The sequence below is a fragment of the Garra rufa genome, chromosome 5 (genome assembly GCF_049309525.1).
Source record: "Garra rufa chromosome 5, GarRuf1.0, whole genome shotgun sequence".
NCBI lineage: Eukaryota > Metazoa > Chordata > Actinopteri > Cypriniformes > Cyprinidae > Garra > Garra rufa.
In genome coordinates, this window is record NC_133365.1 from 41,262,435 (window position 1) to 41,550,792 (window position 288,358).

The following is a 288,358-nucleotide window of genomic DNA, read 5'->3' on the forward strand; positions in this document are numbered from 1 at the left end:
AATTTAAATTCTGTCATCATTGTTTTCACCCTCATGTCATTCCATACTTCTATGAAACACAAAAGAAGATATTTTAAGAAATGTCTCAGCTGGTTTTGTCCACATACTGAAAGTCAACTGGGTCCAGTGTTGTTTAGATGCCAACATTCATCAAAACATATTTTTAGAGAAATCTTTTTTAAGCATCATTCCTACTAATCAATTTATTTTCATTTAGTATGCCTTACTCTGTATAAAACACTTAAAATGTTAATGATATTAGCTTACTTTGGTTTAAACTTTGGTCTATTTTGGTTTGAGTTTTGTAATGTAAATCTTAATGTATTTATAGTTGTACACTTTCCTTCTGTGTCCAGAGATTTTTCTTCTTTTTTAACAAGCATCGACTAAATTTATGCCTATAGCCTCGACCACATACAAGTAAACACACATGCTCCCTGTGTCCCGCATACAATCTGCAGATTCCAGGCCCAAGCTTGTTCTAACGAAAAATGCACTGAAAATGAATATCTTCCATAAACCTCAACACCACTTAGTGTTACACCGCCAGATTTAGTTACGATAATGGCTTGTTTTGTACTGTCCCTCTGTTGCCAGGGAGCTTGATACAGATTGTGTGACGAAAAGTTCCTGAGGATTTGTTAGTGGGTTTCGAATAGGTCATGCTCTGATTGGCACTGGTGTGAAAGACCTTTATACTGGGCTTAACACTGTAACCCCCACTAATGCTTACAGCAGGGCTAGGGGATTCAGTAATACAGCCAGGTTGGTGGAGGTCGTCAACAGTGCTCACGCTATGACTAATTGATTTGACGCTCTGTGCAGAAGGACTTTTCTCTGCTAGGTAACTGCTTACACCATTACTAATATCAGTTCCAACAATGCTAACATTAGCTTCATCACTCAAGCCTGCGTCTGTCATATCAGCATCATCAGGAGGAGTACAATGTGTCCTCACCTGGACTGATGTTTGCTGAGGAGGCGTAGTAAGTAACACTAGCGGAACATTATGACCATAAAAGAGTGTCTGTGGGATTTGTACCTTGATAGGTTCTCGCATTTTCCCCTCAACTTTCTGCTCTGTTTCCAACGGGATGCTCTGAGTTAGATCCGTGACCTTAAAATGTTTTAGCATCACTCTTCCAGCAGAAGGAAAGACTGTAATTTTCATTCTGCTCACTGTCTGCCCACCTGAGGCATGAATGTTTGAGCGAGCATTTGGATGCTCCAGCTGCATCTGACTTACAGAGTTTTCTCCTTTGCTACTGGATTGCTTTTGTGTCGTTGTGGGTCTGTTTGTGAGCGTTTGTGTAACCTGGGATTCCTGTATTTCATTGTGAATCAGATTCACCTGTGGGACTGTCCATATACTGCATGGATTCAGTGAGCTTGCTTGTGAATCCATGTCAGAATTAGGCTCTATGTGACATGCGGTGGAGGACTGCATTGAATTCACACTAAACTCCACGCTGCACACAGTTTCAGCAAGACACTCTAACGCACATGGTCTTGACCCCTTAACCTCATGAATGTCACCGAAGGACTCGCAACTAATGGCATCTTCATTCTCAGCACTTTCCCCATCCTTTACTGCTCTTTCTCCAACACAGTCTTGAAAATATACTTCACATTCACTTTCTTTCTTATTTTCTGTCTCTTGACCTCTCTCTCTCCAAACGTCCTCTTCCTCTTCATAAGTGAAAGTACTTGTCCACCTCTTTCTGGACATTTCAGGCGTGAGAGGCCGCAGTCTTGCAGCAGCTCCAAACAGAAAAGGCCTTGACTGTGTATCTTGAGGGCTGGGGATCAGATCCGTGGAGCTGAGAGACAACGTACTATCCAGTGAGCTAAGGGAAGAAGTGGCAGTAGATGAGAGACTTGACATGCTGGCCAATCTCTGCGCAGGATGACGAAAGCGGGTGGGGATTTGTGGCGACTTCCAGAAAGTGTAACGGCGTCGCCTTGTGCCCATTCCGGAATTGTGGGATTGTTGTTCTGGGCTTAACCCCAAGGAGCTGCGTGACTGCTCACTTCTTCTGTCTGTTACAGCTGTATCATAGCTGGATTGGCGGATAACAGGTGTGTGAGTCGGCACAGGTGTTTGGGGTGTAGAAAAATACATGGAAGGCTCAGAGAGGCAACGATCGCGTGATTGGCTGAGTTCTCTCACCCCCAGCATGCTTACAGAAGCACTGGAACGTGAGGAAATGGAATCCAGTGTTCCACAGCTGTAGGCACCTTCTGTTGATGGTATATCAATATGAAATGGCTCGGGTCTTCTCTTTTCTTTCAGAGAAAGCGCAGCCAGAGGGAGGAAAAGAGGATGAACTTCAGGCAATAGTTGGGAAGAAACTGTGAAGTCTTGATCTGTGTCCTCTGAAGAGGAGTGCTGAAGAAGATACGAACCATCTAGACAAAAGAATATTTAACAAAAAAAGATATTTAACAAAACTTAATGGATAAGACTGAAGAGAAATGAAAACATACATTTTAAATTTGTTAAACACAAATGCTTCTTAAAATAAGTGCAAGTCCTAATTTCAACCACTGTGAAAAGTGTGTATATAATATTATTTATAATAATATTTTTCTTGGACTCTACAAAAGCGACTCGTTAATAACCCAATTGCCTACTTATAACAATGAATCAGAGATTCCTGCCGAGATTAGAGATCCTGCTATAAGGCTACCGTGAGTGCCTGAATCCATTTTCCAAATCCAAACAGCACTTTAATGACTCTGAGAGCATGAGGTTCTATGAGACTAAAATTGTTAACTATTACGGCAAAAGCCACATTTTCTCCTGGTCAATTTTCCAGGGATATTCTGGGGATTGCTCTCAGCATCAGTGACTGGTGAGCCAGCCTGAATTGAAGACAAGAGAGAAATCCTAGAAGAAACCTATTCCTCAGGGCAAACATTCACCTTTAATGCTAAACGTGACCCAACTGCCAAAACCATACTGGAATGCCTCTCAAAGCAGTGATTGAGTTTAGTGTCCCAAAAAACCGACATGAAATCCAGTGAAAATTTCTGATTAGATGAGAAAACCATTGGGTATGTTGTATATGTACAGTAAAAATCATGCATATGTTCTGTACACATACCCTGATGATCTACTACATTTGCTGAAATTTGCAGTATACAGCAGAGCTCATTGTATGGCTATGCAATCCCATAATGTCCGAGAGACGCGTCTTTACACCTTTTGGATGTGTCAGTCAGCGGCAGTGTGCTTAATGAGAGTTTAATGAACTAATTTTTTAATAACCTCAAATTTGACCAAATTGACATTTTTCACTTTTTTGCCTTAGCTCAAAATTAGCCACATTCTGACTAATTTTGCCAACATTGGTCACATTTAATAAAAAATGAACAAGAAGCAATCTTACAACTCACAGAATCTTGCATCTCAGATCTACTTCATGACATTTAATTAACCTGCCAAAACGAGGACACTTTCACACAAAAGAGTAATTTATATCCCAACAATGTAGCAAGCTACTGTTTAAAATGTATATTATTGCATCCCTCATGTATTTTACATACTATTCTAGTAATATAGAGGCAAAAGAGAAAAAAAGAATAAATTGAGAATGATTATTTGATGTGCTGTCTGCCTTGTAACAGCACATGGTTCACTAAAGGGATTATGTAAATCAGTTAACAGAGCACTGCGAATATGCTGAAAGCAATTTACATATGCAATTCCATATCTGATCTGGAGGATACATACTGTGATCAATCATACTTCACTGAGACAGTATCACTCCGAGAGAGCAATCCAAGCACCTAAAGTGGCTACGCGAAGGGAGAGTTCACAACACAAAAGAAGATATTTAGATTTTTTTTTGTCTAAACAAATGAAAGTCAGTGGCTCCAAGGTTGGTTTTGACCCAGTTGATCAAAGTAGGTTCTTTAAATGTTTAGAATGACATGAGGATGAGTAAATAATAAAAGAATCTCATCAAAAGAAAAAAGAGGAAATCAATAACTTTTGTAGTTTTAAGGATTTGTCTATATTTAATTTAGAAATTAGTGTTTGATAACTTTAATTAATTTCTGTATGTTTTCTACTTGCTGATTGGCATAGCTAAATAATCGAGTTATATGAAGATTGCTTTCAGAAATTCACTTAAATTTTATGTTATTAATAAATGTTAAAATTGATAACTCTCAATTATACTGTAATGTTGGATGGCTATAGTCAATGGTTAAATATTAGAGGAAAAAAAACAATTTCCTATTGACATCAGCAATATTGGTATCAGTGATACTCGCTTTCAGTCATAAAAAATGCTCCCATTAAACAAATATTTAAAATATACTGTCGTCATCATGTTTCTACATCCATTTGCAAATGTGAGTGTGAAATTATTGCAATATAAAAGTATATTTAAAAACTTGGATTTTAGGTAGGATTAATCACGATTAATCGCAATTAATTTCAGAAAAAAAATGTGTGATTAATTCGTTTTTTACAAATACAAATACATTTTTAGATTCCATTTAATGCAACATTAAATACACTACGTAAACTACTATTTTTGTGATTACAAAATAGTGAAAATACTGAAAATGACTTTAAATCAGCACTATTTCATATAAAAAGCAAAACAGAGAGCCGTTTAATACACTTGAATTAAAATGTTATGTTTTTATTTCTATAATTGCTTGTTAAAAAAGTTTAAATGTATGCAAAGTTAAAAAAAAAATTCTGGATAATTTAATTTGTCATATTTTTGTCCATGGGTGTTTTTACTTATTAATACATTTTCACGTTTTGATTATTACTGCTGCCTCTATTAATTAAGTATCTGCTTTGAATTTCCAACCTATTTTTGGTTCCTTTTAAACCAGCAATAGTAATTTTCATTTAATATTTGAGTTAATTAAAACAACCCAGCCTGTTGGGTCAAAGATTTAACCCAACTGGCTGGGTTAAAATAACCCAATGCTGGGTTTTGTCCATATCTGCCCCAGTGATGGGTTACCAAAATAACCCAATTTGGGTTGTTTTAACCCAGCATTTTTTTTTAGTGTAGTGCAACAGATAATGTGTAAGCTTTATCAACATTTAAGTTAAGTCTGAGAAATCTTAAGAGGATCTTAGAGAGTAAGGACTGAAATTTAGATGACAAAAGCACACTTAAACTCACCAAGAATACTCAAAAATGTAAAAACTTTTAGAGTTCTACAAAAGAGTTATCTAAAATTCATTATTTTCAATTAATTTAGTGCTAACTCAAATTCTAAAACACCCACATCCACTAGCAGCTGAAATGTACTGTGAAATTGCACTGTCAGAAAGGCTCATTTTTTTTGTAAAGTACCTCAATAGGCGTCTACATCTCAGTGAAATGAGGTCCAAAGGGCATAACTTTACAATTACCTGTGCAGTCACATGTTTCCTGCACTGAATTCATCTGCCTGGCGAACAGACTCTCCAGATCATCTCCAAATATGGCAGGCGTGTTTTCTATCAGGTACTGGATGAGCGCAGCGACCTGAATGACAGATGGAAAAACACGAAACATCATCAATATGGAAAACAGACACAGCTGGCCTGCAAACGTAAACGCTGACCGTAGCAGCTCATACATCAGCGATCGAAGCAGTGTGCAAACCAGCTCATGAAGTTTACGACTTGCGTTACGAAATGTTTTAAAAAGATTTGTGTTGTACATTCATCGGAGCATGTCAACGCGTCTGAGGTGGACACATTGTGTATGCTAGATGACTGCCACCTTGTTTCTGTCCAAGTTCTAGAGTGTTTAGACATTAGTTTAAAGTTTTCATCACACAGACCGTACGTGACGCCAGTGTGTGTGCGCGTCTGGCATGTGCATAGAGATCCTCACTTCTCTCAGAGAGAAAAAATCGAATTAATCTTTTACTCCTTACTCATTTCAGTTACAAACAAGCCCAAAGGAATGGAAAATGAAAAAGCATACAAGGGGAATGGAATGCTCTGTAGCACTTCCACTGGAAAAACAGCATTTTGTAGACACTACAGGGATCTGCGGCTGGCAGCAGGTTGAGTGACTATCCACTGATTGACTCATGCTGTTCTCTTCCTGAAGCATTTGCATGAGTTTATAAATGCGCAAAAGCATCATCATACGTAGTCCTGGACAAGGTGAACTATTCTAACCATATTAATGATTTCTGATTCACTCAAATAGCCTGCTCTCATTTACCACACATTTGTCTGTGCACTAATTGGCTGCAGTAATTGGGTTCGGACACAGCGAGAGAATGCGCAGCAAAAATGAACTGCCATCTTGGGATGTCGAGAAACAAAAGCATCTACACAGTCACACACATCCAACTGCTCATTATAAATCCATCACTGATTCATCTCTCCCTTCATGTTCTTGAAGTTCCCAGGAAATCAAAGTTGACAGTTCTTGCTTCTGAAAGGAATACTGCAGCGATTATTCTGAATGGTTTAAGCATGCACGTCGTTATATTCTCAAAATAAATGTGCTCTCGCAATCTTAAATCAAAAACATTAACTTCCCCTCCTCCAAGCAACCACATCTTTTCTCTGATGACGTGTGCAACTCAGTGTGAGCAGAACAATTAATCCATCCCTTCTGTCAATCACAAATAACAAGATCGCAGCAATTAGCAAATGACAATGATCCAACAATCCAATTAATTCCCAGTGGACTGAATAAAGTCCTGTCCTACAATCTTTTCATTTCACAGGTAATTACAATTTCAGTATCATGCTGACTTTAATTTTTCATATACATTTTTTATATTTTATTATTCCAGCCCTCAATTAAATAAGTTCTGTATTTGCAAAGATTCCAAGTCAGCTGTGGATTTTGTGCATGTAGAAGCTTACATTGACATAGCCTTGACCTTGACCTCTTCCAAGTATGTAAAAAACATTCAAACAGCTCATTAAACCTCACAATAATGTTCAAGTAAATTTGGTATTTTGGCGCCTTAATAATACATTTTCGGTCACACTTTTATATTAGGTGGCCTTAACTACTATGTACCTATTGTACAACAAAAAATAAGTACAATGTACTTATTGTGCTCATAATACATTGAAAAACACTTTTGCTGTTATTGAGGTGGGATACGGGTAAGGATAATGATAGGTTTGGTGGTATGGGTAGGTTTAAAGGTGGGTTAAGGTGTAAGGGATGGGTTAACAGTTTAATTATAAAAGTAATTATTTAATGATTTAATTATCTGTTTGGACTGTCATTCTGGCAGCACCAGAGGATCCATTGGAGAGCAAATTATGTAATGACAAATTTCTACAAATCTGTTCTGATTAATAAACAGGCTTATCCACTTCTTGGCTGATTGGTTAACTATTCATTTAATTGTAAATGTTATAGGTTCCAAGACTGTTTCTAACTATTGCACTTACACTCATGGTGGTAATGTGATATGTAATTTGCCAAACACCACACAGGGTTAGGAAATATATTATACGGCACACCTGCAAACCTAAAGATTGCACTTCATTAGCAGTCAAGAAGTAAGTTCTTCATCGATTTCATTACATCCTGTGAAAGTATGGGAATTCAGCCCACGTTTCTTTCTTGTGACAGATTTAATCTAGAAACGTCCACAACTTCAATCCAGTACTAATGGTTTTGTTTACAGATACACTTTACAAACTTCTCAGAGTGAAATGGAGAGATTTGATCACAGATGCTACATTCATCTTCACTGGATCAGACCGGTCTGATCTAATGAATGATTTTAATGAAATTTGTGCACAAATACTATGAATGATTATAACTGAATACAAAAAAGGCATACACTCTTCGCCATCCCCCGATGGGTAGTCAATTTTGAAGGTGAAACAGTAGCAAAACTCGAGAGCTTGTTGATCTGAATGTGAGAACTTATCATATTAATATTTGTATTTGTAAGTTAAAATTTGAACTCACAGCTCTGATATGAAAAGCTGAATCTTTCGATTTGCACACTCAGATGTGTTTTGAATTTTGTAAGTGCTGACTTGAGGTTGTATAGTAAAACTGATGTAAAGTGCGAAAGCAAATATGTTGTACACACTTGCGTCTTTCATTTTGTTTATGTGTCATTTTACACTTTTGTAGCTATTAATTTGCAATTTCAAATTCAAAACACGGGTGTTTTGATCATTGTCTTTGTGTGCAAATCGACAGATTCAGCTTTTCACATCAGAGCTGTGAGTTTAAATTTCAGCTTACAAATACGAATATTAATATGACAATTTCTCACATTCAGATCAACAAGCTCTCGAGTTTTGCTACTGTTTTACCTTCACAAGCAATTTTATTTTTATACAGTGAGGGAAAAAAATATTTGATCCCCTGCTGATTTTGTATGTTTGCCAACTGACAAAAAAAATTATCAGTCTACAATTTTAATGGTAGGTTTATTTTAACAATAAGAGACAGAATAACAACAAGAAAAAAATCCAGAAAAACGCTTATTATAAAAAAAGAACTGGGTAAAAGTGTTGTGGTCAGATGAGACTAAAATCGAGCTCTTTGGCATCAACTCAACTCGCTGTGTTTGAGGAGGAGGAATGCTGCCTATGACCCCAAAAACACCATCCCCATCGTCAAACATGGAGGTGGAAACATTATGGTTTGGGGTGTTTTTCTGCTAAGGGGAGAGGACAACTGCACCCTATCAAAGGAACGAAGGACTGGGCCATGTACCGTCAAATCTTGGGTGAAAACCTCCTTCCCTCAGGCAGGGGATTGAAAATGGGTCGTGGATGGGTATTCCAGCATGACAATGACCCAAAACACACGGCCAATTCAACAAAGAATTGGCTCAAGAAAAAGCACATTAAGGTCCTGGAGTGGCCTAGCTAGCTGAAGGTTTGAGTTGCCAAACATCAGCCTCAAAACCTTAATGACTTGGAGAAGATCTGCAAGGAGGAGTGGGATCTGGTGGCCAACTACAAGAAACATCTCACCTCTGTGATTGCCAACAAGGGTTTTGCCACTAAGTACTAAGGCATGTTTTGCGGCAAATACTTATTTCAATCATTAAAATGCAAATCAATTTATTATTATTTTTTATTTATTTTGTTGTTGTTGTTGTTGTTGTTGTTGTTGTTGTTGTTATTCTGTTTCTCACTGTTCAAATGAACCTACCATTAAAATTATTGACTGATCATTTCTTTGTCAGTGGGCAAATGTACAAAATCAGCAAAAGTCACTGTACATTTATTCTTGTATCTGTACACCCTGTAAAACACATTGAACTTTTTGGAGTCAGAGTACTGGTCTTGTGTCAATTTTTGCCTGTCATATGCCAGAAAATAAGTTGCTATAGAGACCAGTGTATAATAATGGTCATCTTTGGGTAACCAGGCAACACACTGTGTTATGCTTTGATTCACAAGGTGGAATTTCATTCACATTTCCTTCACGTGCCCACCACGGACCTTAAATTGTCAGAAAGGAATTTAAATTACACATAATACAGTATTCTCTTTTCATCATCTTTTTCTCCAGTCACGCAGCCCAGATGTCAATCATCTCAGGCTCAGCCATGACAAAGCTCTACTCTGTTGTTCACAATTTCTCCCAATCTCATTATCTATCTCTCAATATCACACAGAGATCACTGCCTTGGGTCTTTTCACTGGCTTCCTATACGTTGGGCTCTGATTGTGGGCTGCTGTGCTACCTGTGCCCTACTGTTATTTACAAGCCATGATCAAACACTAGCAGCAGCTGCCGCCAGCTGTGTATGGTTGAAATGTTTATCTTCTCTCTAAATAAAAGCTTTTATATCTAGATCAAGAAACTTCTTTATCCCTGTAACCCAGTCACAGATGGTTTTCGCTTTCAATAAAAATATATTCTAAAAAATACTTCAGTGAGTTTAAAAAAAGATGTCTCTAGTGGCACTACAGTTCTCAAAGTCTGTTTTTCACTAACTGTAATACAAAACCAATTATTTATTTATTTATTTTTTGTTTACCAATGTTTCTACAAAAGTTTAGTTTTTTTATTGTTTGCTAATTAGTAGTTAATCTACTAGTTAATTTCTAGTCATTTTTCAAAATAGTAGTAACATATTTAGAAAAAAATTTGGCAACATATTTTTCTAAATAGGGGCAGCAGGATGGTTCCTAGAGTTTTTGCCCTCAGGCTGTTTTTCAGGTTAAATTCACATCGGCAGCAGGAACTGCCGTTAATTGGTAGTTAATTGGTTAATTTGGTCTGGACCAAAAAGGAAAATTATACATTTGATTCTGGTCCATTTTTGACAGCGAACCTAAAGATCCCGAAGTGATATGTTCACAATTTGGTTGGGTTGAATGATGTAGACTTCGTGGCGGAACTCACTGAACACTCCAAACAAAAGGAAAAGGTGTGTTCGACTTAATGCGGCGCTGCACAGACCAATCATTTTTTGACATCAAAGTTCCCATCCACTGATCGATCTCCTCAGCGCCTAATGCTGTCTGCTGGACTAAGCGCACTCGTTGTTGCATGTACATGTGTTTTTTTTTACCACATGCAAATTCACAAAGAGCTTATAAAAGGCATTTTTGTTTTAGATACACCGCTTGTTCCTTTTGTAAAATCATGTCGCTTAGCATCACATCTTGTCATTACTTCCCTTTTTTGGGTCATTTAAAAGTATTTGGTTCGCGTTGTGTTCATATTTCATTCAAACCGCACCAGAGTCCATTTAGAAGTGGACTGAAATCCATCTTTTTAGCAGTCTCGGTCCACTAGTTTGGCACATGGCAGCGTTCACACTTACTCAAATGAACTGCACTTACCGAGCATTCACACCAGAGTTCGTTTTAACTGAAGCAAACATGACAAGTGCGAACACACCCTTAGACTCTATACTCTATAGTAGGTGATAATTTAGTTCCCCCAAACAAAGTTCTTACCATTTAATTGCTTTCCTAGTTCCTGCGGTGCAAACATGAACATAGTTCTAGATACTATGAAAACCCCCTGTCGAAAATGTTTTATAAACAATCTATTAATCCACTGATAAATAGCTGTAATGTAGCTATAAATTATTACACATGCTTTTTTTTTCTAGAAAATTAGGGCATACTGTCATTTCCAACAGATTTTGAAAGGGAACATTGTGTGCAAAATTCACTTTCACATATGTTCGCGTATAAATGTGTCTTACCAGTCTGTGGACACAAGCACCCTACAATGCTAAAAATCCATCCACTCCTTTTTTAAATCCCCCCCAAAAAACTAAACAGTTTTATGTGGTTTTAGTATAAAGTCATACTGCTCAATCCCCACCCATGACTGTTGACAGATTGTCGTGTATTAGCATATTTCCGCCCTCAGCCAGTAATTTTGTAGTTGAATGTAAAATTGAACATAAGAGACATGCACCGAAACAGGTTGCTGTAAACAGAGCTGTTTTTGACGAGGTAAAAATTGTGTTGTTTTACACGACCATTGGGGAATTTTAACCAGCAGACATTTCATGAATCATACCGACTTGTGGAAAATAGGCATCCAGTGTCCTCCATATCTTATGTTTGACCATCATATCTCAATGTTTTAACAAGCATTAAAAACGCAGCGAAAGTTTGTCAGCTGGCCTGACTCTCTCTCACACTGGCTCTGAGCCATCCTTTTTGCTGAGCCCTGCATTCACGTCTGTGTCTGAAGAAGACAACTCATCAACAACTGTCATATGAAGCAACAGAATATTAGTCAGGAAAATCTGGACATGTTTTTCAATTATTAATGTTCCCGAATTTTATTGGTCCTGAATATGAAGTTGCGGTTTACAAAGATTCTCTTTTGAAAAGCAAAATCTGTTCTGATAATTTTCTGTTAAAGCATTGCAGGGTTTTGTGATCTAATTTATATTAAGACAGACAGTGTGAATTGATTTACAATGACGTTCTACTTAACATGAAATGTACATTTTTCTAAGTAATGGCACATGTATGTTTAATTTTGCAAAGTACTGTAAACAAATCTATTATTTAAAAAGTCCTGCTGTGTTGCTACTGTGACAATATAGTGACATAGAGTAGATCCCGGGAGATTCAAACTCTTAATGATTTCCCTGCTTAAGTTCATGTCAACATCCTGTTGATAACACAGATCCCTTTGATGACACCACGAAATCTGATTTTGCTACTGTAAACTGCTGAGGTTAATAAGCAGAGCAAGTCAGCAGCCATTAGATGCATCATAATTCATTATCTGTAGGGTGGAGAAAATCATTTCAAAATCAAGTCATACCATCATTAGGGTTTCTCTTGAATAAAAAGCTGTGCATAAACTAGTTCTGTGTAACTTGCAAATCGAATCAGCCCCGGTTATTGCACCCTTCGGTACCCTTACCAGAAACTGCTTATTTAAAATTCATGATTGTGTGGTAACCGCTGAGATTTTTCTCTAGCATGACAACCTGTTGTGACAGTGGTATTAAACTGTGCCTTCCTAAGAGCAATTAGGGTGAACTGGTTAAGCAGCATGACATTGCTTAATCTTCTAACCTGGATTTGAATTAAAACCCCCCATTGGACTGGAACTGCTTCTAATCCTGAACAAGAGAATAAGTGTGTGAGTGTGGATGACTATATATACTTGTAAAGGTGTTTGAAAGAAGTTTCTTAATAATGATATAATTAGCCAAGTGGCCACTTGCTATATTAAGAACTCTCATATGTTCACTACCTGTGAATTGTCACAGTGATGTAGGTCTTTTGTTTTATTTCAGGTTCACGTCTCTAGTACAGCTATTTAGTTTTTGTTTCTAATTCTTGTCAGGTTTTTTCTTTTTTTTTTCACTGTGTCTTGGTAGAAATCTAAGTTCACTTTTCCTTACATAATCTGTGGGGTTCAAAAGTGGATCACTGAAATCAGGGATTGTAAATGTAATTTGAACTGTGTAAATGAAGTAAAATTTTAAATCATTCAATAGATGATGAATATATAGAAGGTAAACACTGTCATTCACATGAACACTAAACAACATCATGGTAACACATATGAAACTGAAATAATGCAAAATACATTCATTTAACAACATGAGACGTAACATACAACCCTAACTGATAAGAAACTAAGAAGAATCATAGTTATTTTAACAAAAAAAAAACATCACAATTGAAATGTAACACAGGGAAATCTGGGAATGTTAATTTACAGTTATTTACTGTAAATGTGATGTTCTTTTTCCACTTCCGAAAACGGTAAACTAAAGTAAAATGACATGCAATGTCCAATACAGCTTTTTACCGTATGTAGTAGTAGGAACTTACCGCTAACCATTTAACAGGTTTTTACTGTAGCATTTTTACAGTCTTTTACCGTTAAATTCACTGTCATTTTTTACAATGTACTCTTTGGATCATTCTCAAATAATGGCAGAGAACATGATTAAAAATTCTGAAAATTATTTTTCACTTAAGTTGTGCTAATAGTATTGTTTGTAATGACAAATAATTTTTGATGTCCATTCTGCCCTCCAAAGGCAAAGCGCAGTAACATTTGGTCAAAATTGAGTTAAGGCTTAAAATGGACTTCGTGACAACTGTTTTGTCTTGTGGCAAAGTGTCTTGGTTCAATTTTGTCCCGTTTCAGAGAAACGAGAGTGTAAACATGTTTGACTAGCTGGCGTAAAAACTTTAAAGGCATTTTTCTCAGTTTCAGTTTTGGCGTAGTTACTGCTCTTTGCCTTTGGAGGGCAGCATTGTATACATTGATTTTAACCTAAAATGAATTTTGAAATCGTTGATGAACATATTATAAAATATCCCTTTAAAGAAATGAGAAAATACATTGATTGTTTTACTAAGAATACACATAACCAGATTTGTACAGACTTACCTGCAAAACACTCTGTCCCTCTTTGTCAGGGCTGACTTGGGAAGACCTCCAGAGCATGTTGGGTGCAATGCAAAGGGCCAAGTTTGTTGCTGTCATCTGATTCACTTCAGAGTGAGTGTGTATCCTGTGTAGCACTCCAAATAAGTGACACAGCAAGGTAACATTCTCCTCCGGCAACTGTGCAAGCAAACTAGACAAAAAGACAATAGAGCTTGAACAACTTCAACTAGACAGACAAAAACATAAAACTCATATTCAAATAATCTTGACAACAAATGATTATGTACACAAGTTCGTCTGCTCTCTCATAAATATGGAAGTGCATGCCATTCCAGCACAAATATGCAAACAAAAACACACAGATAAAAAAAAAAGGTGTGAATAAACAAATGAATATAAATATTAATGCAAAATCAAGGATTTTCCAAACAGTAGGATTGGAGTCTTCATTTTTAAAAGTTAAATAAAAAATGATCAAATATTATCATTACTTGCCTGCAGCAAAATGTTTGAGTGGGTTCTTCAACAATTTACGCCAATACAGCCAATTTCCATGATGAATATCTATTCATATTTTCTGAAGAATATTACGTGTACAAACTAGTTGAGATTATATGATTCTTCAGCACCCTGAGGCAAGTTACAGTAAATGCAAACTACCTAAAGATGAAGGTCATTTTCTAAAGGTTTTTACCTCCAGCAAACCAAAGAAATCTGAATATTGAATTAATCTTAATCAATTTGAATTCTTGAGTTGATTTATTGATTTGCCTACTTATTACACCTGTCACTTTTTAATGTTAATAATAAAAAAGAAATGTTTGTTAACTACTAAAATAAGCTCCTTTTAGTAATTTTTTTTTAAATTCATGCTATTGTCACCATGTACAGATTTATAAAACTATATTTTTATATCTATATCTATCTACATCTTTATAACTATATCTAGTGCTAATACAGTTTCAAACGTTGTCTACAGGAACAAGAAAGTAGGTCTTCAACCCTGCTCCTGGAGATCCTCTGTTCTGCAGAGTTTAATTCAAAACTTAACCAGCTAATCAAGTTCTTCAGGGCTGCTTGAAAATCACAAGCATGTTGGAAATAAACTGCAAGACAGGGGGTCCTCAGGTGCAGGCTTGAAGACTTCAGGGTTGGAACATAAAGGAAAAAGAGAAATTGTGAAAGCACTAAGAATTTTATATATAGTTCACATCAACAGGATTCAGATGTTTCAGAGAAATACCATATCAATTAAAAATCTCCCAGCTGAGCATTCATGCTGCTGTGGTCCTGAAAATCATTTAATAGCACTATGCTATTCTTTCCTTACAACAGTTGATCCTCACACTAATTAGTTTCTTTTCCTCATTAGTTCAAATAATAGGTGTTTATTTAATATTTAAACAAATCAAGGGGCAGCAATTACTACTTGAATTAAAGCTGCAAGCAGCGATGAACGGGCCCTCGCACACGGGCTCACCGCCGACCGGTGGCTTTAGGAACACAGCAAACGGTGGGCAGTATGCTTTTAATACAGTAAATGTAGGAAAAATAGATCAAAGTCACTTAAATGTGCCAAACTTCCTGCTACCAGCTGGTGGCGCTATGCCTATAACTGATTATTGGCATGTAGATGTGTTCAGGCCAGCACTTTGATCAAACATATGAAGTTTGGTGCAGATTGACCTTGGTATGTGTGAGTTAGTGCAAGATATGATATATCCTGCTGCCAATAGGTGGCGCTATAATAATATCTGTATATTGGCCTTTAGATGTCTTCAGGCCAGGACTTTTACCAAACATGTGAAGTTTGAGGCAGATCGGACATTTTATGGCTGAGTTATAACAACTTTTATGTCCATGGCGAAACATCAAACTTTGTCAGGCCGCCATGGACACGCCCTTTAACGAAAACTCAAGATCTTCACAATTTAACATCTCTAAGGCCTCGAGATCAGACTGACCAAATATAATGTTGATATCATTAAATCTCTAGGAGGAGTTTGGTACAAGTCATTTCCTATTGCCAACAGGTGGCGCTGTGATTATAATAGAATATAGGCCTTCAGATTGGTTCAGGCCAGGACTCTTATCGAACATGTGAAGTTTGAGGCAAATCGGACATTTTATGGCTGAGTTATAACAAGTTTTATATCCATGGCGAGACCACGAAATTTGCCAGGTCGCCACGGACACACCCTTCAACGAAAACTCAAGATCTTCGCAATTTAACATCATTAAGGCCTTTATATTAGACTGACCGATTTTGGTGTTGATCTGATTAAATCTTTTGGAGGAGTTTGTTGCAGAGTACAGCATGACACTTCCTGGTGCCAGCAGGTGGCGCTATGAGTAAAACTGAATATGGACATGTAGATGTCATCAGGTCAGGAGTGTTATCACACATGTGAAGTTTGGGGCAGATCAGGCATTTTATGCCTGAGTTATAGCAACTTCCTTTTTCATGGCGAAGCATCGAAATTTGCCAGGCCGCCACGGACACGCCCTCCGATGAAAACTCTAGATCTTCGCAATTTAACGTCACAAAGGGCTTTAGATTAGACTCACCAAATTTGCCGTTGATCCGAATAAATCTCTAGGAGGAGTTCGTTCTAGTATGACGCCTGAAAATGGCAAAAATTACACAAATTTTGCTAAGAAAATTAAAAATAACCGACTTCCTGTTGGGTGTCAAATTTTGCTCCAAGAGGCTTTTTTGTAGGTATTGGTGAGCTAGATGTGTGTACCGATTTTCGTGCATGTACGTGAATCACAACTGAAAGCGCACACCGCGGAACGTGTAAAGGTGGCGCTATCGAGCCATTTTGCCACACCCACTTCTGCAACCCATATCAGACGTAAATTTTCGCCAGGTCTGATGTGTGTGTGAAGTTTCATGAGTTTTCGGGTATGTCTAAGCCCTCAAAAATGCGATTCATTTTGGAGAAGAATAATAATAATAATAATTAAAGCTGCAAGCAGCGATGAACGGGCCCTCGCACACGGGCTCACCGCCGACCGGTGGCTTTAGGAACACAGCAAATGGTGGGTAGTATGCTTTTAATACAGTAAAATAGGAGAAATATGTCAAAGTCACTTAAATGTGCCAAATTTCCTGCTGCCAGCTGGTGGCGCTATGCCTATAACTGATTATTGACATGTAGATGTGTTCAGGCCACCACTTTCATCAAACATATGAAGTTTGGTGCAGATTGACCTTGGTATGTTTGAGTTAGTGAAAGATATGATATATCCTGCTGCCAACAGGTGGCGCTATGATAATATCTGAATATTGGTCTTTAGGTGTCTTCAGGCCAGGACTCTCACCAAACCTGTGAAGTTTGAGGCAGATCGGACATTTTATGGCTGAGTTATAACAACTTCTATGTCCATGGCGAAACATCAAACTTTGTCATGCAGCCACAGACACGCCCTTTAACGAAAACTCAAGATCTTCGCAATTTAACATCTCTAAGGCCTCTAGATCAGACTGACCAAATATAATGTTGATATCATTAAATCTCTAGGAGGAGTTTGATACAAGTCATTTCCTGTTTCCAACAGGTGGCGCTGTGATTATAATAGAATATTGGCCTTCAGATGTATTCAGGCCAGGACTCTTATCGAATATGTGAAGTTTGAGGCAAATCGGACATTTTATGGCTGAGTTATAACAAGTTTTATATCCATGGCGAGACCTCGAAATTTGTCAGGCCGCCACGGACACGCCCTTCAACAAAAACTCAAGATCTTCGCAATTTAACATCGCTAAAGCCTTTTTATTAGACTGACCGATTTTGGTGTTGATCTGATTAAATCTCTTGGAGGAGTTTGTTGCAGAGTACAGCATGACACTTCCTGTTGCCAGCAGGTGGCGCTATGAGTAAAACTGAATATGGGCATGTAGATGTCATCAGGTCAGGAGTGTTATCACACATGAGAAGTTTGGGACAGATCGGACATTGTATGCCTGAGTTATAGCAACTTCCTTTTTCATGGCGAAACATCGAAATTTGCGAGGCCGCCATGGACACGCCCTCCGATGAAAACTCTAGATCTTCACAATTTAACGTCACAAAGGGCTTTAGACTAGACTCTGCAAATTTGGCGTTGATCCGAATAAATCTCTAGGAGGAGTTCGTTCAAGTATGACGCCTGAAAATGGCAAAAATGACACAAATTTTGTTGAGAATATTAATATTAACCGACTTCCTGTTGGGTTCCGGATTTTGCTCCAAGAGGCTTTTTTGTAGGTATTGGTGTGTTACATGTGTGTACCGATTTCCGTGCATGTACGTGAATCACAGCTGAAAGCGCACACCGCTGAACGTCTAAAGGTGGCGCTGTCGAGCCATTTTGCCACACCCACTTCTGAAACCCATATCAGACGTAAATTTTCGCCAGGTTTGATGTGTGTGCAAAGTTTCATGAGTTTTCGGGTATGTCTAAGCCCTCAAAAATGCGATTCATTTTGGAGAATAATAATAATAATAATTAAAGCTGCAAGCAGCGATGAACGGGCCCTCGCACACGGGCTCACCGCCGACCGGTGGCTTTAGGAACACAGCAAATGGTGGGTAGTATGCTTTTAATACAGTAAAAATAGGAGAAATATGTCAAAGTCACTTAAATATGCCAAATTTCCTGCTGCCAGCTGGTGGCGCTATGCCTATAACTGATTATTGGCATGTAGATGTGTTCAGGCCACCACTTTCATCAAACATATGAAGTTTGGTGCAGATTGACCTTGGTATGTTTGAGTTAGTGAAAGATATGATATATCCTGCTGCCAACAGGTGGCGCTATGATAATATCTGAATTTTGGCCTTTAGGTGTCTTCAGGCCAGGACTCTTACCAAACCTGTGAAGTTTGAGGCAGATCGGACATTTTATGGCTGAGTTATAACAACTTCTATGTCCAAGGCGAAACATCAAACTTTGTCAGGCCGCCACGGACACGCCCTTTAACGAAAACTCAAGATCTTCGCAATTTAACATCTTTAAGGCCTCTAGATCAGAATGACCAAATATAATGTTGATATCATTAAATCTCTAAGAGGAGTTTGATACAAGTCATTTCCTGTTGCCAACAGGTGGCGCTGTGATTATAATAGAATGTTGGCCTTGAGATGTGTTCAGGCCAGGACTTTTATCGAATATGTGAAGTTTGAGGCAAATCGGACATTTTATGGCTGAGTTATAACAAGTTTTATATCCATGGCGAGACCTCGAAATTTGTCAGGCCGCCACGCACACGCCCTTTACCGAAAACTCAAGATCTTTACAATTTAACATCGCTAAAGCCTTTATATTAGACTGACCGTTTTTGGAGTTGATCTGTATAAATCTCTAGGAGGAGTTTGTTGCAGAGTACAGCATGACACTTCCTGTTGCCTGCAGGTGGCGCTATGACTATAACTGAATATGGGCATGTAGATGTCTTCAGGTCAGGAGTGTTATCACACATGTGAAGTTTGGTAAAGATCGGACATTTTATGCCTAAGTTATAGCAACTTCCTTTTTCATGGCGAAACATCGAAATTTGCGAGGCCGCCACGGACACGCCCTCCGATGAAAACTCTAGATCTTCACAATTTAACGTCACAAAGGGCTTTAGATTAGACTCACCAAATTTGGTGTTGATCGGAATAAATCTCTAGGAGGAGTTCGTTCAAGTATGACACCTGAAAATGGCAAAAATGACACAAATTTTGCTGAGAAAATTAATAATAACCGACTTCCTGTTGGGTTTCGGATTTTATCTCAAGAGGCTTTTTTGTAGGTATTGGTGTGTTACATGTGTGTACCGATTTTTGTGCATGTACGATAATCACAGCTGAATGCGCACACCGCGGAACGTGTAAAGGTGGCGCTATTGAGCCATTTTGCCACACCCACTTCTGCAACCCATATCAGATGTCCATTTTCGCCAGGTCTGATGTGTGTGCAAAGTTTCGTTAGTTTTCGGGTATGTTTAGGCCCTCAAAAATGCGATTCATTCCGGATAAGAAGAATAATAATAATTAAAGCTGCAAGCAGCGATGACCGGGCCCTCGCCGTCTGTGCAGTCGCCATCCCGATAGCATCAGGAAAACGGTGCCCAGTTGGCACATGCATTCACAGTAACCCTTTGGACTAACCCTAACTGTCTCTCCTCCTCTCTGACTCTTTCTCTTACCACCCATCCCCCCTCCTTACACTCAGCCACTTACCACACAAACACACATATAGAGTGCAGAGCAGAGTGAGATCAGATATGTTTTTTAATTTTCTTTCATTCGTGGAGTTTTGTAAAATTATGAAATGAACTGTGTTTGATCAGAATGAATAGTTATTTGTATGAAAAAAGATTCAAAGAGTTAGGATGCTGCACTTTAAATATATAATAAATCATTGAAAATTGAAAATGGAAAATGAAATTCTAAGCACACTATCTGCCTTAAAAACACAGGAAACAAATATTTGAATGTATTTTTTATTTTTATTTATTTGCCATGGCAACAGCATTTGATGCATCAGGGACGCCTTTACAGACTCTCGTCGGCCGTGTTTTTACATTATTCTGATGAAGTTTGAAGAAAATCTAGTACAAATATATTGTTCGTTGTTCGTTCGTGTTTGTTAGTTCATTAACCATTGTTAACAAAAGAGACCCTATTTTAAATAGTTACCATGTTTTATGATCTACAACCATTTTTAAATATTATTTTAATGATCTATAAGCATCTGTGAAATAATTATAAACAAATATATTAAAAATAAATACATATTAACTTAGTTGATGTATTTGTTTCTCATTCTAATTAAGTGAACTGAGCAGTACAGTGTCATACCTATAAGATTTTTTATTCTATCAGTGAGAGTGTATATATGTATATAAATCATATAATTTTTCCTTAAAAGATTAAAAAAAGATTTTAATGCTCTTTAAGCACCTATAAAAAATAATTATGTAAAAGTACATTGACAGTACAGTATATATCAACTGATTCTATGGATTATTTTCATTCTTATACACTGAGAATGAGCTAAATAGCATTAGAGGTCAAACGATTCCTTATCTTATGAGGACCTCTAGTGTTCATCCCTGGTACTAGAGCTTTAATCTGACAAATTTATGTGACACTTTTAATGTTTTTGGGGCCTCTGAGCATGATAACATTTTGAAACTACACGTATTTCCTAAGAATTTCTTGTTCTTTATATGTAAAAAGTTTTGATGAGTTAGAATAATGCAATTTAAAGATATATGGAAATAACTCTTCATCTTTTTTACTGTTACTTTCATAAATCACCACATCAACACCATTCAAGATATCCCAAAGCCGTTCACAATTTAACATCTTCAGTATCTTGGCATCACGTTGACAAAGTTTGGTGTGCACTGTCTGATTCTGCTATGAGTGATATGAATTTATTCACAGCTATATTTTTCCAAAAATCCACATTCAAATCAAAATAGCTGATTTCCTGTTGGTCGTAGCTAATGGGTGTAAATTAGAAAGTTGTCTGGCTTGATGAGACCAATATACCGACCAAGTTTGATGTCTGTAGCTACAACTAACCCTCCAACTTTTGTCAAAAGGTGGCGCTATAGAGTGTCTCCAACAAATCACCACATCAACACCTTTCAAGATATCCCAAAGCCGTTCACAATATAGGGAACATTTTCCCTATATTCTGAGGATGATGATAACAAAATGTTATTATTGCTTGCTTTACGTCCACCACTTCTGCTTAAATGTCATCGTTACCTATCTGTACAATTTGTGTGTGGATATTGCTTTGCAGGTGACTCCTGTTATAAGACATCACTTTTAAGTGCTACATAACTAAGAAAGAATCAATTAGGAAAACGGTGCCCAGTTGGCACATGCATTCACAGTAACCCTCAGTCAGTTGGATTTAAAGTTTACTAAATTGAAAGGGTTAAACTTTAAAATCAACACACAGACACATACACACAATATATAAAATTACCAACCAGTTTCATTTGTTAACATTAACTATATTAGTTAACATGAACAATAATTAAATAGTATTTATTAATGTTAATTAATATTAAGCTAAAACAAGTATTCATATATTGTTTAATGGTAAAATAGTATATTTTAACATTAGTTTATGAACTGTGAATTAACATGAACATGAACACAGTTCATGTGGGTGTACAGCAATACACAAAGTGCTCTATAAACGCTTCTTTCTTTCAAAATATCTTTAAAAATCAAGTTGAGTATTGTAATGGGGCGATATATATATAACTGATCTTAAAATGGTAAAATTTTCAGATGTTTTGAACAGATAACAGCAAAGTTTGTTTTGTTGACAAAGTTTGTCTTGAAACTGTTAATTAAAATGTTATATTCAATAAATAACACTATGAAAATAAATGTCTATCAATGAAGATAAACCGCTCATGCTAAAAAGTTGTATTTTTCTTAATCTTTTGCTATGTGACTGAATAGGACATGTTCATGGTACAGTTCAGTAAAAAATAAATAAAAAAACAACAACTGCAAAATACAAACAATGAAAGACTTAGTGACCCTTTATATTTTCTCAAAATATCAGACTCTCAAAGATCAAACATATTTATGTAACATCAATGTGCATTTTTTCCTCAAAGATGGTCTTTAGCAAGACAGCATGTTCTACTCTCTCTCCCTTTCACCCCTCCCCCTTCAGTCTCTCTTCAGTCACTCAATGGTAGTCACTCAATGGTGACTGAACACAGACACTCAAGGCAGAGTGACAGCAGGCTTCTGATTTCTTTTTTTAATTTTCTTTAATTCGTAGAAGCTTGAATTAAATTGATATTTACAGCACTTGCTCAGAATGATAAGATCTCTGTGTGAAAAAAGTTTTAAATAGTTAAGATGCTGCACTTTAAAGATATAGAAAATGACGGTTATACATCTTTAAAAAATCACCACGTCAACACCGTTCAAGATATCCCAAAACCGCTCGCAATTTAACATCTTCAGAATCTTCTCTCCATGTTAAAAAAGTTTGGTGTGAACAGCTTGTTCTTCTTAGGAGGAGTATAAATTTGTTTACAGCCTGATTTTTCCAAAAATCCACATTCAAATCAAAATAGCCGGCTTCCTGTTGGTGGTAGCTAATTAGTTTAATTTAGAAAGTTGTCCAGATTGATGAAAACAATATATGTACAGAGTTTGGTGACTGTAGGAAAAACTAACCCCCCAACTTTTGTCAAAAGATGGCGCTATAGAGTGCCTGCTCCACGCCCATTTATGATCTTTTGCCAGTGTCTAACTATCATTAATATTGATGTGTGTGTTGAGTTTCATGAAATTCTAAGCATGTTAACTGCCTCGAAAAGACAGGAATCTAATTTTAAAGTTTGAGACGTTGCCATGGCAACAGCATTTGATTTATCATCGACCCCTTTACACATTCTTATCGGCCGTGTTTTGACATGATTTTAATGAAGTTTAAAGAAAATCAAGTAAAATTAAGAGGCTGATTTCAAAGCATTTTGAAAATGACACGCTTCCTGCTGCCAGTTGGTGGCGCTATAACTTTGACTCATAATAGTCACCTTTATGGAATCGGCATCATACAACGAACAATCTGGTGAAGTTTCATCAGAATCAGGCAATGTGTGCAACAGTTATTAGACACTTCCTGTTTCTCATTTCTCGCCATAACTTTGTCGCCTTGCCATGGCCAAACCGTTCGAGATATCAAAAATCCCCTCGCAATTTAGCGTCCCCAATGTCTTGAGATCATGCTGACCGAGTTTGGTGACAATCCAATGGAATTCCTGGGAGGAGTACGTTAAATTCCAGAGCATGCGCTTTTTATACAGCCCTAAATATCTCACTTCCTGTTGCATTGAGAAAATGACATAGAGTACAAAAGTTGTTCAGCTCAATGAGTTCTATATGTGTACCGAGTTTCATATGTGTACGTTCAAGTATGTGTGCTATATGGCCCTCAAAATTCCAGGGGGCGCTGTAGAGTCCCCTTGCCACGCCCCGGTACCAGCCTCTGTGGCGTCCTGATGGCCGCAGATTCCGACATGTGTGCAAATTTTCAAGAGTTTTTGAGTATGTTAAGACCCCCTTAAGTGCCCGGAAGGTTAACAAAAAAAAAAAAAAAAAAAAAAAAAATAAGAATCCTTAGAAGAACAATAGGGCCTTCGCCCTTTTGGGCTCGGGCCCTAATAATAATAATAAACGGAGCAGATTCAATAGGGTCCTCACACCATCGGTGCTCGGGCCCTAATAATAATAATAAACGGAGCAGATCCAATAGGGTCCTCACACCATCGGTGCTCGGGCCCTAATAATGAGGCTGGAGGGTATGATGATTACAAAAAGACACCAGCAGCTTCACTTATGAGAAAGCTTAAAACTTAAGTTTACTCTAATGGCTGCTTTTGTGTCAGAATCCAGAAGATGCATTTTGCTAAGGAGTTCCTCTAATTATACATTTTCCATGTGAGCAGATGGTATTTCTGTAATTCTGCTATGAAAGTAAAAGCATGTTTTTAGTCAGACATGCAATAATGTTGCCAAGACAAAGGGATGTCAAAATAACCTAATGATCTTACCATTTGAAGAAAAATTACTATATGTTTTTTGTCCTTGAGAACAGAGCCGTTGATTTTATTACTATGTAAATTAGTCTCCCACTTGCCTGTTCCTTGAGGTCTTCTGATACTGGTCCACTTTATTAGTCCTTCAGTGTTATAATTACCCATAGACTCTGGGTGATGGTCTTTCAGACTCTTTCTGACACCTCATTTTTCTTACTTTCATTAGACATCTAAAAGCTTTTTTCTGTGTATTTATTGTTCCATGAGCTCTTCACAAAATCTCCCTTCAAAATTACAGTTTGTGTATTATGTTTCTTCACATGGTATCTCAAGGTGATTTTATGTATCTATGTATTTATGTGTCTTTTAAGATGTGGTTTACACATGGACAATTTTTTACAAATCCTTATTGAATCTAGGAATATTTAATTCATGCCATTAATTGCTTGTTTTTATTGTATTTATGATCAATAAGATTAGTTTCAATTGTTTACAACCTCTTTAGGGCTGCTTGTTTAAAATAAATCTGAAAATTTGTCACCAATTTGGCCAATAAATAAATAAATAAATTACGAAGTTATATTTTCACAACATTTTGTTAAGCTAAATGCACACCCTAAGAAAAAAATGTGCTTTTTACTGTTCCCAAAGTGTATGATTGCAGAAAAATATATTGTATGTATTGAACATTTATGGAGCAACAGATTTTGTGTGAAAGTAAATCATAAGTTGTGTATTTTGTTTAAAAATTTTATAAATGTATGAGGTGGCTAAAGGGGGGGGGGCTTTTACTCCACACATGGGGTAAAAGGCTCACCAGCACAAAAGTAAACAAAAGTAAACACAACATGCAGTTTTTAAATGAAGGTGTTTTTTTATGAAGGTAAAAAAATCCAAACCCCCATGGCCCTGTGTGAAAAAGTGTTTGTGATAACTGTGGTTTGTCACACCTGAGTTTAGTTTCTCTAGCCACACCCAGGCCTGATTACTGCCACACCTGTTCGCAATCAAGAAATCACTTAAACAGGACCTGCCTGACAAAGTGAAGTAGACTAAAAGATCCTCAAAAGTTACACATCATGTTGAGAACCAAAGAAATTCAGGAACAAATGAGAAAGAAAGTAATTGAGATCTATCAGTCTGGAAATGGTTATAAAGCCATTTCTAAAGCTTTGAGACTCCAGCGAACCACTGTGAGAAAATGGCCTGCATGGCACAGTTTCAAGACAAAAACTGCTGCTGAGCAAAAAGAACATAAAGGCTCGTCTCAGTTTTGCCAGAAAACATCTTAAAGATCCCAAGACTTTTGGGAAAATACTCTGTGGACTGACGAGACAAAAGTTTTCACGCAGGGCCATGTAGGTTTGGATTTCGTTTTCCCTTCATAATAAAAAACTTCACTCAAAAACTGCATGTATCCCAGGGCGCTTTTGGCGCCTGTCATACCCTATATATTAATAAACAATATCAAAGGTCATTGCTGAAAAGTGGCTATGTTTAGGATTAAAACATCTTAAATGAATCTATAAAGTGGTACATGTAACTATAATTACACTTTATCCTTTGAGTATAATGTGTATGTGTGAGCATATGTAAAGTACATATGTGTGTTTGTACTGTATGCTGTTCTTACCTTCTGACTCTGTTAATTCTATCTTGATGATCCTCACTCTGTAGCACTTCCATCCAGTCCTTATATAAATCACAGCATAAAACACCACCAGGCAGTTTCCGTAGAAACTCCTACACACACACACACACACACACACACACAAACAATTTAATAAAGAACAAAAAGGTCATTCAAAGAAATTTTAAAATATAGGAAACAGAGGAAATTATTATGTTCAAGCCACTAATTATTATGTTCAAGCCTTTAGATTGAGAATGTAGAATTGTAAATGTAGATTAAGAATAAAAAAGGATTTGTGTAATTTTTTATTCAGAGCATGTCACTGTTGAAGAAAATAACTGTGTTCTCACTGTAATTAGAGATGCAGAGACGAACACTGATTGTTCATGCAGTGAAATACTTTGCCCAGAATTCATTCGCTCCTTCAGGATCCTACAGTTTTTGGCATTTGCTGAACGACGAAAGATTCCACGGGTCTCTGGACCCTCACAGAACAGCAGATAGAGCAGTTCCTTTGCATACACAGTACACACACACACACACAAAAGTTAATCAAAGCCAAAGGTTCCCAAAGTTATAATACCTATATAATATAATCTTCATGGTTTAATTCACTGCTTTTCATAAATTCACAATTCCTCTCGGTTGGAAAACCATGTTCTAAGTTAATGACAGAATTCCGCTTAACCTGACCTTACCTGACCATGAAATGAATGACTTTAATGTTTTAATGACTTCCGATGTAACTGTATTTAACCTCCATAATTGTGGCTCTGTCTAAGCGATAAGCCATTACGCATTTGACCTTATCTTGAAAGGGTCAAAAATGGTCAAAGCTTAATATACCTGCATTATGAAGCCAGTAAGTGCCTTACAACAGTATACTCTTACATTCGCAGCTAACAATATATTTGTTTTATAACTACAACATTCAGTTTTCCCCAGAGCACATTCAAACTATTTTTTATAATGAATGTGACACTGACCTGACAAATTGGCTCAGTAGATCTCTATACTCCATAATATTTCTTACCATATAAACATAATACGTTTTTAACATAAAAATCCAATACTTTTTTTGTACATAATACGTTTAACTTCCTTTGTTACTAATTCTAAAATGATGTTTTCTAATTAGTTACGGCTTGAGGCTTGGGCTCATTGATTAAACGGTCAACTGTCAAGACACTTGGTTTTTGTTTCTTATTTATATACACATTTATGCAGTCAAACTGTTATATAAAAGCAATATCAAACCCATCAATATCATCACAATATACATATAGATGAAGCGCAAAATCACATGCCTACTCATATATTGCTCATATATAGCTCTGGAACTTTTTACTTCACTGTATTTTGTCATGTTGGGTTTTATAGTCCATGAGTGATCATCATTCACGGCACTTTCACTAAGCCAGAGATTGCAGTAACTAAACCTCTGGCTCAGTGAAAGTGCCATGAATGTTAAGTGCTCATGGACAATAAAACCTAACATGACAAAGTATAGTGGAATAAAAAAGATCCAGAGCCAGTGATATCCTTACCATTATTGGTTTAGGCAGGTTTCCATCAGGACAAATGGAGGAAAGAGGCTGGCCGAACAGCTTGTGAGAGGTAGTTTGTGGGTCAGACTGGCCATCAGATTGGTTAAAGTGTCCTCTCCTCAGAGCCCAATCAATCAAAGACCTTTTTCTTTTATGTTTCAGCAAAGCACCTGTCAATGAAGCATAACAGACCAATCAGACTTGGACAAATTCATTATTTGGAGGAGCTACTGTCCTGCCGATTCTAGTTTGGACGAATGGTGGTTGCATCTACTTTATTTTACGTTTGAGCATTTTTAGATTTTCACACACACACACACACACACACACACACACACACACACACACACACACACACACACACACACACACACACACACACACACACACACACACACAAAACACCATTTAGTGTGTTTTTTAAGCCTTTTTAATTACAGGGACATAGGCAGTGTCCTCATAAACCACCTTCAGATTGTAATACCTCTCATTATACAAACCAGTGCACACACAAAAACACACACAAGGAAAATTGCACCCTTTTTCAAACAAATGTTTCCTCTCAGAATTTCAGTGTCACCTAGGGTTGTCAAGTGTGTTACGTCTCATCTTTTCAGTCTAAAAGAACTTATCTGATCACATGCTTTGATGTCCCTCATTTTTCTGTAGTGTAATGGTGTCTGTAGAGGGATAAGGAGGGTATGAGTGAGCTACTCTAAAGCGTAGGAGATCTCAGAATAGGCTGCACCCTGTGTGATTACGCTGAATGCTCCTCTTAAAGCTCCACATTTAATTCTGGCCTTTATTACTAATAGCTGGCCCCTGCTGGCACCATTATGTACAATCAAGTATAATATAATGAGATGTGAGAGGAATCCAAATAGCCTATTGGTAGTATTAGAGGTAATAAGCATTGTTTTCTCAATCATTTACTGCTGGAAAATGTATCATTAAATTAAATGTAATCTGTTCTAATTTTTTATTTCTTCCTCTTGTCTTCAAAATATGAACAAATCTAAATGTTTCTTTAAAAAGTGATGAATCTAATTAAAATGTTCTGAGAAAAATGTTTGTGACATTTACAGAAGAGAAAAGGCCATTGCTTTTATGCTTTTATGTGCGTAATCGTTTAGAAACACTTTTTATACTTTTTTTTTTTTTTTACAAAGAACTGGTTTTATAGGATGGATTAAGGTTAACTTAACACATATATGGTATTCTCACAATGAATTAAATATCTTTGCTTCAGAGTGATACATAAAAACAGACAACAGAGAAGAGCTTGTTCAAAAACATACACATACAGAGTACATACTAACATATTTTACATTTCCCTGATCTCAGTGCCTCATCTGACAACTCTAATTCCCCACAATTATTGTGAAAAATCCTGAAGGACGTTCTTTTTAGAGCTAATGAACAAGAGCACAGTAGGATGTATAGGTGGATGTTGAATTAATTAGAATTAATTGCATTTCTTTTCATAAAAATAAAAATGCAGTCAATTAATCTTCTCACACCTTTGTTCATGGAAACCTTTAAGTGTGTTCTTAGAAACAAAAAGTGGAGATGGACACATTGCAGTTCACCTGCTATGCAAACACATCCGTCAAGAAGATGCCATACAACACTGTGCTGGTGTTCGCTTCCATGACTTCTGCTCAGGCTGTACTATAAACAATCTAGGACATGAACATCCTTTCTGCCACTGGGATCTGCTTTATGAGGAACAGGACACGGATTGTCAAGGTAAATATTTGAGCATATTAGACTCTGGCCATGAGCACTGGAGTAGTTTGCGCTTAAATGTCAGCTCCCAGTGCAGTTTTGTTCAGTCGTCATTACTTGCAGGAGACTGAGAGAAATCACATTTTTATTGTCAGTGAAAATTGCATTTACACCGTGTTCCAAATTATTATGCAAATTATATCTTTCTCCGATTTTCATAATTAGGCAATGCAAATGACAGTCAGTATAATTTTTTAAGTCATCAACCATAGGGTATAATTTGAATTTTATTGAACAAACCTCCTAATGGTAACAGTATTTATTTAAAAAATAAAAAACTGAAAATGCACTGTTCCAAATTATTATGCACAACAGAGTTAAAACATTTTATAGGTTGTAAAGAACTGAAAATTGGCATTTTCTGAATTTGCAGCATTAGGTGGTCATATTTACTGAAATCAAAAGCTATTTCAATCAAAAACATCCTAACAGGGCAAGTTACATTTTAACATAGGACCCCTTCTTTGATATCACTATCACAATTCTTGCATCCATTGAACTTGTGAGTTTTTGGAGAGTTTCTGATTGAATATGTTTGCAGGATGTCAGAATAGCCTCCCAGAGCTGCTGTTTTGATGTGAACTGCTTCCCAACCTAATAGATCTTTTGCTTGAGGATGCTCCAAAGGTTCTCAATCTGGTTGAGGTCAGGGGAGGATGGTGGCCACACAATGAGTTTCTCATTTTCATACTTTGCCGAGGTCATTTTCACACCTTCAGGGACCCTAAAGGAACCTACCAGCTCTCTCCCTATGATTCTGGCCCAAAACGCCACCTCCTTGTTAACGTCGCAGCCTTGTTGGGACATGTTCCATCCACTACTCCATCCATCTGGACCATCCAAAGACGCACGACACTCATCAGTAAACAAGACTGTTTGAAAATTAGTCTTCATGTATGTCTGGGCCCACTGCAACCATTTCTGCTTGTGAGCATTAGTTAGGAGTGGCCGAATAGTAGGTTTATGTTCAACTGCAAGCCTCTGGAGGATCCTACACCTTGATGTTCGCGGGACTCCAGAGGCACCAGCAGCTTCAAATACCTGTTTTCTACTTTGTAATGGCATTTTAGCAGCTGCTCTCTTAATCGGATGAATTTGTCTGGCAGAAACCTTCCTCATTCTGCCTTTTCCTGAACAAACCAGTCTGTGCTCTGAATCAGCCACAAATCTGCACAGTACAATGATCACACTTAAGTTTTTGTGAAATATCTAATGTTTTCATACCTTGTCCAAGGCATTGTACTATTTGACGATTTTCAGGCAGCAGAGAGATCTTTTTTCTTTCCCATATTGCTTGAAACCTGTGGCCTGCTTAATAATGTGGAACATCCTTCTTAAGTAATTTTCCTTTAATTGGGCTCATTTGGCAAACTATTTATCACAGGTGTCTGAGATTCATTTCAGTGATCCAAAGAGCCATGAGACACAATACCATCCATGAGTTTAATTGAAAAACAATTTTTTTTATGTTTATGACGCTTACATCCAATTTGCATAATAATTTGGAACACGGTGTAATACACAAACTGACCTTTTGCAAGTGGGAATGTTCTCAAACAAGATACGCTTTTATGATAGGAGCCACTGAGTATGAAATATGAAACACTTGGATTATATACAATTTAAAAAAAGTATTATTATAACTACTTTTCAGCAATGACTTAAAGGGGTCATCAGATGCAAAATTCACTTTTACATGTTGTTTGAACATAAATGTGTGTTGGCAGAGTGTGTTTTTTTGTAAACCTTTTCTAGATCAAGCAATTCTCAGATTCTTGGCTGTGTGAAGTCACACAGGCCCAGGCCCCTCCCACAATTGTTTACTGACACTAGCGTTTTAGTGTAGACCGACCCTGAGTGAGCTGTAAATTGTCTTCTATTGTTTCAACGCCGCAGTCGCTTTCTCCTAAGCGATTGAGGTGTTCTGTTGTTGGATGTAATAATGAATATAACAGTCGTCATTTACTCTCAACATCTGAGCCGCTGAAGGCGCAGAGGATAACTTTAGTTTTTGAAGGGGATGTGCTTCCCGATTTGCCTAAATGCATCTATGTTCGCACAAATCATTTGCGATCCAGTTTCACCCACAGAAGAAGTGAGAAGCGCCTTTCCTAATAATGTGCTAGCTAGCAAGTTCCGCAGCTAAATTATAGTCTCTCCATAAACTGCTCATCACCCCACAGAAGAGAGGGGATTCTTTGAGAAACAGAAAGTTCAAAGCAAAGAACAAAATAATATGTATTTTAAATAAATATGCATCCTAGATGAATAAAAGTACAAATTTTTCTCAACAATATGCTCCTAATGTTTGAACGAAGTATAAATAATAATAAAGGAAGTAAGCTTTTACGTGAAAGGAATTTCAACTCATAAACTTACAGTTTATAAGATCCGGTGTCAATTTGCCCGGCCTCTCACCACTGTTTCACACTGAATCTGTGCCTGCAGACTTCAGCAGAAAGTTCAGCAGAATTGAATTGTTCATCAATCACAAAGGTCCATACTGTCTGTTCCTTGCCCCCTTTATTGTAAAACCATTTAGGTTTCAGCTATCAATAAGGGTATAGTACTCACAGCTCAGTTTAACAGCTCTTTTCAAATCCATGTTTAATTCAGTTTGGCAGAATTCCACACATTTCTCTTCAGCAGATAAAATTCAGCGAAAGTCAGCAGATTTTGTTCTACTAATGGCCTCTGGACAGCCACATACTGTAGAGAACCCCAGAGAGAACCGTCCCTCAGGAAAGGCACTAGTCTGACTAAGCATTTAATGAAATTATAAAGTTTGACTGAGAAAGCTAAGTTTGTTCTGATGCTGAAAAGTGCACTCACCCCTAGGAGTGCGTGTTCTGGGTTTTAGGGTAAAGTGGGGGGTCTTGGGAGTGGCCTCTGTCTGCTGGCCAGAACTGAATGCTTCCTGCAGGGGCTCACTGGGCATGTGCAGATGGTCTTGCTGACTTCTCAAGGAGTGATGCAGGATGAAGAATGGTAGCTCATGGCCTAGTAGAGACAAAAATTGAGACAGGAAATTGGCGTTTTAGATTGCAGGAAATTTCATTTTCAAAGAACAGTGCATGGGCCAAAAAGCATATTATTGTGTTTACTTTATTGCTAACATATTTCATTCTGTATATGCTTGAGAATAAAGCAATGTTCTCTTTTGACCTTGAGAATAGTTATTGGTTGGTTTTCTGATTTCTCTATAACTAGCACGAAATCTGTATAAAAATCCAACATTGACAAACATCTGGATTAGTGTGCAACCTTTCTACTGGAAATCCACCTAAGACTTTGTATTATTTAGACAGTGAAGATCAGCTTGTTTATGTTCGTGAATGTTTGCGGCTGGAATTTGGAGAGAATTATCCTGAGGTTCCCCTATTACAATATATATGTAAAGAAACAGAAACAGGCAAACATATGGAGATTTTAAGTTTAATTGAGTTTTGGATTCTGTTATCTCATACTAAACCTCTCATATCCTGTTGCCTCATATAATAGACATTACTTGCATACATATGACCTGAGGGGGGGGGGGGGGGGGGGTGAGTGCAGACAGTTCATCAATAGTAGTTCATACAGACTGTCTTCCGTCTCTCTTGGGAATCATTAAGCCTTTTTTTCTATCCAGCCTGGTATTTCATCACAGAGCTGTCATTGAGCAGAGAGTCTCATCATAGTGCAGAGCTTTTAAAAACACAGCCTGTGGGCTAAATCATCGGCAATGTCCCTCAAAGGAGTTCGACCAGGATGTGAGAAGATTTGACGAAAAAACATCAAGTCATTCTTAAAACATTATACCAGCATGATACATTCATTCAAAATAAATAAAGATATGAATCATTCATTTATTTTTCAGATCATTTTCCCTATGTGGATGTGCAGGGATGAGTATAATATACAATTTTATCCACAGAAGAACTCCTTAAATACTCTTTTAATTATGCATGACATTTGTGGGTAGCAGAATCTAGCAACCTAGTTAATTCTTCCACTTTGTGAATGTTGTTTTTTGGGCACAGTGTTGTTTTCGTCAACAATGACGATGATTTAGCATTAAATACTCTTTGCTATACTAGTATGGCAAGCCGTTTTAGCATTCCAGCCTTGTTTGTCTTTTATGTTCTAAAACATTCCTTCATTATTGTAATTATTGGTGAAAATAGTCGATCCGGAAGCTCACATTGTGTTGAACTATAGATCTGCTATTTTCAGAACTTATAAGTGACACTACCCAACAGCAAAATACTTACTGACCTACATTAATTTGTTAAAAGACTACTTTTTCCTAAAATGCTTCTTAGTTTTAGTCAAATTTTAGTCACTTCTATATGTGATAGTTTTAGTCCAATTTTCGTCGACTAAAACTGGACTAAAACCTTTTTGACTTTTCGTCGACTAAAATTGGACTAAAACTATCACATATAGAAGTGACTAAAATTTGACTAAAACTAAGAAGCATTTTAGTCCAAAAGACTAAGACTAAGACTAAATCTAAGATGGTTGTCAAAAACAACACTGTTTGGGCATAACAAGAACAGAGATACACAGAAAAAAAGTTAATAAAAGCAAAAAGTTAATTTTTAACTAGAAAAGCAAGGTTTGTCAAGACAAACTCTGAATGTTGATGACAGACAGATAAGATGAATTCAATTTAAATTCCAACTCACAGACTTAAATAGAGGAAATTCTTCTATTCATTTTTTTCCCAGCCTTGATATATTTATTTGATGTTGAGTTTGTCTAGGAAGCATGCCTTGTTATTAAAACAAATCATTTATATTATTTAAGGTTTAATATTTGTGGTAATGTTCGGTTTAAATTATTTATTAAAGCTATTAGATTTATCCACCCAGCAGTTGTCTTCTCAACACTGTTGTTTGAACAATATTCTCTTATTAGCCATTTTGTATGTAATCTAAAAACCACTGGTAAATGAAATGAGCAAATTCCATGTGCATCCATCTGTTTTAGACCAATATTAAAGATGCATAACACTAATTTTGGCTCCAGAAGAGTGTGTTATGATAATGTACTGTATGCACCCAGCATGGGTGGCACACATAAGAAAACATGTTTTCCAATTAAAAAAAAAAAGATTAGTTTGGCACCCCTGATCTGCCATGAGTTCACAATTGCTTTAAAAAGCATCTCCATATGTTTGTGTGTGCGTAGCTACTGCACCTGACAATAATTTGGGGACAAAAATTAGTGAGCTAAACCTAAATCAGGTTGTTAGGGTTAGCGTGAGAAAATAGGTTAAAGGAGTAGTTCACTTTCAAAACAAAAATGTACTGATAATGTACTCACCCCCTTGTCATCCAAGATGTTCATGTCTTTCTTTCTTCAGTTGTAAGGAAATTATGTTTTTTGAGTAAACATGTCAGGATTTCTCTCCATATAATGGATTTCTATGGTGCCCCCGAGTTTGAACTTCCAAAATGCAGCTTTAAATAGTTCTAAATGATCACAGCTGAGGAAAAAACCCTTCTTCCTCGGCTGGGATCATTTAGAGCCCTTTGAAGCTGCATTTAAACTGCATTTTGGAAGTTGAAACTTGGGGGCACCATAGAAGTCCACTATATTGGTGAAATCATGAAATGTTTTCCTCAAAAAAAAAAAAAAACACCATTTCTTTACGACTGAAGAAAGAAAGACATGAACATCTTGGATGACAAGGGGGTGAGTACATTATCAGTAAATTCTTGTTCTGAAAGTGAACTACTCCTTTAAGGTTTAAAATATCTACATTCAAACCAAAAATTATTCAGACAACAGATATAATTTTTTGATAATTTCTTCTAGTGGGTGCAGAAATCTATAGTTCATTTATGCAAGTGAGGATAGCAAATTAAAATAAACTGTGACATATTATACCCAAAAATTCTTCATACAGTGAACTACCTGTAAATTGATACAAATTTGGGATCAAAAATTTGATTTGACACATTGACTTGACCATGTTTTGCTACATAACTTTCTATCAAAGTTATCTGATATTGTTAAGATGAATTTGTTTTTGTAATATTTTATTACAATTTTCTAAACTATTTTGAATAGTGATAATGTGAGAAATGTTGAAGGTGTCTGAATAAATTTTGGTTTGATTGTAATTCATCTGTGATTATCAAGATGAATTTGTTCTGACACAGTTTAACTCTGAGTTCTTGACATATTTTAATACCATTTTCTAAACTATAGTGAATAATATGTGATAATGTGAGAAATGTTGAAGATGCCTGAATAAATTTTGTTTTGACGAATTAATCTGTGATTATCAAGATCAATTTGTTCTGACACAGTTTAACTCTGAGTTTTTCATATTTTATCACCATTTTCTAAACTATAGTGACTAAACTGTGATAATGTGAGAAATGTTGAAGGTGTCTGAATAAATTTTGGTTTCACTGTAATTCATCTGTGAATATCAAGATGATTTGTTCTGACACAGTTTAACTCTGAGTTCTTGTCATATTTTATTACCATTTTCTAAACCAGGGGTCACCAAACTTGATCCTGGAGTTTAGCTCCAACTTGCCTCAACACACCTGCCTGGAGGTTTTAAGTATATCTATTAAGACCTTGATTAGCTGGTTCATGTGTGTTTGATTAGGGTTGGAGCTAATCTCTGTAGGATACCGGCCTAGGACTGAGTGTGGTGACCCCTATTCTAAACTATAGTGAATAAACTGTGATAATGTGAGAAATGTTGAAGGTGTCTGAATAAATGTTTGTTTGACTGTATAACCAGCTGTATATTAAAACAATAAACGTTTATGCAATGTCTCTATTTAGATTAAGTTGACATGTATGTGTGTGTATGTCATCACCAATAAGGGGGTATGTTTCCTCTTCTTTTTCATAGTTTACACACAGCTGGTAGTCCGAGACTTCACCCTGCACACAGGAAGTGGTCATTATGTTTTGGAAAGAGACAGGAAAAAGGAAGTGGCTGTTATCAAATACAGGAAATGCCAGTGGACAAACTTGGCACAATGTAGAGTTACTGGTCAAAGAGCAACAAAATGATGTACACAAAATTATACACGCACATTGCCTCAGATGGTTAGGCAGTAAGAATATGTTTTTCTCATTTGGAGCACTCCAATGTACCTAGCTGTTATTCAAAGAGGATAAATAGCTTGTATTGCACTACACTCTCAACAAGAGACTATTAAGGGCCACTTACCAATAGTTTGCACTGCTGCATGATGTACTGAACCACATTTTCTGCAGTCGTGCTCACGTCCACTGCCACATCAATGGTCTTAACAGCCAACAGCATGTAAACAAGCAACAACATCGACCATCAACTCACAATGAAAAGCTTCAGGCTAGAGTACAAATAACTTCCACTTATAAACAGAGACATGAATTTAGCTCCCAGAGGACTGGGAGTGGCTCGGTTCCAAATTAAACTAAAAAGGCGCTTGTGTACCGCTGAGCTGTTGTCCTCTGGATGGCAAATCAGCAGGACGTACAGAAGAATGGCATTTGGCAAGACTTTCTGCCTGGCTCTGCAGGTGTGCCTGAAGAATGAAACATTATTACAAACACACAACAACAAATGAGAATGATAGACACAAATACAAAGGCATGGAACAGTCAATAAAAGTGACAAAAGAAATCATAGCAGGAATATGTCCATTTTAAAAGAAATCTTGTATTTTGACACATTATAAATGGTTATGGATGTGATCCTTTGATTTTTTGTTATTTTTTTCTTACCACTGAAGAGCATGTAACCATCTCTCTTTTGTTTCTGACGAGCTTAGGTTTGGGAGGACATGCGTAGAGAGAGAGAGAGAAATTGTTAGATTTCATTTAAATTTTCCATTTACAAAGTGCTTGACATTTACATGCTCGGTAGATTTTCAGATAATGACAAGGCAATGATAATGACAAGATTATAACAAGACAATGACCAATGGCACGCAAGTGTGGTTTGCATGTGATATAGGTTTGTAGTCTTGAGCTTGTGACTCATTTCAACATTTGATCCAAGCTTCAACCCATGTAGACATGTGTTTCATATTATATTACATCTTTTTTGTTTAACAAAATAAATGCAGAAAATAATCATGACAAACATCGACATCACTCCGTAGATAGAGAAGACACACTGTAAACAGCAATGGCAAAACTATGACCAAAAAAAAAAAAAAAAACAAGAAAAAAGCTATTTACATGCCAATAGGCTGAAAGAAACAGTCCTAAAAGCAGAAGTGAGCCAGCATGATTCTACTTGTTGTTTGTAATTTGTCATAGAACGTAAAATGCAGTCTCTTCTCTCTCACCCGATCTGACCTCACCAGCGCTCTGTAATCTTGTGCAAAGTACTCTATAATGTCACCTTTCGAAAAATCTTTTCTCTTCACTTCTGTTGTTAGACATCTGTTCTACATTGTACTGGTCAATTGATATACAGTGCATACAATAGCAGTGTGTGCGTGTTTGTGGATTTATGGGCAAATTCCAACTGGAAGTGACCCTCACTATACTCTACTCACTCCCAAGGGCAGAGCCCTTAAAGTGAAGGCTTTGGAAGAAGCAGAGCACATGTGTCTCATAATTTAGCTTGGACCACACTTCACAAAAGGAGCAATGAATGAGAATGTAATTTCCTAATTATCTTCACCTAGACATTACCATGACAATGCAGCACTGTGTCCATCAGCCCATCAGCTGTTCTTAGAACATGAATTTATTATTACTGCGGTTACATTTTTAAATGTCATATGTTTATTGTCCATGTGCTCTTTCTCTTCTGTCAGTCTTTTCTTGGACACTGCAGTCACATTTATCGAATGTATCTACTATTCTTTCCTGGAAACTTCATTTAAACTTCATATTAAATGCATAACAATTCTATTGTATATTACACAAAACAAAGACGATTTATTTCACATCACCACAAAGATTTAAGGACCCTATTATGCCATTTCCTATTAGGCCTTTCTTGCAGTATGTAATGTAGCTGCATGTAAATGCAAACGATAAATAAAGTTATTTTCTCCCAAATAAAAGAATCGGCTGCGTCCGAATACTGAAAAATGCTGCCTTTAGAGGACACATTTAAATTTATTTATCCTAAGCTGCCTTTGATATCTACAATCCTGTGCGTTCCATTCAGTGATGGTTCAGCAAAAAAATAAAGATGGTGTCTGAAAGTTGCCTTTGGCAGTCAATTTGTCTGTACATGTATGTTTCTGACTAACTTTTTGCACTTTTGATGCTATTTCTACAGAGAAATCAGTATAATAGTAATAAAACATTTGCTTAGTTATCACCAAAACTTGTTCTATTTTGTTGTAGATCATTAAACAATTACACTGTCTCAGAAGCACGTCCGAAATCAGTAGGGCTGCCCTCTTATAGTCGAATAACCATTAGTCAACAAAAAGAGCCTTGGTCAAGCTTGGTCAAAATTTTTGTTTAGTCGCAGAAAAAAATCCACAGGAAAAAGCAAAGTCACGCAGTTCATGATGGACAGATTGTTCATGGCTGGTTTATGTGGTAATTTAGTACATTGGGCAGAACATCCAAATGCTCACCTATCATACATCAACCTCAAATAGGGCTGTTCATCTGAAATATAAGTAGTAGTTACTTTACATGCTCAATCTAATGTAAACCTAAAAATGTGCACCATTGAAGTATCTGTGTGGAGTGTGGAAACTGAACAGTACACTGTAAAAAGTTTTCACCAGTTTCAACTTAAAAAACTAAAAAAAAAAACTAAAAAAAGTTTAGCAGCTGCCGTAAATTTTTAAATCAACTTAAGTCATTTAAACTCACAAGTTAAATCAACTATTTTTTATCATAATAAGTTAAAATGACTTGTATTTTTAAGCTGTTTTAACTTAAAATGTTAAATGTTTAAATGCAGCGGCTGAACTTAGGTTTTTAAGTTTAATCTGGTCAAAACTTTTTACAGTGTAGCGTGCTTACTGCATGACAGATGGAGGCACCAGTGAGGCACCACTTGTTCTTAAAATACTTCATTTTTGGTCATACAGATAAAAGTAATACATCTTTTGAATCTGTAAAGACTGTACGTTTATTAGATTAACGATGCGTTGTGCTTTTGTAAAAAAAATGAAAGCAACAGGATGCGCTTTTTGTCGAACTTGAGTTTGAAACTTCGAAACTCTCTGTATACCTGTCTTACACACATGAAAAATATAGGCTATCTATACAGAGTACAATTTTTACTTTTAAATAAACCAATTCAAATAGAAAACAAATATTCAGTATGAATCACGCATACAGGTGAATTACTAGGTGGAGTCAGTGTCGCCGACACATCTCTTAAGCTGAAAACAAAAAAAGCACTAGTTTATCACAAAATTATTAAAACGTTAATGCAATCTCCTTTCTCCTTGAATATGGTTTACTTGTGCACCTAATAGTCGACTAGAAAAATCCTTAGTTGAGGGCAGGTCTAGAAATCAGTTTTGTGAGGTGCCTTTGTGTGCAAACACTGCTTGCGCAGTTATTGCTAGATAAGGCAGCGAGGCAACAAGTCAGCTGCCTAGGTTTTTGAATGCAGTCATCATTTTACTGATGACTGCTTGGGGAGTTCAACACCGGATTTACAAAACGCTCACTCTTGAAAAATGGCTCTGTATATAGTTTATTTGGACCAGTTGGCTCTACTGAATCTCAACCTGTAAGTATGATAAATAAATGATTAGATTTTCTATCAAGCGTTCAAAATACAGAACTATGACAATAGGCGTATCGTTTTAGACATGTGCTGTATGCAGTAGACCAATCACAACAGACTGGGCCATCTGATCAAACACTGCAGAGTAGGCTCACAGAAAGGAGGGATTTAGAGAGAGTGAATATTAGAACTGCTTCGAAACAAACCATTTGAGAAACGTTCCAAAATGTGATGATATTAAATGCATACTTTGAGATGTAAGCATTTTTTAAACTTTTTTATGCATGTAAACCTATCTTAGGAGACACCCAAAACAACAATAGGAAACTAAAAATGCTACAATAGGGGCACTTTAAAATTACTTCATTATAGTGACCCATTGTAAGTACCCTTTGTAAATGTTTTTTATGTTTAATTAATTAATTAATTAATTAATTAATAAACTTAACGCAACGGTAGATGCAGATGATTCTACTGAATTTATATGTGGAACTCACATACTCACATACAAAATTAATAATTTACCTAAAAATGTGAATTAGAACTCATTAGTTTCTTGTCTAAATCCTACATTTTGGGTTTTAAGGTTTAAAACCTTATGTTATGGGCTTTTGATATTACAGTGAGACGCTGTCAAACAAATGCACCTGAGATCTTATAAACACGTTCATCTTGCCCATTTCCTCTCTGATATTTTTCACATTAGTTTCATGTTGAACACATGCTAATAGGTGGGAAAGTGTTATTTAAAGAAATTTGTCACCAACACACTACTCATTTTTTCTACTACAAAATTTGAGGCAGAGGAACAATGAAAAGGTCATCACTGCACTGTCTTTGAGACATTAAGTAACTAATAGCATACTCAGGCTTGTTTTTATATCCTGCAATTTGCAGCATACTGTGTGCTTCCCATTTCAAGGGTTTTGACCTACTTTTATCTCCACTACGATATGTCTAATGAAGGACTTACATTAGGTTAATAAGGAATCAAATCGCCAAGCTGAGCTTGAAAGTGAGCTTCACATTAGAATTTAAAAGCTGTTCCTTATCACACAGTGTTTTAAGATCAAGTCAGTAGCAGTTAGAAATTGGTGGATCGCATTTTAATTCATTTCCTCAGCACACTTGAAGTGCCTAAAGCTTTAACACATCCCATATTACTTCCCATCCTCTGCAGAATATTTCTTTTTTAAGAAGGGCTGCTTTATCTCAAACTCATAAACAGTTTAGAATTTGTTCAGTGCTATTTGTCTGAATGACATACAGCGACCATATCAGTCTGGTTTGGTTTGCCAGGATCTCAGATGTTTGACATTTACATTACATTCAAATAGTTTTTCAAAGACTACCTGAAAGTGACAACATAGTTGGTGGTCGGCCAGCCAATCACAAATGAGTTCTTGGAGGTGAGCTTCCTGTCTGTGATGCAATGAACACAGGATGCCAGCCATATGTCCGAGAGGCTAACACGAGCCTTTAGCTTTAGATACAGAGACCTGTAACATTTAACACACACGTCTTACATATTGTACATTTTAATACACATATAGTTGAGGTCAAAAGTTTACATACACCTTACAGAATCTGCAAAATGTTAATAATTTTACCAAAGTAAGAGGCGTTATAAAAAAGAATGCTACTTTTTATTTAGTACTGACCTGAATATTTATGTAAAATAATTTATTTTACATAAAAGACCTTTTACAAATAGTCCACAAGAGAAAATAATAGTTGAATTTATAAAAATCAGTCCCTTGTTGGTCCTGAACAGTTTAAACTGCCTGCTGTTCTTCAGAAAAATATTTTAGGCCCCACAAATTATTTGGGTTTTTAGCATTTTTTTGTGTATTTGAACCCTTTCCAACAATGACTGTATGATTTTGAGATCCATCTTTTCACACAAGACAACTGAGGGACTCATATGCAACTATTACAGATGGTTTAAATGCTCACTGATGCTCCAGAAGGAAGCACAATGCATTAAGAGCCAGGGATATAAACCTTTTCAGAATGAAGATGTGTACATTTTTCTTATTATTTTCTTATAAAGATACTTACATGTTTCCCAGAAGACAAAATAAGACACATTTACCCTAATCTTCTAAAAGTCACCCCTGGCTCTTTATTTCCTTCTGAGGCATCAGCGAGTGTTTGAACTTCTGTAATAGTTGCGTATGAGTCCCTCAGTTGTCCTCAGTATGAAAAGATGGATCTCAAAATCATACAGTTGTTGTTAGAGTGGGTTCAAATACACAAAAATGCTGAAAAACGTCTCGGGTTACTACTGTAACCTTAGTTCCCTGAGGGAACGAGACGCCGCGTCTAGAAACGCTATGGGGAACGCCATTGGCGGGCCGCACTCTGAATCATGTCTTACAACCAATGAACGACGGGGGGTGACGTCACAGGCGCGGTGACGTCACCGACCAGGAACTATAAAACGCGTGCGTTTGAAGCCCGCGGCAGCTCTAGCATGAAGCGAGCGCCGCAGGGGGCGGGAATTATGGTCCGAGACGCGGCGTCTCGTTCCCTCAGGGAACTAAGGTTACAGTAGTAACCCGAGACGTTCCCTTCCGGGAACTCGAGCCGCGTCTAGAAACGCTATGGGGAACGAGACTACCTACGTCCCCATAATTTCCGAACCCTGCGCAGTGTCTGTGCCAGCAGGTGGAAAGGTAGAGGGCATTTGTCTAGCATTCCGCGGACAAGAGGCCCTGTAGTCCTCGGCCCTTAGGCACACGAGGAATGGGGTACTACCTCTGTCTGGTCTCCAGCCAGAGCGAGAGGTACTCCGCGGCCCTCAGGCACACGCAGAGTCTTAGTCCTTTGTCTGGGAGTTAGCCAGAACAAGAAGGACCGAATGACCACTGTCTAGCACTCGGCGGACAGATGGTGTGGGAAGTCCTCGGTCCGCAGACCCACGAGGACAGTGCACTCGACCCCAAGAGTGCTCCTCGGCCCGCAGGCACACGAGGAATGGTAGTCTTCCTCTGTCTGTTCGCCAGCCAGAGCGAGAGGTACTCCGCGGCCCTCAGGCACACGCAGAGTCTTAGTCCTTTGTCTGGGAGTCAGCCAGAACAAGAGGGACCGAATGACCACTGTCTAGCACTCGGCGGACAGATGGTGTGTGTAGTCCCCGGTCCGTAGACCCACGAGGACTGTGAGCTTGACCTCCAGGCTCCTCGGCCCTCGGGCACACGAGGAGTGGGTGATCCTTTGCCTGGGGGTGCAGCCAGAGCAAGAGGGATCCAAGGCTCGGCCTGCGCTACGCCAGGACGCGAGAGATAAGGCCATTGTCGGCATTCCGCGGACAAGAGGGCACTGCAATCCCCGGCCCTCGGGCTCACGGGGAAGACAGTAGGGGCCTCAGCCTGGTAGCCAGCCAGTGCATGAGGCACTCCTCGGCCTTGTTCTAAGGCAGACGAGGAGTCTTGGTCCTTGGTCAAGGTAGTTTCCGGAACCAGAGGGACCGCATTACACTCGGTCTGATAGCATACTGCGTCAGAACACGAGGACAAGTGAGCCATTGTCTAGCATTCCGCGGACAAGAGGGCTGTAGAGTTCTCGGCCCGCAGGCACACGAGAATAGAGACCTCCGCCTGGTTCGCCAGTCAGTGCAGGAGGCACCCCTCGGCCCTCGGGCACACGAGGGGTCTTAGTCCTTTGTCTGGGGTTTCAGCCATGACAAGAGGGACTGAAAGCTCGGTCTGATAGTAGTGTCAGAACGCGAGAGTAGGAGCCTTTGTCTAGTTTCCCACGGACAACAGGCTAAGTATTTCTTAGTTTTGCAGATCTCATTAGTTTGGCGAAACTCACTTCTCTTCTTTCCGCAGAAAGATGCGCCTTGAGAAGTCTTCTCCTGGCTAGGGAGGTGGCTGACTCTCTAGGCCTAGCGCACTAGGCCGAGAGCACAGCAGAGCCTGGAGCGGCTCTGAGGTCAAGCTCATAGTACCTGACAAATGTCAGGGGCGATAGGACCAACCCGCAGTTCCTGGAAGCGGAGCTTCTGGAGAACGGAGGCTTCACAGAAGACTCTCTAAAATGAGAGGAAATCTCAACACTCAATCCAACAGCTCTTAAGAGTGGAGGCCTCAGATAACCCTTCCGTGAGGGGAGACCTAGCTACACTCACGCTCTTTTTTTTTTTTTTTTTTTTTTAGTACTAGAAGCGGAGCTTCTGGAGAACGGAGGCTTCACAAAAGACTCTCTAAAATGAGAGGAAATCTCAACGCTCAATCCAGCTGCTCTTAAGAGTGGAGGTCTCAAATAACCCTTCCGTGAGGGGAGACCTGGCTACACTCACGCTAGGAAGTACTGGAAGCGAAGCTTCTGGGGAACGGAGGCTTCAAAAACGACTCTCTATAGTGAGAGGAGGCCTGATAACGCTCAACCCTAAGAGACCTGCGCTTGTAAGTACAGAAGCGGAGCCTCTGGAGAACGGAGGCTTCATAGAAGACTCTCTAAAATGAGAGGAAGCCTAGCAACGCTCGATCCATCAGCTCTTAAGAGTGGAGGTCTCAAGTAACCCTTCAGTGAGGGGGGACCTGGCTACACTCACGCTTGGCTGCACAGCGATCGGGAGAATGTGTAAAGACGCAGCCTCGGCAACGTCTGTACTACGGCGTCCAGTCCGGGCAGACCTGGAGGCACTAGGGAGAACCAGAGAGAACCTTGTGATATCTATCGAGTCGCAGAGGTCCCATCCTCTGAGTCTGTATGCTTAGAATTCTCCATGCTTCATTACTTCCCGATGAAGCCTTAATCTCCCGACCGTGGAGGAAACGTGCGACCAGGGGGCTCTGCCCACTGAGAGGCCACCTAGAGGGGCGTGGTAGGCACTCGTAGCCGCCACGTAACCCCTCCAGGTGGAGTGAGCTAGCCCTGCGGAAAGGCGAGACTGTAGGAACTCCAGAACTGTACCAACCGGGCAGTTGACTGGGTCTAAGTGGCGCTCGCGGCACCATCTCGCAAACAAGTTCCACTTGAGGCCATACAGTTTCCTCATAGAGGGAGCTCTGGATTGAAGAAGGGTCTCAACCACCTCAGTAGGGAGACCCGCTCCTCTAGGTTGTGCCCCCTCAGGGGTCACACCCATAACCTCAACTTCTCTAGGTGGGGTAGCAGACTGCGCCCCTGGCCTGAGATAGGAGGTCTCTCCTGACAGGAATCTCCCATGGAGAGCCGTCTAGGAGAAATACCAGGTCCGAGAGCCATACTCGTGTCGGCCAGCGCGGGGCTACTAGTAGCAGCCGCGCTTGAAACCGACGGACCCGTTCCAGAACTCCCGGGAGCAGAGCGATCGGGGAAAGGGCGTACAGACGCAGCCTCGGCCACGTCTGTGCCATGGCGTCCAGGCCCAGTGGAGCTGGAGGCACTAGAGAGTACCAGAGGGGACAGTGCGATGTCTCTTGAGTCGCAAACAGGTCCACCTGTGCCTGGCCAAAAACTCTCCATATCTGCTCCACCACCTCTGGGTGGAGCATCCATTCCCCGGGCCTCGGCCCCTGCCTCGACAGGACGTCTGCTCCCACATTCAGACGTCCAGGAATGTGGACTGCTCTCAGGGAGAGGAGTTTTCCTTGAGACCACAGGAGGATCCGATACGCCAGCTTGAATAAGGGGCGTGAGCGGATTCCTCCTTGATGGTTTATGTAATAAACTACCGCTGTGCTGTCTGTACGAACAAGGACATGACGGTTTCTTAGGTCTGGTAGAAAACTCCTGAGGGCCTGGAACACCGCCAGCATCTCTAGGCAATTTATGTGCCATGAGTGATGGTGCGGGCTCCACAGGCCTTAGGCTGAGCGGCCACTCATGACCACTCCCCATCCGGTAAGGGACGCGTCTGTCGCTAGTGTGACACGGCGGCATGGCATCCCTAAGACCGGTCCCTGAGAGAGAAACCAGGGTTTCTTCCACATGACCAGGGCACGTAGGCAGCGCCGCGTGACACTGATCTTGCGGAGCGGGTTTCCCCTCGGGGAGAACCCCCTGGTTTTGAGCCACCACTGTAGTGGTCTCATATGCAGCAGTCCAAAAGGTATCACGTTGGAGGCGGCTGCCATAAGACCTAACAGTACTTGGAACTGTTTGACAGTGAGTGACTGGCCTAGCTTGACCGCATTTACTGCAGTGAGTATGGACTCGATCCGAGCGGGTGACAATTGTGCCCGCATCGTGGATGAATCCCATACCACGCCTAGATAAGTAGTCCTCTGTAATGGAGAGAGGACGCTCTTCTTGGCGTTGAGTCTCAACCCCAAACTCTGCATGTGAGCGAGAACAACACCTCGATGCTGAACCGCTAACTGCTCCGAGCTGGCTAGGATCAGCCAGTCGTGTATATAATTGAGTATGCGGATGCCCTGGAGTCGCAGTGGAGCCAGCGCAGCATCCACACACTTCGTGAAAGTTCGGGGTGAGGGAGCTAGGCCGAAAGGAAGTACTCTGAATTGGTAAGCTTTGCCCCTGAAAGCGAACCTGAGAAACTTCCTGTGTTGTAGAAGGATGGAGACGTGAAATTGAAAATGGGCCGAAGCCCTCCATCCTGGGAACAATGAGGTACTGGCTTTAGAACCCCGACTCTCTATACCAAGGCGGGACCACCTCGATGGCCTCCTCCCTCAGGAGAGTTCTACCTCCTGTTCCATTACCAGACCCTGCCCGGGGTTCACCAGCGTCTAGCTGGGAATACCCCGCTGAAAGGTGGCGTCTCGGCGCCGGATTAAATTTTACAATACCCTTTCTCTACAGTACGCAGGACCGACATAGAAATATCTGGCAGTAGTTTCCACGCTGCCAGAAATTCTATTAAGGGAACCAGCCCCTCGAGGCTGGCTTCTGGATTTATTTGAGGAACTGATTCGGTGACCTGTAACAGCGAGCTGGCAGGATACACCTGAATTAGTTGCTCTTGAGACCCCCGCGGGGGTGGCGAACTCTCCAGGGCCGCTACGTTTCCGGGCGGGACAGCTAGAGAATGTTCGCGGGAGATTGCCGCGCCTTATAACACTGCCGACAGATCTCCTGAGGGCCCGGGAAGGTGTGGTCACTGAGTTTTCTATGGTGCACCACAAACCTCCCCGAAAGGGGCTGCCCTCATCGGCCCTATTATATATTTTGATAAAGTCGGGGCCGTTAGGTGAGGACCTCTTAGACCAGAGCACGACCCTCGGACCGAGCTCAGTCTTTGAAGCCCCCGGTTAGGAGTGTTGCAAATCCCTCCCTCTAGGTGTCACCGGAGGGAACGGGCTGCAATGCTCCTATTATGAGCCTCTATGTGAGGAGCTGGTACACGGCTGGGGTTTATTATCCCGTCAAGAACCCCAACACGTGTATTTTTGCTGATCAAGCCTGAAGTTTTCTTTAGGCGGCTTGGAGAGCAAAGACGGAGCCTTTAAGAATGACGCCAGACCGGGGGACAGAGGCTGATAGCTTCTGTTCAACCCGCGGCGTCATCCTTACTTTCTAGATCTAAAACTTAATGTAGACCGGGAAAGACAGAAGGCTCCATTTGGAAGTGCTGACTTAGTCCGCAGGAAGCAGAACGTTTGCTTTTCTGCGGCTCATATTTGCTTATTTAGCTAATGGACAGTCAGCACAACCACCAGCTCAACATACTGAGGCGATCAGGGGGGGCAGTTGAATACTTTAGACAACACACTTCACATCAACCTCCTTGGAGGAAGATATGGCAAGCGTTGAAAACCTTTCCTGGAGGGAAGTAACCGCAATGCGGGCTTCCATATCCAGAAAAAAGGTTCACCGATCCACCAGATAGGAGAGGAGATAGGGTATTTTTAAAACACCCGTCTCCAGTCCCTCTAATAGATCGAACCGCGATCTCAGCAAGTGCAGCAACCGCTCCGCCTCGGCGGAAGCGGGGCCAGACCCGCGAGAAACGCTGGCGAAAGCTCCCTCCTCGAAGAGAGCCTTCCGTGGAGCACCCGCAGTGGAGATTTTAACACTCACACTGTGGACAACCAGCCTTATCGAGGGCTGACTGTGCGTGCTCTACACTCAAGCAGACCACACATAGACAGTGTGTATCCCCACCAACAATGAAGCATTGGCAGGAAGGAACACACTATCTATGCGGCTGCTTGTACCGCCTAGTTTCGTAACACTTCTTTCCCCCATGGTTGCATTTGGTCATACTACTCAAATAAAAGCCGTGCAAACTGGCACGAAAAAGCAGCAGTATGACCGGGACAGACACAGACACAGAGCGCTCTCGCTGAATGACAAAAGCTGCCGCGGGCTTCAAACGCACGCGTTTTATAGTTCCTGGTCGGTGACGTCACCGCGCCTGTGACGTCACCCCCCGTCGTTCATTGGTTGTAAGACATGATTCAGAGTGCGGCCCGCCAATGGCGTTCCCCATAGCGTTTCTAGACGCGGCTCGAGTTCCCGGAAGGGAACTAAAGCATTTGTGGGACCTTAAGGATTTTTCTGAAGAACAGCGGGTAGTTTAACTGTTTAGGACAAACTAGGTACTCATAAACAACTATCACTAAATAAAAAAACACAGCTGTGGATCATTCAGGTAACAATACAGGATAAGAATCAAGTGTATGTAATGTGAAATGTCTTATTCTGGTCAGTACTAAATAAAAAAATAACATGCACTTTGTATGATCCCTCTTATTTTGTTAAAACAATTAACATTTTGCAGATTCTGCAAGGTGTAAGAAAACTTTTGACCTCAGCTGTATTTACACCCACTGAAATGTTAACATACTTAGTTTTGGCGATGATAAGAGAATCCGTGAAAAGCAGCAGAAGTCTTTCTCTTGACTGCAAGCCGATGGTTAGATGAGCGTGGGCTTCCATCAACAGCACTGCATTTTGGGATACATTACATGCCCCATACTCATCACTGCAGAAGAGTGAACAGGTTATGGTTAAATCACAATATAGATGAGGAACATTAATTTTCATACAGAAATGTAAAAAGTTACAAAATACAAAACAAGATATGGAAAAATACTAAATATGTTTGCTGCAAAAACCAAATTATATTCTACTTTGTGTAACTGCACTACGGGTAAAAATCACAAAATAAGTAATTACTCAAATGTTTTATTCTATTGACATCCCTTGATTTTAACAGTAAATTTGTATATCCAAAACAATATATGTGTAATGTTTATGTGGCACAGACAATATGTAAATAGGAGTTATATTGTTGATATAAACATGGCAGATTATGTGTGGTTCAATCAGGACGGGGTCAATGCGAATAGGGCAGATCGTCACTAGTCATGGGCGGGGTTACTGTGACGTCACAGTAGGGGGAAATCTGAAACAGTATATTTTCAGACACTGCTTCTGATTTATGGGGATTATAAAAAAAAAAAAGAGTGGGTGGATTTTTACCATTATAGGCTGGTTGTTTACACACACTTTGGACACACATCAGAGTTCAAATACCTTATAAAAGTGAATTTTGCATTATAGCATTACAGGTCTCCTTTATAACAGACTACAGAATCTTAATAACACTGTTTGCATGTTTTTATACAGTAGGCTACATCACAAACATTGATGGAATACTTCAAAGCTGAAGTGCATATTTTAAACAGCTTAAATGTAAAAAGGTTTGTGAAAGGTTTACTTGAGCCAAGATTTACTTGGTGGAGAAAAGCTTTAATATTCTGAGCACGTAAGCACATTCAGTAATGGTTTTTTTATTTTGCACAGAAAGTAACAATTTTCGCTGAAGGTTGAAGACTCCTCACAGAACCTGTGTACTTCATTGCCACAACAACAAGATGAATATTACATTAGTGAAGAAAACATCTGTTCCTGTGTTGGCGTTCCTGTTTAAATTTCAAATGAACCTGTGTCTTCTACTGCAAGAAAAACATATATATAAAATAATTGAGTTATCAACCATCAAAAAAAACTCATCCTATTGTCATACACAAATTTGTCTTATAGAGTATAATATATCTGGGGAAAACTTGCCATAGAAATGTATATATTCATTCTGTGAAGTGTATGTGAATTTTCTATAAGCCAATTTTACATGAAGCTACAATAGTCTAAACACTCCAGCCAAACACTTTTTTTTTACACTGGATGCTTATTTTTATTGTTGCAATTTTCTCATATGCTTTTATCTATAACCTGCAGCCCAATAACTTAATGACAAAAATGTATCCCGATGCTGCATCCTATCCTTCATAAATGTTATGATTCAGCTTGGATCATATTACCACTGTCAAGAATCTACACTGGCAAATCTACTTTGAATGATGTGTTGATTCCATCTACAGCTACAGAAACTAAACTTGCAGACTTGTGTTGCATATTTATAATTTATTTATGATTTTACAAAAAAAAAAAAAAAAATCTAGTTTGGTGGAAAAAAATATGTTTCTAAACTAATAGTTTTCTGATACAAGATACAAATAATCAGATTAAAAAATAAATATATTTTTTCTTTGTGTTGTATTTAGTGATCATTTTGTCTTGGCATCTTGCCTCTCTCTCTTCTTGCCTGTAATGTGAATGACGCACGTTGCCAGCTTTCTTGTTATGTGTGTGAGTCTGTTGTTGCATTCCTGCCTATATAAGGCAGAGTGTGTCCTCTAGCCAATACCAAGGGATTGGTTAGATATAAGCAGGCAGTGTTAGTGTGTGTGTGTGTGTGTGTGTGTGTGTGTGTGTGTGTGTGTGTGTGTGTGTGTGTGTGTGTGTGTGTGTGTGTGTGTGTGTGTGTACCTGGTATTCATCACATTGTGGGGACCAAATGTCCCCACAAGGATAGGAATACCAGTAGATTTTGACCTTGTGGGGACATTTCTCAGGTCCCCATGAAGAAACAGGCTTATAAATCATGCACAATGAGTTTTTTTGAGGAAGTAAAAGTGTGCACAATCTCCTGTGAGGGCTAGGTTTAGGTGTAGGGTAGGTGTAGGGCGATAGAAAGTACGGTTTGTACAGTATAAAAACCATTACGCCTATGGAATGTCCCCATAAAACATGTAAATCCAACAAAAGTGTAAGTGTTTGAGTGTGAGCATGCTTGACCGTGTGAAAAAAAAAATCTGTAAGTATTTTGATTTTGGTTTCCAAAAATATATCTGCACATCCTTCACATTTGCTCAAAAAACAAATTTGTGTTATGATAATAAGACATTTTTGGGTAAATAAACCTAGCTAGATTTTAAAGGGTTAGTTCACCCAAAAATGAAAATTAGCCCATGATTTACTCATCCTCGAGGCATCCTAGGTGTATATGACTTTCTTCTTTTAGACGAATCCAATCAAGTGTTATATTAAAATTGTTCTGGCTCTTCCAAGTGAAGGATCTGAGGATCATCCAATGCAAACTGTGTGTGTGTGTGTGTGTGTTGCTTCAAGAGAGCAACCATACATTTGTGTTGTGTTTTACTTATAGTCATTTATATATCCAATTCATTGATTTATTAATTGATTGGTCATTTATATTATGTTACATTATTATTTTTCCATTGTTGTTTAGTCTTATGACTGTGTGGTTTCATGGCCTGTTTGTCCTCATAATAAGAGATATGAGGGCATGTTTATGAACCTCAAAGTTTATGGGATGCTGTTTTGAAACAGTTTGGTATAACAATACTTGTTGGATCTGTGTTTTTCAGACGAAGTCTGAGCATTGAGACATACGCAACTAAGACTATTCAATAAACTCTGCTCCTTTTTACCATCATAACTTCATCTCCTGCTTCTGCTCTTCACTTTTAATACTTTTTTCTCAGTCAACATTTTGGTGTAATCATCAGGATGGAATAACATTTTGGTGTACTTCTTGGCTGACAGAAGACTGTTAATAGTGTTTTGGGTATTTTGGGTACCAGACAAGACAGGGTTAACAGGGTTTGGGTATTAGACTACTCTACTGATGAGTGGTTCTGTTACTGGACAAACTGATATTTTCTGATGAGATCTGGCATCCGGGGCTGGATCTTAATTGTCTAGGCATGGGGACAGCGATCTAACACAAGCTTTATAATGGCAATGGGCAGATGTTTCTGTGTAACAGTCCAAAAGAAGTCTAATAAAGCACATCCATGCATAATAAAAAGTACTTCACATGCCTCCGGGGATGAATAAAGGCCTCCCGTAGCAAATCGTCATGTTTTTGTAAGAAAATTATCCATATTTAAAACAGAATGATAATGATCACTTTTCTCTAGCTTGCGCTAACTGTCATACTTGCTCCGTGTTTCAGATGGATGACGCAGGACATATGTGTAGCACATGCACTGCAAACACAGAAGCGCGGAGGAGAAAGCAAAAAATGGCTTGCACTTATGAAAGTTAGCGCAAGCTAGAGAAAAGTGATTATTACATTTTAAATATGGATATTTTTCTTACAAAATACACATTGATTCCATACAGGAGGCCTTTATTCACCCCCTGAAGATGTGTGAGGCACTTTTTATTTTAGATGGATGTGCTTTATTGGACTTTTTCTGGACTGTTGAACAAAAACACCTCCCCACTGCCATTATAAAGCGTGCAAGAGCTAGGACAATTTTTAAAATTACTCTGATTGGATTCATCTGATAGAAGAAAGTCATATACTGTACATCTAGGATGCTCTGAGGGTGATTAATCATGGGCTAATGTTCATTTTTGGTGAACCATCCCTTTAAAACATGAAAATAATTATTTGCCAAAATAAATGTAATACTTTCTCTGCCAACAGCTCTAATATCTTAGCAATTTTGCTTTACAAGTAAATGTATTATGTATGCATGTGCAAATTTGTTCAAATATTATATATATGCACACACACAACAATTAGGCATAACATTATGACCACCTTCCTAATATTGCATCGGTCTCCCTCTTTTGCTGCCAAAACAGCCCTGACCCATCAAGCCATGGACTCCACTAGACCCCTGAAGGTTAGCAGCAGATACTTTAAGCCCTATAAGTTGAGAGGTGGGGCCTCCATGGATCAGACTTGTTTGTTCTGCACATCCCACAGATGCTTGATTTAATTCAGATCTGGGGAATTTGGAGGCAAAGTCAACACCTCAAACTCGTTGTGCTCCTCAAACCATTTCTGAACCATTTTTGCTTTGTGGCAGGGCACATTATCCTGCTGAAAGAGGCCACAACCATCAGGGAATACCATTTCCATGAAAGGGTGAACATGGTCACCTTTCCATAAAAAGCATTAACTTTTTAGCAGCAGCAACTTATATGTTCATGATGATGAACATTTCTTATGAGTCAGCAGTAAAAACTTTTACTTTGAAAAGTTGCAAAATAAACGGAGCAGCAAAATCACCCTTAACAGAAGAAAGGATCTTAATGTTATGACAAAGATAAAAGTTTCATCAGCAGATATTCAAACTAATGTTTATTGTGAATACAAGACCGATCTCACACTCGCTCAATCCACCTCTCTCTCATAATACTCTACTACACATAATACAGTGAGCTTGTAATACATTAATACACTAAGTTTTCAATGAAGCAACTCAACCTTCTTTCGTTACAATACAATAAAATACAATACAATATTTATTTATAAAGCACATTTAAAAACAACCAGAGTTGACCAAAGTGCTGAACATTGTAGAATAATAAACTCGCAAACATAAAATTAACACACAACAAGGTATCAAATGAAAGAGTAATAAAACAACGATGGCATTGAGGTCACGGAGTATTAAAGGCCAGAGAGAAAAGATGTGTCTTCAGAGCAGACTTGAAAGCAGCGATAGAGGGAGCTAATCTAACATGGAGCGGTAGACTGTTCCAAAGTTTCGGACCAGCAGTTGCAAAAGCTCGATCTCCGCGTTTTTTGAGTCTAGATCTAGGTACCACAAGTAAGCCAAGATCACTGGATCTCAGAGTTCTAGAAGGGGTGTATGGACGGAGCAGATACGTAAGGTACTGAGGGGCAAGATTATTAAGGGCTTTATAAACAAATAATAGAATTTTAAAATCAATTCTATATTTAATGGGTAGCCAATGCAGTGAAAATAAAATAGGAGTTACTGACTCATACCTATGTGTGCCAGAGAGCAGTCTAGCAGCAGCATTTTGCACTAGCTGTAGACGAGAAAGAGAGGACTGAGAAACACCATAATAGAGAGAGTTACAATAATCTAATCGAGTTGTTACAAAGGCATGGATCACTGTCTGAAAATTACTCTGTGATAAAAAAGGTTTCACTTTAGAAAGTAGACGAAGATGGAAAAAGCAAGATTTTACTACAGCACTGATCTGATTATCAAACTTCAGGTTTTGATCAAACAGAACACCCAAGTTTCTAGCACACTGAGTTTCATAAGGGGCCAGAGAACCAAGATCAACATCTAACACAGAATTTTCTTTGTCCCCAAATAGAATTATTTCAGTTTTAATTTTCATTTAAATTTAAAAAATTGCTTGAGAGCCAGTGCTTTAATTCTTCTAAGCAGGCCAACATTGGTTGTAAGCCATTTATATCATTCTGCTTTAATGGAAAGTAGATCTGAGTGTCGTCAGCGTATAAGTGAAAAGATACTTTATGTTTATTAAAAATGGAAGCCAGGGGGAGCATATACAAGGTGAACAATACCGGCCCAAGAACTGATCCCTGTGGAACTCCACAATTAAGAGGCATTCTAGAAGAGGTCTGTTGACCAATCCTAACACTAAAACATCTGTTGGTCAAATAAGAACGAAACCACTTTAAAACTGTGCCACGAAGGCCCACAGATGTCTCTAAGCGTGTCAACAGGACCTCATGATCAACCAAATCAAAAGCAGCACTCAGATCTAATAAAACTAAGGCCATAGATTTACCAGAATCAGTTTCTGTAAAAATGTCACTAGAGACTCTCAAAAGGGCAGTTTCAGTGCTGTGTAAAGTCTTAAAACCAGATTGAAACATCTCGTGAACAGAATTTACAGTCAAATAAGATTGTAGTTGAGTCAACACTACTTTCTCAAGGATTTTTGAAATAAAGGGTAAATTAGAAATAGGACGAAAGTTGGAAAGAGAAGAAGGATCCAGGTTTGATTTTTTTAAGATATGGCGTCACTACAGCACATTTGAGACCATTAGGGAAAGAACCAGTAGACAAACATTTGTTGATAACTAACAACAAACCAGGACCAACTATATCCAAGATTTGTCTAAGGAACCGAGGAGGGATAATATCCTGAGGACAAATAGTTGGTTTTAGATGACTAACAATTTCATTACATGAAATCAAATCGATAGGCTCAAACTCAAACCAGGTAGAAGAGCATAATGGTACATCATGCAAAATGTAGGCAGAGCTAGACAACTGCGATCTTAATGTTGTAATTTTCTCAACAAAAAACTTTCCAAAATTATTACAGAGAAAAACAGAGGACTCTAGAATTGAATGCACAGAAGGATTTAAAACAGAATTAATAGTAGAAAAGAGAACTTGAGGTTTGTGACAATTTTTTGTGATAAGTTCAGACAGATATTTGCATTTTGCAGCCTTTGCGGCTTTTTGGAACATGTTGTAAGAGTTCCTCAAAACTTCATAAGAAACCTGCAATCTGTCCTTCTTCCATTTGCGTTCAGCCTGCCGACAAGTCCGTCTCAATACACGTGTAGTTTCAGTGTGCCAGGGCACAGGTACAGGCTTATGATTTTTATACTTCAAGGGTGCAATAGTGTTCATAATATCAGCACAGGTGGAATTAAAAAGATTAAAATGTGCATCAGCATCCAAATTTAGCAGAGAAGAGTCTGACTCCAGTGAGTTACAAATCTCACGGTAGGCTACAGAGAAATCTCGACTAGAATGTTGACTAAGACAACGAGTAAGACGTGCCAGCGGTGGATTTTTTAGGATTCGGCCCGTAAGAGGGACTGTACAAAGAACTGGACTGTGATCAGAAAAGGAGGCACTACTGATTTCAATACTTGAAATAGAAAAACCATGAGTTAAAATCAAATCAAGAGTATGTCCCTGGATGTGAGTTGGACCAGAAACCCATTGTGTAAAGTCAAAAGACTCAATCATATTTAAAAGCTCAGCAGTGAATGGTTTTGTAGGACAGCAAATGTGAATATTAAAATCACCCAACAGCAGTATTTTTTCATGCCTGATAACCAAGTCCCCCAGTAACACAGCAAGTTCACTTATAAAGTCCTTATTATGATAAGGAGGACGGTATATTAGAGCAATTGTAACAGTAACAATTGTTACTAGTTCTAAACTGATGTTTTGGAATTAGTAACGGAGGCTTGGGCTTCAACTGTAAGATTCAACTTTAGATTTGAATCTGTGATGGAAGAAAGTAGTTATTTTAAAAAAGAAAATTTTGTAATTATTTATGTTGTTCCAAACCATTAGTTACCATACCAAAATGCCTTGGTATTTAGCATTCTTTCAGACAGAGTTTTGGTTTACATTGGCATCCCTAAATGGATATAAAATATTTATACAGTCGTGGCCAAAAGTTTTGAGAATGACATAAATATTGGAAATTGGAAAAGTTGCTGCTTAAGTTTTTATAATAGCAATTTGCATATACTCCAGAATGTTATGAAGAGTGATCAGATGAATTGCATAGTCCTTCTTTGCCATGAAAATGAACTTAATCCCGAAAAAACCTTTCTACTGCATTGTTAAGAAGGCTTCAGGACATCCAAGAAAGTCCAGCAAGCGCCAGGATCGTCTCCTAAAGAGGACTGCCGCCAGTGCAGAGCTTGCTCAGGAATGGCAGCAGGCAGGTGTGAGCGCATCTGCACGCACATTGAGGCCAAGACTTTTGGAAGATGGCCTGGTGTCGAGAAGGGCAGCAAAGAAGCCACTTCTCTCCAAAAAAAACATCAGGGACAGATTGAACTTCTGCAAAAAGTATGGAGAATGGACTGCTGAAGACTGGGGCAAAGTCAAATTCTCCGATGAAGCCTCTTTCCGATTGTTTGGGGCATCTGGAAAAAGGTTTGTCCGGAGAAGAAAAGGTGAGCGCTACCATCAGTCCTGTGTCATGCCAACAGTAAAGCATCCTGAGACCATTCATGTGTGGGGTTGCTTATCATCCAAGGGAGTGGGCTCACTCATAATTTTGCCCAAAAACACAGCCATGAATAAAGAATGGTACCAAAACACCCTCCAGCAGCAACTTCTTCCAACAATCCAACAACAGTTTGGTGAAGAACAATGCATTTTCCAGCACGATGGAGCACCGTGCCATAAGGCAAAAGTGATAACTAAGTGGCTCGGGGACCAAAACGTTGACATTTTGGGTCCATGGCCTGGAAACTCCCCAGATCTTAATCCCATTGAGAACTTGTGGTCAATCCTCAAGAGGCGGGTGGACAAACAAAAACCCACTAATTCTGACAAACTTCAAGAAGTGATTATGAAAGAATGGGTTGCTATCAATCAGGATTTGGCCCAGAAGTTGATTGAGAGCATGCCCAGTCGAATTGCAGAGGTCCTGAAAAAGAAGGGCCAACACTGCAAATACTGACTCTTTGCATAAATGTCATGTAATTGTCGATAAAAGCCTTTGAAACATATGAAGTGCTTGTAATTATATTTCAGTACATCACAGAAACAACTGAAACAAAGATCTAAAAGCAGTTTAGCAGCAAACTTTGTGAAAACTAATATTTGTGTCATTCTCAAAACTTTTGGCCACGACTGTATTTTTGAATGTTACACAGAAAATAAGTAAGCTCTACAGGTTTGGTATGGCATGAGGGTGAGAAAATAATGACAGTTTTGGGTGAACTATGAAGAAAATGATCTTTGTAAGGGAGAGAGAGAAAAAAACAGACATTTCTACACTGATTTTAAAATATGAGCACGTAGCCAGTTTCCACCAAGGTTAGAAATCTCTCTTACTCTGTGAACTTTGTGATATAAAGTTCTTTTTGAAAGAGCCCTGCAACCAAGAAGTGCCAAGTAAAGTAATTATGTTTGATTCAACAGAGCTCTGTCTGAGCTCTGACATTCAGTGAGGAAGAGAGGGCCAAAAAAGACATTTTGATTTCCTGCTTGGAATCAATAAAAAGGTGAAGAAGGAGGAACCAGTGCTACAAGATAAGAATGATTAGATGTGTATATGTGTGTGTTTGGAAATGAGAAAATAAAAGAATATTACATCTAAATTATTATACAATTTCATTCAATACCACTTCAAAACACCCATTACAAAAATTACTCAAGCCAGTATGTGTGTGTGTGTGTGTGTGTGTGTGTGTGTGTGTGTGTGTGTGTGTGTGTGTGTGTGTGTGTGTGTGTGTGTGTGTGTGTGTGTGTGTGTACCTGGTATTCATCACGTTGTGGGGACCAAATGTCCCCACAAGGATAGGAATACCAGTAGATTTTGACCTTGTGGGGACATTTCTCAGGTCCCCATGAGGAAACAGGCTTATAAAGCATGCACAATGAGTTTTTTTGAGGAAGTAAAAGTATGCACAATCTCCTGTGAGGGCTAGGTTTAGGTGTAGGGTAGGTGTAGGGCGATAGAAAGTACGGTTTGTACAGTATAAAAACCATTACGCCTATGGAATGTCCCCATAAAACATGTAAACCCAACGTGTGTGTGTGTGTGTGTGTGTGTATGTGTGTGTGTGTGTGTGTGTGTGTGTGTGTGTGTGTGTGTGTGTGTGTGTGTGTGTGTGTGTGTGTGTGTGTGTGTGTGTGTTTGTTTCCATGTACCTTTGTCTGGTTTTGCTGAAAGCTTTAATAACAGCGTTTTTTCTTCTTGGAATTGTGGACTTCATTTTCTACGAAATAAAAACCAGTTTACACATGTCACAAAATCTTCAAACTCACACATAACAGCTGCAAGTATTAAATGAATTAGAAGAAAACTGAAACAAATATCAATTTAATTAGTAACTACAGCAACCATCTGTGCAGTGAGAGAATAAACTATCCACGCCTTTCAGATAATCTCCCTTCTTTCTATGACATCTGGTGTGAATGCTTCACTGACCTTTCAAAAAGGAGAGGTGGTAAGGGCTTGTCATCCTTTGTTTATTAAAAAGAAAACAGCCAAAATTGCAAAAAAAAAAAAAAGGAAGAAGAAGAAGGCTCAATATTTCTCTATTATTACGGTGGGCACATGAAAACATTCCCATTCTGAATTGCCCATATAAATTCTTTTATAGTAAAGGATCCTAATAGAATCAATAACGATTTCCACAAAGAATCAAATAATATTATATTGGGCCACACATAACATTAGCTCATATAATTTACCATAAGAAAAGATTTCCCAGGCTTCATATTTCATGCATGTTAATATAAATGTGTTGAGTCTGTATCAGATGCCGTAGCCCAGTAAGCACACAGACATCTGTTACATATCTGGAAAGCATTGCAGTCTAATTGTGGCAGGGAATGTGTGAAGACATAATGCAGATAAGCAGATGCTCTTAAAAATCATCACATCGCAAAACACATCATGTAGACACCTGGGCAACATGTACATGTGATATCAGGACACATGGGTCTAAATGAAAAAAACAACAAAAACATTAAGCTTTTGGCACAAAATGAGCAGGATTCACAGCAGAGAAAAAAGTACAGTCTGAGTGTGAGTCACTCTCCTTTCAATGTCCTAAATATGTATTTCTCATCTTTGATTAAAGCTATTATAACTAAGAAAATTGGTTGATGATAACCTGACTGAGAGACTGTGGTGAACGTTACATCAGCATAGGAGCAGCATTTACTGTAAGAGCGGTTAAGAAAGCTCTTTCTAAATTCAAAATTGCAAAAATGTTAAATTCATTTGAAAAGTTGGTACCCTTACAACACAAAACCATGTGCTAAAACTCTTGTAGACATCATACCATAAACCACAAACCAAAAAAGCAGGTTCTAAATTAAATGTGGTTCAATAAAAAAAAATGCAGCACTTACTCTACAAACGTAAATTAAACTTTATTTCCTAATCATTAACATCACATCATGAAAGCTACAACAAACCGAGCACAGCATTAACTTCCAACCGAATCAACAATACCATTTAGCAGACATTCAAAAATTATATTAATAGTACTTAAATAAAATCAATTTCTTTCAACCTTAGGACAAAATGCCTTTTTAACAGCATTCCTGGAAATCCAGACATTGTGCTGGGTTATGCAATTACGTGCCTGGGCTACAGTGGGATCCATTCAGTATTTAAATTTGATGGAACTATCCTGCAATACAGAGAAAGGCAGAAGTGCTTTTTCTAAAGACAGAAACCCTCTTGAGTGTCCACATAATGCATTGCATATATTGCGTATGTGTTCGCAGCCATCAAAACCGGCCATGCGCTTGCTCTCATAAACACTCACTTCTGACTTTACACACTGTAATCTAGACGGCATCTTCATTTTGTCTTGCTCCTTCATCCTCCTCCTCTTCCTCATCCACCACTCAACCATTCGCTTTCATTTTATTTCATCAAATGAAAAAGAACCTTCAGTGAATAGCCACAGTAAATGTAAGCAGCACTGCTCTCCCCTCCACATCTTATTAAAACTTCCACAAACATGAGCAGCTTTCACCAAATTAAACCCATTACTGGCCCAAAATTACTACAGAGCGGAAACAGTTTTTCAGCCTTTTTTTATGTGAATTGTGATCATCTTTGCTGCATGCAGGCCAATTTGCTTTTGATTTGCTGCGCACCCTTTAAGAAAAACTTCACACAGATATATGCAGCAATTAATTCCAGGAACCAGAACAAGAGGTATGTAATTTAAATCAATTGCTGAACGTACACACACACCTTTTCTTCCACAGGCCTTGTCACCGGTCCACTTCTGGTAGATTGAAGGTCAATGCTGTTTGAGACTCTCTGGTGTGGACTCATTTTCATCCATCTCCCTCAATCATCCTCGGCAAGGCTTCTCTAAATCTTCTTATTCACAGAAAACAGAAAACATGCATCAATTCCCACAAAGGAAAGGATATCGGATTGTCTTTGAGAATGTGATTTTTTCTTTCTTTCAATCATAAAGGGGTTTGATTTTATCACCCTGATGAGAAGTTGCCTGGATCTCGGTGTGAGGAACTTAACCCAGCCAACCCATCTCCTGTCCCCCCACAACTTTTTCTATTCTCTTTAATTTTCATTACTGTCCTCTTCCTTTCGCCCTCCCTCCTTGGCAAGGCTTTCTCATTTCTTTCCCTGTTTTTCTTTCTCTCTCTCTGTCCCGTTTCCCCTCACACACATTCTTTCTGTCTCACTCTCTCTCTAAATATGGACATGGAGGCTCAGTGTTCTACATTCACTGAAGTTCCAAGGCCCCCAGCTGGATGTTATTGTCACTACAGAAACTATTAAAAATAAGCTGAGCTTTGCAATAAGCAGCAATTCAGTATTTTCAAAGCTGCTTTAAAGCAGCTTGTGACGACCATGTAAACAGTCCAGCTTCGTGCTGAACATTCATTGCAGATCTAATGGCCACACTTTAAACGCAGTTTTGCGGTTCATGACCTAATTGGTGAAAAAAATACTAGGAAATAGAAGCTAAACTAGCCATCTTTTGAGCTGTGATATATTATGCAGCAACTTAATGTAGATGAAAATCAGAGGAAATAACAGAAAACCTTTTAAAAATGCTTTACAATGTTTTAATTCATTGCTTATAAGACTTGCAGATGAAGCTTTGCCCACCGGTGCGACAGAATCTTGACAGAAGTCTGAGTCACTCAAGAGGTTTTATCAGATTGCCCGCATCTTATCACTTCTTACTTGACAGGACACAGCACTTTATCAGCACTTGTACACAGACAGAACCAAAATATACCCTTTTAATAGATAGATTTTTTTATACCCTTTTAATAGATAGATGAAGATAGATAATTTGTTATTGCATTAAAGTGGCCCAAAGTACAGTAGTACTTGTATATTTAAATGTAGTATACATTGTGTTGCATTAAACAGATATATCAAGTAGCATCGTCCAACACATGAGGCTTGAACTTTTCACACATACAGTTCCTTGCGAAAGTATTCATACCCTTTCATTTCTTTCACATTTTGTTGTTACTGCCTTATGTTAAACTGTTTTAAAGTACTTTCGTTCGTGTGTTTGCAGAGCGTTCCTGTGTTCGCAGCGCGTTTCTGAGTTTGGTTGTGTTGTGAGAATTTGCAGCGCGTTTCCGTATTTGTGATTCCGTTGCGAGGATTTGCAGCGCCTGTGTTGTCAAACTGATGAAGATGTTTTCTTAATTTGTTGTCGTTTTTTCTGTTTGCATGTGTTTTCTTAAGTTTGCAGCGCGTTGACCTCTCTCGGCCACCGTATTTTTTCCACATCAATCTACACTCCATGCAACATAATGAAAAAGCTAAATCAGAATGTCACAACTTCATACATTTATAAAAAATATAAAAACTGAAATAAGTACAGTGCATAAGTATTCATACCCTTAACTCACTTAGTTGAAGCACATTCACAGCCTCAAGTCTTTTTGGGTATGATGCAACAGATTTGCACATCAACATTTGGCAATTATCGGCCATTCTTCACCTCAGTTTTCAAGCTCTGTCAGCTTGGATGGGGTCGTGCAGACATTTTCAGGTTTCTCCAAAAAATTGATTGTGTTTTAGCCCAGGCAGTGGCTAGATCTCTCAAGGACATTGACAGAGTTGTCAATAAGCCACTCTTGCACTCTTTGTGTGCTTGGGGACATTGTCCTGTTGGAAGGTAAACCTTCTGCCTAGTTTGACGTTCTAAATGCTGTTCTAAATGCTCTGGACTGGGTTTTCATTAAGGCTATCTCAATATTTTGGTGCATTGAGCTTTTCTTCTACTCTGAGTCCCTCAGTCTCTTCCCTGAAAAGGCTGCTACCAACACACTTAACTTTTAGGATGGTACTCTGCAGGTGATTAGCAGTGTTTGGTTTCCTACAAACATGATGCTTTGAACTGAGGTTCATCAGACTACAGAATTTTGTTTCTCACAATCTGAGGGTCCTTTAAGTGCTTTTTTGCAAATTCCATGTGTCTTTATGTGTCTTCATTGAGGAGAGGATTGAGTCTTGCCACACCACCATAAAGACCGGATTGGTGGAGTATTGCAGTGATGTTTGTCATTCTGTAAGTTTCTCCCATCTGAATATATGATCATGGAGCTCAACTAGAGTGACCATCAGGTTCTTGGACACCACCCTTCTCCATCAGTTGCTCAGTTTGGCTAGGAGGCCAGCTCTAAGAAGAGTTGACGTTGTTTCAAACTTTTTCCATTAAGGTTAACAGAGACTACATGCTTCTCTGAACCTTTAATGCAGCAGAATTTTTTTCTGTACTCTTCCCCAGATGTGTGGCTTGATGCAATCCTGTCTCTGAGCTCTACCTCAGGGCTTGGTTTTAGCTCTGAAATGCATTTCAGCTGTTTGACCTTTTATTATTATGGGGCAGCCGTGGCCTAATGGTTAGAGAGTCGGACTTGTAACCCAAAAAGGTTGCAGGTTCGAGTCTCAGGTCCGGCAGGGATTGTAGGTTGGGGGAGTGAATAACCAGCACTCTCTTCACCCTCAATATCACGACTGAGGTGAGCCCCTTGAGCAAGGCACCGTACCCCCAACTGCTCCCCGGGTGCCGCAGAAATGGCTGCCTACTGCTCCGGGTGTGTGTTCACGGTGTGTGTGTGTGTTCACTACTGTGTGTGTGCACTTCGATGGATTAAATGCAGAGCACAAATTCCTAGTACGGGTCACCATACTTGGCCTCACTTCACCTCCTTTCCTTTCCTTTCCTTTCCTTAAGACATGTGTGCCTTTCCAAATCATACCCATTCAACTGAATTTGCCACAGGTTAACTTCATTTGAAATGTAACATCTACAATATGAATGCTCCTGAGCTAAATTTCAACTGCCCCAGATAAGTGTATGAATACTTATGCAATGGAATTATTTCAGTCTGTTATTTTTTAATAAATTTGCAAAGATGTTGAAAAACTTTTTTTGCTTTGCTATTATTGTGTATGGAGTGTAGACTGGTGTGGGAAAAAAAGTAATTTAAAGCAGTTTAACATAAGGTAGCAACAACAAAATGAAAGGGGTATAAATACTTTCGCAAGACACTGTAAAATGAACTGATAATTATGAAATATCAAAAAAGAATAAATGAAATGATCGTTTTTCTCTGTTTTGATATCAAAAAGTAAACAGACTTTGAAAAAAATATCAAAACAGCCATAAAGGAGACATGTAGAGCAAAAATAGGAATAATAGGGACAAATCCATTGTGTGGCAATTACATTTGAAAGAACCCAGTTTTGTACTATTTTTCGCTGGTCTGTTCTCAGTGTGTGATTGCGTGGGCATCTTTGAAACAGAGTAAATTCTTTGTGCGAGTGCAAGGTCCTGGTTCACAGCTGGAAGAACTGCTGGTGCTAGTTATAGAATCAAGAACTTGAATTTCTTTACTAGAACTCATAGAGGGTCAAAAGCTCTCCATAAAGTTAATGCATAAAATGCAGCTTTGCAGTAAGAAAGTTGTGCAGAAGAGGCTGATGAAAACACTTGCTTAAGACACATCATGAAGTAACAAACCCAACTTCCCCTTTAAGACAAACTGAACATTAGAACTTCCCCTTTAAGAGACGGGCCACGCGTTTAGCTGGTTGAGTGTTGAAATGACTATTGCACACATATCTGATTATTAACAGAGATATCAAAAGCTCACTCACACCCCACACATGGCGACACATACACACTCATACACAAACATATGCACTCACAACCTGACAATAACCAAAAGAAGCCTATGATTTTGTCCAGGGTATATTTATAATCAGAGATTAACAAGCAAGAAGAACTTCTAGTCTGGTGAACAGAACTTAAATATCATCTAAAAACATACCTAACAACTCACACACACACATGCATGCACACTTATAGACATAGGCAGTACACGTTCATGTACATATATAACCAGACAGGACACACACACTTTAATACACTTTATTATATGTATATGTATATGCAAGATGCGTATAGCAACAGAAACATTGTGAATATGTTCACCAGTACAAAAACTAACCGAAAAGCTTTTCAATTAAAATTTGACGCTATGATAAAAGAAGATAAGAACATCTATGTATGCATGTGAGAGTGTGATATGAGTCTATGTGAGTCATCATGACTACTGTGGTTGTAGCGCTGAGCTGATCTATATCTCCATCTAGTCACACTGAAAAGCTGCTGTCAAGACCTGATCCAAACCAGAACCAAAACCAGCACAAACAAGACTCAGATCCCTCTGAACCAAACTTCTGATTAAATATATACCTTAATAAAACAACTCCCTCTCTCATGCCTTGTTTTTTTTTTTGGGTGTGTGTGTGTGTGTGTGTGTGTGTGCTATTTTGGCTGCTGCAGATAACTGCATGACAAGCAGAAAAAACAGCACAGAGGTGTCTCTTCGAAGGAAACATCTTTTTCTTTAGAAGGTGTAACTGATGTTTCCCTCTCTCTCTTTCTTTCTTTCAAACACACTCTGTGAGAATCAGGCCTGAAACGCTGCTGTTGTGACACGCTCTTAGCCGCAGTGTGGAGGGTGGAGGCTGCTGAGTGGTCATGGTTGTGAGTCAGAGATCACTGAACACAAGCTTTCCTGAGCGAATTCAGAAAAAAAGAGATATTCGTGTACAATTCCATACATATTCTGATCCGATTTCATGGATATAAAATAGGAGGGTATGAGTCATGACATATATACGTGTTTGTATGGTTGCTTCTCCATCTGCTGTTTTTCTTAGCATACGTTTTTTTTTTTGTTTTTTTTTTTTGTTTTTTTTTGTTCTGTAAATCTTACAGTATGAATGTAACTGCAAATTAACATAATTGTCATCCTCCTTCTGACACAAAGTAACATGCATGCCCTCAATAACCCACACTACACACTCCTTCCGTTTCCAGAACCACATTATCATAATTACCATTCTTTGCACTCTCATTATGCTCCTCTTCTTTCTCCTCATCTTCCAGTGTAAATTTTATGAACAACAATGACAAAAATCAATGAACAGATGAACCAGAAGGATGTTCATGTCCAGAGTAGCCAGTGCTACCACTTAATAAATTCATGTAACCTGGAATGGAGTTTTAGGATGGATCTCCCTGAGTTGGCTCTATGACACAGGACCTTAGAGGAACTTCCTCATCAACACAAACACAACATCATGTCATGTTAAGCATATCCTTTAAAGCAACAGCAAAAGAAAAATTAGTAAAGTTTCACCATATCTCCATGTCATTATGTTTATATGGTAAGCCGTGTTAGCAAATATAATTGGAATTACGCAACCTAAAGTGCTTTGTTCACCCCTGAGACCCCTGAAATGCGCTAAACTAAATCACACGCTTCTCTGTTTTTGGCACTGTTTTTTTAATTGCAGGCAGCATAAACGCTGCAATGGAAATATGTGAGCCTTTGTTTCTCACCCTCATCATCTCAGCTGCGTGAGGCAGACTCTCAAGCTGGTCAATGGACCACAGATGCCGCATGCTGTGCGGTGAGTCATCTACATAAGGAAAACACGGAGGAATACTAAACATTGACTTTAATCTCAGACAGAAAAAAAGAGCAGAATGTGTTGTCCATAATTCATGCAAATCTGTACACACTTAAATTCACTTACAGTACACATATTAGTGGAGCAATCTTGAGTATCTTTTCTCAAGGACATATGAAGGACTCATGACCTGTTTTTACTCATCAGTCAATTTGACTAGAACTTGGTTACGGGCCATTTGAACTCCAAATTTACAATGCCTTTAATCATTTTTTTTTTTTTTTACATTTTGTTATGTTGCTGCCTTATGTTAAACTGCTTTAAACTACTTTTTCCCACATACACCATAAAGGCAAAGCAAAAAACTGTTTTTTAACAGCTTTGCAAATTTATTAAAAATAAGAAACCTAAATGATTTCATTGCATAAATATTTATATCCTTTTATGGGACAGTTCTGGGACTTCCTAGAGATGGCCTCCTGGCCAAATTGAGCAATTGATGGAGAAGGCCCTTGGCTAGAGTGGTGACCAATGATGATCACTCTAGTGGAGCTCCAAGATCATTTATGCAGATGGGAGAAACTTATAGAAGGACAAATATCACTGCAACATTTCACCGATCAGGGCTTTATGGTGGTGTGGCGAGACTCAGTCCTCTCCTCACTGAAAACACATGAAAACACACTTGGAATTTGCAAAAAAGCACCTAAAGGACCCTCAGACTGTGAGAAACAAGATTCTGTAGTTTGATGAACCTCAGTTTCAAGCATTATGCTTGAAGGAAACCAGGCCCTGCTTATCTCCTGCAGAGTACTATCCTAAAAGTAAAGTGTGCTGGTGGCAGCCTTATGCTGTGGGGCTGTTTTTCAGTGGCAGGGACTAGGGGACTCAGAGTAGAAGAAAAGTTCAATGCGCTAAAATATTGAGATAGCCTTAATGAATACCCAGTCCAGAGCATTCAGATCCTCAGACTGTGCAGAAGGTTCACCTTTCAACAGGACAATGACTCATAAGCACACAGCAAGAGTGGCCTATAGACAACTCTGTGAATGTCCTTGAGTGGCCAAGCCACAGCCACAGGCTTGAACCCAATCAAATATTTCTGGAGAAACCTGAAAATGTCTGCCAGACCCCATCCAAGCTGTCAGAGCCTGACAGATGAAGAGGTGAGGTGAAGAATGGCAAATAATTACCAAATGTTGATGTGCAAATCTTGTTGCATCATACCCAAAAAGACTTTAACATAAGGCGGCAACATAACAAAACATGAAAAAAATGAAGGGGTGTGAATACTTTTGTAAGGCACTGTAGCTCACTTTTCAAAAAACATAGGATGTGGGTTGACAAAACAATTAACTGTTTCCTAAATGTCACCATGTTAAACTCAGCTAGAAGATTCTCCTTCACTGACATCCATTTTAAAAAGCTATCCCAATATTACCCCTAACATAGCCATGGCATACAAAGTGATAATTGGCTAATGTGTTGATAGTGTTAAACACAACGGTTGTTTTTTAGCTGCATTTGGCAGTGTTAATTTCAATCCCTAGACACAACACTGATAGCTCATGGCTCATAGGGGCATTGTCACTTCTTTTCACTTTTGAGGGGACAAAACGCTATGTAGCTGTGACTTTAACAGTTTGTTTAGGTTTTTATCCAGCTGAAAACATCAGGAACATGGCAAGCTTGACCAGCAGGTCTGTTCTCTTCAATGCATGCAATTTGAGCAATTACATTCTCAGAAAAGCACATTGCAGTGTGCTAAAATGACAGCAAATGGCAGGAAGGCACAGCAGGTATAAAGAGTCCAGGATGGCCAAACACTAAAGCTTAATTAGACTAAACTAGCACACAGCCTGTGACCTGTTCACATTAACTTGACTATCCCTACATCTCACTAATGATTCAATCATTCTTAACCCTCCTGTTACCCTAAAATCCGCTAACACCTTTTTCCCACTGGGGTCAATTTGACCCCAAATTTAAAACCTCTAGAATATGATATTTTTTTGCTAAAAGGTTAGTGTCAGGTAATTGATGTCTTTGTTGACTACTTAACAACACTCTGAAACACCCCCCAACTTTCACTGTCAAAAACCTGTGACAAAATCTCACTGACAGAAAACCTTTGCGTAGAGGCCATTTTCGATTGAGAGAGCAATTCAACTGACAGTGGTTCTCGCAATACTACAGGTATGGTTGTGTTAGTTTTATTTTTTATTTTTATTATACTTAACATATAAAATTATAGTGCATATTATAAAATCATAGCATGTTATAGTGACCTCAATATCACCCAAAACAAATGTGTGTAAATTTTTTATATTTCTTATGTTTTATACAGCTAAAAGAACCTGGGGTCAAATTGACCCCAAAGAACACCGATGTAACAAAAATGTGTACAGGGCATTGAACAAATAATATCATGTTACTTTTATGTTTACCCAGTTTTCCCCATTAAATTAGGAAAAGTCATTCAATCTGAAGCAAAAAAAAAAAAAGTCAATTATATATGTACATACGTTAAACATTGAATGGGGTCAAATTGACCCCAAGGATAACAGGAGGGTTAATGGGGCAAAAGGCTCATCGTCAACCATTAAATGAGCTGCTATTAACAACAATGTGAATGTCTTCCCTGTTGAAAAAACAACCTATGCTGGTTAGCTATGTTTTGAGGCATGGCAGCTGGTTTGAGTTGGTTTAAGTTGGTCCTGAGTTGGTTGTTGCAGAAATGTATATAGAGGCACATATTTTCAAGAGCCTGGGTTGGCTTTTATCCTTACCCTGGAGTTAGTTAACTATCCGGCTATGAAACAAAGTGAGTAAATAATTAAATAAGTTAGCACGATAATAATGAGTATGGGCGATCTCACAGGCTGACGATAGGACGATATGACTATGGAGCATATCATCCAACACTAATGTAGCTCATAAACTACAAAGGCAGTCAAACTACAGCCCAACTTGAAGATCCAGTGATACCAAAGACCATGATGCCTGACTAGGTCATCCACCTAATGGAATGGTTGAACCTGAACTCAGTCGTCAGCAGTGTTGAGCCCTGAAGAGAAAAAGTGCAAAAACTCTCACAACACCAGACCTCAGAGCATCCAACATCCCCCTCTAGAAGTTCACACATAACCACATGACAGCTGAGCACAAAAACACCAATCAACCACATGAGAAGAATTCGCCTACTGCAACTGGACTCTAAAAACAGCTCAGCTGCTGGCAGCACTACGAACCTAAAACTTTAACTTTTCCCTGTGTTGTCAGATTTTTTGAAAGGCAACTTAATCAGGCTGGTAAAGAATCAGTTCCTCACTTCTCAAAATGATGTTCGCATTATTTACAATTTACACTTCAGTAAACTGCAATCCATCACTTCCAGCCAGTGACGCTCAGCAGCAGGAGGGCCTGAAGACTCCGCTCAAGCAGAACTCAAATGTAGCTTTTTCGCTTTTTACCCACTGCACTTTAATACAATAAAAGAACCCACATAATGATTACAAAGTTTCTGCTGGAATGACTTTGAGTTTCAAATGGTTTTTTCCATTAGTGAGAACAACATTTCGATTACTGAGGAGAGAAAAAGGCATGTTTATTTCAAGGAGATAACTGCTGGGTTGTGTTTGTGGTATTAAGTGCATTAAAGTATAATTGAATCCATCCAAAGGTTTGCCACTAGAAACTGACAGACCAGGCTCTCCAAGCTCCACAGGAGAACCAAAATTATTATCACTTCACTGTGTTCAGGAGGGGCTTTTAGACATTAATGGTGCCCACATTTTTTCATCTGATCAGAATTCCAGAGCGATCTATAATAACCTATTACTGCTTTCCTCAATCAACAAGTATGTGTTAGGGTCATAGGATATGACGCTCAAATTAAACAACTTAAAAATTACCCACTGCATGCACACACACTCTGTGTGTGAATGTATTTCAAGCATGGAAACTGTTGGGAGCTTGGAGTCCAAATAGTATCAGAAATTCTGCCAGGTTTGTGCGCAATGCATAAAAAGTCTGTATAAGTAGGGCTTTTTTGTATTGACTTGTCACAGATGTTGCCAATATTTTAAATAATGCACTGCATTGTGTTGCATTTTAGGGTGAAACGTCTAATTACATTACTAATTACATCTATTTTTCTACTTTTTTATTTATTCATTTTATTATTTACAGGGAAGGCCAACCCAATGCAATACAAACAGGGCTACAGTTTGTGGAGTAATTTGGCGGGAGAGTTTGTGGGTGTTATTGCAAACTCAGAGCTTTTTTTTTTAACATTTCACAACTACTTTAACACATATAGTGTTGTCTCTAAACCTCCAGATATTTCCTGCTCTAAAGCCTGCGTGTTATCTTCCCCCTTTTACTTCCTCCTCGTGCTGGTGGCTTATTAGTGATCACACACATGCTGTCCGCTTCACACAAACACTCATCAGCGCCTGATACATACGTGCCCCGGAGAGCACGCGTCCCCGTGGAAGCAACACCGGCCCAAAACCAGGAGCCCTGGAGATCCAGCCAACGCTGAAGCGAGCAGCCCAAAGGTTTGAACATCTTCTCAGCTAGGCTAGCAAGATAATGCAAGAAACTACTATTAAGAACGGAAGAGAAGTAAAGACAAACAGACAGCTGCATGGTGGGCAAAATTAGAAATTGTATGAGGTATCTTGTATCTTATTTTTACTTTTTTCATGTCATAATTACCTGTTATTTTGAGCTGCGTGCCTGCTCTTCACTCAAGGATTCTCTTCAGTCTGAAAAACCTTCAAGAATCATTGATTATTCAGCTTGTCTGAGTAATTCTCACGAACAGGAGGAAGAGGGAGGACTGAAATGGACAGATCTTCCTGATCTAAACATGCTTTAACATCTTTTTTTCTTTATGTCTCTAGGTCTATTCACATATCTACCGGTCTCTCTCTGATCTAGACTCTTCTCTTAGAGTATTTGACAGACTGTGGTTGACACTCGATTTAAGGGGGTGTCAGTTTGTCAAATACCCCAAGAGAGGAGGCACGAGTCTCCAAAGTTGTTCGACACAAGTGACCCTGCTACACCCTCATGTTCGACTGTGTTCAGCAAAAAATCTAATGAGCAAAAGCCGTTTTCCATATAATCTAATCATTTATAGTGTGCGTTTGTGTTTATTGGCTCTATACTGCTGCAATCTTTCTGGATGGATGAACAGTTAGATTGGATACATAGATGAAAAAACAAATGCCAGAAAAGGACCATTAATGCAGCGCTGGCTGTATCAAGGATCATTATGTTATAATAAAGTCTCAACATGATTCTGATAACTAGTCTTTAGCATGCTGAGCATACTGACAGCTGCTGATGACAGTTTGAGTGCATAAGTTCCTTGCTACAGTTGTGAAATTAGTTTCATTGTTAATATGTGTTGTAATGCATGTGGGAGTGTGCTATCTGTGTTCTGTTAATTAAATCTAACCATGTTTTTCTTACATTTAGTATTCAATTCTGTGTACAATGGTTGTTTATTAGAACATTAAACAATGTTTACTAATGGAAATTCATGTTAATAAGGCAAGTACATTTGCATTTCCAAAAGAAATACCAGTGCAAGGCTGCAGAAAAAGCAGTTCAATTTTTGTTAAGCTTAGGTTTTAGCATTTCATCCTACATCAATAAAATCTTGTATTTGAGTCACCATTGTCATGACACCCAGCACTTGTCTTGTTTTCTGTCAAGCGTGTGTTAAACCTTTCAGAACTGAACTGAGAACGCCAACTTACAATTCAGTTCCTAAATTTAATTTAATTTAAACTAAGTCAGCAAATAGAAATTTGAATTTAAGGATGTTCCATATGAATTTAAATAAGTATAATTTACCATTTTGCGGCAGGCAACTAAATCTGGAGGCGTGGCTAATTCAATTCAAATTTTGAACTCAAGAACAAAAGGGAAGAAAAAAAAAGTATTACATTATACAAAACAAAACAAAATAGATATTATCTACAAAAAACAAAGTATGAAAAGAGTCTATATGCTAATTAAGTGCAGAAATCAGTAGTGGTGGGGAACAAGAACATAAAACTTTAAACAGAATGTCTGAGGAATATCAATACACTGATGGTCCTTGCATGCATTAATTAATGATTTTAATAAACAATCTTCTTCAAGCAAAGCTGTTGTAAAGCCAGTTGATTTTAAACTATCAGAGACACTTAGTGCCCCAGAACAGCCTGAGGTTAAGCATAGGTTATAAAGTGATTCTTGAGTTCAACCCTTGGGTTTTTTAGATGGAGAACCTTTGGCTTCCTCGCTTGAAGCTTTAAGCAATATTAATCTAATGGTCTTATGCTGTTTAAGCCAAAAACAGTATTTGTTTGCGGTGTGAAGTATCCAGTTTGACTCACACATAAACATTGATCCAGAAGAAAGTGGTTTTAAACTTCCAAACACGCAGGTGAGTTGAAGGTGTCTAATGCACCTGTCATTGTTCTTGCTAAGACTTAAGTGCAAATATTGTAATACATTTTAAAAATGTCTTTCCTTTAAGCCAAGAAATATTAATCTGATTTGTTGCTGTGTTTGTATTCTTTTTGGTAATATACAGAGGCATACTGCTGGGTCACATCCATTTTATTATTTTGTGGAATTTCAGTACCAAGTACCATGTTCATATGCCATCAAAACAGAACAAAACAAAAATAGCTATGAATAAGAAAAACAGATCTGACTGTAGTGTGAAGTTAACAAGGTAATTGTATGTGTGTATCATTTGCTGCTCACTGCCTCTTGTTTTCCTCGTTGATCTTTGATCTCTTGCGGTACATGAACTGTCATTCCGTCCATCCAGCGCTCCACAGTCACCTGACACCCCAAACGAGATCTGAACCGATGACAAAACAGAAGCAAAAATCATTAACACAGTTAAAGTTTGCTAATTGATGAAAACATCTATTACATGTTCTTCACAACAAGGACAGTTTTCTTAATCGTCTAAGATGCATTGATGTGATTATAGACATCTCACCTAAAATCTATTTCAGGCAGCATTACCACCACCCACCACCCCATTTATGGTATAATATAATAGAATAGAATATAATAGAATAGAATAGAATAGAATAAGGGCTGTCAGTTTAACGCATTAACTTAATTAATTAGTTATGAAAAAATAATGCAATTAAAAATCCTTTAAAGCCGCGACACAACTGATATGCGTTTATGTTTACCTTCTAAATTAATCCGCATTTTGAACAAATCCAATTATTCAATAGCCTTCTCATAAACTTACCACCTGCTGGCAGTTTTAGTTTATTATTTAGAGTATCATTATATTAAAAAATAATAATAATTTAAAAAACGGAAAAGAAGACTGTTGGTAACTAAGCTGTTTTGGACTTTCATTGTATGAACAAAAAATACTGAGATGTTTCTTAAACAATCTTCTTTTATGTTCCATAGTTTATGTTAGGCCGTTGTAGCCTAAATGTTTGTGTGTAATACATTTTATGTTGAATCAAAGTATTTCTCTCTAAAGCTACAATTTGTAATGTCTACTTAATACTTTATCATTTAACACAATAATGGCTCTAAATAATATTTTGTGGCTAACTTCACATCCAAATTTAATTTGTGACTAAATCGATTAATTAATTGACACTAGGCTTGCTGCGATAGACAGTGATGACGGTGATGCCAGTGTGAAGCCGCAACACTGGTTTTATCACTTGCCCACCGTAGCACCGCCCCGCCACCATCGTTTTAATTTTTTATAGTAATAAAAATCATTTAGTTCAGGACTTCCGGTTTAGCGTCTGCCATGTGAGGTCGAGTAAGTCGGGAGCTCCGCAAACCTGCCTTTAAAATTCTATTTTAAGACTTTATACAGCGTTATTTCTGCGCCATCTGTATTTGTAAGTGACTTCTGACAATTATTGCAATCTTATTTGAGTTCTAACGATGACTACAAAGGCGCAACGTCAAAAGAAGACCGATTCGGCTGTTACTGGCGGCTCTTCTCTTGAAGCGGCTAAGTGTGATGAACTGTCCACTTCTGAGGCAATTATGGCTGCTATTAGCAGGCTTGAAAGTGGAATTCACGCAAAATTTGATGCTCACGCCGCTGAAATTCGAGGCGAAATTTCTCTGGTACGAGAGGAAATGCACAATACATTTTCGTCTTTGAAAGAAGACCTCAAATCCCACAGTGAGCGCTTAACAAGCCTAGAAACCGCTACCTCAGAATGGACGACCAGTCTTCACTCGCTCGAACCTACGGTTGTTTCTCTTCAAAAAGAGATCACTTCACTGCAAGCCAAATGCCTCGACTTGGAGTGTCGCTCCCGCAGATCCAATCTTCGCCTAGTGGGAATTCCGGAAGGTCTGGAAGGCCCACAACCAACGAAGTTCGTAGCAGATGCTCTGGCGGAAATATTTGATTTACCTGAACCTCCACTCCTGGCTCGCGCGCATCGCACACTTGCGCCAAAACCTGCAGAAAGTAGCCGTCCGCGAGCCTTTGTTATCTGTTTCCATCGCTACGATGTTAAGGAGGATATTTGGCGGAAAGCGAGCCGAGGGGGGCAGCTTAAGTTCAGAGACAAAACTGTTTTCGTCTTCCCGGACTTTCCCCCCGAGATTGCCAAGAAGCGGGCCGCTTACTATGAGGTGAAACGTCTTCTGAGGTCCATGCCAGATGTTAAGTACGGTCTAAAGGGTCTCACTGGCTTCAGAATCACAAAGAACGGTGCTGAACACGCGTTTGATACTCCAACCGCGGCAATGGCTTTTGTGAGACAACATATATTACCTGCTTAAATAGGTACAATGTACTGGAACCGAATGTCTCATTTTCTCTGGTCCTTAGACTACTAACAGCACTAAATTTAGTGGTCTTATTTGTGAATATTTATTTTTCTAAGGATTGTTTATTTGTATAAAGTTGTTTTTGCTGTATTTTGTACTTGTTTGCGGGGATGCGTCCGAGGTAAGAACCACAATATCTCGCACGCACATTGGAATGCTTCCTCAGGGTAGCGTACACTCTAGTTGGAAGAGTGTTAGCTTAGTTCGAGAGCGCGGTGTGGGGGGTGACAGTGAGGGTGGGGGGTGGGTCTCCGCGCTAGGGTTCTTGAAGTTTAACATGTTCTTATATCTTTGTTCATCTCAAAAGCACAAGATTGGGCCATTGATCTTTGTTATTTTTCACATGATTTTCTGTATCTACTGTTTTTTGTATAGCTGTTTGGGTTTCTCGTTATTATTTTTCCTCCTATTTGTTAAATGATGGGTAGTAGAGCTAATAAAGATGGGTTGGTGAGATGGGTTAGCTGGAATTGCAAAGGTTTGAATAATCCAGTTAAACGCAATAAGGTCCTGATTCATCTTAGAAAGCTGAAAGCCGATTTTGTGTTTCTTCAAGAAACACATCTCTGTTCATCCGATCATTTTAGATTAAAAAAAGATTGGGTGGGACAAATTTATCACTCACATTTTCAATTCAAGTCTAGGGGTTGTGGTATTTTGATACATAAATCTACTCCGTTTGTTGTAACAAAAGTTATTGCAGATTATAAGGGTAGATATGTAATTGTAATAGGAACTTTGTTTTCTATCCCCTTAATTCTTGCTAATGTATATGCCCCTAACTATGACGATGCTACCTTTATCACCTCTTTTCTGTCATGTATACCTGACCTTCACTCTCATTCATTAATCCTCGGTGGAGATTTCAACTTTGTAATGTGCCCACAACTTGATAGGTCCTCAAAAAAAGTTGTATCTCTTTCAAAATGTGCAAAGATTATTCAGTCTTTCCTGCATAATTATGGTATTAGTGATGCGTTTCGCTTTTTAAATCCTTTGACAAAGAAATTTTCTTTTTTTTCTCAAGTACACCAGTCCTACTCACGAATAGATTATATTTTTCTAGATAACAAACTTCTTCCTTACCTTCAGGATTGTTCATATGAAAGCATAGTAATATCTGATCATGCACCTGTTGTTTTGGGACTTAAATTTCCAAAAGCACCTCCAAAGAATTGTCAGTGGTCCTTTAACACCGGTCTATTAAAGGATAAAGAATTTGTTAAATTTATCTCCTTAAATATATCTTCTTTTCTTGAAATTAATAGCACTCAGGGTATGGCCTTTTCCTCCATCTGGGAGACTTTAAAATGTTATCTGCGTGGTCTAATAATTTCATACTCCTCTTATAAAAATAAAGAGCGAAAGAAGCAGCTAGAAGAACTATCTAGTTCTATAGCAGCAATTGATACCGAGTACTCATTAAATCCCTCTCTAAATCTTTATAAAGAACGGCAGATTTTGCAGACAAAATATGATCTGTTATCCACTGAAGAGGCTGAGAAATTGTTTTTACGTGCTCAACATAGGATCTATGAATTTGGTGATAAAACTGGTAAATTGTTAGCTCATCATATTCGTAAAACACAGACCTCACGCTTGATACCCCAACTTAGTTTACCTTCAGGAATTACTACTACTGATTATAAAGAAATAAACTCCCAGTTTAAACAATATTATGTAAATTTGTACACCTCTGAATCTCCTCAAGATACATCATTAATGAATATTTTTTTAGATAAATTGGATTTTCCCACTATAGAGAAGGCTCTGTGTGATTTTTTGGATGAGGATATTAAAATCGACGAAATAGCTGATGCAATTGGTTCCTTAAAAACAGGCAAGGCCCCAGGCCCTGACGGTTTCCCGTCTGACTTTTATAAAGCATTTTCTAAATTACTTTGTCCAGTGTTGCTTTCAGTTTTTTTAGAGAGTCTTCAAAATTCAGAGTTACCCCCAACCTTTTATCAAGCTATTATCTCACTAATTCTTAAGAAAGATAAACCCCCCCTTGATTGTAGTTCCTATCGTCCCATTTCGCTTTTAAACTGTGACTACAAGATACTGGCTAAAATACTATCTGTTCGGCTTGAAAAAACATTGCACAAAGTAATCTCACCTGATCAAACTGGTTTTGTTCGGGACCGGCATTCTTTCTTTAATATTAGGCGTCTTTTTAATGTTATGTATTCAACTCACTCCAACAATCCCGAAGTTGTGGTCTCTCTAGATGCTGAAAAAGCATTTGACCGCATTGAGTGGGACTATCTCGTAAAGGTCTTGGAGAGGTTTGGATTTGGTTTAAAATTTATCTCTTGGATAAAGCTCCTTTATGCCACTCCCAAAGCATCTGTACGCTCAAATAATATTATTTCAGATCCTTTTTTACTGTGTCGGGGCACAAGGCAGGGGTGTCCCCTTTCCCCGCTCTTATTTGCTATTGCTATTGAACCCCTGGCAATTGCACTACGTACTGATCCAGAGGTGCAGGGAATTTTTCGGGATGGTCTAGAACAGAAGGTTTCATTATATGCTGACGATCTTATTTTATTTATATCCAACCCCCTAGTCTCAATTCCTCGAGCAGTTTTAATACTGGACTCATTTAGTATTTTTTCGGGTTATAAATTGAATTTTTCTAAAAGTGAACTATTTCCAGTGAATTCAGCTGCGTCAAGTATCTCATATTCAAATTTCCAGTTTAGAGTTGTTAAGAACCAGTTTCGGTATTTGGGTGTCCAAGTAACACGTAGACATGCTGACTTGTTTAAAGCCAATCTCAGCCCTTTATTAGAAGTTACAAAATCTCTGTTTTTGTCATGGAAACCTCTTCCTCTCTCACTAATAGGAAAGGTAAATGCAGTTAAAATGAACATTCTTCCCAAATTTTTATATTTATTTCAATGCTTGCCCATATTTATTCCCAAGTCCTTTTTCTCAGGTTTGGAAAAAATGATCTCTTCTTTTATCTGGAATAACAAACCTAGACGAATAGGTCTAAAGCATTTGGTTAAGCCAAAGGAGCTGGGAGGTTTGGCTTTGCCTCACTTTCAAACTTACTACTGGGCAGCCAACTTTAGAAACTTACTATACTGGGTGCAACATGATTTGCAATTGTGCGAACCTCTTTGGGTGCAAATAGAGGCTAAATGTTGTTCCCCAGTCACGCTAACATCTTTGCTCTGTTCTTCTATCCCCTCTACTCATAGTATCTTGATTAAGAATCCAGTTGTTAAACATTCTCTGAGGATTTGGACTCAGTTCCGCAAAGCTCAACAACTTAAGGGTCTTTCTTCAGCTGCACCCATTGCGAGTAATTTTTCTTTTCCACCTTCTCTTCTTGATAAGGCCTTCAACATTTGGAAATTGCAAGGTTTAGTTACAATTGACCAGCTATTTATAGATAATACCTTTGCTTCATTTGACCAACTTAAAGAAAAATTTGGCTTGCCTAATTCACATTTATTTAGGTATTTTCAAGCTCGGAGCTTTGCTCGTAAACACTTTTCGGATTTCCCCTCGGCTCCTCCTACTGGTGTGTTGGAGAATATTTTATATCAGCATAGATGTATTAGGGGTGCCATATCAAAGATTTATAGTTTAATAAATAACAAACAAACCCCATCGAGCATGTCTTTAAAATCTCTTTGGGAGGAGGACTTAAATATCATCTTAGAAAATGAAATTTGGGATGCTGTCTTAAAAAGGATACATTCTTCTTCAGTTAGCTCTAGACATAGGCTTATTCAATTTAAGGTGGTGCATCGTATTCACTGGTCTAGGGTACAACTTAATAGGATATTTCCTGATCTAGACCCCACTTGTCCACGTTGTGTTGTGGAGCCAGCCTCTCTGTTTCATTCTTTTTGGGCTTGTTCTAAGTTATTGACGTTTTGGGGTAGAATTTTCAAGTGTTTTTCAGAAATTTTTAATACAGCAATAGACCCCTACCCTTTAACTGCCCTATTTGGGGTTCTTCCGGACAATGTGAAACTGACAGCTTTAGAAATGGATAATATTGCACTTTGCACACTGTTGGCTAGGCGGCTTATACTTATTAATTGGAAGCAACCATCTCCTCCAACCTATCGTCAATGGGTCTTCGACCTACTTTTTGCCCTTAAACTTGAAAAGATTAAATTTGGAGTTCGAATGAAACCAGATCTTTTTATAAAATCTTGGAGCCCATTTCTGGAATACTTTAAGGATGCAGGTTTTGGATAATTTTTTTTTTTTTTTTTTTTTTTCTGTTGTTCCTTATTTTTTTTTCTCTGCTTGTTTAGATGATTATTTGTATGTTTATATTATTGTGATTATATGTTCATACGAATGTGGGCATTTAATATACCCACTTATTTGTGTATGTTTTATTTAATTTTTTCCCCCGTTTTCTTTGTCTTGTAATAATTTGATTGACAATTGTGCCTTGAGATGCTTGTGTATTATCTTGAATAAAAAAAAAAAAAAAAAAAAAAAAAAAAAAAATCATTTAGTTCAACAATCTACTTTTCTTATTTATTTGGTTCCATGTTAGCCTACTTATGTTCAGTTTTGTATAGGCTACCTTAAACTTTGTGTAAGTTATTTGTTATTTTATATAAGGCATAGCCTATAGCATGGTGTATTTTATTTGTTTTGTTAATAAAGGTTATATGATTTATATAGGCTAAGTAAGTTTGCGTTGTAGGCCGATTCAATCAATTGACGCTGAATTGCCACTAATTTGAAAAGGGAAAGTAAAAAGCGCACAACACTTTCAAAAGAGGAGGAAGAGAGGGAAAATTTAGACAAACTAAAAATTAACAATTGCTTTACGCCGAATTGCCTCTCATTTAAAAAGTAAAACTATATGCGCATATCGCTTTTACGCTGTTTAAAAGTGATGGAGAGCAAGGAAAAGAGGTAATATAACATGAGTTTGGCCTCTTAGTAATATATGAATAAAGCCCCTAAATTTAAAAGACTAGCTTACCCAAAAATAAACATTATGTAATTAATTACTCACCCTCATGCAGTTCCAAATCCGTAAGACCTTTATTCATCTTCGGAACACAAATTAAGATATTATTTTAATGAAATCTGAGAGCTTTCTCACCCAAAAGCAAAAACAACGACTTTATTTATGTGTGTGATGCTGCTGATGGAGTCGACATTCTGACATAGAATGCACTGCGCCTTGTTTACAAGCAAAGGAATGCACACATATGCGTTGAAAACTGATACTGATTAGAACACACAAAAAGTAGCTTCATAAAATTACGGTTGAACCACTGATGTCACATAGGCTATTTTAATGATATCTTTACTACCTTTTTGGGCCTTGAACATATCAGTTGTGTTGCTGTCTATGCAGGAACAGAAAGCTCTCAGATTTCATCAAAAATATCTTAATTTTATCTTAATCATATGGGTCTGGAACAAAATGAGGATAAGTAATTAACGACGGATTTTTTTAATTTGCCTTCTTTATGCTCACACGTATGCTGCATACTTGATTGATTGAGCTGATTCATTCTATAGTACTTGCTACCAGATGGAAACTGTAACCACATCTCGTCAGACAACTTGTCACTGGATCACCAAAAATGCACTTCAATAACCTTGAAACAGGGCTTCTCTTTCTCGCTTACTCAATTTCCTGGATATTGCATATAATTTGCAGGAGGCAGGGAGGTGCTATCAATATGCGGGAGACTCCCGGACCTTTCCAGGACTGGTGAGATGTCTGTGATTTGCACTGGATAAATCAGCCTGACTCACACAGCATGACAGAAAGCATTACTGACTTAACACTCTAATACTTTAGATCCAGGTGTCTTACGTCTTGGTGAGTCCGTAAGCCAAATCCAGCATGTCAACCTCTTCATCCACTATTGGCTCCAGTTTGTCATACACACTATCCTCAAATATCAGATGACAGGTGGAACAGGCCAGAGCGCCCTCGCATGCTCCTAAGACACACACACACACACACACACACACACATAGAGAGAGAGAGAGTTGGGTTTTCGGGGCATTCCATACATGTAATGTTTTTTATAAAGTACAAACTGTACTTTCTATCCCCTTACTGTAACCCTAAACCCACCAGGATAAGAATAGAACCACATTTTTTCCAGTACATGGTACCTTTCGTATATAATAATGATTTGTGGAATGATGGCAAAATCTAAATGTAAAATAAAAAAAGGATAAAATTGTGGTTCTATTCTCATCCAGGTAGATTTCGGGGTACAGTAAAACAACTTTAAGGTTTAACACTCTTGAAAATAAAGGTTCATAATCGGCATCCATGTTTCCATGAAGAAGCTTGAACATCCATGGAATTTTTCAAATGCAGAAAAGGTTCTTTAAGGCCGCGATCACACCGAACGCGTTTTAGCAGTTGGAGGCGCCTCTTTTGAATGGTTTTCTGTTGGCAGTGAGCGTTCTGCGCGCCGCTTATGCGCACCGGGCGCCTCGCGTTTTCGCCGCCTGCTGTGCCTCGCGTTTTTGCAGAAGCGCTCTGAGCGCCTGAAGTTGAAAAAAAATCAACTCTGAGCGGAAAAACGCCCAACGTCATTCGCGTTCTTTTCCATTGTCCAATCGAATGAATGGAGAGGCGGGCCTTCTGTTGTGGTGATGAAAGTTTACCGTTGCTTAAAAAGTCCGGAGACTGCAAGAATTAGAGGAGAAACCTTTGGTGTCTGTCGTGGGTAACCCGGAGCTGTATTATTTAGGGTTTCTGCTAATATGACAGTTTACTTAACAGCAAAAAACAAAGATTTTAGAGCGCTCGCACTATAATCCTTTGATTTGACTGACAGGACAGCCGTTTCGGTCATTGCCTAGCAACATTAAAAAAACGCAGCACACTGCTCTTTTATTAAAAGTCACCAAAAAAGGCAGTGCTGTGCGCCTCGCGTTTTTAGAACTAAAAGACGCGTTCGGTGTGATCGCGGCCTAAAGGAACACTCCACTTTTTTTGGAAATAGGCTCATTCTCCAAATCCCCCCGAGTTAATAAGTTGATTTTTACCGTTTTGAAATCCATTCAGCCGTTCTCCTGTTCTGGCGATATCACTTTTAGCATAGCTTAGCATAGATCATTGAATCCTATTAGACCAATGGCATCGCATTCAAAAATGTCCAACGAGTTTCCATATTTGTTGTATTTAAAACTTGACTCTTCTGTAGTTATATCGTGTACTAAGACCGGTGGAAATGCAAAGCTGCGAGTTTCTAGGCTGATAAGATTAGGAACTACACTTCCATTCCGTAATATGGCCGAAGCAGGCAGAGTATTATCAGAAATGAGTTCCCAGCTAGTTTAGCATTTGCACATGTGCTGCGTGGTATTACTGCTCCTGCTTCAGCCTTATTACGGCAGCAAACTTCCTTCCTGCAAATGCTTCCTGCATTTCCACCGGTCTTAGTACACGATATAACTACAGAAGAGTCAAGTTTTAAATAGGACAAATATCGAAACTTGTTGGTCATTTTTGAACGTGATGCTATTGGTCTAATAGGATTCAATGATCTATGCTAAGCTATGCTAAGCTAAGTGATATCGCCAGAACAGGAGAACGGTTAAATGGATTTCAAAACGGTAAAACTCAACTTATTAACTCGGGGGGAGTTGGAGAATGAGCCTATTTCCTAAAAAAGTGGAGTGTTCCTTTAAAGAGGAAAAGGGTTCTTTAGATTTTTAAAATGTTCTTCAAAATGGTTCTTTTGACAACTGTTCACTGAAAGGTTCTTTGGGGAACCAAAAATGGTTCTTCTATCACATCACTGCAAAAACCTTCCACCTTTTTGGAACCTTTATTTGTAAGAGTAAAGGTAAAAATATCACACAACCACAATAAACATTTTATATACGCAGTTCGATATTCTCTTCTCAGTTGTATGCGTCACGAGGGAGAACACCTTCCTTTTGACAGTTTGACAAAAGTGTCATGTGTGTGGGAGCTGAAAACCAGAGCAAGATAGAATCTCACTGGAACAGAACTATATATAAGTTACTATTGTCACGGATTGGCCAGGCTCCACACCCTCTGTCACGCCCAGATCACCGTCACCTGAGTTTTAATCACCATCACCTGCACGCCATCATCACCACCACGTATAAAGCAGCACGCCACACCACACTCACTGTCCGGGCTCGTTCCCACGAAAGCGGACTGTAGTGTCTCTCTTCCCAAGAGTTTCGCTATCAATCGTTACCTGAAATTACTTACCTGAATTCTGTCTCGTTCCAGTCTTCCGAGTTTCCAGTCTTCCAAGTTCCAGTCTTCCAAGTTCCAGTCTTCCAAGTTCCAGTCTTCCGAATCGCCATCTCCAAGTTTGTCAGCGTCAGCTCTAAGTGGTGTGTGCCATAAGTCTGTGTTTACTCCGTCCACGGGATCGGCCACTCAATCCCCGCTGCACAATTCCTGCAAGAAAGATTACATCCCGATTCAATACCCGGCTCATTCAACTCCCATCCTCTCAACGTCTGCCATACTCACCAGTCTCAGGGTCTTCTCACATCTCCGGCATCGCTGCATTCAATAAACATATATATCTGTTGCACTTACCTTGTTGTCCTGTCTGCTTCCTAACAGAAGCCCGGACCTGAAAACAGTCAGCAGCATGAACCCACAAGACCCGTTTCAAGAGTTGGTGGACTCGCTGAGAAAAGTCCTTCTGGCTTCACCATCTGTCACCCCTTCCGCACCGCCGCTTGTCACGCCTCCCAGCACTTCTTCGGATCCGCTACCATCCAGTCCCATGGCCCGACCAGCGCCATACAATGGCGGGGCGGAGGAGTGCAATGGATTTCTTCTGCAGTGTTCTCTGATTTTTACAATGCAACCTGCGCTCTACCCCACTGATCAATCTAAAATTGCATTTATCACCTCTCTCCTCACAGGACCAGCGTTAAAATGGGCAAACTCTATTTGGCAGCAGAATGGACCGGCCACTCGTTCCATCCAGACTTTTATCACTCACTTCAAGGAGGTCTTCAGTCTAGAGGTCGACCGATCTATCGGTTTTGCCGATTAATCGGCACCGATAGTTGATTGGCCGAACTATCGGTTATCGGCAAAAACCCTTGCCGATAGTTTTTCCGGGTTGCGTTCTTTGCTGAAGCGCTCATGCTCCGCTGTCTTAGAGTAGAGGTTAAGCCACAGACCAATGTTTAATGTCAGGATTGTTACCATATATTTGTATTGATTTATAGTCATATTTTTAGCCAGCAAATTTGTAGATTTAAAGACATGACATGAGAAAGCAAACTGTGTTCATTCAGCCGACAGAATCCTGCCGAGTCACAGCGCGCCATAGTTTTACATTACATCATATCTGTCCAAAATCATTGTTAATGTTCATAAAGACTTGACCCTGGGCTGGAACATTGAGTATTGTGCATTTCAGCAAAATATTTGTATTTCTGTAGCGCTAATGTCTGTATGCTTCATATAGAACTATAATTTATGTTTTAGCCTTTTCTTCAGGCCCTTAAAGCATAGGCTTGCATCTTGTTACGCACTTTATTTCACAATGCCATTTTCCTGTTCTTATTTGATTTTAATAACTGATTAACAAAAATGTATATTAAAAATAAAGATAAAAATTATACAAAACGAAATTCGTTTAAGGAGGGATTTTCCACAAATAAAAACGAACTTCAAAAATTGTGTCTGACTCTCTCCAATTCTCCCGGCGTATTTTCGTCCAATTCATACCACGTCCGACATTTACAAATAACACAAACTTCTTTCGTAATTAATATATTAAACTGAAACAAAACACAAACAAATAATATTTAAACATAAATGTAAAACAGAAAAGAAATTGTTTCTGAAATGGCTGCAATTAACGATATAGATTGTACTTTCTCTTTCCGTTTAATCTGTCTAGACTAACCTTTGCTGTTTTTTTTTATCTTTCTGGAGGTAAACATTTGCCCGTTTGGTGATTAAATAAACTGTTTTAGATTTCTGCTTGAACTACACGCGACGCGTCTTGTGTGTGTGTGAGAGAGAGAGATACCTGCGAGTTGTCCGCGCAACGCAGCGCTGCACTTTTGTCCGGTTGAGCTTGTGTTTTTCCCGCACATGGCACGTGTGCGCGCCAGAAACGCGGCAGGCTTCCTTGCACAGAATTTGCACTGTGAGCTACGTGTGCATTGTTTGACAGTGTGAGATTTCAATCGCAATGTTTTACTTTAGATATGCCTTCATTTCTGCCGTTTGTAATGCAGTACTATTAGATGCACTAAACTCGCGCACTGACGGACTTTCAGTTTCTCTTTGTGTCTGTTCGTCTTAAAAAGCTTGTTTGCAGATGAGGTTAAATGAACATGGATTTTCGAATACTTTCGATGTACACACAGTCAGTTATGTTTTCAGAGCAGGACAAAACATCTGATACATCGAAATAAATCTGTGCATTCGTTTGAATGCAGCCGGTTAAAGCAGCGACTGTCTGTGATCTCATCAGTAATAATCAAACGAAAAATAAAAAAACAATAACTATTTTCTGTAAACTTGCCGACACTTAAAGAACGCTTGTTTTAAATAAGTAAATGTTTTAAAAAAGTAGCCTGCTTATATAATAAAAAAATAAATAAAGTCAATTTTGCACAAAATAAATTTTATATAAAATGTATATGAAAATGGTGCCATGTGCATTGAAAACTGAGAATGTGACGCATGGTTATATTTAGTTAATATTGAAAATCGTAATTAAATTGAATCGTAATTTTAAGATGGCAAATATAAACAAAAAGCATAGAACCTGCAATTTTACATATTGTTAAAATGTAAAGATGACAATGAGTCCATTTGTAACATCAACTAAGATTAATGAAAGCTGTAGAATAGAAGTGTTGTTCCTTGTTAGAGTGTGTTAATTTCAACATTTACTGATAATTTGTCAACATTAATGAACTATGAAATAACTTTAATTATCAATATATAATAAATAATATTTTTATTCATTTACAAAGTATGGTTTAGTATATAAAAAAAAGTAGATCACTAATTTTTAATGCTGTTCAGTATCCATTTTCAAAAACTATCGGTTAATTAATCGGTATCGGCCAGTGTGGTCCAACCTAGCTATCGGTATCGGTAAAAACCAATATCGGTCGACCTCTACTTCAGTCGCACGGATGGAGAAATATCAGCGGGTGAGCAACTGTATCATTTGTCTCAAGGATCTATGTCTACTCAGGAGTATGCCCTACGATTTCGCACCCTCGCAGCGGCCAGTGGATGGAACGAGCGGTCATTGCTGACCACTTACCGCCTTGGTCTCGAGCCTCGCCTTCGTCTCCAACTCGCTGCCCTAGATGACGCTATGGGGTTAGAGCGCTTCATCCAACAATCCATCCGATGTTCAGACCGCATGCAATCTTACCTCTCAGAAACCTCGACTACTGCACTCCTCCGCCCAGCGGACATCGCCAGCCCTCCAGAACCAGAACCTATGATACTGGAGTCTGGTAGACTATCTCCCGCTGAGCGACAGAGGAGGCTGACCCGGGGTTTATGCCTCTATTGTGGTGCTAGTGGGCACATCAGACTGACGTGCCCCCTCCGTCCTGTTACTGCTGCGGTGAGTGTCATCCAGTCAGACGTTGAAAAAATGTATCCCTTGTCTACATGTGTGCAGTTAACCACTCCTACGTCTTCCATCGTAGCCCACGCCCTCATCGACTCCGGGTCAGCGGGTAATTTCATCTCGGGGAACCTCTGTCGCCAGCTCCAACTCCGAACCGAAGCTTCGTCGAGCGTCTACCAGATCCAGCCTATAACCCGTTCCATCACCACAAGACCAAGGATCCACCGGAAATGCCAACCCATTTACCTCCAAATCGGAGTCCTTCATCAAGAGGAGATTCAGCTACTGGTTCTGGAGGGCGCCACTATGGACATCATCTTGGGGCGCCCGTGGCTGGCGAAGCATAATCCCATCATCTCCTGGGGCAGTGGAGAAATAATTCAGTGGAGCCATGCCTGCTTTCCCGAGTGCTTTCCAGAACTTCCTCTTCCTGTTCCGAGACCCATGCCTGTCAACGCCACGTCTATTGAAAGCCCCTTGGAGAACCGTTCTACCCAGATTCCGGAAATTTACTCCTCCTTCCAGGACGTCTTCTGCCCCAGGAGAGCTTCCCAGCTGCCGCCCCATCGGCCATGGGACTGCGCCATCGACCTGATTCCAGGCGCCCCTCTGCCCAAGGGAAGGATCTACCCGTTGTCACTTCCGGAGAGTAAGGCCATGGAGGAGTACATACAGGAAGCATTGAACCAAGGCTATATCCGTCCGTCCAAGTCCCCAGCAGCTTCCAGCTTTTTCTTTGTCGCTAAGAAGGATGGAGGGCTGCGGCCATGCATTGACTATCGAGTGTTAAACCAAGGTACCGTCAAATTCAAATACCCCCTTCCTCTCGTCCCTGCGGCCCTGGAACAACTAAGGTCAGCCACCATCTTCACCAAGTTGGACCTCCGCAGCGCATACAATCTGGTGAGAATACGGAGGGGGGACGAGTGGAAGACGGCTTTCGTGACCCCTACCGGGCACTACGAATATCGGGTCATGCCCTATGGCCTGGTCAACGCCCCCTCCGTATTTCAGAACTTCATCCACGAAGTCCTCCGGGAGTTCCTCCACAGATTTGTTATAGTCTACATAGATGACATCCTCGTGTACTCCCGGAGTGAGACCGAACATATCCACCACGTTGCGGAGGTCCTCCAAAAACTCAGGGAGCACCAGCTGTTTCTCAAGGCAGAAAAATGCTCATTTCATCTTCCATCTGTTCAGTTTTTGGGTTACATCATCGACCATGAAGGTATCCGCATGGACGAGAGGAAGGTGTCATCCGTCACATCCTGGCCCCAACCATCATCTGTCAAAGAGCTTCAGAGATTTCTTGGCTTTGCCAACTTTTATCGTCGGTTCATCAAAGGATACAGTCTCATTGCCACGCCGCTAACCAACCTACTCAAAGGTAAACCATCCAAATTATCCTGGAATCCCGAAGCTGCCGCAGCCTTCCAGTCCCTCAAGAGAGCCTTCACCAAATCACCCATCCTGCGACACCCCAATCCTGAACTCCCTTTCATCGTCGAGGTAGATGCCTCCACTACCGGCGTGGGGGCAGTTTTATCCCAGCATCACGGAACCACTAAATTGCTCCATCCATGTGCCTACTTCTCCCGGAAGTTCAACCCGGCGGAGAGGAATTACGACATCGGCAACAGGGAACTCCTAGCCATTAAACTTGCCCTGGAGGAGTGGCGACACTGGCTGGAGGGAGCCAAACATCCATTTCTGGTATTGACCGACCACAAAAACCTCCAGTACCTCCGTGATGCCAAACGCCTATGTCCACGCCAAGCCCGATGGTCACTCTTCTTCTCACGATTCCAATTTACCATCTCCTACCGCCCAGGTCCAAAAAATGTCAGAGCCGACGCCTTGTCCCGAATTCATGATTCTTCCGATATCACTGAATCTCCCTGCAACATCCTCCCAGACAATATCATAGTCAGCCCCATAGAATGGTCAGCCCCTCCAAGTGTCGCCACTCCCGTCCCTCGTCCTCCGCCGGGCTGTCCTCCTGATCGTCGCTACATCCCCAGGACACAACGGGTAGATCTCATCCGTTCCATCCATACTTCCCTGGGCACCGGGCACCCCGGGACCAACAACACCCTCTCGCTGTTGTCCGAACGTTTCTGGTGGCCTGGGATGGCAAGGGATGTGCAGCGCTTCGTCAAAGGATGCCGAGAATGTGCTATGTCCAAGAGCCCCAGACACTTACCAGCAGGCAAGCTCCATCCCTTGCCGATCCCGAACCGCCCCTGGTCACACCTGGGAGTCGATTTCATGACGGATCTACCGGAGTCGGATGGAAACACCTGCATCTTGGTAATTGTGGACCGCTTCTCGAAGTTTTGCAAGCTCCTACCCCTGAAAGGATTACCCACTGCCTTTGAAACCGCGGAGCTCCTGTTCAATAATGTCTTTCGTCAATACGGCATACCTGAGGATGTGGTATCCGATCGTGGTCCACAGTTCATCTCCCGCCTCTGGAAATCCTTCTTCCGGCTCCTAGGTGTGACCGTCAGCCTCTCCTCTGGCTACCATCCGCAGTCCAACGGCCAGACGGAGAGGAAAATCCAAGAAGTGGGGCGGTTCCTCCGGACATTCTGCCATGGCCGCCAGAACTCCTGGAGCCAGTTCCTGGGCTGGGCCGAATACGCCCAGAATTCACTGCGGCAACCATCCACCGGCCTCACACCATTCCAGTGCGTCCTCGGGTTCCAGCCACCTCTATTCCCCTGGAATGGTGAACCATCTGAGGTCCCCGCAGTGGATCACTGGTTCCGGGAGAGCGAGAGGGTCTGGGACGAGGCCCATCACCACCTACAGAGGGCAGTCCGCAGACAGAAGACCCAAGCGGATCGGAGGAGGACTGCGGCTCCTGAATTCAGGCCAGGTGACCAGGTTTGGCTGTCTACCCGAGACATCCGTCTGCGGCTGCCCTCCAAAAAGTTAAGTCCCAGGTTTGTTGGTCCCTTCCAAGTCCTGGAACAGGTAAACCCGGTCACATACAAACTCCAACTCCCTCCGGAATACCGCATCCATCCTACATTCCACGTCTCCCTCCTAAAACCATTTCACCCACCTCTCACTTCCTCCACAGAGCCTGGCCATGAAGAGGAACCTCCTCCCCCCCTGATGCTGGATGAGGGCGCCGTCTATTCCGTCCGAGAGATCCTCCGGTCCCGTCGTCGTGGTGGTCTCCTCGAATATCTGGTAGACTGGGAAGGGTATGGACCTGAAGAGAGGTCATGGGTCCCAAGAGAAGACATCCTCGATCCCACGCTCACCGAGGAGTTCCACACTAATCACCCGGAGTTTCCTGCACCTAGGGGACGAGGGAGACCACCACGGCGCAGAAGATCTCGGCCCTCAGGAGCGGGCCCTGGGGAGGGGGGTAGTGTCACGGATTGGCCAGGCTCCACACCCTCTGTCACGCCCAGATCACCGTCACCTGAGTTTTAATCACCATCACCTGCACGCCATCATCACCACCACGTATAAAGCAGCACGCCACACCACACTCACTGTCCGGGCTCGTTCCCACGAAAGCGGACTGTAGTGTCTCTCTTCCCAAGAGTTTCGCTATCAATCGTTACCTGAAATTACTTACCTGAATTCTGTCTCGTTCCAGTCTTCCGAGTTTCCAGTCTTCCAAGTTCCAGTCTTCCAAGTTCCAGTCTTCCAAGTTCCAGTCTTCCAAGTTCCAGTCTTCCGAATCGCCATCTCCAAGTTTGTCAGCGTCAGCTCTAAGTGGTGTGTGCCATAAGTCTGTGTTTACTCCGTCCACGGGATCGGCCACTCAATCCCCGCTGCACAATTCCTGCAAGAAAGATTACATCCCGATTCAATACCCGGCTCATTCAACTCCCATCCTCTCAACGTCTGCCATACTCACCAGTCTCAGGGTCTTCTCACATCTCCGGCATCGCTGCATTCAATAAACATATATATCTGTTGCACTTACCTTGTTGTCCTGTCTGCTTCCTAACAACTATAAATGTAACTTATCTATCCATCTATTTATTCTCACATTATCACGGTTTATTCGCTATAGTGTAGAAAACGGTAATAAAACATGACAAGAACTCTAGAGTTAAACTGTGTCAGAAGAAATTCATCTGGTAACAAAACATGGTCAGGTCGAAGTGTCAAATCAAATTTTTGGTCCCAAATTTGTATAAACTTTACTGGTAGACCACTGTATGAAGAATTTTTGGTTTTGGGTATAATATCTCACAGTTTACTTTATTTTGCTATCCTCACTTACATAAATGAACTGCACGCACTAGTAAAAAAAATATTTAAAATATATTTGGTGTCTGAATAATTTTTGGTTTGACTGTTTATATATATATAGTTTTGGTTTTATATAGATAGATAACAAGAAATATAACTTGTTTTAAGAAGGAGTGAAACAAAAATTGATCCTGCACAGATCCAATCAATACTCAGTATACATTTTTTATTCTAGTTTGAGAAGCTGTTTCACTCAGATATACATCAAAGAAGAAAAGAGTGTTTCTATTTCATGCTTACTTTAAGTAAAAATATTTTGTCACATGTAAGCCATAACAAAATGGGTTCGAATAGGTTAATAAGAAAAGTAGTGGGAATATCATTCTGGAGAAAAAGTTTCATAACACATACGCATTTAAAACAGATGGGACACATGGAAAATAACCCAAAAAATGGTGTCATTACCAAAGCCGCTGATGTCAAGATTCTTCTTGATGACAACGTCTAGAAGAGTCTCTCCCTCCGTGACAAACACGCTGCTCTTTACCCCCGACTGATTTACAAAATGCACCAGCACTTTAGAGCCAGAGGAACTGCGAAAACATACAGATACACACAGCAAACTCAATTCAGTGATGTTCTTGGTAGAGGCATTATTACTGACAAACAAGAAGTAGGAATAGAATTGCAAAAACTTGATTGGCTTGATGAATTAAGTAGTGTTAAACTAAAATACAAGCAGTGTCTGTGACTGTAAGTTTCTGAGCACAAGGGTTATTTTATTTATTTATTGTGTGAATTTTAAAGAGGGAGAATCTGCAGTGTTCTGGACTAATTTAACTCTTGCCCCCGGTTTCACAGACAAGGCTTAAGCGTAGTCCTAGACTAAAATGTAAGTCTGGGCTGTTTCAACTGAAATAAAATTGCACTGATTGATCTTAAAATATATCAGTACCTTTGCTTTGTCTCAAAATGCACACCAGTAATGTTTTTTTCTAAGTATGTTTATAAAAATTACTTAAATATTCTAATTGATCTATGGCCTAATCCTGGCTTAGTCTAAGCCATGAATGTGAAACTGGGCCTTGATTACACAAGGATGTTGATTAGTTTTAATCATTCTACGTGTTTGCAATCTCTTAATCGTTCATGTGCAAGAGAGAGCTCATATGATTGCTCAGTCAGGCATTAATGAATTGCCTATAAAACACGGACAATGACAATCAATGGACACCTTTGAATTCTGTGATTCCAAACCAAACTGAAAAAATAAAACCTACGTTTAAGAGATATTTGTCAGAGAACATGTTCTTCTGGTCTTATACAGTCTTTAAAGAGTGTAGTACTTTTTAAAAAAGGCTATTCAAATTTAAGTGTTTTTGGACTTGAAAATGAAAAGAAGATTACCATCCGCTCAACACAAAAAAAATTACCCAAGCTAGGACATTTGTCCTTGTCACTGCGTTTACCTGAACGGTCATAACTGAGTTATGAGTTTTTGTGTAGTCGAGCTCACATTCATTATTTGTCTGTACAGAGTATACATGACACAAAGCGTAACTGAATATTTACGTCATTAAATGACGTCATCTCATGCGCACAACGGCGAGGCCAATTATAGGTCGATTAATGTGTATTCTTGTTGGACCATGCTAAGCTACAAATCATATTATCTCAGTCTGTTAGTCCAACTTTACACAAATCTAGCTGGCACAAATTCAGTCAGACTGAAGAGTTTATTTTAAAAAGACAAACCGTTTCAGTCAAGGGACTATTCTTAGCAAACTTGCTTTGGGAAGATATGCAGTTGAAAAGCACTAAATTTAATTGAATTAGGTGGTTCTGTAAAGCAAATGACAAATGCCTTGTCAAATTTTTCATGTGACTTTTCCCATTCTAGACTCTTCAGTGATGACTCATGCACTATGCACAGGAGACTCTGAACACATTTCATTGTCATCTTTCTGTGAATAGCAGTTTGACAGCAGTGTACCTTTTTTACTTTGGGTTATGCAGTACTTCCTCAATCACACTCTTCTGAGTTTTAGATTTACCCACTAATATGCTAAATTTATGTAGGTTGGGCTCTATAGCAGAACGGCAGTATATCAGTATCGCTGTCGAGGCTGCAGGCCAAATGATGTAGGTAATCACAGCATGCCGATATACTGGCATATCGCACACTAACAAGTGTGATATTGTGTTTACACAACAGTTTGATGGCACGAGTGTGTAAATGCATAAGTAACAACAAAGGAGTGTCTTTTAAAACTCTCTTTTGTGTCCACTACTTCTTTCTGCCATGGATGCAAATCTCAAGCTGACAGTTTTACAGCTGAGCCCAAGCCTCCGATAATTTGAAAACGTCCCTTTAGAATTAGTAACATTGAGTTTCTTCATTAAATTGCAGAGAATATATTCATTCTGGTTAAATCAGAAAACAAAACATAAATTGTGTACTTGCTCTGCATATACGATTACTGATGAACAGCTCTGATTTTAATATAGGGGAAAAAAATCAGACGTGGACATGCCTGATGCAAGTTCTACCACTAGACTGTTTAGCAGTACAAATGTTTATTGCATATCTGTGCATTTTTCACTGACGTGAAGAATTTCAGGCATAATACTCTCCTATAATAATTCACTAGTTCGCTTTTGCATATAATAAACAGCGTAAAGTTAAGCGTGTTTGGCATGCTGTCCGGGAGAGGGCTCCGAGCTCGGTAGTCATTCCCGAGCCCGGGGCACTCCCCCTGCCCAGGGAGAGGGGTCCGAGCTCGGCCTTTGGCCCGAACCCAATAGCGCTCCCCCCTTTTCTGCAGGAGAAAAAGAAAAAAAAGGGGGGGTGGGAGGGATGCTGGAATCAGAGATAGCTGAAGGTAGGACTGCTTGGTTATTTAAAGGAACTGTAGTAATTGGATAGGGAGAGTGGCTGGTTAGGTAGTGATTGCTGATGATGAATTGGCCATGTTAATTATCTGCGCGAGCTCCTCCTGAAATTTGTTAATGAAACATCACTTCACTAGTTCGCTTTTGCATATAATAAACAGCGTAAAGTTAAGCGTGTTTGGCATGCTGTCCGGGAGAGGGCTCCGAGCTCGGTAGTCATTCCCGAGCCCGGGGCACTCCCCCTGCCCAGGGAGAGGGGTCCGAGCTCGGCCTTTGGCCCGAACCCAATAGCGCTCCCCAAAAATGCAAGATAACTGCAGGACAGCAGCCAGGTGGCCCCCAAAAAAGGCTTAACTTGCGCTGGAGGGATGCTGGACGATTAGCGGCTGGGAAGCGCGGGAGGAGCTGCTGCGGGCCCTGCAAGGGAAGGAAGCAGAGAAAACCTTAAGTGGGATGGCATTCAGAGAAAATGAAGAATGGCGTTCTCTTGGGGGTAGGTACTGCTGCGGCATAGGAGAAAAATGCTAGGTGCTCTGGGATGGGTGGGTTTTGCTGGGTTAGAGGAGATTGAGCGGGCATTGCTGCTGCATGGGAAGATAAGCGGGGCGCTCTAGTCAGAGCGGGCATTGCTGCGTAAAGGGGTAAGCGGGGCGCTCGAGCGTGAGCGAGCATTGCTGTGGCATGGGGAATAAGCGGGGCGCTCGAGCGTGAGCGGGCATTGCTGCAGTGAGGGAAAATGAACGGGGACTGCAGCAAGAGCAGGCATGGCGGTGCGTAAAAGGAGTAAGCGGGGAGCTCGAGCGTAAGCGGGCATGGGGAAATAAGCGGGGCGCTCGAGCGTGAGCGGGCATTGCTGCAGTGAGGGAAAATGAACGGGGACTGCAGCAAGAGCAGGCATAGCGGTGCGTAAAAGGAGTAAGCGGGGAGCTCGAGCGTAAGCGGGCATTGCTGCAGTGAGGGAAAATGAACGGGGACTGCAGCAAGAGCAGGCATAGCGGTGCGTAAAAGGAGTAAGCGGGGAGCTCGAGCGTAAGCGGGCATGGGGAAATAAGCGGGGCGCTCGAGCGTGAGCGGGCATTGCTGCAGTGTGGGAAAATGAACGGGGACTGCAGCAAGAGCAGGCATAGCGTTGCGTAAAAGGAGTAAGCGGGGAGCTCGAGCGTAAGCGGGCATGGGGGAATAGCGGGGCGCTCGAGCTTGAGCGGGCATTGCTGCAGTGTGGGAAAATGAGCGGGGACTGCAGCAAGAGCAGGCATAGCGGTGCGTAAAAGGAATAAGCAGGGAGCTCGAGCGTGAGCGGGCATGGGAAAATAAGCGGGGCGCTCGAGCGTGAGCAGGCGTTGCTGCAGTGTGGAAAATATGAGCGGGGACTGCAGCAAGAGCAGGCATAGCGGTGCGTAAAAGGAGTAAGCGGGGAGCTCGAGCGTAAGCGGGCATGGGGAAATAAGAGGGGCGCTCGAGCGTGAGCGGGCATTGCTGCAGTGTGGGAAAATGAACGGGGACTGCAGCAAGAGCAGGCATAGCGTTGCGTAAAAGGAGTAAGCGGGGAGCTCGAGCGTAAGCGGGCATGGGGGAATAGCGGGGCGCTCGAGCGTGAGCGGGCATTGCTGCAGTGAGGGAAAATGAGTGGGGACTGCGGCAAGAGCAGGCATAGCGGTGCGTAAAGGAATAAGCGGGGAGCTCGAGCGTGAGCGGGCATGGGAAAATAAGCGGGGCGCTCGAGCGTGAGCGGGCATTGCTGCAGTGTGGAAAATATGAGCGGGGACTGCAGCAAGAGCAGGCATAGCGGTGCGTAAAAGGAGTAAGCGGGGAGCTCGAGCGTAAGCTGGCATGGGGAAATAAGCGGGGCGCTCGAGCGTGAGCGGGCATTGCTGCAGTGTGGGAAAATGAACGGGGACTGCAGCAAGAGCAGGCATAGCGTTGCGTAAAAGGAGTAAGCGGGGAGCTCGAGCGTAAGCGGGCATGGGGGAATAGCGGGGCGCTCGAGCTTGAGCGGGCATTGCTGCAGTGTGGGAAAATTAGTGGGGACTGCAGCGAGAGCAGGCATAGCGGTGCGTAAAGGAATAAGCGGGAAGCTCGAGCGTGAGCGGGCATGGGAAAATAAGAGGGGCGCTCGAGCGTGAGCGGGCATTGCTGCAGTGTGGAAAAATGGGCGGGGACTGCAGCGAGAGCAGGCATAGCTGTGCGTAAATAAGCGGGGAGCTCGAGCGTGAGCGGGCATGGGGAAATAAGCAGGGCGCTCGAGCGTGAGCGGGCATTGCTGCAGTGTGGGAAAATGAAAGGGGACTGCAGCAAGAGCAGGCATAGGAGTGCGTAAAAGGAGTAAGCGGGGAGCTCGAGCGTGAGCGGGCATGGGGAAATAAGCGGGGCGCTCGAGCGTGAGCCGGCATTGCTGCAATGTGGGAAAATGAGCGGGGACTGCAGCAAGAGCAGGCATGGCTGTGCGTAAAGGAAATAAGCGAGGAGCTCGAGCGTGAGTGGGCATGGGGAAATAAGCAGGGCGCCCGAGCGTGAGCGGGCGTTGCTGTGGCGTGGGAAAATAAGCAGGGGTTGCAGCGTAAGTGGGGCACTCGAGCATAAGCAGGCAAGCGGCGGCATGGAAAAATTGAGCGGGGGCTGCGGTGGGAGCGGGCGTTGATGAGCGTAAGGGAATAGGCGGGGCACTCGAGCGTGAGTGGGCATTGCTGTGGCGTGGGAAAATAAGCGGGGCGCTCGAGGGTAAGCGGACATTGCTGTGGCGTGGGAGAAATGAGCGGGACGCTCTAGCGAGAGCGGGCATTGTTGTAGCTTGGGAAATTAAGCGGGGGCTGCAGCAAGAGCGGGCATTGCAGTGCTTAGATGGAATAAGCGGGGTGCTCGAGCGTGAGCGGGCATAGGGAAATAAGCGGGACGCTCGAGCGTGGGCGGGCACTGCTGCGGCGTGGGGTAATAAGCGGGACGCTCTAGCAAGAGCGGGCATTGCTGCAGCTTGGGAAATTAAGCGGGGGTTGCAGCGAGAGCGGGCATTGCAGTGCGTAAAGGAATGGGCGGGGTGCTCGAGCCTGATCGGGCATTGCTGAGGCGTGGGAAAATGTGCGGGGGTTGCAGTGCGTAAAGGAATAGGCGAGGCACTCGAGTGTGAGCGGGCATTGCTGGGTCATGGGAAAATAAGCGGGGCGCTCGAGCGTGAGTGGGCACTACTGAGGCGTGGGAAAAATAAGCGGGGTTTGCAGCGAGGGCAAACATTGCAGTGCTTAAAAGGGGAAAACGGGGCGCTCGAGCATGGGCGGGCATTGCAGTGGCAAGGGAAATTAAGCGGGGCGCTCGAGCGTGAGCGGGCACTGAAGTTATCGGCTGGGATACCAGAGAGAAGCATGTCTCAGGGGGTGGTTTACGGGAATATCAGCTCTGAATAGGGAGGAACTGGAGTTGGGAGCGGGTCCGCCTCTGGAGCCAGCGATCTGAATTTCTGGAAAGCAAAGCGAGAAAGAGAGTCAGCGATTTGGTTCTTGGAACCGGGGATGTGTTTAGCAGTTATAATGAATTGGTCACTAGCCGAAATCCAAATCAAGCGTCTTAGCAGGGGCATGAGGGTGGGGGAATGAGAACGACCCTTATTGATGCAGTATACCGTAGCTTCGTTGTCGCAGTGAACGAGAATGCTGGTGGCGGACCACTCTTTCCCCCATAGGGAAGCAGCGACCACTAGCGGATAGAGCTCGAAAAGCGCAGAGGATGATAGCTGCTGGGGCAAATGGGTCAGCTCGGGGGGCCATGTGGAGGCGAACCAGCGGCCTTGGAGAAAACCTCCAAAGCCGACGGAGGGGGCGGCGTCTGTGTACAATTGGATATCGATAGGGGAAGATATCAGGTTGGTGTAAAAGAAGGATAGGCCGTTCCATTGCTTGAGGAAGGAAATCCATAAACTGAGCTCGTTGCGACACGAGTCAGTTAAGGAAATCTGGTCCTCGAGGGCGTGGGCGGAGGAAGCGAGGGAGAGGAGATGAGAGATGAAGGGGCGGCCTTGGGGGATGATGCGCATGGCAAAATTTAGGTGGCCCAGGACAGATAACAGCTCGCGTTTTGAACAGCTAGAGCTGGTTATCAGGGTGGAGGCTATCAGAATTGTTCTGTCAATATTTTTCTTTAGGGAGGGAGGCCTGGAATTTTTGGGAATCTAATTTGATACCCAAAAAATTCGCTAGAAGTGGCGGGGCCCTCTGTTTTTTCCTTAGCGAGAGGAACCCCGAGCTCAGAAAACAGCTTTTGGGTTGTCAGGAGGTGGGCGGCTGGGACAGAGTCTGCAGGCGAGATGATTAGAAAATCATCTAGGAGGTGGATCAGATAAGGAATGTTGTAGTTATTGGAGAGGATCCAGCAAATTGCCTCCGACAAAGTGTCGAAAATTTTGGGGCTGCTTCTGCAGCCAAACGTGAGGCGGACGGCGAAATAGAATTTGTTTTCCCAGCGGATGCCAAATAAGTGCCAGAAATCGGGGTGGATGGGCATTACTTTGAAGGCGGAAGTAATGTCGACTTTGGCCAGCCAAGCGCCGCGACCAGCCTTTTTAATCAGCGTGATGGCTTGGTCGACGTCGTGGTAATGAAGAGAGAACTCTTCGAGCGGGATGAGGCTGTTAATGCTTGGGAATGGGGAATTATGGGGAGATGACAGGTCAATGATCAGGCGTTTTTTGCCTGAGAATTTCCTGGTGGCTATGCCGATGGGGCTGACTCGAAAAATGGGGAAGGGGGGGGGGTGGGAAAGGGGCCGATCATGAAGCTGGACTCGATTTCCTTTTTGATCAGGTCGTCGACAACTTCAGGTTCGGTGAGGGCGGAGTTGAGATTTGGGCAGACGAGGCTTTGGGAGGGGAGACTTAGGATGCCGGGGTGGAAGCCGTGCGTGAGACCTGAAAGGACATAATCAGAAAAATGTGAATCAGGGTGATGTAATAATTCTGCAGACAAGCAAGAAACATTCACAGGAGACAATAAATATTTCTTTTGGCTTTTATTAGCCGCCTTGTGGACGGGGCAGACTAGGCGGGCGTGAGCGCCGCCACAAAAATTGCAAACATGCATAAAGCGACAGTGTTGTCTCGTGCATCTGCCGCTGTTAAAGTCAGCGCAGACCTGGCTGTTGGAGGCAGGTGTGCGGCGGCGAAGGGAGGGGATGGCTGGGGTGTCCATGAGGCGTGGGACGTAGCTCGTGGACTTGGGCTGAGAGGGTTCGGGGCGGGGGGGATAGATGGATTGGTGAACGGGCAGCTGAGGGTGGGGTGAGAAAAGGAGCGGCAGACTGCGCACGAGATGTTACGGCAGCCTAGGAACACCCTATTGTGGAGCTCGGAGTCGAGAGCTCCCCAATAGGGACACTGGTTCCATTGAGCTACCCGGATGGCGCATTTGGCTGAAAACAGCTTGTGGTAGGTGTAAAAATGGGTGCCGCCATAGGACAGCGCGAGCTCAGCAACTATAGTGAGGTAATCGCTAAGCTCGCGCCTCCTGTGGGGGAAGGCGGCGCAGATGACTTCTGCGTACCGGGTAAACGCTATGGTGAATTCTGCAAAGGAAAGGATACGTGACTGGGCGGGGGCAGAGCTTTTGAGGGTGACGGAAAAATCGCCACAATTGATTTGGCGATCTGCAGGTGAAGGGAGAATGGGAGAGAGGAGGGAAAAAGGTCCACGTCCGCACCTGCTAGGATCTGTGATCTGATGGAGTTAGGTACGGGGGGTGGTTCGTTGACCAGAGCGTTTGGAGGGGGTGGAAGGGGCGTGGCTGAGGTCAGCGAGAAAGCTGAACGGGTCTGAGGCGGAGGAAAGGTGGCTGCTGGGACAGATAGCGGGGGATAGCCTGTATTGAGGCCGTCCCGTGAGGCGAAAAAAGGGGGGGGGAAAGCGGGGGAATGGCGGGAGCCGGAACCTGAGAAGTTTGCTGCAGGCTCGTGTTAGGGAAAGCTGCTGGGGCAGAGGAGAGGGGGGGGAAGAGAGAGGGCATGGGAAGCACTGATGCTTGGGCCATGAGCGGGGGAATACTCGCGCTGTGGTCTGACAGCGGAGCTGCGGGCCATGGAGGTGGGAGGGGATTAAGCGAAAGGCGGGGCGGGAGCTGCTGACGAAGATCAGCGGCTGGTGGGGGCGGGTCCCTGCCGCGGCGGCGGCGGCGGCTTGAAGAGGCAGAGGCTGGCTCTTCGCTGGCGTGGGAAGCGATCTCCCGCCTGGGAGATCGAGGAGGAAGGCCGGAGCTGGTAGCTGCGGCGTGGCCCGAGCCGGGCGACGGCCTTTTGCTGTGCCTCGGCGTGGAGTATGGAGCGCCGCGGTCCGCGCGCGCTCTGCGAGCGGCCCTGGAGGGAGGCGTGGCTTTCGGTTTCTCCCTCGGTTGGAGGGATTCGTAGAGACCGAGAAGCTCAGCTTTCGAAGCGCGGCGGGGAGCGACGACGCCGGTGCTGGCGAGCGCCTTGCGGAGCCCCGCCACGGTCCATTTCCCCTTTGCTGGGGCGGAGGAGATGGCCGAAGCGTAGGATGACGCTGGCGAAGACACCTGACGCCTGGAAGGTGTTGGAGAAGGCGTGCTCTGGCGTCTAGGAGAGCGAGCAGCGGCGGTGCGAGAGGGCCTGCGGCCCCGCGATGCAGCCGCGGGCTCGTTTGTGGGGTCCTGCGGAGCGTTTGTGGGGTCCTGCGGAGCGTTGGTGGGCTCGACGGCAGGACTATCAGAGTCCGTGGAGTAATCCTCGGGAGGCGTTTGGGTCTCAGACATTGTGCAGCAATGCTGGAATCAGAGATAGCTGAAGGTAGGACTGCTTGGTTATTTAAAGGAACTGTAGTAATTGGATAGGGAGAGTGGCTGGTTAGGTAGTGATTGCTGATGATGAATTGGCCATGTTAATTATCTGCGCGAGCTCCTCCTGAAATTTGTTAATGAAACATCACTAAAAAAGTGTCCCACACATTTATTAAAACAAAATTACGCCACTGGTATTATGTAGCGTATTATGAGAGAGAGATGGACAGAGTGTCAGCTCAATCTCTTATTCACAATAAAACATTTTGTGAATTTGAATGTCAGCTGAGGAAAGCGATATATTTGTCGTACTATCCTTTCATCTGTTAAGGGTGATTTCCAGTGACAGCACTGCTCAGTGCATCTGTTGGCTGCATCTTACAGGGTGTTGTTGAAAGTAAAAATAACTTTCTGGCTTACCAAACTAGTTCTGTCTCTTTCAAAATAAGTCTTTACTGCTGACTCACTCATAAAAATCTTGTTTCCATCTAATAGCGGAACAACGAAATCACCGCCACAACACACACCATTTCCCAATACTAAATACTATACCATTATTATTTATATCAAATATTATTTATTGAATAATAATATTTTAAAAACAACAGCAGCCATCATAAAAATTGCTAGTCAATTTAGTCAAAAGTACAGGCAGCACTCTGATATACAGCATTAAATTAAAAAATAACGTGATGAGATTTTGCCCTCAGCCTAAACTATTTGCTCTGGAACAAATAATAGAATAATGAGACCCAAGACTGCCCGTTAGATTTACTCAAAACAAATTATATCTCATGTTTAACCACTATAGAGACATCAGAGACAGCGGCAATTTCCATAAGATCTGGCCGAACTAGGGCTGCTCCAGGCTCCAGGTTCATGAGCACCGAATGGCGCCGAGCACTTGATGACCAAGACCAGGCCTTTGAATTCTAATAGATACTGGCAGCCTGTCAAGAAAAGGAATGAGAAGAAAAACAATTTCCAGGGTTCTGAGAACCTGGTCCTGTAAGAGGACCAGGACTTTAATGAGGAGCTAAGTAAAGTGTTTTTTCAAGAAAAGATGTTGTTTCCTCATGTTGTGGAGCATGAAGCATCTAGACATGTCAAATGACATTCGTCTATATTTATCTATGAACACTTGAGCATATCTTCGTGGTATAATTTTTTTTCCCCTATAGACATTACTTTTTGCCATAGGATAGGCTCCCCCTGATGAGTTTGGAGCCTCTCAAGGTTTTTCACAAATACCTCATCATTTTTTTTTTCTTTACACACTTGGACTTCCCAATGGAGATCTCATTTTCATTTGTGAAAAAATAAATATAGTGTTTACCCTGACCACTAAGACCCCCATGGGGGTCTAAACAAGCACATTCTTGCCTAAAAAAAACTCTTAAATCTACATTCAGTGACACAAAAACAGTATTATTTGTAAAATTCTATAATGGATTTGAGCATCCACCATGACACTAGCTGTGAGAAATACCACAAGCAGAATGAGACAAACAGTGAAGCAGTTGAATTTCCGATATCACTAGAATATTACACTCCTCTCAGGTAATCAGATTTGAGGACCAAAAAAAACTGAGACTCAAGTAAATTACAATTACCTAACTTTGGTAATATAGTTGTCGCTCTCTTTAATAACTGAACAGTGTATGAGCACAGCAGTATTCAGTGCTACAAACCAGACTGGCAACCATATTTTACTGTTGTAGGAGCAAAAGCCACTGACATCTAGTTTAGTTGAGTCTTAAGGATGGCTGGAACCAGGCTTTGTTTAAATATAGCTTTGGAGTCCAATCACATGTCAGCAATTGTAGCTTTACTTCACCAATATGCAGGGATGATGCTTTCTAGTCCTGGATGAACACAATCCTTCAGGTGAAAATACAGAATGGATAGGTGACCAGAAATGGCTGATAATAATGGCAAGCCTGACATGTAGCACTTGATGATTGAGACCAGGCCTTTGAATTCTAATAGATACTGGCAGCCTGTCAAGAAAAGGAATGAGAAGAAAAACAATTTACAGGGTTCTGAAAGCTTGGTCCTGTAAGAGGACCAGGACTTTAATGAGGAGCTGAGTAGAGTAGTTTTTCAAGAAAAGATGTTGTTTTCTCATGTTGTGAAGCATGAAGCATCTAGACATGTCAAATGACATTCATCTATATTTATATATGAACAACTGAGCATATCTTTGTGGTATAAACAAATGTTTTGTTTTTGCCATATGGGCTCCCCATACGTGTTTGAAGCCTCTTAAGGTTTTTCACAGATACCTCATCACATTTTTTTTCTTCTTCACACACTTGAGGTCCTGAATATAATATTTGAAACATGAAAAGCGATTTGCGCAACATGAACTGAATATTGTCGCATCTAATTTTCATAAGTGATGCTTTCCACTGGAGATCCCATTTTCATTTGTGGAAAAATAAATTTAGCTTATACCCTGACTTAACCACTAAGACCCCCATGGGGGTCGGCATGTTGAGAACACAAGATCAGCCAAATACTAGTCACTTTGTTAGTGGACACTTTTTCTAATGGAATAAATTAATTATGGTACTGATGTTTTTGCATCATAAAGAGAGGTCTTGACTGGGAGAGAAGACAGTCTTATGGAGCTTGAGTTGAAAGCAATCAGTAATCATTCCCGTCGATTTGTCAAGGAATGTTTTTTTTGGATTACAGATGCAGAGGCAGATGGGGGAATGAGTTTGTGTTATCAGCACAGCAGTGAAAAGAAACACCATCTGATTAGAGGCTGTTCCAAACAATCTGGTGTGAGGAAGAAAAGCATCTCTGATCCTTGTGGAACCCCAGTGGGTTGATAGGAGTGGGCTTTTCCATCTTTTTAAAAAGCTTAATGAAAAAAATACTAAAGTAGACATGCCGTTCACCACACAAAATTGAAGAAAGCAAACATAAAATGTTTCTACTGTATGCATTAAAGTGCATTGAGTGCATTAAAGCTAAGAATACAAATGTCTAAGGTCATGAGATGGTTTGAAAGCAGATAATGAGTGCATTGAGAGTTCTAGTGATCTTTCAGGAGATGCTGTGGGCAAAATATTCCCAAAGCCAATGATATAATGAGCTGATTTAAAAGATTTTTAAAATATACAATGTAGTTTTGGACCTCACTGACATTCATTGTATAGACAGGAAACTATTTTCCATGTTTTTTTGTTTTGTTTTTTACCAATAAGAAAAAAAATGTCAAGTCTCATGTCACACAAACCAACTAATTACTAAGAGTTATTAGAGTTTTCTATCTTTCAGCAGGGAATGGCTGAATCAAACAAGAAAGGTATCATTACATTATATAATGTGTTAGAAAGGTCCAGGGACAAGAGAAAGGGAGCCATGAGCATGTAAGAGAGAGGCTGAAGGATAAAAAGCAGCCAGATTCTATTAGGAAACCAAAGTGTTTTATTTTCACTAAAGAGAACCTGACATGACCATACTTAATCCCCCACATATGCGCCTAGATCATTACTTGTTAAAAATACTATTCAGTGACCCATAGATTTAGGTTAATAATCCTGGGTCTGTGTGCAATTAGTAGTGATAAGCAAAAAAATTGTTTTTCCAACCAATCTTTAAAAAGGTGTGACATCCACAACTGGAAATAACAGAATATCTATTTTACTTATAATTGCACATTGTACAAATGTGCAAATAAAAATAGTCAAACCTCATTGGCTATACTGCTCATGAAGATTTTCTATGGCTTTTGATGTTGTGACAGGATATTTATTCCCTATATAGGACACAAAGCATTATGTGAAACAACAAGGGAAGTATATTTTATCCTTACCCATTTTCCTGGGATTGACTGCTGAGTCTGGGAACTGTGTGAAGAAATCTTGGATGGGTCCTCATGGATCCTGGGTGGCACATGGGAGCCAAGCTGGAACGGAGCAGGACTTGGACACACTTACGAAAGGCCATGCTGTCCTGCTGTTGCAAGTGTGTGTGCTTGTGGGTCTGTAAATGAGGCGGCTCTGCATCTAATTTTTGCGATGTTCTTTGTTCCAAGGACAAAGCTGCAAGCTCCATGGGAAGGCCAACCCTGAGGTAGACAAGGTTAAACACACAGAGAAAAGGAGAGAGAGAGAGAGAGAGAGAGAGAGAGAGAGAGAGAGAGAGAGAGAGAGAGAGAGAGAGAGAGAGAGAGAGAGAGAGAGAGAGAGAGAGTGAAGCCTTGGTCGTAAAGGTCATTAACAGCTTACAGAAAAGAAACCAGCATGAGAAAATACAGATGCTCTTTATCTATGTAATTTACTCTAAAATTCAGTTTTTGGTTTAGTTATCTGATGGTATCCTGTAATACTGGTTCATGGTAAACTCAGATGTTGAACTAGGGATCAGACCAGATCATGAGATTCACATCGGATCAAATTATGGATCATGAGAGCCAGATCAAATATCAAACTAAAGGCCCTGTTGCATCTAATGATCTCGGCAAGGTTATCTTTTGATCTCCATATTTGATCTTGACGGACTAAGTGAAGAAATAAATCTTACAGATTGATTTGAGATTTCCACATCAAAGAAAATATGTAATCGTCATGGACCAGTAGCAGTATGATTGTTTTTAATAACCAGCACAAAGTTTCCTGGAACGTTTGTGCATCACTAGAACAAACTCAGAACAAATCTTCTTTTTGGCCAGATTTAGTCTGAAATGACATCACACCTATTTGTTCTTCAACTTCAAGAGGTCACCCAAAATGAAAATTTGATGTTTATCTGCTTGCCCCCAGGGCATCCAAGATGTAGGTGACTTTGTTTCTTCAGTAGAACACAAAGATTTTAACTCAAACCAGTGCAGTCTGTCAGTTATATCAATGCTGAAAAAAACAGCTAAAACCAGCCGCAGAGTTTCATTTGTTTTTTTCTGTGTATGGTGGGTTTCACTGACTGACAGACTGTGACAGTTTGAGTTAAAAATCTTTGCTTGTGTTCTAATGAAGAAACAAAGTCACCAACGTCTTGGATGCCCTGGGGATAAGCAGAGGAACATCAAATTTTCATTTTTGGGTGAACTATCCCTTTAAGAATAGAGATTTGGTTCTTATGGTTCGGTTTCTATACATGGCTTTGGGTTAAAGGGGTCACGACATTCATATTTTTGCTATTAGTTTAATGTGTTCCTTGAAGTTTACTTACAATGTTAATAGAGTTTTTTTGCACACAAAAAAATGTGGAAAAATTATTATAGTCAACCCTTATTCTGACCCTCTGCCTGAAACTACCTGTTTTAAGGGGCGTGGCCTTTAAAGGGTTACTCCACTACAAAATGAAAATTGTCATTAATCACTTACCCCCATGTTGTTCCAAACCCATACAAGCTTGGTTCATCTTCAGAAAACAAATTAAGATTTTTTTATGTATTCTGACTGCTCTTTAGCCCTCCCATAGACAACAATGTAATTAACATTATCAACATTCAGAAACGTATCAAAGAGATCGGTAAAATAATCCAAGTGACATCAGGGGTTCAACCATTTTTACAAAGCTAGAGAATACTTTTTGTATGCAAAGAAAACAAAAATAACACTTTGTCTACTCCGCATGACCCTGGTGCCATTTTAGAGAGTATCCACTGAACGCAAACAGCGTATGCTGTTTTGTGTCAGCTGCGCCATGCAGATACAGTTTTTACATGTATTTACGCTTTGATTTGAACCAAAACAACGTATCCGTGTGGTACGGCTGACACAGAACAGCATATGCTGTTTGTGTTTAGTGGATACTCTCCAAAATGGCGCTAGTATGACATGGAAAGACAAATTTTTGAATAGAGTTGTTGTGCCCTTCAACTTTGTTGTTTCTTCCGTAATTTGGAGGTATAGTGTAAAAGTATGACAATATGAATATATAAATATCCGATTAATCATGATTAATTACAGAAAAATGTGTGATTTTTTTTTTTTTAATTGATTGAAAGACAGCACTAATGTTAACCTTTTATAGATGTTGGTGTTGGTAATATTAGTTTTAGTGAATATGCATTTCAATTTAATTGTATAGGCCCCCCTAGAAAGAGATCGGGATGGCCCCCACCCCCTTGGCTCCCTTCAAATTTTTAGTTCGATAATCCGGCCCTCAAATGTATCTAATTGAATAGCCCTGCCTTAGATGCACAAGCCATTTTGGAGCTTGATTAAATAAATGCTTTGTTTATAATGAGGAGGGCATTAAAACTATGAAATTTGCAGTATGTTTTAAAAGTGCAAGGGCCTCTAATATGACAAAAGATCAAGGCAAATAAGGTTTTTCATGTCATGACCCCTTTAAGGCTAGGTTTCAAATTAATAGTGGTTGACCTGTAGATATCAAGAGACTAAGTGGCTGATGTAATCCATCTAAATGGCCGCCACAGAACCCCTGGAAGAACACGGTTTGAAATCTTCCACCTTGCCTTAAGGGCACTTAGTTCTAACCAATTTGGATCTGCGGGAATTTTGCATTATGCAAATGTTAAGTGGCTAAAAAAAAAAAAAAAAAAAAACATCCTATCAAAACCTTCACTAGTGACCATCCTGTGCTCTTTCATGCCATTTCGGAGCTCTCCAATATATGTATTTATCCCATTAACTGAGTCATTAGCATTGTAAATTAACACTAATCAACTGTAAATATAAATATGCATTAGTCATTGTTATGTACTTCAATAACAGTGTAGTATTAGTGCAAAGTATTTGTGAAGGAAAAAATAATGACCTTAGACTCCTGAAAAGTCCGCAGTATGATATCATTCTGCCTGAGTTTTGGCTTTACAATAGCTTGAAAAGCCTATAGTCTGAATGCGAATATATCTACAGTTTCTTAGAGAAGCAAAGAAAGCTGTAAGCTAATAACATTTACTCTGACTGAAACTCTACATGAGACCATTCCTATTAAATACTGTGGTTTTGAGATTCTAATTGCCTTGCAAGGAACTGCTTCACATAATACTTACCAATGCTTGCTGTTAAGCACACATTAATGGATGCATCCATTTATTTACAAAGATCCAAATGCCACATTACATAAACAAAGACATAAACTGAGCGAAAAAAGAGTTTTGGATACTTAATTAAAAATGTATTCAATAATAAAATTATTGAAAAGATAAAGAATTTAAAGGTATTATCACTTGTATGGCTTAATATAACATAAATTACAGGTATCGGCATGTTTCAAATCCTGCCAGGATGGCATCTGCGTTTCTTGTCTCTGCTGTTTGTAAGCTCTTTTAGTAGCTGTGGTCTACTAAAAGCCTCAAAGGCTTCAGTGCTAAAGAGGACAGAACAAAGATGTGCCTCTTTAAGAAGTTATATTCGTCCACAGACCTTTTCCAATTATTTGGTACTCTTCCTATCATTAGGAAAGCAGTGAAGACTTACATCACTTCTCTTGTTGCCCTTCAACTGAAAATTACAATCAAAAGCTGCACAATCTGGCATCGTATTAGTATTTTATTTTCCAAGATGTACTGCGGTAAAAATAGCAACAGGTAGCTATAGTCCAAAATATGTATAAAACATTGTTTTAAATAACATAGTCTTTCATGGGTTTTCTACATATTTCTGTAAGAGACATTATTCATATTTTATTAAGCCATACAAGTCTTAATACCCTGGGCTCCCTTTAAGCTATTGTCTATTGTATATGGTCTGTATTGATCCACATGCTTTGAGTTTGCTTTATTTTTTTTTCCCTCTCTGTGTCTCTGTGTGTGTGTGTGTGTGTGTGTGTGTGTGTGTGTGTGTGTGTGTGTGTGTGTGTGTGTGTGTGTGTGTGTGTGTGTGTGTGTGTGTGTGTGTGTGTGTGTGTGTGTGTGTCTCTCTCTCTCTTTCACTCAGCAAGGATAAAATAGCAATCATTTTATGTTGTTACACAACATTCACAGCTGTGCCAACAAATGTTGGCTTTATAATGAGATGCAAAGTGAGCAGCTTTGATCTTAAGGTCATTACCTTGTCAGGACAAATCATCCTGACAAAAAGTACACAAAAAATGAAAAGTACACTAGTATAGTACTCATACTGATTCACAGTGTGAGATTCAGTGTGAGATTCTTTGCAACATTGATACATTCTGAGAAAACTGTACTGACATAACCAACCATTAAAAAGTTGTCTTCAAAGATATTGATAGTTCTAAAAAATTAGACACCAATGTTTCAGGAGTTTAGGCCACCAAACAGGACACATTTTTATTAAGATTAACTTTTTTTCCCCAAGGCATTGTTAGATGCCATCATTTCCTGCCATAGCTATGCAAAGATTTAATTTAAAAAACATTATCATAGCTACTAAACGATATCTTATGATTTTAAATTAGTATTTAAAGTCTGATTTTGTGGTTTATAATCTTAAATTCCAGTGAAGAAGGATATTGAAAGTCTAACAGTAATCATTGTTGAGTTAACCCTGCCTGCTCTAAATGTTTTAAAACAGTTCAAAACATTTGCTAGAAATGTACAAAAGTAATTCAAATGTAATCAATTGTAAATAGTTACATTACTTTAGTCATTTAAATTACATTTGTCATTACATTTTGAACACAGTAACTTGTAATCTGTAACTCATTACATTTCCAAAGTAACATTCCAAACACTGATCATCACACTCAAAAAGTTTTCGGTATCATACCTACACTATTACAATACTGCAATTTACTTATTTTTAGCATTCGAGACACTGGGAATTTTGGGTATCTCATTTTTGTCACTCATTTTGTAGAAGAGACAGAAACAATATATTTAAAAAAAATTGGGGGGAATAAAATGTATTAGGGCTATCAATCGATTAAATATTTATTCGCAATTAATCGCGTGATTGTCATGAGTTAACTCGCGATTAATCGCACATTTTTATCTGTTCTAAATGTACCTTAAATTAAAACTTTAAGTTTTTAATACTCTAATCTACATGGGAATAAACAAATATGGATGCTTTAAGCAAATGTATGTTTATTATTAGTAAAACCATACTCGACATAGAGCATGAAGACTAGACATGTTTTTCAAATAACTAAAAAAAACTCTTTGCATTACTACTATTATTTATCATTACTTATATTTATTATTTATGAATAATAGCAACACTCTCAATATACTTTCTCAAACATATTAAAATATATTATGTCATTATATTCTGGAACTGACAGATGCAATTTAACTGTCTAAATGTCTTCCCTAATCACTGAGCTCTGTCTAGAATCAGATGTGAAATGTGCATGTGCTTCTGATTGGTGTACTGATTGCTTTTATTGACTAAAAGATTGTAAAGATGTCTGAACTCACATAAAAAAGGTTCACAGCCAGCTTGTTCTCTGTTAATTAAAAAAAACCTTTGCATGCTCTTGTGAAATACTTATATAAATAATACTACAGTTTTATTCTATCCTCAAAACCGTAAAAATGCTCACTTTCTTTTAATACTGCATGCTTTTCAAAGCAAAAACCTTGACACTGACAGAAAGAGAGATAAGGGAGCTAGGAACTACCACTGAATCTCCAAGAAAAACCTTTATATATATGAATGTACTGGACAGGCAGCTAACACTTCTGAATGTGAAGATGAAGGATTATTTACAGTCAGACTCTGTGGGAGACATACTTAAAAAACATGTTATGTTTTGTATCTGTCAGCTCCAGAGGCTTTCTGAAGGATATCTGGAAGAAGTTTAACCTTCAGCTGATAACAGTCTCCATTACCATGTGCCTGTTGGCATTGAGAAACTTGAGGGCTGTTTTTTAACCAAACATCTGTTCTTTTTTCACAAAAAAAAAACATTACAAGCAAAGAAAAGAGGTATTATAAACAGCTTACAAAAAACAAGTCACATGTTGATTGTCATGAAAACAAATTTTATGGTGGCTATGATAACATTTGCATTAAGTTTTTTTTTTGTCTGAATTGCTTTCCTTGTAATGTACACTGTACTCCAGGGTCACTTTATTTACACAAATTTCTTTAATTGCAAGATGACTGACCTTTTCCAAAGTCTTGCTCCATTCGAATGAAGGCTCCAGAGATTATCCACACAGCTTTGCAATAATAAGTTATGAAATCTGAACAGATAACACATTACAATTGTATTCGTGCTAACTGAAAAGTGCTAAAGATCTCTACTAAAATAGGAAAGAAAGAAGTATTAAACACAACACTTACGATTTCTGGTTCCAGGGCCACTTTACCTCTATACATCCTGTTGTATTCATTAGTGATCTTTGTCTTCTTATCTGTACAGGAAAATATCCACAGAGGAACATTAATCTGGGCAGAAACATACCATTCTTTTTTAACTGTCAAGGTCATGGTGCATGAATATTACATTTACATTTAATCATTTAGCAGACGCTTTTATCCAAAGCAACTTGCAAATGAGGATAGAAGCAATCAAAACAACAATATAAGTGTTGTGACAAGTCCCAGTAATTCTAACACAGTACACATAGCATATATTTATTTTTATCATATTTGAAGGCAAAAATCAATACCTTCAATTTTTATGCAAGCATAAAATATTCAGTGTGACATATGCTCTTTTCAGCTCATTAAAAACTACTCTTGCTGTCGCATTCTGGATTAGTTGCAAAAGTTTGATAAAACTGGTTGGAAAATCAAGAGAGCATTGCAATAGTTCAGCCTCGATAGACCAAGACTTTGGTGTTATGGTTGATGTGCCTAGGTGGTTAGAGAAATTGTGAAGATGTGTTGTGTTGGCTGAAACCACAAGCAGTTATGTCTTGGCAAGGTTGAGTTGAAAGTGATTGTTGAGTTTCATCAGCATAACAGTGATATGAAAAGCCATATTTCTGATTGATAGAACCGAGTGATGCCATGTAGACAGAGAAGAAAAGTGGTCCAAGAACTGAGCCCTGAGTCACCCCAGTAGCAAGACGTGACTCGGACACTTCACCCCTCCAAGATACCTTGAAGGACTTATCTAAGAGGTAAGACTTGAACTACCGGAGTGTGGTTCTTAAGGTGCGTTCACACCGGACGCGAATGAAGCGGCAAGCGCGAGAGATTTAATGTTAAATGCAAAGACGCGAATAGCCATTCTGCGGCGCGAAACGCGCATTGAGCGTTTCAAGCGATTGCCGCGCCATTCGCGCGAGTTCAAAAATCTGAACTTTGGCGAAAATACGCGCCGCATTAACCAATCTGGAGCTTGCTCTAGTAGTGATGGAGGCAGAAATCCGAAACAACAATGGCGGACAAAATCACCGTTGCTGTCTGTGGTTACTCGGAGCTGTACGATACATCTTTGGACTTTTGTAGAAACAGGAATAAAAAGGATCTTGCTAGGAAGAAAGTGAGTGAAGAGGTCGGACAATCTGGTTAGTTTAAAAAAACGCTCTTTACTCAATTTGACTTACATATACATACATATTGAGACTACAAGCAAGCTAAAGCTGGCAAATTGAGCTCATTCACCTATTTTACAACTACTTTCCCACTGACGAGTGGCAGAAGCCCCTCCCATGACGCGAATTCGCGTCTGTTGTGAAGAAAATGTCACGCGCGAATGACGCGAATTTTACCGCGCGAATGGCGCGAGTAAACTCAAATGTTCAAGCGTTCAACTACGCGCGAATAGCGCGTTTTTTCCGCGCAAGTCGCGTCCGGTGTGAACGCACCATTAAGATGTTCTTCGCCATTGTCACAAGTGTGGAGAGAGACGAGGATCCAGGGAAACACAAGGAAAACAGAAGTATAAACAAAACACTGATTTATTAATAACAAAACAAAAGGCAGGGATAGACAAACACGTCGAAACTTGAAAACAAAACCCGAGGAGCAGACAAACACCATTAGACGTTATGGACGGACAATGGGAGTGACGAGACAAAGACCTTAAATAAACTGAAAACAGGGCGTAGTAACACAACAAGATAACAGGGATAATGAGGGGGAAGTACAAATATGGGCAAGACTAAACCAAATGAACATGAACCAAAAGAGGGACACAAGGACTAAACCATTTAGACTAGAAACATAGGGGGAAAACACTAGGAAAACAAGACAGAACAGAATACAATCCTGACAGCCATGAGGGTTGACAGGAGGATCTGTTGGTTAACCGTGTAAAAAGCAGAGGACAAGATAGTATTTAAAGTATTTAAAACTGGTAGGCCACTCTTGCCCACAACAGGGCAGTCTTGGTTGAACACCCACTTATAAAGCTAGAGAAAGGGGCGAGACTTGGTTGAACACAATTTGTTCATGTTTTTTTTTTTTGCAATGAAAAGAAGAAGGGATACAGTGCCTTGCGAAAGTATTCATATCCCTTCATTTTTTTACATTATGTTGCTGCCTTATGTTAAACTGCTTTAAACTACTTTTTTCCACATCAATCTACATTCCATACACCACAATGACAAAGCAAAGGTTTTTAACAACTACGAAAGTTTATTAAAAATAATAAACTGCAGAGTACCATCCCAGAATTAAGGTTTGCTGGTAGCAGCCTCATGCTGTGGGGCTGTTTTTCAGTGGCAGGGACTGGGGGACTTGTCAGAGTAGAATAAAAGCTCGGTGCACCAAAATATTGAGTTAGCCTTAATGAAAACCCAGAGCATTCAGAACCTCAGACTTCACAGAAGGTTCACCTACCAACAGGACACCCTAAGCACATAGCAAGAGTGGCTTATAGACAACTCTGTGAATGTCCTTGAGAGGCCCAGCCATAGTCTGGACTTGAACCAAATCAAACATTTCTGGAGAAACCTAAAAATGTCTGCCATTTTTGTGTCTTAAGGCTCTGAAGGTGCTTAAACTAAGTACTCAGTTAAGGGTATGAATACTTATGCAATGTACTTATTTCAGTTTTTTTATTTTTAATAAATGTATAAAGTTGTTACAATTCTGTTTTTGCTTTGTCATTATGGTGCATGGAGTGTGGATTGATGTGGGGGGGAAAAGTCATTTAAAACTGTTTAACATAAGGCAGCAACATAACAAAACATGAAATAATAAAGGAGTATGAATACTACAGCAATTACGGCTCTGTAACCGTCTGTAGTTTTCCTGAAGTGCTGGGTTAATCAAGTGAATATTGCAAAATTTCTCATTCATATACTGCACTAAACTGTTTCATTCATGGTTTCTGTGCCCAGTGTGCTGATAACTTTAATTTACTGAATTATTAAATAACTTAAACCATTGCAACTTTTTATAAATCAAGTAAGTGTAATCAATAGAGCAGGATTGATCCAATATGGAACACACAAAAAATTAGATTTAAACCATTTAATACAGAAAAGTCCTTTTTATGTGATAAAAAAGTATTTTATGTATGTAATAAATTCTTAAAATAGCTGAAACGACACTGAACAATACTGCGTAAGAGTTTCCAAGATCATTTCCATATTTTTTGTTAAAACGTGCAGCCAACATTTGTCATCATGACACTTTTCTGGGTAACGTGTTGTGACAAATGTGTTTACCTCTCCTCTTTGGAATTAACAGGTTCCCTGAGGTTGGTCATGATCTGGTAAGAGAAATGTTTTTCAAATGATTAAGTTCTCCGTGTTATTAGCATGCTGTTTTTGTTTTGTTTTCAGAAGTGCAAAGAGTTCAATCCATCCTATGGCTTGTGCCAGCTAAATTTCCAGATGAAAGAACACAGAAATTTGCTGTGGCGTTATCAAGCCGTACTACGTACTTTTGAGACAAAGACACCACTGGAAAAAAGAATGCATATAAATAGTGAGGAATTGGATGTTCTTTGCTATTTCCTGTCATTAATTTTGTCCTTGAGGTTTTGAGCTCATCTATTTAATGCATGCAGCACATTTGTAGAATCAAATCAAGGCCAAAAATGGTTCTGAATTACTATTTTTGAAGTTGTATTCATATGTAATAATGTACATTAGGCAAGGACCCACTATGTCTGAGAAATACACATACAATAATGGCATCCTACTTTTAAGATAATGCACTGTATATCTATACACTACTGAATGTGCTTCAGTGTAAATGTATTCCATTACATTGTATAGTGTCATTCATCTGCTTTTCGGGGTACATCTTAGTATTTAATTGCTGTAGACATGAGAGTGGGTGTCTAGATGGGATGGGAGGACTCGGATCAAAGTCTCAATGGCTGAATAATAATGTCTATCAGATTCATGTCACGGAAAGATTTACCTACACGCCCATTAAGGCAGAGATTCAGAAACATACACGATATTCATTCATTCATTTTCATGTTCGAAAATTATTTCTTACCTTGTATTAGAATCCAAACAAAACAGGAATAAATGATGTGCTTTGAGTTTCACAGATGAATAAATCCAGAAGCGTACATAAATGAACAAAACTAAAAAACGGCGCCATCTGCTGTCGAGTGAAGGAGTGTAACTGCTTGGGTCTCTAGAATTACATGGTCTTGTTCGAAAAAATACTGGCAAATTTTTCATCAAATATTCTCAATTATTTCAAGAAACGTTGCAGTAAGAGACTTTTTGTAATACCACGTTTAAACGTTTAAAAGCTCTTTGCTTGTCAATCATTTTAACGTGTTAAAGGGTGGGATTTTTTTATAAAAAATAAGTGTGGTCAAATAAGCAAAATGGCAGAAGTTAAATGAACTGATATTACCCTGCTGAAAAAAAAAAAACAGCTGAAACCAGCCTAGGCTGGTTGCCTTGTCTTAGCTGGTTTAAGTTGGAAGCAGCTGGTCTCCCAGCCTGGTGGTTACAGTAAGCTTTAATTCCCTTCAAAAAAAAAACTAAAAAACAAGCTGGTTGGCTGGTTTTAGCTGGTCATAGCTAGGCAGCAGGCTGGTTTTAGAGGGGATTTGGCCACAAGTTAAAAACCAGCCTGGGAGACCAGCTAAAACCAGCTACTTCTAGCTTAAATCAGCTAAGACCAGCCAACCAGCCTAGGCTGGTTTTTAGCAGTTTTTTATTTAGTTTAAAAAAACAATCCCCCGGTTTCACAGTCGAGGTCTAAGCCTAGTCCTATACACTAAAATGTAAATCTAAGTTGTTTCAACTGAAAGAATCTTGCACTGACTGATCTTAAAATATATCATTGCCTTTATTTTTTCTTAAACTGCACACCAGTAATGTTTTTTTTTCTAAGCACATTTATAGAAATCATCTAAATGTGCTAATTGAACTATGGCCTTGTCCTGGTTTAGTCTGGTTTAATTATAAACACACTGGTTTGTAGTGCAAACAGTTTTACCAATTACTGCATTTTATTTTTATCTCATTAGAAAAAGGTGGATTTAGTGCAGATATTCAAAAATAAGATAGTAATCCGTTCTAAACATAGCTTGCATATTTAGACCATATTCGTTTAGAAAAATGTACACTTGTCAGCAAAACAATTGAAGAATGAGCAAAAAAAAAAAACACTAGCCAATAAAATGATGTTTTTATTATTTTATTGACAGTTGCAATGAAAATGTTTCAAGCAGCAATCTTTTCTGTGATTGGTTGACAAAAAAAAAACCACCTGGAGCCTAAGGTCGAAAAATTGCCCAGGTAACAAGAACGTTGTTTATAATAAGAACAAGCTTCATATTTTCAATCTATAAATCCATGTTCTTGTATATCAAAACAGTTTAGAAAGTATCTAAGAGTAAGATCCGAATGAAAAATTCTTCCAAAGCAGCTGGGGACATATTGCTTCAGTGCAGCATATTGCCACATGAATAAAAATAAAATGAATATAGATCACAAAAAAAAAAAAAAAAAAAAAACTAAGGAACTGCCTACAAGTGCATTGCTATTTAAAACTGTGTACACTCTGGGTAAATACTGTTCGGAAATAAAGGGAGAAATGTAATCCCAGAAGATGTTTTTAAGTGTCATTCTAATAAAGGATTCTTTAAAATAATACTGCGAAAAATTCAAATGCCTCAAAAACAAAATTCTCTTCATTTAAAAAAAGCTTAAAATAAGAATAGGATTAAAAACTAAACTAAAAATACAGTTTGATATTTTCTCTTCAGTGAAAAGGCACAAACAGGGAGCAGCCACGAACCTGCAGCAGTGAGAAACTATAACTAAAGGAATTATCAACAGGGAACACACACTCACTCACTCTCTCTCTCTCTCACACACACACACACACACACACACACACACCTTTGCTCTTGAGGGTTGCCATTATTGGCTGAGTGGTTGATGGGGAGCAGATAGCCATGAGTTTTAATCTATACTGTAGATGTTTTATTAGAAAGGCACATAGATACAATGTTATAGCAATCGCTAGGCTATTACACCATCACAACTACACTGATTTGAATTACAGTCTTGGCACACTGACATGTCTCTCTGGAGTGCTTTCGAAAGCTATCCTAACACTGGAATGTTTTTTTTTTATACTTCAATTCCTACTGAAATCCCGATTTCACTGAAATTAAAACCTTTAGTTTGGTTAATCAGCAAACCGTTAATGTTTTCCAATAAAAAAAAGCTACATCTAGGTCAAAACCAAACGCAAAAAAAAAAAAAAAAAAAAAAAAATCTCCCTTATCATAATGCAGTAACCCAAACAAACACTCCTGAATTAAAGGGATTTTTGAACTGTGCAGCATTATTCTATATTTGGCTTTATTTTCTGTTGGAGTGGTGCATTGTGGGTACTGTAGTTCCTCTGCAGGAATGATGCAAAAGGCAGGCTGTAGCTCCCCCTGTTGGCTGACCACGGTACATTTACATGCACTCGAACTCGTCGATTCGCTGTTTGGTGTTTCCAGAGCGGATCTGACGAAGCGTCTTGTATTTATCACGTCCTGCTCGTACATTCTCTGCGTGGATGATATCGTTCTGGGTCTTCTTGGTATCGTCACGAGCATTAGCAAGCTCAGAAGTAAGAGCCTATGGACAAAAGGAGACTTTTCAGTTTTTCTCCTGTTCAAAGTAAATTTACTCTGGTAAAGCCTTTATTATATGTTTAAGGGATAGTTCACCCAAAAAAAGAAAATTCTGTCATTAATTACTCATTGTTATGTCGCTCCAAACCCGTAAGACCTTAGTTCATCTTCAAAGCACAAATTAAGATATTTTAGATAAAATCAAAGACTTCTCTGACCCTCCCTAGACAGCAAGGGTACTAACAACATGGTTTGGAACAACATGAGGATGATTAATTAGTGACAGAATTTTAATTTTTGGGTAAACTATCCCTTTAACCATTAGCTATATCGAAATAATCCAGCTTGGACATTCTGCAATATAACTTATTTTGTGTTCTACACAAGACTGAAAATCAACCCAGTTTGAAATATCATGAGGTTAAATAAAAGATTTAAAAAAAATCCTTTAAATGGTGGTTTTAAATTTTGTGAAGTTCTCTCACCAGCAGATGTTTCTGCACTCGTTCGTTCTTCTCAGCTTCCGTCATGCGCTCCTCCTCACTCCTGTCTTTATAGGCTGCTTCAGAGGTGAGTTCTGCGGAGGCTTCTGCGCTGCTGTCGTCACCCTCCTCATTGTCGTTTTCACCATGCACTGGCTCTGTGACATGGGCTGACATGACTTTGTTCTTCAGCTCCTCTTTAGTCTTCTCCAGGTCTTCCTGCACCTGAGTGGCCTGGAAGAGACACATAGCACTGCATTAACAATCATCACAAAAAATTCACACCATCAGGTTATTATCTAGGTCATATAGAAGTCATCCAAGATGTTTTTCTTCTTTTCTTCAGTTGAAAAGAAATTATAGTTTTTGAGGAAAACATTTCAGGATTTATCTCCATAAAGTGGACTTCAATGGGGGATCAATGGGTTGAAGGTCCAAATTGCGGTTTCAACGCAGCTTCAAAAGGCTCTACACGATTACAGCCATGGAATAAGGGTCTTATCTAATTAAATGATTGATCATTTTATTAAGAAAAAAAAAAAAGGAAAAAAAGAAAATGTATACACTTTTTACCCACAATTTTTTTTTTTGGTAGAAAATGACTGATCATTTCGCTATGTAAGACCCTTATTCCTCTGCTGGGATCATGTAGATCCCATTGAAGCTGCATTGAAACCGCGATTTGTACTTGCAACCCATTGGCTCCCATTGAAGCAAACTATATGGAGAAAAATCCTGGAATGTTTTCCTCAAAAACCTTAATCTCTTTTCGTCTGAAGAAAGAAAAACACGAATGTCTTGGATGACATGAGGTATTAAGGAAATGAGGCTATTTTTATTCTGGAAGAGAACTAGTCCTTGTGCCTGGTGGATTTAAACTTCACAAGCAGAAAATGCAGGCAGAGTTAAGAAGTTTGATCCTGATTTAAATTTCCCTTGAAACATTTCTTTCAAACTGTCCATATGCACACTGTGCATACACTGTAATATGGATTTATTTCAGGTTTATTGATGAACAGAAAAAAAAAAAAAAAATTAACTGTAGCAATGCATTTTCTGTCAATTTTGATACATTTAATGCATTCTTCCTGAATAAATGTATTAATTTATAAAGAAAAAAACTAACCCCAAACTTTTAAATTTTTTTAACCATGTTAAAAATATAATTGAAACAAATTAAGCATATTAAAATATACATGTTCTTAGGTGCATGTAAATAAATAGTTATTTATTTAATTTAATAATTCCTGTATGTATCCCTGGACCACAGCACCTTCTTAAGTAGCATGGGTATATTTATAGCAATAGCCAAAAATACATTGTATGTGTCAAAATTATACACTTTTCTTTTATGCCAAAAATCATTAGGGTAATTAGTAAAGATCATGTTCCATGAAGATATTTTGTAAATTTCTTACTATAAAGATATCAAAACGTATTTTTTGATTAGTAATATGCATTCCTAAGAATTTCTTTTGGACATGTTTAAAAGGTGATTTTCCCAGTATTTTGATTTTTGTTGCACCCTCAGATTCCAGATTTTCAAATTGTTGTACCTCGGCCAAATATTGTCCTATCCTAACATCAATGGAAAGCTTATTTATTCAGCTTTCAGGTGATGTATACATTTAAAAAAAAAAAACCTTATGACTGGTTTTATGGTCCATGGTCACAATGCACCTGCTAACAAGTAACCATGTTTACCTTAGTTTGCCATTCTGATGCTTCCTGCTCCTTCTTCTTTTTGGCATCTTCAAGCAGGGAGATCTTAGAAGTTAACTCTGCCAGTTCAGTTGCCTGTACACACACACACACACACACACACACACACACACACACACACACACACACACTTTCTTAGAATTGCATGGGAACACATGTAATTGTTGGTATCCTGCACTCTGCGGTTAGATGATGTTTGGTTCTTGTGGAAACGTCATAATTGCAGTTTGGTTACCATGGTTACACTGAAAGTGTTATGAAGCTGTCATGGTGACTACAATTGTGCTGCCATGGTGGATGGCAATGTGTATCTTGGTTGTCATGGTAACTGACCAGATGCTCCTGGTTCTTCATCTGGCTCTCAGACTGCTGCAGCAGAGTCGCTTTGGCCTCCTCCGCCAGACGACGCTCCCGTTCCAGGCGTTCCGCCTCCTCATGAGCATGTTTACGCTCCTGGTCCAACTCCAGTGCCCTGCGGGTCTGCTCCTCCAGCTCTGCCCACACAAAATAATGAGTCATTAATGATCATTACTGAATAGAAGAAAAACATAAAGAGTACATTTCACTCCATGCCACCTTGCTGAGCTTTTCTCGTCTGTTCTTCTATGATTTTGAGTCTCTCCATCAGCTCCTCTTTTTCTTTTTCAATCTTCTCCTTCTCCTTTTCAGCCTGTTCTCTCTTCTTGCGTTCATCCTCCAGCATGGCCCTGAAACAAACAGACAGACGTATTAGAAGAACATAACCTTTCTGGCATATGCCCAACACCGAACAATAAACTGATCTAAACAATAATCAAACCAATCGTGAGGTGTAGTTTTGATCACAGTGTGCCTGATAAATGCTTCAAACAATCAAAATAAATATGGTTTCAAAGGAATTGGTTACTGAACAAGTCATAAGTGAACAAATCATTATTTTTCTGTCTTGCTTTACTGGACATACTGAGCAAATACAACCGTCACAATTGATTTTAGGGTCTAAACGAGACCTAAAGGAGTACTGAACGTTCAAAAACTAAAACATACTGTTTGTTAACTAAACGAACAAACAAGAATTTTTGTTCATTCAGTTTATTCTTGAGTCATTCTTGTTCTACAAGATAAATGGGACAGAATGATCCCAGTTTAAACATTTTAATACAAGACAATAAGACTTTGATAGTGACACATAGTTTGAGAATTAATCTGTTCACTTCCAGAACAAAACTTTACAGATAATTTACTCACCCCCTTGTCATCCAAGATGATCATGTCTTTCTTCAGTCATAAAGAAATTGTTTTTGAGGAAAACCTTTCAGGATTTCTCTCCATATAGTGAACTTCTATGTTACCCGCGAGTTTGAACTTCCAAAACGCAGCTTCAAAAGGCACTGAACAATCTAAAGAAGAAGGGTCTTATCTAGCAAAATGATCAGTTATTTTCTAAAAAAAAAATTTACAATTTATATACTTTTTAACCTCAAATGCTCATCTTGTCTAGCTCTGCATGTACTCTGTGTATTCCAGTTCAAGACAGTTAGGGTACGTCGAAAACTCCATCTCATTTTCTCCTCCAAAATCAAAATCCTCCTACATTACTGCAAAAGTACAGACCCAGTGTTTACAAAGTGAATGTGCAAAGAAATTCAAAAGCCCTTTACAAAAAAATTAAAAAAAAAGTAAAACAGCAACGTTTGGAGGAAAAAATAAGATGAGAGTTTTTAGACATACCCTAACTGTCTTAAACCGGAATACACAGAGTACACGCAGAGCCAGAGAAGACGAGCATTTGAGGTTAAAAAGTATATAAATAGTAATCTTTTTAGAAAATAAACAATCGTTTTGTTAGATAAGATCCCTCTTTTCTCGGCTAGGATCATTTAGAGCCCTTTGAAGCTGCATTTAAACTGCATTTTGAAGGCACCATAGAAGTCTACTATATGGGAAGAAAATCTGAAATCTGAAAAAAATCTGAAAATCTGATTTCTTTATGACTGAAGAAAGAAAGACATGAACATCTTGGCTGACAAGGGGGTGAGTAAATTATCTGTACATTTTTGTTCTGGAAGTGAACAACTTTAATGATCACTTATAATAGGCAAAGACCCATTAACTGGTTGCCGCCTATGGCATAATGATTTGTTATACAAAAAAGGTCACTGAATGAATCAGAGGACAAATCTGAACAAATCCTTTTTATAAATAGAAGCAACATATCTGAATCATTTGAATTCATCTGAAATAACACTAATATCAGAGCCTTTGTGTGGCGTTTTTTCCTCTCACCTTTCCATCTTCTTGTGGTTCTTCTCCTCCTTGGCTTGTGCCTTCATCTGCTGGACCTCGATGGTGTCAGGTTTACGGCGTCTCATATAAAGCTCATGGTTCCCCATGCACAGGGCCAGAATCCTCTTATTAATCCGTAAACGCTGGGCATAAAACACAAAGTCCTGTAGGAAAAGAGAAGGAACAGTAAATACATATTTTCAATGATGCCTTAAAATGCTACCTACATAGACTGCTCCCTAAGATTTCGAACACAGCCAAAGAAAGAAGGGGGAGCGAGGGAGGGATCGGGAAATACTGAAGAATGAGGGAAAAAAAGAAAGACACACATTCAGACTCTTTTTGTTTGTGATAAAGTGTTAGAAAGAGAAATGTGCAGCTTCCATGGAAAGTCTTAACTGTGATTTCACCATCCTCAAATCTTAAATCACATCATGAAACATTACACCACTCCAGTGCTTTGCAATAACAGTGTTCTTCTTGTCTACACCCTGTTTGCCAAGAACCTAGACAGAAACTGTGATAAGTCAGACACAAATCTTATTTGACATACCGGGGCTTTTTTATCAATGGGTTTGATGACAAATTTCTTATCGTTGAAAGAAATGTTCCTGATCTCACTCCAGGGGAAACCAATTTTAGGCGTCATCCTGAAAAAAGAAGAGAAGAAATGAGTCAAGGTTTTTTGGCACCAAAATAAAAAATAAAAAAAAACTTTCCATGATTAGGGTACAAGATAGCGCCTGAAACTCTTAAAAGGTTTATTCATTTATTTCTTTTATAAACGCAAGGGTCATTTTTTTTCTATTAATTGTAGTTTTTGATATATGTAACCATGTTGATTTGTGAGATTTTGTCAAAAGCAAATTAAAATTATTTAATTCTTATCAAGAATTAAGAATAAATAAATATTTAACATTTTCATTTTCTAATTCTTTTCAAAAGACGACTCTTTATGTTGTTAAACACATTAATATTGTATTATATTTTTACAGTTTTTATGTATGTATTTTCTGTATTCCTGTGATGACAGTTTAATTTTCAGCAGCCATTACTCCAGTCGTCACGTTATCCTTCAGAAATAATTGTAATATGCTGATTTGGTGCTCAAGAAATATTTATTATTATTGTCTGTGTTGAATATGGTTGTGCTGCTGAAAATCATGATACATTTTTGAGGATTCTTTTATGAATAGAAAGTATTACTGCAGCATTTATTTAAAATCTTTTTTTTTTTTTTTTTTACTATTTAAAGGAGAACTCCGGTGTGATTTTGACCTAAAGTGTATTGAATCATGATACCGAGTGTGAACGTACCTTGCATATCTCATCTCGGTTTGTGTCCTGTAGTCCGAAATCTGGGGTTAGTTAGCCGATGCTCACAACAGGTTGTCAATGAGAGTCAATAGGGCATCGAAGAAGCCATGTAAATAAATCACTGTTTTACGCCATTTACGAGGCACAAAGTAGCTCCACACTTCAGTGGTAGACTTCCAAGGGCCCTGACATTTAAAACGAGACATTGAGAACTCAGAAAAAGCACCGGTAGTTTATTTACTAGACCTGCCGCCGCCATCTTGAATTTAGGCACGATAAATCGAGTGTCGAGCACCAAGGAATTTATCAGGTCATCAACTTATCAGGTTGTAGTTTCCTTGGTGCTCGACACTCGACTTATCGTGACTAAATTCAAGATGGCGGCGACCGGTCTGTTTCTGGTGGAAAATGTCTGTATAAATCTTCTTGTAAATAAACTACCGGTGCTTTTTCTGAGTTCTAAATGTCTCGTTTTAAATGTCAGGGCCATTGGAAGTCTACCAATGAAGTGTGGAGCTACTTTGTGCCTCGTAAATGGCGTAAAACAGTGATTTAATTTACATGGCTTCTCCGATGCCCGATTCACCCTCATTGACAACCTGTTGTGAGCATCGGCTAACTGACCCCAGATTTCGGACTGCAGGACACAAACCGAGATGAGATATGCAAGGTACGTTCACACTCGGTATCATGATTCAATACACTTTAAGTCAATATCACACCGGAGTTCTCCTTTAAGTCTTAAATGTCACTTTTGAGCAGTTTAATGCATCCTTCCTGAATAAAAGTAAGAATTATTTTTAAAAAGATTCTTGCTGGTATTGTATTTTGTTATTATATACTATCAAATATATTTGTGAAACCTTTCAAACCCATTTTTTTGTTTATAAAAATGTTAAATGTATCATGTTTCTTAACGTACTTGTCATTCTGCTCGTAGATGTTGAGTCCAAGGGCATCCACACCCAGCCACAGCTCTGATCCCTTCTTATTCTTGATACTGAAGTAATTCACACCATACATCTCCAGATCCTGAGCTATCTTCAGATACTCCATCATCGAGTCCTCTCTGAAACGCACACACACAGATATACATTATCATTCTGTCTGGTGTGCATGATTGACAAGGTCACTGCAGTCACAGATAAAACTGATAAATCAAAAAAGCAAGGGCGCATTCCATTGGCTGTACCTCAACATGCCCTTGTGCTCCTCATGCCAGACCTGAATTCTTTCCTCCCATTGCTCCTTATTCAGCTTGTGCTGTTCCAGAACTCTGGAAAGAAAAGATTACACACACATGCTCACATTTAGAATATCAAACACATTCTTAACATGTGCTTTGGCTGATACCTTTAAACAAGACACTGTGGCCTTTGCCATTTATTTAATGCATTTTTGCACAGAAATATGGATTTTAAAGAAAGAAATGTCACTAACAAAGATTATCCATGAATAATGAAGCAACTAATAAACAACATTGTCTCTTCCCTTCATTATTGATTTTAGTTATTGCAGCCCTAGTACAAGTAATTTATTATAGACCACTCTTTGCACACACTACCAGTCAAAAGATTTTGAACAGTAAGATTTTTAAAGTTTTTTAAAGAATTCTCTTCTGCTCACCAAACCTGCATTTATTTGATCCAAAATACAGCAAAGCAGTTATATTGTGAAATATTTTTACTATTTAAAATAACGGCACTCTATTTGAATACATTTTAGTAATTTATTCCTGTGATTAAAGTCATGTCACTCGATCCTTCAGAAATCATTGTAATATGCTGATTTGCTATTCAAGAAATTTTTTTATTATTATTAATATTTAAAACAGTAGAGTATTTTTTTTCTTAGATAAATAGAAAGATCCAAAGATCAAATTTACCTTTTGTAACATTATTCATTATATCATTCAAAAGCTTGGAAAAATTATAGAAGTTATTACTTTTATTTAACAAGAATGCTTTCAGTAGATCAAAAATTATGATAAAGACATTTAATGTTACAAAAGGCTTCTATTTTAGATAAATGCTGTTCCTCTGAACTTTCTATTCATCAAAAGATCAATATAATTATGTTTTTGAGCAGCATATCAGAATATTAAAACGATTTCTGAAGGAACATGACTAGATTCAGCTTTAAAAAAAAATCACAGGAATAATTTACATTTTAAAATATATTCAGATAGAAAACAGTTATTTAAATAGTAAAACTATATCAAGTTTACTGTTTTTGCTGTACTTCAGACCAAATAAATGGAAGCTTGGTAAGCAGAAAAGACTTAAAAAAAAAAAAACACATCAAAAATCTAACTGTTCAAACACTTTTGACTGGTAGTGTATTTCAATATGAACTGGTAGTTGTATTTTAAAACAACTAGTACAATATAGTTAGAAGATTAAAGACCAATATTTATATATTTTAACATATATTTATTAGATTTTTTTTATTATTTATAATATCCGTTTATAAGTACTATTATTTTAGGATTGCTTTTTATAATTTACAAAATTCAGTTTGCCATTTAATTTCACACAATTATTTACTTCAACCATAATCTTGTCTATTTTCATTTTTTGAATACTGTACAGTTAATCATACTGTCACTATATAATTGATTTAAGCTTTCTAATTTCATGTTTAGTGATTTTAGAGTAGCATTGCATGCATTACATAAGAAAACAAATCAAAGCACACTTTCTGTCAATCATCTAGTCGCCTGTGGTACTAAATAAAATCTGTGTAAGCACACCTCTGTGGGAGCAGTTTCTCACTGGACAGGTATCCAGGATTGTGAGCATCCTTATTGTAATCAGCATATTTGGCCTGCACTGCGTAAGACGCCAGCAACACTGCAGTCTCCGGGGGGCAATAGATATCATCATTCAGGATCCCCTCTTTCACCTAAAGAACACCAACAATGCAACTGTTTTTTAACGATGAATGCTTTAAAGGTTGTATCAGCGATTTCTAGCCTGAAACATAAAGTGTCAAATTCAGCTGACCTTTCATCACGATCCGCTCGCTGCCTGCCCCATAAATTGTCTGTGAAAAAAACGCGTCTCTCTGGTCAGCCTAGGGTCCGAGATATGCCAAAAAAACAATCGGCACTACCAACCTTTCCACAGATAAACAAACAGTGTTCCAACCAATCAGCGTCAGGGGTTTGGTGTTGTGGACTTTCCTACTGGTGCAGGGATGTGAGGGAGGCGGAGCGAAAGGATGATTGGTTGGAACACTGTTTGTTTATGTGTGGAAAGGTGTTTTTTTTTGGCATATCTCGGACCCTAGGCTGACCAGAGAGACGCGGTTTTTTCACAGACAATTTATGGGGCAAGCAGCGAGCGGATCGTGAAGAAAGGTCAGCTGAAATTGACACTTTATGTTTTAGGCTAGAAATTGCTGATACAACCTTTAATGTTGGCCTGTGAGTAGACTGGCTGGTACAGTTCCTTCACTGACCACCAGACTGTGCAATATCACATTATCACTTTACAAATCCTGCTGTTTAGCTCAATCCACTGCAATTGACATGCATTCTATATGTGACCCTGGACCACAAAACCAGTCTTAAGTCGCTGGGGTATATTTGTAGCAATAGCCAAAAATACATGGTATGGGTCAAAATTATTGATTTTTCTTTTATGTCAAAAATCATTAGGAAATTAAGTAAAGATCATGTTCCATGAAGATTTTTTGTAAAATTCCTACTATAAATATATCAAAATGTAATTTCTGATTAGTAATATGCATTGTTAAGAACTTAATTTGGAGAAATTTAAAGATGATTTTCTCAGTATTTTGATTTTTTTGCACCCTTAGATTCCAGATTTTCAAATAGACGTATCTCGGCCAAATATTGTCCTATCCTAACAAACCATATATCAATAGAAAGCTTATTTATTGAGCTTTCATGTGATGTATACATCTCAGTTTTGTAAAATTTAACCTTATGACTGGTTTTGTGGTCCAGGGTCACATATGAATATATCTAAGTAAATACACACACACAAAACACACACCTGAAGGAAGAAGAGTCTTTGAGTCGCCTCTTGAATCAGCTCCTCGGAAACATCTTCAGGGTAAAACTTTGCTCTGAACTTAAACAGCAACGGACTCTCCTTGCGGACATCTTGAGCCGTAACCTAGAAAATAAAGAAGAAACTAGAATCACTTTCAGTTTGACAAAGTCATTAATTCCAGTTGCCTGTCAACAAACTATCATAACTTTCTTCAGCACAAATTTTCATTGCCTTTCCCTGTTATTTTTTTTTTAATTAATGACAGTTTTTCAAGGCTTAAAAGCTGACACTTGCAGGTTTTACTAGAAAGTGCTAATCAGCAAAATCTTTACTGACGAAAGCGTTCGTTGACAGGTCTTTCTTTATTTTGTCAATGATAGCGAAGAAATGATTAAAAAAAAGCTGGCATGCTGGAAATTAAACAATTAAAACTTAATTAAATTTGAACTAAAATATGCTGTTGTGAATACACTGTTGCCATAGCAATGCCTCACACATAATGCAATATCCCGAGTAGTCTTCAAAACACTGAAAATTAACAACTTTTTCTAAAGGTTGAAGATTTCACAATGCATTATCTTCTGAGGAAGTATCCAATACATATTTTAGGAGCTAATGTAACCACCAAGGGCACATGGTGACATGAAATTTGTTCATGTTTGATACACTACCAGTCAAAATATTTTTATGTTTAAAGTCTCTTCTGCTCACCAAAGCATGAATTTATTTGATCCAAAGTACAGAAAAAACAGTAACATTTTGAAGCATTTTTACCATTTTAAAATAACGTTTTTTTATTTAAATATATATTTTAAAATGTAATTTATTCATGTGATCAAAGCTAAATTTTTAGCAGCATTACATTCTTGAGTAATGATCCTTCAGAAATCAATCAATCTAATATGCTGATTTGCTGTTCAAGAAACATTTTTTATCATTACTATTACCAATATTTAGAACAGTTGAGTACATTTCTTACAGGATTCTTTGATGAATAGAAAGATTTTTGTTTTAACAACATAACTTTTTTTGAACAGCAAACCAGAATATTAGAATGATTTCGAACGGATCATGTGACTGGAGTAATGATGCTAAAAATCCAGCTTGAAATCAGAGGGAAAAAAATACATTTTAAAATACATTCAGTTAGAAAACAGCTATTTTAAATAGTAAAAATATTTCAAAATTTTACTGTTTTTTTGTGTACCTTGGTTAAAAAAAAAAATGCAGTCTTGGTGAGCAAAAGAGACTTCTTTAAAAAACATTAAAAACCTTACTGTTCAAAAACTTTTGACTTGGTAGTGTAACTTAAAATCAGTAAATGGTTAAACATTTTTCAAAAATCTTGGAAAGTTTGACCTGTTTTTATAATTTTGCACATTATAATCATAAGTTAAATGTTTTTGTTTACTAAAATGATATATGTTTATAAAATCTGAATGAATGAACTTCATGACATGATGAAATAATGACATTTTGAAAAAAAAAAAAACACATGACAACTAAATTAATTGCTGTATAAAAATGAAGCCTGGTGCTAATAGGACACTAAAAAGCAGCTATATGCATTTACACACACCTTCTTGTTGAGTTTAAGCCAGGTGGTAAAGCCTTTGGTATCCTGGTACTGCAGTCCAAAAAACCACACCTCTCTTAACCCAATGGTTTTCACCACCTATAAAAACAGACACATATTTAAAAAACAGGTATATTTAATAAAATAGCATTTAGCAAACCCATAGTACTTGCTTTCTGTAATATAGGGATCTAAAAAGGAGACCCAAATTCAAATTCCTCTTCACGGACATGGATAAAGTGGAATTACAGCTGGGGCTGGACCATATATTTAATATTCACAATACAGTTGTGCTAATTTAATAGTAACTTTTAATAAAAAAAAAATCATTGGACTAGTTTCACAATTCCTTCAGTAAAAAACGGCAGCTAGCAGCGCCTCTAAGAGGTCAAATGTTCAGAGTTTTAATCACTGCCGTATGTATTTAGCTTTAAAGCAGGGGTGGAACGCTCAAGAGATGCTATGAATGTAACTACATACACAGAGAAGACACTCGTTATTCTCGGTCAGGAGGGTGTGTGAGACAGAGAGCAATGGAAAATGTGAGGTATTAGTCAAATGCTGGCTCACAACTGGACCAGTCAGACCTACTGTGTCTGAAAATCATGCAAGTTAAAGAGACAGAGAAAGAGAGTGGTGAGCAAATGTGGAGACAGAGAAAATAATGGGGAGGAGGCAGCTGTGTTTATATATGATTTGTAAACACAAAAAGGTGTGACGCTTCTGTCGGCCTCTTTTGATTATAACACCAACTGTCTGCCCTGCTGGATGCTTAGGATATGGGTTTTAGGACAATTAACAGGAAGTTGGATATACTCTGCCAGGACACACATTCACTTACATTCAACAGAGATTATAGATTTTTTAAAAGTACCAGTAATTCAGTAATTAGATGATATTGCAGTAAAATGTCTTTTTACAGTATCGGTATTACCAAGTGCAAAAACAATTTTATATAAAAGCTGTCTGGTTGCAGCTTTCGAACACTCAAATTCATCCCATCTCGGTGATATATATTTAGAAACACTACTGCTCAAAATTTGGGGTCAGTAATATTTTGATGCTCACCAAAGATGCATTTATTTAATAATAGCACAGTAAAAACCATAATATTTTAAAATATGAATACAATGTAAAATAACTGTTTTCTATTTTAATATATTTTAAAATGTAATTTATTCCTGTGATGGTAAAGCTGATTTTTTTAGTAGTCATTACTGCAGTCTTTCAGGTAACATGATCATTCAGAAATCAATCTAATATTCTAATTTGGTGTTCAAGAAATATTTATTATAATGATCGAATGTTATTAAAATAGTTTTTTTTCCAGGATTTTTTTTATTTAATAGAACAGCATTTATTTGAAACCTTTTGTAATATTATAAATGTCTTTCAGTTCTGATTAATTTAATTGCATAATAAAAGAAATCACTCCATTAAAAACGTAGGGTGGTGGCATACTGTTGTTCTTAAGAGAATGTAAAACAGTTGATCAGATATCAAATATTGAATATGTGTACATGCATCTTAATTCTGACTGTTAAATTGTCCAGATTAAATACTTGGCCGAATATTAAAATCTCATGAACTAAAAAAATATTACTGAGACTTACTTGAAGGCCATCATTGTAATTTAATCACATTTAATTTATTATTTTTTAACATTTAATTAAAGTGTAATATTCAGTAGTATATTAATTTTTTGCTGAAAGTATGGTACAATTTCAGTAGTACTGGTATTGACGACAACAGAAGACCTTCTAAACCCAAACCCTCGGCTCAAACTGAAGAATAAATCCTGCTGAAAAAAAAAATAATGGAACTCCACAACCTACACTACTGCCAGAAGAATGAATGCTCTTGTATGTGTGTGTGTGTGTGTGAGAGAGAGAGAAAGAAAGTGTGTGTCTGTGTGTGTATGAGAAATTAAAGGTTGCTCAGGAACAAAGCTCTCTATTATCAAGTTTACGAAAGAGTGACTTCATAGATGTGATGTACAGAGTGACTAAGAGTGAGGAAGAGGGGACTGTACAGAATTACAGCTTGAGGAAGAAGCAGAGTCAGAAAGAGGAAGGGTGGAGGAATGGAGAATTCCCTCACAAGAAGGATTTCCAGTTCTTGGTCTAAACACACAGACACAGCTTTTCTGACACGGTCTTAAGTTTCCACTGCAAGACAATATATCTGCTTACACTGACTGAATGTGAAATATTTACAGCCAATCAGACGACATTTAAAAGGATAGTCGACCCAAAAAAAAAAAAAAAAAAAAATCTGTCATTAATTACTCACCCTCATGTCGTTCCAAACATGTAAGGCCTTCTTCAAAAGACAAATTAAAAATATCTTAATTTGTTTATTTTAAAGATGAGCGAATGTCTTACAGGTTTGGAACGACATGAGGGCGAGTGATTAATGACAGAAATTTTATTTTCAGGTGAACTATCCTTTTAATGTAGATTTATGAGGCAGGATGTTGAATCATCAAGATCCCAATGTGGGTGGTGCAATCAAAAGAAAAGTTCTTAAGTTCTTAAATTCTAAAATAAATAAATAAATCAGCAACAAGTTCACACAAACCTGGTCAAATAACTGTTTTCCTGTGGTGCTGGGTTGGATGGCAAACTCCAGCTCGGCATCCATCGTAGTCACACGAACACTGATCTAAAAAAAAAAAAAAGGGAGAAAAAAAAATGTGAATGAATGTAGAATGAAAGACACACTAAAGGGCCAACAGACAGCCAGTATTGTTCTAGTTTGGGAGGTAGTTTTTTTTTTAGGAATTTAAATGCAATTTAGTCTGCAAGGATCCATTAAAATGGATCAAAAGTAACAAAGACATGTATAATCTATCTTATAAAAGATTTCAGTTTTCAATGGTTTTAACTTTCTTTAAAAATAGCTTTTTAACTTTCTTTTCATTAAAGAGAAAATATTAAGCAGCACATCTGTTTTTAACTGCGATTACAAGAAATGTTGCATAAGCACCAAATCAGAATATTAAAATGATTTCTAAAGGATCATGTGACAATGAAAACACATTCAGTATTTTTTAGCATCACAGGAATAAACGGCTTTTTTAAATTGTAATATTTCACAAAATCACTGTTTTTCCTGTATTTTTTGGTCAAATAAATGTGGCCTTGGTGAACATTAAGGGACTTCCTTCTAAAACATTAGGAAATCTTACAAAAGCCCCAAACTTTTATTTATCAGCAGTGTATGTATAATACAAAAAAAACATTCAATACACTCAAACAAACCTCAAGTTGATTTACCAGAAATTCAGAATCAGAATCTTATTTAACATGCAAGCATGAGCAATGAAAATAATGAAATCTAATTTGTGATGGACAGCTTAAATTATCTATAAAACGCCTGGACCCTTATCAAAGAGCACTGTAAGAGAGGGATTGTGTGTGTTTAGATAAGTGTGAGTGTGTTTATGTGTGTGTGTTTAAATCTGCACCAAAGCTTGGCTTGCTATTTTAACATGATTGATTGCACTCTGGAACTCTGGATAAGATAAAAACAATGAAAGGAAACAGCAAGAGGAACAAATGGAAAAAGATATCCCCCTCTCTTCTTTCTCTTTCTCTCTCACCCCATCCCCACCTCCACCCCACAGGATGCAGATAACCACGCCTCCAGTAACCATGGAGACACATTAAGCAATGTGCCTCACTTCCTCTCACTATACAATTTCACCCAATCAGAGCGCACCTCCTGTTAATAACGGATCATTCAGAGGAATTATTCTCAGCACAGCGCAGCTTCTGACTAATTCACAATTACAAAGCCAATCGTTATTCATTTTATGTCATTCGTTCAAAAAAGAACCATTGTTCTGTGAAAATGTCAATGAAACATGGACACTTCTTCTTGACATGGTCCATATAAAGCTCTTCTACTTGACTAAAGTCTTTTAGCCAGCTTTGACTGTGTGCCAGAGATAAATAGCTCAATTTAGGCACACACACCTCCAGCTCAGCTGTACCCATAATGCCCTGCTTTATCTAGCAGCTGTCTGCGAGGCAGACCAGTGTCCATGTGCAGAGACTCTTAAGAGCTCAACATACCATTTGCACATTAATGAAGCAGAACGACATTGTTTCTGACAAAGAGAAGCACAAATGAGATTTGATCGTTAATATTCATGAGGGCCATAATGAGGGGGGTGGGGGATTTACGGCAATAAAAAAAACAGAAGGAAGAAATATTTTTAAATATGCACACATTCAGTCTTAATTGTACGCCTAATTCAATTATGAATTAGTCTACACTTCAAATTCAAAACTGGGGAAACTGCAAAAAAAGTTTGCATCAGTGGATATTAACCAAGATTTATGTTGTAAAATAGTTAATATATTAAAGGGGACATCAGAAAATCTTTTTCTGTGTCTATGTGCTACAATCGGATCCCTGGTCCATGTACCAAGCCAGAAAATGTGAAAAAGGACAGTCCAGTAACTATTTTGGTGCAACTTTTTCTGCAACCTTGTGAAAAAAACGAGCTGCTCAGAATTTGCTCTCCCTGTTATTATGATATTAGTGTACCACTTCTAACGGCATTGCAAAAGTTTAAGCAAAGCATGCTAACTGTTCTGTCATTGGCTGCACAGACAAGCACAGAACACTATTTAGTCCCCGCCTCAGAGGAAACAAGAGAGCATCACATTTATTGATTTATTTACTGTATATTATGCTGCTGCCACACAGATCTAATATAAACGATTTCTTTCCCAGCTGTTTACCTTCACAGACATAACCACCTGTTTTTGTAACTTACATGTGTTTTTAACATAAACTTGTGTGTATTTGACAGTTTGAGCGCAATAAGACATGAAAGAGAACTTAGTTCAGCACTCGCATTCCTTGTGACAGCTGCTTTCTGTGTGCGTGCTTTGGATGTGTGCACTCAGAAACCTGTATTTTAAGCTGAAACTTTCAACACATTCTGGGAAAGCCTGAGACTTAGGCACAATAGGTCCCCATTTGCGGCTTTTATAAATAGTCAAGTCGCTTTTTTGATTTGATGGACTTTCCTTTATATCCACACACTCCATCATTTCTAAATACTTGAAGCCATATTTCTACACAGGATTTTCTCATACCCACACACTAGCTGTTATTAAATGAGGTCTTGTGCTTCTGAACAGTATGACAGACCATTAGAAATTCAGCACAAAAAGTGATATGTAGATTGTGAAACAAACGTATGTTGTGAAATGGCTGGATTTTGAAACAGTGTTTGAAACCCAGGTGTTTTACGTGTGTTGGTGGTAACTATCAAGCACTCTAGGAATGAATTTAATACAAGGTGATTCATTTGATTTTAGCCTTTGTGTGTGTGTGTGTGTGTGTGTGTGTGTGTGTGTGTGTGTGTGTGTGTGTGTGTGTGTGTGTGAGAGAGAGAGAGAGAGAGAAAATTCTAGCTCTGCTGTTTCACAGGCTTACATCAGCCAGTTGGAACAGAAAGGGAACAAGCAGAACTTTCCCAACGACTGTACGACTTTTCGGCTCTTTCCTCTTTCACTCCTTTCTGGGTCTGGGAGAGTTCATTTAATGTACACAAACTCTAACATAGAATCTCTCACTCTATCTCGCTCTTTCTCACTGTCAGTAATGACATGTTTATGTGTGTGTGTGTGTGTGTGTGTCAGTAAGTATGGAACAGTATACTGGTCGGTTAATGGACCCTCTCAATCCAGAGGTGGATTCACAGTGTAAAAATAGCTCATGTCTTCATGAAACAGGAACTAAGAATGCGTAGTTCAGCCTGGTCAGGGTGTGTGTGTGATGGGTGTGGTCTTCACAGTGGACCCGCCAGAAGTTCTCTGCCGCTATTCTTAGAACAATCACCCTGCCTTTACTCAGACTCCCTCTCTCGCACACACACACAGAGAGAACAATGATACTCACACTATTACATACCGAACCGGTAAAGAATAGGCTAAACATAGTATTTGCACTTAAACACCATCTGAATAAAATGAACATATTAGCAAGATAATCCAAGGTAGTTGATATGAGAGAAAAGTAGATTCCATAGCTGAATTGACTCGATGTTGGCAATAGGGCTGGGTATCGAGTTCGATACTTTTTAAGCACCGACCGAATTGTCTCGATACTATCGAGTATCGAAAAAAACATTTTCGTTCGGTATTTTGACTAAATATTGTTCTGTGCTTCTCTGTGCAACCAATGACAAAATGACAGCACCGTGGGTGGAAACGTGCAGATTAAGGGGCGGTAATATTATAATAAGATCCCTTTCCTACGTCACAGGGGGAGCGAAATCTGAGTGGCTCGTTTTTTCACATGCTTTCAGAGAAAGGCTTACCAAAACAATACTAATGGGTTGTCCTTTTTCACATTTTCTGGGTTGGTAGATGCACCAGCGACTCGATTATAGCACTTAAACACGGAAAAAGTCATATTTTCATGATATGTCCCCTTTAAATCCAGACCTTCTCCTTTTAAATAATCATGTTCAAGCAGGATTCCTTGTGAAAAGCAGATTACCCATGATTCATGACCCCAACAGGTAAATCACAATGTGATTTATATGCATACTATGCATATTTTGCAACATAGAATATAGTATTTCTATGCATAATCACCATCTTTAAAACAATTTATCCATTGTTTTCATTTTAGCTATGCAATTCACGGTGTTTTGGGGATTGCAGTTCTTTCTAGTTCGCTTCAGTTCGCAGTCTTGGATTTTTGGCTTCTAGTCCAAATTTCAAATACTTCCTTGCTTCAAATCCAACTTTTTAATGTTGTGCTTCATCTCACAGCTGGCTGGTTTGGTTCATGGCTTCTAGCTGTTCAACAAAGAGTTTAAGTCCTTATGAGAAAAACGCTTTCAGAACAAAGGCCCGCTAAAAACGTGGGTGGAAACGGTTGTACTTTATTGAGCAGTGCAATTTCTGTGACACACAGAGTTGTGCTATTACTAATGTGGAGACTTTTAAAATGTCAGGCTTCAATTCACTTAGGATTCTGCCTAAGAAGGTAGCAGCCTATGCAGTAGACAGCAAGGCCTGCTCAGTCGGGTTTGGATCGGTAAATGTGTGAAGTTAGTTTGGCATAGGCTGCAGCAAAAATGCTAATCGTGAGCTACAACAGAGCCAAGATTTGGCAAACAATGCCTCGTATTTCTCAAACACACCAAAATCAATTAACAAGCCCACACAAACACATTACAAAAAAACAGTTGAAACTAGAACAAGCTGTGAAAACTAATTACTTAAATGAAAAGGCTAATTAGAGCAAATATTTGGACTAAATGGCACAAATTCTAAAATCCAGTATAGTGTAGAGAACACAAACAGAACACAAAATTCAGTGTTTTTATCCCATTCACACACACACACACACACAGAGCCTGTAGGCCTGGAAAATGCATTCAAACAGGGACAAAATGGCTGCCGTTTCTATCAGGGAGACAAGGGAGATAAAAAGCTAACAACCGCTTTATATTTGTGTGTTTATTCTATCGTTCCCCTCAGCTAGCGCACACCACAAACTAACTTTGGTGGTGGAAGGCAACCTCTTTTCATCTCACCCCTCCCCCTACTTCAGTTGCCGATCAGGATAATGACTCTACAAAACTTCCTCCAAAAAAATGATTGAGACTGCAGAATCAGAGTGCATTGTGGCCAATCCTCATCTGACCTTGTATACATTTAATGCACATTTGCCCACACATTTGTCTGTGTCTAAAATGGAAAAGCCATCAATGAAGACATCAATAACATGCTGTCGATAATTAGCTTAGCGGTCTTTTTTTCCCCAGTTGTTCAATGCAACAGAAGAAAACTAGCAAATTGTCATTTCTCCACTACAAGGTTGGAAAAAACTAAATGTAGTTTGAAAACAATTATACAGACCTTTCATTGTTAGAGCTTGTCACAAAACATAAAACCGCATAAATCATCATATACAGATACAAAAAAAAAAAAAAAAAGAACTGTTCATAATGCAGAGAAGTATTTACATGAATTACTTCACCAGCATCTTGTTACTGCAAGATCAAAACTCCCTCTTCATTTACATGAACTATTATCAGTAACTTCCAATGCTAAAACACAACAAAAACACATGTAGACGCAGGTCCACGGTAACTAAATTAAATGTAAATTTAAGTGAATATGAATATAAAGTCGAAACGTGGCTGTTTTAACAATGAGCTATCTCACAAAACATATTTAAATAAGACACTCCAGTTGATTAAATAATCAAGGCCCTTAACGCTACACCAGAGGCTTCTGTCAGTAAATGAATACAGCTCATTTACTCTAAAGTGGAAGTTCTTTAAAAACAAAAAGCAGAAAAAAAATGACACCAGTATTATGCATTTACATATTAATAGTCCAAGTACAAAACATCTTGCTAAAAGCTATAAAGTTTTTCACATGACTGTCCAAAACCACTTGCAAATGTACCCACCTATTTTAGTTCACAATCTATTGCTTTACACATACCCACACACTCCGTTCGACTCACATGAGGCTTGAAGTGAGATGCCGTTCAATGCTGTAGTTTTCCTCCATCGAAATGTGAACTGTTCAACAAACTCTAAAACTTTCTCCTCAAACCCCCCGGAGCTTTACCTTATTAAAGATCATTAATCTGACTCTGTGTGCGCGTGTGTGTGTGTGTGTGTAGTTAATCCATTCACTTTGCACATACCAGAGACCTCCAACCCCCTTCTAACTTCACGGTAAAGGTAAGCAGGTCAAGAAATAATATTTAAACAGTATATTAAACAGCAGGCAAACTGGACACTTTGGACCTACATAGCTTTAAATCAGTTACAGCACTTATGGTCTGGACATTACACTCAGTTTTAGTGTGTACTGAATCAAATCTGTGTACTTTTGTTGACAGAATTAAACCTGAACTTTAAATCTAGGGTTACAAAGAGACTATAGCTGAATATGGTCCAGAAAATGCAAAAGCATGCACTAAAAGATGTGAATTGTAAATGCGCTACCATTTAAAGTTTTGGGCTCAATAAGTGTTTTTTTCTTCTTGAAGGAAATTAACACTAATATTCATGGGGATGCATTAAATTTTATCAAAAGTAGGGCTTGATTCCTTGATTCAATTTGAGTAATCGATTTTTAAAAAATCCTCAATTGCATTTTGCCCATGTCGAGTAACCAGCAAAATACTGGAAGTAGTGCATTTCACGGACGGGAATTCATAAAACGCATTTTTAGACCAAGTATGCGTGATATATTAAACCCATTTAAAAATCATAAAGCATATTACCATTGTAAATTTACAAACACTACGATTCAATTAAATAAATATGTGATGCGGTTTAATACATGCATGTTTGTTAGATATATTCGTCTCAGAGCAGCTCAATTCACAGTAAATGCTGCTCCACACAAACAGTTACATGTGTGGAGCATCTCAAACTCCATCTCTGCATATTCTTAAGAGTTTGGGTTTGGTAACGCAAAGTGCTGCATTTCAACAGATTTGTAAGATGAATCATTTATAAACCTACTCAAACACAAGAGAACACATCAATATCTTTCTTAATATTCTAACTGTTTATCTCAATTTCAAAATAAGTTTAAAGCCTCGCTCTGAGTTTACACGTCCACATATTTAAGAAATTGCAATGACTGTAGAATTTCTTCATAAAGAAATAGCCAAATTTTTAAGATTAATTGGACATTTAGATTAAATGTTTAGTCAATATTAAACAAGGATCAGATTGTGCTGTAAAGTGTAAAAACGCACCCTCTGCTGTCATTTGTTATAATACATAATGTACGTTAGCTTTGTTGTTTATAATACATTATGCATTTTAACAGTTTTGTTCAATAAAACCATGGTTACTTGCTTTTGATACTTTATTTGAACTAATTATTTTTGCCTCATTGCTATATGTATTTTAAGGATTTTTTTGCGCTTAGGCCTATTTTTATTACTACAAGAAATAATTATAATTATCCGATTACTCGATTAATCGTCAGAATAATACTCAATTACCAAAACAATTGTTAGTGACAGCTCCAATCAAAAGTAAAAGCAAATACATTTCTAGTGTTACAAAAGATTTCATAAATACTGTTCTTTTGAACTTCCTATTCATCACAGAATCCTAAAATAATGCATCACAGTTTCCACAAAAATAACAGCTGTTTTCAACTTGTTTCGCACGCATCAAATCAGTAATGATGCTGAAAATTCAGCTTCGCAGCCACAATTACATTATATATTACTAAATTGTAATAATATATAATATAGTGGAAAACACTGAAATGTTGACAATTGCATCAACCCCAAACTTTAAGAGTAGTGTTTACAGACTTCTTGAAACAGATCTGGCTATAAATGTACAAAAAAAAAAAACTGTAAAATTTTGCACATATGTTATAGTGTTAAGTTGACTCTTAAAAGTACCTTCTCGCCTGCACACTCCCTCTGACCTGAACCTACAGAGGTCACAAAACTCCCACAAGTACACTGAGAGAAACTGATGACTAGAGATAAATACATGTGTGAGTGCATGTGAATGAGGAAACAGAGAGAGAGGAGTGTGTTGATTATAAAAGAGGCCATTTTAGTACATTAGCTGTGATACACAGCTGTATTCTGGGCAACAGAAATCTGCAGAGGAAAAGGGGCCCATACTCACTACACAAAGCTGTGTGTGTGAGAGAGTGTATGTGCACGGACGCCGCAATTCTGTGAAACTCCAAATAAGGTACTGAGCGGCAGCGTCAAGCCTAGCTGGCCCCGAACAGGAAACGTTCAAACAGGAAGTGATGTAAGCACAGTGTAAGCACAGAAACCTTGAGTCATTTTCGGAAAGAGACTCTTGGACTTGCAGGAGTCTACAATAACGGACGAAAAAAGTTTCTGACTCATTTTACAGTCCAGTGTGATTCCATAAGCAGATCCAAATTTAAATCTGTCCAATGTCCCCACTGACAATAGATGACCCATCTACTTATCCTGGACTGATTTCTATTATCATGAAAATCCATCTATTCTGGAAAAAAGTAATCTAGTGTGCAACAATCAGCCACACAAGCACACCGACACTCTTCGTTGTAGTGTCATGTACCTAATCTCTTCTATCCGCCCAAACGCCTCTGATATTACATCCGGTTGACATCTACATTCAACTGTTCTTGACCTGAGCTTCTCTTCACTCAGAACATTAGAGTAAACTAACTAAAAACTACACGTAAGCTATTGTGCAAGGATGTGATTGAGCTATTTTAAGAAATAAAAATGAATTGGAGCTTAACCACATCAACATTATATACATTTTTATAGTATATAATGTATACAATGTTTCACAGATCAAGAGTTTGTGTGTCAAATCTTTAATTCACACATTTTCATGTGCTTCACTTCTGATCTGTTGACAGATATACATGTTTTTAATGACTAATTGTGACCCTGGACCACAAAACTAGTCTTAAGTAGTATGGGTATATTTGTAGCAATAGGCAAAAAAACATTGTATGGGTCAACATTATACATTTTTCTTTTATGCCAAAAAACATTAGGATATTAAGTAAAGATCATGTTCCATGAAGAAAAATATAATTATATCCTACTGTAAATATATCAAAACGTAATATGCATTGCTAAGAACTTCATGTAAACAACTTTAAAGGCGATTTTCTCAATATTTAGATTTTTTTGCACCCTCAGATTCCAGATTATCAAATAGTTGTATCTCAGCCAAATATTATCCCATCCTAACAAACCATACATCAATAGAAAGCTTATTCATTCGTATTTATTAAATCTGAATTTCTAAATTTAGCCTGTTTATAAAGACTAGTCATTTGGGTATGTACATGGTACTTTTTAAAGAACAATATGGTACAAGCCCAGAGATCATAGCACGTGCCTATGGTACTTTTTGTGCTAGTGGTTCTTTTGAATACTTTCAATATATGACTCATTCAATACTAAGGCATTTCACAGAGGAAATAATTGCTTAAACTAAAAACTTAAACTACTTGTGAGAAAGTGACATGTCCTTTCAACCTACCGTTGTTCTGTGGTCTTAAATATAATCTTTACCTAAACAATGATTCATTAATTATGAGGTGTAACCAAATAATAAGGGACTCCAGCCAAAAACAGGCCATTTTCGGCTGTATTTGGGTGAGTACCACGCCTTGGCATGGAAAATAGTCCAAGACTGCGGCATGAGCTTGTCTGACCCTCCCTAGTGACAGGCGAGCTCCAAAAATGCTAGAACAGACGCTTCTGACACGCCTCGTATTTCTAATCCGGAACCACTTATCAAAAGCAGATCGAAAACGCGCCATTATGCTGCTGGACAGAGGCTTGAATGAACTGAACACGTGAATCGCTTTAAATGAACCTTTTAAGTGAACAAATAGTTCTCATTCACTTTCTTTTTTTCCATTTTTAACAAAGCTGACAAAAGTCAGTCAAACGTCAATGAAATTACAAGTTACCTCACACATTAATTTAAAAATAATTTGTTCACAAGCCTGTACTTTTTTTAACTGAATGAATACGCCCCATTACTGAACTTAGTTGCTTCCAGTTTGAATGAAGAATCTTATTTGTTAACTCATCATAAGAGTCATTCATAAAAAGGAGTAGCCATGCTAAATTATCAAATGATTAAAATTAAAAACGACTGATAAATATGCAGTTGAAACATACATAGATTTAATTGAAAAACTGACTTTTTTTAGTTATCATTTGTGAGGGTAAATATTTAAACATTCTTTCCTGAATCTTTTAGTTATGGAAGCCCATTTCCGCCACATTTTTTTTTTTTTTTAAAGTCACAATTATGACATACTTAAATTGTAATCACGAGGGGAAAAAAAGGCAGAATTTATGATTTACTAAATAAAATTATGACTTTAAAAGTCATAACTATGAGATAAAAAGTCAAAATTATGATTTAAGTCATAATTAAGAGATAAAATGACTTAAAAAGTTGGCATTATGGGAAAAAAAATCTAAATTATAACTTAAAAGGACGAAAAATTACAAAATTATGCAATATAGTCGAAGTTATGACTTTAAAAGTTGTAATTATGAGGGAAAGTCAAAATTGTGACTTTTTGGCTCAGTATCGACTTTAACTTTAATAATTACGACTTTTAAAGTGGACTTTCATATTTAGTAGATTTCTTTTAATAAAAGATGATACAACTAGTGTTTCTATGGAATCGGTTGAGTTATGATTCAATTACTCACTCCTAACACAAAAAGTCGTTCTTGTTGCCACCTACTGGCGTACAGATGTCACTGAAAGTGAAAGAGTCTTTTGTGAACGCAATCAAAAGATTCGACTCACTTGGAATCAAAATCCTCACCACAAGGTCTGTTCACGGAAACTTTGTTAGAAAGCCAATCAGATTTGGGGAGGGAGGAGAGAGGGGGGTTACAGGTTGTCACCGAGTAACGGTTCAGCCCCTATACAACACAAAACGCCACTGCCAGAAAGAAGTCTTTTGGTAAAAAAGGTTTAGGAAGTTTATAGGTCTAGACAATTGCTTATAAAATACAGCATACAGCGAAAGTATGAGTAAATGGAAATAAGTAGATAACCTAATAGAGTAGAGAACTCGTCCTTTTAATTTGCAATGTAACAAGTTATTCTTTAGCGCGTTCGGGTGGAATGAACGACCGTCATTGTCCGAATAATTAATTCTTGCCAAAAATAGTGCATTGCGCATGGCCTACTGTTCACCCGCGGGAACTGGCTGGCAAAAATGCCAACAAGAGAAAGACCATCCTCGCCCCTTTCGAGCGCCTACGCGTCGCTACTGTCTCCTGTTTCACCAAAAATGCGCAGCTTTTAACAGCACAGTGAAATCTCTGCCCATTTTTGTTTGATAGAGTACAAACTCAAGCCTACGGCATCCGTTTCTCAAGCGTACTCACCGTTTTCGGCATTTTGTCTCTTCTCTCGCGGATGTGTCACAAACTGAGCTGATACAATGAAGTCAAGTCAACAGAAAGCCAAACTTTTTCCCATCGGCCGACGTCCACGCGTAAGAGTGAGCAACCGCCACCGCCCGTGTGGAAAAGCTTCTCCTCAAATCTCTTCCAGATCCCGAAGACAAAGTTTCACTTTTCGCTGCGTCTTTGTCGCTCAGAGAAGTACTGGTGGTCCTGAGAGTCGTTTCCTGCTAACGGAACTGAGTTTTGAAAACCACACCCAGCCCAGCCGATGCAGGCACACCAAAGCGCGTTTAACTAAACTCCGCCCGGATTCTCACAGGCCCCGTTATACGCTGCTGCTGCTGCTACTGCTACTGCTTTGTGTGCCACAGACGCCGGGGCTCGAACGCGCGCGTTCTGGGAATGCGAGGTGGGGGTATCCCACACAATTCCAACAGTGACGTAATTTTCCCCAGAAATTCCAAGCTCGTCTTGGCTTCCTCTATTGAATGGCAGAGTTTGGTACGGGAAATGAGTTTCACTTGAGGAACACGGCGAGACTTTATATGGACAAAAAACTTCATCTTGACATGTAACTTGTCCCAAAGTTGATAAAAATACATTTTAGAGAAGTATTTTCAAAATAAAGAACTTAGAAGCAGTGTTGGTGGTGGCGCATTACAAGTAACGTGAGTTATCAGATTGCTTTTTCAAGTAACTAGTAAAGTAACGCATTACTTTGTAATTAACAAGTTCAAGACAGCTCTCCTGTTGCCATGTTGAGAGAAATAAGGAATGATTAAATAAAAAAATGTGTTAAATAACACAAATATGATTTATGTATTTAATCCCATTTTAATAACTAATGTCTTTGCTGCTGACCTTTGTTGATCCATTTCAACCATACTAATAAGCAGTGTCACTTTGGGAAAGTTACTTTTAAAAAGTAACGCATTACAATATTGTGTTACTCCCTAAAAAGTACGTTACTAAGTTACTTTTTATGGAAAGTAATGTGCTTTGTTACTTTTGCGTTACTTTTTAAACCTGGGCAGGGCTATTTTTAACAAATGTAAAAGCCTTTTACACCAAAACGTGAAATGAATAAGCCTCAGGCTGAAGGAAAAGTAAATTCATGTTTGTACAGTAGAACACAGGAGAAGAAATTTCAACACTCTTTAGCAACAAAAATGAAGCACAAATGTTACTGACCTGCTATTTCTATGCCCATCAATAGCTTGATTAGCTGGTGTTTAATTGGGGTTGGAGCTGAATTCTGCTGGACACCGGCCCTCCTGAACCGAGTCTTGAACTACAGTAGTACATCATGTTTACAGAGCGCCTCTGCACTTACTGCCGGTTTCTCTCAACATGGGGACAGAACACTTGTCAGTCTATAAATGGGAAAATAACTGACGGTACTTATTTGAAAATATAACCCAGGTATTTTTTTGTCAATTAAAAAGTTATGCATTATTTTACTAGTTACTTGAAAAGGTAATCTGATTGCGTAACATGCATTACTTGTAATGCGTTAACCCCAACACTGGTTCTGGACTAAGTTAATTTGTCTCACTCACACAAAAACAGATTTAGTATTCCTCAAAATGAATAAAAAGAGTCAAATAAAAACTCAGAATATGACGCAAACCTGCAATAATTAAATATGTTAAACGACACACATATCCTTTATATATTTAATCCCATTGTATTAACCAGTGTTTTTGCTGCTGATCTTTCTTCCAATTCAGCTATACTAATAAGTAAAAATTACTTTTAAAAAAACATCATTTGTGCTTTGTTTTGTTTTTTTATCACTGAAGAGTGTTGAATTTTCTTTTCCAGTGTTCTACTGTACAGATCTGAATTTACTTTACTTTTAGTGCTGGGCAACGATTAATCGTGATTAAGTGCGATCAAACTAAAGGTTTTTGTGTACATAATATATGTATTTGCACTGTATTTATTGTGTATATATAATACACACACATCACGTATATATTTAAAGAAAATATGTTATATTTATATGTTAAATATATTTATATATAATATAAATTATATGAATGTAAATGTATGTACATGTATTTATGATGTTAAAATTACACACATATATTATGCACTCAAAAACTTTTATTTTGGATGCAATTAATTGCAATTAACTGTTGCCCACAAAGTACTGTGGTGGTCCTGTTAGTTTAGTTTTGTTTATTTAATTTATTTAACAGAAACCATGCATGCTGTGCCAGAGTTAGCTATAAAGCTAATATGAATCTGCAGTCCCTACAATACTCCATCACAAACAATAGAAAACATACAATATCGCATCATACTCCATATATTTCAAATCTGGTCAGTGATCACATATTTGGTTTTCCTTAAGCCATACTTTATGTGTAGTTTTAAAAATACTTAATGTTGTACATTAGTACAGTTACGCATGCAATTCCATGGTACTTTGCAATGGCACTAATGATTGCCATATTCATGTAACATGATAGCCTACCATGGAGAGAAGCTTGTTATTTTTTGTTAGTGCTGAATATTAATGGGATGTTTTATACAAAAAAAAAAAAAATCAGATTAATCTCTCAGTTTCATTGTGTGCTATCAAAACACGACGAGGGTTTATTAGAAGAACTGGAGGTTTACTGCCAATGCTCTGACAGAAACCTGTCTGGCTGATAGTGCTCATCAGCTTTGTACTAAAACTATGCTTTTAATCATTTTAACTGACTAAAAGAATGAAACTGTTCTTTTATTGCCATAGACTACGCATTTTGCAATTATTTGAATGCAGTTAACATTATTATTATTTATTATTATTCAAAAGTGTACTGGCTGGTACGTACGGAACCATTGTTCATATCTTATTCAAGGGGAGCGTTCAAACTGCCGCACCGCTGGCGGGGCGTAGGACCGTGATGTGTTGGGAAATAAGATTGACGTGAAGCGCATGTTTTGGTTTTTCCCGAATCTCACTGCACAAACTTGTTTTTCTGCTGCGGCTCTAGATATTGCATCGTTCGCAAGCATATAGTGTACGATCTGAAGATGAAGAAGAAAACGGTGGAGAAGACGCGTCACGTCGTGGCCTGGATGAACAAAGCGGAGTACGAGCATGTGCTGGAGTATTTGTTCTCCAAAGAGCCCGCGCTGCAGAAACACGCGCTGCACAGGATCTCTGCGTGGAAGGTCAGGTACGGTGGTCAGGGTTGGACCTACAGGGACAGTGATATGGTGTCTTGAAAGTAGTGCGGGAGATGTTGTGATTGCCGTTTGGTGGGTCACGTGACAACTGATGTTTCATCTCTTGTATTATTATTTTCGTTTCTATTTTTTTATTTGTTTGATTTAAGATTTTAATCATTATCATATAAACATATTTACAAACACACATTTGCTTCTCTTGTATTTTATATCAGTATTGAAGTTATCTTACTCGAATTAATTTGATAAAAAAAAGTTTAATAAATCTGAGAAATAAAAAAATATATTTATTATTAATTATATTATTTTGGGTTTGGCCGTTACTTTGACAGGTTCCGTAAGATTCACGCTTACATTTCATCTATGCTGACATGCGAGAGGTTACTAGTTATTGGGTTTTAAATGGCTCAGACCCCCAAATATGACCATATTGGTTCAAAGGACAGGGCAACAATTTTTGTTATGTATGAAGACCCCATATACACTACCAGTAAAAAGCTTTTAAACAGTATTTTTAATGTTTTTTCAAAAAAAGTCCAAGCCTGCATTTATTTGATCCAAAGCAAAAACAGTACAATTTTGAAATATTTTTTACCATTTCAAATAGCTCTTTTGTGTTTGAATATATTTTAAAATGCAATTTTAAAACTGATTAAAGCTAAATTTTCAGCATCATTACTCCTGTCTTCAGTGTCACGTGATTCTTCAGAGATCATCTAATGTAATGATTTGCTGTTCAAGAAACATTTTATTATTATTGTCAATATTCAATATTTAGTAATTTTTTTTTTCAGGATTCTTTGATGAATAGAAAGATCCAAAGATTAGCATTTATCTGAAATAAAAAGCTTTTTTAATGTTATACACTATACCATTCAAAAGCTTGGATTTTTTTTTCTTTTTGGGGGAAATAAATTATATAAATTAATACTTTTTTTATTTAGCAAGGATGCTTCAAATTGATCACAAATGATGATAAAGACATTAATAATGTTACAAAAGATTTCTATTTCAGATAAATGCTGTTCTTCGAACGTTCTATTCATCAAAGAAACCTGAAAAAATTCTACTGGACTGTTTTTAACATAATAATAATAATAATAATAATAAATGTTTTTTAAGCTGAAAACCAGAATATTAGAACAATTTCTTAAGAATCGTGTGGAGTAATGATGCTAAAATTCTGCATTAAAATCACTGAAATAAATTAAATCTTAAAATATATTCAAATAGAAAACAATTATTTTAAATAGTAAAAATATTTCAGAATTGTACTGTTTTTGCGGTACTTTGGATCAAATAAATGCAGGCTTGGTCAGCAGAAGAGACTTATTTAAAAAAGATTTAAATCCTATTGTTAAAAACTTGTTACATTAATTATTTTTATTATCACTATAGTGCTGTTAAATCTATTATTAATTTAATTAATTTTTTACATCAGTACATTTTGGATTCATTTTTATTCAGAATATTTATTTAGTTGTTTATTCATTTCATTTTCATTGTCTGTAATTTCCTGTCTGCTGTCACAGGTTCGGACAAAGCACTCCAGTAGCCGTGGACAGTACAGCAGACCTGGTGCGTTGTCAGGTGCTGGACAGCACAGGTCAGCTGGAGGCCAATGATCTAGTGCTTCTCTATGGCATGGCGCTGGTTCGGTATGTTTACCATCCATTAAGTGCACTTGAATCATACAAATCAGTACATTTGACTTTACTGGAGTAACAAGTGTGATTGTGTTTCAGGTTTGTAAATCTCATCACAGAACGGCAACAGAAAAGAATTGCCAGACCCTTACGAAAGTTAGCAGGGAATGTAAGTCGCGTGTCAACTCAGATGAACATCTTTCATAATCTATAAATGCAGTCTGACTACAGTTTGTCTTTTTCACAGATAAATATTCCAGAGTGGGTGGTAAACCTCAGGCATGATATGACACACCGCAGACTCCCGTCACTAAAGTGGTGTCGAAAAGGTAAGAGACAGCTATTCCCTTACAGCAGGGCTATTCAATTGGCGGCCCGCGGGCCCAATGCGGCCCGCCAATCATCTTCGTCCGGCCCGAGGGAGCAGCAGGTGGCTTGAATGGTTTTTGCACTTATTAGTTTGTCCACTAGGCGGCGGGCCAGCCAAAAAAGAAGAGCAAGAGAGCCAAGAACAACAACAATCTACCGGAGATCGCAACATCAATAGACGGCAGATTTGACAAGCGCTTGTAGGGCTCCAGACTGCGACCAAATGGTCACATTTTTTCTGCCGGTGCGACTAAATTTTGTGAGCGGTCGCAATGGCGCGACCACCGCGTTATTCAACTCATAAGCGCTGCTATTTCTGTTTCATATTAGAAACATTAAAACGGCAAACGAAGCGAAAGAGAAACCAAAGCGCGCCACGTTTGAGCTTTATCAGCTCGGACCGCAACGCAAACACACTTGTCCAAGCTCAGAACAGCCTCGGGAACCAAAGTTGATTTCGCGACACTGTTACTGCACAGTGCTGCGAGATCCAGTGAAAAGTGTTTGAATTCGCCCAGAATGAATTAAGGTTGCTGAAAGATCAGTGAGAATCATTCAAATTCTGCTCAGAATTCTGTTATAACAGCGCTGATGTAGGCTATGTCAGACAACCAGAAGTCACACCAACTTAAGCAAAGTCGAATGTTATTACAGTATTGATTTCAGGGTTTGTACAACCTTTTGAGAGAGAAATTCAAGCACTTTTCAATGACTTTCAAGCATTTTGCACAACCATTTTAAGCACTTTAAAGCTCTTATGATCCAATTTGAATGTTATCTTGATGGCCAAAATATACTTTGTGGTAAACAAACACTTATGTCAAATTAAAAACATAAAATAACGATTATAACCAGTATATGGCAATAATAATCTGTATATTTTATGCATATACAATTTATAGTTTATGTGAAGATTGTTTTAAAATCACCTAAATTAAAAGCTGTTATATATTTCAGAGCCTATTAAATGTTGGGCTTTCAATTCTACTAAAATGTTGAATGGACATAATTAATATGTAAAACTGAGAGAAAATTCAATAGGCTACTTGGTAAAAAGATGCTATTAAACACATATTTAAAAATACTTTGTTATTTCTACCTTAATTTGGAGGTTCATTGTGAAATTATGACAGTATAAATATATAAATATGCGATTATTCATGATTAATTACAAAAAAAATGTGTGATTTTTTTTTTTTTTTTTTAATTGATTGACAGACAGCACCTTAACCTTTTATAGATGTTGGTGTTGGTAATATTTGTTCATTTTAGTGAATATGCATTTCAATGTAATTGTATAGGCCCCCTAGAAAGAGATCAGGATGGCCCCCATCCCCTTGGCCCACTTCAAATTTCCAGTTCGATAATCCGGCCCTCAAATGGATCTAATTGAATAGCCCTGCCTTACAGTCACACGTGCATATGTCATTGTAGTGATTCAATGTGTTCCTTGTTTTCATATTTGTTGGTGTTTTTCAGGTTGTGGTTTTGTGCTGGACTGGTTGCATCAAGAGTATTGGTCTCGCCAAATGGGCAGTCAGCTGACAGAGGACTGGAACTCATCATCAGAAGAGGAGGAGGAGGATGAAGAGGAGTTTGTTAAAAGGCATGAGGAAGAGCTAGTCCGCAGACAAAAAGAGATCGAGGCACATAGTGAGTAGCCTTTTTGATATAAAAATCTGTAGGATGTTTGTGTCAGTAAAGGAGAGAGATGTGGAACTGCAGGGAAGTAAAATGACAGAAATTGTTCCAACTTTTACACACTATATTTACAGTTTAGAAACATGAACAAAAACCTGACGGTTATATTACAATATAGGATAAGTTGCATAAAAAATAGTAAATACCGTTATAGTGTATAAAAGGTGTTTTATGTCACTTAAATGCAAAACCTTAGTTTTGTTTAGAATTAAGACTTGTATGGCTTAATATAACGTAAATGATTGCATGAAAGAAAACCCATGCAAGATTTACGTTATTTTAAAAAAAATCCACAATGTTTTTACTAGTGGTGGGCCGTTATCGGCGTTAACGTGCTGCGTTAACGTGAAACTCTTATCGCGCGATAAAAAAAATATCGCCGTTAATCTATTCTCAAATTTGGGTTGGGAGCTGGGTCTAAACTACGCAAGCTATGATGACTTTCACCTTGATAGTTTAACGCGGATGTATACCGAAGACTATAGAATATGGTCGCGCGTTTAAGTCTCCTCCGCCAAAACACAGACGGGATCGCGTCGTCCTCCATTCATAAAAACCGAATCTACTATAGCGAAATGCCACGTAAATTCGTCGTTTTTTGGATTCATAAATCGAATGTTGGTCAGTCACTTAATTCAAATCGCGATATGGACTAGTGTATGTGAAAACTGAAATGCAAAAAGACCGTTTTAAGATGAATCCGATATGTTCCGTTTGCCTAGCTGTATGTATGCATTGCGGAGACGAGCTTTTACTACACGCATACTGAAACACACGTGACGCTCCCGGTAATTTTTGGCATTTTCATCTTACATGAACAGATAAACTCAATCTCCCAAACTGCTGTGAGTGTCACTTTTACCGTTTCATTTGAGAAAACTAGCATCATATCATACTGTATACACAGAAACTTCACGGCAACCTGTCAAAATAAAAGTACGGTGTAACATGTAATGGGCTGGGTAGGTGTTGACGTTAAAAAAACACAATCTAATAGGTAGAAAAAATAATTTCATTGTTAGTTAGTTAGTAAACACAAGTACATCTAATTGAACATAATTTATTTTCATCAACAAATTATCATAGAACAGCTTTATGAGCTTTATGATCCATTCTCAAAGACTTTAAGTCATTATTTGGGTAGCACACATATTCTGAATGCCTTCAGCAGAATTCAAATTAGCCATTTTAATCTAGATTAATCTAGATTAATTCCAAGATTTAATCTAGATTAATCTAGATTAAAAAAAATTAATCTATGCCCACCCCTAGTTTTTACACATTTTGGTGGAGAGAACAAAGATGTAGGTGTTTAGGAAGTTTTATTCATTCGCAGGCATCTTGCCCTTTCTTTTCTCCTCTTCTTATCACTAGGAAAAGCAGTGAAGACTTGCATGGCTTCTCTTGTTGTCCTTTGAAAATTGAAATAATGGGGCCCACCCATATGTGGAAGTTTTTTTTATGGGTTTTCTACTACATATTTTTAGTAAGAGACATCATTTATGTTACATTGAAAGTGATAGTCAACAGAGTTGATTTTAGGAAAAAAGCAAAGCCAAATTGATAGCAAAATCAACTAGCTATGTTGCATATTTTCCTCCAATTCTTTTCTTAATGATAATTACTAAATTATTAATAACAATATAGCTATTTTTTTATTTTATCTTTGTTATTAAAAATAAGAACAAATATGCAAATAAACAGCAGTTTAATCAAGAGAGGTGAGTAATACTGTCTTTTCTTTTAATGTTTGATTAACATGGATGCATGGATCTAATATAATGTTACACATTAGATTTTTCCCCAACCATTAACTAAACGTTGATGTAAGACATAACATGTTATGTTTGTGTGAATCTCACCAAGACATATTTTGCAATAAGGTATTTTATAGGGAGATTTCACGTTCTCGGAGCGGTACATCTTCTGCACATGCTTTGCAAATGTCAGTCAGCGCGATTGTTTTGTTTTTATTAGCATTGGATTGAAAATCATATTTCACTGGTTTGGACTCATGTCATTGAGGGATCAATATGAAAATTCACAAAGCTAGAATGCTGCGCTTTGCAACACTAGCAGTCGTTCAGAAGTGAGCAGAAAAAAGGTACTCCGTTTAGAAAATGTACAAATAAAGATCATTATAGATTGGGGCATTGGGATCGCTAGAAGAGGGCTTAATTAACAGATTTTTGTGAAAAACTCAAATTCGACCAAAACTGACATTTTAGCTTCTTTTGTCTGTGTCTCAAAATTAGAACATGCGCATTCTGACTCATTTTGCAATCACAGGTCACATATTACTGTTTTTATTTTATTGTTGATCAAGTAAATGCCATCTTAAAGGGAAAGTTCACCCAAAAATGAAAATTTGATGTTTAACTGCTTGCCCCCAGGGCATCCAAGTTGTAGGTGACTTTGTTTCTTCAGTAGAACACAAACAAAGATTTTTAACTCAAACTGTTGCAGTCTGTCAGTCATATAATGGCAATGGGACAAACTTTTAAACTATAGTATAGTTTTGAACTGTTAAATATTAGTTTTCTGTTTGTTCTCTTTCAGAAAAAGTCAGAGAACTGCTTATCTCCTATGAACGAGAACAGTTTCAGGTAAGTCTGGAAGCAATCTGACATTGTGTATAATATCCCAGCTCACACCAGCAGAGGGCAGTATGAGCTTATGTTTCTGAGACAGCAGTTTAATGAAAACAGATGAGGAGTGTTGGAATTCTTCCTCATGCACAGAGAACCTGTGGCTGAATATGCCTGATTCGCTACTATATAGTATGTAGAAAGTATTTCAAATGAGTACTATGTCTGAATACACTGTGTCCATAAAATAGTGGGTGAAACTTGAGTGTTTTTGGTATGTGATTTGTGGGTCTGTGGGATAGACAAAAGTTAAAACCATTCAGTAATGTTTGGTAGAATGTTTCTGTTATTAATACAAGTAGTTTAGGTCGTTATTATGTTGTTCCCATTGTTATGGTGTGTTTGACAGACGTACGAAAAGCTGGCAAAGCAGGGAGGGCAGTGTGGCAAGTGGCCAGATGCCAGCGCTGATCTCAGCTGGATCCTGACACAGATCAAACACTATGACACAGAGGCCAGGTGTGTGCATGTGTTCAACTGAGCAAGTCTTTATTGCTGATATGTTTAAGAGTATACGTCTCATTGCTATCTGTTCTGTCTGTGTTGCAGAGACATCCTCATTGATGTTTTAATGCAGGATGGATTCCTTATTCCCACTGCAGAACAACTAGAGTCTTTGGATATCGACCCCTCGGGTACAAAACCACAAGGTTTTGTTTATAAAGCAGGAAAGCATGAAGGACTTGGCTCACATAAATTAAATCTGCCTCTCTCTCTCTTTCTCTGTAGAGGACTCTGTCGACATGTTCGCCCCATGTCTTCCTCGAGTGTTTTTGCACTTCTGGTTGCCATGTTTGAAGATCTTGAATTCATCTGTCTTTATGAATCTGATCCTTGATAAACTGTTCGCTGAGCTCTCGAATGAGCCATCCAGTAACAGAACTTACTACATCGCCTCCTGGATCTCCGAAATTTTCCTCTGCAACAGCAAAAGTATAAATCTGAGTTTGGAAACTTTGGAAAATGTGTTTAAATAATTGTTTGTTATTTCATAATAATTTTATTACACATTACTCGTAATTATGATATAAACGTATCATAATTCATGTGAAATATGTAAAAAATATGTGAAAACTTACCTTGTTGTGAAAACCTGATTTTTTTTTTATATATATATTCCAAAGTAATCCAGAAAGTTTCCAAAAACTTTTTACTTATTAACAGCAAGGATGCTTTAAATTGATCAAAAGTGATGATAAAGACCTTTATAATGTTACAAAAGATTTCTGTTCTTCTGAACTTTGTATTCATCAAAGAAACCTGCGGAAAAAAACATAGTTGTTTTCAACATCATAATAATAATAATAAATGTTTTTTTGAGTAGCAAATCCGAATATTAGAAAGATTTCTGAAGGATCATGTGACTGGAGTAATGATGCTAAAAAATCAGCTTTGAAATCACAAAAGTAAATTACATTTTAAAATATATTCATATAGAAAAGTTATTTTAAATAGTACAAATATTTCAAAATTTAACTGTTTTTGTTATACTTTGGATCAAATAAATGCAGGTTTGGTGAGGATTTTTTGTGCTAATGTTCTAAACTATTTCTTTTACCAAATCTGTGTGTGGCAGGTGAATTGAAGGCTCACAAGCGATTAAAAATAGCCAAGGAAAGAATCTTCATGAACAGGTTACAGTTTCCATGGCAGAATCTGATTTCTGCATGTGTGAATGCACCCTGCCCAGCTACACCGTTCCTTCTGCGACAGTGAGTTAACGCCTGCACACATATTTACACAGTGTGGATGAAAGTAACTAATCAAATCTTGCTTCTTGCCTTTTAAGGATTTTGAGTGACATGGATAAGCCCCTCCCACAAGATGCCCAGCAGAACCTACTTCAGCTGTGCAATATTTACACACAGGGTTATCATGGAAACACTTCCCCTGGACCCTCAGACCCTGCTCAGCCTGTATACACCCTACAGAACCTTCAGGAGAGACTTAAGAGTAGCACCTCACATAACAGAGACGCCCAGTCATCTAACCACACCCCCAGATCCATGCAGGCTCCGCCCACAGAGGACCTCCAGGAAAAGTTAAGCGCAGAAACCGTACAGGAGAGAAATTTTGCATTACGAGGATCTGCATGGAGCGTGTGCACAGGTAACATTTACACACCATGACCTGCCTTTTTTTTTTTTGTTTTTTTTTTTGAAAAAGTATTTTCATTTTTGTAATGTATTACTAGTAATTTATCAGTTGTGAACCTGGACCACAAAACAAGTCTAAAGTAGCACGGGTATATTTAAAGCAATAGCCCAAAATACACTGTGTGGGTTTCATTTCATTGTTTCAAGTTTCATTGATGAAATATAAAAAGTGTCTAGATTTATATTTTTTATTAATTAATTAATTATTTTTTTATGTCAAATTTGTGACCATTTTTGTCTTGAGCCATGTATCATATAGCCTGTTCATTGCTTTGTACTTTAGTGTTAACTGTATTTACAACTTTTAAAAACATTTTTATTAATTCAAAAATAAACCTAAACTTATTTTAAGTTTTAAAGTTATTTGCCAAGGCACCTTTTTTTTAATTACATTTAGTTAAGTACAAAAATATCTAAAACTGAAATCTTAATAGATGTATTACAATTAATGGGGGGGGGAAACAAATAACAAGATTAATATAATTAAAATAAAAGCTAAACATACACTACCTGTCAAATGTTTAAAACAGTAGGATTTTTCATGTTTTTTTTTTTTTTTTTTTAAAGAAGTCTTTTCTGCTCACTAAGCCTGTAAAAACAGTACAGTAAAAATATTTTTACATTTTAAAATAACTGTTTTTTTATTTAAATAATTTTTTAATGTAATTTATTTCCTGGATCAAAGAAATTAATACTTTTATTTAGCAAGGATGCTTTATATTGATCAATGTTTCTTGAGCAGCAAATCCAAATATTAGGAGGATTTCTGAAGGATCATGTGACTGGAGGAATGATGCTAAAAATTCAGCTTTGAAATCACCAGCATAAATTTAATTTTAAAATATATTCAAATAAAAAACTTATTTTCATTAGTTAAAATATTTCAAATTTTTACTGTTGTACTTTGGATCAAATATGCAGGCTTGGTGAGCAAAAGAGACTTCTTAAAAACATTAAAAATCTTACTGTTCAAAAACTGGTAGTGTTTTAAAAAAAATAAATTCAAAATAATTCTATGCCTATAATAGTATGTAAATAATCCTAAAATGAAGCTGCAGTTAGTTTATGTGTTGTCTTCTGTTTATGTGCTGCAGCATATCTGCAGTTTATTTCAAATAAATGAAATGCATCTACACCTGTTACTTGAATAATACATACATTCATAAAGTTAGACCATCTGCACACTTACACAGTCATTTGCACATGTGGGATGTCTGTTTCCATGACCCTAAATACTAGGGCCAGCTAGCAAAAGTAACGTCATCTGGTGTTTAATGTAATGTGGAAGAGTGACAACTCAAAACCCCGCCCTTCTAAAATCTGACCGATCACTGATGATTAAACACCTTATTGTTCACCTAAATCCTAAGATGGTTTTGAATGATTCGGTTTGAATTCTTTTGTCAAATCTGGTGTTCTTATGTCCAATCAGATCGAGTCCCCTGGAAACAGTACCCGCTAGGAAAAGTTCCAGGACAACCAGAGGACCCCTCCTGTTTGATGGTGGAGTCTTATTCTACATTAACTGTATTTGACCAGCAGGAGGAGCTAGATCAACTCCCTCAGCACCATGGCAACAGGAGGTCAGAGGAGTTTGAAACTTCAAAACTTCAAAACATGTGGTTAATGTGTTACAATATGTGTTTCATTAAAAATGCATTTTTATTCACAGTGTTCGCCTTCAGAGCAGAGCCGGTGGATCAGATGGGCCACTTTGGACTCATAGTGATTTGAGCAAACTCAAAGCTGGACTCACTCTGTTCTAACACACACTCAGATACTCAGCGTCCTTGAGATATTGAACCACCGACCCTGAACTATGAACCCTATGTTAAAGACAAACACTTTAGGGCTAAGCTGGACTGGGGCTCTTCTAGATGCACACAAAGAGCCTCTCTACTTTTGTCTCTGACATGACCATGCGAAGTTGAAAACATTAAGCTGTTTTTCTTAGAATTAATGTCCATCTTGGTTAGAAGGTCTCACTCTAATGTTATAACAGTTACAGCCCACGCTGCAGTTTGATCAGCTCACCTCAGTTCCTCAGCTCTTGGCATGTGTTCAAATAATCCGGACGTGAAACTCCCATGAGTAATGCCTCACGAGGTTCTAATGAAGAAGTTGGTGCTGTTTGAGAAATGTTGTAAATTACATGACATTATTTTTGAACACAAAGTTGCCAAATAAACTTCATTTTGTATTGTCTGCTCATTTCTTGAGGTCAGGTTTGTTGCTGATTACTGATTACATTTGATTTACTTTTAGAAATTTCAATTGGATCGTTTTCAGACATTTGAAAGCAGGCAGGATTAACCTTACAGTAGTACTAAACATTGATTACTGTCAGACTTTAAAAATCCAGCATCACTTGAATTAAGATTATAATAATTTTAATTTAAAGCACAGCCACCACAAAATCAGACTTCGGGACCTCTTTTTACATTGAGATCATTCTGAGGTTAAATACAGATTTAAAACCATAAGATGATTTAATAGCTATGGCACTGTTTTTGAACTCTTTGCATAGCTATATGAAATATATACATAACCCCAAATAGGAAATAAAACAGTTCATGATAAGCATAAGTCTGTGTCCTAAACTCTTAAAACATTAGTGTCTCATATTTTGGAAAGACATCAATCAAATCTGTATGTGTGTAAAAATATGAATCATTAACATTTTCATAAGTAAATGTAATTTAATTACACGGTTTTTTTTTTCTCAGCAACTGCATTTATCTTGTTATTAGGTTTATGTAATTCTGTTACATGTAGGCCTAACATTGGTAATGTATTGTGTAAAGTTGAGGAAGGCTTACCCCTACCCTGGCCACGGGGTAATTAAATTACTTTTGCTAACACAGTGAAAGCGAGTGGAAAGTGTCGATTGGCATTAAAATATTTTACCAACTCCAAACATTTGAATGGCTGTGTATGTAATTGCATTATAACATTTTGAAACAAGTGGCATTTTTTTAAGAAATACAGCAAAGTCTTAGGTTCCAGAATTCAAAACATTAATCAAAATGAAGACAAAAAAGTCGAATGTACATAGTGGTTATTTACTAGTAAACCTGTGTGAACCTGTTTTGGCACACTCCCTTTTAGTGAATAGGTTTGACTCCTTTAGCTGTTTCCATGTATGCAAATCTTAATGTTTAAGCATATAATGATATTCTAGGGAATTGCATGCTTCTAATTTTATATGGACAGTTTGGACAGGACCCTTTTCTATTTTAGCTTGACAATGCCTTTGTGTATAAGGCAAGGTTCAAAAAGAAATTGATTCAGACAGTGTGGAAAAACATGACTGGTCTGCAGAAAACAAGTCCTAATCCCAGCTGAACACCTCTGGTGTGACTTTAAATGCAGACCTTGAGCGAAAAACCCATGACCAAACACCAAAGACTTCCAAAACTGTTGCAACAGAGATGGAAATACAATTTTTTAATTCATTAATTATGTTTCCATCTTTGTTGCCAATGTTTTGGAAGTGCTGTTTTCTGTTCTAAAGAAGGGGGTATCCCAATGCTTTTGTCCATACAAGTCATTGATGTTTTTTTTTATTATTATTATTATTATTTGAAGAAAAGTTTTTTTTTTCCCAAACTGTTGCTATAAAATTAGAAGCACACAATACCCTAGAATATCATAAATATCCTTAAACATTAAGATGTGTACTCATGGGAATTCAAAGGGGGTGTCCCAATACTTTTGGCAATATAGTGTAATTTGTTTACAGACATTTGGTTTGACATTTTGTATCCAATGCAATTATATTCTAAAATATTAAGTGTGACTCAGAGTGTTGGGCCCTCTGCAAACTTAACAGTTATCTTACTCTGGTGTTTTGCAAAATCTTCCTATCTTACTTCATTCCATTTTACCATCTTCAGTCAAACAAGCAATCGATAGGAACACAATCATGATAACAGTTAACCAAATAGAGTCTGGCTTTATTGAGAGGAACAAACACCTTTTGTCATTGAGACTTACATTTTGTTTGAGTCCACGGACCCAAAGCATTATAAAGTTTTTCCACCCTAGTTCACGTTCTTTTTTCTTTCTCTTTTTTTGGTTCGTGTTTTTGTCATATTGAAAACATGTTCAAAAGCAACATGTTTCATTCAGTAGAGAGTAAAACATACTATTGTATGTCGTCATCATCACAGCACGAGACTCAAAAGTGTTAAGACCACTCAGTCAACCTGCGAAGGCGTGAAAAAACCCACAATACAAGGGGGGGATGTTAAATGAACGGCAAAAATCGAATTTAAGAACACATTTTCAAGATCATCCACACTACTTCACAAATCGCCGCAGTTTTATAAGAGCAAACATCAAAGATAATGTCTTTCAGAAAGGAGCTGAAATAATAATACATCTGTTAGTTCCTGAGAATCAATCTGTTGGTGAGAGTGTTTGTGTGAGCGAGTTATAGCTGGTGTATTCAATATTGAAAACATACATGGAAATGTACAGATTACATCAGTGATGGGAAAAACCATCTCTTCTGACAGTTTGAAATGCCCGTTTGCTTGGTTTTTCTCAACGTTTTCTCCTTTGGGCACGTCCAGTTGTCCTGCAGGTTCTTCTTAGACATTCTAGTCAAGCTTAATCGGAAAAACCAGCAGTTCGTGCAGTTAAATCAGATTGTCCATTCAGACAACAATACAGAGCTGAAACCAAAAATCCTCATCTTCTCATTAGCACTTCCACTTATGAGAATAGAAAAGAAGCAAGAAGCACAACGCTCAGTGCTGTACAGTCAGAATGTGCTCGACTCTCACAAACCAAAGTAGTTAAACTGTAAGGCAGGTTACGAGGTGCGTGTTTATGCGTTTGTGTGGACATCTTTCAGTACGACACTCAGATAAAGCTCACATTTCATTCATGAGAGAACGTGTGTGTGTGTGTGTGTGTGTGTGTGTGTGTGTGTGTGTGTGTGTGTGTGTGTGTGTGGTGTCAACTTCAGTTGCTCAATCTCACCTATTTGCTAAATAAAATTAAAAACAATAAAAAATAACATTGTGCAAATTCCATCCAATCTTCAACCTGGAACGTGCCTCCATGTCTGTAGAAGGTAAACTATGTTACAGGTGAAACAGCGGTGAATTTACCATAAATTCACACTAGCGCACACACAATAGTCAACATTTTACATTAGTTATATCAGTACTAATGATAGCATGTGATCAGCTGACTGCGGTTGTCAAGGCAACCCATCGAGTCTAAGTGTGTATGAGAGAGATCCTGCTCGGATAAGCTGGTAGAGTGTCTTTACGTACGCAAAATGCACTAATACTGTGCAAATATGAGAGGTTCGACATTAATTTTCAGTATTTACAGAGGAAAAATATATTAGGAGCACACAGATTGTGTCAGAATGTGTTTCTCCTGACTCTATACCTATATAACAGAGAGATTGAATAATGATATATAAAGCCACGCCCTAAAAATCCTTCAGTCAAACAGAAATGAAGTTCAGCTCCGCTGAGGTAAACTATCGCTTTCCAAAATAATCATCAAACAGCAAATTTCGAGGCATGGAAAAGTGAAGGAGGTATGAGAGGACGGAGAAAGAAATGAAAGAGAGAGAGAGAGAGAGATCCCTGTCTGTAGTGGTCTGCCCGGCAGGAAATAAGCCATCTCTATGGGCTACTCGAGTGACACACGGTATCACTGACATTATGGCATTGTTTCTTTATCCTTTTTTTTTTTTTAAACAAAACTATGCTTTTTTTTTTTAAATATATATAGATATATAGATATATATATATATATATATATATATACTCATATAAGTGATACTGTACAGCTCAGAAATATATATATATATTTTTTTACAATCAAGAAATAGATACAATTTGTATCAACAAGCAAAAGGTCGTTTCTGGACATTTGATGTGTGGTAGCTTGCTGCTTGACTGCATGGGGGGCTGAACCTCGGAGCATAAGCAGCGGACAGCAATGTCGTATTTTACAAGAAATTGTTTTCTAGATTGATCCAGAAACACCTCCTTCAGGATTTTTTGCTCCTAGGTTCAGAGGTGAAGGGGAGAAGGACAAACCCAACCATAAAACAGTTTAATCTAGAACAAAAACACACATTTAGGCCTGAAACATACTCCCAAGTACATAAATGATGCTCAAGGTGGCAAAATTCAGGTGGCAATAAGCAAAATTCAGTCTGTGTGTGACCAACTTATACCAGAAAAAAAATCTAATCACCTGTGGATAGTTCACCCAAAAATAAAAATTCTGTCATTAAGTACTCACCCTCAAGTCATTGCAAACTCGTAAGACCTTCATCCATCTTCGGAACACAAATGGAGATATTTGTGATGAAATCCGAGAGCTCTCTGACCCTGTACAGACAGCAATGCAACTGATGCGGTAAAGCCGTCAGTAAAAACATCGTTAAAAAACTCCATGTGACATTTGTGGTTCAACTGTAATGTTATGATCTACAATAATACTTTTTGTGTGGAAAAGAAACAAAAATAATGACTTAGTTCAACGATTTATTTTCTTCCGCGTCAGTTTCCGCCCCATGTTTACGAGAGTACCACGACGCATGCTGGCGTTCTGACGTAGAATGTCCATTTCTCCTAGTTCATCATCTGTATATTCTGGTTCTAATAAGTATTTGCAAGTCATCCTCCCTGTCGAAATCTGACATATTTTTTACGAAGACTGTTTTATGTACAGTGTGCGTCTTGCTTGTAAACGAAGTGCAGCACATCTGGGTTTACATGGAAGAGAAGAAATGGTTGAATAAAGATGTTATTTTAGTTTTCTCTGTACACAAAAAGTATTTCTGTAGCTTTATAAAATTGAGGTTGAACCACTGATGCCACATGAACTTTTTAATCAATGTCCTGACTACCTTTCTGGGCCTTGAACGTGTCAGTTGCGTTGCTGTCTATGCAGGGTCAGAAAGCTATTGGATTTCATCAAAAATATCTTAATTTGGGCTCCGAAGATGAACGAAGTTCTTACGGGTTTGAAACGACATGATGGTTAGAAATTAATGACAGAATTTTCATTTTGGGGTGAACTATCCCTTTAAATGACTGCAAAAAAAAAAAAATCCAAACATTAAATATAACCACATCTTAACACTTCTAGTTGGATTTCATGTCATTGCACTGCAAAATGTGTCACAACACAACAGAACTGCAATTCTACCACAGTTGGTACTATAGCAGACAATAGTGAATTATTACAGCATAAAATACATCAAAAATACATTAAAATCTTCTATAGTAGATTTTTGACAGCACATAACAATCTGATTCTACACGTATGTACTTGCATAAATGTTTCCGGCCTAAAATGTGTAAATAATTATAAAAAAGTTTGAAACAAATAAAAAATCGTTAACGGCCTTCTGGAAGAACCTTGTTGAAAAACCAAACTAAGGGGAAGGAAACCATCGGTGCTCATTTAGAGAGCTGAGAGGTTGGGTTTTGTGTCCAAGTCGAAGCAGGGTCGGGGGCGGTAGAGAGGCAGCAAGCAAACTGTCAGCCAAATGTCAGAAACAACCCAACAACAGCCTGGTGTTCCGTGTGTGTGTCGCACAGGAAGAGACAGGTAGGCAGTGTGTCACACCTTCCCACGAGCAGTAACGGGGCCCCACGGGGCCACACCTGTGCTCATGAAAAAAAATGAAGGAGCAATTTAAGTCTTTTTTGAAAACACCCAGAGCATCTCTGGACCAGTAACATTCACGCTCTCCTGAAGATATGTTAATTTACAGGGCGGAGCAGATGAAATGGGGGCGGTCTCTCGGCATCAATCAGGAAATAGATGCTGCACAGGAGCATTTTGCCGAAGACACGCATTCTCCTCCCCAGTTTTTGAATACTTGAACATAGTTATTGACTAACGAGCCAAACGTGAGCGGCGCTCTCTGTCAAGCATAGTGCTAACATGCTGTCTGGGAGAGATTTACTGAAGCCCATGCTTACTCAAACATCTCTCTTAAAATCTACAATACGACAACAACATTTAGGAAATACATATGAATAACTTCTCCAACTAGATATACCTAGTGCTTTCAGATCAGAAATCTTTTTGGCTCAGTCTTTTAAAATGGCTTCGTAAATACGCATCCGTGCGTGAACAGACGTTGCAGGGCAGGTTTGCAATTACAGCCCAGCCAATTAAAAAGTCTGAACCGCAGCATGGCAGAATCTAAACCTTTCTATCCCAGTGCTCGCTTTTAGAAAACAAATGCAAAACGGCGACCTCCACAACTATTAAACACTATTCACATTACCACGTGTGGTGAGGTCACTCCGATGTAAGGCCATAAAGTTCAAAGGTCATGCTTTGAGGTACACAAGCGTTCATTCCTCTTTCCGAAATCACACGTCAAGTCATCACGCACACCAAAAAAAAAAATAATACTAATAAACACACCACGGTGTCACGTCATATTTACACGCAAATGCAAGTGAATACACATATACATACACAATACTATTCATATTGTGCAGGATCATTTCTGATCGGTTTTACCAAAGAGATTTCTCTCATGTAACTCTTTTTCGAAGGATAAATGTTATCATCACCAACAAAATAACACATTCTCAAGATCTGCCATCAAACTGGCAGGCAGTTGCTCTCTCAATGTGTATACACTTTTGAGTTGGCTTTATGAACAACCGTAAGAACATTTCGGCCCGTCTCGGGAGCTGAAAGGTGGAGAAAGCAGGATGAGGGATCTCACGTTTCTATGCTAAACTTTTCAGGTACAAGATCCAGGCTCCCATATGGCTTAACAGATGACATAATAACCAATGCAACATCAATGCTATCACGCTAGCCAACCTTCTAATGGATCCAATCTAGCTGTAATTACATACGGGGGAATGGCCGTTTCTTCAGAGCGAAACGAAAATACGAAATTCTCAAGATGTCCAAATTCTAGGATATCTAAATATCGTGGTGGTGGTGTTGTTAGCAGCCTTTTGTGATGTGCTTAGTGGCAAGAGCGCAGTTTAGTGACGATGACGGCAGCCAGCTGCTGGGGATCGGTCATGTGAGGGTTCTCCTCCATGACCAAATGGACCACATACGCCGGGAAGATGTTACAGAGGTTTCGGTAGGTTTGATAGTGGTGTTCTGGAATAGGGTGCCGCTCTTGGGGTTCCTCCGCTGGCCCGCGAGCACTGGGCGGTGGAGGCGGCACACTATCCCACGGGGACCTCCAGATCTGTTCCATCTTCTCGGGCATGCTGCGGACCATCACCCTTTCACAGCAAGGCATAAGCCCTCCCGTTAATCCGTAGCCTCCATAACCATAGGGCTCGTTACCACACGGCAAAGGGTCCCAGCTGGCGTGCTGCTCTCTGCAAAGAGGAGGTCTCCGTTGGCGTAGCGGGTTGCTCTCGTAGAGCCGTGAGTCAGATATGCTGTCCATTCGAGTCATGCCTAAGGATCGACTCTGCTGCGAGGGGCTGGCGGAAGGCAACACGTTCTGGGGGAGAGGAGGGTAGTCTCCTGGGCAGCTGGATCGAGCTCCAACAACTGGGTGTTGGGTGTGTGGTGCAAGGTGGGCGGAGGACTGCTTTCGAGGTCCCGGTTTGGGTTCATCTGTTCCGTAGCTCTGCACACGTGTCAAGGCCTCATGGTGGAAACCGTGAGCGAAGGCTTGAAGGCGCGTTTGCGCCGAAGATTGCGTCTGGGTCTGCGAAGGTGGCCCTTTCATGCTGTCATCCAGGCTGCCCTCTAATGAGTTGAGGTACATCTCTCCGCTGTAGGATGAGAAGGAGTCCGACGAATGGCTTCGGCCAGGTTCTGGGCACATGCTGGCTCTGCCAGGATATCCCCCACCCACCCCTACAGGCTCTGGCTGCTCAAGACTGCAGAAACTATCTTGGAGGCTGATGGTGGAGAAATCACTGAGCATGGAATAGTAGCCATGGTCGCTTACCACAGAGTCGTACTTGGGGAACGGCTCACCGTAAGCCACGGAGGCGCCCTGGCTATTGGTGACTAGGATGGGGGGATACTGGACACTGCCCGCGTGCTCAAGCGAGCTGTGGGTAAAGTGCAGAGACCCTGGAACAGGGCTGCTCGCCGAGCGCGTGTTTAGAGCGCCTGCTGCATGACTTTTCGTCAGTGGCATGGTTGGAACGCTAAGTGCCGAAACTAAGGACGGTACCGAATTGGCCTCAGCCTTCCGTGATGGACAGAGCCGCTCTTCTTGCTCGCATGCAACCGACCGGATACTAGGGTCAGACTGGCGCTTGGGTGCCACTCGCTTTGCCTCTGAACTACTGTCTCCCTTGCTCGCAGAACCAGAGGTCCCACATTTGGCAAGTGCCCCCTCGCTCATTGTCTTTACAGCGGAGAGTTTGGCAAAGGCTCTGAGTTCGTCTGCGACAGCCCGTTGGGGTTGGTTGGCTCTTTCTGGATGGTAGTACTTGCACTTATGGCCATACGTGCACTTTTTACCTGTGATAGTGGTGTTTGAGACAGAAATGTTACTTGTGTTTCCTAGAATGACAGTATGATTCTTTTTTTTTTTTAAATAACAGTGTACTGAAAATTATTTAAAAAAATCAAACTGGTTAAATGATATATTTATCTTAATTTATATTATAGTGTTAATGCAACAAATATGGATATTTTTAATATGCTGTGATGTTCTGGAATAAAGACATAAATTAATTTCCTACTTTTGCTGTACTGACCATAAGGACACGGCTGCTTCTTGTGCTCTGGAACCACTGGTCGTTTGCGGAGAAAATTTTCCAGACTGGGTCCATGTCTGCCTAAAGGATCATCAGGAGGCATAAACCTACAAACCAATCCAACAGACATAAATAAGCACAACTCTATGAAAGGAATAATGAATAATAATACATTTAAATCTAATATGTATATAATGAAACTATATTTAAAAGGATAGTTCAAAAAAATGAAACTTCTGTCATTAACTACTTACCCTCATGTCGTTCCAAACCCGTAAGACCTTCATACAACTTCAGAACACAAATTTAGATACATTTTTATTAAATTCGAGAGCTTTCTGACCCTGCATAGACAGCAACACAACTGACACATTCAAAGCCCAGAAAGTTAGTAAGGACATTGTTAAAATATTCCATGTGACATTAATGGTTTAACATTAATTTTATGAAGCTACAAGAATACTTTTTGTACACGAACAAAAATTAAATAACAACTTTATTCAACAATTCTTTCTATTCCCTGTCGGTCTTTGACACGCATTCATGACAGCACTATGCATGTGTGTGGTCCTGCTGATGCAAGAACTGGCATTCTGACATAGAACCTGGATGCACTGCACCATGTATGCGTGTCTGACTGACTTGGAAGAGGAGAAATTGTTAAATAAAGTCGTTATTCTTTCTTTGCACACTAAAAGTATTGTCATAGCTTAAAGGATTAGTTCACTTTCAGAACAAAAATTTATAGATAATGTACTCACCCCCTTGTCATCAACGATGTTCTTGTCTTTCTTTTTATAGCTGTAAAGAAATTATGTTTTTTGAGGAAAACATTTCAGGATTTCTCTCCATATAATGGATATGCATGGTGCCCCCAAGTTTAAACTTCCAAAAAGCAGTTTAAATGCAGCTTCAAAGGGTTCTAAATGATGCCAGCCGAAGAAGGGTCTTATCTAGCGAAACAGCGGTTATTTTTTAAACAAATTGCTATTTTTTTTTTTAACCTCAAAAACCTGATATACGCTGTCTTAAACCGAAATACACAGAGCCAGATAAGCTGAGCATTTGAGGTTAAAAAGTATAGAAATTGTCAATTGTTTTTTTTTTTTTTTTTTTTTTTTTAGAAAATATCGTTTCACTAGATAAGACCCTTCTTCCTTGGCTGGGATCGTTTAGTGCCTTTTGAAGCTGCACTTAAACTGCATTTTGGAATCCTGAAATGTTTTCCTCAAAAACATAATTTCTTTACGCCTTTAATTATCTGTAATGTACGATCAGAGAGCTCTCGGATTTCATCAAAAACATCTGAAGGTCTTACGGGTTTGGAACGACATGAGGGTGATTAATTAATGACAGAATTTTTATTTTTGGGTGTACTCTCCCTTTAAAGCATCATTCATAGTTTTGCGTGAGTGCTACGTGTACCACCACAGATGGTGTATGTGCACGACAACAGCGTTTCTACTGCATCAGAAAATGAAACAAAAATGCTTATTTATGGCATTTCTACATTAACTTAAAATTGCTTTATTTGGGCAGCAATTTTTGGCTCGGATCACATATAACTGGGTACAAGTAATTATGTTATCACAACAGGCCTAACCATGGGACCTCATCACTGAAAAATTAAACTTAAGCAAATAAATCAGGAAATTAACTAAAGCTCATTTTCAAAATAGAACAAGTGGCTTGAGAATTGAAACAAGTGACAGAGCAATAAAAAGGTAAAGAAGAAAAACAGAAAAAGAGGAACGCCATACGGGTGCGAGGGTGGAAAGCAGAAGACACAAATGAGTGAGAGAGAGAGAAAACCCCGTCACCACGGTAACTGTGTGCGAGCATACTTGTCGTTGACGAAGCTGTACATGAGGAGTCGTTCCTCAATAAATTTCTTCCACTCCGGTTTCTCGTTCTGCAAGTCTCTGTAGTTGTCGTTGGAAACAATGATCCCGTCCGAGTCGCAGGCCAGCTTGACGATAAAACGGTCGTCGTAGCAAACCACTCGCCGGCCCTGGACTCTGCGAGACGGCGTGAAGACGAGGATCTTTTCCTTCTCTAATTTCCGTAGGATCTCCTGATCTGAGGATGAGGGTGACATCACACATCATCACTTCCTGTGACCTCACGCACAGACATACGCAAACTTGTATAAACATCACAGCACAGATGGACCATCTCGCTGGACACATGGCAGTTCCTCAGAGAAGTTCATACAGGCAAATAAAAACGGCTCTTGATGAAAACACGCTAAAAGATCCACTGTATCTAACAACAAATACTAGGGGTCAAAAGTCTAACCTAATTTAAGTCTGAAAAGAAACATATCTAATACAAATATTTCTAGGTCAATAATCAAAGACATAAATCTGTGACAGATCATGTGAACTTCGTAAAACAAAAAAGGTTCTTTTTGTTTGTCTCGACTGAAACGCAAGATGCTGTTGGATCATTTTCAAATCGCACTCGAAAACATGATTCATCAGGTTTTACACAAACTTGTGGAGTTAATGCAGCTTGGAAGCATTTTAACTGGAGGTCTCAGAATTTTATACCAACTGGATATACACAGACACACACTCACACTTCAGGGAAGTGTTAAATTGTCATGGAGACATCATTTTCTGCAGGTTTTTCATTTTTGTGGTACCTTTGATTGGTGCATCAGGTCTTGACTGTTCTTTCCTCCATGCTGGGACGAAAACTGTGATGTCTTTGTGGCCCTTCTCCAGGAACCAATCAACAGCCAGTTGAATGCCCAGGCATGAGAACACCTCTTTGTTTCCATGGCTACAAAATAATATTACCAACATCAAATTACACACATGCACACACATAAACGCTCAGTTCTCTCACTGATTGGACATTTCTCAATACTAAAAGCATTTCAAAAAAGGAACATCAAGATCATTTCGCCAGAAAAACTTCCTGCAACAATGTAAATTCCAGAAGTAAACAACAATAGTGAGAATCTGATGACTCTCTAGTTCACAGTTCCCCACGTTGCTAATTCTCTCATCAACATGTTCAGTCCAGAGCCTTAAAGTCAACATGAAATCAAAACTGATTAGGGATGCACAATATATCAGCACCAAATTGGTTATCGTCCAACAAGATTTTGTAATTTCTTGGAATTATTTAAATGATGGAGTTTAGCTTGTAGTGTTTTAAGAATTGTAAATATTTAGCCAGAATTTTAATAAGAATATACCTTTAACAATTCATAAAGGATTAATTCATTTACAGAGTAAAAATTCCTTGATAATTTACTCACCCCCATTTTGTTTAAGATGTTCATGTCTTTCTTTCCTCAGTCTAAAAGAAATTAAGGTTTTTGAGGAAAACATTCCAGGATTTTTCTCCATATCGTGGACTTTAATGGGTTCAACAGGCTGAAGGTCCAAATGGCATTTTCAATTCAGTTTCAGCAGTCTCCACACGATCCCATCCGAGGAAGAAGGGGTCTTGTCTAGCGAAACTGTCTAGCAATCTGGCATTTAAAAAATGCTCATCTTGCACTAGCTCTGTGATATGTGTCCGCTTTATCATGTAATATGTAAGTAGTTGGAAAGGTCATGCATGGTTATTTCTTCGTCTGTGGACGCCTGTGACCTTTCCAACGTGACTGCATAATATGTGAAGTCGAGCTAGTGCAAAACAAGCATTTGTGGTTAAAAAGCATATAAATGTTTATTTTTTTTAGAAAACGACCAATCAATCTTTATTCCTCGGCTGGGACAGTGTAGAGTCCTTTGAAGCTGCATTGAAACAGCAATTTGGACTTTCAACCTATTGAGGAAAATCCTGGAATGTTTTCCTTAAAAAAACTTTCATTTCTTTTTGACTGAAGAGGGAAAGTCTTGAAACATCTTGGATGACATACAGGTAAGTAAATGATCAGGAAATCTATATTCTGAAAGTGAACTAATCCTAATAAAATAGACCCTTTTACTTTCTAAATTAATATTTTTCATCTTCTTGAGCACTTTTCAGCAGATTTGTTTTTGGTTTGTTTTTTTAAATGTATTAAACTATGAATCATAATCAATGTTTCTCATAGTATTTGTAATATATAATACATTTCTCTGCCTCTAAAACAACAAGAATTTTCCCTCCAACCACTTTTACGATCCAAACAACCTATGATAGATAAATCAAGTTCCAGCTGACATTTTTAGCTTGAAATATATTGGATTATAGTAAAATGGGTTGCAAACAGCGTCTCAAGTTCACTTTGAGTGCTCGGCTAAAAATATGCATATGTAGGCCTTGTCAGCAATTACAGAAATTGAATGTTTTAAACAACGTATTTGACCCTGAACCACAAAACCAGTCTTAAGTAGCACGGGTATATCTGTAGCAATAGCCAACAATACATTTTATGGGACAAAATTACCCATTTTTCTTTTATGCTAAAAAACATTATAATATTAAGTAAAGATCATGTCCCATAAAGATATTTTGTAAATTTCCTACTGTAAACATATCAAAAATTCATTTTTGATTAGTAATATGCATTGCGAAGAACTTCATTTGGACAACTTTGGATTTTTTTGTACCCTCAGATTCCAGATTTTCAAAAAGTTGCATGTCAGCCCAATAGCCTATTGTCATATCCTAACAAATCATACATCAGTGGAAACCTTATTTATCAGCTTTCAGATAGATGAAAATTCGACCCTTATAATTGGTTTTGAGGTCCAGGGTCACATATATGGAAAGAGTTTGGTTCCCATTAGCATTTACCTCATGGCAACATTGGATCCATCAATGACGATTGGTCGGAGGTTGTCATAGGTGTCTGATGGGTCTTCCTCCAGTGATACCTCTGGGCTTACAGCTTCTTTGGCTCCCACCGCCCGTGGCGTTAAACCAGCAGTGCCCACTGCTGCCTGGCTCTCTGGATCTCCTTTATTCCCTAGCCGCACCAGCTCAGCCAACACATCATTGATTAGCGCGCTGGTCCCCAGTTTACTCAGCACAGACTCAACTTGCTCTCCAGAGTAGCCCAGTTTCAGAGCAAAGTCCATTTTGGTTTGGTAATCTCGTTCGCTGGTTTGACGCAAAGGCATTTGGGCCGAGGAGCCGGGCGGGGCGAGGGCTCTTTGGGAGCAGTCGGAGCGGGTGTCATCTGCGCGTAACTCCTGTAAGGTGCTGCTCTGGCTGAAGCTGGGACGGTCCAAACAGGATGAGCGACATAGCTGCCGGTGAGGTTTGGTTACTATGAGTGGGTCCTGCCTCCTTCCGGGCGCTCCTTCTCCTGACCCCGTTGTGCTGACAGCTCCTCCAGAACTTCCGCTCCGCGACCGTGCCTCTGCGTCGCTCTCAGAACTGCTCCCGTCTTCCCCAGCTTCTTCGTCCTCCTCCTCCTCTTCTTCCGGAGAGTCGTGGCCGGCGGCAGCGGGCAAAGGCTGGGGGTCGCGGCAGCCGCGATGCTCCATCTTCAGCCGCTGCAGCATAGCGCATGCAGCTGTTACCTGCGCATGACCTCCCTGAAGCTCCAGTGCATGGTCCCTCACCTGCACCACGGCGCAGCTCTCGTACTCAATAGCTGCACGTAGGGCATGCAGTCGCCGCTGCAGCCAAAGAGTCAAACGTTCACGGTGCTTATGCACAGGACTGATCAACGACACAATGTACTCCTGAAACAGAAAAGATGGTGGACTGATTTACATTCAAACACTTTTTGAAAAAATTCTTCTCTTCCACATCAGTCTCTCCTCTGCGAGTTAACGAGAGTACCACGATCCTGGTATTCTCATAAATGCACATTAAAGACTGACAAGGAGGAGAATAAATTGTTGAATAAAGTTGCTATTTTTGTTTTTATTTGCGCACAAAAAGTATTCTTGTAGCTTCATAACATTGCGGTTGAACCACTGATGTCACATGGTCTATTTTAACAATGCCCTTACTACCTTTCTGGGCCATTTGAACATTTGTACTGTTGCAAGATTTTATTAAAAATATCTTAAATTGTGTTCCGAAGATGAATAAAGGTCTTAAGGGTTTGAAACAACATGAGGGTGAGTAATTAATGACAGATTTTTCAAATTTGGGAGAACTATCCCTTTAAGGCTTCAAACACACTGTACAGTGATTGTGACTCAAAGGATGCTGGAACACCTTGCTGTTCTCACATCTAATTGGCTGAACAGGACAGTCTGGACCATCACACTGGTATCTAACTGACAGCAACAAAGAGAGCAGGAATTACACTACATATCTGAAAATGCTCCTAATTTTCCAATAAACTGTAAAAGTTTTTGAAATAAACCATAAGGCTACTGTAGTGCTGTAGTGCATTAGAGATTACAGGAACAACATTTACCTTTCTACATAGTACACATCATTTTTTAACTATATATTTCTCTGTTTAATCTTAATGTGGACATCATGACATTTTCAATTATATCAATTATGTTTTTGCCCAATTTGATAATATTAATGTTTAACAAATACACTACTGTTAAAACAATCAGGGTCAGTATTTCATTTCATTTTTTTTTAAACAAACGGTTACTTTTAATTTAGCAAGGCTGCATTAAACTGAAAAAAATGTTTGATTTCTATTTCAAAGAAGGCTGTTTTTCAAACAGTCTGTTTGTTAAAAAAATAAATATAAAAACACCGAATCAATATATTAGAATATAGGGATGTAACTGTATTATCAATATCGTGGTGTAAAACTGTTTTGATATCAGCATGGTCACACGACGATACAAAATGATAGGTCTTCCAGGCAAAACATATATTTTTTAAAATATATTCAAGCTCCTTATTCTAACACAAAAGGTCTTTAAAGTTGTGTTTGGGCACAGTATCTGTCAAACAAACTAAAAACGAAAGCACAATACGGCTTAAAACTGAAGTGTGCACTTCGTTTAGGCGATCAGCTTGTGATCCGGTGTTTTCCGTGCCTCAGAACAGCTCAGTTCACAGTGTATGCAGTGAACTCCATTACTGCATGTGCCGTAAGTTGTGCGCATGATTTTGAAGTTGGAGGAGAAAATGAGATGGAAGTTTTTCGACATACCCTAACTGCATTGAACTGGAGTGCACAGAGTACAAATGCACATCACAGAGCTAGACAAGACGAGCATTTGAGGTTAAAAAGTGTATACATTGTAAAAGTTTTTTTTTTTAGAAAATAACCCTTTGTTTCATTAGATAAGACTCTCCTTCGGCTGAGGTCGTTTAGAGCCCTTTGAAGCTGCATTTAAACAGCATTTTGAAAGTCTAAACTCACAGGCACCATAGAAGTCCGCTAGATGTAAAAAAAAATCCTGAATTGTTTTCTCCAAAATCTTTTTCTTTACGACTGAAAAAAGAAAGACGGATGACATGAGGGTGAGTAAAGTATCTGTGAATGTTTGTTCTGCAAGTGAACTAACCCTTTAATTTTGGACTTTTAAAGTGCATCAGAATAATTTAACGTTAAAATGTACAAAATTTAAATTATTTTCCAAATCTTTATTTATCTTTTTTAACCCTTATGTGTTGTTAGGGACGTTTTCGTCCACTGAGGGGTGCTGTTGAGTCTTAATTTGGCCACAACTTTTTCTCTGTTAAAGCAAATGGAATGATTTTTGGTGACTAATCTTATTTTGATACATATTTTGGGAAAATGCTTTGAAATTTTTCAAAAACTCAACAGTACACTGTGGGCAAATTTACTACCCTTTCGTTATGTTTCGTGGCTGAAAACAGCCACGAAACATAACGAAAGGTTGTAAATTGAAACAATGCACAAGGGTTAAATATCACAAATATTTTATCATGAACTTCATATCGAGATTTTATCGTATCGTGATATTTTGATATTGCTACATCCTTATTAGAAGACCATATGATACTGAAAAATTCAACTTTGCCATCTCTAAACAAATATAATTTTAAAAGATTCATTCACAGCTGTTTTTTATACTGACCCCAAAACCTTTGAACGGTAAGAATAATAATATTATTTTTTTAATAATAATAACGTTTTTAGCAGTTTAATATGTTTCTTATGCATCTAATATAATAAATTGCTGGGTCTCCTGCTTTTTCCTGTTTCATCTAACACATGCAAGTTTGCTTTGAGCAAATATACAGCTAACTCATTATTTTGTCTTTAAGTCAGTCGGTTTACAGAGGTGAGCATATTCTTAGAAGACAATCGGCATGACGCACATGCCCATATGTCACAAACTGTCCCAAATTATGTGTTGTGCGTCATGGCAAATACTTCCATATATATATATATATATATATATATATATAGACACACACACACACAGCCGGTTTGGCTGGGAAAACTTATTGCATTCTTGAATTCTCATGTCAGAATTGTCTTGTTTCGGTATTGTAAACAATTTCAATATGACAAAAAGAGAAGCTACTTTGGGTGGGGCTGTGGTTGAACTTCCTTGAGGGGAAATGATACTGTGTTAATGAACTTACCAAAGCAAACACAAACTCAAACTGTTTCAGAGACCCTCACACTTTCTATACCTTTTCATCCCCATTCCTTTCACCTTTCACAGATTCCTACACATCTCTGCTATTCCCAAAACTTCTTTAACTCAAGCTTAAACTAGTATTTAATATTTGCAGTTCAAGGTGGATATGCAATGTCTAATGTGTGCGTGTGCATAAAGTGAGTGAGAATATGCGAATGTGCGTGTGCATGTGTGTGCATCTCTGTTTGTTTTTGTGTGGGGTGAGAGGGATGTGTGTATGTGTAGGTTGAGAGTGTGTGCGTGTGCATGTGTGTGTAGAGAAAACCGATAGCACCATCCAGCTACGAGAGGCTCCTCTGCGCTCATGACACCGGTTGCCTAGCAACGCAGCCCTGTCATCAGCTAACTGCTTTTTAGCAGTCACGACTAACACAACGCAGTGTTCTCTGGGAAAGCCTGGAACACACACGCAAACAGACAGCGCACATATTACATTTGCACCGCTCGAAACCATACAGTGCTTCATGTGCAAAGCCCAAACGCAAGTATAAAGCAGCACACATGCATGCTTCACTAATAAACACCTACGCGCAGAACCGGAGCTCTCCTCGCACATGCGACGGAGGGTGAGAGAGAGAGAGTGTTATGGGTGTTTGAATAATATCGCTTTAAACTGACAGTGTATACAATCTTCCCCCACTCTCTCTCTCTGCAGATGTGGCGTATTGAAGAATTTCCTCCCCAGCGTGACATAGCTGCTGTTCTGAGTCGTGACGCTGACTCCAGCAGCATGTTCCCCTGGGCACTGAACCGCATCATCTGCACTCACAAGCCACGGGCCCGAGCTGGGGATCACAGCTTCAACAGCAGGTCTCAGATCAGCTGCATCACGCGCTCAGCGACAGTGGTCCACCACAGCAGACTGAGAAGCTGGTCTGAGATCAGTAAAACTGCCTGCGGTAAACCTGAAAGATGATGGCTTTAATAATCACTATAGCTTAAACAGAAGTGGTTCACATTACAGCAAGACCTTTACATAGCAGCCAGAAGTTTTCTGTTAATATTTTTAAGTGGAATGTATGAAGCAAACATCCTGAGATTTTCTGTGATACCACAAGCTTGTGGCAAATATGATATTCTTAATATTTAACAATAATAACAAAAATAAGATACAAAGTTAAATACATTTCATTTGTAGTATAACTAATTTATTATTGTTATTATCAATAATATTAATACAAAATAGTGCTTTTTACTTACGACTAAATTATTATTATTATTAGCATAACAATGTTAAAAAGCATTTATATGATCAAAATAAAATTACTAATATTTTTAAATATAAATATATTTACTATTATTACTAATAATAACCATAATAACATGCTTATTATCATAGAGATGCTATCAAATATACTTTATTATTTTATTTATTTTTAACATCTTCATGATAATGATAATAATGCTATAAGCAACTGGCACACTATTATTATTATTATTTTTATTATCATTATCATCATCATCATCATCATATAGATGTTAAAAGGGCATTTGTATGATAACATAAAATACATTATATTATATTTTAATACAAATATATGTTACTATTATTATTGATTATTTAGATAGAGATGCTATAAAATATAATTTATTAAATTATTTTTAATTCTACTAGCAACTTGCAACATAATACTGTTATTATCATCATCATCATCATCATCATCATCGTCATAGATGGTAATAAGCTTTTTTATGATAAAAATAAAATTTATTTATAATATTTGTAAATAAGTACATTTACTAATATTATTATTATTAATAATAATGATTATTATCATAAAGATGCCAAAAATACACTTTATTGGATTAATGATTTTTAAAATCTTTATGATAATGACAATAATAAAGCTATTAGCATAAAAGTTTTAAAGTTCAATAAAACAAAATAAAATAAAATACCATTATTATTATTATCAATAATAATATTACATTATATTTATTATTATCATCATCATCATATAGATGTTAAAAAGCATTTATATGATAATAATAAAATGTATTATTAATATTTGTAAAATAAGTATATTTACTATTAATAATAATAGATAGTAGAAATATACTTAACATCTTCATGAAAATGATAATAATGCTATTAGCAACTGGCAATAAAATACCATTATTTGTATTATTATGATCATCATCATCAATAATAAGAATAATAATTTATAATGATTATTATCATCATCATAAAGATGTTAAAAAGCATTTATATGATGCAAATAATATATTACTAATATATTTAAATGTAAATATAATTTATAATAACAATATCTATTACTAATAATTACTAAAAACAGTTATTGTTATTCTATGAATGCTTTTAACATATTTATGACAATGATATTACTACTTTCATTTTTAATTTTATTAGTATGATTATCTTAAAGATGTTTAAGCGTATTTATATAATAAAATGTTAAAATATATTACTAATATATTTAAATATAAATGTGTCTGCCTATAAATCATATAACAAACTAATAATAATTAAAATGTGTGAATTCATTATATGAATGCCTTTTATTATGTGAACATCTTGTTTATTATATGAACATCTTTAACATGTTTTGTATGCATCAAATTATGCAAATCAGCTGCATCACGCAGTCAGTGCCAGCAGTCCACCACAGCAGACTGAGAAGCTGTTCTGAGATCAGTGAAACACAGAAAACCTGAATAATTATGGCATTTATAAGTGGCCAGAATCAGTGACAAATGAGGACAAGGTAACTGAAGAGCTGATCTGAAAACAATCTGAAATAATTAAATAAGACTTAAGCCATGTTTTAAATAAAAAAAAAGGCTAAATCTAAGGTCAGCTGCTCGCTCACACGCCCATGTTGATTAGGACGTGTTTGACGTAAATTTACGCTTTCTCTGTAAATTACCCGGCCAGCTTTGGGCTGATTGGGAAACTGCTGCTGAGTGGGTGTTAGAGGTCTGTGTGCTCATGAAAACGCGAGGAAGAAAGCAGCAGAACGCTGAAATATTCCTCCTTGGGTGAAAAGGTGTGAGCCCACTCCTCTGTAAGAAAGAGCCAGAGAGCGGATACAATCAGCTTTTTGCGAAGGTAAGACGTCATATTAAACATAAAAGAGCTGGGCAACAAATACAGGAAGGCTCCTTACTCTGTCACGCCAAACACTTCACTGACTGCAGAGAGAAACTGCAGCATAGTGAGCCAGAATGGCCATCTCACGGACAAACAAGTGGCCCGTCATGTGGGGGCAGCGTTTAGTGAGCGGACCACCGAAATTTCAGTCTTTTGTAAACACGCGGATCACATCCCATGTCCTAAAAATCAAACAATGCTCCGTGACTCAAACAGCCGGCAGCAAAACAGCACTAGACGCACCACAAACAAGCCGAACGACAGAATGCATCCTCCTCTTAAAAGTCTCCCCCTTCTTCTTTTCTTCCCTCGCTCTTCCCCTTTCATTTCTGCCTTGTTTTCCTTCTCTTTTTCCCTTCTCTTCTCCTCACCTCCTCCACAACACAGGCTTACAATCAGCAAGGCCACCATGCACTCGAGCACACGCACAGGTTTATCCTGGTTTGTCTCATAGCAACAAGTGGAGTCTCTTTGCTGGAGCTCATGGCTAGATGAAGCCCATTTAAGGCCCACCGTGCAGCTCCGAGCTCAGGCACTCGGTCTAAAGACACAGTGGGTGGCAGCATCTTATGGTGCAGTTATGCCAAAATAGTCAGCAGGAGGTGAAAGCATGCACTCACACAAACATGCACAGATGGAAGGCCTCTTCTTACCTGAAGCTGCACATTTTAAGACACTGTCGGAGCTTTAGGTGCATGCAAAACTCAAACACAGACAAATGCAGCAGCAACAGTACTGCCTTGACTTTGTTTGGCCCAAGCAAGGACATTTCATTTCTCATGACTAGCATCCAGCAAGTGCAATGGCTAATGCTTTCAGTGCATAAAGAGTAGAAAAAAAGTTCATTTTTAGAAAGATTACCTGCTTAAAAAAAGGAAAAACTCACTTTCAAAGAAAGCAAATTTGGTTAGACTTGTGAGGGTCAAATGTTTGAAAATACCCTATAATGATAAATGTCAAAGACTTGTTGACATTTGAACGGCTCATAAATCATGCTTTCCTTCAGCTCTAAAAATGTCAACAGGTTTGTGTGAGGGTCTGGTTTAAAGATAAAGAAAAACACTATATTATCTTAAAATATAAAATGATTGTGTCTACGACAGGTCTTGTTATCAGGCTGTATCTTCAAAAGTCAACGAGTGCATGTCAAACTGCACTCAGTAAATCTCTGTGAAACGTGAGTCGTGAGCATCAGTTCTGTCCGTGATTTAAAGATCATTTCGCCTCATCTAAAACATTTACATGGGATGTATTTTACATAATCGTAGAGGCAATAAACCAAGTTGCTAATTTGGCCCGTGAAAGTAAAAACAAACCCGAAAAATGTAATAAAACATAGAGCTTGAATGGCGATGTCGCTGCTCGTCGGTCGTGCTCTCGCAGCTCTCCTGCGACACACGCTCTCTCTCACACACATACTCACTTTAGCTTTAGTGCAATCTTCTTCCTTGCCGTCCTCGATGTTTACGATGATACTGGAGCCGGCGTTGGGGCTCTCGCAGCTGGACTCGGCGGTGCTGCAGCTCACTCGGACACGGAAAACCCGCTGGATGTGCGGGATGCAGCGCTGGAGCGCAGGGCCTGCACCGGCGGGCGCGGCGAGCTCCAAAACCATTTATCAGACGGATAAATAAGCGATCACGACGCGCTCCGGAACACTGGCACGCATTCGCCCTGCGTCCTGCTTCATGGGTGGAGCAGCAGGGGAAAGAAAGAAAGTCACGGGAGGATGCAAGTTTGTCTGCGGCCGAGCATAACGGCAAACGTACGGGACGCGCTACATAAGCATCTATCATCCATCTCCATCCCTCCTTCTCCTCTCGCCCTCCCTTCCTCACTTCCCTCCCTCCCTACAGCGGCCCCGACTGCACCCACCGCCTGCGCTTCGGCAACACGTCGGACGCCCCCTGTCGCTGCGCTCGGACGGGCAGAGCCGCAGAAAGTGCGTTTTTGCTGCCTCCGTCTCAGCGTTTTGAAGCACGTGGGTGGACGGGACTCCGGTAATGCAGCAACCGAGGGTTAAAAATACATCGGACGCGCAGAGCACTGAATGCGCTGTCCGATATGACCGCCACACTCCCAACTTTATCGTTCAGAAGGTTGATACAGTATCCAGCAGCTGTTATTATTCTGCAATGAAGTATCAACCTTTGAACAAAGCCGGGTAGTAGCGTCGCCACGACTGGTTAAACTGTTACGCTTAACTATAATTCTCGGTAGCTACGTCGATGGTTTTTAGATCATGTCGCTTTTTACTAGCGTAGGTCTGTTTAGCGATGCATTTCCTTGACAATAATTCTTTCAAGCCTCGTGCCTTGTATTTTCTGTTGTCTGTTTTGAATCTAAAGTGGCGATGCCCGATTCGAATCATTCTTTGGAGTCGATTCTTTTCAATTAATTTCTCAAACGCACTTCGCGATTCACTCTGAATCGTTCGAACGGTTCAAACGCGAACTGAATCATTTGGTTTCTCGAAAACAGTTACTGGATAATGAAGTGCCTAAATTACAGAGAGGAAGTGAGTATTTAACTACAAGCAATGGAAACCCAAATTGTTCCCTGTCGTTTACGAACGATGAATAAGTTCAGTCAGGTCTTGAAGTGCAGTACAAAGACATTTCTAACCAACATAATAACATCAAGCTCTTAAGTATGAATAAATAACCACTGTTTTGGACATCTGAAGTAGCCTAACTGTGGAGTATAATGTAAATACCACAGTACATAAATATGGAACTCACAAAACCAGTCATAAGAGTCATTTTTTATTAATATTTATACATCTGAAAGCAATTATATGGTTTGTTAGGATAGGACAATATTTGGCCGAGATACTACTGTTTAAAAAGTTAGAATCTGAGGGTGCAAAAAAATCTAAATATTGAGAAAAATGCCTTTAAAGTTGTCCATGTTAAGTTCTTTGCCATGTATATCAATAATCAAAAAATAAGATTTTATATATTTACGGTAGGAAATTTAAAAAATGTCTTCATGGAACCAGATCTTTACTTAATATCCTAATGTTTTTTGGCATAAAAGAAAAATCGACCATTTTCACCAATACAATGTATTTTTGACTATTGCTACAAATATATTCGCGCTACTTAACATTGGTTTTGTGTTCCAGGGGTCACATATGCTGTCATGTTAATAAGTTAAGACAAGAAAACTGGCAATATAGTTGTTTCCTGTTTTACTGGATATGTTTTGTTTTCTTTGTTTCAAATAAAGACGTACTAAACCACATTGCAGCTTACTGTTTGCCGTTTCATACTTTTAAAAATATGAAGATGCTTAAATGTAACCTTTGCCATGTACTTTTGCTTCTACGAACTGTCACTAAACGGTATTTTAAATGGCTATGTTTATGTTTTATTAGCATGCTAAATATTTCTTACAAGTACATCATAAACGTCTGACAAACATTTGTGTTGTACCTATATTTAATTGAACGCTGTCCCTTTAAACATCGCCGAGGATTGTGGGAAATGTAGTCAGCGCCGTGTTGCTGTTGTCCACAGCTGGTTAGCATTTCTATTGTCTTTCTTATGAGAGGTATATCCGCTACAACCTTTACCTCCTTTCTTATTCCTACAGAAGTCTCACAGTTTCATAGTCCACCATGGCGGACGAACAAGAGATAATGTGCAAGCTAGAGAACATCAAAGAAATAAGGTAAGAAAAGCTGAGATTGATTCCAAAGCAGACACGCTAGCCTGTGTTCAACATCTGGCCAATTCAGCCAAGATCGCAAAAACCGGCGTATTCTCACTAAATCTTTTTATTTTATATGCAATGCATGAATTTGCATGTATAGTCAACCTCAAAAATAATCTAAGCCATTTCTGCTTTGACAGGTTCTTTGTATCGGTCATGATGCTAAAGCAAACCGCGTAGACCATAAAAACAAGCAGCTTTGCACTAAATCCGAAAACATACACTAATTCTGCATGAACGAGGTTTCTGATCGCACCGTTATTTTGATGAGGATGACTGAGAAAAGCATCCTGTTGTGGTTAAGATACGAAACTGCAGAGCAAACGGTTCATTTCCTGCGGAGGGGTTCTTGATCATTTATACAACCCTCAGACATAAACATGATTGTCTGGTTTTTGTAAATATAGATTTGCACAGACGGGGTCTAATGCATTTTGTGATCGGATCTCTGAAACCACATAATTCGTTTAAAACCACATGCACCATATCACACCAGGTCTTTGCATTTGCATTGCATTGTCATATGCTGTCAAGCATTTGGAGGATGTTAACTGTGTTTTGTGTGGTTTTGCAGGAATAAGACAATTCAGATGGAGAAGATCAAATCTCGACTGAGAAGTGAGTTTGAAGCTCTGGAGTCAGAGGAGAAGCATCTGAGAGAGTACAAACAGGAAATGGATCTTCTGCTACAGGAGAAAATGGCTCATGTAGAGGAGTTGCGTCTGATACATGCTGATATTAATGTGGTAAATAAGAAAAAAAAATACATTTTGCACTGCACTATTTATCATATTGATGCAGTCAGTAAAAAGTAAATACACTACAAGTCATAGGTTTTTGAACAATACATTTTGTTATGTTTTTTTTTTTAAAGAAGTCTCTTCTTCTCACCAAGCCTGCATTTATTTGATCAAAAGTACAATTTCAAGAGTCCTTGCTAAATAAAAGTATGATTTCTTAATATATATATATGTATATATATCTATATCAGCATATTAAATTAGAATATTAGAATGATTTCTGAAGGACTACGTGACACTGAAGACTGGAGTGATGATGATAAAAATTTAGCTTTGATCACAGGAATAAATAACCTTTTAAAAAAAATTTTAATAGAAAGGGTATTTTAAATAGTAAAAATATTTTACATGTTTTTGTACTGTTTTTGCTGTACTTCAGATCAAATAAATGCAAGGGGAAAAAATCTAAAAATAAAAACTTAATCTTGATTGGTAGTGTAATTTATAGGGCTGTGAGATACTGAAGAGAAATGCGCTATGCAATAACTCATTAAATAATGCAGTTTTTGGTGTGATATGAACTGTGAACTATGAAAGTGAACTGTAGTGTTTTACTCTTAGCATTGCATAAAATGTAATTTTAACATTAGTGTAATTTTAACATCAGTTTATGAAGTGAATGAAAGGGAAAAATGAAACACTGCTTAGTCTTCACTCTGTTAATTCAATATGCACTGATTCTTATTTAAGCTACAAAAGTTATTTAGGCAAGAGCAGTGAGTAATTTTCTCTGTCTTTTGTTCATGGCCCCAAAAATTGCAAGCTGTTGCGATATGTACATTTGTGATATTTCAATAATTTAGATATATTGCACAGCCCTTATTTTATAAGCTCTACAAGCACTTTTTTTTCTTAAATATTAAGGATCTGATCCAGTAACCTCTGTGTTACCAGGTCAGTTGTCTCACCATTAGGTTCACACCACTGTGATTTATGGAGTGGCTGTATTTCTTTTCCCAGATGGAAAACACTATCAAACAGTCTGAAAGTGACTTGAACAAACTGCTGGAGTCAACCAGACGTCTCCACGATGAATACAAGCCACTGAAAGAACACGTGGATGCCCTGAGGATGACCCTCGGCTTACAGAGACTCCCTGACCTCAGCCAGGAAGAGGAAAAGCTCTCATTGGAGTTAGTAACACTGTTCCTTAGTGTGTGTGTGTGTGTGTGTGTGTGTGTGTGTGTTTGACTGGGGGAACTCCTCAAAATGAGTCATTGCAGTGTAGGAGTGTGTGTTTGCAACAGAGTAATTCTTAAAGCTGAGTCAGAGAATTTGCGAGACAGAGAGTGTGTAATTGTGTATGGGAAGGCTAAATTGCTTACTGTATGTTTGTATGCTTTTCCTCTCCTTTCAGCTACTTTGAGAAGCAAAAGGCTGAGTGGCAGACAGAACCCCAGGAGCCTCCTATCCCAGAGTCTTTAGCGGCAGCAGCGGCTGCAGCTCAGCAGCTTCAAGCTGCACGGAAACAGGACGCCAGGCAGACAGCGACATTCCGCCAGCAGCCGCCACCTATGAAGGTAAATATTGTATTTTATTTGGGAGTTTGCATTCTGAACTGAATGCTATGAGGTAGGTGGTCCAGGTACCACACAATGAAAATGACAACAAAGCAACACTTTCTGTTGAATTCACAAAAGAATGACCTGGGAATTTTGGAACTGGTCTGTCAAAAAATCCCAAGTTATCCATTTCATGCAACCTAACGTTTCCTTTATTGAAAGTCATTTACTGAACTACACTCAATAAACTGTTACCATGCTATTTTATTAGAGGCCAAGCCCCAAAAGAGCCGTAGCCCCTTTTATATCTGCTTGTTTCATAGGAACATAGGAAATTGTTGAGTTGAGTTGAGTTGAGTTGAGAAATTGATGATATTTGATTTGACATACTTGTAGTGATGGTCATGAATAGTGACCTGATCAATGTTGGGGTTCTTAGGACCAACTCTATAGCACCACCACCAGCTCAAAAATTCACTTTTCAAATGGTTATAACTTTTTAACCCTTTGATCTAATAAAGACACTCATTAATAATAAAGTACACCCATGACAGTAACTGCCATTTTGAAAAGTACAGTATTAGTTATTTTTCAATACTCCTCCTTCAATATTTGTCCAATTCGTATGAAAATTGGCTTAGCTGATCCCAAGTTATCCATATTTATGCAGTCTAAAGATGTCTTTGAGTCACTTAACTGACTCAAAAAACGATTCCTGTTATATTTTATTATAATTAAAACTGGTTTACATGTACACTACTGTTCAAAAGTTCGTAAGATTTTTATAAAAGAAGTCTCTTCTGTTCACTAAGCCTGCATTGATTTGATCCAAAGTACAGCAAAAACAGTAAAAGATTAAAAGTTTACTATTTAAAAGAACTGTTTTCTGAAACAATATACTTAACTGTTTCAAATAGTAATAATAATAATAAAAAAAAAATCTTGAACAGCAAATCAGCATTGAATGACTGGTGAAAATTTAGCTTTGATCACACAAATAAATTTGATTTTAAAATATATTCAAATAGAAAATAGTGATTTTAAATAGTAAAATTATTTTACAATATTACTGTTCTTGCTGAACTTTTAAATCAAATAAACGCAGGCTTACTGAGAAGAAGAGAATTCTTTAAAAAAAAAAAACATAAAAAAAGTACTGTTCAAAAACTTTTGACTGGTAGGGTAAAGTGATAGAGATGGTATAATGATTTAATTTGTTGTCTGTTTCCAGGCTTGTCTGTCCTGCCACCAGCAAATTCATCGGAACGCACCGATCTGTCCTCTCTGCAAAGCCAAAAGTCGCTCACGCAACCCTAAAAAACCCAAGAGAAAACCAGACGAGTAACATGCGTAGCCGCAAAACCCCAAAAAGCCTGACTAACACACAACCCCAACAGAATACAATTTACTCACATAAACGCACTCACTTACGCTCTCATGCATGCACATTTCCAAACACACACACACACTGACAGTCACTCACTGCGCATCTATACACACTCACCATTGTCCTGAATGAGTGGACCACCTGCAGTCTGATAACTTGACCTCTAATAGTGATCCTGTAGTTAACCCGTCTTCCTGCTTCAGTCGACATTAGGTCTCAGTTTTTCATTTCAGTTTTATATAAGTAAAACCTTGATATTGTGTTTGTACCGTGTCTGTATTTAGTCCGTAGTGGAAATGGATTCTGGTTTAGAAAAATTGAAGTGTACTATTCTGTGTGGGGTTTAATTCTAGTGCATTAGTTCGAACTAATTTCTCTAAAGTGGCTTTAGTCAATAGAGCCGTTTGTACGGTATTCAGTTAATGCTTTAACTGATCTCTAATCATTTTAATTAATTAATAATGGTATGATTTTGTATTTGTCTTTTAATGATTTTTTCCCTCCTGATAATTGGTCTTCTTGTATTATGTAACCATGGACTATCCCAGACCATGTCAGTGTTCTAGAATGTCTTGAAGGCCATTCACACTAGATGTAGATGGAGAGCATTGGAATGAATCAGAACGACTAAGTTAAGTAACTTAAAAATGTGGTGCTAATGGCATGAGATGCTGAAAAGACGGCCATTGAAACAAATACTCTGGAGACAAAGACCAACAATTAATGTAGACTACATGCAAAAGCATGTGTGAACAGTCCTCAAGAAGTAGAATAATGAGAAGTTGAATGAGAATGATAAAGCTTTTGAGTGAATGAGCTGTTATTTGTGTTTTGGAATTTGACCGAAGGGGCATTAAGAGCTTGTTAGAATCTTCAGTATTGAATCATTGTGTTTATGTCTCATCTTTTCTGAGAGTGTTTTTTTTAATAATTAAAACATGTGAACTAATAAACTTGTGTAATTTTTGTCAAAATGAATTTGTAGAATAATACAATTCCTTTTTGTTTGGTTATGTCATCTGATTGATTCGCTTTCTCTCTGTCACTCTGTCTGAGATGGGCTTGATATGTATCTGGAATTTGACCTTTCACCCATGACCCCTAACAATGCAATAATCCTTCTCTCTCTTTTTTCGGCTAATGTGTTTACCAGCATGAGGTTCTACATTCATTTTGCACTGTACTTTTGATCCTGAGGGGGGCGATATTTACACTCCTGCAAAAGTGTTGAAGACAACGATACGAATTATGCTCTATTGACAGCATTTGTGACATGCTGACCATTTCCACAGAAATGTCTACAATACTTAAGCTCAAGTAAGAAACACAAAAGTAATGCCGCGTTCCAGGCAACCCGTTTCTCGTGTTTTTCCAACCTTCTACCCGTGAAAGTGCACCCGAACGGCAGTCAAACCCGTAACTTCCCACTCGTGAACTCGTACTAGATCGATGTGCTCCCAGTTCCGAGTTCTGACGTGACATAGCCCGCGAAACCACTATGTCAGGGTTTTTTAGGTGCTGTGTTTATGCAAGTGGTACACAGTGGAAAATAGACTTTAGGACAATATAACGTTGCAAACAAATTAATAATAATGTAATAATAATAAATGTGCTCAGGCAGTTTGGGGTGACTTGCCTGGAACACTACAAAGTCGTGAGTCGTGATTTGAAGTCATGATTTACGAGCCTTAAAACCTGCCTGGAACGCAGCATAATTTTGCACTTAAGGTTCTCAACCAAGCAAGCGAGGGTTAAGTTAATGTATCATAAGATGATGGACATAATCAATACAAAACATTTGATTTGGGTGTATAGTTTAATTATATATTAAGAAATATTCTTTTATAGAGGGTTTGCACTTACTTCACAGTTTTGTCAGTTACCTGGGTGTGCAGCAATATTGGCTATACCCAGATGTAAACAACAGCATGGATTGCATTGGGTAAGGAACACTCCACTTTTTTTGGAAATAGGCTCATTCTCCAACTCCCTCGAGTTCATAAGTTGAGTTTTACCGTTTTGAAATCCATTCAGTCATTCTCCTGTTCTGGCGATATCACTTTTAATATAGCTTAGCATAGATCATTGAGACCAATATAGCATCGCGTTAAAAAATGACCAATGATTTTCGATATTTGTCCTATTAAAAATTTGACTCTTCTGTAGTTATACCGTGTACTAAGACCGGCAGAAAATGTAAAGCTGCGATTTTCTAGGCCGATAAGATTAGGAACTACACTCCCATTCAGACGTAATAGTCAAGGAAGTTGCTGCCATAATATGACCGAAGCAGGCGCAGTAATATCACGCAGCACATTTGGAAATGCTAACTTCATCACATTGGAAGTTACTGGGAATTAATTTCAGGCCCTGCGTGATATTACTGCGCCTGCTGCGTCCATACGGCAGCAAACTTCCTTGACTATTACACCTGAATGGGAGTGGAGTTCCTACATTTTCCACTGGTCTTAGTACACAATATAACTACAGAAGAGTCAAGTTTTAAATAGGACAAATATTGAAACTCGTTGGTCATTTTTGAACGCGATGCTATTGGTCTCATAGGATTCAATAAAAAGCTATGCTAAAAGTGAAATCGCCAGAACAGGAGAACGGCTGAATGGATTTTAAAACTCAACCTATTAACTCGGGGGGAATTGGAGAATGAGCCTATTTCCAAAAAAAGTGGACTGCTCCTTTAATGTACTACTAAATATGTTGTTCTGCTAATTTATGCTGTCTAAACCATGGGATAAAACGTGTGGAAGCTGCTAAATCTTAGTAAGCAGGAAAGCACCCAATATTTTGACAAATTAACGTAATAAAGAAAAAAAAAATACATACAAGCAGTATTGATTAAGATATATGCCTAATATTTAATCTACCTGACCGGAAATGATAAGAACAAACATAAATGTTGTCAAGATTCTTGACCTAGAAATCCTGGTTCAGTTTGGCCACAAATGCCTTTTGTTCCTCACAGTTTTTTGCATTCTTCTTCTTGTTTTGTTATAACTTTTAGCAGCCTATAGTACTCAAAATGTTTTCCCAAAATTAAAACTATTTTCAGCAACAATAATCAGCAAGAGTTTTGTTCGTTCAGTGGCATCGTTCACGTTCAGTGCCATTAATATGGCTGATTGATGACGCGTTGTAAAACACTCTATATACAGTGTATTACATTATACTTAATAAATACAAAACTAAAACAGTACATATCTCAGCAGCTTTGTGTGTTTTGCTTTTCTCTTTTTAGCATGTAATGTTAAAACACCTTTGTGATTGTGTGTGAGGAAAAGCAGATTGGTTTATTTACAGTCGTGTGCCTGAGCAGATTTATTTGGCTTCGTGGCTGTATTTATTCATGTATCTTTAGCTTCACATTACACGTTTTACATCATAACAGGATTTGGCCTGAAACTCAGTAGGCTCGTCTGCAGCTCGTTAATGAACTCATACGCATCTGCTTAAACTCCAGCTGGGCCATCCAGGGCCTAATCTCACTCACACACCCCTCTTTACCTGCACTAATCCCACTCTCAGGGGCGTGAGGAGATCTGCATCTTTTGTCCTCATCCCTCCTGCCGTTTCCACACACAAACGCACAAAACCCGCTCAGCCACACACACAAGCAGCTGTAACGGCTGGAGAGCTTTACAATCACAAAGTACTGTAAAGAAAAACCCAAAGCTCTTTGCAGGACAAAGAGACACTTACTGTTCAAGAAGATGATCTCTAGCACTTCAGTTTAGGGAAATTATTGCCACTTCATTTCAGTAAATTAATTAAACTAGCTCTAGTTTATTAAAACAGTGCTGTTTGTGTTTTCAATGAATCCCTATTAACAGCTATAAATTCTTTTCATTTCACTAAAGGTTCTTTACAGTGGAGAAATGTTCTCTGTATTATTGCCATTGTTGTAAAATCCCCCTTTGCAATGCTTTATTTTTTTAAGAGTATATGGTGAGGTAACAATTCCAAGTAACTTAATGATCTAGTTTCACAAACATGAAATTGTCTTGAAATATTAATATTTTTGTGTAAGAATGAGAAGACAGTCAAACAAATGGCCTATGAAAATAAATTTATTCTCTAATCTGTTATAAATAACATTACAATCGGTGATTACTGAGCAAACATCAAGTGTTCATGCAAATACACTCCTATGAGAAGCATTAATACATCATAAAAAGATACCAACCATGATCGACATGATGTTAGTCATGATTGTGAGCGTGTGTGGATACAGAAAACATTTGAGGAAGTCATCCAAGACAGTATCCCTGAGACATTCTTATTCCTTATGTAGTCCCACACAGTTTTATAGTCCATTTGTAGTATTCTAAACATCATCAGATAGTGACAGTAGGATAGATGGGTTCTGTGTGCATGGACCCTTGAGGAAAAGGCTGTCCGTGCACCTGGCCAAACGCAGGACGGGCATCCAGGAACGCAGGGGCCATCAGCATGCTGCGTTCCGGAGGGAGAGCGTAATTCATGTAGGGCTGGTAGAACTGTGGCGCCCCCTGTGGAAGTGGAGGAACATACTGCTGGGTCTGAGAGGTTGGGAATGCATTTCCCATAGGGCCGTAGAGGTTCACACTTAACTCAGATGGCGGAGGGCGAGCGTTTGTCATAGATGAGCCTGAAGTGGAGGTGCGGGATGGGGTAGAGTTGTCCACAGAGGGTCCTCCAGACTCCAACAGGCTGGTTTGAGCAGCGGATGGACCCGTTGGACGATCACTCGCTTTGGGTTTCACACACTGGCAGCAGCAAATAGATACAACTGCACCAACCAGGACGAATGACAGAAACGCACTCACCACAATTACAAAGGGAAGATAGGTTGGAACTGGGGAGGGAAAGAGAGAGTACAGAATTAAACATGAGGATTATGAAAATATGCATGTCAGGGGTTGATGAAAAATGCCAGGGAAGTTGCAAAAATGTCAACATTAAATTAGATTACAACACAATTAATTTCAAATGTTATGTTTTCAGAAAAATCTAGGCCTTAGTATTAAAATATGCTCAGGTAAAAATCTCAGAAATGTACTTTATTTAATAAAATAAAAATGTATGCACAAATGCATCGAGGTAGTCAGCAGTGACCAATGAATTTGTTTCATACAATTATTCAAATTCATAACATAGTTAAATAAATGATAACAATACTACACTGTAATTTGATTTACTAAAATTGTAAACTAGAATATGCTAGTTCAGTCTTAAAAATGCACGTTTAATTTAGTGTCACGTGCCTTTTTTGTAACTATTTGTGAACTTTACTTGCAATTTCTGAGTGAAAATTGTTTCAAATTAAATCCTACACCATTTTTCAGTGTACAAAATCAAAAAAGGTTGAATTCCACAAAGTTATATAAAGACTCACCACTTTCTGTTAACTTTCTCATGTCATCTATGTTCTCAGATTCCGAACCCGCGTCGCAGGTGCTCTGATCGAGGCGCGCCTCCGCGTATGTACAGCAGTACTTGAGCGCGCATGTCCCGCAGCAGTACCGCGCGTCCTCGCCGTCAAAACGCTCCGGACACTGGAATCCCCGGTGCCAAGTGTTGAAGGAATCCGTCCAGCCGTGACAATATTCCCCCGATAACGCAAAAGACACTGGGAGAACGATTGATACCAACAGAAAGAGCGCGCAGGAGACGGATGAAGCCATTGCGTTTGTTTAAATCCTCTGACTGGCAGAACTCGTTTTAATGTGAAGGTCCCGCAAGCAAGTAGCATCTGATCTGGAGTTACTGTCTGCAGTGCAGGCGTCATTTATGTGTTTGCTGGACCCCCATCCCCCCTCCAAACACGTACACATACATTAGCAGCCCCTCCTCCCAGCAGCCCCTCGTTATCGGTCATCTGCATTTAAAGTTAGGCGAGTTTTAGTGATTGGCATGGTTGTTTATTTGTATGTTTGCGCTGCTAATTACTGGATACAAGGTATGACAAGCGGTGATGAACTCAGTCTAAATGAAATCAGCTGCCTGGGTCATGAATCAAAACTTTAACCAGATTAAAATCTCTGTCATTTTTTTTAAGTAAGAGTAACTGGGGGCTTCACATAAAAACAGTCAAAACTTGACTCCTGAAAATGGAGAAAGAAAAAATACACCCATTCAGACAAACCTCAATATTCATAAACAGCCTATGTGTCAGATACATAACTTAGATATACATATAGCATGCCTATTCATGTCTGAAGACAGACGGAGCCTTTTGTATGTGTGTGTATGTGGGGTTAAAGGTTACAGACTGTTCTTGTCTGTCTCTGTTTACTTTATCTGAGACGGGGAGGTCAATTCACTATCAATGCACATCTAAACACACACATTCGTTAGCAACTATGAAACCCCTTATGCCTTGGTTGTCAACTAGTCTTGCTTCTAAATACAGATTCAGAGATTCAAGAAGTGAAGGAATAGTACAAGAATTGCTTACTGTACAAAAGTATACAGTCAAACCAAAAATTATTCAGACACCAGATATCATTTTTGATATTTTTTTTACTAGTAGATGCAGGACATTATAGTTAATTTATGTAAGTGAGGATAGCAAAATAAAGTAAACTGTGACATATTATACCCAAGAATTCTATATACAGTGGACCAGTAAAATTGATAAAAATTTGGGACCAAAAATTAGATTTGACACTTTGACCTGACCATGTTTAGTTCTATACCTTTCTATCAAAATTTTCTGACATTATCAAGATGAATTTGTTCTGACACAGTTTAACTCTTGGGTTCTTGTCATTTTTTATTACCATTTACCCTAAACCCTAAACTACAGGGAGTAAACTGTGATAATGTGAGAAATGTTGAAGGTGTCTGAATAAATTTTGGTTTGACTGTATATAAAATAGCCTGAAAATTAAATATTTTTGAATTATATATATATCTTTTTACTAAATCTTTCTTGAATTTTGATGATTTTATAGTTTTGGCAGCCATAAAACAAAACTTGTTTATTCTTATTGTAACGGAACCATTATTTAATGTAGTCTGGGTCATTCATTTTGCTTATCCTATAATTTTATGGTTCGTTTCATTTTATTATTATTTATTTATTATTTATCCATTTATTTCATTGTTTTTCCTGCTGAACCATTGAACACAAAACATCCAAAAGACAATACTATGGAGAAACATATTTAACATATTTTTAGTGCTGTAATTAAATTGGTGAAGAAATAACAATTTAATTGTTCACTAATTATTCAGATTATTCAAATACATTCAGGTTATTCCACATAACATCTATGCACATCCATCTCTTCAGGACTCATTACCAAATATGCCCCACTGCGTTCACTGGAACGTATTTTACCTCCATTCAGATTTGACATCTTTGACTGTATCCCAAAAAACAACAACACATCGTCGTTCACATAAATCTCTGTTGCAGCTGGGCAGACCTGATTGTGTCAAGCTATTAACAGAGATTAGTCCTCACACAAAAGACAGTAAATTGCCATTGTCTGAGAACTAACACATTAGCATCAGGTCAACAAAGCCTGTCTCCTGAGGGTGTGACAGGCTCGGCTTATTGAATATGACTGAGTCATTAACTTTAACTAGGTGCTAAAGAACTGCATACATCTCTCAGAGACTGAGACCAGGAGTAACGCATGTACATGTGTGCAAGCTCCAGATGGTAAATGTATTTCTGAAAAACAAAATAACTAGTAATGTGACACCATTTGGTGGTATGTTTACAGAAACTGGGAAGGGAGACTAGAGAGAGACAATAAGAAACAGTGGAAGTGAGAGAAGAAGAGACAGTTGGAACAAGAGAAAGTGAGAGGAACCGAAAGAGAGACTGAGAGGCATAGACAGGAAATTGGAACTAGTTTCAGGTTGTATTAAATATCCTTCATTCACATGTAAAATCTTTAAAAAATATTTGGTGCTCAAGAAAAATGTCTTTGTATTTTTGTAGGAATTCAAGTAATGGCTTTCCCATCAAATATGAGCATAAGTAACTAATATATCCTTTATTTAGTTTCTGCATCTATTTATGCTACTTTTTATAACATTTGTGACCCTGGACCACAAAACCAGTCATAAGGGTACATTTTATGAAATTAAGATATGAATAAGCTCTCCATTGATGTATGGTTTTGTTAGGATAGGTCAATATTTGGCTGAGATACAACTATTTGAAAATCAGGAATCTGAGGGTGAAAAAAAAAATCTAAATATTGAGAAAATCGCCTTTAAAGTTGTCCAAATTAAGTTCTTAGCAATGCACTTTACTAATCAAAAATTAAGTTTTGATATATTTACGGTAGGAAAATTACAAAATATATTCATGGAACTAATCTTTACTTAATATCCTAATGATTTTTAGCATTGGCATTTTGACCCATACAATGCGTTTTGTTGGCACTTGCTACAAATATACCCATGCTATTTACAACTGGTTTGTTGTCCAGGGCCACATTTATGATACCATTAGCAACTTTTGTCTTTTGTAGGCTACCTGCTAGTCAAAATCGGACGAACATATCTGTCCTTTCTAGCTGAACCTTGTTGACATGCCTGAACCTGGTAGTACTCACACTGAGAGTGCAGGAATGAGATACATGAAATGATACCGCTCTGATGGAGCTGAGTTAAGTGTTAGACAGCATTTGAATCTGTGTTTAAAGATCCATCTGCAGATTTTATCATTATCCTGAAGGGTCTGATTCATGTCTGTTTTGTTTATCTGATTCCCTGCTCTGGGTCGAGATTCCTAAAACACATTAGCTTCTCTAGCACCCGAAGGCCTGTTTTTTTCGGAATAGTTTCAACAAACTCCCAGGCCGCATCTAAAATAGGATTCTCTCTAAGGTACTTATTTTGAACAAGTACTTACTTCTCAGCCTTTAAAAATGTTTGCACATTAGCTTTCATATTTTGCTATGTGCACATTAGCTTCCAGTTACTTTAGCTGTGCAAGAAACAGTCCATTATGCTGCAAACTGGTATTTGTTGTCATATAATTGTGTAATGTAGCACAAATAGTTTTACTGTGTACTATTACTGTGTACTTCGTTATTCTTCTAATTATTTAGTGGCTGATGAAACAGATGTCTTGCATATTTACAGAAAACAGATTTACAGAACACATAGCAAATATGGTTGATACAGTATGAACATGTTTATATAATCTGGACATACTATATCTGTTACATTGATGTTTTCAAGTGACCTACAGTTGAGGTCAAAAGTTTACATACACCTTGCAGAATCTGCTAAATGTTTCATGAATATTTAAACCCTTTCCAACAATGACTGTATGATCTTGAGATCCATCTTTTCACATTGAGGACAACTGAGGGACTCATATTCAACTATTACAGAAGGTTTAAACACTCACTGATGCTTCAGAAGGAAACACAAGGCATTAAGAGCCAAGGGTGAAAACTTTAGAATTTGAAGATCAGGGTAAATTTAACTTATTTTGTCTTCTGGTAAATATGTAAGTATCTTCTGTAGATTCTGAAAGGCAATCTAATTGGAAAAAAATTGATATTTAGGCAAAATATGAAAAATGTACACGTCTTTATTCTGTTCAAAAGTTTTCACCCCCTTGCTCTTAATGCATCGTTTTTCTTTTTGGAGCATCAGTGAGCATTTGAACATTCTGTAACAGTTACATATGAGTCCATCAGTTGTCCTCAGTGTGAAAAGATGGATCTCAAAATCATACAGTCATTGTTGGAAAGGGTTCAAATACATAAAAAAAGCTGAAAAACCAAAAAAAACTGTGGGACCTGAAGGATTTTTTCTGAAGAACACCAGGCAGTTTAACTGTTCAAGTCAAACAAGGGCTTATGAACAATTATGACTAAACAAAAAAACACAGCTGTGGATCATTCAGGTATAAATACAGTAGTAAGAATCAAGTGTTTGTAAACTTTTTCTCTTGTGGCCTATATGTAAATTAATTTTATGTAAAATATATTACTCATGTCAGTGCTAAATTAAAAATAACATGCATTTTGTATGATCTCTCTTATTTTGCTAAAATAATTAACAATTTGCAGATTCTGCAAGGTGTGTGTAAACTTTTGACCTCAACTGTACATCATCAGTTATGTCACCTCACTGTGATTTGCAACAGCTATTCTGTGGCCTCATGAGATGGTAAATCTCACCAGAAACCGTAGATCATCTTGACCTATGTCTGAATAATGTGAATGTGGACATGCTTGTCTTTTCACATACTGTTTTGCCTATTAAATAGTAGGTAAGTATGCATATTCAGATGCAGTAACAACTGTATTTTTTGAGTAAACTCTGCCTTAATTTGAGTAAAACTCACCTTTTCTCTTAATTGCAGTCAACAATTGTTGTCATTGTTGTCTTGGAATCTACAGCATGTGTATTTTGTGCTTTTGTGTTTACAAGACATTGGCAGGTATTTGAGAGGGAATCTGGCTTAAGCCGGGTAAGCTGTATGTTAATGTTCTTCATTAGTGTGCTGTTATCAGATAACTGAGCCTAAGGGTCGGGAGGTCGTTATGGTGACAATGGGTCAAGCGATGGGGGTCCTCCCCAGCAATTAGGCAAATCTGCTTGGGCCACCCTGCAGGAGCAACCCCCCTGTGCGTGCGTCTGGGTGTAGGTAAGGCTTAATGAAGTTTCCAGGTATGTTTAGGCTTGTCTTGCCTGTAGATCAGGGGTTTTCAATCTTTTAGATGCCACAGACCCAGATATATTCATCCTCATGCGAAGGACCATTATCCTAAAATTTGAAAGGCAGATATACAGTGGTGGCCAAAATTATTAGAACACTAGTATTTTCACCAGCTAAAATGGTTTTAAGTCAGTTATTTCTATCTTTTGCATTTCCAAACATTTATTTTTTCATTAATTGTAATAATCCAGTGAGATTTTTGTTTGCACAAGGAGTCTGACAACAGTCAGAGCTCCACACAGAGATCTGATCTCATCATCATCCATCTGTCTGGAATGACATGAAGAAACCATAAATCCAGAAGAACTGTGGCAACGTCTCCAAGATGCTTCAAGAAACCTACATGCAATGCTACGGTGCTGTTAAAAGTTTCAGGCACTTGTGTAAAAATGCTGTAAAATGAGGATTCTGTCAAAATAATGTCATAAATAGATTTTCTTTATCAACTAACTTCTATTAACTAAATGAAATAAACATCTGGAGTGACCATCCTTTGCGTTAAAAGCAGCTTTTGTTCTAGGTGCACTGTCTTGCAGATAGTTTTTCAGGTAGCTTTGCAGGTAGCATCTTGGAGACATTGCCACAGTTCTTCTGGATTTAGTCTGTCTCAGTTTGTTCTGTTTCTTCATTCCAGACAGACTATATGTACGTTTTTATTCTGCTTTACCTTTAATATTGTGTTATTGAAGTAATTTGTATTATTAATGTTGAATTAATATGTTATTGTTGGCATACGGACTAAATTATTATAGCGCCTATCAGCAATGAACTGCTGAAGACCCATACAACAAGTGGGCGACTGAAATCACACGGCACTTCGAGTTATCGCGATATCTTCTCCCGTCAGCTGACATGATTGTAGTTTTCATGTCAGGAAGGAACGCAGCAATAATACGAGTTCCTGAAACAAATATGATAACCGCTAAACACATAAACCTCGAAAGTTTAACGCGGACAGTTGAATGATAAACCACTGAAAACATGGAGCACATTATAACGCCTAAGGTAAGTCTGAATCAACAGGTGTGCTCGTGTAAAGTTGGCAGAGCTCGTGTTTTTATGTCAGACTCAGTACTCTGAACTCTCGATAGATGTAAAAACATGCAGAAAGAAGCGTTTAAATGGGTTAAAAAAAAACACGATTCCGACTTGTTAGGCTTTACTTAATCTGCTGTTAAATCAACCCAATGCATTTTAATGTTGGTTACGAAATGTAACATGTTCTAACATGTGAATGAACTTGAAACAGTTTTCATTTCTCACTTCATTACTACATGTGTTGCAAGTATTTCTTCCAACATTTTGCATTTATTTGATCCAAAGTACAGGAAAAACGGTAAAATTGGGAAATATTTTTAGTGTTTAAAATAACAGTTTTCTATTTGAATATATTTTCAAATTTAATTTATTGCTGTCATTTCATAGCTGAATTTTTAGCATCATTACTAGAGTCACATGATCCTTAAGAAATCATTTATTATTTAAAACATTTATTATTATCATTTTTTTTCAGGTTTCTTTGATTAATAGAAAGTTCAGAAGAACAGCATTTATCTGAAGTCTTTTGTAACATGTATATATACTTACTCCAATGAATGGTATAGTGTATAATGTTATAAAATCTTATTTATTTGAAAAAAAATAAATACTGATCTTTGGATCTTTCTATTCATCAAAGAATCCTGAAAAAATGTACTAGACTGTTTTTAAAATTGATAAAATAATAATAATAATGTTTCTTGAACAGCAAAAAATATTTTTTGAAGGATCTTGTGACTGGAGTAAAGATGCTAAAAATTCAGCTTTGAAACCAAAGTAATAAATTACATTTTAAAATATATTCAAATAGAAAACAGTTATTTTAAATAGTAAAATATTTTAGAATTATACTGTTTTGCTGTACTTTGGATCAAATAAATGCAGGCTTGGTGAGCAGACTTCTTTAAAAAAACATAAAACATCTTTTGACTGGTAGTGTAGTTTGTTTGTTTTTTTTGTATAAAGACTTAATGTAAACTGTGAAAAACATAATTTTGTAAATGTATCTAAAATATAACTTGGAAAATATATACTTTTAGTTTCTACTAATTTTAGTACTGTGGTACTGTATTTATTTGTTGAGTTTCTTTGCTCAAATATATTGTATTTATTTTTAATTAGTAAGTTTATTATTAATTATTAGTAGTAAGTTTACTTTTTTCATATATTCCAATTTGAATGGCTTTCTTGGATGCAAATTTGAAAGCCTTTCCCAAATACATTTAGCCTTTCCCTCCATTGTCACCAATTAAGCTACGGTCAACTTAGGCTTGTGATGCTTTTGGAAAATGCAGCCCTGGTCATGCAGTATCTCATCACTTTAGATGTCTATCTTATTTAACACACTTGATTAACATCATATTATTAGAAAAGACTCCCAAGACCTGAAATAGACAGAGGGACTTTAAAAATAGGCAGTTCTAGGGCGCTTTTGTAACGCAACATTATATGATCATATGATCACTGTAAAAAGTTAATGAAGGTTGAATTCTGCTGCCTTTGGTTTTTTTGGATGTTTTTGGGGGGCATGGAGGGGTCAGCTCAAAGGATGTCACATGTTGAATCAGCAGTGCTACAGGAAGTCTCTATAATAGCAGCTGACACCTGTGGTCAGATCTACTCTGCCTGTTAATAGAGAATTATTGTTTTGAATCATGATCGAAATGGATCAATACAGTCTAAATTGGACCCACTGTGGCTTACCTTGAGTTTTATGTCATGCAGGAAGATTTCACCTGTCCATTTTATAGAGAACGCCAGCTTGCTTTTGCTATCCTGAAGGGATTGTTCTAATCATTTACTAAAAAGATTAGTTCTCTTGTAGTATATCAAGTATAACGAGCAAAAAAAAATTAAACTTTGACTCGAGAGAAAATGTTACTTAGTGCTGAAGTGGCATCTTGTGTTGGTTACTCAGTAACCAAAATGGCAAGAGATGGAGGAACAGGATATGCTGACAGTCGTAAGAGGTTCTGTAGGATTTCCTCTGTATTGTGTTAAACACAGGCTGGATGATGGGTTCTGTTCCCTCAGGGGCACATCCAAACCCACAGACTTGATTGTGTCATTAAAGGATAACTATTGCCAAATGCAACCTGGGCTGTGTTTTTTACTGTAAATGAGACAAACATATATCTAAAAGCATAATTACGACAAACGAGCCGTTTTTGAGATTGACCGTGATTTCGTTTTGTGGTCAATGGCCGGTGAATGGGAGTACAAGGGGCATAAATTTGAGCGCATCAAAATCGATAATTTTACAATACTAAGAAGGCTCGACACACCATGAAACTTTGCTCAAAGTATCGCCTGGGACTCTACACATGAACTCCAGCATTGAAAACATTGTTTGTGTACACAGAGTTTACTAAAAAGAAGGTTTTGAACAACTCACTTTCACTGTTAGAGTTTCCGCTCGCGGCCGTCTTGCCAGTCAAGAAGTGTCGATCTCCGAATGCGAGGATGGATAGCTCCTAAAGCATATTTCCATAGAAATGCACAGCTAATTCGTTGTTTTGTCGCAAGTGAAAAACAACATTAACCTTCTAGTTGTAAAAAGAGCCTCATATAAGCCTAATATTTCATCCTATGGAGTCCATTCATTCGCAATCGGAGATCGACACTTCTTGACTGGCAAGACGGCCGCGAGCGGAAACCCAAACAGTGTAAGTGAGTTGTTCAAAACCTTTCTTTTTAGTAAACTGTGTGTACACAAACAATGTTCTCAATGCTCGAGTTCACGTGTAGAGACCCAGGCGATACTTCGAGCAAAGTGTCATGGTGTGTCGAGCCTTCTTAGTGTTATAAAAATATTGATTTTGATGCGCTCAAATTTATGCCCCTAGTACTCCCATTCACCGGCCATTGAAAACAAAACGAAATCACGGTCAATCTCAAAAACGGCTCGTTTGTCGTAATTATGCTTTTAGATATATGTTTGTCTCATTTACAGTAAAAAAAAAACAGCCCAGGTTGCATTTTGGCAATAGTTATCCTAAATCTCTGGAGTCGCAAGCTGTTTGAGTCGCAGACAATAATTCTGCACTAATGCTTTTTTACTGGATGTTTTTGCAGGTGGAGGATGTGAAACTACTGAACAGGTATTCTGAAAAAAAATCAGCTCTGGGCACTCTTTACTTGACTGCTACTCACCTTATCTATGTGGAACAAACCAACAACACACGCAATGAAACATGGGTAATGCAGGCTAGTGGGAACTGAATATGTAGTGGTCTTCCATTTATCTGTTTTGGGGACTTTTATCTAGGTCTAATAACAGTGGATGTATCAATCTCATTTGTTTGAAAGGTGCTGCACCATCACATCACATCATTAGAGAAGCTTCCATTAACTGCATCCGGTTGTCCACTCATGATCCGCTGTAAAACCTTCCAGGTGCTTCATCTGCTGTTTCAGAAAGAGAGAGACTGTCAGGATGTCTATCAGTCACTCCTGCGCCTGTCCCAACCAGGTACACACACACACACACACACACACACACACACACACACACACACACACACACACACACACACACACACACACACACACACACATACACACACACACACACAAACTTATGATTTGTTGCATTCATATGAGTGATGTGTTTGGGATCTATGAGATTTCAACAATGTTAACAATGTTTAAGTATGCAAGTGATGGTGTTGAAGGATAAGTTCACTTTCAGAACAAAAATTTACAGGTAATGTACTCACCCCCTTCATCCAAGATGTATATGTCTTGCTTTTTTCAGTCGTAAAGAAATTGTTTTTTGAGAAAAACATTTCAGGATTTCTCTCCATATAGTGGATATGTATGGTAAGTTTTTGGAAGTTTAAACTTCCAAAATGCAGTTTAAATGCAGCTTCAACAGGCTTAAAACGATCCCAGCCAAGAAAGAAGGGTCTTATCTAGCGAAATGTTTGGTTATTTTCGAAACAGTTTGACAATTTATATACTTTTTAACCTCAAATGCTTGTCTTGTCTCATCTCTGCGATGCGCAGTCTGGGTCAACAGTTAGGGTATGTCGAAAAACTCCCATTTCATTTTCTTTAACTTCTTCAAAATTGTCTTACAATGCTGTTTTACCTCTTTTGATTTTCTTTGTATGTTAACTTTGTAAACACTAGGTTGGTACTTCTGCAGCAATGTAGGAGGACTTTTAAAGTTGGGGCAGCACAATTGTTTTTAACTTTTCTTAAGCACTAAATCAGCACATTAGATTGGCTGAAAATTCAGCTTTGCCATCACATAAACTACATAAAGAATAAATTCAAAATAAGAAAGAGATAGCTAATTAAAAAATCACACAGATTAAGATATTTTTGATGAAACTTTGGAAGTTCAAACTTCGGGGCACCATACATATCCATTATATGAAGAGAAAACCTGAAATGTTTTCCTCAAAAAATATGATTTCTCTACGACTGAAGAAAGAAAGACATGGACATCTTGGATGAGTATATTACCTGTCAATTTTTGTTCTGAAAGTGAACTAATCCTTTAATTCAGTTTTATCTACAGACAAACCAAAAATTATTTAGACACCAGGTATTTCATTTATTTAGGTGAGAATAAATATAGTGAACTATGACACATACCCAAAAGTGCTTCATACAGTGCACTACCAGTAAAATTGATTTAAATTTGGGACCAGAATTTTGAATTGCTACTTTGACCTGGCCTTTGTTACATCCCTTTCTATCAAAGGTATCTGACATTGTGAAGATGAATTTGTTCTGACACAGTTTATCTATGTGTTCTTGTCATGTTGTATTACGGTTTTCTAAACTATAGCAAATAAACTGTGATAATGTGAGAAAATTTGAAGGTGTCTGAACAAACTATGGTTTGACTATTTATAGTATTGTACTATTTTAGTGCAATATATTGTTAGTTTTTGTTTTTTATGTGCTTTTGTTGTTTCTATTTAGCATTTTTTATTTGCAGTTTTTGTTCTAGTAATTCTTGCACTTCAACTTAAATTTTATTTTAGTTGATTGCTAAAGGAAAACATTTTTAATTTTGATTTAATTTTTTAAATTGACCTTTTCATCTAATATTTATACCTCATTTATTTTTTTAGCATTAATAATGTTTCTTAAAGCAGTTCTTATTGGATGTTTAGTCCAGTAATCTGTTGATAAATGAAGTTCTGTCTTGAAGACTGACTCAGCTGTACACCTGTTTGCTCCGTACACCTGTTTTGCTGTTTGCTCATATTCTTACTGTGCTTTTGTATGTGCATTTTAGTGAAAGAAGAGGAGCTGTATGCTTTTCTCTATAATCCACACCAGAATGAGGAGGAAAGGAGACAGGGTTGGGAATTCATCAGTGTGGCGAATGACTTCAGCAGGATGGGTCTCTCCAATGAATACTGGGAAATCAGCCACCTTAACAAGAACTTTGAGGTAGCAACTTCCTATTACTCGACAATTTAGTATTTGTGCTTCCTGTTTAGGACCATTTCACAATAATCAGCCTAGCTCTTTTATCTACTGACCACAATGATTACTATGATGCGCACAGTTTCAACCCAACACACATACACTGCTGTTCATAAGTTCATAGGATAAATTATGTTTTTAAAGAATATCTCCATGATAACATCACCACTTTAATAACAAAAAACCCAAAAGTTATATTTTTGGCAACTGTTAAGGCCCTTTTACATCAAAAGTGAAATGAATAACCCTCAGGCTGATCGAAGTGCCTCTGCACCTCACTTCCAATTTCTCTCAACATGGGAACAGGAGAGGTATCAGTAATTAAATGGGAAAGTACCAAAATTAAATTTGCAAAAGTAACTCGGATATTTTCTAAGTAATGTTACATTACTAGTTACTTGAAAAAAGTAATCTGATTACATAACTCTTGTTACTAGTAATACTTTAACCCCAACATATGTAACAATACATCACAGTAATTCTGTTTTACTGTAATTTTATGGCATTTTGAGAAATGCAAAACAGCTTGTAAGATACAGTGGGTACGGAAAGTATTCAGACCCCCTTAAATGTTTCACTCTTTGTTATGTTGCAGCCATTTGCTGAAATCATTTAAGTTCATTTTTTCGTCATTAATGTACGCACAGCACCCCATATTGACAGAAAAACACAGAACTGTTGACATTTTTGCAGATTTATTAAAAAAGAAAAACTGAAATATCACATGGTCCTAAGCATTCAGACCCTTTGCTGTGACGCTCATATATTTAACTCAGGTGCTATCCATTTCTTCTGATCATCCTTGAGATGGTTCTACACCTTCATTTGAGTCCAGCTGTGTTTGATTATACTGATTGGACTTGATTAGGAAAGCCACACACCTGTCTATATAAGACCTTACAGCTCACAGTGCATGTCAGAGCAAATGAGAATCATGAGGTCAAAGGAACTGCCTGAAGAGCTCAGAGACAGAATTGTGGCAAGGCACAGATCTGGCCAAGGTTACAAAAAATTTCTACTGCACTTAAGGTTCCTAAGAGCACAGTGGCCTCCATAATCCTTAAATAGAAGACGTTTGGGAAGACCAGAACCCTTCCTAGAGCTGGCCGTCTGGCCAAACTGAGCTATCGGGGGAGAAGAGCCTTGGTGGGAGAGGTAAAGAAGAACCCAAAGATCACTGTGGCTGAGCTCCAGAGATGCAGTCGGGAGATGGGAGAAAGTTGTAGAAAGTCAACCGATCACTTAAGCCCTCCACCATTTGGGGCTTTATGGCAGAGTGTCCCGACGGAAGCCTCCCCTCAGTGCAAGACACATGAAAGCCTGCATGGAGTTTACTAAAAAACACCTGAAGGACTCGAAGATGGTGAGAAATAAGATTCTCTGGTCTGATGAGACCAAGACTTTTTGGCCTTAATTCTAAACGGTATGTGTGGAGAAAACCAGGCACTGCTCATCACCTGTCCAATACAGTCCCAACAGTGAAGCATGGTGATGGCAGCATCATGCTGTGGGGGTGTTTTTCAGCTGCAGGGACAGGACGACTAGTTGCAATCGAGGGAAAGATGCATGCGGCCAAGTACAGGGATATCCTGGACGAAAACCTTCTCCAGAGTGCTCAGGACCTCAGACTGGGCCGAAGGTTTACCTTCCAACAAGACAATGACCCTCAGCACACAGCTAAAAGAACGAAGGATTTGTTTCACAACAACTCCGTGACTGTTCTTGAATGGCCCAGCCAGAGCCCTGACTTAAACCCAATTGAGCATCTCTGGAGAGACCTAAAAATGGCTGTCCACCAACGTTTACCATCCAACCTGACAGAACTGGAGAGGATCTGCAAGGAGGAATGGCAGAGGATCCCCAAATCCAGGTGTGAAAAACTTGTTGCATCTTTCGCAAAAAGACTCATGGCTGTATTAGATCAAAAGGGCGCTTCTACTAAATACTGAGCAAAGGGTCTGAATACTTAGGACCATGTGATATTTCAGTTTTTCTTTTTTAATAAATCTGCAAAAATGTCAACAATTCTGTGTTTTTCTGTCAATATGGGGTGCTGTGTGTACATTAATGAGGAAAAAAATGAACTTAAATGATTTCAGCAAATGGCTGCAATATAACAAAGAGTGAAACATATAAGGGGGTCTGAATACTTTCCGTACCCACTGTACTTCTTCTGAAAACAAAAACAAAGCTTATGAACCCCAAACTTTTGAACAGTAGTGTATGCACGCAAAACTTGATCAGAATATTTTTTTTAATTTGATGAACATTGATAATTGAATAATTTATAATTTGTTATTATTATAATTCATATTTTTTATATTTTGATCTGTCTCATTTATGTTTTATCTCTTTGTCTTTCTTTCACACAGCTATGTAGCACTTATCCATCTATCATAGGACTCCCTAAAAATGCCAGTGTTTCTACGATAACGGGCAGCGCCAAGTTTAGGAGCCGAGGGCGATTGCCTGCGCTGTCATACTATCACAAAGACACAAAGGTATACAAGCACCTGCACATTATAAATACACACAATGCGTCTGTTCCACAATCAAGTGAGAACCCTACCAAGACAGCATTTTAAGACATCACAGCCAAACTAATTACACATAGGCTGTTTCGAACAGTAGACATCATACTGCCTTCTAAAACATTTGGCCAAATTGTCAACTAACACTGCATGTATTCTTCACTGAAAACAGAGTCCCCAATACACTTGAACAAACTGATCAAATTAATCAAAGATAACTGACAGAGTTGAGAGAAGAGCTAATTATACACATTTTATTCAGTACTGCAAAGTATAGAATAAAAATAGTCCAATTTAAAGCTAGATTAAACCTAGACCTATTTTCATTCACTTTACAGTTTGGGGACATATAAATGGCAAAAAGTTGCCACTAACAACTTCATTATCTTTTGTTACTGTCTTTGTTACATTATCTTGTGTTACTGTCTTGCAGGCTGCTATCTGTCGCTGCAGTCAGCCTTTGTCAGGTTTGACCTCTCGCTGTTTGGAAGACGAGCAGATGCTTCAGGCCATCAGCCAAGCAAACCCTAACTGCCCTTTTATATATGTAGTGGACACACGGCCCAAGGTATGACCTTTAACCTTAACCTTTCTATATACATAGGAGGACAGGTCCAGAATGGGACTTGTAAATGTTTATCTTTAAACTTTCAACCTCAGCTGCTCTGGCATAAATGTAAGACATAATGTAATGTGTAATCTTTCACGATTTGACCCCAACTACTCTTCTATTTATCTATTAAACTAACAATTGAAGGAATAGCTCACCCAAAAATGATAATTCTTATTTTTGATGAAATCCAAAGGCTTTCTGACCCTGCGTAGACAGTAACAATTCACACGTTTAAGGCCCAGAAAAATAGTAAGGACATTGGTCAAATAGTCCATGTGAAATCAGTGGATCAATTATAATGTTATGAAGCTGAATGAGGGTGAGAAATTAAGGCCAGAATTTTATTTTTAGGTAAACCATCCCTTTAAGGAATCTGACTAATTAACCTTACATTCTTGTCATAAGTGGGTTTTGCTGTACCATCAGAGTGAGGTTATACAATGTTTTTTATTTTTGTATGTACTGCAAATATTAAATATGCTGTTCTATTTATTGCTGCCCATCTCATGTTTCACCAGTATAACTGGAGAAGCAACATTTGATTCTTTTCCCTATTATTTAGGAGACCGTAAACCTTGACCTGACACTCTGTGTGCAGCTATGTGTTCATACATTTGTACGTGTCTTTGTCTTTGTCAGTTGAACGCAATGGCGAACCGCGCAGCGGGTAAAGGCTATGAGAATGAGGACAACTACTCTAATATCAGGTTCCAGTTCCAAGGAATTGAAAACATCCATGTCATGAGAAACAGTCTACAAAAATTGCTGGAAGGTGAGAGAACACTTTTTTTTTTATTAGTACTGGTATATGCAGGAGCTGATAACATACCTGCAAACTTGTCGCTTTTCGGCGACAATCGCCGTTTTCATTGTCAATTGGGTCATTCACGTGAATCGTGTAGAACCGGAGAGTTTTTTTAGGGAGGGAGGGAGGGAGGGGGGTGGGCTGCTTCTTCTTCTTGTATTTTTACGGCGGTTGGCATCCAGCGTTTTGGTGCATTACCGCCACCTTCCGCTCCGGAGTGTGGATCAGAAACGTACTCAGTTACTAACGTAACCTTCGTTCTCTCTAGAGAGGGAACGAGTACTGAAAATCCTTTTCTGCGAGATATTGAAGCCAAAAATTATCCTTAATTTTGAAATAATGTAAAGCGCGTTGCAGCAGCATACAGACATAGGCGAAACAGCTTGCGCGCCTATTGGCTGCTCTGCGGCAACTGCAGCAGCCTAGAGCGAGGCCTGGCGCGACGCCAGATCCAATGGGGGCATTTCGCGCCCTTTGCGTTGCTTCCTGCCTAAAAGGGCGTGGTCTAGGCCTATAAAAACCGCTCACAGGCAGCTATTATCTGGTTTTTCATCATCGAAGCAACCAGAGCGTGCGCATGCACGGCAAGATACGCAGTACTCGTTCCCTCTCTAGAGAGAACCGAGTTTACGTTAGTAACCGAGTACGTTCTCTTACGAGAGGTCTCTCGTACTGCGTAAGTATCTTACGCTAGGGGACCCAGTGTAAAACGCCGTGCATGCTGAGATCTGACACCAAAGACCCAAGGGCGAAAGCCCGGGGTTCATACAGTTCATAATAACCTATAGAACTCACAGGGAGTCCGGGGAAGAGGGAGTGGCAACGCTGCACTCTTCCACATAGTGCAGCGTCACTCAGACGCTAAGTTTAACGTACAAACAGGGCGGGGTTACAGCCTGAGCTGACGTAAAAATAAGGGTCTTCACACAGTTTGCCCAGGCACATCTTGTGCTACTACTTTCACTGTCGACCCTAGAGCTGTGCTCAGTAGACGCAGCATTCCGAGCTGATAACATCAGGTCAGACAACACTGAATATCTAGACTGACAGCAGTCTGGCCTGTAAGTCGGGAACCTCCAGGTTGTAAAACCTTATAAATGTAGACGGAGAGGCCCAGCCCGCCGCCGTACAAATATCTTGCAAGGCAATCCCACTCGACCAAGCCCACGATGAGGCCACGCCCCTCGTGGAATGTGCTCTGACACCTAGCGGGCACTGCATGCCTTTGGAAGCATATGCCAGCGCAATAGCATCAACTATCCATCTGGATAAGCTCTGTTTTGACGCGGCCAGTCCCTTGGGACGCCCATAAAACGAAACAAAAAGCTGTTCTGTCTGTCTAAAAGCAGACGAGCGAGACACGTAAGCTCGTAATGCCCTGACTGGGCATAGGAGGCTCGCGTTTATTTCCTCATCAGTGACCGGTAGGGCTGACAGCGCGATGACCTGTGCCCTAAACGGTGTGTTGAGGGATTTTGGAACGTAACCATGTTTGGGTTTGAGTATGACTTTAGAGTCATTAGGTCCAAACTCCATGCACGTCGCGCTCACAGAGAGTGCGTGCAAATCCCCTATGCGCTTCACTGAAGCGAGAGCCAGCAGAAACACAGTCTTAAGAGACAGGTATTTCAAATCAATCGTCTGCAGAGGCTCGAATGGTCCACCTTTCATGGCCTCTAGTACCACAGAAAGGTCCCATACGGGGACTGAGGGAGGTCTGGGGGGATTCAGTCTTCTAGCTCCCCTCAGGAAGCGAATAACTAAATCGTTCCTTCCTATTGACTGACCTAGCGTTGTCCTCGAAAACGCTGTTATGGCCGCCACACAGACTTTGAGCGTGGACGGGGTTCTGCCCTTGTCCAGCAGCTCTTGTAGAAAGGAAAGCACCTCCATCACACCACAGTTAGTGGGTGACGAGCCGCGGGCTGCGCACCAACCCGAAAACACAGACCATTTTGAGGAATAGAGCCGTCTGATATGCCTGGCCCTCGAAGGCAAATCTCAAAAACGCCTGTGACGTGACGCTATCTGTATTTGAAAATACGCATCTTTCAGATCCACTGACACGAACCAGTCTCCTTGGGGAAATTGCGCGAGGATTTTTCTGGTCGTGAGCATCCTGAACCGACGCTTCACCAGCGCTTTGTTCAGTTGCCTTAGATCTAATATGGGTCTGAGACCACCGTCTTTTTTCGGTACCAGGAAATATCTGCTGTACAGCCCTCCTTCGCTTTGAGCTTGAGAAAGGGGCTCTATGACTCCTTTGCTCAATAGTTTCGCCACTTCGGCTCGAAGCAGGTGTGCTGCTTCTGTCTGCATTGTGGTCTCGACGCGCGCTGTATAGCGGCGCGGGCGTCGGTGAAACTGTAGCGAATAGCCTCCTTTTATAATGTCCAGCACCCATTTCGAAACCCCTGGAAGCTTTTCCCATGCGTTTGCATGAATAGCTAGAGGTTGAATACAAAGCGCGCTCCGTTCGTTCAGTAACGGAGTGGTTTCGGTGTGCTGTGGCACAAGAAACGTGCTTGTGACATTCGGGGCGCGGGCGCTGATAGCGGGAACTATTATGTCTGTGTGTGGATGTGGTTGTGTGGCAACAGGCACATTTAACACACTGCAAACAACGTTCGCCTGCATATAGGGAATGCCTTTTGGTTTCGTTTTTACAGAAACCTTGGGGCGTGCATAATGTGATGTCTGTGGGCACTGTGAAGTGGGCACGTTTACCACATGTGAAGCGCAATCGATCTGAGTCGATTTTATGTGCGCGGGACCTGTGTGACAGGTTGTGCTTGTGTGTAGTGATGGGCACTGGGTAGTGGGCATTCTTACTACATATGAAACACCATCGGCCGTGGCCGGGACTCCAGAAAATACACTCTATTGGGGGGTTATCTGGGTAGCCGTGAAAACAACCTTTGTGTGCAGGCAAGCGGGCGACAGAACCGGCTTGTTGGCTGCAGAAAACACTGGAACAGTCACATTTAACACACTCCAAACATCGTTCGCTTGCATGGAGCGAATGCACGTTGATTTCATGCAAAACGTGCTCGTGACATTTGAGGCATGGGGCACGCTGATAGCGGGAACTATTATGTCTGTGTATGTATGTGGCTGTGGGGCAGCGGGCACATTTAACACACTCCAAACAACGTTCGCCTGCATAGAGCGAATGCACTTTTGGTTTCGTTTTTACAGAAACCGTTTGACGTGCATGATGTGGTGTCTGTGGGCACTGTGAAGTGGGCACATTTACCACGTGTGAAGCGCAATCGATCTGAGTCGATTTTATGTGCGCGGGACCTGTGTGACAGGCTGTGCTTATGTGTAGAGATGGGCACTGGGTAGTGGGCATTCTTACTACACATGAAACACCATCGGCCGTGGCCGGTTGTGAAGCGCAATCGATCTGAGTCGATTTTATGTGCACGGGACCTGTGTGACAGGCTGTGCTTGTGTGTAGAGATGAGCACTGGGTAGTGGGCATTCTTACTACACATGAAACACCATCGGCTATGGCCGGGACACCAGAAAATACACTCTATTGGGGGTTTATCTGGGTAGCCGTGAGAACGACTTTTGTGTGCAGGCAAACGGGCGACGGAGCCAGTTTGTTGGCTGCAGAAAACACTGGAACAGTCACATTTTCTGGAACTGGACGAGCGAGTTGTGCTAGGACGATTTCGGAGGCTCAGGTTTCAACTCAATCCTGGGCCGCGGGCCGCGTCCGGCGGGGCGGCGGCCAGATGAGAAAAACGTCAGAAAGCGTTAGCCACGGGTGCCTCTCAGCAACGGTGAGAGACCATGTTACGCAGCGCTGACGCGGCTTGGCGGTGGCGAAAGTGCGGCGGAGCAGGTTTGACATCTGACGGCAAGCTTTAGAGGGGAGGGCCGACTTAGCACGCCGTCCAGCGGAGGGCAGACATAAGTGGGCTGCTATCGCCTCTTCTGAGCAGCATGCACGTTCCCCTTTTGGCGGGAAACGGAAATCCTCTTCCTCCTTCATGGCCCCCTCGTCAGCGGCGTCGATGGAAGCGGTGGCAGACAGCGGCCGCTTTACGTCCGGAACAGAGGCTGACGAGGTCGGTGAAGCAGGCGGGCGAACCGGCGAGCTTTGTCGGCTGGGGGAAGAATCCGAGGCCCGCTGGGCACGGCGCATTTACGGCGCGACACCGCGGCGGGCGGGGGAGCAGCCTCATTGAAGAAGGCCAGGCGAGTCCTCAGAGTCGCCATTGGCATCTGCACGAGCCGCAGGAAGGCATCTTTAAAAAGACGCTTTGCTCTTTTTAGTCTTAGCCTTGTAATCACTATTTGTTCTCTCCGGTTATGTGGGGGTGGGCTTGTGTGCCATGTAGGCCATTATTGGACAATTCTTATAAATGATATTTTTCCTGGACCAATCTCAGCGCTTGCTTCAGTGTCTTGAAACACACTGCCATCTGTGTTCGCCCCTGTCAAGAGACACCTGACCTAATGTGGAAACTCTGATGGAAATTGAAATGACTGTATGTACGGAGAGTTCTTTAGAACTTCTGCATAAAGATAAGCAGCTCGTAAACTTCCGCTAAAGCTCATTTTATATGTGCTATATATTAGGTGGACACTCTTGAGACTGATCTACTGCCTCGTTCTTATCAGAAACTGAGAAAAATTATAATTGCAACATTATAAACAATAATGTTAGCGGCGTGAACATTCAGTTTCTTATTATTTAACAACATAATTTAAATGCGGAGCCTGGTAATCCCGTACTCTCCGTATCTGCATAGTTGTACATTTAAATGCTGACAGCTAAACACTATCATAACTTGTTTAGGCTAACGTTAGCTAGCAAGCCATACTTCTCTTCAAGGACATCTTAATCGTATTCTTGATAATCACTAACTTGCCTTCAAAGTCAAGAACACATTTTTTAAATCTTATCACAATATTTTAAAGCCTTTATTATTTTCCAACTTTACTGCTGTGAAATAAAATGTACTTCAAGGACTCATTTTCATTCATAAAAAACTGCATAGGACAAAATGACTTTTTTCGCAGAAAACGTCTTTTTTAAAAATAATATGGAATTACCCATATAACCAATAGATGGCAGCAGAACATTATTTATTATGCAGCTGCCTTTTAAACTCCCTATATTTTTCAAGACGGCCTTCTTTTTGATTTATTATACAATATCTAGTATAATAAATTGTAGTACTTTTACCGCCCTTAAGTGTATATATATATATATATATATATATATATTTTATAGCAAGTGCAGAAAGACATTAAGCTCACACACAAACAGCCTATAAGGGTGAATTATTTAAATACTTATATATAGTTCACTACAAATACGTTAAATATTGATGGTATAAAAATTAAATAAAGCACTCAATATTTATCGATAATTCATATTATATTGAAATATTTCATATAATTTAATAACTACATCTTTTAAGTTTTATCTTGAACTGTAAAATATATGAAATATTTTGTGAATGTTTTTCAGTTTCCCTCCATGGCGTTTGTGTGCGTGTGTGTTTGTGAAACCCTTGTCCAGGCTAAGAAGGAAAAAATAATGTTTTTCAGTATAATATAATTTGTGTTTTTGTTCTTTAGTTGTTGGACACTGTCACCTTTTTTCCTCTGATGAGTTTGCAGGTCTGTGATAAGGTTATACCTTTTAAATCAGTAGTAGATAAAATGATGATTGGCTGTACCTTTGTTCTTCTAGTGTGCTCTATGAAGTCTCCTTCCATGAGTGACTATCTGACAGGTCTGGAGAACTCGGGCTGGCTGAGGCACATCAAATCTGTGATGGATGCAGGCTTGTTTCTCGCCAAGGTACTTACCTCCATGCTATAATTGCATAGAGAGACATCAACACGACTATATCAAGAATATCAAGAATGATATACTCAGTCATTTTGTTTGTGTTCTAGGCTGTCTGTGAAGAAAGGGCGAGTGTGTTAGTACATTGTTCTGATGGTTGGGACAGAACAGCTCAGGTGTGCTCTTTGGCTTGCATACTGCTGGACCCATACTACAGAACCATTAAAGGCCTCATGGTAATGACCTAATAGCCTATAACCTCTACCCTCAACACAGGATGCCTGTGAACTTAAAGTGAACACTCACATGTATTTCACACTGTTGGGCAGGTCATGGCCTTGCACATTAAGTCACCAACTATTCCTGTGTAACTTAATATATACCACTTTCAAGGCCCAGAAAGGTAGTAAGGACATTGTTAAAATAGTCCATGTGACATCAGTGTTCAACCTGAATTTTATGAAGCTATGAGAATACTTTTTGTGTTGTGGTACTATGAATGGTGGCAGGGAATGACAAGGAAGAGAAAAATTGTTGAATAAAGTCATTATTTTATGTGGTTGTTGTCTATGGAGGGTCAGAAAGCTCTTGGATTTCGCAAAAAAAATCTTAATTTGTGTAATTTTACTTTTTTTTTTTTAACTTTTTTTATGTAGTTTATGTGATGGCAAAGCTGAATTTTCAGCCTATCTAATCTGCTGATTTAGTGCTTAAGAACATTTCTTATTATTATCAATGTTAAAAACAATTGTGCTGCTTAAAGGAAAAATTAAATTCTAGAACAAAAATTGACAGATAATGTACTCACCCCCTTGTCATCCAAGATGTTCATGTCTTTCTTCCTTTAGTTGTGAAGAAATTATGTTTCTTGAGGAAAACATTTCAGGATTTTTCTCAATATAGTGGACTTCTATGGTGCCCCCAAGTTTGAACTTCCAAATTGCAGTTTGAATGCAGCTTCAAATGGCTCTAATCGATCCCAGCCAAGGAAGAAGGGTCTTATCTAGTGAAACGATCAGTTATTGTCTAAAATAAAATTGACAATTTATATACTTTTTAACCTGTAAAAAATAGAATATAAAGTCGGCAACACCTAAGCTCCAAAAGTATCAAAAATATTTATTATTAAAACAACTTTCGCATAGCGTGTGTTACGTTTAGAGCGCGCAGGCTCTTCATCAGAAACGTGCTCGAAACGTGACACACGCTATGCGAAAGTTGTTTTAATAATAAATATTTTTGATACTTTTGGAGCTTAGGTGTTGCCGACTTTATATTCTATTTTTTACTTGTTGCTTTTTGGTCGAGCACCCTTTTGAGACTGATGTGCGTGCTTTTGTTTCATTTTTCTATACTTTTTAACCTTAAATGTCTCGTGTAGCTCTGCGTCAACTCTGTGTATTCCGGTTCAAAACAGTTAGGGTAGGTTGAAAAACTTCTGTCTCATTTTTTCCTCCAACCTAGACGAAATGAGCATTTGAGGTTAAAAAGTGTATAAATTGTAATTTATTATTATTATTTTTTTTTAGAAAGTAACCTATCGTTTCGCTAGATAAGACCCTTCTGAGCCCTTTGAAGCTGTATTTAAACTACATTTTGGAAGTTCAAACTCGGGGGGACCATAGAAGTCCACTATATGGAGAGAAATCCTGAAACATAATTTGTTTACAACTGAAGAAAGTAAGACATGGACATCTTGGATGACAAGGGGGTGAGTACATTATCTGTCAATTTTTGTTCTGGAAGTGAACTTCTCCTTTAATATTTTTTGTGGTAACTGTAATAATTATTTGTAGGATTCTATGATGAATATAAAGGTCAAACAAACAGCATTTATTTGATATAGAAAACTTATTTAACAGTATGCAAGTCTTCACTGTCACTTTTGATCAGTTTAATGCATCCTAGCAATAAATAACTGAAAGTATTAATTTAAAAAAAATCTTACTGAACATCTTTAAATATTTTCTAACAGTAGTGTATATTAAAAGGTGAGACTTACTAAAATATGAAAAAATAAAAAAAAATTAAGGTCTTGACTGTGTTTAATTTGTTTATCATATACAACAAAGCAGATTGTTGGGGAAATTAACCATTTTACCTTTTTTTTAAATAACAGGTTTTAATAGAAAAGGAATGGATCTCTTTCGGTCATAAATTCAGTCATAGGTAAAAACTTTCTATTTTTTGTGTGTATTGGTAAATAATCATCAACACATTATCACAGCTTGTAATAATTGAATATATATATATATAAATCTAACCCTGGACCACAAAACCAGTCATAAAGGTAAATTGAATTGAAATTGAGATTAATACATCATCTGAAAGCCAAAAAAAATAAGCTTTCCATTGATGTTTGATTAGGATATGACCGAGTCTGAGGGTGCAAAAAATCTAAATATTGAGAAAATCACCTTTAAAATTGTCCAAATTAAGTTCTTAGCAATGCATATCACTAATCAAAAATTTGTTTTGATATATTTAAGGGTAGGAAATTTACTTGATGAAACATGATCTTTACTTATTATCCTAATGTTTTTTGGCATAAAAGAAAAATCAATCATTTTAACCCATGCATTGTATTTTTGGCTATTGCTACAAATATATCCATGCCACTTAAGACTGGTTTTATGGTTCAGGGTCACAATGTTACATATTTTAATAATAATATTATTATTTTAAATGGTATAATATTAACACAGTGTTGCTAAAACACTACAGTTACCTTTTGTATACTATAAAAAGGCTTTAGTAATAGTGATCCCTTAATTGTGTGCCATTATTATGAATATAAGTCAGTTTTTTGTGACCAGTACATTTGTGTACATATGTGTGCTATAGGTGTGGCCATCTGGACACAGACCCTAAAGAAGTGTCTCCGGTCTTCACCCAGTTCCTGGAATGTGTGTGGCAGCTGTCAGAACAATTCCCCTCCGCGTTTGAGTTTAATGAACGTTACCTAATAGAAATACACAATGATGTCTACGCCTGCCAGTATGGAAACTTCATAGGCAACTGCCAGAAAGAGAGGCTGGAAATGAGGTAAGAAAATAATTCACATACACACATAAATGTATGTATGATAAGAATAATGCAGTCGGCGTGTATCCGTGTATGCTTCAAAATGAAAACCAATCATTCTTTGTTAAAAGTGAAATCAAACATACTCTTGATTCCAAGCCTTGAATGATTTTAAAACATACTTTTCTGTGTGGGATTTTAGGTTGCATGAAAAGACGTTTTCACTGTGGCCACATCTTCTGAAGAACCAGGATGAGTATCGAAACCCCTTGTACCGGCGTTCACTAGAGTGCACAGTTCTCAGACCCAGCACTTTACCACTGCACTTCAAGTATGATACACTCTTAAAGGCATAGTTAACCCAAAAATGAAAATTCTGTCATTAATTACTCACCCTCATGTTGTTCCAAACCCATTCATCTTCAGAACACAAATTAAGATATTTTTATGAAATCCAAGAGCTTTCTGAGCCCTTGTCATCCAAGTTCTTTCTACAGTCGTAAAGAAATTGTTTTTTGAGGAAAACATTTTAGGATTTCTCTCCATATAATGGACTTCTATGGTGCCCCTGAGTTTGAACTTCTAAAAATGCAGCTTCAAAGGCCTCTAAACGATCCCAACGGAGGAAGAAAGGTCTTATCTAGCGAAACGATAGGTTATTTTTTTTTAAAAACATTTACAACTTATATACTTTTACATTGCTGCAGAAGTACCGACCCAGTGTTTACAAAGTGAACATGCAAATAAAATCAAACACCCTTTACAAAAAAAGGTAAAACAGTGATGTAGGATGATTTTGAAGTTGGAGGAGAAAATGAGATTGGAGTTTTTCGACATACCCTAACTGTTATGAACCGGAATACACACAGAGCTAGACAAGACAAGCATTTGAGGTTAAAAAGTATATAAATTGTAATTGTTTCAGAAAATAACTGATCATTTTGCTAGATAAGACCCTTCTTTTGGAAGTTCAAACTCGGGGGCACCATAGAAGTCCATTATAAGGAGAGAAACCCTGAAATGTTTTCCTCAAAAAAGATAATTTCCTTATGACTGAAGAAAGAAAGACACGAACATCTTGGATGACAAGGAGGTGAGTACATTATCTGTAAAAAAATATTGTCCAATTCAAACAAACCATACATCAATAAAAGCTTATTTATTTAGATGATGTATAAAACTCGATTTCAAAAAATGGACCCTTATGACTTGTTTTTTGGTCCAGGGTCACATTTGTATTTGTGTATGTTTCCCAGGTTCTGGTGTGGGATGTATAACCACTATGACAGAGGCATGCACCCAAGACAGTCTGTTTTAGACCAGCTGTTGTCCCTCTCGCAGAAGCAGGTAGAAGGAGAGCGAACCATGACTGAATTACAGCGAGTAAGTGGGGTTTGTGGGAGCTGTAGTTTTTGTCAAGAGTGGAGAGGTGTTTGATTGACACAACGCTGTCTCTCTCTTCTCCATTTACAGCAGCTGGCTGTTGCAGACGGAGTTCTCCCTGATCCATCTGGACCAATCAACACACCTGTGGAACAGGACAGTCCAAGTAAGACGACTCCCACCGCTGCTCTTGTCCAATCAAATGGAAGCTGTGCTTCTTTGATTAATGGAGATGCGGAGGAGGCGGGTCCAGGAGTTGAAAAGTGCAATGAGAATGAAGGGGCGGAGCCAGCAGCCCCCGAACACGATCTGACCTCCTCTAAGGACAAACCTGTTTCTGTGGAAACAGAACATTCCAAAGAGGAGGTACAAGAATCCTCTTGAGTCTCCATAGTAACAGAACGGACGTTTTGACTAAGACCCCTAAGAACAAATGTGCGGATTATTGAAAAAAGCCACTGTAATACAAAAAGCATTCAAACTGTACCATTGTGTCACACACTAGTTTGTAATTGTTAATTAGGTTTTTTAAGCACTGGGTGGATTCTTGTGCCCTGTTTTGAACATTCCTGAAATGTTCTGTATGTTTTTGTGGACTTCAGTGTGTTTGTTAGCCTTCAGACCATGAGGATTGAAGCTATATGCTTCGATTATACGCAGTCAGAATCATCTACTTAATGTCTAAATGCCATTCTGATCAAATTTGGCCGTATTTCATTGTATGGTATACTGTTTTTTAATGACTTTCTTTTAGTAACACTTTCAATATAACGTGTAGTACATTTGAAAACCAGACTCAAACTGATTCGTTCAGACACATAAGCAGCTGATGTGAAATTCAGGTTGATATAGGGAACACATTGTTAAAAAATGGATCAAATTGATGATCAGTTTTTTGCACATAGGGCTTAGTATTACTTTTGTTGCGTTCTTTATTGCAAAACGCTGTTTGAACGCAGCTGATTGATTGCAATAGGATTCCATATTGTTTGAGCCAAGCTCTAATGCCAAACAAATCATTTGATGCACACAAAAATAGTTGAGTGTTATTACTTATGTCTTTTTAAACCAAGCCTTTTGAGCGGCATATAGTTTTGCAAAGCAATATTGTTTTTAATAATGTCTAGATGTTTATTGCTGATGGTTGTTGAAAAGTTTTGACAGCTTCTTGAACCCTGGCTGATATGGAGCTGCAGACAAGCGGTTATTATTATGTGAAATGCAAACCAATGTTTAAAAATGCTTCCTTTATTGAGAGGCATTTGTTTACATTATTTTTTTTATTAAATTTGAAAAAAACATCTATTGATTTAAAATACAGCAATAGTCAAAAGGGAATTTTGAAATAAGCAATAAGAGGGATAACACTGAAAATGGTTACATTACATGTATTGTTTTTAAACCTGAAAAAGTTTTGCTCTGTGTAATATTCACGTCAGCTCATTTTATACACGCTTATTTTGATCATTGCACTGTTTTGTACCTCTTTTGTACACCATTCAATTTAAATGGATGTTTTCTTTAAATAAATATAGATTGTAGTAAAAAAAGTGAGTTATGTCATTATAAACTTTACCTGCTTTAGTTTTAACGACTACTTGCAAGCATACACGGACAGTTAGCCAGCTAGCAAACGAGATAAACCTCATGAACACAATTTTTAAATGCTTTTATATGCAAAAAAAAAAGTAATGTTATGCGATTATACTAATTCTAATATGTTTGTGGACAATGCTAAACTCACATTCAGTCAAACCAAAAATTATTCAGACACCAGATATAATTTTTGATATTTTTTACTAGTGGATGCAGGACACTATAGTTCATTTATGTAAGTGAGGATAGCAAAATAAAGTTAACAGTGACACATGGTGACCCTTGACCACAAAACCAGTCATTTTGGTCTATTTTTTTTTAGCTGAAAGCTGAATACGCTTTCCAGTGATATTTGAGATAGGACAATATTTGGTTGAGATACAACAAAAAATCTAAATACTGAGAAAATCTCCTTTAAAGTTGTTCAAATTAAGTTCCTAGGAATGCATATTACTAATCAAAAATTACGTTTTGACATATTTACGGTAGGAAATTTACAAAGTATCTTCATGGAACATGATCTTTACTTAATATCCAAATGGTTTTTGGCATAAAAGACAAATACCTCTGCTAATTAATGTGGTCCAGGGTCACATATTATACCCAAAAATTCTTCACACAGTCGACTACCAGTAAAACTGATTAAAATATGGGACCAAAAATTTTATTTGACACTTTGATCTGACACTTTGATCTGAATTTGTTCCGACACAGTTTAACTCTTGAGTTCTTGTCATTTATTACCATTTTCTAAACTATAGCAAATAAACTGTGATAATGTGGGAAATGTTGAAGGTGTATGAATACATTTTGGTTTGAGTACATATCTATAGCTAAACCCACTCATACAAAACAGGTATGACTGAATCCCAGTGGCGGTGAGTGCGGGCACAGCGCCCCCTCTGGTCGCCCGCCAGCCCGCCGCCATCCGAACAGCTTCCGCTGTTTACTGCTCGTCAGTGTTTGGCTTATTATTAGCTCGGTGAGTGTCCTTGAGACGAAAACACACTTAAAATACATACCAAATGCTCATATTATATATGTGTAGCAGTTTCTACCTTAACAATGCGTGTTTGTTGGAAAGCAGGTCAGAGAGAGCGAGTCAAACTCGCGTTATTTACAAATACTGGAGTTAAATCCACCGAGCTCCTAGAGCCGGGGAATAAATCTTCTATCTTCTAAATGGGATCAGTATTACTCTCAGCTGAGTTTATTCGCATATAAAAGCATTTCGAAATCTAATTCTGCTTGTGTTTATGTTTATATCGCTTGCTAGTCGGCTAACAGACCGTGTATATGCTTGCTAGTAGTGTTAAGCTAATGTAGATAAAGTAAGTTTATCATGACAAAGCGTTCCCAGTGTTTTAAAGCTTGTTTAAACGCCGTCAAAGACATTATAGTATAATATAATCATAATTTGCTCATTAAACACAATAATATGCCAATATTCGCTTTTTTTGTAGTTCAAAACTGAACTGAAAGTACAGCACTTCACGTATTGAAGTGAATGCAATTCATCCTGAATAATGGTTTGTTTTGCTCATCTGTGCATAACTTTTTTTTTCCTTTGAAGTTCTCCTCTATGCTCCAGCTGCGACCAGTGGAGGAGGATGAATCAGCTGTTGAGAGCCTGGAGCTGAACCGAGCTGTGGCTGACAATGACCATTTCCTGCTGGCCGAGCTACTGTCACAAGAACGCTACAGGAAGTGCATTAATCAGCAGAGCGGTTGGGGGATCCCAGGTACCCCGTTACGCATGGCTGCGTCCAAAGGTACGTGCGTCACCCTTCTATGCACTCTCAGAGTTTGTTGTCCACCACGACCAGAACGCAGCAGTTTTTTTTCCTGTAGGTCACCTGAGGTGCCTGCAGTTGCTCCTAGCCAATGGGGCAGACATAGACCGCCTTGATGTTAAAGCCCAGACCCCTCTTTTCACCGCTGTGTGCGGGCGTTACTTGAGCTGTGTGCTCGCGCTTCTCCGTGCCGGAGCTAATCCGAATGGAAGTCACCTGAACAACAGCTCGCCTGTGCTCACCGCTGCCCGAGATGGCGACCCAGAGATCCTCCGCCAGCTGCTTCGGCATGGGGCGGAGGTCAATGCCAGGTCAAAGGTGACTCTGTGGGCCTCAGGGGTTGCTGTGTGCAGTGGGCCGCTTTACCTGTCGGCCATATATGGACACCTGGATTGCTTCAAAATCTTGCTGTTGTATGGGGCAGATCCGAACTATAACAGTCCAGAGGAGAAGGTAATCGGCAGGGCCACGCAGCAGAAGACGGTCCTGGAATTGTGTTTGAGACACGGCTGTGGAGTCGAATACATTCAGTTGCTCATTGACTTTGGGGCAAACGTCTATCTGCCGACCCTCATTATAGAGAAGAGCACCAAACAGAACGAAGCTGTTGAGCTGTTGCTGAAAGAGCGAGGTGAGAGATGTTTAAGCTGTGTTATCCACCATTTTTCCTTAACGCGGAATAAAGCCTATGGGTGAGACTTTCAGTTCATTAGCCACTATAGGGAAATAATGAGAAGAATAACAACGTGCATTAAATGATAAAACTGTTTGCACTACAAACTGGTTTGCTTATAATTAAGATAATAAATTATAATTAATATGGTAAGACACACCAATTTGCAATATCAAGCTGCAAAATTTGCATTTACAAATGGCCCCACCCACTCTTACAGAAAGAAAAAGGTGGATAGCATATACTATATATTTTTTTTTAAATTTGCAATTGGTCTTGCTCCAAATTTCAAAGTTTAACTTGGAATTGTGGCATAAAAACGCCGAATTGCAAGATATAAACTCGCAATTCTGAGGAAAAAAAATTTTTTTTTTTTTTTTTAACAGGAATTTACATCTTACATACATTTTTTTTTTAAGTTTATATCTTACAAATCTGACTTTATATCTTGCATTTTTGAGAACGTATCTCACAATCCAGATTTGAGTGGAATAAATTTAGAGAATTTTTTGAAGGTGGATGATATTATCGGAACATTATTGTAATTGTCTGATTACAGGCTTAATGTAAACATTGGGGTCTGACAATTTAAAAAAAACATGCTGAAATTTTGCCGATTAGGCGGTGATGTTGGCCTACTTGTAATAAAATAAAAGTAAAATACACGTAACATACAATTCTTGTGTTTCTAAATAAATAAAGCAATAACTGGTGTAAAATAAATCAAATCAAATAGTCTGTTTTGATATAAAGGTCAGAAGCTATAGCTTACATTAATAAAATCACGAACATGACACTTGTAAATTAAATATAGTATACAGGTTTAGTCATTAATATGTAATAGATATGTAAAGATAAAAGATTTCTGAAGACTGAAAAGCAAACTGAAACTGAACTGAACGCAACTGAAAAATAAAAATAATCAGCAGAGATTGATTTTATTATAGTTATTTATTAATGTAGCCTTATTTAAAAAAAAACTTTAAATATAATTTTAAGTTCTAAAAACAGTTTTTGCTCAACACTAACCAACATTAAAAATAAATTGTTTATTTTTTGCACTGGAGAGGTTGTCGTTTCAAAACAAAAGCATTGGCTATCGACAAAAAAAGAAAAGAAAAATATTGTCGGACATCAGCAAAAAGCTAATACTGTGGAAAAATTAAAAAATAAATCTAAAAACTAAATATAAATATAAGGAAAATTAAGTTAGTTAAGTTTAAGTTAAACTTAAAAATTAGCATTTTTGCCTACATTTAAGTTGAAGTGCTAAAATTGCTAAAACTAAAATGAAAATAATTGAAAGCTAAATAAAAATGTTTATTTTAAAACAAAAACTAATAAAGATGACAAAAGCACATAAAATTACTCACAAAATGAAATAAAAACTCAATATTAAAGCTGAATTCAAAATGAATGAAATACTATATGTTACCCAGGACCACAAAACCAGTCATAAGGGTCATTTTTGTAAATACATCTGAAAGCTGCATAATAATTCCATTGATGTTTGGATGTATATGATATGACAATATTTGGCCGAGATACAACTTTTTAAAAATCTGAAATCTGAGAATCTGAAATATTGAGAAAATTGCCTTTAAATTGGTCCAAATGAAGTTCTTAGCAGTGCATATTACAAATCACAAATGAAATTTTGATATATTTACAGTAGGAAATGTACAAAATATCTACATTGAACATAATCTTTACCTAATATCTTTAATATTTTTGGTATAAAAGAACAATGGATAATTTTGACCCACACAATGTATTTTTGCCTATTGCTACAAATATACCTGTGCTACTTAAGTGGTCCAGAGTCACATTAGTATATAAATAATAATAAAATAATGCTGTTTATTATGAGATTGTTAACCTTTTTATCTCTCTTTTTTTCCACAGGGTGTCCGAAGACTCTTGCATCTCAGTGTAGATTGGCCATTCGTAGACACCTGATACAGGTGAACAAGGTTCATTGTTTGGACTCTCTGGAGATTCCACCCAGGCTCATCAACTATCTCAAACACAAGCCTATGAACAGTGCATTGGTTTACTGACAAAACAGAGTACACTCCACTGTGCCTTTAGCAAAGGACAGACTCATTCATTCACACACAGGCTGGACAGGTAGACCATACAGGCATCAGAGGGAGTGAAACTGACAGAATATCTGGACTAATGACGTGGACTTACTCGTATGCAATCACAGACGGACCGATACACTGCTAACAACCCTGGTTTACATATATGGAGTGTTAACATCCTCTTAAACTAATTTGCTTCATTGTTTATCAGATTCGACTGTGTAATATTACCAGAAGTGTTGTTGTAAATGCTCTTGAACTATGCATTATCATACATTCTGTTCTGCCTTTTCAAGATCATCTGGAGGTTTTCATTTCTCATACTAACCTCAGCAGTGATTTTTACAGAATCATTAGTGTTTTGTTAATCAGCAACAGCTTGATGAAGGATGTAAAAAGTGTTGGTAGCTGGCTTATTAATCTTACTATGATGTATAATTGTGATGTACTTGTGTCAATGAATCCCTTGTTTAGAGCAGATGGACTCTTCCAGCAGATGTCGTATAACCTCCATTGTGCAGGTAGCATGTAATGGAGGTCATTCTGTTCCTGTCAGGTTAAAGACTTCAAAAGAACATCCGTTCCAGAACAAGTCCTCAGAGGGAAAGGGATTTATAGCACAGGTATTGAAATATTTTGCTTGAGAATGTGCTAAGTGGGATGTACAGTGCAGGTGTATTTGAAAAACATAATTATACTATGGATAACATCTGGCTTGTTAATGTGTTCATAAAAATGAACTGCTGACCATCAAAATGTTTATCTGTGTTGTTTTCTCTGTATTTACATTTATGGGGTAATTTGAGGTGCCAATTTCCATATAGAGTTTTTTTCACTTCATAAAAAAGGATGTTTGCACTGATGAGGAGACAAAATCTTACAGAATACAGACTAGACCAGTGTTATTTTAGTATTATTTACAGTTGAGGTCAAAAGTTTACATACACCTTGCAGAATCTGCTAAATGTTAATTATTTTACTACATTAGGAGGGATCATACAAAATGTGTGTTATATTTTATATAGTTCTGATAAGATATTTCACATAAAAGACATTTACATATAGTCCACAAGAGAAAATAATTGTTGAATTTATAAAAATGACCCAGTTCAAGAGTTTACATACACTTGATTGTTATTACTGTGTTGCTCCAGAAAGAACTTTTGAACAAAATGAAGATTATTTAAATTATTTTCCCTAAATATAATTTTTTTGTTCATTTAGTACCGCCCTTCAGAAACTACAAAAGATACTTAAATGTTTCCCAGAATACAAAATAAGTTAAATTTACCCTGATCTTCAAATGTTCATAATGCATTGTCTCTCAGCGGGCAGTTTAACTGTTCAGGACAAACAAGGGACTCCATCAACAACTATCACCAAAAAAAAAGTATTAAGTATTAAACCCACCGGTTACAATAGTGACCGTAAAAAGGGTTTTTGTTTATAAAGCTCTAAAAACCTTACTGACTGATGTTTTAGTGCACTTCCTGCAAATATGGAAAAAAAATAAAGGGTCTCTCATGTGCAGTTTCACATGTTTAGTGCAAATTGTCACATGACTAAAGCAGTTTATTTCCTGTTTGCACCTTGAGAAGATGATGGCTGCATCAAAGCTTGAAACTGAAAGGCTAGTAAAGTATGTTAAAATAAAGATATGACAGATTTTTGGTACACATGATCTTTAAGGTGTCTAGTATTAATATATGAGTAAACAACTTGTTGGTCACAATAGTGAGATATACAAATAAATCCAATTGCAGTTGTTAGTGAAGATTGCACTAGAATGTTGCAATGAAAAAATATTGCACTAATACTTCTAACTTCATTTTTATTTCAGTTTTGGTATGTTTTTCCATGTCATATATTTACAACACTGTTTTAAACGTTTTAATCCCGAAGACCCCTTAAGCCTTTCTAAAATAATTAGATGATTAATAATTATGGATCTGGCTTCTGGTCTCATCCACATCCAGTTATTCTTAGCTGTGCAAAATAGCAAATTGGTGTGTCTTACCATGTTATTTTAATGTATTATCAGTTATGAGCACACTGGTTTGTAGTGCAAACAGTTTTACCGTTTACTGCATGTTATTATTCTTGTTATTTATAGCCTATAGCAGATTATGAACAGGAAGTCTCACCCATAGGCGTACTTCCGTGTTGATGAAAAACAATACATTTTAAATAAAATAAATATTTTCACATGAAATATAGTTCAAATACAGTTTTATTTTGGTGTAACTCAAGTTAACACGTTAAATTTGACATACCCTAAAACATTTAGTTAAATCGTTAGTTTTTTTTCACAAATCTTCTGTGGACCCCCAAGTTCTGTTTTTTTTTTTTTTTTTTGTATAGCCAATATTATGATTTTTATTGCCTTTACAATTGACACCTTTTTCTTTTTTTCCTGTGACTGCTTTTTATAGTACACATGCCATGGTACTACATTTCCCAAAATGCACACAGCACGGAAACGCCGCCAGCCGCTCAATGGTTGGCAAGCACCCAGATGGCAAATGCTCATGCGGAAAAGCAGAAACTGTAAAGCATGTGTTAATGGAATGTGGTATTTACCAAACTGCAAGAACTATCATGTTCTCTGAGCTGCTAAAAACTGGAGTCTCATCATTATCTTTAAAATCAATTCTTAATAATCAGGACTATCAAACAATAAAGACCGTCATAAATTTTCTACACCACACTGGCCTATATGGGAGAATATAGTCTCTAGGTGAAGTTCTATAAATTAACTGAGGAGGGCAGCAATACGCCGTCGATGCGTCCAGTCTGCCGCAAATATCAGAAGAAGAAGAAGAAGAAGCTCCAGCGCTCAATGAACAAAGTGAATCACAGCGGCGAGCTCCTGCAGCGCTACGCGAGGACAGAGCACATCACTGCACGCTCGGGCGGAAAAGATGGAAAAATAAGGCGAGTATCGCTAATGTTTCTATCTCTGTGTATTATTCCCTCTTTGACTGTGGACGTACGTTAATGTACACGCAGAAACCGCTGTTTGCGTATGCCATTTATCTGTATTTCAGTGAAGCGGTTGCGAGCTGGTTAGCGTCTGGGCTAGCGCGCGCCAGTTGCGCGTTCATTCGCAGTGATGGTGTCCAGCTGGGGACACTGTGTGCAGTCTTTTGATAGCTTAAGTTCTTTTCGATACTAGTAAAATTTTAGTGCAGTAATTGGTGTGATTGGTCTGTGGGGTGTAGTTCTTTGGACTGTGCGTGTTTCTCCTTTGTTTATGATGTACATACAGTGAGTGTTCAGGCCCGCTGGCTTCAGTCAGCTTTTGTTTTGATTGTAGGTTGAGCCCAGCGTAACTTCACTCACGTTATGTGTTGCATTGCAGGATTCATTCAGTTTGCAACACTTTACTGTCATAGATTTTGTTTTTGTATTGTTGAAGGTTAGCCTGTCTTAACAAATTTTATTTAAATTATTTCCACCTAAATAAACAAATGTAATTTACTCATCTCATAACCCGGTGACAAACTGCAAGATAGTACATTTTATTCTTGCTGTGACCTCTGGGGAAACAACAGTGCAAATAATGCTTAACTATTCTAAAGTAACACATAAGAGGTGATATATAGTATTGTTTTACAAATATAATAGTGGGGACAACATTTCTTTTGTCATTTATTTATCGTTTGCACTTACATCACGATATGTTCAGTTACCTGAATGTGTGGCCATAGTGGATCTGATACTCGGATGTAAACAACAGCATGGATTGCATGGCTAATGTACTACTGAATACATTGTTCTGCTAATTTGTGCTGTCTAAACCACAGGGTAAATGCGTGTAAGCTGCTAAATCATATAGAAAAGGACTTAGTTAGCAGGAAAGTGTGCAGTATTTTGACAAACTAAAGTTAATAGGTGGTAAAGATACGTACAAGCAGTATTAATTAAGATATTAGCCTAATGTTTCACCTACCTGACCAAATTTAATAAGAACAAACACGAATGTTGTCAAGATTCTTGCCCTGGAAATCTTGGTTCAGTCTGGCCAACCATAAACGCCTTTTGTTTCTAGACAGTTTTTTTTTGCACTTTTCTCCTTGATTTGTTAACTTTTGGCAGTCTATAGTTCTTCAAATGTTTTTCCCAGACTGACCGATTAATACAGCCCAAAACGTGACAATAATTCACCATTTTTAGCAGCAATAATCAGCAAAATATGCAAGTTTTGTTTGGTCCAGTGGTATTGTTTACTTTTTGTGCCACTAATATGGCCAATTGATGACGTTGTGAAAATACTGTATTGCAACTATGTTTACTTGTGAAAATGGTAGGACCCCAGCGAGTCTTATTAATATCTTCAAAATAGATCAGGGTTGTCCAAACCTGCTCCTAGAGGGCTGGTGTCCTGCAGGGTTTAGCTCAAACCCCAATTTAACACACATGAACAATCAAGCTCTTAGTCATACAACTTACATGCAGGTGTGTTGAGGCTAGTGTTGTTTTTGGCGGCCGATTTTCATTTTAGTTTTAGTCTAGTCTTTGTGTGAACCTGACATTTTAGTTTTTATTAGTTTTAGTCAAGTTCATACACCTTTTAGTCTAGTCAAGTTTTAGTCGACTAAAAGTCTGAGCATTTTAGTCTTATTTTAGTCAGAATTACCCATGACTATTTTAGTCTAGTTTTAGTCGACGAAAACGAATGACATTTTAGTCTAGTTTTAGTCGACGAAAACTGATTACATTTAGTCTATTTTTAGCAATGCAATTTTATTTAACCCAGTCAATATAGTAGTACCTAGTAGTATAGACAAAACCAAAGTTTTCTTTTAGCCAAACCCATTTCAAACAAGGTTCTTATTATATTTTTGTTACCTTATAGGCTGAAAAATGCATCCATTGCAGAAGATGTTCTAATTTTAATTTACATTTATTTTACCTACCAAACATGTTAGAAGTACACACACATAAATTGAAAAAAATTAAATAAAAACAATAAATAAAATAGCATCACATGACAATGTCAGAAAAAAAAGAAAAACAAGGTTTGAATGGTCAAGCTACAATTTACTAAAAATTAGTGATGTGACGTTTGACACAGAAGCTTCGAATATTAATCAATTTAACAATATTCTTAATTTACTTGATCATCTATACATACAAGAATCTTTTGTACTTTTGTTTTTTTTAAGTTTATTTACAGATTAATTTATCATTTATACCTTCTGTAAGTAAAATATTTCTTATGGTTTTCTTAGCATAAATTTATTTATTTAATGAAATTGTCCAAAAATAGCTTGGACATCTGGGATGCAAAAGAAACGTTTTCCACCTTTGACCACAAGATGTCATTAGTGTACAACGTGTTGAAAAGCTTCGAGTAATGAACCCTTTTAGATACAGTTGATCCCTTTGGTGCTTCGAAAAGCTTCATTTTCCTATCACTACTAAAAAGTAGAAAAAAATGTATGTGTTCTTCCTTCTTTTCCCCCCAAATATGAACCCTATCTGGCCGGCCATTGGTCCCTTTATCTGTGTCAGACTTAACTTTGTTTGTGGGCGTCTTCTAGATAATTCCGCGAGTGGAGCTTGAGGGAGTGACGTCGCCTGTGGTTTAGGCTAGAAGGGATACAGCTCTGGCTACTGGGCATGCGCATATCAATCTAACATTATAACATTTCGTTTCGTCTCGTTTTCGTCAACGAAAATAAAAGAGACATTTTAGCATAGTTTTTATTTTGTAAACAACATTTAGTCTCGTTTTTATTCGTCAACGATATTTCATAATACATTTTATATAGTCATCGTCACATGACCAGCATTTTCGTTTCGTCTCGTCTCGTTTTCGTCACGTGATAAAGGTTCGTTGACGACGATATTTAGTCATAATTTTCGTTGACGAAAGCAACACTAGTTGAGGCAAGTTGAAACTAGGCTGCATTCAAAAACCTAGACACACAGGCAGCATTTGCACACAAAGGCACCTCATAAAACTGATTTCGGATATGCTTCTAAGGCAGCATAATGGTTTAAAGATCTACAACAAAATAGAGTATTTTCACAATGCGTCATCATTTGGCCATATTGGTGGCATAAAACATAAACAATGTCACTGAACCGAACAGAACTCATATTTTTCTGATTATTGCTGCTGAAAATGGTCAATTATTGTCATGTTTTGGGCTATACCAATTGGTAGGACATAGAAAAACATTTGGAGTACTATAGGCTGCCAGAAGTTATAACAAATCAAGGAGAAGAGTGCAAAGATTGTCTGAGAAACAAAAGGCGTTTGTGGTTAGCCAAACTTGCTAGAAATAACATCAAAAGTGTGAAAAGTTAGTCAGAAACATACACCTAACTGGGCACCCAAATATCGCATTCGATATTTAGCTCGATATGGCGTAGCTTGTCAGAGATTTACGTCTCTGTGTATTAATTGCCGCTCCAGTGGAACCTGAGCGGAACGCACGTGATGGAGATTTACTACTAATCAAAGCACCGGCTTCATTGACTAAACGCGCCTCACAATATCGTTCGATATATTGTCCAGCCCTAATCAACAACTTCATTTAGACATGTAAAACGTATAGATCTGAATAGAGGGCATTAAGGCATAGTAACTATTTTCCTTATAGTTGTTTTATGACAGGAATACACAACATAAAACCAGATTGTCTTTAGTTTCTGAGCTCTTTTCCTTGCCTGTATATAGTATGCATTGTCAATAACGTGTATGAATGAATTTGGTGTTAAGTATGTTAAACCATATCCCAGCTCAGAAGTCAGAGTGTTAAATTAGCACACACTTTTTGGGACTTTCTGATAAAATATTTTGAACATTCAGTCCTTAAACCTTGTTTGCAACGTCATATTTGGCATTATCATAGAGCTGTACAAGTGGGCATCTTAAAAATGGATACAACTTTTTAGTGTTTGAATAAATTGTTTTTATAAAAGTTTCTTAATAAATATGTTCCTTAGTTCTGTTTTTTTTGTCCTATTTTAACTGACTGTTCCTAATGATGTGTCTTTCTGTTTATCTCACAGGTATAACATGTCTGATACACACAGTCCCCATCCCTTCGAGCCTGCCCCTCAGGGTGGAGTATTTACTACAGACATGCTCCATTAGCCACAGTCATCTGTGTCACCATGGAGACCGCCACAGGAAGTGAGGTTGTTGGTGCAATAGGGGGTCCGCAGTCAGACTCTGTTTCCCATGAGACCCCTCAACCTCAGTCCCCCCCTTCTGTGAAAACACGGAAGACGGCTTTCAGATTTTTTGGCGGTCGGAAGAGCATCTGTGTTCTGCCCAGCTTTTTTGGTGGCCGTGGCAGAAGTCAAAGAAAGGGGTCATCAAAAACAGGTGTTACAAAGAGCCAAACATATGATGGGGTAAGCAGAACGTGCTGGGAAGATTTGGGCAGAGGTAGCAGTGAAGTGGCCTCAGGGGACTTTGAGTTTTGCACCTCCAGTGACCCTCAGAAATCACAGGAGGATCATGGAAAGTCTCAGTCTCTACCACGACAGCGCAGAGGTCTCCGGGGTCTTTTCAGCAGCATTCGGAGACACAGGAAAAACAAAAATGTTGAACAAGAAAAGCGTGAGGCACTTGAAATGTCTTCGAGCTTCCGTGCCGAAACAGTGCCTGGTGCCCTGTCGAGCGTCAGTGACCGTAGCGATAACAATGGCGACAGTCAGGGCGATGAGTTGGTGCCAGATGTGCCTAATCAAACTGCAGGCAGTCAATATGAACTGCCATTGGCTGCCACTGAATGTACGAAAGATGCAACGCTAGTGCCTGAGAAAAGGAGGAGCAGAGTGGAGGTGGATAAGAAGAAAAGAGCAAAAGAAGAAGAGAACAAGGGGGAAGAGAAGCAAAGCGGGAAACGGGAAGGACTGACGACATATCATCAACCCTTGAGTGCCGAGTCAGAACTAGACCGTTTGGCTGAGCAGAATGTGGACGTTCCCGACGGGGAGCCTCCTGCTGTATCCTGCTCATCTGAAAACTTAGTCTTTGGTGATGTTTCATCATTGAAAAGCTTTGATTCGCTGACAGGTTGCGGAGACATCATCGCAGACCAGGATGATGTCAGCGTCGCTGAGAGCTCAGTGTCTGCCGAGAGAGGCAGCCGAAACGCAGGAAAACGGAGCTCATGTTTTGTCACATATCAAGGCGGAGGGGAAGAGATGGCAACTCCTGATGAGATAGATGCGGATTACTTGCAGAGCTTATGGGAATCTGAAACCAGTAACGAAGTTTGCTACGTTCCCTCAGACAGGAGCTCGGATAGCCCTTCGCTCACTCCCGATCAGCAAATCAGCTCCATCCGTGCCACCTCCACCAGTAGCCCATTGGGAATTACAGAAACAGCCCTCACTCCTGTTGACCTCTTAAGCCCCCAGAGTGATCGTCAGGAGTCGGTTCCCAACAGCGACGAGGGATACTACGACTCCACCACGCCAGGTATGGAAGAGGAGAATAGAGAACGTACACACCAGGAAAGGCTTCCACGGGATAGCTACAGTGGCGATGCCCTTTATGAACTTTTTGAGCCTGACGATCGTCTACTCAGCCCTGCTCTTCCTCCCAAGGATAGCCACCCATTTGTTGGTGCAGCCCTGCAGGGTGATAAGAGTCCTGCCAACCCTCTATACGCCTTGGCATCCTCTGCCCTAGAGACAGGCACCATGGAGACAGAGGAGGAGCGTCTGAGCAAGATCCAGCATGTCCTGCTGTGCTGTGAGCTCCAGAATCTCAGAAGCCCTTCCAAAGACCAGCATCTGTTCCATGCTGACTGCTTCTACGAGGATTCGAGCCTCCCCGCAGGCAATGGTAAAATGGTTTTGGAAGAAGTTATCAATCAGTGCTATCCCCAATCACCACAGAGATCCCAAGCTGTAAAAGATCCAGTGCCTCTCAGCAGGGGTCAGATCCAGGGAACGCCATTGTTTGCACCCCGTGCCGATTCGGGGTTTAATCTACAAGTTACGGAGACAACCAGGAGGCAGCCTCAATCTGAGGATCAGAGCCCGATACTACCCAGAGGCTGTAGCCAATCCCAAGAAGAACTAATGGTCTGTTTCTCCCAAGCACTTGTAGATTTCACAAAGAACACCCGGCTTTACCGCAACTCAACTGAGAGTCTTGATGGGTCCGAGTCGAGTTCTCCTTTTGGGCCAAGTTTGAGCGCCCTCCCCGCCATAGTCACTTTCGATGTGGTCGACATGGACAATGAGGGCGAATGTGAGCAGCAGACTGAGCTTGTTGAAGAAGAGGAAGAGTTAGCATCTCCTTACGAACCCTTTGAGGATGATGGGTGTTACCTTCAGCAAGATGCCTTTGCTGAGTGCGACCAGCGTACTTTCGATGCTTATGAACAAAGTCTGTTGCTGAGTAACGCTTGGGGCATCGCAAGCCTTCCTCGCCACCTCAGTTTAGGTCGACCTTGTCCGCCTATCCCTGCCCCGTTAGCACTGAACCGCCGCAGTCGCTCTCTTGACACAGACAGTCTGGAGTTTCAAACAAGTGAGATTTACACAACCGTCACCAGTTATGACTCAAAGGGGGCTGCGTTTTCACAGCGTAGGACTGCTGATTCTAGTGATATGGCATTACCGCGTCAACCCTGCAGGGTTACTGTTGATAATTGGAGGCGGGGCTATGGACGGGACTCCTCCAACTCTTCTCAGCAAGAACCGAGGTTACCACACGTGGGCAATTCAACTGTAAGACCTTCACATCTCCCACTAAAGAACAACTGCCGTAATCATAACCTCCCAACTGCCGCTAGAGCCGATGGCGACGGGGAGATTTTATTCGGGGGAGGCGATGCGCTCTATCCCTGCAGTTACCCCCCTACAGGTGTGCAGTGGAAGAATCGACCTGTCGGGGTCACTCAGGGCGTGCCCCATCTTCGCTCTGAGCAATTGATGGACCATCGAGAAATTCCCATAAAGAACCGGAGGGGGGAACTCGAGGGTGGCTTCACCCCTGCACCACCCAAATTATAAACAATCTCTCTCACTCAGTAATACAAATAGACAAATCTCGTCATCAAAGACGATGCTGGATGTTTACTGACACTGTTGAATTGTATCACACTCACACACACTGTAGTTGCTGTTACTGCCGGATAAGCTATTGTATTCTTTTGTGATGTACTGTGTAGTTTTTTGAGCTATGTTTTAGTTTCTGAGTTTAAGAGGACTTGTATTTGTACCTGTATTTGTTACAGCATTACTCAGCAGGTGCTGTCTATATATATATATATATATATATATAGATGCCATATTGCTTTGCATTTATGTAGCCAGGTGTTGCTATTGAAATTGATCCATTTGGTTTGTATGTTTTGGATATGTTTCAAGTACATACAAGACAGCAGTGCTATAAATGACTTATTTTAGCATAAGAATGAAAACTTAATTAGCACATTGAAACCAATATCATCTTAGAACTTTGTTCTTACTTTTTTATTACCACACTTTTTTTGAATTTGAAAATATGCTGTATGTTTCAAGTTTTTAAAGTGTTTACATCTTGGAACATTTTAAATGTCTCGTTTAGCTACATGTTTTATATGGTAATTTTTGTGTTTGGCATAGCATACACTACATTCAAAAGACAAAATCTGTGGCATTTTGGCCAACATCACTGATACACTTCTGCACATTATTTACTGAAGACTTGATGATATGAGTAGAATCTGGTTTATTTCCCTTTTTGCTGCTAAACAGTATGTGATTGTTTAGGATTACATAATGTACTGTATTAACTGTATGGATATCTGCATACATTCTAATCAGATCTGGCCTAAAGTCTTCAGTAAATATAGTTGATAATCAAAGGGTACTATCTTGAGTCATTTGTGACAATGTCAGTAAAGCCTTTAATGACGTTATGTGATTGTTCTATGCTGTTGTACTACAGTCACAATCATCTACTCTCATCCAAATGCCAAAGTCAGCTTAATGCACTTACCATTTTTAACCAGTGCTTATGTTCAGCTCTTAAGAATGAATCAACCTCTGTTTCCCTGCATATGAATCTAGTGCTGTTCTATAATTAACGTTCTTTTTTCTTGCGTTTGGTACATTTGTGTGGTCGAAAAGGATTGTTCATACCACATTTTTTTTTAGTGGAATCAGAAAACCAAAAGCATTTTTTTTTTCTGTTTTGTATTGTAACACACAAGGATGTACATACACAGACAAAGAATGTTAGAACATCTCAGTAAAACTTGACATTCATTAGCCTCAACGTTGTCATTTTTTAAAAGGTTTAAACATGTCAACCACATTACACCCCTGACACAATCTCTTTCCACACAGGAACAATGACTGGAAATAAACCCTTGAGACATCTCTACTGCAAGTTTGTGAATGTTTTTACTACCATCTGAAGTGCTGTAGTTTTCTATCCACCTTTTTCTTCCTGTAAGAGTGTGTGGCCATTTGTAAATTTTATGGGTCTGGCTTCTGGTCTCATCCATGTCCAGCTGTATTTAGCTGTACGAAACTCCTTGTTTTGCTGCTTGATTTTGCAAATTTGTGTCTTACCGTACAATTTTTATGTATTATCTTAATTCACAAATAGTTTCACCGTTTATTCTTCCCCTTTCCCTAAATCTGCTAATGAACCGGAAGTCTAGGTAAACCGTATAGGTAAAACCGCATCAGTGCCTTATTATTTTCTGCGCTATTAGCCATCGCCTGATTAGCAGTGCTGATGCTGTATTTGATTGACAGGTGGTCTCCGTTCTAAAGTCAAGGAGGCTCCAGTTGTCATGGAAACTGGTTGAAGCTGTCGTGCACGTCTTACCGTTATAAGCTGGGGGTGAACAAAATAAATGTAGGCAATTCGTGACTGACAGCAATTGATGTGTCATATTGTCTTTCCCAGCCTCCCCTCTCGCTTTTCTGTTTTTTCTACATGTCAGTATGTGCATTATAAATATAAGAGAATGAATCAGCGATCGCTTGAGCATCACAGCAGGTTTTGGCTCCCTCTACTGGTTAGATTGTGTTTGAACGGTATGTTTTGAATCTAAAGGAAGCATTTTGTGCTGATGTCATAATAGTTTTATAAGTATTTTACACTGTCAAACATCCACCTGTGGTTCCGTCTCATTGATGCCTTACATTTCCGGTCTCTGGTGTTTCTAGTCAAATGAACAAACAGCTTAACCTTGCGCATACTTTTATATTTAGTTATGCTAAACAAGTTTAATTTGAATTAATTCAGTCGATCTTTTATCCCATTTTAGACCTGAACACGAGAGCATCCTAATGGAAGTTAGAATCCATCATGGCGGCGCTCATCAGTTCCACTCATCATGAAAAAGGTAAATAAGAGAGCACTTACTCAATCTAAACCATCTTTCTGTTAATTTAATCTTATATTTATCCATCTGTGGGCCTTGCTATGTTTACATGGTCTAGAGTGTAATTTACACACTGTGTAAATAAAACCTTTAAAACAAGTTTGTTACTATCTTGCATTTTACCATGCCACTCATTTAATTCTGTCCGAAATTGGCCAGATTTAAGCATTTACATTTATTTAACATTTGCTTTTGCACAAAGCGACTTTTAAATGGGGAATACATGAAAGAACCTTTCTAAAGATCTTAATATAGAGGTTTGTACTTCCCTGTTGAAAAAACTATGCCTGTTAGGTCGGTTTGGATGCTGGTTTTAGCTAGTTTAAGCGTGTCCTTTGCTGGTTTGTACTGGTCCTAAGATGGTCATTAGCTGGTCATGTGCTGGTCCTAAACTGGTCCCTCCTGCTCAGGACCATCTTAGGACCAGCGCATGACCAGCTTAGATCCAGCATCAAAACCTAATTATGAAGCATTTGCTGTTTTTTTTCAACAGGGCTATGTTACAATTAGGTCAGTTACCTTGAAAGGTGGTATATTGGCGATCCTCGGATGTAAACAACAGCATGAATTGCTCGGTTAATATACTACTGAATATGCTGTTCTGCTAATTTATGCTGTCTAAACCACAGGAAAATATGTGGAAGCTGCTAAATCATATAGAGAAGGACTTAGTAAGCTAAAAAAGGCACAATATTTTGACAAACTAAAGTAATAGGTGGTAAAGTGGCATACAAGCAGTATTCATTTAAGGCAGTGGTTCTCAACTCCAGTCCTCGAGGCCCACTGCTCTGCACATTTTGTATGTTTCTGAGTCTGACACACTCAGTTCAGTTCATGAATCTTTCTTCTAATGAGCTGATGATCAAAATCAGGTGCCTTAAATGAGGAAGACATACAAAATGTGCCGAGCAGTGGGCCCCGAGGACTGGAGTTGAGAAACACTGATTTAAGGTATTAGGCTAACATTTCATCTACCTGACTGGAAATGATAAGAACAAACATGAATGTTGTCAAGATTCTTGCCCTGGAAATCCTAGTTCAGTTTGGCCAACCACAAATGCCTTTTGTTCATCAGACTATTTTTTGCACTCTTCTTGATTCGTTATACCTTTTGGCAGTCAGTAGTACTCCAAATGTTTTTTCTGGTCCGATCGGTTAGTACAGCCCAAAACATGACCAAAATAATTGACCATTTTCAGCAGCAATTGTCAGCAAAATATGTGCGTTTCGTTTGGCTCAGTGGCATCATTTACGTTCCGTGCCGCCAATATGGCTGATTGATGACGCGTCGTAAAAACACTTTATTAATTCTCTACAAAATTGACTTATGCATATACATTTACATATATTTAGCATTTGCTTTAACACAAAGCGACTTACAAACAAGGAATACATTAAATAACCTTTTGTAAAGATCTGAATATTTAAAACTGTTACAGGACATTATAATAGAGGGTTTGCACTTACGTCACGATTTGATCAGTTACCTGGATGCACAGGCATATTGGCGATACTCAGATGTTAACAACAGCATGGATTGCACAGTTAATAAACTGCTGAATATGTTGTTCTGCTAATTTATTTCGAAACCTCCTTGATTCGTTATAACTTTTGGCAGTCTGTAGTACTTTCGTATGCTTCAGTGACATTGTTTACGCTCAGTGCCGCCAATATGGCCGATTGATGACATGTTGCAGTCTTTCAAAAAACATGACAAAACTGATCTATTTTTTGTGTGCTAGTCCACCACTCCATTAGGGGGCACTCTCACTTTAAAACACAATTAAACCAACAGAACTACACTGATATTGTGTTCAATTCTGGTAATTAAAAAACGTACAAGCTTAGCCATGCCGATGAGTCACAGTGTTTTTATGGAAACAACAGCATTTGAAACACATTGACTGACTATAGATGAGCTTGTCTGTTTACTTCCTCTGTCCTGACCTCAACCAATCAGCATGCTGCATTCCATCACATCACTGCAGGATGCACACCCAGGGTTGCTATGCAACCCAATATTTTATTACGAAGCGGTAAAGCCACATTATTCAGAGTTTGTTTATTGCCTTCTCTGTGCTTTGACATGGTTTTCTCGACTCTAATGTGAGGGGAATGACTGTCATGTTGACATTATCATCTGTTTGTCTGAATCGAAACGGATGGCTGGTTTACTGAACTCTGTTACACATTGTAAGGGTCGTTTAAAGAAAGGTGTATTCCACAAGATTCACACTAGTTTTGGCCTACAACCAGAACTGTACAGTGGCCAGATTTCAATATGACCTATTTCAACGTGGTTTGTGTGAGCATGTTGATGATTCCTCCACTGGCACGGAGCTGTGTGATGAGTCTCATTCACAGGAGAGAGTATATTACATAAGCCTTCAGTCTCTTTCTCTCACTCCCTTAACAACCTTGGCATTCATCCCAGATGTCATACACACACATGGGAGTATTGGAGAGTTTGTATAGACAAGCTTGTACTGGTGTTATTTTTGTGATTGTCTCTTTTTTATCAAAGAGAGGAAAAAGGTATTAACAAGGTTTTGGACATAGTGCCACTATCAAGTTTTTGGACACTAGTACTGTTATGGTAATACCATGGTATTCTCTGAAGTACTTTGGAGCCATGTGAATAAGCGGTGTTTGAATATGGAGATCATTTAGTACTATTATATAAATCAAAGTACTGCTTGCACTACATTTTAGAATTTATTTTTAATATCTAATTTTTAAATTTTATTAGTAATTTTTAGATTTTAGGTTTAAATTGTATTAGTATTTTTAAACAACTTGGAGAAATAAGCAGTGTATGAATATGGAAATCATTTATATACATCAGAGTGCCATTGTACTTCAGAATCACTTTTGTCTACTGCTTTGCACTATATTTTAAAAGTAATTGGAGTTTAAAACTGTAAATTAATGTTTTTTTTGGTTTAAGATAAAATTTGTATAATATTTTTATAAAACATGGCAAACAAGCAGTTTATGAATATGGAGATCGTTTAGTATTATTATACATGAAAGTGCAATTGTACAGAAGATGTGTGTTTTGTAGTGTTCTGCACTATATTTTAGAAATAAAGATGTTTATTAGTAATTTCATATTATTTTATAGAGTTTAGGTTTAAGCTACACTACCATCAAAAGTTTTTGGACAGTAAGATTTTTAATGTTTTTTAAAGAAGTCTCTTCTGCTCACCAAGCCTCATTTATTTGATTCAAAATACAGCAAAAGCAAAATATTTTACTATTTAAAATAACTGTTTTCTATTCGAATATATTTTAAAACTTGATTTATTCCTGTGATCAAACAAAATGTTCAGCATCATTACTCCAGCCTTTAGTGTTCTTTAGAAAGCGTCTCTTTAGAAATCATTTTAATGTGCTGATGTGCTGTTCAAGAAACATTTATTATTATTATTATTATTATTATTATTATCATCAATATTTAAAACAGCTGAGTCATTTTTTTTCAGGATGCTTTGATGAATAGAAAGATCCGAAGATCAGCATTTACTTAAAATAATAAGCTTTTGTAACCTTATGCACTATACCATTAAAAAGCTTAGAGTCTGTAATTTTTTTTTAATTTGGGAAAGAAATTATAGAAATTAGTACTTTTATTTAGCAAGGATGATTTAAATTGATCAAAAGTGATGGTAAAGTCATTTATAATGTTACAAAATATTTCTATTTCAGTTCTTCTGAACTTTCTATTCATCAGAGACACCTGAAAAAAAATCTACTCCACTGTTTTCAACATAATAGTAATAATACTACATGTTTTTTGAGCAGCAAATCATATTATTATCATAAATCGTTATTTTAAATAGTACAAATATTTCAAAATTTTACTATTTTTGCTGTACTTTTGATCAAATAAATGCAGGCTTGGTGAGCAGAAATAACGTTAAAAATGTTCCAAAACTAACTAAACTAAATAAAAAAATAATAATTCTAGATTCTTAAGAGCAATTTCATAGCACATTTTAGATCTGATATATATTTTAGTATTTTTAGAAATATAAAAGAAGTAAAAATCCCTAATTATTCATACCTTTGTAAACGTCATTAGCCTGGAGCACAAGACTTCAAAAACCCCTTTTATCTACAGATATAGAGCAGGACTTCACTTATATATTCCACATAATAATAGCAAGTATAGCAGCATGTTTTATTTATGAAACTTTGAGCTCTCTTCTCAGCTGATTTATTCATGACTCACACACATATGCCACAAAATACACTATTCTAAATAGTGCCTTGGGAACGAGGTAAAGCTTATGAGGACTGTGTGTGTTTATATATATATATATATATATATAAGATGCCTAAAGGTTAAAACTGCATGAGCTAGCGAGGACATATTGTCTCCAAAAGCTTTTATATACACGTGCACACCCACTGCCTCTCTGTTATACACACACATATGCCCCCAAACATTGAGTCCATTAGTGACATCCCAACTCACACACTGTCCTGCCTTGGTTTTAAGCTATGAATACACTCTTGCGTATGCAAGAGCTACATCACAGAAAACCTTGGGACACACAGAGGAAAGTCGGGGAGGAGGGGGATCTTGTGATCCCCAGAATGCTTGTTACATCATCTCTCCTGCTTCACTGCATAATGTAACAAAAATATATATGTGAAAGTCAGCTAAACAGCACCTCTGGATTGGTGTTTCGGTGTGTCTTTTTGTCGTTTCCTGTCTTAGTAGAGAAATATGAGATAAGGGCTTTCTTGTAGGGTTCATTTGCCTTCTGATTATTTTTAAAACGGTGATAGAGACAGTGATAGTATTGTTGTTTTGGCTTCACTTTCAAATTCTACAACAAGGAATTCACAAAGTGACAGTGTCCCTGCAGTGTGACATAATAAACATCATCTAAGCCTGTACTAAACCACAATTTTTTGGATATTTGTCACATGCTTTTATGTGTAATGACTTGCACTGTATTTAAGGCATACATTTTTATCTGTGTGTGAATTCCCCGGGAATCAAACCCATGTTGTCACGGGGTGAATAAGGGAGGTCTGGGTCCAGATGCAGGTGAAGATATTTTAATGAAAATAATAACAAAATAAACAAACCAAAAGGCCAACACGGCAAACTAAACATAAACTGAACAAAACAGGGAACAAGGTCTAAGGCCAGGATCAAGAACACAAAAGTACATACAAGACAAAAGACAATGCAGACATGAAGCAGGAGTGAGAAGTGAGTGTTCTTATAGTCCAGATAGTGAACAGATGTGGGTGATCAGTGTTAATGACAAAGACAGGTGAATGCAATCAGGAAGTGCAGTGCAGGAACAGCGACCTCAGGTGGCTGAGGGAAGACCCACAGCCCCGATCATGACACATGTATGACCTTAAAGTTAGTTGATTAATGCTTATATAATTGTTTATGCAGCCTCATATTGAGGAACTACATGGAATAGTAAAAAAACATTTTAATAAGTTAATTGATTATTTAAAAAAAAAAACATAAAATACTTCAAATGTTGCAATATCTTACAATTTAAATATAATTTTATAAAATTATAATTTATGTTGAATAACATAGGACTAAACAATCTAATAACTAAACTATCTACTGCTCTGCTGTTCAAAAGTTGGGGGTCAGTCTAATGTTTTATTTATTTTTTTTCATAGAAATTGCCACTTTTATTCAGCAAGGATGCAATAATTTGATCAAATGTGATAGTAAATGCTTTGAATACCCTATTCATCAAACTATCCTGAAAAAATGTATCACATTTTCTTCAAATATTAAGTTTAACATTAATAAAAAGATAAAATAAGAATAAGAAATAAATAACATTTGAAAATAAATACACTAACAGTCAAAAGTTTTTAATGTTTGCTTTTTTAAAAGTCTCTTCTGCTCACCAAGCCTGCATTTATTTGACCCAAAGATAAAAAGCAGTAATATTGTAAAATATTTTTACTATTTAAAATGTTATCTATTTTAATATTTTTAAAAATGGAATTTATTCCTGTGATCAAGGCTACATTTTCAGCATCATTACTCTAGTCTTCAGTGTCATATGATCCTTCAGAAATCCTTCTAATATGCTGAAAAAAAAAGCTTTTATAGTGCTATACACTATACCATACAAATGCTTGGGGAAATTATAGAAATTAGAAATAGAAATTATAGAAATTAATACTTTTATTTAGCAAGGGAGCTTTAAATGGATCAAAAGATACAAAAGATTACTATTTCAGATTAATGCTGTTCTTCTGAACTTTCTTTTCATCAAAGAAACCTTAATTCTACTTTTTCAACATAATGATGATAATAAATGGTTTTTGAGCTGCAAATCAGAATATTAGAATGATTTCCGAAGGATCATGTGACTGGAGTAATGATGCTGAAAATTCAGCTTTGAAATCACAGGAATAAATTAGACTTAAAAATATATTCAAATAGAAAAAGTTACTATAAATAGTAAAAACATTTCAAAAGTTTACTGTTTTTGCTGTACTTTGAATAAAAAATAAATAAAAATACAGGCTCGGTGAGCAGAAGAGACTTCTTTAAAAAAACATTAAACTTACTGTTCAAAAACTTTTGACTGGTTGTGTATATAAAATAGATAAACTTGAATAATCTTTCTGTTTTACTGCATTTTTGTAGGTGGCCATTAAAGACATTCAAAAAAAAAAAAAAAAAAAACTTACCATCACCACTTTTGAACAGTCACTCCTGTGTATCTTCACGGCCATCAAGATCATCCTAAATGAAGCCGTGTTGCAAACATCACATTAGCTCCTCGTCTCGTGTGTATCTGTTGTTTGTGTGATTTCTAACACACGCTGTATATAATTATGCCTGATGGCTACAGCACATCTCCTCTCACCCATGAGATCAATGTTTTCAGTATCATATTACATTAAGCCTGCCTACCATGGTTAAATAATAATAAACTATTTAAAAATTAATGGTGCCCCTTTAAAAAAAATCAAATGATGGAAATCAGAGAAAGCAGTACAGGACTGTATTTGTCTGCATGTTGCATAATTAAACACATCTGAACTGCTGAGATTCATATTCAAAAAAACACCTGCGTGTTGAATGTATTCTGATTCGGCCAATAATAAACATAGCTCTATTCAGTCATATTCTATTGAAGTGTTTGTTAAAAACAAATTAGTTTACTTAAAAAAAAAAGCGTGGAAAGTGTTCTAACAAAAAGTTAAAAAATAGGGAATAAATATGATATCAAAAACAATTGAACACTGAACAATACATTTATTACAGTATTTATTCATGTTAGTTAATGAAAATACTAATAAAAGTGCATTAAAGGATAACTATTGCCAAAATGCAACCTGGGCTGTTTTTTTTTTTTACTGTAAACGAGACAAACTTATATCTAAAAGCATAATTACGACAAACAAGCCGTTTTTGAGATTGACCTTGATTTCGTTTTGTGGTCAGTGGCCGGTGAATGGGAGTACTAGGGGCATAAGTTTGAGCGCATCAAAATCGATATTTTTACAACACTAAGAAGGCTCGACTCACCATGAAACTTTGCTCGAAGTATCGCCTGGGACTCTACACATGAACTCGAGCATTGAGAACATTGTTTGTGTACACACAGTTTACTAAAAAGAAAGTTTTTAAACAACAAACTTTCACTGTTTGAGTTTCCGCTCGCGGCCGTCTTGCCAGTCAAGAAGTGTCGATCTCTGAATGCGAGGATGGATAGCTCCTAAAGCATATTTCCATAGAAATGCACGGCTAATTCGTTGTTTTGTCACAAGTGAAAAACAATATTAACCTTCTAGTTGTAAAAAGAGCCTCATGTAAGCCTAATATTTCGTCCTATGGAGTCCATTAATTTGCATTCGGAGATCGACACTTCTTGACTGGCAAGACGGCCGCGAGCGGAAACCCAAACAGTGTAAGTGAGTTGTTCAAAACCTTTCTTTTTAGTAAACTGTGTGTACACAAACAATGTTCTCAATGCTCGAGTTCACGTGTAGAGACCCAGGCGATACTTCGAGCAAAGTTTCATGGTGTGTCGAGCCTTCTTAGTGTTGTAAAAATAATGATTTTGATGCGCTCAAAGTTATGCCCCTAGTACTCCCATTCACCGGCCATTGACCACAAAACGAAATCACGGTCAATCTCAAAAACGGCTTGTTTGTCGTAATTATGCTTTTAGATATAAGTTTGTTTTGTTTACAGTAAAAAAAAACAGCCCAGGTTGCATTTTGGCAATAGTTATCCTTTAACTAATGTTAACAAGCATGACTTGTGATTTGAATAATGCATTAGTAAATGCAGAATTTAATGTTAAGATTAATAAATACTGTAGACCTATTGTTAATTCTTAGTTCATGTAAACTAATGTAGTTAACTAATCTTAACTGATGAATCTTATTGTAAAGTGTTCTCATTAAAACTAGTTGAAGTTGAACTGAAGTTGAAGTCATCAAATTTAAAGAATTAGTTCACATTCAGAACAAAAATTCAGACATAATTTATTCACCCCCTTGTCATCCGAGATGTTCATGTCTTTCTTTCTTCAGTAATAAAGATGTTATGTTTTTTGAGGAAAACATTTCAGGAATTTTCTCCATATAGTGGACTTCAGTGGTGCCCGTGAGTTTGAACTTCCAAAATGTAGTTTAAATACAGCTTTAAAGGGCTCTAAACGATCCCAGCCAAGGAAGAAGGGTCTTATCTAGCGAATGATCGGTTATTTTCCAAAAAATTGACACTTTATAGACTTTTTAACCTCAAATGCTCTCTGGTTGAATACAGTTAGGGTATGTCAAAAAAACTCCCATTTCATTTTATCCTCCAACTTCAAAATCGGCCTGCATCGCTGTAGAAGTACAGACCCAGTGTTTACAAAGTGAACATGCAAGAAGGTCAAACGACCTTTACAAAAAAAGGTGAAACAGCGATGTAGGACGATTCTGAAGTTGTAGGAAAAAATGAGATGGGAGTTTTTCGACATACCCTAACTGTCATGAACTGGAATGCTAGACAAGACGAGCATTTGAGGCTAAAAAGTATATATTTATAGAAAATAACCAATTTTTTCTCTAGATAAGACCTTTCTTCCTCAGCTGGGATCGTTTAGAGCCCTTTGAAGCTGCATTTAAACTACATTCTGGAAGTTCAAACTCGTAGGCACCATGGAAGTCCTCTACATGGAGAAAATTCCTGAAATTTTTTCCTGAAAAAACATAATTTCTTTACGACTGAAGAAAGAAAGCCATGAACATCTTTGGAAGTAAATTATCTGTACATTTTTGTTCTGGAAGTTGAGACAGTTACAGTAGTTAGGATTGTTTTGCATGTGATGTTTTGAGAGTATATTGAGAGCTTTTTAGCACTCTCTCTATCTTACGCATGCCCCTGGACACAATGCAGGGGTTGTATATTTTGTCAGGCTGTGTTACATAGATATATAGGTGCTGCCTGCTTGCTTCTGAATGATGTAAAACAGCATAGATTTTTGTCCATGTCTTTCCTGTGTTTTTGCTTATTGGACATTTTCTTTTCTGCACTCAGATGATGATGATGTGAGTTCCCAAAAGCCAATAGTTCAGCATTATTTTGTATCCTTTTTTCCCATTTGATTATGTAATGTTTGTAGCCTCCTCAATAGCAGAGTGAAGCACCCCTTCTTTTGACTGATGGTTGGCTCCTCAGTGTGTGTGTGTGTGTGTGTGTGTGTGTGTGTGTGTGTGTGAGTGTGTATATGTGTGTGCAGTGTGCACAAGCACCGCCCATACTTCAGCTCTATTCATAGAGAGAGAGAGAGAGAGAGAGAGAGAGAGAGAGAGAGAGAGACGCAGACTCCCACCTCGCCGTGAGAACAGAACAGCGTCTAACCGGACGTGCGTTTCTCTTCCATACACCGCGCGTTGCTCACGGGGGCGCGGATACGGGGTTGCAGCTGGCGTCGGGGGCTCGAACCTGCGGAAAGGACACGGATCCAGGACCGGGACTGACCCTGAGGATGATGAAGGTGAGGCTGACTGTGATGCTCCCGTGAGCGCCATTCCTCTGGTTTACCGACGGATACGAAAAAAAGAAGGAGGTTGGGGGGAGAGGTGAACGGGGGGGTGTGGGGGGGGGGGGTCTTTTTGGCGATGGTGGATATACACGAGCTGAATAGAGGTCGCAAAAACGCGAGGTGACATCGTGAAGTATTCTTCGTTTTATTCACCTGGGAGGCTGCGAGTTAATGGACGCTCCCCCTTGCGCCGCTATCCGTCCGCCCGCGCGGAGAGACTCGCACCGTTCCAGTGCTATGGAAACGGGAGAGATGGAGAGAGCCCGCGACAGAGGGGGATACCCAGCACCTCAGCGTCGCCTCGGGCATGTCAATGACGTTGGTATATTTTGCGCTCTCCTAAATGTGTCACGGTAAAGCTGTTCACCTTTAATTCAAACGCGACGTTAGCCTTTGTGCGTGCGCAAAACCCCTTCGGTTTTCTGCCTCCGTCGCTTTGTCGTGGTTGATTCTGTTTCGAGTTCGCGTTTTCTCGTTTATTGATTATGAGCGACCGGCATTCTGTAGTCAAGTGCCGGGGCGCGCGTACGCAAGCACGCGTGCGTCCGCTTCGTTTATTTTTACAGACATGATCGTTGGTGCGCAGTTTATCGGTGTCAAACGCGAATTTCGCGGTCGAGGACGAGGCTTGCGAGCTAGGCCAGCGACGACGCGGCTCTGGCCTCTGTCAAGCGTTTGAGAGGATAAAAGCCGTGAGGGGTTGCGACGGAGGCCGACGTTTCGTTTGGGATGTAGGTAATACTACTGAGGTGTGTCCGTGAGCTGATCACAGGTGCCTGACGTCCATGTCCTGGTGCCTCTCACATCTTTAATTTCCTATGCACCATCCTACACCATCTTTGTTAAATAGTTTGGCTCTATTGTAGAGAGGCCACTTAAAATCTATTGACCTATAATCACATTACACTTATTAGCTATTGAGGCAGTTGGAAGAGAATTTGTAGGCTATGTGTATGGATTTAGTGTGCGATCAAACAATGTGTCCAGGCAATTGCACCTGAATGGTCTTATATTGAGGCCATGGTTTATTGCACATCCTTTCATCCAAGGTTCTGCTGTAAACACAGGAGAAGTTGCTTTTAAACCTATGACATTCCTTTACATGGTTTGTTTTAATCAGATTTCAGTCACTTCTTGTGCAGGTAGAATTTCTTTTTAAAGCCTGTTTTTACAGAACAGTTTGTCCATAAACATGAACATTTTAGATTTTGTGCATAGATTTTTTTTGTTCTGATATTCAAATGCCATGCATTTTAATTTCAAATACAAAAAGTGTTAAGTTCTTAACCGCAAACCATAATGTCAACAAATATAGAAGTACATGAAACAGACATGTGGCTTGTACACTGTCCCAAGTTGTGCAGTCTTTTTTGGTCCAGTAAAAGTTGGAAAGTGTGACGTCCCACCTTTTTCTGGTCAGACATGATTTTTTTCTGTTTTTAAATGTATATAAAACTTTTGTGTGGATGTTATATGTGACCCTGGACCACAAAACCAGTCATAAGTAATAAACGAGATATGAACGCTGAATAAATAAGCTTTCTGTTGATGTATAATTTGTTAGGATAGGACAATATTTGGCTGAGATACAACTATTTGAAAACCTGGAATCTGAGGCTGCAAAAAAAATGCATTTAAAGTTCAAATGAAGTTCTTAGCAATGCATATTACTAGTCAAAAATTAAGTTTTGATATATTTTTGGTAGAAAATTTACAAAATATCTCGATGAAACATAATCTTTACTTAATATCCTAATGATTTTTGGCATTTTAAAAACAAATCACAATTTTGACCCATACAGTGTATTGTTGACTATTTCTACAAATGTACCCAAGCTTCAGGTGGTACCAGTTCTGTCTTTTAACAAAATTGCAGCTCAAATTATAAATCAGATACGTTTATACCTCAAAATAGGTTTGTAAATTTTCTGTACATTTCTTTACGGAGACTTACAGACTGTTTTTACCTCAAAACTGTGATGCCCATGTATGACAGAGATTTCACCAATTCTAATTGGTTAAAGTGATGGTGTTCCAACATGCGTATCCTTAACCTGACCCCTACTAGAGGACAGACAGGCGTTTGGCCATTCTCATTAAAGATGATTACGAAATCACTGCCATCAGCTAAAACATGAATCAGCTGAATCATTCCCTTGAACTCATGTTGCTCAAACCATCAGTCTTAGTGTTTCGTGTGTTCACGCTGCAAGCACATATTTGCAGACTGGGGTTTTGTTGTGCGTTGGAGCATAATGGTTCGGATGCATCCCACTGAAGTGCTGAAACCGTTGACTCACTGTCTCTACGGAGAAACAATATTGCTCCCGAAAACTTCACTGGCGGCGTGCTGCATCAAACTCCTTCTGTTGGATACTCAGAGCCACAATACATTTACACTCCCATAAAAAGGTACAAAGGCTGCGATTGCATCTTTTAGTGGTAAATAATGCACAAAGGTGTACCTTTGGACAGCTTTTGTACCTTTAATGAATGAAAAGAAGGTTTTGAATCAATAACGCTATAAATGCTTTATTAGCTGCTGCTTTTCCTTTAAAGCAAAGTAAACATTACATATAGCTGTAACTGCCACGTGATGTGAAGCCACTGACACAACATATTAAGCAATGCGTTTATGTTCTGTCATACAATATTAGAAACACCAGACGGGAATTTTTAGCATATTGTCACATGTAAAGCGGTTGTACGCACACATTGCAATTATGCATTGAGACATCAGTTAGCACCGGTGTGGGATGTTGAACGCTGACTGTCATTCTGCATTGCCAGGCTATGGCAGGATGTTTCCCTTTTGCATTAGCATGCAGTCCTGCTCTCCCAACAGGTTCGATGCACCTGTTAACAGTGAAAGGAAGTCTGGGAAATGCACTGCCGGTGCAAGAGATTGGCTTAGACTTGAATGTTGCAAATGACATCATATAGTTTGCGTTATATACGCCCTAGAGACAAATCCTCTGCCTTCTTTTAGTGCAAAGCGTATATGCGCATGTTGGCGTATTCGTTAAAACAGAAGCTTACGGATTCACTTTACATCCTACTCTCGAGACGCCAGCAGCCTTTAATCCTGTCCTCTGTAGCCATCTTAAAATGCGCTAGATTCAGCTCGGAAAGTCTTACGTAAAAGGTGATTGCAGAACAACTGATGTGTAGAGGTTTTCTAGATAGTATGGCACTTGCGACCTCACGGTGGACGTTTTAGGGGTGCGTTTTGGCCTCTCAAATCAGCGGGTTGAGGTTTCAGGACGGTTCCATCGAGCTGGTGTACGACATTCACATGGAGAGGCATGTGCATCCAAAAATATGACTACGTAAGTGCGGGAAAGAGCGGGAAAACCAAGAGAATGGCCAGATTTAGAAACATCTGCACTGGGAGCGTAGGCTGGGAATCCACCCACCCACACACACACATGCACACACACACTCACAGCTTCATGTGAGCTGTATCACACACACGTATCTTTTGCATCTTTCATGGCTGAAAGGCTTTTGTGCATTTTCTCCGCTTGTGTTTGTTTTAGGAACCGTGTGGGCAGGCAGTGCTGCATGAGTTTAAAGCATTTATAATCTAAATTTAGACCTCAAGAAAAGTGCAAAATGTTTTATCAGGATGATTCATATCAACGTGGAGGGAATAACAGGCTTAAGCAGCATCATACGGCTAAGCGGCTCAGACTCGAGTAGTTCCTTAAAACATTCGGTTCGTAATGTGACTTCGCCGTCTGCACATTTCATTTCTTTTATTATCTCTCCCCGCAAGAACTGATGAGAATTAATGGCTGTATGAGTTTGTTTGTGTGTGTATGCAGTTATGAGAGCTTAATCCATAGCGTAGCAGTCTATTTTAATGCAATGCTCTTTTCCCCTCTCTCTCTCCACGTGCTTTCTCCAGTTCTCTCTCCTAGACTCCTAGCCCACTGTACTCTGATTACATAATCGTCCTCCCCAGTCAGGTGTGTGTGCGTGTGTGTCTATGGTGAGGCAGCATCCTCTGGTCTCTTAGATGTTCTGTTTTCCTTTTTCCCCCTCTCAATGGAGAAGGATGCCGTGCTATAGTCCTCTGAATTATAGGACTGTTCTGTCTGTAGTGCAGTAATAATGATACTGAATGAACGAGGCACTTTATTTTCCATTTAGACACCCAGAGCTTTATTTCGTTGAAGGGAACTCAGACGAGTGGCACCTGGATGGAGTGATGGCAGTCACTGAGAACTGTAGCACTGACCTATGGCAGCTGTTCTGCTGGAGGGGTGGAGATATTCGATTATTAAAATGTTGTTGTGGTCTAATGGGTCATTTGGACCAGATGTTGAGGTAGAAACCCCGTTGTTTTTAGCCACTCCTATGCCATTTGTCCAAAGAAACAAAACTTTCTTAGAGCAGTGGGCATTGACATCTCTGTTAGTGAGCTAGTGAGGGGTTATTTCTATCTAGATATCTACAGTTGCAATCGAAACTATTCAACCCCCTGAGACTGAAGTACTTTACAAATACAAGATTTTCTGTAGATCCAGGACTTTGAGCTATAACAGATTACTGCCGTATTAAAAGTGATAATATCAATATATCATGTAGTATTTTGGAGTTGTAGGATTTTTTAATAACACAGCATTGTCATAATTATTCAACCCCTATTCAACATTGCTGCTATTTTTAGTCACTTATTTGTATGGTGGGGAACAAAATTGTCTTAAAACACAATTAAGCCTTTAGAAACTCTATTAGAAAACAGAATTAGCTTGGACTGTTAGACATACTTACAGTTAGCTCATGCATGTGCTGAAGTTTGAGTAGCAAATATTGCAACAGAGCTCTCACAAAAGCTATAGACAAGCTATAAAGAAGAAATAATTTTATTACTTTAGAAAGTCTAAGGCAATATAAAGATTTCTAAGACATTCAAAGTTCGTAGAGACACAGCTGGCAGCCTTATTCCTTAGCTTAAAATGTGTTGTATCAGAAAACCTTTGAGGGTGTTCAACAAAAAACACAATATCATAAAATGTTTAATCGGAACAACTGAGGAAAACTCTGCAAATTACAGCCAAAGACTCGCAAGATGACCCGACGAAAGGAGGAAAAACATTTTAATGCAGTGTATAAGAAGAACACTAGACAAGTATGGCCTTCATGTTGAAGCTTTTTGCCAAACACCACTCTTGACCAAGAAGAACAAAAAGGCTGACTTGAACATGCTAAAATTCATTTGGATAGACCTGTAGAGTTCTAGAAGATGATTTTATGGAATGATGTGACCAAACTGGAACTTTTTGGACCCATGGATGTCAAACTTGGAGGTGGGCCAGTCCTGTTATGGGGGTGTTTTATTATTGCAGAAAGTGGCTGACTGTATGGAGGACATCATGGATGCTTTGAAGTATCAGGCCATTTTGGCAAGAATTGGGATGCCTTTGGTGCAAAGACTGAAGTTATTGATCAATGGACTTTCCTGCAGGACAATTATCCCAAAGTAAACATCCAAATCTACTTATCCTTGTTTCAGGGATCAGTCATAGAATGTTCTTGAGTGGCTTGTTCAGTCTCCAGATTTAATTCTCATTAAAAATATTTGGTTGAATTTGAAGAAAGCAATGGCAAAGTGAAAACCAAAGATTATCAGTGATCTAAAAGCTTTTTCAGGCAAGGAATGGGCCAAGATTGCAGTAAAGAGGTGACAGAAGTTTCTAAGCACTTCCAAGCAGCATTTATCGGTGGTTTTAAAGAATAAAAGATTCTTCACCAAATTTTACTTTTGGAGGTTGAATAATTTTAAACATGAAGGTTTAGAGCCAGTTTGATTTTGTTTTTCGTTATTCATCAACTTACATTTTCAGAATTACTCAAATGTGTATTAATAAACTTCTCTAATAGTGTACTGATGCCTTTGTTGAATTGTTTTTACAAAACTTTGTTCTCTGCACCAAAATGTCTTGCAGGTAAAGGGGGTTGAATAATTTTGATTGCAACTGTATCTGTAACCCTTTTGGCTTTACTTGTCCCTACTCTGAGCAGGATTCAAACTGGCGTTTTCTGGCATGGGAAGCAGGTACACTAACAAAGAGGAAAGCTAAAGACCGCAGCCTCTAGCGTCAGGCACTAGTGCTCCTCTTGAGATCAGGGGAGCGAGATTTACCTGCACAGCTCTTACTTGGTGGCCTCCATTGCACATCCATCCATCCCATCACTATTTGATATACTTAATTCTGCTCTGTGTATTATTAAATAGATAGTTGAAAATTCTAGTCATTAATTACTCACCCTGACGTTGTTCCAAACCCGTAAGACCTTTGTTCATCTTCAGAACACAAATTTAGATATTTTTGATGAGCTTTCTGCATAGACAGCGACACAACTGACATGTTCAAGGCCCAGAAAGGTAGTAAGGATATTATTAAAATAGTCCATGTGACATCAGTGGTTTAACCTTAATGTTTTGAAGCTACAAGAATACTATTTGTGTGCAAAAAAACAAACAAAATAACGACTTTATTCACATAGGAGAAGAAATTATTGAATAAAGATACTTTTGTTTTCTTCGCGTACAAAAAGTATTCTTGTAGTGTCATAACAATATCTGATGTTCTATTGTTCTATCCTCAGATATCTTCCAACTTTAGAGTTTTAAAGCTTTTTTCAAAATTTTAAACAAAGCTAAATTCAAAGTTTGTCTGGACTTGGTGGAATTGGTGTTTTTTGACTTTGTTCAAAATGACAGTCAGTTTAGAGCTACAATATGTAATCGTTCTGTTGTTAAAAATATACAAACTTTATGTAATGACCAAGTACATACATCCATTTTCCAAACTGTGTCTTTGTCTTATTCCTAATCTCTACGGTACACCTATAGTAAGTGTTTATATTCTGACAATTTTAGATCTGTCGGGACAACAACCACTGCGGAGTAACTCAGTACCTGCGTGACTCATCATATCCATAAACAGAGAGAAGTAGCTTTGGCTACGATGTTCTTCTGCAAGATGCATGCAGTTTTGTTTATTAACCGCAAGAGCGCCAAAAGTTATGTAGTGTACCTTTAAATTCCTTTTAATTTAATTTCCTTACATTCACATTTGATTTGTGGCTCTGATTCCACATTCTACCATAATTCAAATTTAGATATTGTAATTTAAAAGTGATTTTCAGTTCACTTTTGAACCCTGGCTATAAGGCATGCTACATTAATCTAAAGCCAGAAGCTAGAGAAGACAGAATGCTCTAAAACAGCAAGTTAGGACCATCTCTTGTCAGCTGTCAGTTTAAGAGAAAGCTCAGTGATTTGGGTCAAATGTTTAACAGATGCCCATTCAATTAACCTGTGATCCATAATCAATTTAATGTGTGTGAAGCTGTTGACTGAAGGATGTGTGCACTAAGGCATTCACACAGAGAAAGAGTGACTGAGCAAGACAGTGAGAGAGAAAGAGGAAGAATGTTCCTGAGTACAGTTCATTCATGCAGGAATAAAGGCAGGAGGAACGAAGAGACGTCAGATAACACACACGCACAAAGTCATGGCCCTCAAATGCTAGTGTTACTGTACTGCTGTGTTCTCACTGTTTATGAACAGATTGCCTGGGTTTGGCTCTTATAGACACAATTTCATCCCGCTAAATTCATCACCATCCAATCTGATAATCTTAGGGGCTGTTACATCATGTTATCGTGTGTGCGGTGTAATATTTCAGTGTGTGTGGTTGATAGCCTACAGCTCTGATACACGCAGTGCCACATAATAATATCTCACATGAGAATAAGCTGCGGATGAATTGGGATGTTTAAGGGTTTTACACGATCCTCATCAGCTGTTCTCTTTTTCTCTTTTAGTGTGATCTGATGCTAGCTGGGACAGGAACACAGCTTTTCCACTGCAGTTTTTCTGACTGATTTGCATAATCCTACTGCCTACTGTTCCCTTTAGAGAGAGAGAAAAAAGCACGTTGCAACATTATGGAGACTGCACAGAGAGACGTTTCTTAACTTCTTAGACAACTTAATATTTTGTTTTAACTTAAAAAAAATCGAACTCATCATTCATTTCCTGATATTAGTGATGAATCGGTTGAAATGGTTCACTGATTTGTTGAACTTAATCGTTAATCTTATTCCTAATGAGCCAAGAACTGAGTGAGATCACAGTAAAAACGTTTTTGGAGTGAATTAAGGAAATATGTTATGACTTTACTGTATGACAGTCGGTAAATAGTCATTTATTAACACATTAAAATTCAGTAAATACTTTAGTATCATGGGTTGCGTAAATGAATATTATAATTCCTTCATGTTGTTTTAAAAGTTGAACATGAAGGGACATAGCATGAAAATATGACTTTTTTCCATATTTAAGTGCTATAATCAGGATTTTGTCCTGTTACTGGTGTCTCTGTTAAATGCATTTTCCCTCAATTTTACCTGTTAATTATAGCCATTCAACATTACAGTATAATTGAAAAACATTATTTTTAACTTTTAATATGTTCTGAAATAAATAACTTTAATTTAACTGATTTTAAAACAATCTTCACATAAGCTATAAATTGTATATACATAACATAGACAGATTAATCTTTATTCAAGCTACAAAAGTTAATCAGCGACTAGAGCAATAGAGTGATTTCTTTTTCTTTTGTTCTTTGATTTACTTTAATAACAGACTTCAGCAGGTTTCACTTGAAAATCAGCACCGTCTCTTTAAAACATGATGCACATGATGCAGATCTGACACATATCCCAACTCCTTACAGTCATTTAAGATTTTATAACTCATTTAAGACTAAGTTTACGATTTGACAATTGGGTGAGTTTTTGTCCATTGAAACCCTACTGGTGTGCTGTCTGAAGCATCTCAGCGTATGTGTACAGCCAAACGCGCAACCTTTCAAACTATACTTCACTGCACCGTTTAGGCGGCGTTACCGCAGGTATGTGTCGCCACATTCTCGGGTTATAAAGAATAAAGAAAGGAAAAGTTAATCTTCCAAAGTGAAGACGTACAGAAAAAAATTAAAACGGGGGAATTAGCTTTGAGCAAGTTTGGAGGAAAATCGGAGGTATGGAAACATTTTCAACAAGTCGTGGGCAGTGACAACATATGTGTCGATCCATTCTGAATAAACAAACAATGCAGTTTGCATGCTTCGTCCTTGTTGCATTTTTCATTAAGATAAATCTAAACTAATTTCTGTAGTTCAAACAACTTAGAATTGTAGTTGAGAACTTCTGTTATAACGGCTCACGTATTAAAAAATAGTCGGGTTTAAATCGGGCTCGGGCTCATAATTACAGTTAATGTGTCGGACCGGGTCGGGCTCGGACACAAGGTGCACGGGCTCGGGTAGGATCGGGTTTCATTTTTTGGGCCCGATCTAAGCTCTACCTGGGTGTACCAGTTCTAACGCCATGGCAAACGTTTGAGCAAAGCATGCTAACTGTTCTGTCGTTGGCCACACAGAAAAGCACAGAACACTATTTAGATTGCCAGGCTCAAATGAGACAAGAAAGCAGTGAATGTATTGATGTATTTACCTTATTACATTGTGGCCACACAGATCTAATATAAACATGTGATTTCTTTCCCAGCTGTTTACCTTCACAGACAAAACCAACTGTTTTTGTAACTCTCGTGTGTTTTAATATAAATTTGTGTGTATTTGACAATTTAAGCGCAATAAGACCTGAAAGAGAAGTTTGTACATGTTTTCTGTATGCATGCTTCATGTTTTTTGGCAGAATATCTGAGGTCTGAGCTGTAAAGTCACAGTCCTATTCTGGAAAAGGGGCGGGGAGCAGAAGCTCATTTGCATTTAAGGCATGACATGCACGAAAACAGGCATTTTCAAAATGATATAATAAATGGTCTGTAGGGTATTTTAAGCTGAAACTTTACAGACATATTCTGGGGACACCGGAGACTTAATGAAGCAATATCACACAAGCAATTGTGTCTCAGGCAATCACAGCCATCTTGATATGTTATTTTTATTATTATTTTTTTGAATAACATACACTTTTTAGATGCACTGTCACCAATAATTTAGTCAGTTTTTGCTTTGCCAATTAAAATAGTTTCAAACAAATGACAGCAGAATTAACAACAGCAAAGCTCAAGAACACAATGGCGTTCCGTTGCTGAATGAATTGGTTGAGTGAATCATACAGTGATTCACCTAAATAAATAAACATTTGTTTTTTTTTTCGTGCATAAGAGATTTTTAAACAAATTGCCACCTACTGGTAAAACAATGTGATTTGCATGAAATAGTCTTTGAAAGATGCCCATCGCTAATGCAAGACTTTAACTCAATAATGGTTTAAATTTCAGATCTGTACACACATAAAGCTGTCGAGCATGCAATACAGATACAGTCACCGTATCCAATTACAAACATGTACAAGACACAAGCAATGCATTTACACATACACAGATACTTATCGCCTCTGAAGAAGATTCTGTACAGTGGATAAAAGGAAAAGTGATGGTGGAGCGATAATTCAAAACCTTAAAGGATGTGTGTATCTGTATGTAATCGCACACACACAGACACGTGTATGTGTGTGCGTTTATGTTGGGTAATTCAGTGCCCTGTACGCCTGAATAACAGTAATGGAGTTTAGATATCAGATCAGCGGAGAACTCTCGCATTTACCCACAGTGTGTTGTGACACTGAGATAACAACTGCCATGATGTGTATCAAATGCAGTTGCTTTATACAAATCAAACAGATTTTACTCTTTCTGCTGACAACATAACATTTTTTTCTCTTTAAGTGCGCAAAAGAGAATTTTTTACAGCCTGGCTGCCTCTGAGACAGAGAGGGAGAGAGAGGAAAAGAGCCTGGAGTTGTGGGGGTGAAATCTTGGAGCTGATTATGTATGAGTGTTTCTGTGTAGAGAATTACCCAGCCATCATCTCAAGTCGCTGTCATGGGCTTGTATATGTGAAAGTCAGCAGGAAGCAGTACTATAATGCATCTCATCTTTACTCGAGCATGGAAGCTATGGTTACTCAAGCACGGCTTCTCTATAGCTCTGTGACCTTGTGCATTGCCACTTCCTTCCTATAGGAATACAAAAGAACCGTGAGATCCAGTTCATTTCAGATCTGATTTAGAGCCGGTCTGAAAGAGACTTTGGTGGCATTCGCATTCTGTAGATTTCAATAAATTAACAGTCACAGCTGAGTGAGTTTGGTTTAGGTGTGCTGTTTGGGTGGAACTGTAGTCAATATCCAGTTGTCTGTCATTATATGAAAAATCCTGGGCTAAATATAATGTTGAGGGTAACGCATTACAAGTAACGCGAGTTAAGTAATCAGATTACTTTTTCAAGTGACTAGTAAAGTAATACATTATTTTTTAATTTACAAGAAAATATCTGAGTTGCTTTTTCAAATAAGTAATGCCAATTACTTTTTTCCCATGTATTGATTGAAAGCTCTCCTGTCCCCATTTTGAAGGAAATCAGGAGTAAGCTGTTACTTTAGTTCTGGAATATGTGAACTTGCATTAGTTCATCTCACAACTCATAATATGATGCAAACCTGCAATAATTAAATATGTTAAATGATACAAATATCCTTTATGTATTTAATCCAATTTTATTAACCACTCTCTTTGCTGCTGACCTTTGATGAACTAATTCAACCATGCTAATAAACAAATTTTAGATGAACTAACATTTGTTCTTCTATTTTTAATGGTGAAGAGTGTTGAACTTTCTTCTTCTGCGTTCTACTGTATAGACTTGAATTTACTTTTCCTTTAGCCTGAGGCTTTTGGCGTGAAAGGGCTTTTACTTTTGCAGAAAATATAGCTTTTTCTATTAAAAAAAAACAAGCAAGTAAAAGTAACATAACGTGATTATTAGTTACTTTTTTTAGGAAGTAACACAATATTGTAATGCATCAGTTTTAAAAGTAAATTTTCCCAACACTGGTTAAAAACAACACATTGCTGGGTGAAATATGGACAAACCCAGCTAGTATGTTGTTTACTAGCAACATATTTAACCCGTTACATGCTTTAAAAAATGACTATATGGTTGGCTTAAAATGAACCCACAATAGGTTATTACATAATTACTAGAAGCATCAGCAATAATCAAAAGGTGAACATTTATTAATTTAAAAATCTTTATTATTTAATTATTATTTATTAAACTTATTAATAAATGTTAATTTCCAACCTGTTTTGGGTTGATTTTAAGCAAGAATATAGTATTTTTAAGCAATAGTTTAGTTAAATAAAACTAGGTTAGGTTAAACATTTAACAACCCTGTTTCTGGGCTTGTCCATATTTCACCCAGCCGTGGGTTGTTTTTAACCCAGAATTTTTAGAGTAAATATATATATACATGTGACCCAGTTGTACCCAGTTGTACATGTAAAAAGTTGTACATTTGTAGCAATAGCCAACAGTACTTTGTATCTTGTTAAGTAAATATCATGTTCCATGAAGATATTTTGTAAATTTCCTACCATAAATAATATAATTTTTGATTAGCATTGCTAAGAAGATTTGGACAACTTTAAAGGCGATTTTCTCAATATTTAGATTTTTTTGCACTTTCAGATTCCAGATTTTCAAATACTTGCATCTCTGACAAATATTGTCATATCCTAACAAACCATACCCATCAATGGAAAACATATTTATTTAGCTTTTAGATGATGTATAAATCTCAGTTTTAAAAAATTGACCCTATCGACTGGTTTTGTGGTCCATGGTCACATATAGCATAAATTCTTTGTGTGTGTGTTTTAACTCTTGTTTAAGAGAACCCCCCTCATTTTTTTTTTCACCAGTCTAGGATAGTTTAAATAGTAGTTTAATATACTTTATACTACAGGGCCGTTGAATGCTTGAATCTGATTGGCTGACGAACGTTCTAGAGGTGTGCATTATATTCAGGGAAACGCACGGCGAACGTAGTTCCAGGCAGCTTTAGACCGCAGTGCATGTCTATATCACTTCGCCATACGATTTCAGTTATTTCAAAGGTCCTTACAGCCCAAAACAGCAAAATAACTAAAACCCACAATGACACTGGCCAAACTAATAAATACAGTAAACATCAGGATAAAAACGACAGATTATTTCCATGTTTTTTTCCACAATATATTAGGTTTTATTATGTACGGAAAGCACAAACTCTTTTTCTCTCGCCCTGTCTCACTCACCTCACAGACGCACACACATAACATTACAGTTTGCACTCGTGCTAATGTTGTTAGCGCTGCTCTGACGATTAACAACTTAAAAACGACATGACAGCTCTCACACACGAGGTAACAACGGCGTGGTCTTGAAGAAAATGAACTTAAAGTTTAACTGTTAGTAGAGACGATGCTGCCAGTCACCCTTGAGAGACACAGACATGAGAGAGGTAAAGTCATACACTTAGTTTCTCTCCCTCACTCTTTCCGTCTGTCTGCTTGTCTGTCGGTCTGTCTAAACTTCATTATTAACGGCATTATTTTGCTATTAACAGCCCAAGCGTCGTTACTAGTTCTAAAATGACGTTTTGGAACTAGCAACGAAGTGGTGAATGAGCTGCGTAAGAAATTAATCCTACTCACAATAGGGTTTTAAGGATAAAACCCGGACGAATGTCTTGAAATATATCACTTGATCGATGTCTTGAGGTGTGGTAACTGTAGTATAAGCGGAATAATTGACTTCGGGCTGTAGAATTCTACAAAAATAATGCACACCCGAGGTGTAACGGCCACTCCGCTTCGCGTCGTGACCGCATCACCACCCCTGGTGTGCATTATTTTCTAAGAATTCTACGGCCCGTCGTCAATTATTCCTTACATATTTACATATGTGACCCTGGACCACAAAACCAGTCTTAAGTCGCTGGGGTATATTTGTAGCAATAGCCAAAAATACATTGTATGGGTCAAAATTATTGATTTTTCTTTTATGCCAAAAATCATTAGGAAATTAAGTAAAGATCATGTTCCATTAAGATTTTTTGTAAAATTCCTACTATAAATATATCAAAATGTAATTTTTGATTAGTAATTTGCATTGTTAAAAACTTTTTTTTTTTTTTTTTTTTTTTGGAGTGCAAAAACATACATGGTAAATGCAGAAACAGAAACAACAACAACAGAAACAATACCAACAAAACAAAACAAAAACAAACAAAAAACTATACTAACAAAAAAAAAAAAAAAAACAACAACAATGATAATAAATGAGAAATGAGAACAAGACAATCTGAATAATAATAATGTATAAGTAGTAGTAGCAGTATAGGTAGTATTAGCATGTTCAAAAATAATAGAAATGGCCATAAATCGGAGTAACAACTATAACACCAAAGGTAGTGATGATACGGTTAATATTTTGTGATGACAGTAACAGTAATATCAATAATAACAGTAATCATAATAATAATAATAATAACAACAACAATAATCCCAAGGATGGTGATTACAGTATGATGTTGTGATGATGGTAACAGTAATATCAATAATTATAATAATAATAATAATAATAATAATAATAATAATAATAATAAAAATAAATAAATAAATAACGCATTGTTAAGAACTTAATTTGGACAACTTTAAAGGATATTTTCTCAGTATTTAGATTTTTTTGCACCCTCAGATTCCAGATTTTCAAATAGATGTATCTCGGCCAAATATTGTCCTATCCTAACAAACCATACATCAATAGAAAGCTTATTTATTGAGCGTTCATGTGATGTATACATCTCAGTTTTGTAAAATTTAACCTTATGACTGGTTTTGTGGTCCAGGGTCACATATTGTATAAAGTATTTGCATAAGTGTGTTTACTGCCTAGAAGCACATTTTGTGACAAAGGAATAGATTTTGAATGCAGTGAATGCAATGATTTTTAATTTGTATTACTTTTATTCAGCAAGGATGTATTAAATTGATTAAAAAATGGCAGTAACAATGATCTATAATGTTACAGAAGTTAATATTTCAAATAAATGCTGTTTTTTGTAAACTTTCTATTTTTTATATTTCTGCTGTCTATCAAAAAATGTAAAAGAAATTCTGATTTACACACACAGCAACATTGATAATAACAAGAAATGTTTTTTGATCAGCAATTCAGCATGATAAAATGACTTTATCTTTACTAAAAGATCATGCGGCACTGAAGATGGGAATAATGACTGCTGAAAGTGCAGCTTTTCCACCACAGGAATAAATTACATTTTAAATATATATTCAAAATAGAAAACAGTTATTCAAAATTGTAAAAATATATTTCATAACGTTTATTTCTTTTTTTTGTGTATATATTTATTGCTGTTCTCAGAAAATAGGGGTCTATTGTGTCTATCGTAGCAACCTCATCTCCACATTTAGTTTCAAAACTGAGCCAAAACAGTTGAATAAACAGGGCAAACCCAAATGAGATGCAGCGTTATATCTCAACACCCCTGTCAGTTTTGTTTCCAGAGAGCTGACTGTGGAGTGGAAGCCAGCATGTGACTGTTTGATGCTAATCCAGAATGTTTCTGATGTTATGTAACTGTTGTCCTCCTGTAGCTTATCCTGCATCTCCTCCATCTATCTTTCTGTAGTTGGTCAGCGGGGGCTCTGTAGTGAATGCCGAGGCAGTATGGGACCATGTGACCATGGCTGACCGGGAGCTGGCCTTCAAGGCTGGCGATGTCATCAAGGTGTTGGACGCCTCGAATAAGGACTGGTGGTGGGGTCAAATCGATGACGAGGAGGGCTGGTTTCCGGCCAGCTTCGTCAGGGTGAGCCTATTTCTGACTTGTAACCCTTTCCTTTCTGACATACACCTGTCTGATGGCCACCTGGCAGAACCACATCTGTTTAACACAGCTGTTTTCATATCCAATACCGTTTCTAACTGAATAGAAGTCAGATAAAGCTGTTTAAAAGAGATGCAACACACAGGCCTGTCGAGAAATTACCAATATAACACATTTTCAGGTAAATAACTGAAGATATACAGTCACAACTCAGTCAGAAGAGGTCACATTATTCCCTTTAACCTCCATCTTGAACCCAAACTCTTGTTTGTGTTGCTGTTGTCGTTTCTCTAAGGTGGAGTCCCACCCCCCTCAAACCAAACAGCTTTTTTATATCAACCCTGTCGCTGCATCACGCCTCACAAACGCCACGGCTAAGGTGCGTTTTTTTCAAAACCACTGCTTACCGTTTGACCGTTGAATGCATCCCATCGCTTACTGCTCACATGCTGTCGCTGTGTTCCAACGTTTCGTTTCCGCCACAGTCGCTGCGCTTCGCTTCCATGGCAACGTCTCTTCATGCCGGTGACAGTCTGCGTCTGTCAGAAAATACTGAAATGGGAACAAGATTTTGTTAATGTAATGCTGACTCAATTATGACATTTAACGATGACTACTATCAATATTTCCCTCTTTTCTGACAGTATTTGGTGACATCTTGTTTTTTTTCTTTTTTTACTATGACTTGAACAGATGTTGGTCTTCATTTCAGCCTCTCTGACTGCTCAAGATCTATTTTAATCACATTTATACATATAAAGAGAGCTACAGAGAAAGAATACTCAAAATAGATTTTCACACAGAAGTTTAATCATAAACCTTCACAACACCAGCTGTATCAGTCCCTTCAGTGATTCCTCCAGCATTTCAAACACTTCCTCCAACTCTACCTTTTCTCTTTCCATAGTGAGTCCCCGAGAAAAGTTATTGTATTTTGAGTGTTAAGTTATCTGTGATAATATTAAACCCAAATCTAATATGACTCTGAAATGTTCTGAATAAAACTAAAGGAGGCGTTATGAACATGTTGCACAGTAAATCTGAAATATTAATGGTGTGCGAGGACAGTCAGGCTTGATAATATGCATATACATGCAGATTTGCCGCTAGCCATCCGGGGGGTGATGTCCTTGGATATAACTAAAAATTAACCCTCTATTGCACGACATTCCCTCTGGGTAACAAAGCCACTTTCTTTATATTGCAAGCACATGATGGCACTAAAATGGACATAAATGCAATTTTTCATTGCATTTTTATGAATTAACTTATAAAACATGAGTGTATATATACCTTATATGAGTTATTATGTCATGCTTTATTTCAATTTTATCTTTGTATTATTTTATATGTGACCCTGGACCACAAAACCAGTTATAAGGGACATTTTTTTTTTTTTAAATTGAGATTTATATATCATCTGACAGCTTTGAAAATCTGGAATCTGAGGGTCCGAGGGAGAAAATCGCCTTTAAAGTTCAAATGAAGTTCTTAGCAATCCATATTACTCATCAAAAATAAAGTTTTGATATATTTATGGTAGGAAATTTACAAAATATCTTCATGAAACATGATCTTTACTTAATATTCTAATGATTTTTGCATAAAAGAAAATCTATAATTTTGACAGTGTATTTTTGACTATTGCTATAAATATACCAGTGCTACTTATGACTGCTTTTGTGATCCAGGGTCACATATTATAAATTATTAGATTGTATATAGATTGTATACACTACCATTCAGAAGTTTGGAGTTTGTAAATTGCTTTTGGAAAGAAATTATTCTTTTTATTCAGCAAGGAGGATGCATAAAATTGATCAGACGTGACAGTAAAGATATTTATAATGTTACAAAAGATTTCTGTTTCAAATAAATGCTGTTCTTTTGAACTTTCTATTTATCAAATAATTCATAAAAAATATAATGAATGTGTTTTACTGTGTTTTAGTTAAATGAATGTAGCCTTGCTGACCATACAATACTTCTTTGAAAACTTGTACAAAATGTAAAAATGTACAGACCCCAAACTTTTAAATGGTAGTGTTTATGAATAGTTATAAATATTTATGTTAAATAAATTTACATGTATTTATAGTTAATTATTTAGATTTAATATTTCTACAGTTTTATTTAATAACATTTAAATAAAGTTTTGGAATCCTTAGGAACTTAGAAGCAAATCATTGTAGATTTTGGAATTTTGTATTTTTTGAATATTCTTTCCATTGTGTCACCTCCAAGCAACATACCTAAAAAAGACAACCAAAATATTGTCTACAATATATCACAACGTTTTGGATTTTAAAAGGGAATTTTAGTGCCATTTTATGCAAGTCAGTTCTTTCATAATGCGTGCTATCATGTTGGTAAAGGGATTTCTTTCATTCTTTCAAGTTCTGTCAGTAATGTCGTTCCAAAGTCATAAGACCTTTGTTCATATTTGAAACACAAATTAAGATATTTTTCCAAATCCAAGAGCTTTTTGGCCCTGCATAGACAGCAATGCGACTATCACGTTCAAAGCCCGGAAAGGTAGTAAAGACATGGATAAAATAGTCCATGTGACAACAGTGGTTCAACCTTAATTTTATAAATGTGCGATTTTATGCAGCTACAAGAATACAGCTGACGCAGGAGCCAGCGTTGTGACATAGGAATGAAACAGAAGAGAAGAAATTGTTGAATAAGGTTGTTATTTTAGTTTTCAAACTAAACAAAAAGATGTCACATCGACTATTTTAACAATGTCCTTACTACCTTTTTAGGCCTTGAATGTGGTAGTTGCGTTGCTGTCAATGCAGGGTCAGAAAGCCCTATCCCGTTAATGATGCATCTGGAAGTCCACTGCAGTTGTGGCCCAAAGCTCAAACAGAGCTTGTGAGATCCATCGGTTTCCTTTCTTTAAGAAATCCCAAGCTTAGCACTGAAATATGAGTATAAACCCTTTTAGTGGGGATCATGGGTGAAAGGATAAAAGGAGGTGTAGGATAGAGATGTGCTTATGAAAGAGGAGTGTGTTAGTAAAGGTGGAGCGCTCTTTAATGGGACTTTTATGTAACTTGGTCGTAACTTTGGCCACATACGTCGAGCTTCCTAAGTGCATTTCTCAGTTCCCCTTTTTGCTTTCTCCCTATCTTTCTCTTCCCTCTCTTTTCTAACAGTCATCTATCCCCCCTTCCTCCCCAAACACACACTCACGCAGATGGCAGGTTGTGTAAGCCACTCTCTCGGGCATGACAGGTGTGAGAAAATCTCTCCGCTGTACAGAGAATATCACCTGTGTCCACACAGGCAGATACATATTTAATACAAACACACACACTATATCAATCTGTACAGCACGGCCTTTATTCTGACCCTTTGGGCTTCTCTTATGCAACACTGAGAAAGGACATGGAGAAACAGACAGGAAGAGAATGAGTGTTAGAGAGATGGATGCGGTAGAGTCTGAAAGCATTATGTCACACCAGTTGGTGGCGCTGGCCTGCAGGTTTGGCGTCTCTCTCCTGCTGAGACCTGGAGCTCTCGTGTCATCAGAAATCATTGCTCACTGTTTACTCACAGTCCGCACGCACAACACAAACTGTGCCCGCATACGAGAATCAGCAGCGTACACTGGAGCTAATAGCAGTTTAATAATAAAACCTTATGTATATAAAGACAAACACAGCTTAAATGTGAGGTATGCATTTTATTATTTTTAAAATACTGCCTTTTATCCCAGTTGCACCATTAGCAGCACAAAATGCAATTCCTAAAGAAATAACTGTTTACAGTCAAATGTGGTACTTATCATGCTTTTTCTTCTTTTATTTATTTTTTAATCTTGCTCAACTAATGATGTGAATTGTTGGAAGGACTACCCGTTTGTTGTTCAATTGTTATATTTCCAATTCTGTTACAAAAAGCTACACACTTTACCTTTAATTTGAAGTTCAACATGACAACATTCAAATATTCTATATTATTACTATTAAAAAAGAAATGTATGTTCAGTGCCATGAGGAGGTTTTGACTTTTTTAAAGGTCAATGTTAATATCTAGAATATTAACATTAAAATTAAATAAATAAATTTTTTTTATAAATGTAAAATACTAATTTTAAATAATTATAAATATTATTAATAATTATAAATAAATATAAATAATTATATTTTTATTTTAATATATTTTTATTTTTTTTAACATGACAACATTTAATTATTTTAAATTACTGATATATAATATAATATATATCTATATAATATATATAATTACTGAAATGTCAGTGTATGCATTTTGTCACACATTTTACAATTTTTTTGTTTTACTGAAGTCCCGTGTGAAGTTCTGGATAACCAAAGCTTGATGTTAATATATAGAAAAAAAATATATAAAACAACATTCATTTTAAATAATTATAATTACAAAATATTTTTTTGAGAAAAATTATTTTTTTAAAATTATTACTATTATTATTATTAATTTAATTATTTTAGTTTATTTATTTATTGCAGTGGCAAAGTTTAACATGACAACATTCAAATATTTTAATTTGTTGTTATCCAGTGTTTTACATGTTGTACATGTCCCATGTGAAGTTCTGGATAACCAAAGCTTGATGTTAATATATAGAATAATGAATTAATTTTAAAAAGAAAAAAATTATCTAAAACAAAATTAATTTAAAGGTGCCATAGAATGCATTGATAGAATATTTTAAATTGTTCTCTGATATCTACATAGAAGGTATTTCGCATAGTAAAGGGTAAAAATTCTCCAGAAACGGTTTTACAGGTCCATTTACAACCCTAGGATTTGTCCCTAGAATGAAATGGTCTGTTATTACCTTATTTGGAAGGTTCCTGAATAATAATGAGGAGCTCTGCTCTGATTGGCTGTCTCACAGAGCAGTTCGCTCTTACACAGCTGTGAGGAAACACATGGAGGAAATATATATTTAATTAGGGAGCTCGAGCCACTATTAATATGCGGGGCATTGAAACTGCCTTTTTAAGACTCATGGTATGTCATGTCCATGTACAAAACTGTTATTATTCAACTATGCCAAGGTAAATACAGTTTTCCATTCTATGGCACCTTAAATTTTTTTTTTTTTTTTTTTTTCATTAAAAATAATCCAAAAAAGAAATGAGATATATATCTCATATATATATATATATATATATATATATATATATATATATATATACAAAAATCTAAACAGGGGATAAAGTCAGTTTCAAAATTCTTAAATTTTTTTAACATATTAGAGTCAAATGTTTTTACAGAGGGGATTTTGGGTATCTCACTTTGTCACTCCATAATTCAGAAAAAAAATTAGAACAGACAGAAAACACTATGTTTTATAAAATCAAGCAAATTAGATATGAACAAATCCCTCTGTAAAAACCTTCAGGATATAGACAGGAATAAAAATGTAAAGTTTGGTGTGTGTAAGTGCTACTGAAGTGGAGATTTATAGCTCAGTGTAGAAGAAAAAACTAACTTGGAGAAAACGGCCTTTAAAAATATTTATTGTAATTGAAATCTATTGACACAAATAGATAAAATTCTATAAAAGAAACACTTAACAGTGTCTTTTGGCTGTTTTCTTTCCACTTGTCTAAAAAATCACTTCATGAAAAACCAAAAGGCCCCAAATCTCAAACCTGACAGGTGCATGAAAAAACTGCGTTTTTGCCTGCAGTGTCTCCCCTTAAAAGAAAAAAATATATATAAAACAACATTCATTTTAAATAACTGTGATTACAAATGTTTTTTAAAATGATTAAAAAATGTATTACTTGTGGACATGAGTTTTTGCAGTGGCAGAGCCCTTTTAATTTTATTAAACCAAAAACGTAAGTAATTTTTGAGCTATAGCCTATTCCTTTTGTGTTTTGCAGTTTGTGCATTTGTGAATCAGATTACACTGTTCATGCTTTGCATTTGTCTTTATATCTCATGAAATTCAGACTGCTAACTCACAACTTGAATAAAGTTACACAGTGTGATTTTGCAAAGGATGCAGTATATTTAGTAGCAGCGCAATAAACTGAAACCAAAGAATCTAATTTGAGCTAATTTGTGGTCCTTCATGAATGAACCCCGTTTGAAAACAATAAATTCAGGTAATATTTTAGCTAATTGTAAACCTTTAATGGTACATCTAAGAGTGAATATAATCATTCTCTAAGTACCCCCCAAAAAGAAACCAATAAATGTTGCATTATCACCACTTACAAGGGTTAGTTTTTGCTCTTTGGTGTTAGATGCTGACACCTTTACACTGTATCCTCTGTTCTGCTGTGTCTTGTGTTTCTCTTCACTGTTCAGTGAGGTTGAGTCATGAAGCATAAAATGAGACGTCACTTTTCATTAGAGGACAGGAGAGAAGAACAGACAAAAAAAAACCCAGATTGCTCTGGGAGGAGAGGGTGAGAGAGAAAGAGAGGGAGGCTAAAATAGATTGGACACTGAGAGGAAGGAAAGAGAAGATTTTGTTTGTTTGTGTGTGTGTGTGTCTGTGTGTGTGTACCTGGTATTCATCACGTTGTGGGGACCAAATGTCCCCACAAGGATAGGAATACCAGTAGATTTTGACCTTGTGGGGACATTTCTCAGGTCCCCATGAGGAAACAGGCTTATAAATCATGCACAATGAGTTTTTTTGAGGAAGTAAAAGTATGCACAATCTCCTGTGAGGGCTAGGTTTAGGTGTAGGGCGATAGAAAGTACGGTTTGTACAATATAAAAACCATTACGCCTATGGAATGTCCCCATAAAACATGTAAACCCAACATGTGTGTGTGTGTGTGTGTGTGTGTGTGTGCAGGTGTGTGTGTGTGTGTGTGTGTGTGTGTGTGTGTGTGTGTGTGTGTGCAACATCTGCGTCATCAGTGTTCTTCTAATTCCTCCGTTTCTTGAAACAGACAACCGTAGCAACACACACGTTGTGTAGCCGGGCAGCAGGATCACTAAACTAAGCCTTTCGCTTGATGAGGATGAGGACAGACAGCTAGCAAGGCTAATGCACTGGAAAGTTGCGCTGAGGCAGAGATTTCTAGGTATACAAGTATAATTTGAGATTTTAATGAGATCTTAATCCGAGAAACATCCTTCCAAGAGATTAGACATCATATCCATGACTCTGTGTAGAAACAGAGTGTGTGAGACAGAAAGAGAGAGAGACAGAGGGCGAGGGAGTTATGCAGGACATGGTTTCAGGGTGAACAGAATCTGTGGCAGGCTTGTGTATTTATGAAAATCTATTTTTAATTTGGTCTTTTTTTTATTTTTCCAGTATTTGTGACACCATATCAGGTCAGCAGTGTTTGTGTGTGTGTGTGTGTGTGTGTGTGTGTGTGTGTGTGTGGGTCAGATTGTGCTATCGCTGTACTATCGCAATGTCCCGACAAGGATAACAAAACCTGAAATCACCTACACTGTGGGAAGAATACGGCTTAAAGGGACAGTTCACCTGAAATGAAAATTCTATCATTTACTCATTCTCATGTCAATCCAAATTGGTTGATTCAGTTCATAGAATAGGTCTGAATGAATCGCTCACAAACAGAACTGATCTAGTTCTCTCTGACTCACTGATTTGGTCACAAAGCGGTTAACAGCTCACTTGAAAGAACGATTATAAGTGAGTAATAATGTAAATGCCAGTCGGTTTGTCACATAAGCTATTGTTTGACTTCTGAAAACTTGTATCAAAGTCATATGCTAATTTTATGATACTTTTATGATCTTTTATGAATGCTCAAGTAACCATTCATTGTAAATTCAAGGAAAAGAGTGACCAGTATTTTTTTTAAATGTCACCTTCAGTGGTCTTTCTTTCCAAAAAAAAAAAAAAACCTAATACAGGTTTGTAACAACATGAAAGTAAGTGTGGCCTGTCCTTGAAAAAAGAGATTAAAGAAATGTTTTAAAGGAGCAGTTCGCAACTATTTTTGTGTATATTGTTTTTATAAGGCTACTGAGTCTTCATCTCATGTACACTACCAGTCAAAAGTTTTTAAACAGTAAGATTTATAGTGTTTTTTTAAGGAGCCCCTTCTGCTCACCACACCTGCATTTATTTGATCCAAAGTACAGCAAAAACAGTACAATTTTTACTATTTAAAATAATAGTTTTGAATATATTTTAAAATGTAATTTATTCCTGTGATTACAGCTAAATTTTGAGCATCCTTACTCTTCACTGTCACATGATCCTTCAGAAATCATTTTAATATGCTGAATTGCTGTTCAAAAAACATTTTTATTATTATTATTATTATCAATATTTAAAACATAATATTTGTAAATATTTTTATTTTATTTTGGGAAAGAAATTTCAGAAATTATTTTATTAATTTATTTAGCAAGAATGCTTTAAATTGATCAAAAGTGATAATTACGACATTAACAATATTTCAAAATATTTATATTTTAGATAAATGTTTTTCTTCTGAACTTTTAATTTTTCAAAGAAACCTGAAAAAATTCTACTCAGCTGTTTTCAACATAATAATAATAAAAAACAATGCAAAGTCATCTAGGTTTGGAACATCATGAGGGTAGATTATATGAGTAAATTATAACATAATTTTCACTTTTTTAACCCTTATGAAAATTGATAAGGTTAAACCATGGTTTTGTTTAGAACTACAAATACCATGGTTAAACTATGGTTAGCACAGCAAAACCATGTAGTAACCATAGTAACCATGATTTATTGGTTTTATTTGTAGTAAAACCATGGTTAATTTTCATAAGGGAAGGGAAGTTATACATTTTCTATATCTTTAATCTAAAAAGGTTTTTAAAAGTTTTAAAAGTGGAGTATATGTAACTAGCTCATTATGCAAAATGTGTGCACATTCATAGGTTTTCATTGTGCGTGTGTGAGAAAGAGAGTTTGTGAGTGTGCTCGCATCAGTTGGCTCACCTGGGAAAGCAAATGATAGGTTACATAATCAGGGCAAATAAAATCACATCAAATTCTCTCAACCAAACACACACACACACACACACACACACACACACACACACACACACACACACACACACACACACATGTTTGTTTTTGTGAATTGTGGGGACATTCCATAGACGTAATGGTTTTTATACTGTACAAACGATATTTGCTATCACCCTACACCTTCCCTACACCTAAACCTAGCCCTCACAGGAGACTGTGCATATCTTTATTCTCAAAAAAACTTATTCTGTATGATTTATAAGCCTTTTGAAAAGTGGGGACATGGGCAATGTCCTCAATGTCCTCAAGTCACCCTCTCCTTGTAATACCTATGTCATACCCATGTTATTACACCAATTTGTGTCCTGATATGTCACAAAAACAAGGTACACACACACACACACACACACACACACACACACACACACACACACACACACACACACACACACACACACACACACACACACACACACACACACACACATTCTGTGTTCCTAACTGTGTGCATCTGAATCACCCTCCTTCTCTTCCCTTCTCTTGGCTTATGTGTGTGTATCTTGGCAGTTGTGTAACAGGTCCAAATGCAGATTCATTTACGTCCTTGTGAAAACAGATTTTGTAAGTGTTTACAGTTTACTGCAATGCCTGTAATGTTGTAAAATGCAATTGGGACTGGTGCCACTAGAGGGCACACTTTGACTCTTTTTTTTATTTCACGTCACTGTAACTTTAACCCCTGAAGCTTTAAAAGCCCTATCTAGACCTTTTATAAATGCAATCACGCAGGCCGTTAACTCCGGATGCTCTGAGCCGGATGCTAATCGAATGTGAGCACAATTATCATGATTACGTTAATTGATAATAACAGGGCTTGAAGATCAAGTCATGTCTCTCTTAATGTGTGTGTTCTAGTTATGGGTAAATCAGGAGGAAAACGCCGTGGTCGAGGCTGCCGAAAGCTCCAGCGAGGTGCAGAACGGCCACGCGGAGGCCAGTCCGAACCCCAGCACCGACTGCCTGTGTTTGGGCCAGCCCACTCAGAACCGGGACCAGATGAGGGCCAATGTCATCAACGAGATCATGAGCACAGAGCGACATTACATCAAACACCTAAAGGACATCTGTGAGGTAAAATTAAAAAAAAAAAAATTTGTTCACTTCCAGAATAAAAATTTCCTTATAATTTACTCACCCCTATGTCATTCAAAATGTTAATGTCTTTCTTTCTTCAGTTGAAAGGAAATTAAGGTTTTTGAGGGAAGCATTCCAGGATTTTTCTCCACAAAGTGGACTTCTTGATCCCAGCCGAGGAATAAGGGTCTTATCTAGCATGTTTGGTCTTTTTAGACAAATTTCTAAAAAAAATACAAATTTACATACATTTTAATTGCAGAAGCATTACACAGGCAGAAATAATGTCCCAGTGTTTAAAGCGAACATGCAAAGAAAGTCAACGCTCTTTACAAAAAAAGTAAAACGACAATGTTGGATGATTTTGAGAAAGAGTTTTTCACCCTACCCTACCTTTTTGAACACTTCACAGTACACAGACAAAGAACAAACCGTGACAGACTTTTCCAGCGTGATTGCGCAATGCGTAAAGATGCACATTGCAGAGCTAATGTAAGATGTGCTCAGGATGCTCCTGATGCTCAGGAATGGCAGCAGGCAGGTGTGAGTGCATCTGCACGCACAGTGAGGCCAAGACTTTTGGAAGATGGCCTGGTGTCAAGAAGGGCAGCAAAGAAGCCACTTCTCTCCGAAAAAAAAACATCAGGGACAGATTGATCTTCTGCAAAATGTATGGCGAATGGACTGCTGAGGACTGGGGCAAAGTCATATTCTCAGATGAAGCCTCTTTCCGATTGTTTGGGGCATCTGGAAAAAGGCTTGTCCGGAGAAGAAAAGGTGAGCGCTACCATCAGTGCTGTGTCATGCCAACAGAAAAGCATCCTGAGACCATTCATGTGTGGGGTTGCTTTTCATCAAGGGAGTGGGCTCACTCACAATTTTGCCCAAAAACACAGCCATGAATAAAGAATGGTACCAAAACACCCTCCAACAGCAACTTCTTCCAACAATCCAACAACAGTTTGGTGAAGAACAATGCATTTTTCAGCACGATGGAGCACCGTGTCATAAGGCAAAAGTGATAACTAAGTGGCTCGGGGACCAAAACATTAACATTTTGGGTCCATGGCCTGGAAAGAGGCGGGTGGACAAACAAAAACCCACTAATTCTTACAAACTCCAAGAAGTGATTATGAAAGAATGGGTTGCTATCAGTCAGGATTTGGCCCAGAAGTTGATTGAGAGCATGCCCAGTCGAATTGCAGAGGTCCTGAAAAAGAAGGGACAACACTGCAAATACTGACTCTTTGCATAAATGTCATGTAATTGTTGATAAAAGCCTTTGAAACGTATGAAGTGCTTGTAATTATATTTCAGTACATCACAGAAACAACTGAAACAAAGATCTAAAAGCAGTTGAGCAGCAAACTTTGTGAAAACTAATATTTGTGTCATTCTCAAAACTTTTGGCCACGACTGTACATTTTATTTTTCAGAAAATGACAGATCGTTTTGCTAGATAAAACCCTTATTCCTCGGCTGAGATAGTGTACAGCCCTTTGAAGCTGCATTGAAACTGCAGTTTGGACCTTCAACCCATTGGTCCTCGTTGAAGTCCACTTTATGGAGAAAATTCCTGGAATGTTCTCCTCAAAAATCTTAATTTCTTTTTGCCTGATTGATATGATGACATGGGAGTGAGTAAATTATCAGAAATGTTTTATTCTAGAAGTGAACTAATCCTTTAATTGAGTTTTCTTTTAAGTTCATCTGTCTCAGATGTTTCTCATAAAATTTCTGAGGAGAAATATACATAAACTCAACTGAGACAAATGTCAACACTGTAAAAGTAAAAAACTATGATGTTTATGTAGATAGCATGGCTCAAAAAAAAAAAAAGTTTCTTGACCACCAAATCAGCATATTAGAATGATTTCTTAAGGATCATGTGACACTAAAGACTGGAGTAACGGCTGCTGAAAATTCAGCTTTGCATCACAGGTATAAATCAAAATGTATTTAAATAAAAAAACAGTTAAAGAAGTAGTTTACTTCCAGAGCAAAGATAATGTACTCACCCCGTTGTCATCCAGGATGTTCATGTCTTTCTTTCTTCAGTCATAAAGATATTATGTTTTTTGAGGAAAACATTTCAGGAATTATCCCCATATAGTGAACTTCTATGGTGCCCGTGAGTTTAAACTTTCAAAAGGCAAATTCAGTGCAGCTTCAAAGGGCTCTAAACGATCCCAGCTGAGAAAGAAAGGTCTTATTTAGCGAAACGATCCGTCATTTCCTAAAAAAAAAAATTTATTTATTTAATATATAATTTATTTATATACTTTTTAACCTCAAATGCTTGTCTTGTCTTGTAAAGGGCGTTTGACCTTCTTTTATCGTTCACTTTGTAAACACTGGGTCTGTACTTCTGCAGCAATGTAGGACGATTTTAAAGTTTTTCAACATACCCCAACTGTATTGAACCAGAGTGCACGCAGAGCTAGACAAGACGAGCACTTGAGGTTAAAAAGCATATAAAGTTTTTTGTTTTTTTTTTAAAATGACTGATCGTTTCGCTAGATAAGACCCTTATTCCTCGGCTGGGATAGTTTAGAGCCCTTTAAAACTACATTGAAACTGCATTTTGGAAGTTCAAACTCACGGGCACCATAGAACACCATTATATGATAATGATTCCTCAAATGTTTTTCTCAAAAAAACATAATTTCTTTACGACTAAAGAAAGAAAGACATTAACATCTTGGATGAAAAGGGGATGAGTACATTATCTAAATTTTGGTTCTGGAAGTGAACTACTTTAATAAATGCAGCCTTTGTGTGCAAAATGTGCAAAAAAATCTAAATAAAAAAGAAACTTTTGAATGGTAGTGTAAGTCTGTGTATGTGTTTGCGTTTTAGGGGTATCTCCGTCAGTGTAAAAAAAGAAGAGACATGTTTAACGACGATCAGCTGAAAGTGATCTTTGGAAATATCGAAGACATTTACAGATTCCAGTTGAGCTTTGTCAGAGACCTGGAGAAACAGTTTAACACGGAAGAACCTCATCTCAGCGAGATCGGACCATGCTTTTTGGAACACGTCTGTATTTAAACACAGAATATCACACATATATACACAATGAGTTGAGGATACTGACTTTTTGTATGTTCCCATGTTTTTTTTTTTACAGCAAGATGGTTTCTGGATCTACTCGGAATACTGTAACAACCACGTTGACGCCTGCATGGAACTCACACGTCTTATGCGAGATGCACGATACCAGCACTTCTTTGAAGCTTGCCGATTGGTTCAGCAGATGATCGACATCGCCATCGACGGCTACCTGCTCACACCAGTTCAGAAAATCTGCAAATACCCTCTACAGCTGGCAGAGTTACTGAAATACACAGTACAAGAACACAGGTACACACACAAATACGGTTGTGCTTACTCCAGGTGCATCGTGCAGATAATGGCGGTCGGGTCCACAAAATATATGACCGTGTAAATGACAAATTTGGAACTGACATATCTGGTTTCCACTTATCATTTTGACATCCCTCGTTTTCGCTCTTCTCCTTCGCTCATTCTTTTCCCCTTTCTCTCCCAGTGATTATCGGTACGTGGCTGCGGCGCTAGCTGTAATGAGAAATGTCACTCAGCAAATCAACGAACGCAAACGAAGGCTTGAGAACATCGACAAAATCGCCCAATGGCAAGCCTCTGTACTGGATTGGGAGGTCTGTGGCTAAAGGTTTTCAGAAAAGTTAATTAGCAGGATAAAAAGGAGAGCAAAGGCATAGCTGAACATGAAGTATAAGAATAACAATGTGCAGTGAATGGTAAAACAGTTTGCACTACAAACCAGCGTGTTCATAATTAAGATAATACATATAGAATGGTAAACACAACCATTTCCAATGGTTTGTACAGCTAAAAATAGCTGGATGTGGATGAGTTATTTTCCTTTTTCAAGAGGAGAATTTTTCTACACAAATTCCAATCAAAGATGCATGTTATTGATGTATTTGAGAACTGAATATTGAGACGTGAGCACATCAGAGCCTCAGTGGTGTCAGATGAAATGATTAATTTGTTATTGTGCGTGTGTGTGTGCAGGGTGAGGATATTCTGGACAGGAGCTCAGAGCTTGTGTACACTGGGGAGATGTCCTGGATATATCAACCATACGGCCGCAGCCAAACCAGAATCTTCTTCCTATTCGACCATCAGATGGTTCTCTGCAAGAAGGTGAGAGAAAGAAGGAAAGAAGATAGATAGATAGATAGATAGATCCTGTTTTTCATTCTTGAGGTGTACAGATCTTTGAAGGAAGTTAGCAGGCAGCTGATGATATTCTCAGCACATTACACTCTGTAATTTTCACTTTGAGAGCAAAGATGCAGAACCGAGCCAGACAGGCATGCAGAAGCAAATAACTGATTCAATTATGGTAGTGTAGCACAACTGAAGGTTTGTGATTTGGATTCTAGCTGGAGGTAGAAGCCTTTTTTGTTTTAACTGTCCTCCAAACACCCTTAAGCTCAAAGCATGTGGCCCATTTTTAGTCTCTCCACGAAGGTGCAAAAACAGCTCTCTTCAGCACCATCATGCACAGACAATTCAGCAACACAAAACAGAAAATTTGCACCTGTTTCTCACAAAATGGTATGATGTTACCCAGACCAGCCATTTATCAGCTAATCAGTCCAATCAACACAGTATTTTGCACAAACAGCAAGGAGTCTTTCTGTTTATATCCATTTACTAATTGTTGAAAAAGTATTTTAATGAACATGCTAAACAGACTGGAGTGCAATTACTATAATCTCTGAATTGCTCTAAAAAATAGGTAACATACAGTACTGTGCAAAGGTTTTAGGCCACTAGTATTTTCACCAACAAAATATGGTTTTAAGTCAGTTATTATTTCTATCTTTTGCTGTAGTGTGTCAGTAGGAAATATCAGTTTACATTTCTAAATATTCATTTTGCCAATAATTTTTACAATGTATATACAATGTATTTTTGGCTATTGCTACAAATATACCCCAGCGACTTAAGACTGGTTTTGTGCTCCAGGGTCACATATGTCTAGATTACAGACATACCCTTAAAGTCTCTCCGCCTTTCACAGGATCTCATTCGCCGTGATATTCTCTACTACAAGGGTCGGATTGACATGGATCGATATGAGGTCATTGATGCAATCGATGGCAGAGATGATGATTTTAACGTTAGCGTGAAGAACGCCTTCAAACTGGCCAACAGGGACACAGACGAGATCCATCTGTTTCTGCCCAAAAAGCTGGAGGAGAAAATCCGTTGGCTTCGGGCGTTTCAAGAGGAAAGAAAGATGGTTCAGGAAGATGAGAAAATTGGTGAGAATTTTCACACTGCAAACAGTTGACAATTTAGCCATTATGCATTCTCATGTCATTTCAAAGTTAAACTGTATGCTTTTAATTTTTATATTTAACACAAAATAAGTATTTTAAAGAATTTGTATGCCAGTCTTTTTGACCATACAAGTTTAGTCACCAATCTTATTGTTATTGCTGGGCAATAAGCAGGTATAAATGGTGAACTGGTTTGAATTAGGCACACTGTGATTTAAAAAAAATGGTATACCGGTAAATGTGGCTAAGCAATGTAGACAGCTTTGTCCTTTGAGAGAGAATCCTTGTTAACTGCATACTAATGGTTGGAGAACTTTTAGAACTATTAATAACACACAGCTAATTATTTAACTGGGCAAATAAACCAACTGTAAATGGTCGTTAACGGAAGCCAGAGACAGAGCCAAAGAGGAAAAAATACTGTAGCAGGCAGATGAGCTTACTGTTTATGATAAACAAAATATTTCGTAAAAATCCTAAATACTGAATTTGGGTGAGGGTTTATATGAATGTATCAGATGAATGGACTGTCTTCAGAATGTATTATGTATTATAAAAAACTTGATAATCCATAAACCCACAAGAAATCTAAGAAAAGAAAAACTGCCCAGCACCTCTCATAGTGATTTAATTTTTGTTTTATTCCTCACACAAAGCTATCAAACCTTTACTCTGAATATTGTCTGTTTTGTCCTTTAGGGTTTGAAATCTCAGAGTATCAGAAGAGGCAAGCTGCCTTGACCGTTAGGAGAGTCACCAAACAGAAAGGTAACTTGGATGTTCTTAGAAGTTGTTGTGTCTCACATCTTGGTTGTACGATGGCTGCTTTAGACAAAAAAAAAAAAAAATATATATATATTTTTGCATAACATAATTGCTGTTACCATGGTGAAAAAGTGCCTGCTGAGAAAATATGTGACCCTGGACCACAAAACCAGTCTTAAGTAGAGGTCGACCGATATTGGTTTTTACCGATACCGATAGCTAGGTTGGACCACACTGGCCGATACCGATTAATTAACCGATAGTTTTTGAAAATGGATACTGAACAGCATTAAAAATTAGTGATCTACTTTTTTTTATATACTAAACCATACTTTGTAAATGAATAAAAATATTATTTATTATATATTGATAATTAAAGTTATTTCATAGTTCATTAATGTTGACAAATTATCAGTAAATGTTGAAATTAACACACTCTAACAAGGAACAACACTTCTATTCTACAGCTTTCATTAATCTTAGTTGATGTTACAAATGGACTCATTGTCATCTTTACATTTTAACAATATGTAAAATTGCAGGTTCTATGCTTTTTGTTTATATTTGCCATCTTAAAATTACGATTCAATTTAATTACGATTTTCAATATTAACTAAATATAACCATGCGTCACATTCTCAGTTTTCAATGCACATGGCACCATTTTCATATACATTTTATATAAAATTTATTTTGTGCAAAATTGACTTTATTTATTTTTTTATTATATAAGCAGGCTACTTTTTTAAAACATTTACTTATTTAAAACAAGCGTTCTTTAAGTGTCGGCAAGTTTACAGAAAATAGTTATTGTTTTTTTATTTTTCGTTTGATTATTACTGATGAGATCACAGACAGTCGCTGCTTTAACCGGCTGCATTCAAACGAATGCACAGATTTATTTCGATGTATCAGATGTTTTGTCCTGCTCTGAAAACATAACTGACTGTGTGTACATCGAAAGTATTCGAAAATCCATGTTCATTTAACCTCATCTGCAAACAAGCTTTTTAAGACGAACAGACACAAAGAGAAACTGAAAGTCCGTCAGTGCGCGAGTTTAGTGCATCTAATAGTACTGCATTACAAACGGCAGAAATGAAGGCATATCTAAAGTAAAACATTGCGATTGAAATCTCACACTGTCAAACAATGCACACGTAGCTCACAGTGCAAATTCTGTGCAAGGAAGCCTGCCGCGTTTCTGGCGCGCACACGTGCCATGTGCGGGAAAAACACAAGCTCAACCGGACAAAAGTGCAGCGCTGCGTTGCGCGGACAACTCGCAGGTATCTCTCTCTCTCACACACACACAAGACGCGTCGCGTGTAGTTCAAGCAGAAATCTAAAACAGTTTATTTAATCACCAAACGGGCAAATGTTTACCTCCAGAAAGATAAAAAAAAACAGCAAAGGTTAGTCTAGACAGATTAAACGGAAAGAGAAAGTACAATCTATATCGTTAATTGCAGCCATTTCAGAAACAATTTCTTTTCTGTTTTACATTTATGTTTAAATATTATTTGTTTGTGTTTTGTTTCAGTTTAATATATTAATTACGAAAGAAGTTTGTGTTATTTGTAAATGTCGGACGTGGTATGAATTGGACGAAAATACGCCGGGAGAATTGGAGAGAGTCAGACACAATTTTTGAAGTTCGTTTTTATTTGTGGAAAATCCCTCCTTAAACGAATTTCGTTTTGTATAATTTTTATCTTTATTTTTAATATACATTTTTGTTAATCAGTTATTAAAATCAAATAAGAACAGGAAAATGGCATTGTGAAATAAAGTGCGTAACAAGATGCAAGCCTATGCTTTAAGGGCCTGAAGAAAAGGCTAAAACATAAATTATAGTTCTATATGAAGCATACAGACATTAGCGCTACAGAAATACAAATATTTTGCTGAAATGCACAATACTCAATGTTCCAGCCCAGGGTCAAGTCTTTATGAACATTAACAATGATTTTGGACAGATATGATGTAATGTAAAACTATGGCGCGCTGTGACTCGGCAGGATTCTGTCGGCTGAATGAACACAGTTTGCTTTCTCATGTCATGTCTTTAAATCTACAAATTTGCTGGCTAAAAATATGACTATAAATCAATACAAATATATGGTAACAATCCTGACATTAAACATTGGTCTGTGGCTTAACCTCTACTCTAAGACAGCGGAGCATGAGCGCTTCAGCAAAGAACGCAACCCGGAAAAACTATCGGCAAGGGTTTTTGCCGATAACCGATAGTTCGGCCAATCAACTATCGGTGCCGATTAATCGGCAAAACCGATAGATCGGTCGACCTCTAGTCTTAAGTCGCTGGGGTATATTTGTAGCAATAGCCAAAAATACATTACATGGGTCAAAATTTTTGATTTTTCTTTTATGCCAAAAATCATTAGGAAATTAAGTAAAGATCATGTTCCATGAAGATTTTTTGTAAAATTCCTACTGTAAACATATCAAAATGTAATTTTTGATTAGTAATATGCATTGTTAAGAACCTAATTTGGACAACTTTAAAGGTGATTTTCTCAGTCTTTTTGATTTTTTTGCATCCTCAGATTTCTGATTTCAAATAGATGTATCTCAGTCAAATATTGTCCTATCCTAACAAACCATACATCAATAGAAAGCTTATTTATTGAGCTTTCACATGATGTATAAATCTCAGTTTTGTCAAATTTAACCTTATGACTGGTTTTGTGGTCCAGGGTCACATATAAGTAAATTGATACAAATTGGAATTAATTTGTGGTTTTTAGAAAATGACAGATTGTTTTGATTGTGTAGAGCCCTTTTGTCTTGTTTCCACCGAGCAGTACGGGTCAGTACAGTGCAGTATGGTACGATTCTTAAGTGTCAGTTTTTAATGAACAATAACAGCTATTATAAAAGTATAAGTACAAAGTATACAAGGCTTATATAAGAGGAAATAAAAACAAAATCAAACAATTCAGTCAGACGTCTGCTACAACGTGCTCAGCCAAAATGAAATGACTAGGAACAAATAATAGATTTATGAGACCAACGATTGCCTGTTAGATATAACCAGGGTGCGATTTGCCGGGGGGGATGGGGGGGATTTCCCCCCCTCTGATCTATGCATCCATGCGTCTGCTGAATTATTTTTATCCACGTTGGGGATAAAACGTCTCGCGAAGCCGCTCCTACGTCCCGATCTAAATCAAATTATTCACAATGCGCGCTTTAAAGTCGTCTGAATCAAATGGTTCGCCATACGCGTTTTGAAGTTGATCGTTCTGAATCAAATGATTCGCGATCCGATTGGAGCGATTCGAAACACTGAATCTTTTTGCGACACAGCTAGTGGTTTACTGATTCGGAGTTTGAAAAAAAAAAAACTGTTGATACTTTGCTCACATTCTCTATAAAATGTATTCGTTGTTTGAAAATAAATCATTACTAATAATAGGCCTAACTTACGATGTTTTATTAAATTGTGATCACATAATACAGCTTCCGTCGTATTAAAAACATTTCATGACCTTCATTATCTGGTTCTTGCCTAAAAGGACGGGTATATAATGCACGTTGTTAAAGGTCCCATATTGTACACATTTCTGGAGGTTTATTTTAGTTGTTGATGTCCTTAAGAATATATATTTGCGGTATAAGTGCCAAAATCCATCTCAATATATTTTTACAGCTCCTTTTTTAGGAGCTCTGTCAAAAACAGGTCGATTTTGGCCCATCTAATTAATATTCATGAGCCTCTCTTCTGATTGGCCTGTTGTTTTCTGAGTGACGCACAGCCAAGCCAATCACAGGTAACTACGGTCATGTATGCCGTGTACCACTGCGTCCGTAAAAAAAGTCACTCGTGACGTGTGCGTGACCATACGGTTTTCCGACTGTCCGAATTCGCACCGTGTACGGCCGCCTTTATGCGTGTATTTACCGGAATCGCTGTGTGAAAGAGGCTGAAGTTGATGTGCCACTGGTCTCTTATATTCACGTTGTTCTGAAGCCTGTGCAATGATCGTAGCTTGACATCTATTGACTGAACAGGGTTTTCTCCACTTGTTTTCGTGTTGTTGTTGCTCAATAATGGAATGGATGCGTTGTTGTCTGGGTTTGACAAAAGGAGGGTGGGACGGTGGTTGGCGCTCGGGGCGGTGACTTGAGTCGATCGGACGTCACATCGTTACGGAAGTCACAGCGGTTTGTGAAAATGAACAGCTACTTTAAGCAGGCTGTGTGCAGTTTACTGTGGATTGACTGTTTTGAAACTCATATGGTAGTTACATAGCCCCTAGACCTCAGTTATCATGAAAAAAGCCAGGAAATTTCGATTTTGACAATATGGGACCTTTAACAGATTACACTAACAGTTTGGTCAACCTCTGCCTATGGAGAGAGAAAAGTTTTCAAAAGCATCCCCCCCTCTGGTTTTTTCACAAATCGCACCCTGGATATAACGTTACCCAAAACAAATTGTATCTCATGTTTAATCACTACAGAGACATAAGAGCCAGCGGCAAATGTCAGAAGGACTAGCCGAGCTAAGGCTGCTCTAGGCGGGATACGTGAGCACTGAGCGCCCAGTGATCACCTGGAGCTCACATCCCCGAAATCGCATAGCAAATTTTCAAATAGGCGCTATCTTTATAAATAAACCACAGATTTTAGTTTTAAACAACTACATTCTCACCTGAAAAACTCTTAAAACTACATTTCATGATACAATAGCAGTAATATTTTGAAAATTATGCAGGTTTTGGGCAATGACTGTTGTCATTTCACAAGTCAAGAACAGAAGAGAGCACATATTGAGAAATGGCTATTGACTGCGTGAAAGTATACAATTATAAAATACACTGTTCTATATTGTTTGTGTCTGATGTAAATATGCCCAACACACATGAACAGCATAGTGGAACGAGTAAAGTAGACGCTTTATCCCCTTGTAGCATGCACAAGTGACAATTCTAGTCAACCAATCAACATTCTGCAGTGTGTTTAACTCCACTCTTTTGGTACTCTTTTGCTAGGTACCGCAACAGAAGGGTACCAAGAAAGTGGTACGGTACGGTTTGCTATTTTGGTACCATTCAAAACTTCTGACAATGGAAACGAAAATAATTGTGATCGTACTGTACTGAACCGTGCCGCTCGGTGGAAATGAGCCATTTGAAGCTGCATTGAAAGTGCAGTTTGGACCTTCAACCCGTGGTCTCCCATTAAAGTCTATTACATGGAGAAAAATCCTGGAATGTACTAAATTATCAGGAAATTTTTATTCTGGAAATGAACTAATCTTTGTGTCTGTCTGCTCAGGTGTGGGTCGGTCAGGCCCTCCAGCGTACCCACCTCCACTGGACCCCATGAACCCCGGGCAGTACCTCCTCCCTGACGGCTACGGGCAAGCGGACGGATACGAATACGAGCCCAAACGCAGCACATCTCCTTTCTGGCAGAACTTCAGTCGGTTAGCTCCCTTTAAAAAATAGAACACACATCCACCAGGGGTCGGATATACACCAGCCTCTGTATACTTGGAAAAGCACTATTCTACTTAAGATACATCTGCGGGACTTGAGGAGGACCGACACACACACAATCTACAGGAGAGAGGACGGACCTCGCTTTACTGGGGTTTACCAGGCGTATTTCTTTTACTGGGGTTACGGGGACACCTTGCTGGGCTGGCTGCACTGAATACTGCACACGACATGTTGAAATTCACAGAAGAGAAAAAAACGTCACGCACACACAAAATATACACTTTATCCCTCAGCACTCTCTTTTTAGAGAGGTTTTAAATGATGAAATATGGAAAATCATTTACGATTTCTTCTTCTCTATACAAATCAGAAAGTGAATTTCCACCGTTTGAAGCACTAAACCACCTGTAATGACTCTTGCTCTCTAGCGCCGCCCTGGTGTTCCTCCGTGCACTGTGACTATTCGGGGCATTCTCTCTCACCCAATCTCTCTTTTTCTCTCTCGATCTCATTCTCCACATTATCACGTGTTTTTCCAACAGTCTGGTCAAAGCTGAAGATTTTTTTTTTCCTGGACAATTTCTCCTTGAATGGAACCTGCTGCACTCTTTGGTTCGTTTTGCATGAGATTCAGTTCATCGCAGGTGTTTTTATTTGTGTAATTCTATTCGTACGGGTCTCAAAGAACAGCGGATCACGATCAGCAAATTTGTCACGCGAGTTGCTTGCACCGATCACGGTCTACTACAGCTTTGACATTCATAGAAATCTACAATCAATCAAACTAAAAGTCGTGTTGGTTTGCTGGAGCCTTTAGGAACCCTGATCAAACCACAGACCAGAGATATCCGAAGGAGGAACTGTTTTGCTCTGAACAGTGGACCTCTGTAGCGTGTTTACGTCAGAGCCTCGTTTATCCTGAGGTCTCGGTCTTGGCTTCACCATTGTTTCCTCTCTCCCGTCATAAGTGCAATCCGACAGAAGACCGGAAAAGCTAAAAAAAAAAAGTAATAATGCCACTTCTGAGCCCTGTCTTCATTTTATGGGGAATGATACCCGGACCAGGACGACTTTAATCCTGCTGATCAACCTCGTAATGACGTGCCAATTCATCTCTAACATGCCAAAATAGTCTGGTTGCCAAATTTTCCTCTAACAGGTGCATTGGCATGTGCGAATGCCAACCCCATGAGCTGGTACCCCGCCATGTGACTTCTCAGGCGAAAATTAAGTCAGTGAAATTTGGTTATCGCTGCTAGGATTAGCATGACATAGCGTTTCAGTTTTTTTTTTCTCTTTTATTTTGGGTTGTTTTTGGTTCTCTCTCTCTATATATACAGTATATATATATATATATATTTATTTTTTCCCAAATTAAAGGGACTTGTGCAAAATTTTAATTTATGGTATATTCGCGTTTTGTCTGATAACTTTCAAAGGATAGTATTTAGTCCAATCACAATATTTAAAGTATTGCTATAAAACATTATTTATTCTATTAAAGTGTGATTTTCCTTTTTTTCCATCTTGATCCTCTTTCTATATTTTAAAAGCTTCTGCTGGAGTGTTAAAGACCCTTTTAGGGCATAAAAAAATGCAAGAGGACAGTATGGAAGAAATATGTCACACATGTGTACTAAGTGCCACATGAAACTATTATTATGTTACAAAGGAAAATATCAGTTTAATATTTTTGATTCGGTGATCTGATTGAAATAACATTATATCATTATTTCATAATAAACTTCATTATGGAGAAAACAGAGTTGAAATTAGTATGTTTCCTCTGGTCTCGTTTTATTATTCATTTTATCATCTGTTTGCTAAACACAGTGATACTGGTTTCATTTTGACCATTTTAGTGGCTAATTCAAATGAACTACAACATAAATAAGCAAAGAAGGTTTCAAACATATAACAGATATACACCACAATGAAGACTGGAGTAATGGATGCTGAAAAATCAGCTTTGACATGACTATATATCCAAATACACTTCCAAGATTTTTTAATGTTTTTTAAAGAAGTCTCCTCTGCTCACCAAGCCTGCATTTATTTGATCCTAAGTTTGAAATATTTTTGCTATTTAAAATAACTTTTCCATTTGAATATATTTTAAAATGTAATTTATTCCTGCGATTTCAAAGCTAGATTTTTACCATCATTACTCCAGTCCCATGATCCTTCAGAAATCATTCTAATATTCTAACTTGCCTTTAAAAAAACATTTATTATTATTACTATGTTGAAAACAGCTGAGTATAATTTTTTCAAGGTTCTTTGATGAATAGAAAGTTCAGAAGAACAGCATTTATCTCAAATAGAAATCTTTTGTAACATTATAAATATCATCACTTTTGATCAATTTAAAGCATCCTTGCTAAATAAAAGCTTTCATTTCTATAATTTATTTCCCAATAAATAAATAAATAAAATACTAATGACTCCACGCTTTTGAATGGTATAGTGTATAATGTTACAAAGGCTTTTTCAGATTAAAAAAACCCATGAAAACCTGAAAAAAACTACTCAACTGTTTAAAATAATGATAATAATAATAATGTTTCTTGAAACAGCAAATCAGCATATTAGAATGAGTTATGAAGGATCTTGTGACACTGAAGACTGGAGTAATGATGCTGAAAATGTTGCTTTGATCACAGGAATAAATGACATTTTAAATTATATTCAGATAGAAAACAGTTATTTTAAATCATAAAAATATTTCAACATTTTTGCTGTACTTTGGATCAAATAAATACAGGCTTGGTGAGCAAAAGAAACTTCTTTAAAAACATTACAAATCTTACTGTTCAAAAACTTTTGACTGGTAGTGAATAACATTTTTAAAATGATTATATTTTAAAGTATAATATTTTGTAATATTACTGTTTACAAAACCTCTTTCGAAACAATTGTGTATGTATATTTTAGATTTAAACAGAACAGATTAAACACGAGTCTGAGGGGATTTTTTGTTTTCAGTTTATTGAGCTGAATTGTTTTAAAGTGATTTTATTGTGTTCAATATGCATCACAATAATTGACCTGCTGACGGATAAACATCCATTGATTCACACAGGTTAGTAAGGTCTCTAAATTTCAGCAAAACACACAGACGCACTCTCTCTCTGTCTCTCAATCACTCTCTCTTTCTCTCTCTCCTACATGTATTACATTTCTTCATGAGACATAAAGCATACACTGAAGAATATCAGGATTGGCAGGAAACTGTTGATGTCACAGTGATAGTTTCCCATGAGATTTTTTTTGTGCTCTTGTCAGTACAGCAAAATCTGAACAGTGTCATAAGCACAGCATGACATGGCACTAAACTTCTACAACCCAAGACAGAAATACATTCTTAATGCCTCATAATCGTGATTCGGCCAAGGTCGATGGGGAACATACATTCTGATAAATGTTGACAAACCTTCTTAACCCTGTCAGGGCAATAATTTGACAGTAGTCTTAACATATTCAACATTCAATATTCAATTTCCCGTCTACAAAACCTTCAGTTCCTTCATAGTTTTGTTTCAGCGTCCAATCACAGTGTGTGGTTCCAGTGGTTAACAGTGGTCTGACTCTCTTGAAACATATCATAGCATAACAAGTCCATTTTAAACATGGCCTCAAAGGTGTTTTCAAACCAGTGCAAGAAAAACATTCATTGGTGTGTTTTCTGTGACTCTCTTCAGTGATTGTACACGTCATAAATATGTAACATATTCATAATATCCACTGAAAATATTTTTTTCAGCATTCACAAACAGGCAATGTGGCATCTGAGTCTCAAACATGAGTGTGCTGTTATATTCAGGGAATTATTTCAAAATAACATCCCAGGGAGTGCAACAAAAGAAGTCACTCTACTTTTTAAGTCAATGTTAATTTCATAAATCATTTCTGTTTTAAAAAGTTGTTAATTTGTGCTCTGGTAAACCAATTCCTATTCTGTACACGTTCAAGCTTCGGTGACAAATGTTCTTAGATGAGATTCATGCTGTTAGCATAGTTTGGATTTTTATTACACATTCAGGTAATTTAGAACAAATTTTACTAGAGCTGTTCAGTCATAATGTCAATTCGTAAATTGAGTGGTTAACGCTATTTGAAGAGAACTGCATTTTGTGGAGTCACTGTTTACATCTCCCTTTCAGAATCTGCAAAATGTCACAAAATGCATGTTATTGTTTATTTAATACTGACTTGACTAAGATATTTCATATAAAAGGGGTTTGCATATAGTCTGCAAGACAAATAATAGCGGAATTTATAAAAATGACCCTGTTCAAAAGTTTACATACACTTGATTCTTAATACTGTGTTCTTACCTGAATGATCCACATCTGTGCTTTTTGTTTAGTGATAGTTTTTCATGAGTCCCTTGTTTGTCCTGAACAGTTAAACTGCCTGTTGTTTTTCAGAAAAATCTGTTAGGTTCCACAAATTCTTTGTTTTTTGTTTTTTTCTGAATTTTTTTGGATTTGAACCCTTTCCAACAATGACTGTATAATTTTGAGATCCATTTTTTCACACTAAAGACAACTGAGGGACTCATATGCAACTATTTCAGAAGGGTCAAATGCTCACTGATGCTCCAGAAGGAAAAACATGCATTAAGAGCTGGGGGTGAAAACTTTTTGAATTTGAACATTAGGGTAAATTTAACTTATTTTGTCTTCTGGGAAATAAAATTAACTATCTTCTGTAGCCTCTAAAGGGCAGTACTAAATGAAAAAATATGATATTTAGGCAAAATAAGAAAAATTTACACATTTCCATTCTTTTCAAAAGTTTTCACCCCCTGCTCTTAATGCATCTTTTTTTTTTCCTTCTGGAGCATTAGTGAGCGTTTTAACCTTCTGTAATAGTTGCATATGACACCCTCGGTTGTCCTCAGTGTGAAAAGATGGATCTCAAAATCAGTCATTGATGGAAAGGGTTCACATACGCAAAAATGCAGAGAAACCAAATAATCTGTGGGACCTTAAGGATTTTTCTGAAGAACAGCAGGAAGTTAAACTGTTCAGGACAAACAAGGGACTCATAAACAACTATCACTAAACAAAAAACACAGCTGTGGATCATTCAGGTAACAACACAGTAGTAAGAATCAAGTGTATGCAAACTTTTGCACGGGGTCATTTGTATAACTTACATAACATAACATTTACGTAACACATACATAACATTTTGCAGATTCTTAAAGGGGGGGGGGGGGGGTATAAACCTTTGACCTTAACTGTATTTCAAAGTAGCTGTTTTTGAAAAAAAAAAAAAAAACCTACAGTTCAAAAGTTTGAGGTCAGTAAGATTTTATTATTATTATTTTATATATTATTTTTTTCAGCAGAGATATATTAAATTGCTCAAAAGTGAAGACATGTTACAAAAGATTCTGTTTCAAATCAGTTCTCCTCTTTTAAACTTTCTATTCATCAAATAATCTTGAAAATCCTGATTTCTAAAGGACCATGTCACACATTTTAAAATATATATTAAATAGAAAACAGTTACTTTAAATTGTAATCATATTTTACGATATTTGTATTCTTTGCTGTGTTTTGATCAAACGTCTTGGTGAGCAGTTTCTTTCAAAAATATCGGTACAACTTTACAATAAGGTTCATTAGTTAACATTTATTGTTCATTGTTTGTTCATGTTAATTAATACATTAACTGACATTAACTAATGTAACCTTATTGTAAAGTGTTACCTAAAATACAATGTTACCGATCCCAAACTTTTGAAAAGTTAGCACAAGTTGGGACTCGCATCCTTCTAGCAGATTTTATACTTATTTAGCATTTACTTATCGATTTGTTAGCAACATCATTCACATTTGAGGTATGATTGTGTATAATTCATGTTGTGGATCAAATTAGTGTCAACCTTATATTTTACTTTACTCATACTCCAAAAACATAATTCTAAAGAAATGATCAGAAATGCTTATTCTCTTCCTGGTATAAGAACTATGGAACAAAGCAGAATTTTGAATCACTGTATTAGAGGTCTTTTATTCTGGAATAATTTCCTGAATAATCTGCCATTTTATTTCTGAAGGTTTCCTTTCCAGCTCTATACTGGCTCCGTTCACAGCATTGTAAAACCAACATGTACCTGAAATTGTAGGAGATGAAAACAAGTCAAGTTTTGAACCATGTAATAATTTAAATGAATTCTTTTTTTCTCCCAGAAGGCTTTAGGCTTTAGGCTTTTGACTGACGGACATCCTTCCACTCCATCTTGGTGCTTTGTAAAGCCTGCGTCTTCTTTTCGTCTACCTGCACGTAGTCCACTCTGTACTCGTCTGCCAGCAGCGGTTTCTGAAAACATCAACAATACAATACCAATCAAAACCAACTCATCAACATAGCTGAAATGCACCAATCCGCCAGGCAGATTTATGCCATGTCATGTTAAGAGCTGAGGGGTTGCAAAGCAACAGTAACCGGGACAGGAAATGCTGAGTCACTGTTATCACCGCCTCAAGTCA

At 38.2% G+C, this 288,358-nt stretch overlaps 12 protein-coding genes across 13 annotated transcripts in view; 6 read left to right on the top strand and 6 right to left on the bottom strand.

Annotated features, from left to right (window-relative positions):
• Positions 1-556: 556 nt before the first annotated feature.
• arhgap20b (Rho GTPase activating protein 20b) lies at positions 557-60,847 on the bottom strand. Its single transcript, XM_073840087.1, has 15 exons — positions 60,764-60,847; positions 58,693-58,760; positions 48,777-48,914; positions 41,386-41,532; positions 37,093-37,134; positions 36,803-36,893; positions 36,554-36,631; positions 36,195-36,261; positions 32,197-32,364; positions 27,577-27,746; positions 26,380-26,541; positions 26,030-26,139; positions 13,830-14,019; positions 5,393-5,507; positions 557-2,409 (listed from the first exon to the last, which is right to left on the bottom strand). Exons 1-15 carry the CDS (start codon positions 60,845-60,847, stop codon positions 557-559), a joined length of 3,483 nt encoding a protein of 1,160 aa, XP_073696188.1.
• Positions 60,848-73,120: 12,273 nt separating this feature from the next.
• Positions 73,121-104,909, bottom strand: fdx1b (ferredoxin 1b). The gene is made up of 4 exons (XM_073841322.1): positions 104,662-104,909; positions 91,642-91,769; positions 81,180-81,309; positions 73,121-73,376 (listed from the first exon to the last, which is right to left on the bottom strand). Exons 1-4 carry the CDS (start codon positions 104,901-104,903, stop codon positions 73,262-73,264), a joined length of 615 nt encoding a protein of 204 aa, XP_073697423.1. The 5' UTR covers positions 104,904-104,909; the 3' UTR covers positions 73,121-73,261.
• Positions 104,910-116,229: 11,320 nt separating this feature from the next.
• On the bottom strand, positions 116,230-143,353 carry msna (moesin a). The gene is made up of 14 exons (XM_073839600.1): positions 143,000-143,353; positions 131,648-131,731; positions 129,071-129,166; positions 127,492-127,614; positions 126,222-126,373; positions 124,662-124,745; positions 124,392-124,538; positions 122,706-122,802; positions 122,153-122,316; positions 120,464-120,594; positions 120,221-120,381; positions 119,870-119,962; positions 118,169-118,399; positions 116,230-117,687 (listed from the first exon to the last, which is right to left on the bottom strand). Exons 1-14 carry the CDS (start codon positions 143,009-143,011, stop codon positions 117,523-117,525), a joined length of 1,740 nt encoding a protein of 579 aa, XP_073695701.1. The 5' UTR covers positions 143,012-143,353; the 3' UTR covers positions 116,230-117,522.
• Positions 143,354-145,896: 2,543 nt separating this feature from the next.
• las1l (LAS1 like ribosome biogenesis factor) lies at positions 145,897-156,931 on the top strand. Its single transcript, XM_073840501.1, has 13 exons — positions 145,897-146,196; positions 147,739-147,864; positions 147,952-148,021; positions 148,100-148,181; positions 149,701-149,874; positions 152,482-152,528; positions 152,920-153,029; positions 153,120-153,205; positions 153,300-153,503; positions 154,147-154,282; positions 154,360-154,679; positions 156,159-156,309; positions 156,399-156,931. The coding sequence occupies exons 1-13, from the start codon at positions 146,051-146,053 to the stop codon at positions 156,490-156,492; spliced, it is 1,746 nt and encodes a 581-aa protein (XP_073696602.1). The 5' UTR covers positions 145,897-146,050; the 3' UTR covers positions 156,493-156,931.
• A 1,724-nt stretch (positions 156,932-158,655) lies between these two features.
• On the bottom strand, positions 158,656-180,316 carry zc3h12b (zinc finger CCCH-type containing 12B). Its single transcript, XM_073840558.1, has 6 exons — positions 178,469-180,316; positions 170,176-171,071; positions 168,080-168,219; positions 167,277-167,511; positions 165,433-165,539; positions 158,656-165,193 (listed from the first exon to the last, which is right to left on the bottom strand). Exons 1-6 carry the CDS (start codon positions 178,658-178,660, stop codon positions 163,716-163,718), a joined length of 3,048 nt encoding a protein of 1,015 aa, XP_073696659.1. The 5' UTR covers positions 178,661-180,316; the 3' UTR covers positions 158,656-163,715.
• A 219-nt stretch (positions 180,317-180,535) lies between these two features.
• Positions 180,536-185,474, top strand: zc4h2 (zinc finger, C4H2 domain containing). Its single transcript, XM_073841058.1, has 5 exons — positions 180,536-180,720; positions 181,337-181,508; positions 182,523-182,695; positions 182,920-183,082; positions 184,296-185,474. The coding sequence occupies exons 1-5, from the start codon at positions 180,668-180,670 to the stop codon at positions 184,407-184,409; spliced, it is 675 nt and encodes a 224-aa protein (XP_073697159.1). The 5' UTR covers positions 180,536-180,667; the 3' UTR covers positions 184,410-185,474.
• Positions 185,475-188,803: 3,329 nt separating this feature from the next.
• On the bottom strand, positions 188,804-190,132 carry shisa2a (shisa family member 2a). The gene is made up of 2 exons (XM_073839884.1): positions 189,844-190,132; positions 188,804-189,303 (listed from the first exon to the last, which is right to left on the bottom strand). Exons 1-2 carry the CDS (start codon positions 190,130-190,132, stop codon positions 188,804-188,806), a joined length of 789 nt encoding a protein of 262 aa, XP_073695985.1.
• A 5,890-nt stretch (positions 190,133-196,022) lies between these two features.
• mtmr8 (myotubularin related protein 8) lies at positions 196,023-217,356 on the top strand. Its single transcript, XM_073839751.1, has 14 exons — positions 196,023-196,158; positions 199,267-199,389; positions 199,501-199,663; positions 201,449-201,606; positions 204,015-204,143; positions 204,607-204,741; positions 205,426-205,558; positions 211,311-211,420; positions 211,519-211,644; positions 213,528-213,577; positions 214,253-214,453; positions 214,635-214,763; positions 215,689-215,815; positions 215,906-217,356. Exons 1-14 carry the CDS (start codon positions 196,135-196,137, stop codon positions 216,197-216,199), a joined length of 1,902 nt encoding a protein of 633 aa, XP_073695852.1. The 5' UTR covers positions 196,023-196,134; the 3' UTR covers positions 216,200-217,356.
• A 978-nt stretch (positions 217,357-218,334) lies between these two features.
• On the top strand, positions 218,335-222,714 carry asb12a (ankyrin repeat and SOCS box-containing 12a). Its single transcript, XM_073840806.1, has 4 exons — positions 218,335-218,393; positions 218,985-219,183; positions 219,263-219,835; positions 221,783-222,714. Exons 2-4 carry the CDS (start codon positions 218,994-218,996, stop codon positions 221,935-221,937), a joined length of 918 nt encoding a protein of 305 aa, XP_073696907.1. The 5' UTR covers positions 218,335-218,393; positions 218,985-218,993; the 3' UTR covers positions 221,938-222,714.
• Positions 222,715-228,994: 6,280 nt separating this feature from the next.
• Positions 228,995-233,323, top strand: amer1 (APC membrane recruitment protein 1). Its single transcript, XM_073839954.1, has one exon. It carries the CDS (start codon positions 229,096-229,098, stop codon positions 231,958-231,960), a length of 2,865 nt encoding a protein of 954 aa, XP_073696055.1. The 5' UTR covers positions 228,995-229,095; the 3' UTR covers positions 231,961-233,323.
• Positions 233,324-244,138: 10,815 nt separating this feature from the next.
• Positions 244,139-283,601, top strand: arhgef9a (Cdc42 guanine nucleotide exchange factor (GEF) 9a). Of its 2 annotated transcripts, XM_073839810.1 has the most exons (11): positions 244,139-244,342; positions 259,984-260,163; positions 260,477-260,560; positions 270,056-270,271; positions 273,134-273,313; positions 273,405-273,637; positions 273,825-273,954; positions 274,334-274,465; positions 275,352-275,595; positions 276,313-276,381; positions 281,686-283,601. In XM_073839810.1, the coding sequence occupies exons 1-11, from the start codon at positions 244,334-244,336 to the stop codon at positions 281,856-281,858; spliced, it is 1,650 nt and encodes a 549-aa protein (XP_073695911.1). In that variant the 5' UTR covers positions 244,139-244,333; the 3' UTR covers positions 281,859-283,601. The 2 variants fall into 2 exon arrangements, with proteins under 2 accessions (XP_073695911.1, XP_073695912.1); XM_073839811.1 differs by lacking the exon at positions 260,477-260,560.
• Positions 283,602-284,839: 1,238 nt separating this feature from the next.
• The window catches only part of gab3 (GRB2 associated binding protein 3), a 34,371-nt gene continuing 30,852 nt past the window's right edge, over positions 284,840-288,358 (bottom strand). The window contains exon 10 of the mRNA XM_073840321.1: positions 284,840-288,188. Within this exon, the coding sequence (XP_073696422.1) occupies positions 288,072-288,188 (117 nt within the window). The 3' untranslated portion in view covers positions 284,840-288,071. The remainder of the gene's footprint in view (positions 288,189-288,358) is intronic.

Bases quoted from the DNA above. Each gene is read 5' to 3' on its own strand.
- arhgap20b (XM_073840087.1), bottom strand. From the start codon at position 60,847: ATGAGTCCACACCAGAGAGTCTCAAACAGCATTGACCTTCAATCTACC. The intron at 14,020-26,029 runs GTAAGAACAGCA...CTTTTTGTCTAG, and splicing joins AGAATTAACAGAGTCAGAAG to TTTGCTTGCACAGTTGCCGG. The intron at 2,410-5,392 runs GTAATTGTAAAG...TCTTTTGTCTAG, and splicing joins GGAAACATGTGACTGCACAG to ATGGTTCGTATCTTCTTCAG.
- fdx1b (XM_073841322.1), bottom strand. From the start codon at position 104,903: ATGGAGCTTGCAGCTTTGTCCTTGGAACAAAGAACATCGCAAAAATTA. The intron at 91,770-104,661 runs GTAAGGATAAAA...ATGTTTTCGCAG, and splicing joins AGTCAATCCCAGGAAAATGG to TTCCTCTGGCTCTAAAGTGC. The intron at 81,310-91,641 runs GTAATGACACCA...TGTGTGTCTTAG, and splicing joins TCTTGACATCAGCGGCTTTG to GAGCATGCGAGGGCGCTCTG.
- msna (XM_073839600.1), bottom strand. The intron at 126,374-127,491 runs GTGTGTGTTTTG...GGTGTTCTTTAG, and splicing joins AAAGACTCTTCTTCCTTCAG to GTGAAAGAGGGGATCCTGAA. The intron at 124,746-126,221 runs GTGTGCTTACAC...TTTTCTTTCCAG, and splicing joins GAGAAACTGCTCCCACAGAG to AGTTCTGGAACAGCACAAGC.
- las1l (XM_073840501.1), top strand. From the start codon at position 146,051: ATGAAGAAGAAAACGGTGGAGAAGACGCGTCACGTCGTGGCCTGGATG. The intron at 146,197-147,738 runs GTACGGTGGTCA...CTGCTGTCACAG, and splicing joins ATCTCTGCGTGGAAGGTCAG to GTTCGGACAAAGCACTCCAG. The intron at 152,529-152,919 runs GTAAGTCTGGAA...TGTGTTTGACAG, and splicing joins ATGAACGAGAACAGTTTCAG to ACGTACGAAAAGCTGGCAAA.
- zc3h12b (XM_073840558.1), bottom strand. From the start codon at position 178,660: ATGGTTTTGGAGCTCGCCGCGCCCGCCGGTGCAGGCCCTGCGCTCCAG. The intron at 168,220-170,175 runs GTAAATGCTAAT...ATTATTTTGTAG, and splicing joins GGATCCAATGTTGCCATGAG to CCATGGAAACAAAGAGGTGT. The intron at 167,512-168,079 runs GTACCACAAAAA...CCTCATCCTCAG, and splicing joins ACCTGATGCACCAATCAAAG to ATCAGGAGATCCTACGGAAA.
- zc4h2 (XM_073841058.1), top strand. From the start codon at position 180,668: ATGGCGGACGAACAAGAGATAATGTGCAAGCTAGAGAACATCAAAGAA. The intron at 182,696-182,919 runs GTTAGTAACACT...CTCTCCTTTCAG, and splicing joins GAGGAAAAGCTCTCATTGGA to CTACTTTGAGAAGCAAAAGG. The intron at 183,083-184,295 runs GTAAATATTGTA...GTCTGTTTCCAG, and splicing joins AGCAGCCGCCACCTATGAAG to GCTTGTCTGTCCTGCCACCA.
- shisa2a (XM_073839884.1), bottom strand. From the start codon at position 190,132: ATGGCTTCATCCGTCTCCTGCGCGCTCTTTCTGTTGGTATCAATCGTT. The intron at 189,304-189,843 runs GTGAGTCTTTAT...TTCCCTCCCCAG, and splicing joins GAGAAAGTTAACAGAAAGTG to TTCCAACCTATCTTCCCTTT.
- mtmr8 (XM_073839751.1), top strand. From the start codon at position 196,135: ATGGAGCACATTATAACGCCTAAG. The intron at 204,742-205,425 runs GTATGACCTTTA...TGTCTTTGTCAG, and splicing joins TAGTGGACACACGGCCCAAG to TTGAACGCAATGGCGAACCG. The intron at 211,421-211,518 runs GTACTTACCTCC...TTTGTGTTCTAG, and splicing joins CAGGCTTGTTTCTCGCCAAG to GCTGTCTGTGAAGAAAGGGC.
- asb12a (XM_073840806.1), top strand. From the start codon at position 218,994: ATGCTCCAGCTGCGACCAGTGGAGGAGGATGAATCAGCTGTTGAGAGC. The intron at 219,184-219,262 runs GTACGTGCGTCA...TTTTTCCTGTAG, and splicing joins ACGCATGGCTGCGTCCAAAG to GTCACCTGAGGTGCCTGCAG. The intron at 219,836-221,782 runs GTGAGAGATGTT...TTTTTTCCACAG, and splicing joins GCTGTTGCTGAAAGAGCGAG to GGTGTCCGAAGACTCTTGCA.
- amer1 (XM_073839954.1), top strand. From the start codon at position 229,096: ATGGAGACCGCCACAGGAAGTGAGGTTGTTGGTGCAATAGGGGGTCCG.
- arhgef9a (XM_073839810.1), top strand. The intron at 273,314-273,404 runs GTCTGTATTTAA...TTTTTTTTACAG, and splicing joins GACCATGCTTTTTGGAACAC to CAAGATGGTTTCTGGATCTA. The intron at 274,466-275,351 runs GTGAGAGAAAGA...CGCCTTTCACAG, and splicing joins AGATGGTTCTCTGCAAGAAG to GATCTCATTCGCCGTGATAT.